General features: G+C 36.9%; 1 non-coding gene and 1 pseudogene across 1 annotated transcript; both read right to left on the bottom strand.

Moving 5' to 3' along the window:
- Nucleotides 1–49,331: 49,331 nt before the first annotated feature.
- LOC115803949 (U6 spliceosomal RNA) lies at nt 49,332–49,437 on the bottom strand. Its single transcript, XR_016392304.1, has one exon. It is a non-coding gene; the product is annotated as a U6 spliceosomal RNA (small nuclear RNA).
- Nucleotides 49,438–104,629: 55,192 nt separating this feature from the next.
- LOC149750017 (uncharacterized) lies at nt 104,630–271,682 on the bottom strand (annotated as a pseudogene).
- Between the last annotated feature and the right edge of the window lie 16,676 nt (nt 271,683–288,358).

The following is a 288,358-nucleotide window of genomic DNA, read 5'->3' as shown; positions in this document are numbered from 1 at the left end:
TCCAAGCTGTGTGCCTCCAAAGACTGTTCTTTGTTCTTAACTTTCTGTCCTTCTGTGTCCATTAAGGGATGGGATTCTGAGCACCTATCATTAGAGTTTATAGAGAAGAGTTCACCAAGAGTAAAATCTCTCAAGTAGAGCACACTTAGGAATCTGGTTTTAAAATGCAGATCAAATGGTGCTTTAATCAATGCTGAGTTTCTTGAGTGAGATAACCATTTTTGTGATGATGTAGGAGAATGCCCTCTTGCTTGGAGATGCCTGATCAAGTGTTAGGTACTCAGGATCTTGCTATATACAGCTTACTGTCAGATGATTCAGCAAAGTAACTGATCAATCCAGCTGTAAGGGTATGTAGGTGTTCATTGTATTAGTCAACATTTCCTTGACTTGAATGTTTTCCAAAATAAAAAGTTGGAGAGTGTTACTTTTGTGCATTTGGGATACTAGAGAATTCTTAATCCACCATGTGACCTAGGAAATAAACTTTCCTATCTCCAGATTTTCCTATATCTTCATTTGCAATCAATGTGACAATAATAGTTTGTTTTTGTTTTTTTAATTCTAATTTACAGAAGACAGACTAGGCAAGCAGATTTTCCTCTGTTGGTTTTATAAGTTTTAGTGGTTCTGTATATTGACAAAATGGTGTATATAAAAAAAATGTTGTGGCAGGTTTGGGGATTCCCTTGAGCAGTAGTGAAGTAAATGAATGGGGTCCATAGGTATCATTTAAAATGTAGTGACCTGAGCTTGGGGTTCTTGATTCATCATTGTGTTGCTACCCAGGTCCGTATCTGAGCTTAACACATGCTGAATGTTAATTAACTGGGGGACTTCACGGGCCTCTAGGAATTTGGGAGGGGGGTAATCATTCATACTTATGAATGAAAGAGCAGAACGGAAAAAAAGAGATAGCTTAACACAGAGAAGAGGTGTTGGAGAGATGTTGAAAATGTGAACCACACTTAGTTGAGCACCTATGTACCAACTACTATGGGAGATTTTCTTAATTATTCCTTCCAGTGACCCCATGAGACAAGAGTTTGTAATACTCCTCTTATAGAATGAGCAGTTGAGATTTAGAGTTTTAGTAAAGACTAGCAGGTGGTGGATTAAAACTCAAGTTATTGGGGTTCATAACCATGGATTGTCTGCTATATACCAGGTAACTGATCCTTGCCAACAAGGAGCATGTTCACTAAGTGTGGGAGACTTTAGTTTCAGAACCCATGCTTTGGGAAGAAGGAAGAACGAGAGAAAGGAGGCAAATATTTATTTGGCACCAGCTATCTGCAAAGCATTAGATAAGCATTTATTCTTTCATTATGTTAGGTCAAGCTCATCAGGATATGATTCCTTCTGGAATCAAGAAGACTTGGTCACATGGAGTTCACCATCTGGTTGGGGAAAGATACCTACAGTGTTATTCAGATAAAGAACAATGGCACTGGACTGGGAGTCTGGATACCCTAAATCTAGTAGCGTTGTATTCATAAATGACACCACACTTCTATGTTTTATAGTCCTTGTTCAACCATTTTACAGACCTAAGGAGCTTAGCAATCATATAGTCATGCCAGGGATATTTTATCAATAGAGCATGCCCAATTAAATTGTATGGAGAATATAATTTTGTGCAGAGCTAATGTGCATCTTAAGCCTCTAGGCAGGTCAAAGAGTTCTTATCTTAAAAACAGGTTAGTGAAATATGGAGTCAAGGCAAGACTAGGCAGGGAAGTAGCAGATCATCTGGTCTTGGGAAGCTAGGATGCACATAGTGTGTCCTTGAGTTTGTCTTTTGACCCAATCTCTTTGGATTGAGTGGACAAAACTGGACACTAAATGGGAGAGCTGTGGAATCATGGCCACTGTTCGGGAACCTCCAGGCAGCTCCTAGAAGGAAAATCATCCTCACCGATACTGAAGCCAGAGTAGACAACTGCTATCAGGTTGTACCGAACTGTACCCAGACATGTCACAAGTATATAACACCACATTTTTTGTTATTGAATTTCTTGGCTCCTACTTTCACTATGGCAGGACTTTGCCTTAATTTTCTTAAGAGTGTGTAGCTGAGGTCTATTCTATTTTTTTGTAGAAAAAGGGTACTAGAACAGTGGTACCCTGTTTTCATGAAATGAAAAGCCATTTCATAAAAACTGACCCCATGCCAAAACTTCCTCCTCTATATTGGATTGAAAGAGAACTGGGTGGAATATTATGTGGCTAAATAAAAGAATAAGAAAACTCTTTATTACTGATATGAAATTATTTAAATTAGATATTACTAAAAGTAAAACAATGAGTATAGCATATTTGTATCCATGTAAATATATGTATGTTATATACACATATACACATATATATTTATTATATATATACACATATATTTATTTTATCTGAATAAAACATCTTTTGAAAGATACACAAGAAACTTACAGGATGACAGATGAATGGCTGGAACACAGGGGTGAAAGAAAGATTTTTCATAATATAAACTGCTGAATTCTGAAGCAAATAAATGTGCTACTTATTCAAAGGATAGATACAATATGTTTGGAGGTGAAATAATGGAAAATGAAATGACTTTATAATTACATGTTCTAAGATATTCGTTACCCTGTTTTGTGCCACTCGAAATTACCTTATGCTATGCTTTGGAAAGAACTTGAAGTAATAAATACAAAATAGTTGACAGATTCTGGCACTTCGAAATACTCATTAAATTAATGGTACTTAGCATTACATATAGGTTTGTTTTTTAAAATCTTCCTTTTGAGATACTATGTCCCACACACTCACAAATATTGGGAAGAGGTTTGATAAAGGGGGAGACTGAATATAAACTTAAAAGGATACTTTAGCAAAACATGGATGTATCTACTAGGTTTCAAGGGCTAGAGCTCAACTGTAATTAATGAAAGAACTATTTTTGTCAAATTAGTGCAGCCACTGTGCATTTTTATCCTCTTGTGCTATCATGATATCCTTTATGCCATCTCAAAACTATTTTTAAACCATGTATTATTAAAAAAAAGGGATCCAACTTGGGCATTCATTAGGTTAAGATGGATGAGAATGAAGCTTTATCCTCAACAGATGCCCCACTTTGGCATAACGGTCTAATTCTATTTAATTTAGTCACTGACATCCTCGCCTCCTCCTGTCAAAGTGAATCAACCTGAGTGCTAATTTTTGAAGCAAAACCTCTGTGATCATTTCACTCGTGATTTAATCCAGATCTAACCTCAGGCCTTTCGAGGTTCGAGGTCAATGACCCAGTTTATTCTGCCATCGGCCTCTGTATCAGTAACCATTGTTATTCCTCTCAGGTTTTTTACTACATGCATTATTCCCCGGGTGTGTATTCCCACAGGATTATGCAGGCAGTTAAAGGTGATTTCAGATTGCAACTTGGAGAAACTTGGCAAGTGGTTTTGAAGTCTTCAGTAAACAGAGGGAAAAGCACATTGAGTATAATCTTTGCCTCCATAAGCAGAAACCAACAACTAAGGAACTATTTGACTTTCTCAAATAAGAAGAAACTCAATCACTGGCATCCATGCCAGTCACCAAAGAGTTTTACAAAGAAATGCTGGAGCTTCTATACGCAATATAAAATCTATAAAGAAAATAAAGTTATGGGTAGTATGCTAAATGTTCTTAGAGATGAATGAACATACATGAGCTCAAATCTGGGGACCTTATTTCACTTTTTTTTTTTTAACAACTAGTACATTTTAGTCTCCTTCATCCATAGCAGTTAATACATTTTGTGAATTTCCCTTTATGTTTTAAATAATTTTCCCTTCCCTGGTGTCCCACCAGCACGTCTGCAGGGAGCAGCATGCACATTGGAGAAGCTCTCCTTAAGTAAAGGAGAAATCCCAGGGATGTGCAGCTCCACACAGGAATCGCTGCTCAAGGGCTTCACCTGTCCCAGGAGGAGTTAAACTGGGTTTCTGTGTCAAAGATGCTGAATGAAATCAGGGGTGGAATTGTTAAAATTGGAAATGACCTATTTAACGATATGCGCATTCCCATGATTGGTATAAATCCGTCCAACTTTCTAATTCTCTCATCAGAATTAATTTATCATACACTTTGATGCAGGCAGGCTTCTTAGCGATTTGTTAAAGGAAAAAGAATCTGTATCGTTACTCTTTATAATTCTTTATAATCTTTATGATTTCTCATTCTCACTCTTAATAATAACAGCACAAAGATGGCTTAAATCCCCCTGAAGCTTGGGGGAAGAAAAAATAATGGAATGGGAGTTACTAAGAGAAATCATAGAAAAGAGCTTGCACACTGTAACAATTTATTTTGGCTCCATCACAGATCAGAAATAGAATGCACAGTTACCTGATAATTACAATATTATGTCAGACTGTACTTTATTTCCCAAATTTCATTGCTGTGTGTGAATAATTTGATTTTTCATAAAATTAAATACTTGGAAAAATCACCTAACAACTACTATTTCACCCTTCCTAAATCATTCAGTCATCAGCTATAAATCTAAGGAAAATCCCAGAAGTTATTACTAAGGAAGGTTAAACAGTATTCCCCACATGTAATGAATATGCTTTTATTAATGCGACCTGAGTATATTTTGGTATCCACTTATTTATTCTCTAAAGAGAATATTTTGAAATGCCCTGAAAACAAAAATGTATAGTTTAGGCAGAGTTTAACTGAGCAAAATCAGATTGGAAGGACTGTAATGTATCCCAATCAGTGATATTACCACGAGATGTAGATTTTTCAATTAGAGGCCTGTAACATCTATTCAGACGAATTTTGCATTTAGAACTTCAAAAAATATATCTTAAATTTTGCATTTGGCTATGGACAAATAAGTGTTTTAGGTAACATTTCATCACAGTTGACATGAACTTCACATAGTTCTGCTTTTCTTTTTTTAACCAAATAATATTTTGTTTTTAGAAAATTGCATTACTTTCTTTTTGTTTTTGTTTTTTTTTTGGATATGTGACCTTTAAGAAAGGGTTGTGCTATATATTTCAGCCATCAAGCATTGAGAAAATTGCATTAACAGTAAAATAATATTCTTACTGCCAAATGTACAAGTATTCACTAACAGTAATCTTGGTCTCCAAGGCCCAGAGCAGTGCTTCATCATGCTAGCATGGCGGCCTTGACAGAAATCTTCCCTGAAATCCATCCTCCTCTCTGTCATTCACAGCTTTCTGATTCAAACCAGCTTGGCACCCACATAGGCTGGCTGACCCGTTGCCCCAAAGCCTGACGTCCCCAGAGTTGGCAAGTGATTTCTTCAGGGACCTTCTGTCCTGGGCTGACTGGCAGCCCTGACCGCTGGGGCTGGTGTCCATGACATTTTTGGACAAAAAGTGGGGGACTTACAGAAATGTAATCCTGTGTCTTGGTGTATAAATAATACGAATATGCTTAATATACATTTACATTGTTTTACAAAGAGCTTATAGCTAATACATGAAATAAAAATGTATTTTTCTAAAAGATGTATTGTTTGGGAAAAATGTTACTGTTATTTTTTATGGATTTTTTTGTCAAGTTGCTGAGAAGCTCATGTAAATGTTGATGATCCCCATATGCCTAAAATTAGACTTGTTTTACAAAACTAATATTCAATGGCTTAAAGGAAGATATAAATAGATTATTTCTGAGTCCTAAATAGAATTATTCTATCTAAATCAATGAAGAAAAGAACGATGAACAATCATGCTATTTTATATGATTTTCATTGGTAACCAAAGAATTCAAGTAAAAACGTTTAAGGTGGCAACTTTGATATTTTTCTCAAAATTCAGACAGCTGCAATGCTCGTGTATGTGTATGTGTGTGTGTGTATGTATATGTGTGTCTGTGTGTCTGTGCATGTATGTTCTTATTTCCCTTCCCTGTACAGCCCCATCTATGACTGGGGGGGGGGGTCAAATCCATGGCAAGTTCATTTCTGGGCAAGTTCTGCCAAATTATATGATGTGAATTGATGTCCACTAGGATTTAGAACAGACCCTGACTGAAGTTCTTAGATTGAATTTGTCTACAATTGTTAGGATAAAAGGCCAGTTCAAACCCATTGATTAGTCTAATTCATCTCAATCTACTTAATTTTATACCTTTCAGGGAATATAGCTATGTGGGATATATTTGGAAAAAGTAATGCTGTGGAAATACAGAAATACAACCATTCCCTGGAAAACAATTACTACCAAGCTATGTTCTATTTTTTTTTTTTTAAGATTTAGAATTTTAGACAGTTTTGTAAATGAATTCTTGGTGGTGACAGAATAACTTTATGTGAAACAGCATTGGGTAGAGTATCCTGTGGGCACTGAACAAAAATATTAAAATCAGTTGGAGGAGTCACATGATTTTGTTAAAACCTATGGCAGGCTGGGATTCTGGAAAATAATTTGTCTTCCATAAAGGCTTTCTTCCCAGTAAAGTAGTTCCATACAAGTGTTAAATCTCAAAACAAATTAGTTCATGCCTATCACTTGAAATTTTTACAATTTAGACATTTAAATATCAGAGTTCGACTTAATGGTATGAACAGGTTGTAGAGATTTGTTAATTTGAAATTCCATTTGGTAACAGATGCAATAACTTGTCTGGCATTAAAGCTGAGTTTAAGGTAATCACTGCACTTGCTCTTTTGTTCTAAGTGCTTTACAATCCTTAATTCACATAAAACATCTGTGAAATTTAGTTAGGAGTGTGGTGAGTAAAATCGAATCCCTGTTTTATACCAGCATGTTCTGAAACATGCTTACGTATATTTCAATCTTCCTGTGTGAAAAATCCATGTGGGAATCAAAAGGAAATTGTTTTACTGATATTCTAAACCTTTTGGGCAATAGAAGATTAATGCACTAACAGAATTAAGACTACGCCAAGCTGAAGACTCTTTCCTTCTTTGATTTTGACACCAATTAGAGGAACAACTGTAGAAGCAAATGAAGATTCGAGGATCGTTTTGGTGGCTAGATATGTCTTTGTTAAAGTGAAAGCGGTTGGTTTCTTTTTTATGTCATTGATTAAATAGAGGCAAAGTGGAGTAAATTATTTTGCTGAGGACATCACTGTTAGGTAGAAATGGTGCATATGTGCCACATATGCTACCACTGGCTCCTCCTACGTCCAATGCAGACAACACTAAACAACCTTGTTATTTTCTGAGACCCTGGGAGCAGCCTCAGACCCCTTCTCAGAACAGTGTTTCTGGCACCCATTAGCAGATGAGCAGAGTTACATACCAGCAGGAACTTTTCTAAGTTACTAAGAGTAAGAGATAAAGTGTAAGCCTTGGAAATGCTTTCCAGTGTGGATATAACATAAAGAATACCACTAATAAAGCCACCAAAGAATTTAACATGGAAGATGTTTACTGTAAATCTCATCTCCCCAGGTACTAATCTGGAAATATTTATCTAGCACCTTCTATGTGGAAAGTACCATGCTATATAGACACTATGACACACACACATGCACACACAAACACTGTATCTTTATTTCTGTGCCACCTCATTTCACAAAGGATTTGTGATTGTTCATAAGTATTTTACATATAGGTCTATACTTATGTATACATATATATATGTGTGTGTGTAAATACAGGACATAAACAAATGATGGAGGGACTCCTGTTAAAGAAAAAAGTAGATAATGGAAAAAGTTAGGACAGGATAAAATTACCAAAAAAGGTATACCTTCTACAAGGTGTTGTAAAGTTGATGGAAGTACATCAAAATTTTGCCCTCCAGCTTACTTCTCAGTGATGAAAGCAAAGAAGGAAACATATTCAGTTATAAAGACTTACTGGATAATAGATCATATGTTAAATTCAAACAAGAGAGGTTTTCCAGATATTGAGACGAGAGGAAAATTTTTCCCATGGATTTTCACTTAGAGAACCTTGTACTGTTTGATGAATGGGAAGCTTGCCAACATCCATCCAATAATTAAAATATTCAGATGGATGTGAAAATTCTTCTAACAGTCCTTGAAGTAGACCAGTGACCTAACACCCGTGTAAAATACAGTAAAAGGAAGTCTATGAAGAGGTAAAATATTGCAGGAAAAAATGTAGCCCTCTTATGATCTTTCATTTACGAAGAGTAGAATTTAGAAAACTGACGTTCAGATCAAACTACATAGAGATGATCATTCTGGTGGGCAGGGGGAAATGGTGGTGAGTGAAATCCAGAGGGTGGGGAATACATGCTCCCATTCCCAATAGAGAGAACTGTCGTCTTTGATCTGTGTTACACATGAGCCTTGTGAGTATTGCATCTCACATTTACATATCTGATATGGATAAAAGAGCAGAGAGCCTGAAGGTAGTAATCTTTAGCAAGAATCTGGGGTGCAGATATATGTGGAGCTAATTAAAAGAGATTAATAATGCTTTGATAACTGATTCTGGGCAGCAAGATGTGAAAGTCCTTTTGTCATATGGCAGATGTTTTTCCCCACCTCAACCCAGAGGAACCAGAGTCTTCCTTAGGAACTCTTCCGAGTCTGTTCTAGATGGGAAATTTGTGTGCAATGCCTCCAAGTTCTTCTCTGCATAATAGTGTTTTCCAGGAAGCATTAATTTTAAAGGATGATATAAAAACTTCATGATCAAATAAGTTTGGGAATCAATGGAAAAAACAAAGTTCAACAAGTTATCTTCTTGTAGGACTTCTCAAAGCCTTTACTAGGCTTGTGTAAACTGCAAATTTCCAAGAACAATAAGGTTTTCTGATGCTGATTAAATTATGGGCCACTCTTTTCACAAAATGTTTCAGTGACATAACTTTCTAGAACAGTCATAACACAACTCAATAAGTATTTTTTTTTTTTTTTTTTTTTCCGATACACGGGGCTCTCACTGTTGTGGCCTCTCCCGTTGCGGAGCACAGGCTCCAGACGCGCAGGCTCAGCGGTCATGGCTCACGGGCCTAGCCGCTCCATGACACGTGGGATCTTCCCGGACCGGGGCATGAACCCGTGTCCCCTGCATCGGCAGGCAGACTCTCAACCACTGCGCCACCAGGGAAGCCCCTCAATAAGTATTTTAATCTAGAACATTATTTTAGTCGACATTGCCAACTTTAGCACAACGTTTGCAAGGTTTATCTACATTGTAGCATGTATCAGTACTTCATTCCTTTTTTATGGTCAAATAATATTCCATTGTTTAAACATATCACATTCATTTGTCTAGTCATCAGCTGAAGGACTTCTGCGTTGTTTCTACCTTTTGGTTATTAGGAATAATTCTCCTATGGACATTCATGTACAAATGTTCGTGTGAATATATGTTTTCATTTTTCTTGGGTACATACCTAGTTGTAGATTTCTGAGTCAAGGGTAACTCATGTTTAACCTTTTAAGAAACTGCCAGATTGTTTTCCAAGTTGGGGACACCATTTTACATTCCCATCAGGAACATGCATGTCCACATCCTGAACAACTCTTGTTACTCTCTGACTTTTCAATTATACCATCTTAGTGGGTGTGAAATAGTATCCTAATTGTGTTTTGATTTGCATTTCCTTAATCACTAATGATGTTAAGCATCTTTTCATGTATTTATTGGCCATTTGTATAAATGACGATAGTATAAATTGGAGAGTGGGGCTGCTTGCATTTTTTTTTTTCTGCTTGCATTTTTGACAGTATCAATTTACATGTTCCTTCAAATTAAAATGTGGTTCTATTTTAAAAGGGAAAATCAAACTTATTGTTTCTAAATCAGAATATTTACATTTTACTTGAAAGGGGGAATGTATTCTATGGAAATAATCTAATAGAAAAATGACCACATAATAGGGTTTGAACTTGTTCCTAACATAAAGAAAACTAATAAGATTTTACTTAACCCCTGCCTTATATTTTGGCTTTAAGCAAAACTTGACACCAAGTAAAGATTCACAGAGTGTTTGATTAGCTTTTCCTTCTCAAAGCAACATAATTAGTTTTAGGAAAAAATAATATAATAAAGACAAGTACTGTCTGACCAATCTTTCCATTTCATTTTTCTCTGCTTCTCATCTTCTGCCAGCCCTAGGGATAGAGGTTGTTTTTTGGAATCTTGAGCAGGAAGAAACTAAGGAGATGATAAGAGGATAAATGAATGGTAGATTCAGTGTTTCATGCCTCAAAAATGTCTTATTTTATTTAAAAATGGTAGAAGAAGTGAAAAGATCTCAGTAAAGATATGTGATCCTCTGAAGAACTTTTCAATTCCTAGATCATATGCTTGACTCTAGATTATAAAACTTACAACACAGGCTAGAACAATACACAAGATCAATAGGAAAATTTCATTTGAACCATAGTTTTGCTATCCCATTTTACATGGGAAATGATGTCTTATATTTCAGCCTGTTCACAGTATCAAAATAAGCTTACTGTTCTAGAGGTCAGGACTGCTCATTAGAACAAGACAATCACATACAAAGAGATAGGGTAAGGGGAAGGTGGGCTTCAGAGATTCAGTCAATGAGCATGAAATCTACAAAATTGAATTCCTAAGATCATGGGAAGGAATCCTAGGGAAATTTAAAGACATCTTGTAAAGACTAGGTTTGCTCTCTTTACATCCTTAATTGTAACCTTCATTAGGGCATTGTCAGCTCATCAAATAGAGATGTACAGATAATTGTGATATTATAATTGTGAAATCGTGGCCTTTCTAATATCATATAGTAGAGAGAGAGAGTCAGAGCTACTAACTAACCAAGTACATGGGTAAGTGATCTAAATTTCATTCTCTGTTTCCTCATCTTTAAAGAGGGAGAAGAGCACACACTTTCTATCTCCACCACAGAGAGTTTATGAAAACCAAATGAGGTGATGAATGTGAAAACACTTTGAAAACTGTAAAGCCATATTATTAATATTAATACTATTATTACACAGTTCAGTCACATTTTAGACTTCTAGCTACTCACTGGTAATCATTCTGAAGAAGAGAAGGCTGAAACCATGGCCAAATTAAGATTCAAGATTAACCTGTGAATCCTTCTCTTCTACCAGATATCCCTGGTAATTGAAAGTTGATATATGATTCCATTTGTAAAAATGGAAGAGACACTCTGACACTGACTTACTGAGTTTTCAGTAAAATAAATGTACCTTTGACAGGTGTAAAATAATGAGACCTGAGAATGGGGCTGAGTGAGGAAAGCTCCAACTTAGGTGGCTGAAGTTTATATACAGGCAAAGTGGCGATACTGTCGTGTGACAAATAAACACAGAGTGCAGTAAAATATTTCCTTCCCCAAACTTCTCGATTTCCCCCTCCTCTAACCCTTTGTTTTTACCCACATATTCCTGAGACTTGCCAAATCCCACTGGTATAAAAGGAGGCTGCTGTAAAGAGTAGAGGCTACTGACTCTGTATTTTCTCCTGGTGTCAAGGTCTCAACTAAAAGGGCAAAAGAGAAACTCCAAGAGAGGTCGAAGAAATGTCACTGCTGGTAAACAGTCTTAATGAATGCATGGATTTAAAACCTTATTTATGCTGAGATTTATTTAGTATGTGCACTGCACTTGGAGTCTAAACCCTGGAACAAACTGTTTCTTCATTGGTTTAATAACTTCAAGGCCCTTGCTACTTCTAAAAGGTAAAGAGTGGCTTCATTCACTTACAATTCAGAGTCACGCTCCTCAGGCTTGAATAAAGTGGTAATAATAAAACACCAACACAAACACAGGCAGATCATTGAGTAAGTGGCTTTTCGCTTTGCTTTAGCCCAGTGAGGTTGAAAAATCATCCCCAGTGAAGCCTGGCCAAAACAAAATATCTCTCCCAGTGGCCCATTAGATGCCTTCTTTCTTAAAATAACATACCTTAGGTTATATACCTTCAGGGAATTTACACACCTGTCCACCCATATTAAGATGTTTTGCACTGGTATTCTATCTGCCAACAGATACTATTTTTTTTCCCAAGGATGCCCTCAGAAGGACTCTTTTACCAAATCCAGGCCATGAGTATTTTCTGCGTAGTAAACCACTGAACAGCCAATCGAAGTCCTTAGATTGCCAAACAGGAAGAGAGAGAGAAAAAAAATAAAACAAAAACTTTTCTTTAGATGACATACATGCTGAAGTAAACGATGTTGACCTTTAACCCAGAAAGTGGCAAAAGAGGCTCAGACATTGGGAATATGACTCTTCCCTTTTCGTTTGTCTTCAGTGTTTTCTATTGGTAGCAGCATTATGCTGAAGATGGTGGATTTCAGCAGTGGATTTGTGCTGTATGGGTTGGAGACCTCGATGTTCCTCTAGGTGATTGGAGACTGCCAGTCTTCAACAAAGTGCAGTCAAGTCTGCTCCCCATCACAGCAGTTCTGGTTTTATATGCTATATGTAGTGCACCTCAATTTTAAGCTTTCCTTGAGAAAAATAAATCTCCATTGCTTAAAAATAAAGATTGAAATTCTTTTTTGTAGTCCAAAACACTGCTTTGTTAATTTTGCTGTGCCCAGCCCCTAGCCCAATGACAAGCATTTATTGAGCCCATAGATGGTGTTCCACCAGTTTGTTTAGAAATATTGGTTGTCTCCAAAGTCACCAGGTAAAGCAGATGGGAGTCCAGGTTCTATGTCATGTTCATGGTCTTCAAGGTCATTGTCTGGTCATGTCTTTGGGTGGGATAGTGAGAAGGACTATCAGGTGGGAGGTGGCAAGGTTGCCAGAGTTAGCAAATATTTGGCATGTACTTATGCTAAAAAGGTATTTGTTGTTTTTCTGAAATTCAAATTCTACTGGATCTCATATATTTTATCTGGCAGCCCTCTATGGTGGGGAAGTTGTAAGGCAGCGGTCCCCAACATTTTTGGCATCAGTGTTTCATGGAAGGCAATTTTTCCATGGACAGGGCGGGGGGATTGCTCAGGCAATAACGTGACTGAGGGGGAGAGATGGGGGGTGGCAGATGAAGCTTCCCTCACTCACCCGCCACTCACCTCCTGCTGTGTGGCCCAGTTCCTAACAGGCGGTAGACCAGTATTTGTCTGCAGCCCGAGGGTTGGGGACCCCTGTTGTAAGGGATGAAGTTTGTTTGAAAATAGTGAATTTGTGAATTTGCTTGAATATTTGGTGAAGAAATGGGTTTGTTTTGTATAGACTACATTTTAAAGAACATGCAAGGTAAAGAAGACTAAAATGGTAATTGGAAGGCATAACAAATTGTCAGGAAAACTTGTTTAAGGTTTTACTTGAAGACTGGAAACAATAATATGCTTGACGCAGAGTTGGCCAAAGCATATGCTTAGAGCACTAGCAAAACAGGGAAGAGATAAAGGTCAGCTTTACAAATCTTATCAAGAATTTTGCAATCAGAAAATCTCTCAGGGTAGGAGCTTTTTGAATTTTAGGAGATTATATGCATCTAATCATTATATATTAATATGTATAATCTCTTAAATGTAATATATAACTAATATAGTTATATTAACTATAATAATAAGACTAGTATTATATATAATACATTTTATTATATATTAATATATAATTTCCAAAATATAATTCATAACTAATATAATTATACTGATTATAATAATATATAAATAATAGTAGATTTATATACCCACATACATAAAATAATATTTTACTTTGAATTTCATTTGAAAATACAGGGAAGTTTAATTTGGACACACACCACCCCCACCACTACCATCACCACTTCATTTTTGTTTCTTTTCCTGGGAAGACTGCAACTGCCGATTCCAAGGTGTAAACATGCACCAGTGCCTGTTCTCAGACCTTCTTTGCTATTCTTATGCTTTAAAACTATTTGAAGCCTCTCACTGCAGCGCACATTGGGTGGGACTCCTTACTTCTAAAGCGTCATGGCCTTCCGATCCCACTCCATCCAAAACTTCATTTTTCCCAGACCTCCCTATCTCATCTAAACTGGACAGAAATACATCTTAGATTAAACTCATCAACTTTAAAGGATGAATGTATCAACACATAACTCTCTCGGGTAAATTTGCATTTTTAGTTTGGAGTTTGAACTAATCAAACCAAGAATTCTAGGTCTAGTTATTTGAGCACTTGTGGATTGGAGAGCTTCTTCCTCTTCTCAATTTAAACAGGAAAAGACCTTTACACACCAAAGTGTACATAAAAGCAGTTTAAGAGTACCTACTTGCTACACAACTAAATGTTCTGGTTAAAATTGGCCCTTTTGTTATTATCTACATGTGTCAAGAATTGAAATATGGGTAATTTTGGTGGTATATTCCACTATTACACTTGAAAATAGCCAATTTGACAGCTCTGTCTCTTGTTAATAAGGCCAAAGAAAAATCTTGAAACTTCCCAAGCTTCAATTTAAATTTTTTTGGCACTTTCTTTTTGTTCTAAGGAGAAAAAAATAGAATGAGGTCAAGTTGAACATTTCAGTATCAACATTTCAGTGATCAAATCACTGATCTTACTATGCTTTTCACACAGAGAAGCGTAATGAGTGTGTATTATACAAACACAGGCCATTTAATCCATTTGTTGCATTGTAAAATTGTATCCTTTGTGGAGGCATCCAGGTTATAATTAAATCATTATTCATTATAATACACTCTTAAAATATAAAAGCAACAACATTAACAAATAAGAGCAAGCCCCCAAACCAATGCATTTTATTTTATTTTTTCATTTGGCAGGCTCTATCTTGTACAACTTCCCTACAGCTTAAGTTTTACCTCCTGACCTATGATATAATACAGGGTGTCTATCTGAACCTTTTAGAAGAGTGAGAAGGGGGCAGTGTGGGAAGGGGTTATTTTCAAGACAATGCATCTGATTTGTTTATATACAAACTGCAGGAATATGTGACTTTGGTTAAAATATATGCAGATTAAAAAAAAAGACTTATCAAAACTCTTTGGCTTGTTTTTTAAGCTGCTTTTAGGAAAAACAAACATGCACCTCAACCTTCAGAGTGTTTTACTAATATTTCACATTTTTCCTAAACTTGACCAAGCTTCATCTTTCTTGTTTAATACTACTAATATTTACAGATTTTAAGTTGTTTTAATTGAAAGTTAACTTTGTCCATTTCTCTATTTTACCATAAACCTGTGTTTTTCAGCATCCATGGTGACTCATACCAGTTAAAGTTTCCTAATGAGAGCTTTCTGATAATCTGTAAACCTCTATTTCTCTATATAAATTATGGATAAATTCTAAAACTATTGAGTTCAAACTAATATATATATATATATATATGTATATAGGAAGGTTTATATACAGATATGTAAAAGCTAAGCAATCTTAACACTAACTAGAATGGTATATTAGTTATCTATTATCATGTAACAAATTATCACAAACAATGATTTCAAGCAACCGTGATTGTGGTCATTCACTGGTGTATGCATAGTAATATATTTGTATGATAACAACAACAAAGTGACTCACATAAAAATATATAAATAACACATATTTTTATCCCACAACTTCTGTGAGTCAGGTGCTTAGACATGGCTTACCTGGGTGGGTCCTCTATTTCAGTGTATCTTACTAAGCTGTAATCAAGGGTCAGCTGGGGCTGGCATCTCATCTGAAAGCCCTACTTCGGAGAAATGAGTACTTCTTAGTTCACTCAGATTATTGGCAGTTATATACACTAATATGTATAAAATAGATACTCAATAAGAACCTGACATATAAAAAATAAATAAAATTAAATTTAAAAATTAAAAAAAAAGTTATTGGCAGCATTCAGATTCTGAAGAGCTGTTTGACTGAGGTCCTCACTTCCTTGCCACAGGGGATTAGGGGCTTCTACAATATGACTGCTTACTTTATTAAAGAGCGCAAATCCAGAAGGCAACAGAGTCTGATAGCAAAAAGAGTGTTCCATCTTTTGTAATCTAAGCACAGACATGAAATCCTATCACATTTGCAGTATTGGATTCGTTAGGAACCATCACTAGCCCAGGCCACTCCTGAGGGGAGAGAATTATGCAAGGAGGAGGTGAATCTCAGGAGGTAAGAATGAATTATTGGGGACCATCTTGCTGTCAGCCCACTACAAATGGGGATGCACAAAATGGTAGAGTGAAGTTGTGTCTCATCTCTGATCATGTCAGTAAATCTCATTTTAATGTAATTGTTTACCAAATATTAATTAAAATATTACACATATATATTATCTTGAGATTTGCTTAGCTGGAATTTTTACTTTAGAATCAACACAGATCCTATGGCAAGGTTTGAATTACTAATCCCATTTCCTCACCCAGCACAAAACAATGATATTTTTCAGACTACCTTGCAGTTAGTTATATGACTGATTCCAGCCAATGGAATGTTGGCAGAAGTGACGTATGACTCTTATTCCTAACCATACAGCTCCTCTTTTCCTTCCATGAAAGCACAAGATGGAAGGACCTGGGGTTCCTGGGTTATTGCTCAAAGGAGAGCTCTCAAGAGGCCTATAACTTGGCAGAAACAGAATATGACTTGAGCTACCAATTAATCTTTATTGTGTTAAGCCATCCTTGTTTACCCTGATTCATATAGGTCCCAGATGCAATAGTAGTGATTGTCATGCACCAATAGCAGACCAAACAGGGCACCCATATCTCTACATTAATGACACTGATATCCAATATTTGTTGAGTGCTTAGATGTGATAGGTTCTGTCTGACTCATTTACATACATTGAATCATTACATACTCACAAAATGTGAGGTCAGTGATATTATCCCATCTTTATGATGGGAAGAACACACTAAATGAGAATCATTCTTGGTTGAGCAATACATATGTTTGGAAAATGCACTTTTATAAACTGTTTGAAGTTATGAGTGAACTTCCAAGTAAATTATGGTTACTAATACACTCTGCATAAAGAAGAAGACAAAGAATTTGAAACACAGAGTGAAAAGCTCAGAACAGAATAAATAAGAGGGCAGAGACACATGAGTGGACAGTGACAGAAATGAAAGTGGTAGGACATTTCCTTCACCTTCCCTAAGAAATATTCAATAATTTTTACATTTCTCATCAGTGTTGTATGTGTATGTGTATATGTGTAAGTGTGTTTGTGTAGAAGTAGATTTTATCAGGAGACCTCTTAGAACACGAAAAGGGTAACTGCTAAGGTCAGGCCCCAACTGTATATATGATTGAAGTGAAGCCCAGAAATCCTAACTGATTAGTCAAAGGACATGTAGCCATTACTGGTCTGCAGAGCCATATTTCCAAATATAAATCCTGAACTGTTGAGCTCCAAGACCCATCTCTTAACCAATACAGTACACTGTGTCTCTGTCTCTCTTTCCAGAAAAACTGTCCTTTATGACTAGGAGGAAAATTTTAAGAGAGAAGTACAAATAAAATAGAGAAGAAAGCAAGAAATATGATTTAATTCTAGGATCAGTATAGAAGTTGGAATAATCAGAGATTAAAATGAGAAAGATAGGTAAGAGAGATAAGGACCACCACTGAAGTAGTGGTCCGGAAAAGAGAAGAGAGATTTTGGAGACAGAGTGAAAATGGCATGATAGGCCTTGGTAGCCATTTGGCTCTCTGTGTTGAGGAAGAGGGAGAAATCGAAGATGACCTTGAGGTTTTTAATTCTTGTGTTAAGAAAGATATAGTGAAAATTAATTAAGGTTAAAAAAAAACAAATTACATTTTCATTCAATGAACGTCAAACATTTACTGAGCTCTAATACAAAGAAATGTGTTTGACATTGTGAAGGGTGTGATAAGGAATAAGGCAGGGCCCCTAGAAAGAGAGAGTGATGTTGTGATTTTGTGTTTGAATTTAAGATACTTCAAGAAATTTAGGGAAAATACTGAGAGGTGCTAGTTTTGTTGTCTTCTACATAAAAGTGCAGATTAAAGTAGTAGAAAAATAGGGGCTTCCCTGGTGGCACAGTGGTTGAGAGTCCGCCTGCCGATGTAGGGGACGTGGGTTCGTGCTCCAGTCCGGGAAGATCCCACATGCCGCGGAGCGGCTGGGCCCGTGAGCCATGGCCGCTGAGCCTGCGCATCTGGAGCCTGTGTTCCGCAACGGGAGAGGCCACAACAGAGAGAGGCCCGCGTACTGCAAAAAAAAAAAAAAAAAAAAGTAGTAGAAAAATAATATTTCCAAGGATAGAAATACCAGCTACTACTACTTCCTCTTAAAATACAGGCTATCTGCTATACAAAGACCTTTGGCCTAGGAAACAAATACCTGAGTTATTTTTTATTCTCTGTCCCTAGAAAGTTTTTATGACCTTGAAAAATTGGATTAACATCTATAAAAAGTGATACACCCTGATCAAAGTAACTCAGCGATATAAACCCTAATCTATGCATTTAAAACATGTCCTCACAATTCGCCATGATAGAAGAAGAGGAAGCTGGTGGTTCAAACAGCGTAATTAAATGGTGTAGTCTGCAAGTGACAAACGGTTCTACTCAATTTTACTCACATTTCATTGGCTAGAACTAGGTATATGGCAGCTTCACTTCAAGGGGGCTGGAAAACATTTAATTTCATGTCGCTGGCCTTAGGGGAAAACTGAATGGTTGTGAACATAAATAGAACAGGATGCCATACTTACTTAAGAGTTAAAAAGTAGAATAAGTCTTCCTTCCCTGTTTGAAAGTTTTCTTGGTACAAGATTTTATTGATATCTCTGAAACAATTCACTTCTATCTCCTAAAAGTCTCACCCTTTCCCCCATCTGATCCATTAGAACATATCTTGGAAAGCAAAGCCTGCATCAGAATATGGTATTACATGACATTGTAACCTTTTTCCCCTCCAGAAAACCACCCTTTATGAATAAAACATGGGTGACCTTTAAAAACTTAGCAGTTGTACTAGGCGATTGCATATTAACAAGCTTTTTGAAGAAATAGGACAGGCACTGTATGTTTCAGTTAAGGATAGGTAATAGAACATTCAAATAGTGTATTATTTTATTCAATACAAGGAAAAGCAACAACTATTTTACAAGGTCTGCTTACACTTCCCTGAGTGTAATTGTATGTGACTTCCCACTTAACTGTACTTTTACATTGAAGATGCACATGGAAGTAACAAGTCTTCCTGTCTACTTGATTTTCTCCATTTTTGGTTAAATATCTTTGAAAATGTTGAGGTTTTTTAAGTAGAGAGCAAAGTAAGGCAGAATTCCTTACAATGGAATTGAATCTTCTGACTTCCAGACACAAATCCTCAGATTTCCCAGTACCTGGCATATAGAAGGTACTCAATACATAATTACTGAATGGGAAGGGTTTTCTTAACGGATGAAGTAGATGAAGGTAAAAGGAGCTTGATAGAGAATTCTATCTATGTTATGAGGAAATATTTAATCAAATCATAAGAAAGAGTTTTAGGTCGGATTCACAGGGAGAAATATCTGGAAGGGAGTGAATGATACAAGGAAGATGGAATCAACTCACAATTAACATACAGTTAGGAAGAGGCCTCTACTCAAGGATTTGAGTTTCTAATTCAGTTGTTTAGGAAAATTATATTCAAGCTAAGTTCTCCAGAGTTCTAGGGTTCTGAGGGAGTACCTCAACAGGCACTAAAATGGAACAAGAAGGAATTTTCATTCAGGGAAGCTCAGCATTTGTCTGTTAATAAAAGAGGCACTCAACGTAAGATTTCAATTATGAAAAGTTCCATTGCTAAGAAAAAAATCTGACAACTGTCTTTCAGCATATGATGATTCAGGCACAACTGGGTGCACTGGTTTCAATCAACAGAATGAGATGGAGGTACAAAGATATGTGCCTTTTTCCCCATCAGTCATCTTCCCACCTTCCCTCAAAAACCTTCAAAGGTGGGTTTGGTTAACAGCAGTGACATCCTGGGAGCCAGAAGCTTAATGCCTTATTCTGGCACTAAGAGATACACCAGTGAGCTTGGAGGTTCCGTGTGACCCCCAACTTCCCATAAGGAGCAAAGCATGGAAGTTGAGAAATGTCCTGACACTGTCAGAATTACTTGAAAACAGCTCTGTGTAAATTGTATTACACAGGTCACAGTTTTACTTGTTCTGCTACAGTGTCAGGTTGTAAAGCTCTCTTGGAGACACTGGTTGCACCACAGCCAAATTTCCCGCCTCTCCGTCCCTCACATTTCAGTCTAGTTGTACTTGGCCAGACACAGTTACCAGTCACTTTGGGCAAGTTGTTTGAGCTCTCGCCATTTCAGTGACTTTATATAAGGAATGTACCTACTAGTCTGTTTACCTTGAGAAGATCAACTGGGATCCTATTTGAAGAGCTAGCTTGAAAAGCAAAATATATAGAATTAACCACGTTCCTGTTGCTTTTGTTAAGCTAATCAAATATCTGATATATAATCTCTGACAATAATCAATACTTTTACATTTGGGGAGATTTTGTCTGTTTAATTGGGGCTTTTAAAACTTGTAGATCCCCTATATGAGAGACATTAACAGTGTAGCTTTAAAAAATTACAAACTCAAGCAGTGATTTCTTTAAATGGTGAGGAATAAGGCCGGGAAAAGCTTTAAAACCATTTTAATTAATAAGATACTACCCCTACTTTGCAACTCGTGATTTTGCCAACACATAGTTCAAGATTTTCTTTGGGAAATATACATATTTCTCTATCACTTGCTTATGTGGACATCAATAGGGTAAATACTGTACAACATTTGCAGTAGGAATAAGGGATGCTTCTGGTCCAGCTGGGCGAGAAGATGGTGTCATCAGGACACTGACCATTTCACCTAGTCTCACACTCAAGAATGTTCTGAGGACTGTTTCTCGCAGCAGGTGAGCAGGAAGTGACAGAACTAGTGCTAAGAAAATTTGGGGAAAAGGCCAAGAGAGGAAAGGCCCTTTCTGAGAATGAAAGCTCTGAGTGCCTCCAGGAGAAAGACAGGTTCCTATTGGAGAGAGTGTTCTCTTGGTAGCAGAGCATCCTTGATAGGGGCTTGAGGACTTTTGTACTCCTTTGCAGAGTAAGGTATATGCTTTATCTGTATAAAAACAAACTGGTACCACTGCCTGCATCTATTGGTTATTATAGTGTTCAGTATTGACTAGTCCTTTTGTGGCATCTGCTCAATGTTTAAGAAATACCAAGTGAAAATGAGCTTTAGATTCTATAGAATCCTAAAAAAATAATTAATACAGATTCAGAATTATTTAGTATATAGAATTATTCAATGTAGATACAGATTATTAAGCCAATAGAAAATGAACATATGAATAACTCATAAAATATTTGTTCAATTTTCGCAGTGCTCCATAGATCTAGTTACATACTTAAACGTTGACATCTGGGTTTCCTTTCAAAGCTGTAAGATCCTCAAATGATAAAACATTACTTTTCAATTTTATCCTGTACTTATAACAATTCTTATAGTAACTGGGAATTAATATTTATTGAAAACTCTGGAATATTTATATATATGTATTTCTGAATATTTTTGACATTTCTTAGATCATCAGCTATCCTCAACAACTGCAATGGAATGGAACTGATTATATTTCAGCAGTTATCAATATATCCCATGAGGAATTTTACCATAAAGAGATTTCTTAAATTATTTAAAACTGAAGAATTGATTGAAATGATTCCATCTTGTGGAGTACTCCTTTAATTCAAGTATATTGGTAACCTGTTCCTTTTAATCTACGGGAGTAAACTAGGCAGTTTCATTTAATCTACAATTATGGCAATAAGGCTCATAACTTTGCTTTGCTTTGCTGGGCAGGCTTGGATAAGATTGCCTCTAGGTGGCTTGATGCTGTTTCATCTTTTTACTACTATATGTGCTGCCTCTCCAGAGAGCTGGGGTTAGATATATCCAAGCAACAAAAAGACAAAATCACTTACATTTGTCATTTTAGCATTTAGGCTCCTAGGATTGTCTAAAGGATTCCTGATATATAAAATAAAGACATCTCCTTGCAGGAGGGAGTCAAGGGATGTTTGCATGGCACTTCCCCTAATGTATGCAGCATTCACAGCAGTTCACTCCCAGAGCCAATGTGGGGAGGAAGGGAAAGAACACTGCACAAGGCCCGCTTGAGAAGTTTTCTCCAATGTGTCATTAAGGTGTTTCAGAGCATCTGTGTGGCTGCCATATGAACTGGATGGGAACACAAAGTAATCAATTTCAGTTGAGAGCACTAATTTATCACCTTGCCAGCTTTTATTGCAAGGTAGAGAATCTCAATCCCTTATTCTCTTGCTGTCTCTCTCTCTTTCACACACACACACACACACACACACACACCTATCTCTCACACATACTCACAAACTCTTACACTCAACCCAACTTTTTTTTTTTTTTTTTTTGGTTTCATACCAAGCTGCCAAATCAAAGGTTTATAATCCTTTTTGCCTTTAGTTAGCTTGGATTTGGGGTTGCAAGGATAGTTGCTTCATTGTTGCTTCATTGCCACTTTTATTTCATTTATTGGAGGTCTTTTACATTATCTTCTTCTGACTCCTAAATTAAGTTCAAGTATTTACAATATTAAGGTAAGGCTGCTTCCCAATATTCGTTCTCTGTCAATAAGTAAGCAAAATATTTAGCTTCTTAGAGCTAAAATCCCAATCTGAGGGAACAATTTAATACAGTGGCTCAAATCTTAATTCCCAGAGTCAATCTGGCTATAAAAGTCAAATTAGGGCTTCCCTGGTGGCGCAGTGGTTGAGAGTCCGCCTGCCGATGCAGAGGACGCGGGTTTGTGCCCCGGTCTGGGAGGATCCCGCGTGCCACGGAGCTGCTAGGCCCGTGAGCCATGGCCTCTGAGCCTGTGCGTCCGGAGCTTGTGCTCCTCAACGGGAGAGGCCACAACAGTGAGAGACCCGCGTACAGCAAAAAAAAAAAAAAAAAAAAAAAAGTCAAATTATCAAAATGGAAATTCAAGCCCTCCAAGCACTTAATAGGAAGCACAGCCTGAAAGGTGGCAAGACCATCGTCCTTTTGCTGTTACTAACCCAGCCAGAGTGTCTCACCATGGCCTCTACCTGCAAGTTCTGCAGGGTGTCTGGCATGGCAAGTCCAAGGCAAGATCCCTTAACGGACATAGAACAGAATAGCCCAGGGAAGAACACAAGGAGATGGCAATAATCCTCCAAAAATAGATTTTGCAGGTCTTAAAAGTCCTCAAAGCAATGTTGAATTATTTTTCTCAATATTGGAAGTTCAGATTTCTAAGGAGACTAGAAAAATACCTGGGATGTTTTATCCAGCCCTTATTTTAACATTTTTTTAGTCAAATCTAGATTCAGCTTTGCTATTCTGGCCACCTAATTTTTTCATTAAACCATTAAATCTCATTATTTGCAATAAATATCTTCAGAGTGTATTTTTTTCTGGAAGTCTGGCATTTGTGTGTGTTATTTATATTACAATATGTGGTACCTCCCCCCACCAAAAAAAATAAATCTCGTTTGGCCACTGGGGCCAAAGTTCATCTGTCCACCAAAGATGTGTTTTCCTTCAGAATCCTTACAAGTTCTCAGTGTTTATTTCATAAACTCTAAAATCCCACCACAAACATTTTTTCCCCCCTTTAACTCCTAATATATTTTTTCGGCAAGCCCTGATGTTCTCTCTGTTACTCCCAATATTTCTCCCCAGACCCCAATTTCCTAACCAAAGCACATTACTGATCTGATGCTTTCAACAGCCTGGTAGCACATCAATAAACTAAAGATTATTGTGCTTTGTCAGGTTTTATTTTGTAACATTATGGGAAATTCTCTGTTGTCTTGGATGAGTGCATAAACTCTGATTGCTTGACAATTAACAGAGCTAGTAATAGAAAAGGCAATGCAATTTACCTTCGTACAAGGGATCTCAGTTAACAAAAATTAAACTATTGAACTCTCCTCTCCAAGGAAAGGGATGTTGCCTCATTATATTATAAAGAAAAACACATTGCAACGGCAAGTGGGCCTTCAGTCTGGCTGGGGGAATTTATTGTTAAGATTATGTGCTTTTCTGACATGCATACAAAATTATGGCTTTTAAACTGGACCAAACTCTCTCTTCATTAAATAAGTATTTCCCCCCTTTGGTACTATAACTCAAAGAGAGCCTTCTAGATAAATAATGTCGAGGGGGAGTATCTAAGTGTGCTCCGTGGTTTGGATGTTGAGGATGTGTCCCTTATCTACAGGGCTGGAGCACAGCTCTTCTTTCTCTATCTCTTCCTCTCTCTGCATCTCTGTCTTTCTGTATCACAGCACTAAAGAAGAAAATATACAGTGTAATTAAATACAGAGCCATCACGCTAAAAGGAAGGAACTCCCACAGAGCAGAGCGCTGGGTTTTACAGACTCCCACGGAGACCATATGAAGCTTGCATTCAAAATGGCATCTGCAGCTTTGAGCCTGCCTTCTGCCCTTTCTGAGATTCTGCTTAGTTCAAAGAAATACTGTGTTTGAACACAGACATCCAGATAACTCCATAAAGTCACAAGGGAAGTTGAGGCTTTGCTTCTTTCTTCCTTGGGAATTTCAACCTCTAAAATCTCTCCTTCTCTCTTTATGAGTTCTTACATGCCCTTCTAATGTTCCCAAATTGGATGTCTAAAATTGTGAGAGAATGGTGAACAACTTAAGCTTTAAGCTATGTGAAAGATGAGCAACTGTTGGGCTTCAGAAGAGACTGTTACCGTTATTGTTACCATGGAAGACACAAAAATTACAAGACCTGTTTCTGCCTACAAGAAGTTTATGGTCCTGGGGTCAGCAAATGATAGCCTGTGGGCCAAATTCAGCCTGTCCCCTGTTTTTGCATGGTCTGCGAGCTAAGAATAGTTTTATATTTTTACATGGTTGAAAAAAATTCAAAACAAGACTGTTTTACATCATGTGAAAATTGCATAACGTTCGAATGTCAGTGTTAGTAAAGTTTTATTGGAACACACCCATTCCCATTCATTTACATAAGGTTACTTTCACCCTACAATAACAGTGTTCAGTAGTTGCAACAGAGACAACTGCCACATCTAAAATATTTATGGAAAGTGTCTGCAACCTCTGTTATGAGCTCATTGGAGAGCCACATTGAATAACCAGCAAATAATGAGTGAGCCAGAAATAGAGCCTATCAACAATTGGTAAATGGGAACCTTGTGGAAAACCTAGGAAGACATATATTACTGATGATGGTTTTTCTTGAAGAAGCTCTCAAGAAGTAAAAATGGACAAGAGCAAACACTAAAAGGCAGTAAGCTTTGAAAGGATATAGGGTAGTGAGTAGGCTATTTCAGGTTGGGAAGTCACAGGGAGCAGAGGCAGGATCTGACTTGGCCAGAGGGAGGCTGCAAGAAGAGATGTTTGTGAAATACAATGAGGGTGATGAGTCTAGGTTGTTTAAAATATCACAGGTAAATGAATTGTCTTCTATTCTGATTTAGATATTTAGGAATCAAAGAAGAATCTCGAGAAGAGAAAATGTGAAATTTAAAATTAAAATCAAGACCAAGGTAAGAAAGGCTAAGAAATGAAAGATTGGTACTCCATGTCATTGAAGCAATTAATTCTGCTTCAAAAGGTGGGAAATGACTGACAAATAAAGAAGTATTATGAAACGACAATATTATTTATTGACAATATAAGGTAAGAAGGTGATAATATTCTAAAGTAACAACCATAGACTCATACCCACCATGTTTCATATTTCATTTGGGTCATTTTTTGTAACTGTTCTTTAATAGAATGAGATGCCTGCTGTAACCTTAATTACATGGTTAATTCCAAATGATTATCTGCTAAAGTCACAGTGTGTGAGAAAAATTCAATGTGTGGTTTTACATATGGTCATTTCAACCTTAAATTAAAACACAGGATGCAAGAGGTTAAGAACATTATGAGCTGTTTGCTAGTGCTGGCTTCCATACTATGGAACATTGGTGGAAGATTATTTAAAATGTGATAGGTTTTGGGGTTTAATTAGAAAGTAATGTAAAAGAAAATGCTTAATTATAAAATTATAATACAGTTACATTAAATTTGACTTGTCATGTAATTCAAATATTTTTGCCTTGTTTTCTTTCTGTATTGGGGTTTGGACAACTTCAGTGGCTACCTTGCTTTTTATTTACCATCCATTTACTCCACAGGATGCTGTTTGACCTTATTGATGATATTATTGCATTATTTTAAAATAGTTTCCTCTTTCCTTTATGTCTCTGGTATAAGGGGTGCAAAAAAGAATATAAAGTTTTTTTGCCAGGTGTTTAAGATGGCTTGCATAATTCAGGAGAAGTAACAGAAGTTATAAAAGCAGTGTCAGGCAGCACTCAACCATGACACAGTTGAAGGACTGGAGAGTTTTGTCTAAAAGACAGCACAACTAGTTAAATATGTGAAATTCAGTTGTATGGACACTGAATATTATATATTTGTAAGTGTGTGTATCATGGTGAAGAGTTCATCTTTCTACATCAGTAGAAATGTAAGTGTGACTTCAGTGCTCATTTTATTACTTGTTAAACATTTATTGAGCACATACTCTGTTCTCAAAACTGTGTCAAGCTTTAGGGACGTAGAGGCGAATTAGACAGAAGTTGACTACAGCCTAGAAAGGAATACAGGCAAAGAAACAGATGATTAAACATAGAGTGTTATGTGCACTGTTAAAAAAATATGCAGTGGATATTGAGAAGAAGTCTCCTAACCAAGACAGGGAGACATGGGTAGAGGTCAATGCAAAGGCTTGTGGATGAGGAAAGGGGACATCTCGCCACCCTTTTCCCATCTCCCATTCCACTTTCTTCCCCTTCTTCTTCTCCTTCTTCTTCTTCTTCTTCTTCTTCTCCTTCTTCTCCTCCTTCTCCTTCTTCTTCTTCTTCTTCCTCTTCTTCTTCTCCTTCTTCTTCTCCTTCTTCTTCTTCTTCTTCTTCTTCTTCTTCTTCTTCTTCTTCTTCTTCTTCTTCTTCTTCTTCTCCTTCTCCTTCTCCTTCTTCTTCTTCCTCTTCTTCTTCTCCTTCTTCTCCTTCTTCTTCTTCTCCTTCTTCTTCTTCTTCTTCTTCTTCTTCTTCTTCTTCTTCTTCTTCTTCTTCTTCCTTTCTCTCTGATAAAATACAGTTGTGAAAACAGTGATGTCATTAAGGAAGTTAGAAATTTTAGTACCACTCTTGGAGATTTATAAAAGTACTTGAAACTGGGATCTACTCCCATAAACAAAGAGGAATGCATTTAAAGAATGAACATTCACCTGTGAAAAAATATTTAAAATCATTGCAGACTTTTTGTAAAGAATAGAGAGTAAATACAGCTTTTCAATATCTAAAAATACCCTTTTGTTTCACTTTCACAAATATTTAGCTGTGATAATTTCTGTAAAAAAAAAAAAAAAAGAGTTTTCACTTGGTTTCTAATCCACTAATACAATCCAGTGTGACCTGGTCAATGTCAGTTCAATGGCCATATATGAACAGTGAGCTTTGAGGCCATTTAATAGTTCCCAAAGATAGATAATGATGCATGTTATGGATTTGTGCATTGGGGTTTAAAATTGCCCTGTGCTGCCCTGAGCCTTCTTACACATGCAAATAGTACAAAGATTTTAAGATGGGGGGTGTTGGGCTCGACTATTGAAAGGCTTTTCTCTTCTCATGAAGAACAAACCTCTATCAGATGTGTTGAAATCTCCTACTTGACCCTTGTCTAACCTTCAGCCCAAAATGCACAAAGTAAGATAGAGCTAATCCCAGAAAGCAGGTTTAAACAAACAAGCCAACAGTTGACAATGCCTACGAGAGGCTGATTTTCTTACTTTCTTCACATGCAAGTTGTTTAGGAAAACAAGAAGCCTATGACTCTAAGGTAAGTTACAAAGCTCTTGTTGGGAAGTTGTAAGACTCACAGCAGCTATTTAAACACTGGTGTCCAAAATATCTGGTTTCCTGCTGTGTAACTTTTCCAGAGTGAGACTGCATGATTCTGCAGCCCTCATGGATTTTCATAATATATTGATATAAGAGTTTTAAAATTCCTGCAACAATATCTTACTTAATTAAAACTTAAAGTAACTCCATTTATTTAATTGGATTTTTTTTAATGGTTTGATATTTTAAAAAATAACAGTGGCTGTTATTCTGTGAAGCTAACCAACAGCTCCTCTTCACTTAAGCTCCTTTTTTATTAAAGCTGGAGATTTCTAGTGTAGGTAAAGAAAGAAAAATGTGAAACATTTCCTGGTCAGGATGAGCTTTTCATTAATACTAAAATTTAGATGATATTTATACTGTTAACAAAATATGTAGGAAACTGGATATTCTGATTACATTTGAGAGATAGTAAATAAAAATTGTAAAAATTAATTGCAAAATTATCCATTAGCTGTACAATAGAGATACTTTGGATACTGTATATATTTGGATATAAACCAATATATTGCCTTGACTGGCTGATGAAATCTATAGGTGCTTTCACCATAAAAAATTCCATAAATTAATAATGCATTCATACACACTTATACCAAGTTTTGAACACACCAAATCCTTTTGACTTTAGAATTAGTTTTATCTGTATGTGTTTATCTATGTGTGTGTGTGGTTCATTTATTTCCCCAATGGCCCAGACATGGAAAAGACACAGCAAAGAGCCTGGAGCTCTTTGAGGATGTGAATGGAAGACATGAGACCATCAAGGTGCTTTTGATAAATATCAGGGAGGCTGAGGGTGTGAAGTGAGAAAGACACACACCAAAGGAAGAGCCCAGGAAACCACCAAATTGCAGGATCCATGACTCCCAACATCTCATTCATATTCTCTAGAAAACAAACATAGAAACGGGACTGGGAGTGCTGATCTCAATTAGGGGCTGAATTGAAACTAGACCACAGGGTCTCTACTCCTAATATAGCCCTTCTATTGCATGAAGAAGCTATATTCCCACTTAAAAATCTGATACATAGTGACTTTAGCCCACCTTAACAACTAAGGATATACTCAAAGTTTGCTGTTGATCTGATTGTCATGCCTTTGTAAGTGATCTACCTTTTTCTTCACCCTTGAGATTGTGCAAAGTTTATATAAAATGCATGGGTGTGGACTTCATTAAATGTATCCTAATTAGTACTTAGAAGCACTTTTTAATACTTGAATTATTTCCCTTTTCTGGAAATTTCTCATCTTTTATCTCTTTGAATATTGAGTTTCCACTATTCTCTCTAGTTTCTACTGCTGGGACTCCTCTTAAATGTACATTAGACTTTCTGTTTCTATCCTCAAAGACTCTTAGTCTCTCATCCATAATTTCTATCACTTTATGTCTCTGTGATATTTTTCTTTCTACCCTCCAATTTTAAAATTTTCTTTTCTACAGTGTCTAATCTCGTGTCCCAACCATCTTTTGCGGTTTCTCCTCTTACAAGGGCTTGATAAGAACATCAACTCTTATAAGAATGTGTGTGTGTGTGTGCATCTGTGTGTGTTGTGTGTGTACTTGATTGTGTGCTAAGCATTTGAAACAGTCTTTGTGGTATACTAGACTTTTTTGGTTTGCATTCTCTTCACCTTTGTCCATTCACTTTGTTTCCTTTCTGCGCTTATTCACATAACCCTTAAAAATTATTTTTACTTATACAAATTGACTCTCTCCAACTAAGGTACAGGCATACCTTATTTTATTGAACTTTGCTTTATTATGCTTGCAAATAATTGCATTTTTTACAAATTGAAGATTTGTGGCAACCCTACATCCAGCAAGTTTATCAGCACCATTTTTCCAACAGCAATTGCTCACTTTGTGTCTCTGTGTCACATTTTAGGAATTCTTACAATCATCCAAACTTTTTCTTTATTGTTATATTTGTTATGATGATCTGAAATCAGTGATATTTGATATTACTATTGTAATTGTATGGGGGCACCATGAACTGCACCCATGTAAGGCTTCAAACTTAATTAATAAATGTTGTGTGTGATCTGACTGCTCCATCAACTAGACATTCCTCCATCTCTCCCTGTACCTTGAAACACAACAGTATTGAAATTAGGCCAATTAATAACCCTACAATGGCATCTAAGTGTTCAAATGAAAAGAAAACTTGCATGCCTCTTACTTTAAATCAAAAGTTAGAAATCATTAAGTTTAGTGAGGAAGGCATGTTGAAAGCTGGGATACACCAAAAGCAAGGTTTCTTGCACCAAACTGTTAGCTAAGTTGTGAATGTAAAGGAAAAATTCTTGAAGAAAATTAAGAGTGCTACTCCAGTGAAAACACTAATGATAAGAAAGCAAAATAGCCTTATTGTTGATATGGAGACAGTTAGAGAGGTCTGGATAAAAGAACAAACCAGCCACAACATCCCCTTAAGCCAAAGCCTAATCCAGAGCAAGGCTGTAATTCTCTTCAATTCTTTGAAGGCTGAGAGAGGTGAGGAAGCCACAGGAGGAAAGTGTGAAGCTCGCAGAGGTTTGTTCATAAGGTGTCAGGAAAAATACCGTCACTATAACATGAAAGTACACGGTGAAGCAGCAACTGCTGATATAGAAGATGCAGCAACTTATCTAGAAGTTCTAACTAAGATCATTAATGAAGGTGGCTTCTCTAAACAACAGATTTTCAGTGTAGAAGAGACAACCTTACTTTGAAAGAAGATGTGATTTAGGTCTTTCATAGCTAGAGAGGAGAAGTCTATGCCTGGCTTTAAAGCTTCAAAGGACAGGCTGACTCTTGTCAGTCACTCTGGTGACTTTAAATTGAAGCCAAGTCTCATTTACTATTCTGAAAATCCTAGGGCCCTTAAGTATTATGCTAAATTTACTCTGCCTATGCTCTATAAGTGGAAACCTGGACACTAGCACATATGTTTACAATATGGTTTACTGAACATTTTAAGCCCATTCCTGAGATATACTGTTCAGAAAAAAGATTCCTTTCAAAATATTACTGCTCATTGATGATGCACTCTTAGTCATCCAAGGTCTCTGATGGAGATGTAGAGTGAGATTAATGTTGTCGTTTCATGCCTGTTAACACAAGATCCATTTGCAACCTATGGATCAAGGAGTGATTTTGACTTTCAAGTCTTATTATTTAAGAAATACAGTTTGTAAGGCTGTGACAGCCACAGTGATTCCTCTGATGGATCTGGGCAAAGTAAATCGAAAACTTTCTGAGAAGGACTCACCATCCTAGATGCCTCAAAGAACATTCATGATTCATGGGAAGAGGTCAAAATATCAACATTCACAGGAATTTGGGAGAAGTTGATTCCAACCCTCATAGATAACGTTGAAGGTTTCCAGACATCAATGGAAGAAATAACTGCAGATGTGGTGGAAATAGCAAAAGAACTGGAATTAGAAGAAGTGACTGAATTGCTAAAATCTTACGATAAAATTTGAACAGATGAGGAGTTGTTCCTTACTGCATGAGCAAAGGAAGTTGTTTCTTGAGATGGAAACTATTCCTAGTGAATATGCTATGAAGATTGTTGAAATGACAAAAAATGATTTAGAATATTACATGAACTTAGTTGATAAAGCAGCAGCATGGTTGAGAGGATTGACTCCAATATTGAAAGAAGTTACACTGTGGGGGAAATATTATTAAACAGCATTGCATGCTGCAGAGAAATAATTCATGAAAGGAAGAGTCAGTCTGTGTGGCAAACTTCATTGTCCTCTTATTTTAAGGAATTTCCAAGCCACCCCAACCTTTAGCAACCACCACCCTGATCAGTCTGCAGCCATCAACAATGAGGCAAAACCCTCCACCACAAAATGATTATGACTTGCTCAGGCTCAGAGGATGATTAATATTTTTATCAATAAAATATTTTAAGTAAGGTACGTATATTTTTTAGACATGCTAATATTACACACTTAATAGACTACAATATAGTGTAAACCTAACTTTTATAGGCACTGGGAAAACAAAAAATACATGTGACTCACTTTGTTTTTGTAGTCTGAACCTACAATATCTCTGAAGTATGTCTGTAAACAGTACTTTTTTTGAAGCATTCCAATGAATTGTGGAATGTTGAATCTGAAAAGAACCAGTGTCGTCTTCTTATCTGATATTTCCCGGTAAAGGTCTACAGATTGGTGAGGCCAATTTGTACTGCTTTGTAACCATTCTCTCATCTGACTACTCCTCTTGGAAATTTATAGCTCAGTCACTCTTATTCTGTGCTTTTCTCCTTCTCACCCCCAACTTGGGATTTTGGTAGTGCATTTAGTTCATAAGTACACAGTATAGTTGAGTTTCTCGATTTGTAGGTGAGGACAGCACATTTCAAAATATTCTGTTGACTTAAGTTCATGCTGGTAGCAGGTTGACATGGGACTAAAACTTGGTTATTTGTCTCCCAGCCCCTTCTCTTGCCAATAACTGCTCTCTATCATATGTGTGATATCCAAGTGTTATGCTAAATAGCACTTCAAGCCTTTTGGGAAAATATCAGAGGGAGTTCAGAGTAAACTATTTTTCCTGTGTAAATCACCAGTTGAGAAAACACTATTTGTAGCTATATGGTACTCTCATGAAATGTAGTTCTAACAATTACAGATTTGATGTTAGCTAACTCTAAGTCTGAATTGGTTTTCTCCCAATATGTATAAGATTCTGAACTGGCGGAAAATATTTAAGTGTACGTCTTTAACATTTTTTTATTCCAAAAATTCTCATTAATTTAATTATTTATTAAACAACTATTATGTGTTAGTGTCTGTCTTACTCTGGGTTCACCAGGAGGAAAAGCCTTAGACAACAGCTTGTGTGCTACTTCTCTGTTAGGGAGTAAATTCCAGGAAAACAAAAGGGAGGGAAAAAGAGAGCAGGGAAGGGAAAAAGCAAGAGCCCATCTGAGGTTTCTTACTGAGCCAGTTACCACATTATAACAGATCTTGTGTAACCACTTTCCAAGAGATCATATAAATGGCTGTGCCTCGTGATAGTCCATTCTGAAGGAGGAAGGAATAAGACGTTATCCACTTGCTCTGGTCTCCTATTTGTCCAAGCCTTGCTACAAAGAGGGCTAATTCACTTGCCTTCTGGGCTGCACATGCCTCAGCCTCAATCACGAAGCCTTGGAAAAGGATGAGTAAAAAAACAGGTGCTGTAGTGCTGTGCCTCTGTAATGCTGAGTGGAGTTCTCATAGAACTGGTCTTCCCCGTGTTAGCTGGGATGAATAAGTAGTCAAAGTCCCTAGACATAGGAGAGACTGATAGGAGCTGTTACCTGTGCTAAGAAAACCATGATAAGTGTTTTCTCCTTCCAAGAAGGGTAATGATTCAATATGAGTACCACAACTAACAGCAAAAAACTACAATTGCTGTGCAAGTTCCACAACGGTGATGTTGTGAGACCAAATATGAGGGCAAATTAATGCAGTCTATTGAAAGGAGAGAAAGTAACATCTCAGCTAATGTCTAAAAGTAGAATAGGAGTTATCTAGTCAAAAAGAAATAGATAGAGGGAAGAGAGTTTTAGGGTGAGGGAACTGAATGTACAAAATTACAGGGAAGAGGGGTCATAATTTGGGGGAAATGTAAAGAATACAATAGGTTTGTCCAAAATGCGTGGACTGCATGTGTAGTAATGACAAATTTTCTACTTGTAAGCAAATTTATTGATTGCAAAAGAGGTATACAAAAGCATTTTGTAGAGCTAACCTCTATGGATGTTATCTGTGAGAGAAAGAAAGCAGCTGTATTTGAATGAGGGAAAGAGTACAGCTTACTGTCTAACCATCTAGTCCCCATCAAATATTCTTATTATAATATAATAACCATAATTAATAAGGATGATAGACAACCATTTGTATTTGCAATGAAAGATTAATTGTTAATCATTTTCTTTTGGTATTGCCACTATTGAATTAATCATACCCTTGATGAATTACTGAAACACAGTGTTATACTATTGTAGGTGTCCCCATTTGTTGCAACTGCTTAAGATTGTTTTTATTATGAAGTGTTATAGCCTTGTAATGGGAAAATTAAACAACTGATAGAGATGGGGAAAAGATAATTTGTCTGGCTATTTCTTGCAAACTGCATCTTTTCTTCTGCATGTATGTATGTGTACATGTAAAGTAAGTGTACATGTATTATTGTGTTTCTTGATAGAAGACCAATTGATTTTTTTCAGAAATCCCCAAGCAAAGCAGGCAGAAAAAAGGAATAGAATTTTTTCTCCCCAATTTTGGTGGATTGAAGCCAAGAAAGTAATGACAATTTAATGTGCTTCATCATGTCACTTAGAAATATAAAACTCATTGATGTGAAAAAAGAAGGAATCTCTCATGTAAGTTTAGGAAATTAGAAAGTGCCTGTTCCTTAGTCATTGAAATCTTAGTGGTTGGTTTGGTTGTTTGCTGTTTAGCGTAGAAATTCAATGTGACAACTTCAAGTAGTTTAGAAATTTGGTGTAAGTATCCTGTTCTAGAAGTGATTTGTTCAGTTCATTTATTCCTACGGTGCTGCTAAATGAATTTTACACAACAAACTCATTTCAGTGGTTTTCAATTCTCTAAATGACCCCTAAATTCCTTATTATGAGGATTGCAACGTAACTTCATGAAATGGACATCGCCTTCCTCTATGGGTGAAATGCGATATGGTTGAAAAAATATTAAGAACTAATGTCATGCTTTGCCGATCAACTTTGGTAACCATCTCAAAACAGTGGTAACTTTTTCATTGTTGATTACAAATTTGGGAAAGTAACTTGATCTTTTGTTCATCCACTGGGTATTAATTCATACCAAGCAGCATGATTATATTAGTGAAAATTCCATAAGCCCCAGCGTATCTTTCTACAGCAGCAAACACACTGTGGCCGTTATGGCCAAAATTGTGAGTTTCCTTGGCTGACGCTAGCATACTGTCTGATGACATCAGGGTCTTTTAGCATTCCTGTGGTTACAAATTGACAGCATTTTATTTTTATTTTCTTATTATTTTATTTTATTTATTTATAAATTTATTTATTTATATTTGGCTGTGTTGGGTCTTCGCTGCTGCGTGCAGGCTTTCTCTAGTTGCGGCTAGTGGGGGTTACTCTTGGTTGCAGTGCGTGGGCTTCTCACTGCGGTGGCTTCTCTTGTTGTGGAACATGGGCTCTAGGCACATGGGCTTCGGTAGTTGTGGCACTTGGGCTCAGTGGTTATGGCTCATGAGTTTAGTTGCTCTGCAGCATGTGGAATCTTCCTGGACCAGGGCTCGAACCCGTGTCCCCTGTATTGGTAGGCAGATTCTTAACCACTGAGCCACCAGGGAAGTCCACAAATTGACAGCATTTTGATGGCATGCAGGAACAAGATAGCTCTGCCAATATTATTTTCCTATATTCAGAAGAACCGTATGTTAGCACAGCTCATCATTGTATGGATTTACATGGAAAATGAATTCTATCTTGTCCATTGAAATATAATGACATAATTCTGAGCTAGCTGAGAAACATAGGAATTGTGTAATTGGAGATCAAAATATGATGGTTATTAGGTTGGGCTGGGGAGTACTGCTTTAGGTCTGGTAGCCAAGTAGCTTTTCCCATGTACTACTCTTGAATTCAATTTACCACCCTGTGACAGACAGCCCTGGAAACCAGGGCATTCCCAGTAAGGGGCAAGTTGGCTTCTTTGCTAAGCCAACTGCAAGATTAAGAGACTACATCCTTTGAGGACAGGCAGGAAAGCAGCTAAACTACGTGGTCTCAGTTCCTCCTTCCAAATCCATCCACCATATATCTGCTCCACCCCTGGGGAGGAGGGATTGAGGGAGAGGACTGGATACTTTTGTCACTGGGGCTGCCCTCCTCAGGAAACCTTAAGACAGGGATAGAACCCTTCTCCCCTCCCACCAACACCCAGGAGGTCAGACAAGTCTGCCTTGAAGACTTTCTGTACCTTTTATAAACCATCCCATGCTATGCTACTATGACCGAGGACAAGATGCATGAGTTGCTGGCAATTCAGGCAGTGCAGTTCTGAACACCCTGCCCTGGAATTCCAGAAACGCTAAAAAGCTTATCCCTTTTCACCCCCTTCAGTCAATGGCTCCCTGTTGCCCTCAGGATAAAGTCAAAACCTGTAGGCATGAAATCCAGTGCTTTCTGGCACTTGGACTACTGAACCTCACCTACCTGTGTCTTCTGTTCCCACCTGTACCCTAACCTCTAGACTCAATGGATAATTCACAGGTCGATGTACAGGTCACACTGTGTTTCTAGGGAAGCTTTGCAAAAATGGCTTCCTCTGTTTGTAGGACATATATTAAGTTAACCTTAAATATGCATTCCAATACACAGTAGGTACAGACAAATACTGTTTGATTCCACTTATACAAGGTACCTAGAACAGTCAAATTCATAAAGTCAGAAAGTAAATTGGTAGATGACAGGGACTGGGGGGCAGTGGGGAGGGAGATTGGGGAGTTAGTGTTTAATGGAGACAGGGTTTCATTTTAGGAAGGTGAAAAAGTCGGGAGATGGATGATGGTGAGAGTTGCACAACAATGTGAACACACTTAGCACCACTGAAATGTACAGTTAAATACGGTTAAAAGAGTATGTTTTATATTATGTGACTTTTATCAAAATAAAATTTTTTTTTTAATTTTAAAAAATGGCTTCCTCAGTCTCAAATGCTATCACTGCCATTATTATGCCCATTTTGTAGATGAGGAATCTGATATTTGGATACACGTATTGGATACATGTACTGTCTTGAGGAAAACCCTGAGCGAACGTTTTGGCCAACCCAGTATTACCCATGGTTATACTGTAAGTACTAATGAGAATTAAACCGATTTGTATCACTCCAGAAACTGCACTATCTCTGGGCTACAGTCTCTAAATTTAAATCAGCTCTAACAGGTTCTGGAACAGCAGGCACTTAATAAATATTTGCTTCCCCAAATCACTGAAATAGAAATTTGTGTTCATTTTAGTGATTTACAAATAGATGATTAATCCATTATCATTTTCCATATTTTAAATTTGATGCAAACATAAATAATAGTTCACTTTAATTTTCTACTAGTATTGAAGTTTGGGTGACTTTGGTCATATTCCAGATTGTCTGAATAGTAATGGAAACATCCCACATTTTCTAGGAATTAGATGCCAACTATGAGAAACTGGTATTAGCTTAAATATTCACAAGATTTAAATATACTTGATCTACTTTCTCTTAACATCTAAACATTTTAGAAAATATGTTTTTTTTAAGTGTATCAAGAGCACCTGTATTGTCTCAAAGAATTCCACTCCATATAATTTAAATAATAAAACCACTAGGAAAATGGAAACTGATAAAGCTAATTAAATAGAGCTAATCAGTGACATTGCATTTTTAAAACAAAACATTATTTCATTTATTTTTAATATAAAATCACATTTTTATTGTGAAAAATTTGGAAAATACTTAAAAGTACCCAAGAAAAATGATCCACAACCATATTACTTACAGATGATTTTGGTATCAATCTTTAAAATTTATTAACTTTATTTATTTATTTAGCTTTTATTTCATCATTGCTATCATTCAGCATAGAATTTTGAATTCTGCTTTATCATTTGCCAATTTATCATGTATAGTTTCCCTAAAAACTAAAAACAATTCATTAACACATTTTTTTTTTTTTTTTTTGCGGTACACGGGCCTCTCACTGTTGTGGCCTCTCCCATTGTGGAGCACAGGCTCCAGACGCACAGCCTCAGCGGCCATGGTTCATGGGCCCAGCCGCCCCGCGGCATGTGGGATCCTCCCGGACCGGGGCACGAACCCCTGTCCCCTGCATTGGCAGGCGGACTCTCAACCACTGTGCCACCAGGGAAACCCCAAATTTAATTTCTCATTCCACTATGAGATTGTTTCATAATTTACTAACCATTTCCCTGTGAGATAATTTTTCATACCCAGATTTTTGCCACTATAAATAACATGATGTTGATCACTAGTTTAGTTTAGTTGATCTAGTGATCAACATGATGTTGATCACTAGAAATAGTTTCAGGCATGAAACTATTTCTTTGCTTTAGGTAACTTGCTTGGTTTAAAGGAAGTATTTTAAAAGTGTTCTAAAACTTGAATTACTAGTACAGTGGGCATGATACTTTAGACACTTCTGATACAGATTATCAATTTGCTTTATAAAAAAAAAGCATATGTCATTTGACACTCATACTAGTTACCTGTCTCCTTTAGTCTCTGTGTTTTTTTAAGTCTAGAACTAACAACAACAACAAAACACTCATTAGGGAAGCTCCAATGTGCCATCTTGTAGAGAAGTTACAATTAAACTGGTTTCTACACATGGTCCTTAGTCCATGCATCCTCTCCTCTCCTCATCATATTACCTTTGCTTTGGTTTCAAAGCTGGGCTAAGGGAGTGCTTGGCATGAATCTCTCTGTGGATATGTTCCTAAGTCAGATAAAACTTTGCTGGCCTTGTGAAAGCATCAAGCATGCAAGGAACGGAAGGAGAGTTACATGACACATGTTGTCCACAATATCATTCTTCATCTTTTCTCTCTTTCTTTCATGATTTCCTGCTCTACATACTTCCAAGTTCCAAACTCTATCTATAACCATTGCCATAATCCTTCAGGAGCAGAGAAACTAATAAAAAAAAAGTAAAAAAGATAGGTGTGGTAAGGTGTGTTATAGAGTGGTGTGTATGTTAGTTTGTGTTTGTATATATGTGTGTGGAATGGTGTGTGTGTGTGTGTGTGTGTGTGTGTGCATGTCTGAAGGAGTGAGTGTGAGAGATATGGAATTTCTGGGAAAGAGGTGGAAATGGGAGAGAAAGAAAAAAAAAAATAGACAAGGGATAAGGCACATACATTATTTAACCTGAAGATAAAGGGTGTGATCACTTGGAAACTAGTTTAAATGTAGAATTTGACTGCAGTAGGTCTAATGCAACAATACTAGTTATTCCATTTGCCTTTCCATAAAGTCTTCTCTCCAAATAGATTCTATTTTTGAGGAGAGTCATTTAACCGAGTTTGTATAATTATCTGTGCAGTAAAAACAGAAAGATATGGCTGTTTGAAGATTTTGGCAGAAAAGTTATAAAAGTAGAGCTGTAAAATTATGAAAATGTAGCTTAGGAGATTTCTGTTACCTTGAACTATAAAATAAACTTAAGGTCCCCTTGAATTTAATATCTCAAAGGACAGTCTGTCATCACTAACTTTTTGTTGTAAATTTTAAGAGAATTGTATTTCTAGTTGACTGTACATTTTTAGTTTTCTTAATCTCACTTAGAATCATAATACTTTGGAAGTTAGCTGCATTCATAATACATGTGAACAACTTCAAGTCACCAAAGCATTTCTGTGGCTTTCAGGCATGGCTGAAATCTATCTGATATTTCAAAACCTGGGTGTTCATGCCCTGAGCTGTTTTTCTTCAGAACCCCTGTCTCAGTGCACTGCATTCTGTATTGTTTTCTGAGTCTTAAGTTGCTTCTGTATTATAGTTTGCTTTCATACCACCTAAAATATTACATTTTATTTTTAACCCCTAAAATAAGTGATAATTAGAGTGTGGGTCCACCTGTGGTTTCAAAGGAAAATTACAGTTTAAATATATAAAATAAATACAAAAAAATCACATATTGTAAGATCACACACACATACACAGCAACTTATGAGGCAATTTATTTCTGTTTCTTAACAGGGACAAGAACTTTACTATAGTCTGGATAACCTTAAATGTACCACACGTTTTAGAGGATTTTGTGGGTTATATTTCTTGGAAAAAGTGGGTATTCTTATAAAGCTGTAGAATTAGCTTTAAAGACTTAAACATAAATACATCTCTGATCCTATTTATGTATTCTTATTTCCTGCCACTGGTAAATCTCAGTGATGTAGAGATGGTAGATCTCATCTCTCATTTCTGAAATAGAAAATTAGACCTTCATGATCTGTTCACTATGTCATCTTTGTTTTTTATTGTTTTTGCTTTCTCATGAGTTTAGAGTAAATTATTGTTCCAAGAAGTGAATATTTTAAAATTTTGCCAGAATATCTGTGTCCGGGACATAAGGGTAATGTGATTTTTATACTTGGTTGTAGAAGTGGAGTGCTCACTGTATAATTCTTATAATACGGATGAATGGTTTGACAAAATAGTCACAGGTAAAATGGACATTATACTGTCTATGCTGAACTCACAAAAAATACTAAAACGTTTGTAGTTAATAAGGCTAATACTACTTAAGCTAGGACTAATAAGGCTAATTGACCACATATTGTCTGAAAATTAATTTTCTTTCCATTAAGGAGCAGGCAGGGTATGAGGCAGACATCACAAAACTCCTTAGTATGGCACAGAAGGCTTTCATCAGTAAATCCTATTCTAACTTTGAATATCACCTCCAATCACTCCCTCCTATGTGCCCCTAGACAAGGAAAGGTGTTTTCCCCCAGGTGATATAGGTTTATGCTCTTTTCTTTGTCCTTGCTTGACCCTTCTCTCCCTGCATTAAAAATTCTTCCTCCAAATTCCTCCTTTTCTTTAGAGACTTAACTCAGAATTTGGCTGGATCTCCTCTAAGCAATCAGTGGTTCCATCCTTTGTGATGCCGATAGCACTTATCTACTATATCATAAACATTTGTTTACAGTTCAATGAAACTCAAAAGACATTCAAGGAGGGGCTTATAACAACAACAGAAAAAATCATAATGTTTAATTCTTCCTTCTTCTAATACCTAACATGAGGTCTGGAAGATAATTGCTAATTAATATATAAATGTTAGCTGAATGAATGATGAATGAATGAATGACCTTGTATCAACCATAGTTACTCTGAAAGATTATTATAATGGCACCAACAATGAGATAACTAATATAAATTCACTAGTTTTAGAAAGCCCAGAAGCTTAGGCTTTGTAGAGACGATAGTCTTATTGCCTGTTTCATTGTATCATATTAGCAATTATGTGTTACATTACACAGAAGACCAGGCTTTTATTTATAATTATATCTTTTCTGTAAAAGGTAAATCAATTATGAAGGTGAAAAGTATGATGATGTTGAGGAAATAAGGGAAATCCTAAATAGTTGGAATACTCAAACCATAGAAAATCATGCAAAAGAAGTCTGAGTATGTAGATTAGTCAACAGACTTAGTGCCTCAAATTTGAGTTGGAATGAAAAGTGAATTGAGAAAAAAAAATTAAGTGGACTCAGTTGAAAAGTGGACATAAGTCTTCATGATACAATTCCAAACATCTTTCATCACTATTCATTTTTATCTTAAAAAACATGTTAGTAGCATTTAGTCCCAAGTTTCCAAGCCTTGCGCTCCTCCTTCGCTATTATGTTATCAGCTGGAAGGGAAAACTGGCCACGAAACTGTTATGTTAAGCACTTTTCCACAGGAACTTATTGCTTTAATAAGTTGGGAAAATGTTCTTAAGGAAAAAGAAAATAGTCATTGAAGATTCATTAGAAAGAAAAAAAAAAAAACCTACTTGATTCTCCATAGAATTTACACTTGCCTTACCATGGAATGCAGCACATACCCTGAAGTCTCACCAATGGGTACGAATAAAATAGCTACTTATCTCTGGAAAGAGAATTTTTTGTTCACAGGCACAGCAAGGTGAGACGAGAATACATATAATCAACGTGTGTACACCCGGCAGCTATTCCAGTGTCCCATTGGACGAGGGATTCCAAGATAAACAATGCCTCATGCAGGTAAGCGTGCAATAAATATTTTTTGAAAGTGTAGATGAACATTGGAAAACACATGAATGCTCTTTGATGACTGTATTTCCACCCCTCTGTCACCACCACCCTGGTGTTGATCAAATTCTCACCTAATATGACTGTATGGGAAAGAAATAAAAATCCATCTCCAGGAGGATTTGCATACCAGTGTAACCTGCTGCCTTAGGCCCTCTTTAGAAGCTAATGTTTTATTCTAATAGTCTTACAGATTTTAACCAATTCTGAAAGCCACGTGCAAAAATACAGTAAACATGCTTTATGACCTCGATGAAAAGATATGGATCTTTTCTCTGCCAAGATTTTTTTTTCTAGTTAACCTTATTGGTTAAAGCTTGATTTTTAAAAAACAAACAGAAAAAACACATGTGACAAGACAAATCAGCTTATGGTTAAAAAAATAATACTATGAGTATCATTTAAAAAAAAATACTCTGAGTCATGTGGGTACTCCATGAAAGGGAAAGGGGATGATTCACTTTCCCAACAGTGAGCGTTTCTCTGGGTTTCCTGCTTTCCCACCACCTCCCTCCACTGTCCCATAAAACCCCACCCTTAGCAAAAGCCAAAAGCTCGGCAATTTTTCCTACTTAGACTACAAAGTTTAGATACTTTCACATGAGGTTGTTTTAAAGTCTCAGCTCGATGTGGACAGAAAGGGCAGGAACAGGAGAGAGAATGGACCTCCATCCAGATTCCATCTGTGAGTAAAACCCAATAACATTCTTAGGTTCAAAGCAATCACCCACTCACCCAATGGTCTCTCTGGATGATTGAAAATGGCTTAAGCAAGTACATAGGGGTTTAAAGAGCCACTCAAAATGACTGAGAAGCAGGCTGTCCACAGAGGAGCTGTGTCATTCCGTTGACAAATAAGCATGGGCCGAGCAGGCAACGGGTTTCCCAGGGGCTCACAGTCTGGGAGAGAGGAAACATGGGTGAGTGTGGGAATAATAAGAGCATGGAACATCCTCTTCACTCCTACTATTATATAAATGTTGTATTTGTTAGGCTAGCTCCCTCCCTGACCACCCTCCAAGCAGTTCATAGACAATAAAACACCAGGAATCCCTGAAGAGTGGTAAAATGCTGACATGATTTAAGAAGGAAGACTCTGATAAGAAGATAAAAATCTAATAAACAGAGTCTAGAGAACCTTGGTGCGTCTCAGGCGCTCGGCCAGGGTAAGCAAAACCCTCCCAAGGAAAACAAAAGGAGCCTTAATCGTAAGGACATTCCACTCACAGACCATCTGAAGGAGAAAGTTAAGGCCATGACCTCTGCAGGCTGCAGTTATGAGCACTCTGACAAGAAAATATTTGATTTGGTTCAAGAGGCAAAATCAGTCACTGGATTTTTTAATATCTTTTTTTCTTCAAGAAAACAAAAAAATCATGTATTTTGTATGTGCTCGAGAGAGAGCTCTGTATATGTGGTAAATATTTCTCCCACCTCTGTAGTTTTTCTATTTAACTTGGTCTTAATTTCTTCTTGGATTTTAATCAACCCCAGGAAAAGGTGGATTCACAGACCCATTGATTTCCCTTTTTTAAAACACAAAGCTCCCGAAGTCTAATCTTAAGTTTCACAAGTGAATCTGCAAATACGTAAAGACGTACATTCTCTACCAGAACCAGGATAAGAGTGTCATAAAGCTGTGAGTTTATTGCTGAAGATTTAGGAAATCCTCAAACAATTCATCTGCATCTTTGAAATCTAGAACAGAGAATTGCATAGAAAAATGATGAAATGCTACCTAGCTCCCAGCGTAACTCAAAACAAGACCTTTAAACTGGTTAAAAATCTAAGCAATTTTGCTGCACCATTGATAAAACATGTATAATAAGAAATATTTATGTAGTGATGTATGTACTTGGTATTTAGAGAAAATAAGTAGAATTAGAAAGGAGAAATGTTTTATGGAGATTTTGAAGGCCTCTTTCAGGACATTTATAAGCGCTTCGATGCTTGCAGACACTCGTTCAGGATTAGCTTAATTTTAAGATTCATGGCTTTCTTTTTCACTGATACAGAAGAGAACTGCATTTGTGCTCATCAGACATAACTAGTTTATTTTTTAATACTTACTTTTTTCTCCCCAGGAGGAAGAAAAATGGGACAGAGGTATAAATGGGCATGATCTAGAGGGAAATAGAGAAGAAATGAGATGAAGAAGGCAGAAGTGAGAACAAATAACCTACGGTGGAATGAACTGACTGTGAGAAATGAAAGAAAGACAAAAGGACAGGCCGGAGGAAGACAAAAGGAAAGAGTTCCTCTTTCCCATCCACCGGGCAGGTATTTGGGAAGCAAGACTGGGTCAAAGCCTTGAGAATTATCCAAAACACTTAGGGCTCAGGAGATTTTCATGGACATTTGTTGATCAAAGTTTCAACAGAGAGATGGGTGCGCAGGGACACTGGTTAGGGAAGGGAGCATGTAAGAGCAAAGCTTTGGGTTATGTAGCAGGTGAAAGCCTGATTTGCAATTATTCCCTGTTCTATTTTTCTTAGAATCCTAGATAGTGGAGTAAATTTTCTTGTGGGCATATTTAATTTTAGAGCTCTAAGGGTTGCTGACACGAGGAAACAGCGGGCCTACTGGCTCATGCAGTTACTTTCCTATATGGCAAAACTTTGTTCTTTAAACCAAACTTTTTTTTTCATAAGAGCAAACATATTTAAGGCAGGTAATTTTTTTTTTTTTCATGACCCTACAGATTTCAAACTGAAGATACAACAACTGAGATACAACAACTATGTAATCAGCTTAGGACATTAGCTAAGAAATTGTTTCCTTTGGACTTTTGGAATAGTTTATCTACATTGATCTATTAAACCAGAACTCTTTATTTGGTAAAGTATAGACGTAACTGCAAGAGGCCAGGCTTTAATATCATACCCTCATTAAGCATGAAAACAGAAGGTCAAAATTGCCTATGAAACTTGTTACAAACTCTACAATTAGAATAAAGAAAATTCAATTATATGCAGTTAAACAACTCTGAACCCTGACATCAGCAATATGTTAGTGTGCTTGTTGTTATTCAGATTTAGATATCTTATACTTGGGTTTGCATTAATTAATGTTATCCTTCTGGATAATAACAATTAGGTTAAAGAACTATGTAACCACAAATTGCTGTTTGGGCAACCCGTTTTATTAAGAAAGTGTATTAAAAGCATGGACTTTGGAGTCAGGCAGCCAGGGATCAAATCCTGGCACCATCATGTAGCAGCTCTATGACCTTGAGCAAATGATTTAACCTCTGTGAGAATTAATTATCTCATTTATAAAATGGGGTAAAATGATATTTATCTCAAAGGGAAGTTATAAGAATTAAATGGGTTAATGTAAAGAATTTAAAACAGTATCTAGTACAGCGTAAAAATTAGCTTTTTTTTTTTAATTTATAAAAGTAGTAGGTGCGTGTCAAAATTTTGTAACATGCAGAAATGTATTTCAAAAAGAAAAACATGATATCTTAATCCTAACAGCTGGAGATGATCACTCCCTTTTTAGTTCTTATTCTCTGTGTTTGTTTTTTACAAGATTGAAATTAAGTACATGTATGCTTTTATTTATCTCTTTTATTCTCTTTCTTATTAAATATCATAGATAGGTAGATATAGATAGATATCTAATATTCTCTCATATGGACATAACAAAGTTTAGTTATCAAATCCTCTGGATTTGGATGTTTTACCAATGCCATGATAAATAATGCTACCTTGAACATCTTTTTGTACAATCTCCTTCCTTTTTTTCCTATATACTTTGGGTAATTAAAAATAAATATTGCATTACTATGTGGAGAATGCCAACACAAAAGAGAATAGTCATTAAATAGTTTCAAGTTTGAAATCAGGAACACAGCAGAAATTGAAGCCCTTGAGGTCTCCATTCAAATTTAGGAGGACCAAGATATCTGTCCCTTCTTCCCCATTTCTCCCTCAAAACTCAACCCTCTGGATTTCCTGAAATTCACCAAATAAATTTTTGAAAATCTAGTTTAGAAAGATTTGTACACATCAACAAATAGATGCTTAATTAAAAGGTAATATGACCAGTTCAATTTGATAACAAAAAATGAAGAAAGTAGATATCTCAATTGAATAAGCAATTTTAGGCTTATTTGGATGTTCATTAGTGCCACCTAAGAGTGTGAACTAAATGGATGGAGTCTACCCCTCAACCTACTTTTGATGTATGGTATGGATGTACATAGGTGTTGTGTAATGACTTCTGGGCTGAGATGGGTTCCATACTGTTCAATGTCATGAAACATTATGGATCATAAAAAATTCTACCATCTCTACTTGAGATTAGGCATATTTGTAATATTGCATATCAATTTGAAGATTTCAAACCTTTTAACTTAAGACTTCTTCCTAACTCCTGGCATGAAACCCTGATTTCTCAAGCAGGGTAGCCATCATTATAGTTTCAAGGAAGCTGAACACTAAGCATTTCAGGCCAATATGAGTGAATTTTAATTTCAAAATGTATACAAAATATTCATGAATGCATCCTTAGCAGTCATTTTAGTTACAAGAGTCACTTCCTGTTAAACGTGTTTAGTATTTTAAGTGAAATTTGTTTTTCTGGGTTTTTTTTCAAATTCAGGAAATATGGATTTTATCTACAAAATAATAAAGTTTATTAAAAACCCTTTTTTGGTAAAGAAAAATATTAAGAATAAAAATCTCAAATAATATGTTTATAGAGACTAATAAAAAATAAAATGCAATAATAGATATAAAAAGCAAAATAGAGTGTTTGATGGATTATCCCATTCCTAACGTTTAGATCAAATACATTTCGTAACCACAATGTGTTCGTATTATCATTTTAATGAACCACTTATTACTTGACAATCTTTGAATATCAAGAAATGCCTTGGGAAGGAAAATTTTATAAAAGGGTCTGAAAAAGTAAGCACTTTTCGAACACTGTTTAAAACGTTCTTTTTTTTTTATTGTTCACTTTTGTAAAGCAATAAGAGAAAAGATATAGATACTTTTCTATTTTATTTTAAAAGTTTTGATTGCTTATTATGACATAAAAATTTACCAAAATATCTCTAATCTTGACCCTTATTTCAATTTCTAATATTTCACCTCTTTGAAGGTGACAAAAGTTAAACGTTTGGTCATTCATTTATTCATAGTGTGATAAAACATAAACATATATATATATAATTATATGTAAATTTATATATAAACTTATAAATACAAAACAGAATCATGTCATATATTTTTATAATTTGTTTTTCAAAATTATAAATATATTAACTGTATATTATTTACAGTTTTAATTTTTGTTATTATTTTTAATTTATAAGTGAATGAGGACTTTCTTTTCACATTTTGTTACGATAACAGGTTGAAAAGTAAAAATTTCAATGAAATAATTTGGAGAATTCTTTGGAGGAAGTTTGATATTAAAGTGTCAATAAATAATTGTCTATGTTCGATGAATGATAGTCTCTTAATTGTGTTCTACATAGGTAAACAAAATTTGCCCAACCATTTGCCATCAAAGATTATGTGTTGGTGCTGTCTGATTCCACAACTGTCTATTTTGCTTTGGCCAAAACCATATAGAAAATATTGTATTGCCATGAAGAATGTCTAGAAGCAACTACTTAAGACTGTGCAAGACAAATTCTTGAGAAATCAATTTGTACAGAATTTGGAAAGAATCTGAGAGAAAGATGGGTTGCCTCAGTTATGTAGGCCACTTTTACCCCAAGCAGCGTTAATATATTTCTCAGGCTGCTGTCCAAATGATATGTGGCCTGTGATGTGGAAAAAATGCCTTGAAGGTAATGGTCCTTATTCAAGTGGAAGCTGAAGGCTCTTATTCCTTTCTCTAGATCCCCTTATTTCTTCTTCTCATCATATCCCAAGGATAATGAGCCTTCTCTAATTGCACTGTGATCCCGTAATCCACCACCATTTGCAAGTAGAATGAGCCTCCTGGGACAGAACAAAGGATTATAACTTGTTGCTACTTTTTTCCTTCCAAAGTGGTAATGCCATTGTGTCTGTTGATGATTAATCAAAATTCTCCTCCTTTCCTTTTCTTTACAAATAGTCTCAAAGGACTACTTTGTGAAAAACTGAGACATGTGTTTGTTTTTTTTCTGGTAACCAGTGAGAAGATATAGGTCTTGGCAGAGATATAGAAGAAAACAAAACTCCTTGGCCCAAGGGGGAAAATAATGGAAGAGGAAAAGGGGGAAATGAGATGATTTAAAAGTAAATCTAAAGACAGAATAGGCTTGATTCCAAGTAAATAATCAGATTGACCTATAACACATCAGATGCCAAAGACATTCATGCTCTGTATGAAGTCTTTACATCAGAACCCCATGGAAAAAAAATTTACATGTATGCCCTCCTTCCCCTCCACGTGGCACACACAGAAGTCTAGAAACCAATTTATGCCTTTGCTTCCTTCTCCTTTTCTCCCCACCTTACAAGTATGTATTTTAGCCCAGGAAGATGTCAGAGCCAGTTATTGTACACAAATCACCTCCTGGCTGAAGTTTTTGGTGGCAGCCAAGAGAGGAGAAGGAAAAAAAATTAGAAAAATTTCAATTTCAGAACCATTATTATTTTCATTAATCATAAGAGGCGCTGTCACCTCTGTCCTTATTCTTTAGAAGGAGATCTATTATACGGTCCATTTAGTCCAAGCCATATTACCTCATATGTTTTCCTGGCTGACCAAATAAGACTTAAGAGATAAAACAATTTACTGTTCATTATGATCCGTGTCACTGGAATCAATCTATTAACCTACATTAACTGGATATGTGACGATATTTCACATACATGCTTCCTCAGTTTCAAGAAAAGGCAAGGAAATGGGGAGGGGGAAGCAAGAGTGAGGGAAAAGGAGAGGAAAGGAAATCAGAGCCCATAAAGTGCAGCAGACGTATAATTTGCCAAGCGAATACAACTTCATTTTCCAGTGCCCACTGCTGTGCCCTCCACATCTTCATGCAGCCCCTGACCTGTAAAGAAGTCTAACAAATTGGCTTCTATTGTGGAGCCAAAAGGTGCCATCAAAGAAGGGACGGTTCGCTGGTCCTAAAGTATGATGGGAAATCTCAGGCTTGAATAAAGAGCTGCTGCTTTATGAAGTTAACCCATTGAGGTTAAAAGCAAGCAGGAAGCCCCAGCCCATGGGGCAGTAACACCCAGAGGAGAGAATCTCTCCAGCCTTCTTATTTAAACACAGGGAAGGGAGAACCAGGTGAAACGAGAGCCACACAAAGTTAAAATAAAAAGCAGCATCATCTCCCTATTATAAGCAATAAAAAATTCCCCTGCTGCGTCTCTGGGTAGCCCCTCTGTTTCATTCTCTACCTCTGTCTCTGTTTCTTTCTCTCTCTCCACAGTTGAGGGATCATAAACATCTCAAGGACAGGAAATGAATCAATGGGTGTTTTGCGTTTTTTTTTTTTTTCTTTTCTTTTCTTCATAGATATTTGCATTAATTATGACAATTTTATGGCAGGTAGTAATTTTTTTTATTAAAAAATTTTATTGGAGTATAGTTTATTTACAATGTTGTGTTAGTTTCAGGTGTACAGCAAAGTTATTCAGTTATACATGCATTCAAAAATATGGAAGGCTTCACGAATTTGCATATCATCCTTGCGCAGGGGCCATGCTAATCTTTTTTTTTTTTTTTTTACATCTTCATTGGAGTATAATTGCTTTACAATGGTGTGTCAGTTTCTGCTTTATAACAAAGTGAAGCAGTTATACATATACATATGTTCCCATATCTCTTCCCTCTTGCGTCTCCCTCCCTCCCACCCTCCCAATCGCACCCCTCTAGGTGGTCACAAAGCACCCAGATGATGTCCCTGTGCTATGCAGCTGCTTCCCACTAGCTATCTATTTTACGTTTGGTAGTGTATATATGTCCATGCCACTCTCTCGCTTTGTCACAGCTTACCCTTCCCCCTCCCCATATCCTCAAGTCCATTCTCTAGTAGGTCTGTGTCCTTATTCCTGTCTTACCCCTAGGTTCTTCATGACATTTTTTTTTCTTAAATTCCATATATATGTGTTAGCATACGGTATTTGTCTTTTTCTTTCTGACTTACTTCACTCTGTATGACAGGCTCTAGGTCCATCCACCTCATTACAAATAGCTCAATTTCATTTCTTTTTATGGCTGAGTAATATTCCATTGTATATATGTGCCACATCTTCTTTATCCATTCATCCGATGATGGGCACTTAGGATGTTTCCATCTCTGGGCTATTGTAAATAGAGCTGCAGTGAACATTTTGGTACATGACTCTTTTTGAATTATGGTTTTCTCAGGGTATATGCCCAGTAGTGGGATTACTGGGTCTTATGGTATAGTTCTATCTGTAGTTTAAGGAACCTCCATACTGTTCTCCATAGTGGCTGTACCAATTCGCATTCCCACCAGCAGTGCAAGAGTGTTCCCTTTTCTCTACACCCTCTCCAGCATTTATTGTTTCTAGAGTTTTTGATGATGGCCATTCTGACTGGTATGAGATGATATCTCATTGCAGTTTTGATTTGCATTTCTCTAATGATTAATGATGTTGAGCATTCTTTTATGTGTTTGTTGGCAGTCTGTATATATTCTTTGGAGAAATGTCTATTTAGGTCTTCTGCCCATTTTTGGATTGGGTTGTTTGTTTTTGTATTATTGAGCTGCATGAGCTGCTTATAAATTTTGAAGATTAATCCTTTGTCATTTGCTTCATTTGCAAATATTTTCTCCCATTCTAAGGGTTGTCTTTTGGTCTTGTTTAAGTTTTCCTTTGCTGTGCAAAAGCTTTTAAGTTTCATTAGGTCCCATTTGTTTATTTTTGTTTTTATTTCCATTTCTCTAGGAGGTGGGTCAAAAAGGATCTTGCTGTAATTTATGTCATAGAGTGTTCTGCCTATGTTTTCCTCTAAGAGTTTGATAGTTTCTGGCCTTACATTTAGGTCTTTAATCCATTTTGAGCTTATTTTTATGTATGCTGTTAGGGAGTGATCTAATCTCATACTTTTACATGTACCTGTCCAGTTTTCCCAGAACCATTTATTGAAGAGGCTGTCCTTTCTCCACTGTACATTTCTGCCTCCTTTATCAAAGATAAGGTGACCATATGTGTGTGGGTTTATCTCTGGGCTTTCTATCCTGTTCCATTGATCTTTCTGTTTTTGTGCCAGTACTTGTCTTGATTACTGTAGCTTTGTAGTATAGTCTGAGGTCAGGGAGCCTGATTCCTCCAGCTGTGTTTTTCGTTCTCAAGATTGCTTTGGCTATTCGGGGTCTTTAGTTTCCATACAAATTGCGAAATTTTTTGTTCTAGTTCTGTGAAAAATGCCAGTGGTAGTTTGATAGGGATTGCATTGAATCTGTAGATTGCTTTGGGTAGTAGAGTCATTTTCACAACGTTGATTCTTCCAATCCAAGAACATTGCATATCTCTCCATCTGTTTGTGTAATCTTTAATTTCTTTCATCGGTGTCTTATAATTTTCTGCATACAGATCTTTTGTCTCCTTAGGTAGGATTCTTCCTAGATATTTTATTCTTTTTGTTGCAGTGGTAAACGGGAGTGTTTTCTTGATTTCATGTTCAGATTTTTCATCATTAGTGTGTAGGAATGCCAGAGATTTCTGTGCATTACTTTTGTATCCCGCTACTTTACCAAATTCATTGATTAGCTCTAGTAGTTTTCTGGTAGCATCTTTAGGATTCTCTATGTATATTATCATGTCATCTGCAAACAGTGACAGCTTTACTTCTCCTTTTCCGATTTGGATTCCTTTTATTTCCTTTTCTGCTCTGATTGCTGTGGCTAAAACTTCCAAAACTATGTTGAATAAGAGTGGTGAGAGTGGGCAACCTTGTCTTGTTCCTGATCTTAGTGGAAATGCTTTCAGTTTTTCACCATTGAGGATGATGTTGGCTATGGGTTTGTCATATATGGCCTTTATTATGATGAGGAAAGTTCCCTCTATGCCTACTTTCTGCAGGGTTTTTTTTAATGATAAATGGTTGTTGAATTTTGTCAAAAACTTTCTCTGCATCTATTGAGATGACCACATGGTTTTTCTCCTTCAACTTGTTAATATGGTGTATCACATTGATTGATTTGCGTATATTGAAGAATCCTTGCATTCCTGGAATAAACCCCACTTGATCATGGTGTATGATCCTTTTAATGTGCTGTTGGATTCTGTTTGCTAGTATTTTGTTGAGGATTTTTGCATCTATGTTCATCAGTGATATTGGCTTGTAGTTTTCTTTCTTTGTGACATCCTTGTCTGGTTCTGGTATCAGGGTGATGGAGGCCTTGTAGAATGAGTTTGGGAGTATTCCTCCCTCTGCTATATTTTGGAAGAGTTTGAGAAGAATAGGTGTTAGCTCTTCTCTAAATGTTTGATAGAATTCGCCTGTGAAGCCATCTTCTCCTGAGCTTTTGTTTGTTGGAAGATTTTTAATCACAGTTTCAATTTCAGTGCTTTTGATTGGTCTGTTCATATTTTCTATTTCTTCCTGATTCGATCTTTGCAGGTTGTGCATTTCTAAGAGTTTGTCCATTTCTTCCAGGTTGTCCATTTTATTGGCATAGAGTTGCTTGTAGTAATCTCTCATGATCTTTTGTATTTCTGCAGTGTCAGTTGTTACTTCTCCTTTTTCATTTCTAATTCTATTGATTTGAATCTTCTCCCTTTTTTTCTTGATGAGTCTGGCTAATGGTTTATCAATTTTGTTTATCTTCTCAAAGAACCAGCTTTTAGTTTTATTGATCTTTGCTATCATTTCCTTCATTTCTTTTTCATTTATTTCTGATCTGATTTTTATGATTTCTTTCCTTCTGCTAACTTTAGGGGTTTTTTGGTCTTCTTTCTCTAATTGCTTTAGGTGCAAGGTTAGGTTGTTTATTCGAGATGTTTCCTGTTTCTTAAGGTAGGATTTTATTGCTATAAACTTCCCTCATAGAACTGTTTTGCTGCATCCCATAGGTTTTGGGTCATCATGTCTCCATTGTCATTTGTTTCTAGGTATTTTTTTTATTTCCTCTTTGATTTCTTCAGTGATCACTTCGCTATTAAGTAGTGTATTGTTTAGCCTCCATGTCTTTGTATTTTTTACAGATCTGTTCCTGTAATTGATATCTAGTCTCATAGCATTGTGGTCGGAAAAGATACTTGATACAATTTCAATTTTCTTAAATTTACCAGGTCTTGATTTGTGACCCAAGATATGATCTATCCTGGAGAATGTTCCATGAGCACTTGAGAAAAATGTGTATTCTGTTGTTTTTGGATGGAATGTCCTATAAATATCAATTAAGTCTATCTTGTTTAATGTATCATTTAAAGCTTGTGTTTCCTTATTTATTTTCATTTTGGATGATCTGTCCATTGGTGAAAGTGGGGTGTTAAAGTCCCCTTGCTATGAATGTGTTAGTGTCGATTTCCCCTTTTATGGCAGTTAGTATTTGCCTTATGTATTGAGGTGCTCCTGTGTTGGGCGCATAAATATTTACAATTGTTATATCTTCTTTTTGGATCAATCCCTTGATCATTATGTAGTGTCCTTCTTTGTCTCTTCTAATAGTCTTTATTTTAAAATCTATTTTGTCTGATATGAGAATTGCTACTCCAGCTTTCTTTTGGTTTCCATTTGCATGGAATATCTTTTTCCATCCCCTTACTTTCAATCTGTATGTGTCTCTAGGTCTGAAGTGGGTCTCTTGTAGACAGCATATATATGGGTCTTGTTTTTGTAACCATTCAGCCAATCTGTGTCTTTTGGTGGTAGCATTTAGTCCATTTACACTTAAGGTGATTATCGATATGTATGTTCCTATACCCAGTTTCTTAATTTTTGGGGGTTTGTTATTGTAGGTCTTTTCCTTCTCTTGTGTTTCTTGCCTAGAGAAGTTCCTTTAGCATTTGTTGTAAAGCTGGTTTGGTGGTGCTGAACTCTCTCAGCTTTTGCTTGTCTGTAAGGGTTTTAATTTCTCCATCAAATCTGAATGAGATCCTTGCTGGGTAGAGTAATCTTGGTTACAGGTTTTTCTCCTTCATCACTTTAAATATGTCCTGCCAGTCTCTTCTGGCTTGCAGTTTCTGCTGAAAGATCAGATTTTAACCTTATGTGGATTCCCTTGTGTGTTACTTGTTGTTTTTCCCTTGCTGCTTTTAATATGTTTTCTTTCTATTTAATTTTTGTCTTGGTGTATTTCTCCTTGGATTTATCCTGTATGGGACTCTCTGTGCTTCCTGAACTTGATTAACTCTCTCCTTTCCCATATTAGGGAAGTTTTCAACTATAATCTCTTCAAATATTTTCTCAGTCCCTTTCTTCTTCTGGAACCCTTATGATTTGAGTGTTGGTGCATTTAATTTTGTCCCAGAGGTCTCTGAGACTGTCCTCAGTTCTTTTCATTCTTTTTTCTTTATTCTGCTCTGTAGTACTTATTTCCACTATTTTATCTTCCAGGTCACTTATCCGTTCTTCTGCTTCAGTTATTCTGCTATTGACCACATCTAGAGTATTTTTAATTTCATGTATTGTGTTGTTCATCATTGCTTGTTTCATCTTTAGTTCTTCTAGGTCCTTGTTAAATGTTTCTTGCATTTTGCCTATTCTATTTCCAAGAGTTTGGATCATCTTTACTATCATTATTCTGAATTCTTTTTCCGGTAGACTGCCTATTTCCTCTTCATTTGTTAGGTCTGGTGGGTTTTTATCTTGCTCCTTCATCTGCTCTGTGTTTTTGTGTCTTCTCATGTTGCTTATCTTACTGTGTTTGGGGTCTCCCTTTTGCAGGCTGTAAGTTCGTAGTTCCCGTTGTTTTTGGTGTCTGTCCCCAGTGGCTAAAGTTGGTTCAGTGGGTTGTGTAGGCTTCCTGGTGGAGGGGACTAGTGCCTGTGTTCTGGTGGATGAAGCTGGATCTTGTCTTTCTGGTGGGCAAGTCAACATCTGGTGGTGTGTTTTGGAGTGTCTGTGGACTTATGATTTTAGGCAGCCTCTCTGCTAATGGGTGGGGTTGTGTTCCTGTCTTGCTAGTTGTTTGGCATAGGGTGTCCAGCAGTGTAGCTTGCTGGTCATTGAGTGAAGCTGGGTGCTGCTGTTGAGATGGAGATCTCAGGGAGATTTTTGCCATTTGATATTATGTGGAGCTGGGAGGTCTCTTGTGGACCAGTGTCCTGAAGTTGGCTCCCCCACATCAGAGGCACAGCACTGACTCCTGGCTGCAGCACCAAGAGCCTTTCATCCACATGGCTCAGAATAAAAGGGAGAAAAATTAGAAAGAAAGAAAGAAGAAAGAAAGAAAGAAAGAAAGAAAGAAAGAAAGAAAGAAAGAAAGAAAGAAAGAAGGGAGGGAGGGAGGGAGGAAGGAAAGAAAGAAAGAAAGAAGATAAAATAAAATAAAGTTACTAAAATAAAAAATAATTATTAAGAAAAAAAAATTTAAGAAAAAAAAAAAAAAAAAAGGACGGATAGAACCCTAGGACAAATGGTGGAAGCAAAGCTATACAGACAAAATCTCACACAGAAGCATACACATACACACTCACAAAAAGGGGAAAAGGGGAAAAATTAATAAATCTTGCTCTCAGAATCCACCTCCTCAATTTGGGATGATTCGTTGTCTATTCATGTATTCCACAGATGTAACGTACATCAAGTTGATTGTGGAGCTTTAATCCTTGCTTCTGAGGCTGCTGGGAAAGATTTCCCTTTTTTTTTTGTTCTCACAGCTCCCGGGGCTCAGCTTTGGATTTGGCCCCGCCTCTGCGTGTAGGTTACCAGAGGGCATCTGTTCTTCGCTCAGACAGGACGGGGTTAAAGGAGCAGCTGACTCGGGGGCTCTGGCTCACTCAGGCCGTGGGGAGGGAGGGGTACAGAGTGCGGGGTGAGCCTGCGGCCGCAGAGGCCAGCATGATGCTGCAACAGCCTGAGGCATGCTGTGCGTTCTCCTGGGGAAGTTGTCCCTGGATCCCGCGACCCTGGCAGTGGCGGGCTGCACAGGCTCCCCGGAAGGGGAGTGTGGATAGTGACCTGTGCTCGCACACAGGCTTCTTGGTGGTGGCAGCAGCAGCCTTAGCGTCTCATGCCCGTCTCTGGGGTCCACGATTTTAGCTGCGGCTCGCACCCGTCTCTGGAGCTCCTTTAAGCAGCGCTCTTAATCCCCTCTCCTCGCGCACCAGGAAACAGAGGGAAGAAAAGTCTCTTGCCTCTTCGGCAGGTCCAGACATTTCCCTGGACTCCCTCCCGGCCAGCCGTGGTGCACTAACCCCCTGCAGGCTGTGTTCATGCCGCCACCCCCGGTCCTCTCCCTGCGCTCTGACAGAAACCCGAGCCTCAGCTCCCAGCCCCGCCCGCCCCTGCGGGTGAGCAGACAAGCCTCTCGAGCTGGTGAGTGCTGGCCGGCACCGATCCTCTGTGCGGGAATCTCCCCGCTTTGCCCCCCGCACCCTGTTGCTGTGCTCTCCTCCGCGGCTCCAAAGCTTTCCCCTTCCACCACCTGCAGTCTCCGCCTGCGAAGGCGCTTCCTAGTGTGTCGAAATCTTTCCTTTTTCACAGCTCCCTCCCACTGGTGCAGGTCCCGTCCCTTTCCTTTTGTCTCTGTTTATTCTTTTTTCTTTTGCCCTACCCAGGTACGTGGGTACTTTCTTGTCTTTTGGGAGGTCTGAGGTCTTCTGCCAGCATTCAGTAGGTGTTCTGTAGGAGTTGGTCCGCGTGTAGATGTATTTCTGGTGTATCTGTGGGGAGGAAGATGATCTCCACGTCTTACTCTTCCGCCATCTTCCCCTCGTCCCCACTAAGAGGATTTCTTTCTGGGTTCTTTTGTCCTTAGCTCTTTCCGAATTCAGCTGGGAATTTATTTTGGTCTTTTGATATGGAAAATCTTATTAAATGTTTTAGAACCATGCATAGAAAGAGGCATAGAAATGCTTGTGTTCCCAAGAGCCACGGAGAGGGCACTGACCTTGAGGGATGAAAACCTTGATGCAGAACGCCGCAAAGCGACGATGGAGTGACCGGAAGTGCTCCAATGAGTGGTCTTGATGCATCCCTGTACAGAAATATGGCTTTAGAGTAGGCAGTAGAGAAGTTAAGATAGGAGATCCTTAGAAAGTGCATCCAGCCTCCTATTTATCCTGTATTTGCAACTGCTTGTTAAAGGTTCATCTGGGCATTTGCTTGCATGGTGTAAATTTCCCTCTGAGACTCTAGAGCCCAGTCCTTGGCTACCCAGCCCATGGGCAGATTCCTCCATGCCCAGTGCACTAATCCAGATCATCCAAGTCACCAAGGAGTTGAACATTGTAAACTCACAGCCAGCATAGGTGGTGCCCAATGTGGGTGAAATAAACACCTGTTTCCGTTGTGGGATGGACGGAAAAAACTGCAGATTGTATTCATTCCCATTTCATGGGTGGTTTTCCCACTAATTACCATGAGAAGGTGAGGGATAGAAGTACAGAACTTTGTTCCTCATTCAACCTTTTCAGTCCCAGGAAGAAGGAAAAACACCTGTTCAATCACTGCCTGTTCCGTAGCTCAGGGTACAATTGGGGGTGGGGCTGTAGGTGAGGGGATAGGAGTGGGATGCATTTCTTGGCAGCTGCAGCTGAGTCATTGCTTACCGATCTATCCTGTTCTCAAGAGCAGGAAGTGGAAGGCAGTTGGCCTTATTGGTAAACCATGTCATTTCTAACTAGTAAAATAACTAGGATCACAGAGACATTACTCACACACATGAAGAATGCTGAAGAGCTGTGGAGTTACTTTGTGTGCTGGTGACATCATTATACTGCTCATGGGTCTTCATGGGTGTAACCCAGGCCAAGCCAGTGATGTCATAATTCTTTTGGTTCATATCAACAGAACTGTTTTTATAAAGACCATGAGGCCATTCTTTTGCTTAAAGATACACATGCAGTCCCTTCCTCCTTTCTCCAAAAGTACCAAGAGAAAAAAAAGTAAACAAAGCTAACAGCAGAAGCATCTTTATAATATCCATTTCTCCACAAAGTTGTTGAAATGAGAAAAGATAGCATGAACTATATTTCAACACAAATGAAACTTCTCATTTTCAAACTTTTCAATGACTTTAAACATTTTATGTCAAAGTTTAGAATGTTTTTCTTCATTATCTTCATTTTTTCTCTCTCTCTCTCTTCATTCTCCCTGCACTGAAAGTAGGGGATACAACCTTGAGTCTCTGTACTTGCAATGCAAGAGAGAGAGAGAGAGAGAGAGAGCAAGAGAGAGCAGGCATTCTACAAGTGTTTATGGAACACACGGGGATGTCAAGCCCTTCCAGAAATAAGTGAAGGGAGAAGTGGTTACCATTTTGTCTCCCGACAAGAACCCCTCATCAGGGTTTGACTTGACTTTGATAACCGTCTCCATTTGGGCTTTGTCTGGAGCTTTGCTTGACTCATCTTCCTTCCTTCTAGTACGTTTCCCTCTGAGTCAGTATGTATTAAGACCAAAGCTTATGGGAAGGGGAAGACTGAAGCATTTGAGTCCACTTCAGATGTTGTGTCCATAAGATGAGAGTCCATAGTCATGAGAGTATTTTAAATAATTTCGTCCTTTCATTTTATGTGCTTGTTATACTTAGAAAAAACAAACTCAGAAAAATAGATTAAAATAAATACACTCATTCAACACATATTTATTGAGTGCCTAGTTTATGACATGTTCCAGGCATGAGAGATATAGTAGTGAACAAGGCAAAGTCCCTGCCTTCCCAGAGTTTTTATTTAGGGGGGTAAGGAGACAAAAACAAAGAGATAAGTGCACAGTAAACCAGATGGTGATGAGAGAGCTATAGAGGAAAATAAAGCAAGGGAAGGAGGATATAGAGTACAACTAGGTATATAGGAGCAAAGGAGGGGTGCAACTTACATTGATTTCCTTTACTAATATCTATTGCTGTACAATGGAACATCATAAAACTATTGGCTAAAAAAATGGGTTATTTCTCATGATTCTGTAACTTGACTGGCCTCAGCTAGGCAGTTCTCAATTGGGATCTTCACACAGTTGTATTCATTTGGCAACCAGAATTGGAATCATCCAAAGCATTGGATGAGCTCCATGTTGTTCAAGATACCTTCTTCACTCTTTACATCCCTGGGCTATTAGAGGGTTCACCCAGGCATCTCTCTGCCTCCACATGACTTTTCCATGTGGCTCTCCTGGGCTTCCTCACAGAATAGTGGGCTCAGGTAATCAGGCTCCCTATATGTTAGCCAGCTTCCTTACAACAATTATTGTAAGAAATCCAGATGAAAGCTGCCAAGTTTCTTATGATCTTGTCTTGAAAGACATGAAGCATCACTTCCCCCACATTCTATTGGTCAAAAGCAACTCACGGGGCCCCTCAGATGAAAGGGAAGAGGAATATACAAAGCATGAATAATAGAAGGTATTGTTCCTTGGGGGACCATCTTTGGAGACCTGCTGGCACAATTAATAAAGGGATGGCCTCACTGAGGAAGTGATATCTGAGAAAAGCTCTAAGGGAAATGAAGGAGCAGGCCATGTGATGTCTGCAGGAAGAGATTTCCATGCTGGGTGAACAACATGTATTCATGATGGCAGGAGTATTCGTGATGTATCTGAGTAAAACAAGGAGGCCAGTGTGGCTGGAGCAAAGTAAGATTTGTGGAAAGAATTAAGAATTAAGTCAGAAAAAAAAAGAATTAAGTCAGAGAGGGAGTGAGAGGAGAGAATAATGGGAAGCCTTAGATGCTATCGTAAGGACTTTGGATTTTATTTTGAGTTATGTAAGAAGCCAATTGATGATTTTAAGCAGAAGAATGATGTGATCAGCTTCCTAGCTAAGGCACTAATCTCCTGAAAATTGTTTACCTTCTCTTGGTTTTAGATTCGCCCTCTGTAAACTGAGGGGCGGAGCCAGATAAATGATTTCAAACAGAGATCAATAGTCCATCTCAAGAGGGAGGGGGAGTGTCCCACAGGCCCTCCTTGTTTCAACCTGAGAAGCATGGTTTGCTTCTGCTTCGACTATTGGACTTCCGTGTAAGGTTTTGTTTAAAGATGGATTTAAAAAAAAAAAAAAAAAAAAAAAAAAGACCGATTTTTGCCATTAAAATACATTTGAAAAATCCGCTAGGCTAGATGAACTCTAAATTCCTTTTGGCTTGAAACTTCTCTGAGTCTGTTACTAAGCACTCCAAATATGGGCACATTGAACAGAAGAGAAAATGTACATCAAGCCATGGGGGCGGAGGCTCTGACTTATGTTCAAAAGTAGAAGTAATAGTTAAAGTTTCTCCTGAGAATCCCCAGGCTGTCTTACCCCTGGACACCTTCCCTCTGTGTATTTTTGTTTACCTCTCACTGTGAAGAGGGGGAAAGGTTGGCAAGTGGAAGGGAAAAGATAAAATGCTAGTGTAATCAAGACCAAACCTTAATTTTTGGAAGCTGGGAAAAGTGCACCCTGGGAGGTTTCAAGCAGTTTCTGTCTTCTGGTTGAGACTGGAATTTGCCTTTCAGACAGATCCTCTATTTGTAATGGGAGGGGCCCCTTTGATGAGACTTTTCAATGTACCTTTTGTTCCTTGGGGAAGCTTCAGTGCTTCAAAACTGGTTAGTAAATAAATCAAAGGTTCTGATAAAGCTGTGTCCCAGCAGAAGCCCAAGTGCATCATCACCTCCAGTAACAGTTGTGATTTCTAGGGTGTGGGATCTCCATACCCTTAGGATTTTAGCAAAATGCTCGAAATAGTCTGATCAAGTCTCCAACATGATGTGGGAAATTCAGGAAAAGAGTATGCATACCTTCCCAGAGGCCATAGAGGAGATAAGCTGTACCCAGGGAACTCTGAACTCAGAGGGGTCATCAGTAGAGAGCAAGCTCCGTGAATGAAAGAAAGGGCCGCCATGTTCACAGTTGCATCCTCAGCCTTAGCGGGTCCCAGAGAGCACACATTACCTGCCTGCTTACCAAAAACTGGAAAGTGGTGGAAAGGGGAGGAGGGGGGAGTGGAAAGGTCTCAGGACATGGTGAGGCAGTCAGTCACAGGGGAGCCTGCAGAAGGAGCAAGGAACAAATGGAGGGGAGTTAACATCCAGCAATTACGTAGGTAGGTTTGTGCAATAAAATACTGGGCACAATGGGTGGGCAATCTTATTCTGTAGTCATTGGCTGATAAGCCCAATGATACGTCTGTTCCAGGAGATTGCCTGAGAAAAGGTTCAATCTTGGATGCAAAGCTACAAAAACATCCAGCCAACAGAACTCCAAATGGACAATGTAACTGCTCTTAGATCCTAGCCCGATGTTGTATGTTCTAGCCTAGGAGAGAGGGAAAAAGCTCTAGTAGTGATATCTTACTGGCTTATCTCCCTTACGTGTTGACATGTTCTTTGTGTTCCATCAATGGCTCTCTTGCATTAGAGTCCATCTAGTTCCTCAAATGAAGTCTGTTGGAGAAAAATCTCTTCCTCTTGCTTCTGTTTTCCCCATTCTTCTTCCTTGTCCCTTCACCACACCAAAATCCTCCCTAGACTCAAACACAGTAATTAAACAATAATTTGGCAATCTGTAAGGAAAAAAGAGAAATTAGTTGATGTCTTAGCTCAATGCCTGGAACATAGTAATCAGTTAACATATGAGAATCGTTATTTTGTCACTACTGTTATTATTATTGTTATTAATATTAATATCTGTCTCCCTCTAGCCAAAGTCTAGATCAGCACTGTCCAGGAGAATTTTCTACAAATGATGGAAATGTTCTGTATCTGTGCTATCCCTTATGTGGCCACTAGCCACCTGTGGCTCTCAAGTACTTAAGACATGGCTAGTTCAAATGAGAAACACAATTTTTAATTTTATTTAATTTACATGAATTTAAATGAAAAAACCCACAACAGTACAGGTCTAGATCCATCTTTCAGGGGTGAGGGTTGGGACATCCTTATTCTTTAAACCTGTAGTTACAGAACTTGCATCAGAACAACCTGGAGGACTTGTTCATACACAGACTTCTGGGCTCCAATCCTAGAGTTTCTGCTTTAGAATGTCTAGGATATAGCCTGAGAATTCGCATTTTAACAAGTAATACTGGGGTTGCTGCTCCAGGGACCTGACTTTGAGAACCACTGCTTTAGAGCCATCCAGCTTCTCCATTCTGGGTGCACATGGGAACCACATGGGGGGCTGATGCCCAGACTCTGCCCCAGAAACACAGAACCAGAATTTTTAAAACTCCAGGTAATTTCTTTGTCTAGAATAAATTAATTAATTCTTAAATCATTTATATCTTAAACAATTAATAAAAATTCTTAAATCAGGAGACATGTGGAATTAGGTCAGTGCTTCTCAAACTATTATGTGCTTATGAATCACCTGGAGATCTTGAGAAAAAGCAGAGACTAATTTCCTAGGTCTGGGATGAGACCCAAGTGTAAGCATTTCTAACAAGCTCCCAGATCTTGCTGATGCTGTTGGTCCGAGGCCCACACTTTAGCAAGGGATTAGGTGACCCCTGTGGTTGATTATAATCTTTAAATTCTGTGATTTCTAGAACCGGGCAGGATATCTGAATCCTGACATGCCCACCGGCGTCTAGCGCTGCTGGAGGAACACTGGGAAAGCAGCAAACAGAGTGATGACAAGACCTGTGAGTCCAGGGAAGGAGGAGAGAAAAGTGGCTTACTCAAGACAGCTGGGTCCTGGCTGTGAGGCTGCCAACTGTGAATGATGCTGGCGAGCTCCTTCCTCCAAGCAGGAGGGGGGCAGAAAGAGTCAGACTATTGCTATCAATATCCTATTAGGCCCCATGCAGAGTTCAAAGTCTATAAAACGTCTCTACTGGTTTCCAGCCACAGGAAAAGAGAGCTGGGGACCAGACCACCCTATGGTTAAACAGGACAGTTCCAGGCTCAGAACTGTCAAGTTGTCCAGTGTTCATATCCTTTAAATGAAGAAAGAAAACCAGACATTGAAGGCTCTATTACATGATTGGATAATAACCAAGGGGCAGTACAGTACTTGTAACGTCAAATAAAAAGAACACTTAATGTCTCTTTTTCTCATTTCAGGTCAAAGGTGAGTTACAATTGAGGCTTCAGACTTAAGCAGTTAGATAGTGAGGTAAAGAGAAAAGGAGAATGTGCCAATTCACCAAGGAGAGTCCCAGGAAAGACTTTTTGTCAACCTTTGGCGTTTTTTCATGGGAAGGGATGAGCATAAGAATAATTCAATTTTTTTTTCCTTTGCAAATCTGAATTTTCTTTGTAAAGTACTTGCCACTGGGTGTCCTGAAATCATATCATCAAACAAAAAGTGTTTATTTCCATACAATTTTGGTCCATTGCCATGAACAGATATATATTCAATAAGGATGATTACCTGGTTGTCCCTATACCTTTTCTTTCTGCAAATGATGGAAATGTTCTATATCCGTGCTATCCCTTATGTGGTCACTAGCCACCCGTGGCTCTCAAGTACTTAAAACGTGGCTAGTTCAAATGAGAAACACAATTTTTCATTTTATTTAATTTACGTGAATTTAAATTAAAACAACAAAAGAAGAAGATGAGAAAAAGTAAAATCATCCAAATCAAACCACCTCTTTTGAAGTTTAAGTAGACAACCAACTAGGCTGAACCAGGAGCTATTATAAATAAGTATTCAGCAGTGTAAAACCTTTTTAATTCTCTTTGTCTCTGTCTCTGTCTCTCTGTTTCTCTCTCTCTCACACACACACACATACACACACACACACACACACACACACACAGATTTACCTACAGAGTTGATTTTATAATCTGTAGGTAGACCTACAAATCTAGGAGGTCCAAACAGAAGTAGGACCAGAGACCAAATAGACCCAAGAGACCAAATAGACCCAAGAGACCAAATAGAAGGGAAAAAGCGCAGGAATGCAAAGAGTGTTTTAAAGAGTGAACCTGACTAGTTTTACAGCAATGTTGTTTTTCGCTGAATTTGGAATTTCAGGTGAGAACATTTCTCTCTTGTCTCCAGTAAAAATGACTCTATTTGTTCTTTTTCAGGGACCCCCCTCCCGCAAGGGTCCTGTCCCAGAAAATGAATAATGATGCTTTATTTTTCATAGTACCTTTTCCCAAGAAGTTCATAATGCTTGAGAAAACTGATATCATAAATCTTTAAAATGCCCTTGAGAGGTAGAAGACAACCTTCTCACTCCCATTATACAGGTGAGGAAACTGAGGTGTACTGAGTGAACTTATAATGATAGAGCTTGAAAAAAACTGATCTTATCTTTCCTAAATAAATCCGCCGAGTGCACGCATGCCTCCTTTGTTAATGTGTCATATGTGCCAATATCTACAGGCATAAAGTACTCATTTCAAGAGTTCCAGAAAATGTCTCCACTTTCCTTAAGTGCATTATACTAACCAAAACTAAAGTATCTCCATAGTGGAGATGCAGATTGCACTAAATAATTGCATATCAATGTGTATGTAGGCATGCTGCTGCTGTATGTATAATGGGTATTGTTTTGGATTATGAAATTTACCTGAAAACAGTTTTAATGCATTTTAAAAGATAAGAACCTACTCAAATCTGTTGGTCTTAGGAGTGAGCTGAATTTTCTCTTGCCAGATCTCTCTTTGGATACCCTGACATAACAAGTTGCAGATGTTAGCATATTCAGGGCCATACAGTGATGGAACTGAGACCTCAGTGGCTGATCAGTGCTTTCTAGCCTTACATCTGTCACCCTGACCTTCAACTCCAACTGCTGCTGCATTAAAATGCATGCTGGAAACAGGTGCAAGCCTCACTGAAAAGTGGGAGCTCTTAGCAGGAATACCATGGGTATGTCCCCCAACATTATCCCCCCTCTTTCTTTGGTACAGCATTTTAAATAGTAGAGAACTTAACACTTGGACTTGGACTTCTGATGGTTGGGCTTAAAGCATGGCGATTGGCTTGAACATGAATATCAATGATTAACTTATGACACTCCATGGGTCAACCCTTCAGCATTTTAAAGCAATGTAATTAATAAACTCTTCTTACTGCTGGAGGGAAGAAGAATTAAGCTCCTGGTGACTACTACCTTGTCAGGAGAAAGGTAGCTTAGGATGCCTTAGTGTAGCGACACCACAGATCATTATGAAGAATTTGAAGGATACTGGATAAACAGAGGTGAATTTAAATGGTATAGATTTCTCAGATGCTTGAGCATTTAAAGATTCATCTTTTCTCCCACATCCACTACAAAAACATTGAGAAGATACCTACACAATCAGCCAGCAAAATATTATTTATTCCTTCATGCACCTTTTACTCTTTTTACCAGATGAATACTATCTAGTCATATTCATTTTACTTTGACATATTTTGTTAAGGGAAAACATCTCTGTCCTATACAAAGAAGGAAACTTACCTTCCCCCTTCCCTCTCAGTTTGGGTGTCCCTCACCTCAGGGTGAACACTTCTGACTCAGGAACTCGCCACTTCATAAGGGAACCCACTCCACTTCAACTGCTGGAAAATTCTATGTTGTTTGGAGCCCAAATCTCCTTCCCTGTCATTTTTACTCACATGTCCCAGTTTACTTCTTCTAGAACAATCAAGTCTCTTCTCTCTTTCAAGCATTTAAAAGAAGCAATGATGCTTCCCCCACAACCCATCTCTTTTCAAATGTTTCAATGGCCATTTTTTATTACTTTTCTTTGAGTCAATTCTATGGTATGTTAAGCATTAATATAAGGGAAAAAAAGGGCAGCCCTTTTTAATTAAATATAGAGTTAACCCAACAACTTAGACTCACACACTATTCTTCAGGAAGATCACAGAGGAATAACATGGCTGTTGGAAAAGGACATCTAAACTCTTTATAGCTAAGGAAGATGAAAGGAATATTTCCAGCAGGGTTGGGGCTAGAGATGGCTCAGGCTTAAAAGGACATAGGATAACCGAGACTGAATTTAAACAACACTGGAGAATAAAATGAATGCGGGGAAAAAAAAGATAATTATGTCCTACAACAATGATCCTGGCTATGAAGCAAAATTAGCATAGTCCTTTCTAATTTAAACATGTTGAAAGTGGTTGAGCATGACAGCAGAAAATTACAAGATTTACGACACAGGCTTTGGTTAAAGTGATGGCAATCGGATTATTGTAGCTTTTTTCTGCTGATAGCAATGATTATAAAGTTACCTATAAATATTAACTGTTTAATGCTAGTTGAGGTTTTACTTTGCTGGCAAGTACAGAGCCATTCCATACTTCAAGTGGGTTTTGTATATTTTGTTTTTACTTAGTTTAATTTTGGTTAGTTTTAATTCATCACTTATAGGTTCAGCTGCTTTTTGGTGCCCAGTACTTGTTTCTTTCCTGCCTTCCACTCTTTCTAGTTCCCTTCTTTTCTTCCTTCTTTCCTTCTTTCCTTCCCTCTTTTCTTCTTTCCTTGTTTTCATCTTTGGATCCAAGATGAAAATGAGGAAGTCTTAGAAATGGAGGTTCTTACAAAGACTTTTTTCAATTTTGCCCACTTTCTCACAGAAAGGATCTTATACCAATGCCTTAATTTCCAACTTAACTATACCTTTATTTCCAAACAAAAGTCCACTGAGCTGCATAACCATCTATAGTTCACCTACAGCACAGTTTTCTTAACTGTTGTGTCTATCACATTGACCCATTTATTTACTTGCCACTTTCTCATGCTTCTTCACATTACTTTTATGTAGGAGAATTCATAAGGTCAATACTTTGTGCATTACCCACTCCTCCATATAATCAAATAGAATATACCTTTATTTAATTAACTTTACTTCCTGATTTGAGGAAAAATGACTATTTTATGTGCAGGTAAAGTCAACAAATAGGCTCACGTTAAAAAAAAAAAGAATAATCAACAGTTAAAGGTTAGGTGTTGGTCTAAACAACTTAATTAATAAAATGTTTAACCCAGGGTTTCTTAAACTTGGCACTATTAACATTTTGGTCCAGATAATTTTCAGTCGTGGGGTTCTATCCTAGGCACTGCAGTAGCATGCCTGGCCCTTACCCAGTGGATACCAGGACAAACACCCCCTGTCCCCAGTTGTGGCAACCACAATGTCTCCAGACATTGTCAGATATCCTGGGGAGACAGAATCACCTTCAGTGGAAAACCTCTTATTTAACCCAATCAAAAAATCTTCAATTGTGAGGAAAAGAAATAACATACTAGTCCTAATGGGATTAGTTTGTTTGCTACATAATGCCAATTACTGGCAATAGAAACTTATAATGGTCTAAACCAAGTAGAAAAATTGTGTTAGGCTACTAGCACCAGAGGTAGGAAATAGCAGTAATTTAAATAAGATAGAAGTTTATTTTTCTATTATGCTAAAGAAGTCTGGATGGTGGCCCTTCAGTTGCTGGTTTGGGGTACCACGTTACTGACAGAAACCTGGGGTCCATACCTGTCTCTTTGCTTGATCATCCCTAAAAACTGACTTTCATCATACAGCTTCCAGGTTGGTGGGTTATCAAGCCAGCCTGGCTGCTCTAGTTCTAAACTGGAAGCAAGAGCAGGAACTGGTAGGGTAAAAAGGAGCAAAGAAACTTTCCAAGAAGCCCCACATCTACCTGGAGGCTGGAAGGAAGGCTAAAACAGGTATTTTTCAGATGAATTACTGTCATTACTTTGATAATAAGAAAGAAGAAAGGAGATTGTATTTTGTGTTCACAGCTAGCAATGTTTCCCATTTATTTATTCTTTTATATTCAGACAAGTATTTCTTAAACATTGACCATGTGCCAGAAACTCTGCTAGGCGTTGGAAATAAAATAGAGTGAACTTTGCTGTCTGGGAGCATATAATTTATAGGGATACGCAAGTATTCCATGATAAATTAAGCAATTATTTAAAAAATTTCAACTGTTACAAATGCTACAAAAACACAGAAGATGCTCTGAGTCTCTTAAAGGTAAAATGGGTTTTTCTGTTTCTTCAGATCATACAAGTGGTTTGGCATGTAGTATGTGCTCAATAAACCTTTGGGGCCAGATGTAGAGCCTGATCTGGATCAAACACATGTAAATTCATGTGAGTTTATAAAATCAAAATAATAGTGTATCTATTCAAGTCAAAGTCAATCAATGTCCATTATACTTTAGTTTCACAGATTGTTACTTTAAATCCAGGTTGCAAAATATACCATCTTAAGTAAAGTCCCACAGAAATTCTATCCCCCTATTAAGTGAATTCACCTCCATTGATATTTGCACCAGAAGGTCAACTATTCAAACATTTTATTTATTAAGTTATTTCTGCAGTAAATTAACATGATTTTTCCCCAAAATCTACAACTTAGGTAACTCCAAAAACAAACTAGTCTCAACTGTTCCTCCAGAATCTTGGTTTTATAACTCTTTTTTTTTTTTTTTGCATGTATATCTTGCTTCATATGTAAATAAGCTCTCTATGGTGGATGTACAATTTAAAGTTGTTTTAGAGGAATCTAGAAATCAATGCATTTAGGGAGTAAACAAATTAATTTCAACCATATTAACCTTAAATATTACTCTGATTTGTGCAGCACTGAAGCTTACCCACATTCATACACAAACTCATCCAGAGACACATAAATAAGAGACTGTCAAAAATATCTCCATTATTATCCAGTATCATCCAGTCAGTTCAGAAAACAATAACAACTGAAATATGTCTGCACTAGAAGACACCTTCCTTTTATTGCCTTAAAAGATATTTCTCTGTGGCTTTATTTTGCTACAAGAGAGCAATGGGCAATCTCAGAAATTTTCTATTTCTTTTGTGAAACTAAACTAACCAGCTCTCTTACAGGGATTGTATAAGTAAACCTCCACTCTCAGATTTTGTTTTTCTACCACTACTAAAAAACCATTAAAAGAAAAATCTTAAAGACTGTTACGTTTCCTAACATCATGGTCATTTTGTGATTTAATCTGTAGATGTTAAATTGGTAACAAAGTTCATCTCCTCCCAATAAACAAAAACAGCCAAATGTATTTTAGCTCCAAATCACAGCATAACTTAAAGACCCAATATATCTGCTTACTATTTAGAGTTAGAAATAAATGTGTCTTATGGACATTAAAATTTATTCACATTTGACCAGTCTGAACAATCAACAACCTGAAGATATTTAGAAAATTACACGTATAGTTCATCAAAAATACATAATTAGTAGTTAGGCGAGTGTAGCAATTGGAAGCACAATTTTTAATAATGAAATGAGAAATAACTGGTTGAAGTTTGATATGAAAGTTATGTATATCCTTGAGGGGCTAAAGCATTGATATAAATATTCACATCCACTGAATCTAACATGTTTCTGCCTGTACTATTTAGATAATCGAGGCAAAATCTGGTGGAATGTTTTATTGTTATGTTATTTGCATTATCTGAATGGTCTCCTGGCAGAATGTAATCTATACTATTAGTGCCAATAGTGGAATAAACCGGAAAAGGGTTATCAGCCAGCATTGAACAGGTAATGTTTGTATTTCTATTAACTCTTTCTGCATTTCCTAGGGTTTGCCACTGAAGACTATGGAGGTCAAAATTCAGGTCCAAATCCAGAGTGGAAGGGGAGAGAAAGCCAATTCATGGGAGCAGGGTAAGAGTGGGCCACATTAGTTAGAATGGTCATTTTTGAAGAAAAACATTATTTGGACTTTAAGTGAGTTTGCCTAAAAAGGGGTTTAAGATCTATGGGTTGATCTTTTAAAAGCATTGTCATATTTCCTTCTTTGAATTCTTGAGATTGCTCACCAACCCTCCATTTTTCTTTCAAGGACACTTTTAAGCCATTTCATCCTAATGTAATTTGAACATTTAATTATTTTGAAAATACTGAAAAATTTAAACATTTGATATGATTTGAGTTTATTTTTCAAGATGTTAGCCTAGGTTTTATTTAATACACTTTATATTTTAGTAAGGTTTAGCTTTACAGAATTATGATGAAGATAGTATAGAGAGTTCTCATTACCTCACATTCAGTTTTTCCTATTTTTAACACCTTACATTTGTATGGTACATTTGTCACAATTAATGAACAAATATTAATCCATTTTTATTAACTAAAGTCTACACTTTATTCATATTTCCCCATTTTTTTCCTTAATGTCCTTGTTCTGCTGTAGGACCCCATCCAGGACACCACATGACATTCAGTTGTCATGTCTCTACCTGTTTCTTCTGGCTGGGACCGCTTTTCAGATTTTCCTTGCTTTTGAAGACCTTGAAAGTTTTGGAGACTATAAGTCAGGTATTTTGTAGAATTTTCCTCAGTTAGGATTTGTTTTGTGCTTTTTTTTTCTCATAACTAAACTGGGGTTACGTGGTTTTTCAAGGAAGGACACAGAGGTTGCGTGCCATTCTCATAACATCATATCCAGGGTACGTACTATCAACATGACTTATCACTGTTGATATTGACCTTGATCACATGGCTGACATAGTGTTTGTCAAGCCTCTCTACTGTAAAGTTACTCATTTTCTACCCTTTCCATACTGTGCTTACAGAAGGAAGTCACTATGTATAGCCCACACCTACGGATGAGGAGTTAAGTTCCCCCACTTTAGGGCAAAGTAGCTACATAAATTTTGTGAAATTCTTCTGCATGGGAGATTTGTCTAATTCTCTCCCATCTGTTTCTTTATGCAATAACTTATTTAGGGCTTCCCTGGTGGTGCAATGGTTGAGAGTCCGCCTGCCGATGCAGGGGACACGGGTTCTCGGTCCGGTCCGGGAAGATCCCACATGCCGTGGAGCGGCTGGGCCCGTGAGCCATGGCTGCTGAGCCTGCGCGTCTGGAGCCTGTGCTCCGCAATGGGAGAGGCCACAACAGTGAAAGGCCCACATACCGCAAAAAAAACACAAAAAACAAAAAAAACTTATTTATATCAGTTAGTATAGGCTCATGGATATTCATTTTATACTTTGAGTTATAATTCAGTATTACTTTATCTATCTTGTTGGTCAAATTGTTCCAGCTTTGGCCACTGGGTGCTCCTTCCACTGACTCTTGTGTCCCTTTGCCACAATGTGTTTGTTTTCTTTTTTTTTTTTATACTTCCTTTCTAGCACTTGAGGCTCACTGTGGAATCAACCATTTCTCCAAGGAGCCCTGGTTCCTTTTATTGGAAAATGGTATTAAAACCAAGATCTGGGTGCGAGGTCCTAGTGTTTTTGAAATGTTGCCTTGTATATTACTATAGAATAAATGCTTAATGCAGCCTAACTAGAGCAGATATTCTTAAAAGAAATTAATCATTATTAATGATTGCCTTCTGCATCTTATCCTAATATTTGTTTAAGCAACTATGTTGTGTAATATTGTAGTAAATTTTCTAGATAAGAGACTCTGTTTCACCTATCATTTTTGTCTTCTTGTTAAAAATATCTTTACTTTCATAAAAACAATGGGAGGAGTTGGGACAGGGGTGAATTAAAACCCCACAGTATGGAAGCAGCATAATGAAAACAGGTTCATGTTTGCAGCAAGGCAAGGGTTTCCTCACAATATATTTATTCGTCTTTTATAACAAATTCTTCATAAGATGAGTGTTCCAACATCTCACATGGATGGTATTCTAAAATGAGAAAATAACTACATTTTAAGAGGCATATAGAAGTAGTACCACATATTTCTCTAACAATACACACATATTCATACATGAATATATTAAATAATACATTCAGCAAATATCCATGGGCCTCCCGTGGATAATTTACAGATCGTGTGTGTGTGTGCGTGTGCACGCATATGCACATATACACATACACACGCAGTTTGGAGAATCACAAGTCTGTGATCTCTGTTTTTCTTACTGTTCATTTTGTCACTGATTTTATGCATGTGCTCATTTACGTTGCTTAGGGGGAGAAAAAGCTGTACATAAATACAGATTATCTTTTAGAGCACCCCAGGGTTAGTTTCATTTTCCCTTCTTCTTTTTATGAAGAAAAAGAAAGGAAACGTAAACCGGCGCTCTTAAAGAAGAAAATGCATGAAATGAAACAAGTAAGCTTTCAAAAAATACGCAAAACACAACAGGCAGACCTCCAGCTTAGTGGGAGGGCTGGGGGTAAAATATGTGCTGTGTACTCATGCCCAGTATATCTTCAGCACTTAAAAATAGATAAAAGTGTTCTTGAAAGTGAATGAAGTTGACTCTCAAAAAGTGGGTTTTAGATGTTGAATATTTAATTCACTGATAAAAGGGACCTGATTTCCTGCACACGGCTGCCATAAATAAAAAAAAGCACATCTTAAAAGAGAAGCAATGAGCAGAAACTGACCTTTCCGTGAGCAAGCAGATGAGAGAAGGTATTTGGCTAATCCCAGCTCTCTCTGATTGGTCAGACAGCACCGTGTTGAAAATGTCTCCATCTGGGCTAATCTGCTCTCAGTTGGATGAGCTGAGGCCTTCAGAGTTAACCTGACATTTAACAATAATTACCCTTTCGAATGACCCCGGCCCAATCGCCTGCTCTCTTAGAAATCTCTTTTTTGTGTGTGTGCTCCCAAACCCCTTGACTTTTGTGTTAGAGATATGGAAAAAAAAAAAAAAAAAGAGACGATAGAGCTTGTGCGTGTAAACATCCAGAAGTGTGTGGTCATGTGTATTTATATACCTATACATTATATATAAAGACATATAATACCATAGATGGTAACTATACAATACCAACTGGTAATGGGGCCTCATTTAATGGCTCCATTTTACTGCTCTGAATTCTATAATTTATCAATGCCTTGTGGTATTAAAAAGAAAACATAGGAATAACATCAATTAAAGTGGGACAGAATTTGTTTACTGGTTATTTTATGAAAGTCAAAGTTCCAGTCTGGCTTTGCTCAAGCATTTGTGTGTCCCTTATCAGACACCAGGAGAAATGGTGCATGAAAAGAGGTTCAGATAGAAAAACCAAGTTCAGGGGTCATGAAGGCTAACTGTGGATGAAATGTGGCCATTTCTTTTTACCTGAGGCTGGCTTCATCTTTTCTTAGAAAGGTCATTGTGATAAAACAAAAACACATCTTGGAAAGAAAATCCATTCTGGGGTTTTATTTGTTTAAAAAAAGAAAAAAGCCTTTACCAGTTTAGACCTGCATTTTCCCAGAGATTTCTTAACGAAGGCCATTGTAAGACAAGCAGTTTCTAACACTAACATTTAGTAAGGAGTTTCCCTCAGGCTGAAGGTTTGAATTGGATAGACATCCAAAAGTTCAAGTACTTCTCCTAACCTTGTCCACAGTATCAGACCTGGTTGGCTTGGCAAAAGTGGTCTGGAGCTCCTGTAAGCACAATTTCTTTAAACCTGTATGTTGTTTGCTTTTTTGAGCCCACTTTAAATACCAAAAGAATAATTGTTTATGAATATTTCTTTCCACCTCTTCTATAACTAACACAGAAGAAATCAAATGTGGAAATACACATAGGCATAATATATGTACATAAGAAACCGTATCAGTGTATTTCATTCTGAGCTGGTCCTTCAGGTGTATACAAGACAGTTGGGGAGAGCAGGCACACAGCTTGGTCTAGTGCATACTTGCCAGTTCCATATATACCCTCCAAGTTTCTCAAGCCCACTTCTTTATAATTTGGAGGATTCTTTCCTTGAAATAATCTTCAGACCCTCTTATCACCCTGCCTACTTACTTTCCAGGGTTTGAATTCACTTGCCGGATTTTTTTCATTCATAGCTCAAATCTTAGCTATGGTCACTACCAGCCAGCCTCATGGGGCTGTTGCCATGGCCTTAGCTTCATTAGAAGCACCACTGTACCGCTGACTGGATAAACAGAGGATATGTCAGGATTCTGAAGGCTACAGAATATGCCACCCCAAAATATGTCCTTTGATATATTGATTAGTTTAAGCTGTAGGCACCTGAAAAAAGCCAATGCAAAGAGAGGGTTTCTCTTAACTCCCTTCTCTACCTATGGACAGATTCTCCAAAAGGAACTCAATTGTCATAAATCCCATCCCTGACGTTTCACCAACCAGGGAGAATTGACTCCTTACAGGGGAAGAGACTGGAAATCCATGTCACACCCAGACACACTTTGTCACAAACTATCATACCTCCCATCTATTCTTATAAGGGCCCATCCATCTTTCCTAAAAGTCATTTACTCTCCCCTAAGAGACCCCCCTCCTCTTTCCCGACAAGATAGTGTTTAACTCTGAATTCTTTGTGTTATTTTTCCTGGGTATCTCCCATGTGTACATGAAGTATACATGCTACTAAACTTCTGCTTGCTTTTCTATTGTTAGTCTGGCTTTTATAACAGGGGTCTCAGCTGAGAACTCAAAAGGGTAAAGGGAAAATTATTTTTTCTCCCCTACAATTCCATTCTTAGCAATAATCTGACTCTGTAGCATTAGAATCAAGAAGATTGAAAGACTTTTTCTCTATGTCTCTTCCCTCATCTCTCTTCAAAATAGATAGATAGATAAATAGATAGATAGGTAAAATAATAATGATAAGCACTACTTACTTTTTTCTCAAGTCTGGCCTCCCCAAACATTGCAAACCCTCAGTAAAGTGGACTTTATCTTTTTTCAACTATTAACCAATCATTAATCTTGTAACAGGAATGCTTTTGCGTAAAATTGTACCTAACAGTGTTTCTTTGGCATGCTCAGAACCTTCATTATCTCAAAGTTTGACTTGAAAACAAATCCTGTTAGTTGAGTATGAGATGCTGGCAGACTTCACTGGCTATACTGTAACAACTGGATGATTTCCAAAATGAAAAAGATATTCGATAAGTTTGCTTTATCATACAAGTCCTCAAATTCCCCACCTCCTTAATAATAATAAAACGTACATACGGTTATTATCTTTACAATGAAGTCTTCTTTTGAGAACACTTTAAATATTTTGTCATTTATAAAATTTAATTATATTAATAAATTCATTAAAATTAATTAATTAAAAGAATTTAATTGCACTTTATTAAAACTTTAAAAATTAGTTAAAACTAATTTATCTTGCTCATTGGAGAAAGGTTGGAAAATTGAAAAGTTGAAGGAAGGACAAAATTCATTTAGTTGCTACATTCCTTTTTCTTTTCCTAAAAATGGCAATGAGCAGTAATAGATAAATCATATCAACTTTCACTAGAAATTGACAAAAAAGCCAGACCAGATTTTCTTCATAGATCATCTCATTTAATTCCCCAAACAATCCTATTCAGTAGGTATTATTGGTTTTGATTTTTAGATTTAAATATAAAAAATGCATTTAGAGAAGTTATGGAATTTGTTTAAGGCAGAGTTTCTCAACCTCAGCCCTATTGACATTTTGAGCTAAATAATTCTTTGTTGAAGGGGCTGTCCTGTGCATGTGGATGTGTAGCAGCATCTCAAGCCCACTAAATGCCAGTAGCACTCCCTCCCCAGTTGCGACAATCAAAATGTCTCTAGGCATTGCCAAAGGTCCCTGTGCAGCAAAATCATCTCCAGTTAAGAACAACTGACTCAAGATCCTACTCCTAGTGAGTGATAAAAGCCTAGGATTAAAAGCCAATTCTATCTCTCTTCATAGTTGTGATCTTATTCCAAACGTAGTTTACATTTTGTTTTTCTTACTTTTTTTTTTTTTTTTTGCCGTACGCAGGCCTCTCACCGTTGTGGCCTCTCCCGCCGCAGAGCACAGGCTCCGGACGCGCAGGCTCAGCGGCCATGGCTCACGGGCCCAGCCGCTCCGCGGCATGTGGGATCTTCCCGTACTGGGGCACGAACCCGTGTCCTCTGCATCGGCAGGCGGACTCTCAACCACTGCGCCACCAGGCAAGCCCTGTTTTTCTTACTTAACATGTGTTGTACTTGGATTAACCATTTCTCTTTCATTCAGCATTCTTTTTTGGGTAATACTAATAATGTCTTAATGATTATCTTTACATGTAATCTTGTTTTCTTCTATGTTTATGATTTCCCTTATGCTGTATTTCTCAAGCTGAAATCTCTGAGTCATAATGTGTGAATTTTGTAAGACTTCTGACATAAATTGCCATATTAGTTGAGCCAACTTATAATCCAAACAGCATTGGATCAAAGCATCTTGTCTCGCCCCTGCCCTACCATGTTTATTTGAGGTTTGTAACTGCTGAGCTTAAAATCATATGGCTCTTAAACATCCAAAATGGGTTAAAATTCCCCTTGAGAAATAAAAGCACATGTGTTATCATTAATGTCATCAATGTAGTAAGTATTTTAAGTAGAACACAGCCATTAATCCTAGCTATATTTAGCCTACTAATCCTTATTGGAGTTCCTTACCCTTCTGAATCCCTCTGGCCACCCACAATTTCCCAGGACAAGAGCTAGCCCATGGAAAAAAATTGTATTAACACTTCTGAAATGAGTCATCTTCTTCTGTATTGTGATGGAAACCATGAATATCAGTTCTTTCCCTTGGACCCCAATTCCTCCCCAAGAGCTAGACATCTGCAATTCAATCAAAGAAAGAATAGTAAAGGAAGTATATCTTATACATTTGCTAGGTTCAAGGTACAGTGCTTTACCTAAATTATCTCATTTAATTTGCATGGAAAGTATTTGAATTTTGCAAATGAGGACACTGAGATTTAATATTAGTTATTTATACAAGTTCACAAGCTAGAAAGTGGTAACACTGATATTTTAAAGCAAACCTCTGCTGTTTGGACATCTACCGGACTGATAGACCTCAAAGACATTTCCCCTGAGAAAAGTTTTAATGCTCACGGGTACCCCAAAGATATTTCTACAACCAGCAGTATTGGTCCCATCTGAGACCTTGACAGAAATGCAAATCTAAACATCTGGGAATGGGATCCAGCGATCCCTTTAACAAGCCCTCCAAAGGAAGGTGATACATGCTCCAGTTTGAGAACGACTGCTCTTCCAAAAACCTTTCCCCCTCTACAGTAATGGCTGCACCTGAATGCATTACAAGTAAGGACAAGGTACGTTTACCTTTTTGCTGCATTATACAAAAAAAAAAAAAAAAAATGTCAAATGTTAGAAGGGTTTTCTGCTTTTACCCTGACCTTACAAATTATCTATGTTTTTTATTTCTCCAGTTTTCCCCTTTACTCTTTACCCTATTTGGAGTTTATCATCAGACTTCTTATACCTCATTTTACATTTTTCCCTATTATTAAGCCTACAAGACTCTTACCTGGGAGAGGCTGAAAAGAATGATGTGTAAGGGCCAACAATTCTAATTTTATTATTTTCATTAGGGCATTCAATCCTTTCATTGAAATTATCATCGTCAATTGTGGTGACCAGTCATTTCCTTTGCGAGTTATTCTAAATGGTTTTAGAACTACCATATGGGCTGATAGCATGGCTGAACTTGTTTTGCCTCAGTTGACTACCTTTCCCAAACTGGACTGGAGTTTCCAAAAAGACATCTCTTCACACCACTGCATTTTCCACTTTCACAGTCAATTGGTAATGGCTGCCAATGTTGGGCAGGGCAGAAGATTTGGAGCACTGCCCTTGAGAAAATGCCATGATGAGACACTGCCATAGAAACATACGTCATCAAAGGTCATAAGATAACAGAGGCATTCTTATTTAGGCAAAAGCATATGCTCAAAGGTATAAAAATTGCTTACATATCTTTACCATGGACTTTAGCAACTAGGCTAAGGAAAATGCAACAAACAATAAAACCTGGAAATATTTGCGATTAGGAAATTAATTCAGCATAAGCCATGAAGTCAGCATTCATAAATTCATTTCATTCTTGTCACACATTTCAAGCCGGGTCTCTTAATCATTCATCACAAACCATCTATGAGGTTATTGACAGGTCAAAAGTGTGGCCTTTCTTTCAGAGTATTTTAGGGCCTTACCTCACTCTTCAGGGCTCCTTGGAGATTCCCCAACAGGCCATAAGCGATTCTTCCTGCACAATACCCAGCCACAACCTATACAGCAAAAACATGTCTGTTAGTGACTCATCTCTACCATGCTATTTTCTCCATGTTAATTTGATCACACTAGAATGCCTATCAGTAAACTGCAGAAGTAGAAATGGCCCCTTTTAAAGCTATGGAGCCCAGAAAGAACTCCTTGTTAAATTCTTCTGAAATTAACACTCATCTATTCAGAAGAAACTTACCTGCATTCATTCCTTCTATCTACACCCTTCCCGATGCTTTATTTTTTTAAGTCACCCAGACCTTGTCTTTCCGGTAATGTCATAATCAGCAGGCTGAAAGCAAGGTTGCTGATAATTGTTCTTTATGTTGCTCTTTGTTTAGTATCTGATTCAATACATCTGTGTGGACACCATTTCATCACCTTAGTAACAGAGGTGAAAAAAAATCAATGGCAATCAGATTACCTTGTTAACAGAAAGGCTAAAGGGCCAGTGTGTTAAGTTCACGGTGTATCACCTTTCATTTAAAACATTTCACTTTTTTAATTATTTATCTTTATTATTATTTATAGCACCGAGTCCAGAGCGTTTCCAAACACAGAGTGTGGCCTTGCATTTGTCTTCTGCAGAGACAAGCATTTCCGCCACATCGCCGACTGGGCTGGGGACCCCTCGTGCAGGCCCAGGGGAAAGCCTGCAGAGTCCACTGCTGCCATTTCTCACAAAGTGTTTGGAAGAGTCCCGAAGGACTATGATTGCCAAGCTGATTTGGTGATCTGCACTGTCGTACAATATTGTATCTATTGTTGTGTTTGTTATTTACTGTTGGTTCTTATTAAGATCACTGTTATTATCCACAGAAGCAATGTACCCCAAGCTACGTAAGGGACATTATAATGTGCCCAAAGAACAAAAGCTCTCAACAGGGAACTTCCAGATGAAAGACGTGATATGGGACGGCACAGGCCAAAACAATAGAGATGGATGCAGGGTAGTTGTACACAGAGGGTTAGGCGATTATTGCACGAGGAAGAGCTTTGAAGAACAGGTGGGTATGGAGGAGGGTTTTGAAAGCAGAGAAGGATGATATGTTATTGCAAACATGTTATTGTTTAAGCTTAGTGGGTGATTCAACAATATTTTTGAAAAAACAACGTGCTATTGGACCTAAAATTCAAAGCCTCCCTGAAAGACATAAAAGGCATGTAGGCAAGAGGACAGTTTTATTGCCCTTGACTTCAAGACCAAATGTTATGGGAAGTGACCACTGCTTACCCTCCATTATAACGCAATGGCCAAATGTCAGCTGCTGCCTGTGCTCAATTAAGAGACTTGCAAGTGTCCACGTGGGTTCCTTAAACTAGAACTTGTATCTCTGCATTTGGGGGGAATACTTGGAGGTTTTTTAGAAACCCCTGGATACATGAACTTGGCCTGAGTTTCAGGAGGTGAGGCCTTGGAGTGAGCAACCCTGGAAGTTGGTATGGATGGGGAGTTGACTCCACTTCTGGGCTATCTGTTTTTAGAAAAGCAAATTAAACTCAGATCATAATGTAAGGTCATCGTAACTGTTCCAATTTCAGACTGAATTCAGCAGATCATGTCCACTGTAGCTGCAGGTTGGCTGCAAGGTCAACAGGCGGGCAGAAGTATTAATTGCTCTCAGACAGCCATGAGATTTAGAAACTTCATTCCATTGACTCTTCATAAGATTCTCAACAAAGTTTGCACCCCTTTACACTTGGACATTGGAAGCTCAGATCATGTAAATTGTAAGTGGTGGAGTATGAGTGTGAACTCAAGTTTGTTTGACTTAGGCTATTTGTTCCACTCCATTTTTGGTGCTTAGAGTATGGTCCCAGGACTGACAGCATCCCCTGGGAACTTGTTAGAAATGCACACTCTTATATGGGAGGATTTGCACAAGTATGCACAAATTAGCCTCACCTTGTCAGGGAGCTACACTCTCACCAACAGGCTTTCTAGGTCACCCCATTTCTACTGAACCAGAATCTCTGGGCATGAGGTCTAACACTCTGTTCTAATAAGACCTCTAGCTGATTCTGATCACACTAAAGTTTGAGAACCACACATGCCAGCTCAGCAGGTCCCACAGTCTTCAGCATCTCTCTGAGATCCTGGTGAACAAACCAGGAGTACAGCACAGAGTGGAGGACCTGACAAGAATACTCTCCAATGTCACTAGGACAAGTCCAGAGCAAGTTGGATTCCTTAGGAGAAGATACTGATATCATGCTGCTAAGCATAGTTCTTTATTATATGATGCAACATAATAAAGTCCTGGGCAAATCAGATTAACTAGGAGAGACAATCTAAGGCAACCAATGGTGTTTATATCAGATGATAAAAAGCTATTCCTTCTCAAGACAGCTATTGCCCAGCCCTACATTTTCAAATTTCTAAAGGGAATTTTATGTACCAAATTCTAAATTCTCAAAAGATTTTTTAATCAATTTATTTATTTTTATTTTAAAGATAAGTCTTGCAATTATTGGCCAGGGCACATGGAAAGTGTCAGAGGTCAAAAGGAGACATGATAAAGAAATGAAGTGGGTGACCCCCGGACTGGATCTTGATCCAGGGAAGGACCTGAAAAAAATTGCACTTTCTTTTTTTAATTTTTTTTTAAATTTAATTTTTACTTTATATTAAAGTATAGTTGATTTACAATGTTCTGTTAGTTTTAGATGTACAGCAAAGTGACTCAGTTATACATATACATATATACATCTTTTTCAGATTCTTCTCCCATATAGGTTATTACAGAATATTGAGTCGATTTCTCTGTGCTTTACAGTAGGACCTTGTTGATTATCTATTTTATATATAGTAGTGTGTATATGTTAATCTCAAACTCCTAATTTATCCTTCCCCCCAACTTTTCCCTTTGGTAACCATAGGTTTGTTTTCCAAGTGTGTGAATCTGTTTCTGTTTTATAAATAAATTCATTTGTATCTTTTTTTTAGATTCCACATATAAGTGATATCATATGATATTTGTCTTTCTCTGTTTGACCTACTTCACTTAGAATGATAATCTCTCAAATCGCCCCATCGTTAGTCTCTTCAGGATAGGTCTTTGAGTCCTTTTGACCTAACTACCGTAGTCATTGATCATTTTCTTGCTTTCTGGTAAACCAACTTTGTTTTATTTTGTCGCATATATATTTCTTCTCTATCTTTGCTACTTTTGTAAGTTAGCTTTGATAATGGTTTTAATTTCCATTTTTCTGGAATTTTACTGTGAAACATTTGTACTATAAGTAAACAACACACATAAAAATACATTCTAAACGAACAACTATTTTCAGGCATCGTTTTGGCAATATATATTAAAAAATGTTTGTAAAACATTCAGACCCTTTGGCAGAAAACATATATTTCTGAGAGTCTATCCTGAGGAACTACCCACGAATTTGGATAAAACTTGTGTGAACAACACAATGGTATTATTTAAAAAAAAAACAGTGACAAAAACAAAAACTGATGCCTGCAATCTTAAATCCAACAAAATGGGATGAATAAAGTAAATATCATGCAGCATTTAAATATGTAATTAGGAAAACAATTTATCATTTTTGAAAACATGCTTGTATAATTAAATATGAAAAAAGTACAACGTGAAGTTGTATATAGACTAAGATTGCAATTATAAGATATATATGCCTATGATAAAACATATTTCAGATGATAAACACAAATGAATAGTGATTGTGTTGATGAGTTAATGGTCCAATAAAAAAAAATCTTGGCTTCTCAAAGTTTCTGTAATGCTGTCATATTAATTTTATAATACAAAAAATTACTTAAACCATTCAAAATGGCCCTGGTATCAGAATGGTTGGAATACATTGATCATCTCTTAATTATAATTGCTTACCACTTCATTTGGTATAATATGTGAACATTATTTGAATTAAAAACAAAACAAATCAACTCTAAGCTCTTTGAGAAGCACTTTTGCTTTGCTCTGCTAGTTCCCTCTCATAGTTGCCTTTCTTCTGAGCAGCTCAGCCACTGAAAGGCACTTACATGGCTCTCAACAGGCACCATTATTTGACTCCATTGTCTGGGACAACTGTTGCCAGAAAGCAAGGGCTATTATTGGCTTCCGATTCTGTCTATTGGCTTAATACAACTGCATATTAGAGACCGAAAAAAATGGAACATAGTTGTACTTTGCAATGATGTTTGTTAAATATATACAGATAGAGATAAATGCAGAGCTAGATCTAAAACCCATTGAGACCATCAATCTTGATATTCAAACTTCTTTCCAGGCAACTGAATTTATGTCTCAAATCCAGACCACATTAATTATATACATTTAGTCAGTTATAAAAATTTGGATTCTAAGTCCCAGGTGCCTTTTATTTTGCATCTCAAATATGGGTTGAACTTTGTGTTAATGAAAGTATGACCACTGAATCTTGGAACTTTATAGCTACACTGTCCAATCTAGCCTCTCCAATCATACCTGTGGATGCAAGAGAAAAATACTGGGTCCCTGGCAGGAAAATTTGAGTGTGAAGCTTGTTTGGATACTCATGTTGGGTGCCCTTGACCATGTCTGATTACCCTATTTCTTCATGTAAAAAAAATGGGTCATAAAGCCTTGCCCATTTTGTGTGCTCATTTGAAATCATAGCGAGGAAAGGACTGTAAAAACTATGAGCGACAGATACAAGGAGACACTTTCCTTACTGAATTCAGGAAGATGGAATATTGTTTTTAGTTTTTCCACTGCTTTTTTTCCCCCGGTTGCTTTTTCTCCATTTTTTCTCTTTTGTTAATTTTTTAGTACTATGCCACTCTTTTTAGGGTTTCTGAGGGCAGGAAGGGGGATCCATAGGAATTCTATGACCCCAATTTACCTTCTAGATTCAACAAAATACTCACAATTAGAAGAGAACACAAAACGGCTGTGTTTCATATTTATGAGCTTATAAGCTATGATGTCTTCTACATGCTTGAACAGTCATGTCTTCCTTCATAGCCAAGAGTTTACACCAATCTTCATGTATGTGTTATAACATACACCTTTCATTGATCAAGAAAAATGACAAAATCTTGTCAGGTTTTATATGTACTGCCACTGCCAATATCTCACTTATTTGTCCCTTTTCTGAGCTTTGACAGTGTGCTGCATTCATTCCTCACCCAGAGAACTTACCACCTGTGCTGAAACAACCCACTGTTTTACTTCTTATCTTTTTGAGTTCCTTGAAAGCAAGGAGTTTTATTTATTTATTTATTTTTCAAGTATACAATGCCAGGACCAGCATGATTTCCAACTAATTTTAAGCACTTGAGGAATATTTGTGCCAAGGAGACAGTTTACCAAATTGATTGGAATGAGAAGTGTTGGATATAAATTAGAGATTGGGGGAGAGGAGAGAAGGCCTTAACTGGATGGTTAAGTTCTTCAGAATTTATCCCAAAGCAATAAATATTTACTGAGGTTTGTGTGAGGTGTGTTTTAGGAAAACAAATCAGGAGGAAAGCAGTACAAGTCCTGGAAAAGGAAAGAAGTCAGGAGATGTTGTGCAATTAATAGGGGCCTCAATTGCAGCTATCGATACAGAAATAAAAATTCAGGGGAAGAGAAAAGAGACGTTACCAAAAATATATAAAAATACAACTGTGGTTCCATCTTTAGTCATTTTTTCTTCAGGTGCTATGGTAAGATTTCAAAGGCTAAGACTACTTTGCTAACTTTTGTTGCACTAGATCTAGTCTAAGTTCTAGGGGTCTTGATGAACTAGGTAAAAATATGTGGTAAATGGGTTTATTCTTTAGTGGACAGAGCTAGTTAAATGAGAAATCCATATCAGTGATATGGATGCCCCCTCAATAACCATATGTATCAGACCAGTTTGGCGTTGATCCAAATGATACTATTTTAATGAAATGGATTGGATATGCACTTTGGTATTTTTTTAACTGAAAATGTATTATCTTATAGCAAAGATTCATCAACATTTGGTACTTTATGTATACTAAGCAAAAGTATTTAGAATGTTCATTTAGAAAAATAGATAAATAGCTAGATTAATTAATTAATTAAAGTCTCAAAGGAAAAGCAAGCTACAGTAGAAGAAAAAAGGAGGCAAATGACTGACTAAATTCAACAGGGTCTTCATTTCTCATTCATTGATGTATATTTAAATATCCTTCTCTTTTAACTGAATTTAAGATTGAATCACGTGTAACTACCAGGAAACTCTTCATCATAGAATCCCATCACTGGAGTCATTTCAATTAATTAAGTGTTGCAGAGGTTAGTAACGCTTTTAGGCTGCAGAATGAAATTGTTGCATGAAGCGGCAAGTTCCTCATGTGTTATCCCTCTCTTCATCTGGATTATGGCAGGCAGAAATTGAATTTTGTCAATAGATTTTAAAAAAGCCTTATCCCTGGAATGACTTCAAACACAAATCCAATGACTTGTGAGAAAAAGGAAGAAAAAATAAATAGGTCTTCCCTGGTGGCGCAGTGGTTGAGAGTCCGCCTGCCAATGCAGGGGACGCGGGTTTGTGCCCTGTTCCGGGAAGGTCCCACATGCCGCGGAGCGGCTGGGCCTGTGAGCCATGGCCGTTGAGCCTGCACGTCTGGAGCCTGTGCTCCACAACGGGAGAGGCCACAGCAGTGAGAGGCCCGTGAACTGCAAAAAAAAAAAAAAAAAAAAAAAAAATATATATATATATATATATATATATATATATATAAAAATAATCGCATATAATCAAAAGTAATTCACTCCCAATTGGGAGGTTTTCACAACTTTCTGAAATGTGGTTAAATTCAAAAAGTATCATTATAAATTTTTCCATCTTTCTAAAGTTATAAAATACTGAAGAAATTCAGTTTCTTGTTTGATCCACAGTACCTAATATAAAAGAGAATTAAAGACAAAATAAGAAAAACAGCCCCAAATAATCAATAAATATATATTTTATTCATATGAGAAGTCCAGCACTGTAGTAGTTGAAGTCAAGAATAGTAGGAAGACTGTGACCTTGTGCTCAAGTAGTTTATAATCTTTTTCATTATTCAAGATAAGTACATAGCCAACACTTAAAAATAAAGGGAGCATGTAATAAAGCAACAACTTACATAGTGGGAGAGAGGAGGATATTAAAGAGATGAGACAAGACAATTAAAATTATTCAATGCTTACTTTGTAACACACCTGTACTAAAAATTTTAGTTAAATTTTTGTCATTATTTTTTCTACCAAAGAAGTAATAATAAAAATATTTTTTGTTTTATTTGTTAAAGTTGAAAAAACACATATAAGGATAACGGAAAAGAAAATCTCCTATAAATTTACTATCTATTAACCACCATTAAAATTTTAACTTTTAGCATTTTTTCCAGAATTTTCTATGACAATGACATATCAATATGTATCAATAATATCATATAAGCAATTTAACCACATTTTTTGCTTAACAATATCGTGGGCACTTTTCCATGTCATTAAAATTGTTTTCTCTAATATTATTATAAATCTCTAAACCATTCTACTTTATGGATATGTCATGATTTAACTAATCTACTAGGTACCCTTAAATTATATCATTTAATTCTAGCAATTTCTAATTTTAAAAGTAACTTTCCTACTTCGTGCATCTATAATACTATATTTATTTGCTATATTAAATTACTATTTTGTATATATAGTACTATAGGAATTATAAAAAATTAACATCATTTCAGAAATATGAAGAAACATGAAGGGTTGTCATGCCTCACATGACTCTAAATTCCTAAAAGATGGCACCTGCATGCTAGCCATCCTCTTAGGTAGTATGATGCATGTAGTAGAAACAGCAGATATTTATACTGGATCACATAACTTTATATCAAGTACATATATGCTCTCCTTTGTGAATGCACACAGAGGATAAATGCAGAAGGGACTGTCTTAATCGTATTAACTTGTCAACTGGGTAAGTAATAAGAAAAGTAGGGAATTAGACCTAGATAAGTAAGAATTTTACTCTTGAAGGTAAAGAAAACAAATGACAAGGAAAGAAAAGATAAATTGGTTTAAACACGTGGAAATTAAAGACAGAACATTGTACAGGAAGTCCCCTACATATGAACCTTCAAGTTGCAAACTTTCAAAGATATGAATGTGCACTCGCATGTCCAATCATGTAAAGTTAGTTCACGTGTCTGGAGTACATTGTCACGTGGGTGCATCTTCTACAAGTGGTTGTGATTTTGTGTGCTTTATTGTACAGTACTGTATAGAGTACAGTAGTACCGTGTCTTTATTTCAAGCCCAGGATGTCCGGAAGAAAGTGTAAAAGCAGCAGTAATGAGAAAAAAGCAGAGGCCCAGAGAAAGGACAAAGAGCAACAAGAGGAAGAAGTAACTGAAGAACCGAAGAGATTCATGTTGCAGGAAATGGCAAGGGGAGTTTCTTTATATGAAGAAGCACTGTTAGTTTTTGAGGCACAGGACCCAAACATAGAATGGTACACAAAGGTTGCAGCAGCAGTTCAGAACTCGATCCAGTGCTACCGTGTCATTCATGATGAAAAAAAGAGCTACTACCCAGACATCACTGGATGGTTTTGTCAAAAGTGTAGATAGAGTTGAATCCAGCAAGAAACCAGAACCTGTGCCATCAATGTCAGGTGTGAGTGAAATTGCAGCTTGCCCTCCAACTCCTGTTGCTGACAATCCTTCAGCTCTACGATCTCCCACCTCCTCTCCCTTCTCCAGTCAGTAACTCTTCCTGCCTGTTCACTTGGTGCCAGCCCCTCTATGCCAGCTGTTGTACTGTACCACTTTACCTTTCAAGGTACTGTACTGTAAGATTAAAAATGTTTTCTTTATTTTTTGTTTGTTTTTTATGTATTATTTGTGTGAAAAGTATAAACCTATTACAGTACAGTACTATATAGCTGATTGTGTTAGTTGGGTACCTAGGCTAAATTTTGTTGGACTTACTAATAAATTGGACTTATGAACGTGCTCTTGGAATGCAGCTCATTCATATGTATGGGACTTGCAGTATTTGATGGAATTCCATAAAAGAAGGTGGTGGTATAATTAAAGCAAGAGAAAAGAAGAGAGATAATGGGGCAGTTGTATCTAAAGAGGATCATTAGTATGAGTTATGCTAGCAGGAAGGTAAGAGAAGACTTTTGCTTCTAACCAAGAGAAAATAACAAGAAACAGATTTACTTTCTAGCCTGAAACACCCCAAAAATCCAGACAAAAGGGAAAAAAACAATAGTTTCCATGATATTGGATGTCAGACAGAAGAACAATAATGACTAAGAGATAGGAAACAAAACAGTGCATCCTTCTACTAACTCAGCTTACTGCATTGAGGGAGTTCTCAGGCTGTGGTACACTAGAAGGTAGACAAGCAGAGCATGGCTGACTTCCTGAGCTGAGGACAAAGTGATGAAGGTCTGGAGAGACTAATGTGTGGAGAGTTCACAGGATAGGAACTATAATGTAGAGAGCTAAGCAAAAAAAATTCCAGGGATCTGTGGAGGGCTCCCATTGAGCATTTAGCAGAATACTGATCAGCATATGTGTGAGGAAACTACCCAATGCTAGGGAAAGAACCACCTGAAAAGATTAGAGGAAACAGTATCCAACATAACACAGTGTTGGAAATAGTTCTTGCTTCATACTGTCAGGCTGGAAAACTTCCTAATTCATTAATTATTAGATAGAGTACTTAGAAGAGTCTTGCCTCAGTAGTCAGGAATAATCGGCCCTAGACCATTCTCTGGCCTTGGCTGACAAATATGAAAAGGAAGACATAAAAAGGTCAAACTGTTTCCAAGTAACTTAACTGCATCCTAGAACAGAGCTCAAGAATATTTACAGGAATACAAAATTACCCAGCACCAAACAAGGTAAAATGTCTGGCATTTAATCAAAGATTACAAGGAATGCAAGCAAGCTGGAAAATAGGAACCATTTTCATGAGAAAAATCAGTCAATTAAAACCAATCCAGAACTGACATGGATTTGAGAATTTTCAGGCATACACGTTAAAACAATTATTCTTAAATTATAATTAAATATACTATAATATAAATTAAATATAACGATTTTAATGAAAACAATTATGCATATTCTATATGTTCAAATCATAAGTATTAAAATAGATATATTTAAAAAAATACCCAATTCTAAAGAATAATTCTGCAATGTCTGAGATAAAATACACATTGGATGGGTGTCTTAATTTGGGCTGCTATAACAAATTACCATAGATTAGGTGGCTTATACAGTATATATTTATTTCTCACAGTTCTAGAGGCTGGCAAGACTGAAATCAAAGTGCCAGCAGATTCAGTGCCTGGTGAGGACCCTCTTTCTCGTTTGCAGACATCAATCTTCTGGCTGTATCCTCACACGATGGAACTAGAACTCTGGTCTCTTTTTATAAGGGCACTAATTCCATTGTGAGATTAGTGCCACCAGCACGACCTTATTTAAATCTAATTACCTCCCAGAGACCCCACTTCCTAATACCATCACTTTGGGGGTTAGGGTTTCAACTTATAGATGTTGGACATCATTCAGTCCATAGCAGTGAAATTAACTGCATATTAGACATTGTAGAGGAAAAAATTAGCAAATTTTAATACATGCAATAGAAACACTCCAAAATAAAACACACAGAGAAAAATGATTTTCAAAATTAAAAAAAGAAATGTTTTTATTTGATAGACCTAGAGTAGTTTCTGTCTGCTTGCTAAGACTTTCACCACAGAGGCAAGAAAAAAGTGTCCTTGAGCTTTCTGTCTCTGAGTATAACAGCAAAAATTGAATAGGGTAATACAGAAATTACAAAAACATTGTGAGGTGGGAGAAAATTTTGCAACGAGGAAATAACTGAAAATATCCTGTTCATACCAGAAAAAAAATCTAAAATCTTCATTTAAAAAAAGGGCCAGTGAGCTGAATGGCAGCTGCAAGTGGCCCAATGTACATCTGATTAGAGTCCCTGAAGGAGATGAGGAAATAAAATTAAAATTATTTCAGTAAATAATGACCAGCAATTTTCCAAATTTGATGAAAACTGTAAACTCACAAATCCAAAACATTCAATAAAACCCATAGACAAGAAACATGAAGAAAAGTACATCAAGTCACTTAGTAATAATCAAATTTTTCAAAACCAATGATATAAGGAAAGTCTTAAAAGCAGCCAGAGGTTTAAAAAAAAAAAAAAAGAAAGAAAAAGAAAATGTTATGTAGTTACATACAAAGGAGCAAAGATAAGGTTGACAACAGAGCTCTTTTGTAATAATGCAAGTAAGAGTATGGCTGTGGCGGGGGGTTGGAGCCTATCAATACTAAATTGTATACACATGGAAATTATACTTGCAAAAAATAATGTGAACAAAAGACAATCAAGAGCAGAAAAGCTGAAACACTTAAAGGAAGTCCTTCAGTGATTTATGCCTGGGTCAAATCTATAAAGGTGAGTAAGTCATAACAGAGATATCAACAAAATTGAAAGAAAAGTTTAGTGCTACAGTTCTCTTAGAAATGAGGGGCACAATGTGCTATGCAAGGCCACAGGGGGAAGCCCCACTGTCAGTCAGGAGGCAGAAAGGAGCAACTGAAAAGCCTAGGGTCAGACCTTTTACTGTGTTTCTATAGGAAAGGTGAGGCAGAACAGGGCAAACATCTTAGGATTCACTAGTTCGAACAATTCTGCCAGGCCTTGGGGCATAGGGGCTGTTGCTGGTGATCTGGTGCCTGGCCCTGGGTTGATTTAGGGGAGGAGAAAGAGCTGTTTGGTATGTGCGTTAGAAAAGGAGGTAAATGGGGATATATGGACTCAAGATTTGTTGGTTTGCATATGAAAGGCAGACTCACCACCTATAGTAATTAGCAAGGCCTGTGAGCGGCAGGCTTTTCCCTGCCAGCAAGCCCCCTGAAACAATGATGTCAAAATATCATGAAATATAGAAAATTTTAAAATATAATGAACACTGTTGGTACTCTGATATTTTTATATCATGATAAGGGCTCTTTGGGTTGATAATAATGGAGACATTTAGAGACTAGGGCAATAAGTATTGCCCTAAACAGCATAGAAAACATTTTATTATGAACATAGAAAGGGAAAACACAAGTGGAAGAATAAAAAGTCCTTATAGGCCATCCCATAACTAAGCTTTCCATTTATCGGGCCTTAGCCAGGAAAATAGATTTGGAATTTTTGCCTCTAACAATATTTTTGTGGATTTGGAAAGTGTGTTAGAAATATACTTAGGTTAAGGTGGCAGGTCTGGCAAGTTATGTTCTTGAAGGATATGAAATGATAAATTAGTGAAATATATGTAAAGATTAGTGAAATTTGCATGTAACAAAGGAGAAGGAGGGGGTTACGGTTGGAAATGCAGGACAGGAGGTCATGGTGGAGAGCAGTAGGAAAGGGGCACTGGGGAGTGAGTGGACCTCTCCCAGGAGGTTGAGGGCTTGCCTGATATGAGGCAGATACCTCCTGGGGAAAGCAATAATCTCCATTAATTTTTAGAATAGTACAGACAGTAGTAACCTCTACCAGACTTTCCTTTAGACTTGGGAGTGTAGGGTGTACATTTTCGCAGAGAACAAGGCGTACCCAGGCTTATCGGCTAAGGAGATATCAAGCTCAGAAATATAGCAGAATCCTAAATATCAAAGGAAGAAAAGCAAAAATGTCCTGTGTCCAATTTGTGCCTTAGAAGAGGTGGCTGATGGGTATCTCTGAGACAGCTGTTTTAGCATCCAGGATGAAGTGCTGAGGATAGAGTCATCCCCAGTGGTGAGATCTTGGGTTGGGATGATGTCATCTGAAGCAATGTCATCGCCATTGGTGAGCTTTTAGTCCAGGGAGATTCCATTTGGGATGTGGGACTACAGTATTAATTTTTCAGTAGATAGTCACTTGCGTTGATATGGGTCACAGCCTTTGCCATGCTTATTTGAAACAATAGCTTATTTGGAAAGTTTGGAGCTCCAGATGTAAACTAATGAAACACCCACACCAGGAGTAAGAAGACCAGCAGTCATACCAGAATGGTATTTAGAAGCACTTGATGGGGGCTTTGTTTTAGTTTTTTGTTGGAAGTTTATTTGGAAATGGGTCCTATATCAAATGAGTAGCTGCTTGGCCCATGGGACAATCTATGGCTAATGGGTCCCAGCAGAGTATGTGCTGGAATTTTAAAAGGAGTTTTTGAGGAGTCTCTCTGTTAAACCAGTTATTTGGGACCTATTAGGGATATACAAGTTTTGAATGCTTTTTCCAAGAGCCTAGCATTGTGTATTTTGAAAAGTGAAATGTGGGTCTTGGTTACGACCAGTAATGTCAATAACCCTGAAGGGAATAAGAAGTGTCCTGACAAGGCCTTGTATTGTGACCTTAGAATACATAGAGACATGTGTGGATTTGCTTTATATTTTGGGAATCTGTGAGGCAAGATTCACAGAGTCCTTTCCCTTGAAAGGGACAATTTTTAGGTAATGGCCCAAGAGTTTATAAGAGATGTGAAGATGGGGTCATTTTTTGGCCAGGGCATCAAGTATGAAAATGACGGCCTGAACCTGATCAAGTGTGTTGACCTCTGGGTCCCACTCTTTATCAGGGATATCTGGGCTAAGTAAGGGAAAACAGCAACATTTCACTGTCCTCCATCACAAGCAATGGCTAATAGTGCCAATTGCATAGTCTAAGAACTCCAACTGCTGTTAGCTCCATTAATCCCAAGGGGTTTCTCTGGTAGCCAAGGAGTCTGGTGGAGGGGTGAGCTCCTCCAGCACCATGGCATCTGGCAAGGGACTGAGGACAGTGGAAGCCACCTGCTCCTACAGGTGGAATATGCCAGAGGACACACAAGTTGTTCCATCCTGTCTTGAGGGGGCCTTGATAGCCATGACAAGCTTGTGGGGTACACTTACCATGATCCAAGTCATAATGGGCAACTGAATATGGAGGGTCATAGGCTCAGAGTCTGTGAGGGCTTCCATCTCCAGGAGAGCCCAGTGTGAAGCCAGCAATTATTTTAATGGTGCATAGCATGAAGCCAAGAGGGGTAGTTTCTTGTATCAGAAGCCCTTCAGCAACTAATGGCTATCATAATTGGTTCAGAGACTACAGGAGGCCTGAGAAGAGAAGAGAGAGAAAACGTTTGTGACCTTGGATTAGAAATTATTTCTTAGGAATGACAAAAAAAGCATGATCCATAAAGAAGACAAAAAAGATAATTTAACTTCATCAAAATTCAAAACTTCTGTTCTTACAAATACACTTTTAAGAAATTAAAAAGATGAGCCACAGACTAGTAAAAGACTTATTTCTAAAATATAAAAACAATTTTCAAGGTTCGAAATATAAAAAACTGGTTAAAAAATGAGCAAAAGAGGTGAACCAACACTTCAAAGAAAATATATAGATGGCAAATGAGCATATTAAGTATTTGACATCATTAGTCATTAGGAATATAAAATTAAAACAATGAAATACCACAACATACCAAATCAAATGCCTAAAATCAGGGGGCAAAAGCAGTTGATCATATGAAGTGTCTGTGGGGATATGGAGGAACTGGAGCTCTTATATATTCCTGCTGGAAGTATAAAATGGTACAACCACTTTGGAAACCAGTTACGTTTTCTTCAAAAGTTGAATATTCATCTACCATGTGATCTAGCCATTCCATTCCTAGGTGTTTACCCAAGAGAAATAAAGGTAAAAGTCCCTAAAAAGGCCTCTTTACAAATGCTCATAACACCTTTATTTGTATTAGGCCAAATGTGGAAACAACCCAAATGCCTATAGATATGGGATTACATAAATAAATTTTAGTGTGTCCATAAAATGTATTAGGGCTTCCCTGGTGGCGCAGTGGTTGAGAGTCCGCCTGCCGATGCAGGGGACACGGGTTCTGGCCCCGGTCTGGGAAGATCCCATCCCTGTGAGCCATGGCCGCTGAGCCTGCGCGTCCGGAGCCTGTGCTCCGCAACGGTAGAGGCCACAACAGTGAGAGGCCCGCGTACCGCAAAAAAAAGAAAATAATAATAATAATGTATTAGTACTCAGCAATAAAAAGGAATGAACTATTGACACATGCAACAACCTCAAAGTAATTGTTCTGAGTTAACTAATCCAGAGAAAAGGGGACACATATTGAACGATTTTATTGATATAATTCCCTAGAAAATGTAAATTAACCTATAATGACAGAAAACAAATCAGTGGTTGCTTGAGGATGGGGGTACAAGTAAACTTTTGGGGATGATTGGATATATTTACTACCTTGACTGTGGTGATGGTTTCACAGATATATATGTATATCAAAATGTATCAAAATTTGCATTTAATTATGGGCATTTTATATCTCAATAAAGCAGTTTTCAAAAATGATAATTTTAGAAAGATGTATGAAGCAATAACTTTATTGGTCTTAGGATGAAATCCAAAGTCTGACAATCTGCCCCCCCCATCAAAAAAAGAGTGGAGAGATTACCAATTAAGTATTTTATGTCAGGAAAAAAATGTGCTGCTATTGATGGTAGATAGATAGATAGGTAGATAGGTAGATAGATAGGAAACTGTATAGTTACAACAATTGAGCAGTCTTCCTTCTTATTTAGTATTTAGCCATCACAGTAAACTGAATCACATGGAAAGGTCCTCATTTTACATAGGAGTCAATGCCAAGGTGGAGAGGGTCAATAGCCCTCCCCAAGGCTGTGAGGCTGCAGAAAGGTCAGTATCTGAGACCTTTTGCATTATTCCTTCTGTCTGTGATACAACTGGAAAGGGCTGGAAAGGGCTGAGGGGGAATTCCTCTTCTCCCACACTGTTATGCCCAGAGCTTTGTCACTCCCTAAAGACACTTCACAGCAGACCCATATTTCTCATTTAACCCGTGTACAGACTTAATCACGGCTACCTAGGATCGTAACACGAATGGGTGGAAAGTTCAGGATGTTCTCAGCATATGATGCAGCAACTCTGCAGGGAGATTTTAGTTCATTTTGTGGCACTTCTGCTGCTCTAACAAGATATACAATAGCACTGAACTACTCATCGGATGATTTCCAGGAAAAAGCACTTTGTGGATCTATTAGGAAGCCATGGGGTTAATGCCTAATGCTTCTGTATGCGGGGGTTTGGGCCTGGCAGTTTCCCATTCTGGCCAGGCTCTAAGGGAAAGAATAAGGCTTTTAGTTTGGGAAAGAAGTAGGAAGAAACAGTTATAAAATTTCATAATGGGAAATAATGTTACTCTTATCTCATTAAACTCCCAAAACTTTTATCACTGAACATCACTCTTGACTTTGAAAAGCAAGACTAAGACTTTAAGTCAAAGATTAAACCAAAAAAAAAAAAAAAATTGTAGAGCAGAGAAAACGTCTCTGAAAATTTAAACTGTTGGATACTAAAAAGAAGGAAGAGCAAAATTATGAGTTCACGGTGGTTAATTGTATTGATTTGGTGTGTCTGAATACAATAGTTAACTGTAAGAAAAACTGTCTGAAAGCTCAAGAAATATTTTTGGCTGAATTCCTCTCTCTCTCCCCTTGCCTCCATCCATTTTTCTTAACAGCTAAAACAGTGACACTTAGAGGTAATCTAAAAGAGAAAGTGGTAGCCTAACACAGAATTCTAGAGGAGTCAGATGAATAACAATAAAAAATTTGGAATGTATTTAATTTTTAACAAGCAGGGTATCACTTACATTGTCAAAATTTGAAAATACCAGAAATTTTACCCACACTCTTAATATTATTAAATTGTCAAGTTAAAAGACAGAGAAAATGTTTTTGTCCATTTACGATAAGAAGAGAGTTTTGGAGACACTTAGCATTCTTAGTACAGAGGTGAGGGCACAAAGGATATTTTGCATATATAAACAAATTACATACTCATCAAATGCAATTTTGATGAATAAATATTTCTACAAGTATCTAAGACAGGTCCTTCCGGATGATGTCAATGGGTCTTCAAGTACATTGTTCATCTCAGGTTGTAGCACCAAGAGGCATTTTCTTGGTCATTCCAGTAACTTCCATGAGTATATCACTAAAATCTAGAAATACATCTTTGACTCCATTTTTGTAAAACAATGAGGAGCTACCATTATCTATGATTTTATCTAACTCCTCTTGAATATTTATATATTCATTATCTTATACCATTATTAGAGTCCCTAGGGTTCAAAAAATGCACTTGCTTATAAATGATTAGACTAATATGGTAAGCTCTTTAATTTAGGATCTCATTTAACTCTCACAATAACTGTGTGGTAAGTACTCTTACCATTCTCTTTCTACAGATAAATCTGGGGCATTGGCAAGATAAGTACATTTCTCAGGGTTACAAAGCTAGTTGGTACTAGAATCATGCCATGAATTCAGATGTTATGACTGTAATAGTCTGCATGCTTAATTATTACCCTGTGTTTCAGAGATGATCTCTCAGGACTGGTTTTCTGAGATGTGAGGAAAAGTTATATATTGATCTTATATATCATTATAATGTTATGGAAGAAAAGGTCCTCACTGTAAATAATCAAAAATGATTCACATATTGACTCTACCAATAAGTACATTTGTTTTCAGGCATGAATCTGGTTTTGAAAAAAATCAAGTTTTTTTTTTTTTTTCATCTCCACAAAAACATAATTATAAATTATCATCATCATCACCACCCTCATGACTTTGTTTAGAACTTTTAAATTTATTTATGATGAACCCTGTAGAATGAACTGTAACTATACTCCTTTGTCCAGTGGTGGGCTTTAAATTTAAATAAAACTTTCAATAGAACAAATTTATATATAATGCTGTTGCTGAAATTAACAGAGATGAACACAAAGAAATAGTTGGAAGGTGTCATTGGTGGGGTAGCTTTGTTGATAAAAATGTCACTATTATATAAATAAAAAAGACTTCTCCTTTTCTTCAGGTCTTACCTTTTACCCGTTACACAATGATATCCTCTTACTGGTGGAATGTTGAAACTCAGCAATGCTCTGTGTGTGGTTCAACAGCTCCTAAAACTATTTACTTAAAGTAACAATACTTTCCACTGTGCATTGTAAATGAAGGACTGAAATGAATGTAGTACCATTGCATTTAATTGGAAGATTTAGGCAGGCAGGCAAGAAAATCCCCTAACCAGAAATAGTGACATGTGGGCTAGTGTTCTAGCCACTAGTAATTGCTTAATGGTATAGAGAATCCCAGTGAAAAGCCCACAAGATAGTCTTACTATTAGTGTAAACCAAATTCAAAGCTTTGGTTTGCTTGCTTGGGTATTATGTGCACTTACGAGATTAGATTAATAATAGCCCAAACGGGTTCTGTTATGGCAAGTACAATCTTAATGTTTCATGGCTTTAACCATATTATTTCAGCAACTCCCAGGTCTTAAATGAACCACATTATTACAACCTAAGTGACTTTGAATGAATTCAGTCCCTTAGCAGAGAATGTCTCTCTCTCTCCTTCTAATTCCCCCATTTTGTCTGTGGTCCTATAACCCTATCCCCACACTCAGAACTTTGAGTCACCCTGTATTCTGCTCTTCCCTGGAAAGGCTAGGGCTTGTCCAGTTCTCAGCATTCCCATGGCTTCGTTTATATCAACTCTTCTATCCATTTCCACAGTTTTGGATGTGCTCTAAACCTAGTCATTTTACTCCTGATAGAGACTAGAAGCATGCTGGTTGGCACTAAGACCCTCTAGAGTCTTCTGTCACAAATTGTAATATTTCTTCAACTTTGGGACTTAAAAATCTTGGAGACTCAAGACCTCTTACATTAGATTGTAACTCATCAACTTCTCTGAACAGTTAACGTCGTGTTTGCCGTCACATGCTTTGTTAACCCATCTCTCCTTTCCCATTGATCCATACCTGTTATGACTGCACTATAAACTTACCCAGACCTGAAATCCAAGTGTCCTTTTTGAAGTTTGCCTTCATGCCCCAGCCAGTCACTTGAGTCCCACACGATGTTCCTTCACATCCATCTGCCTTTTCATGCCCACTGTGTTCATATCACATCAAGCCTGCACCACTTTACACCTATATGGTGATAGTCGTTTCTGGAAAGGCCTTTCAGACTCATCTCTCTTTTTTTTTTTTTTTTGAATTTTATTTTGTTTATGTTTTTCTTATACAGCAGGTTCTTAATTAGTTAACTATTTTATCAGGTGCATCTCTTATCTCTTAATTGCATACTGCTGCCAGTCCAAACTTCCTCAATAAAAAAAAGAAAACCATGATTTTAAAGCATTCACGTTTAACAGCACTTTCTCACACTATTTTTTTTTTTTATTTATTATTTTTTGTGGTACGCGGGCCTCTCACGGTTGTGGCCTCTCCCGTTGCGGAGCACAGGCTCCGGTCACGCAGGCTCAGCGGCCATGGCTCACGGGCCCAGCCGTTCTGAGGCATGTGGGATCTTCCCGGACCAGGGCACGAACCCGTGTCCCCTGCATCGGCAGGCGGACCCTCAACCACTGCGCTACCAGGGAAGCCCTCACGTTATTTTTATAATGCATGTTTTCCCACCTGCAAAGTATGCATAAGAGAATCTGAGAGCCACAAGTGGGGTAGGCTTGTTTGGAAAGTCAAGGGGAAGCATATGAACCAGACCTTGGGGCCAGTGCAGACTCTCTCAGTTTTACCATTAGCCACCTCCATCTCTTGAGTTCCCTTCTTAGAAGCAGAACAGCCACGTTAAGGAGGCACTATGTAAGATTTCTTTAACTATTTTGTTGTAAGCCACAGCTAAAAAAAGTCTCATGCATGTAAAAAGATAACGTTCAAAACGACTGTCTAGAAACCAGGAGCTGTTCAAATAAGTTATATTCTATTACTGAATCATGTGTAGTATGCTTTCAAGGATGATTTACTTCTGTGAGGAAATGTTCATGATATAATGTGTTAAAAATGAAATTAATTGTAGTTGTCGTATTAGTACTGAGCCTTTACTGATCACTCAGCCCTTTACCTACGTTCCTTTTTTTAAAGATTCACAGCCAAAGCAAGATATAAAACTGTTTAAAACTGAACATTTTTTGACTTGTGTGCTTTCAAAATTTTGTAAATGAGAACTACATTACTTTATTTATTGGAAAACTATTATTTCAAAAAGCTAAATATTAATCCAAGTCCAAACATGATTAGGCATCTCATTTATATCTTGTCATTGCAACCTTGCAAGTACCATTAATGGATTATTAATTGCAGCCTGTTATCACATGTGCCATCTACTAGAATATATAGCCCTTATTAAAACGTAAGTTTCTTGAGGGAAGAGCTGTGTTTGTGTTTCATTGCAGTGTTGGGCACTATAGGCCTTCCAGGAACATCCAGAGGGACAAATGATATTGGGTTTTGATGGTAGGAAAAGGCTGTGTTTTCTAAATTTTCCCTGATGTATAAACACATAGGTAGCAAGAAAAAAAAAAGCTATTTTTTTTTTTTAAAAAGCAGCCTTGATAGTTTCTAGTAAGAAATATAAAGAAAAAAACAGTCAAATAAGCCAAATGTCCCCATAAGTTTATTACTCTCATTAACAATGTTGATAGTAATTTACAACATAAAAGAACTTGTGCATAATTTAAAAACTCAAAACAAACAAAGAAGTAAAAGCCTCTCTCTCAACAAACGCCACCAAAACCCAAATGCCACTACTGTGTGTAATTTCTTGTGATTTCTTTCAGAAAATATAAACATTCATGCTTGTACTAGGTTCCAAAATATATGGGTATATATTTATACATAATAGTATAAAACAAATATATATGAAATATATATGCATATGTTTATATGTATACCTAATGAAAAATATCATATAAGTAGAAGAAATTATATTACATAAATCATGGTGCATTGGCTTTTTTTAACTTACTATATCTAGGGCCTCTCTCTACCCATAATTTGACACTTTTCTATTGACAGATACTTTACTGTTGTCAAAATTATTTTAAAAAAACATTTTAAAAATTATTTTTTAATCTTTTCAAAAACAAAAAGTTTACATATGTATAACACATATAAATTGCATATTGAAGATTATATGTATGTATATATTTACATGCATGTATGTGTGTGTGTGCGTAACTAGAAAAGTATTTATTTTGAATTTAGAGATGCATCAGTAAATTTTTCTCCAGAAAGTTTGGAGGAGGTGGTAGTTTGCCTCCAAACTCTCTAGTTCTGGGTAGAAACCAACCTTGGCATTTATTTCATCAAAGAGATGAAAAATGGTAGCCTGTTCTCATTTTGATTTGCAATTTTTAAAACTGTAAGTAAAACTGAGAGACTAAGTATATATTTTTGGCTCTTTGTATATATTTCTCTGTAAATTGCCAGGTTTCTATTTTTTAATCGATTTGTTTGAGCTTTTATTAATGAAAAAATAGACCTTTGTCCAATGATGAAACACATTATTTCCTAGATTGGCTTTGATATATATAGCCTTTTAAAAATTGTGGTATTTGTTTTTGCTGTTGTTATCCAGAATACTTTTAGTCAAGTATATCTACCTTATCTCATAATATTGTTTTGTTTATTAGAAAGACTTACCCACTCCAAGATGAAAACCAAATTTACCCATGCTTTCTTCTAAATGGTTTATTTAATGATTGATGAATCCTAATTTAGAAACTTTTAAATCGTATTTATATATATATGTATATATGTGTGTATATATTTATTTATTTATCTGGTATATAGAAAGTAAGTTCCAGAATCCTAGTTTTGTTTATCTTTTTGTTTTTGCTTTTCCATATAATTATGCAGTCTCCTCCTTCCCACTCCCTCCACCCACAGCCCCTACCCTCAACACTCCACATATCCTCCCCTGAGATATATAGTTTGAGGGCTGGATTTTCTGTAGCCTGAGAATTGGAGATGGAATCTCTACATAACCTTGGTTGCTGCACCTGGTATCTGCCCTCTCTGCTTGTTAAAGGTCCAATATCAAGGTTGGTGTCTCAATGTTGTATCTTCCTCTAGTAGGAGAGACACAGTATGGGGTCCTGAAGAAACATTTGCATCAGAGAAAACATGGATTATTCACTTTCCTCTGAAGTTTTCACTCCTCATAAATCCAAGAGATGAAATTCGGCTTCTCCCTTAACCGTGAAGAGGGCTGGAAGGAACAGCCCCAGAGTCTGCTACAATGCATCTCTGTATGAAGCTCCATAGGGCATCCTGGCACCAGAGGATGCTGAGCAGCCTGGGAAGCTTTGGTGCTTCTTAAAATGTCTCCTGCCCCCTTCACTTACTGATGTGGATTTTTGGGTGCTTCTGGCCACCAGCCCTTTCCACAGTGTGAGTGCTGCTGATGGAATTTTGTCATTGCTTGTTTGTTTTCATTATTCTCCTGTGGCGACGTTGGAGGGTGGGAGTGGGAAGCATTTGAGATCTGGTTTTACTCCTCTATCTTAAATAACAGGAAGTTCAAACTATTGTAATCATTTAAAAATCATCCACTGTCATGGGAAAATGGCTAAAGTAAATAGCCCACAGCAATCACTTCTGTAAAGAAAATGGTGTCTCTTGAGAAAAGATCATTAAAATCCAAGAAAATTTTCAAAAGGAGATTTTGATCAATGTTATTAATTGATCCATACTAATATAGAAGAACCATTTCTTATTTAAATCTTCTTCGGAAGCAACAATTCTTATCAAGTTCTTCAAAAGGCACTTAAACTTGAAAGGATATAACATTAATCCTTTTTGCTCCTGCTTCCTATCACTGCAGAAACAAAATTAAAAAATTATGAATCTAGAATATTAATATAACAATGGAATCCATGTATTTTCCCCCCATGGCAATTCAACAGCTGTTCTATGGGAACCAAAATTCTTTACCATTGAAACAATACGGGAAATTAATAATTCTGAGCACAATTCAGATCACTGCTTTGCCTATGAGTTTTCAGGCTCAAATCTGATTTTAAACGTAGGTGAAAAGGCTTTAAACAAATGTCACAGAATTGTATTGCTCTAGGAATGATTGCCAACATTAAATATCCAAGCCTTACATTTTTCATAACCCAGTCAGATTCAACTAATCATTGCTGGAATTCTCTTCTTTCCCAATTTTTCAAAATCCTTGATTTTTCTTCACATTTAGAACAGCTACATTTTCACAAAGTTGTTCTTAAAAAACAAAACAAACAAACAAAAAAACCAGAACCAGGCACATGAATCTCTGTCCCGCATTTGGGTTATGACTTTTAATAGAAGCTTCATGTTTTTCACTCATACAAGGTCTATGGAAGATTCCCTCCAGGACAAATTTTCTTTTGCACCTCCAAAGATAAAAGCCTCCTACCAGGAGGATAAAATTTGACTCACACTTTCAAAATGTGATATCCAAGTTCATTACTTGTGCACCATTCCAGTTAACTAGAGTCAAATCCACCAAGCAGAATCACCACCAGCGACCTTGCCTGTCATTTAGAAAATCACTTCCTAAACCACAGAGGGTAATTTGGAGCACACCTTTCCATACAAGGGTTTGTTTCTATTTCTGAAGAGTCCAAGGTGGTGATAACCAGGGCAATATCTTTTCTGACACCGACACTTCTGCTATAAAAAAAATAAATAAATAACAAAAAAACAAAAAACAGTTTGTTTTTTTTTTTTTCCCTCCCAAACCTCCATATAACGTCCCAAACTACAGCCCTGGGCCTGTGGGTTCCTTGGAAACTACCAGATTGTGCAATGTACTATCACAGAATGTCATCTGAGAGCCCTGCTCCAGTCACATCAAATAAGTAATCTGGCATGAAGAAAAGTTAACTGAATTAGTGGCCAATTGGGACACTTGGTGACCTATTCTTTAGGAACTAAGTCCTCTGAACTTTCCCATTCGGCTTTGCCTTCATACTTTAATAGGGACTGAATCCCCATTAACAATTGAGTGGCGACAATAAGTGCCATCAGGAAAAGGAAATTCAATTTTCGTGGGGGATGACAGCCTTACCTTTTCGCGCTTAATTGGCCGTATTGTCTCCAAAAGTTAATTGGTTACTTAGTCCAGGTAGTTAGTAAAATGTTTAGCTGCGTCAAAAAGCTCAGGCTCCCACTGTTAATGGGGCATGAAATGGAATGTTTGATACTGCAAATAAAATCAGTGATATTCAAGGATGTTATGGTAGGTAATGCGTTGAAACTGCCATTTAATGGGTCCTGGAAGATTAGGGTAGTGTCAGCCGGAACCGCCCGGTCTCTTTTCTGACATTGTTAGTTGCCTCTTCATTTACTTAACGGCTGTCTGCACTGATTACATAGGCATAAAACTCCCTACAAAAAAACAACAGAGACATGCTCTATTAGCAGTCCAATTAGAACTATTTGCATATTACAGTTCATTTCTGCTTAAGTGAATCCCTAATACAACTTTAGGAAAAAAAAATTCTATTGTGTCATTTGAAAGAAAGAGAAAAGAAAAGACTTAAAGGTGATCTCTCTCTTCCTTTCTTTTTCTCACTTTATCTTTTTTTCCTTTTCTCTCTCTCTCCCCTCCACATCATATATTTATTATCTACCTTGGGTAGAAAAGGAGAAAATAAAAACTTTAAACGAGATAATTTTGTGGATATTTGTGAAGATGAGGGCATCCTTGTGATCATTTACTCCTACAAAAATCCAGAGTGGTTCATGCCACTGCTCTACTTCATTTAGAGAAATAAGTCTACTTTTGAGGGATGTTTCTAGTTTGTTTTAGGTCAGCTATTTCTTTGATTTTTCAAGCAAAGTAGTTAACATCTGTAACAATGTCTCTGGTGAGTCAGAGCCCTCTATGTGGTGTTGGGATCACTTACCTACACAATCACGGAGAGCAGAAACGGGCTTCTGGTGTCTGCCTCTGCGCCTCTAAAGGCGCTAACCATATACATTTGGTGGATGTTCAACTGCTCATGATATTAACACATGAAACGGAGTCCTTTTTACACAGGCAAAAGTAGTCATTAGTCTGGCTGAAGCAAGACTGTAGAGACCTTACTTTGTCAGACGTGTCTCTGATTCTCCAAAACATAATCCTTAGAAATAACATCACTTGATGGCTATTTATAAAGGCATTAGGAATATTTTATTTATATCATTATTAATATGAATAATGATGGTAAGATAGAAATCAGAGGGCTTTTTATTGAGGTTGGAAAGGAATACATCACTAGCATAGGTTGTGATAAACACTAATGAATTAAAAGTGGCATGCTTTCTTAAGCTGATGCTGTAAGAATGCATGAAGTGCTTTAAAGAGAGCAAGTGCAGTTTATATCAAATGTTTTCAAGATGCTCCATAGACATTCACGTCATTCCCAAGTATCCTTGAGTCCTGTGAGTTAACAGGAGACAGAGAGATTACAGAGATAATTCTCATGTGGCCAAGGCAACTGTTTATTAGAAAGGGGAAATGGGCCTACTACACCTGGGGAGAAAGAAGACAGTGAGTCAGGACTGGGTGTGACAGTGGGTCCAGTGCTTGTGGGAAAAGGCCGCCTGGACAGGAGGAAAAATGAAGATGCCAGGTTAGGAAGTTTCAAGGCACTCAGTCACCACCATTGATCCCCACTGATGGCTTTGCAACCTCCTGCTGAACATTTTATTTGGGATGAATAAATAGGTCCTTCAAGTAAATAAATGCAGGCAGCACAGGGCTGGAAACCACCCCCAAAGCATCTGGACTCGACAGCAGAGGAGCAAAGAGCCCGAGAGGGACAGAAGATTTTCAGTTGGGGGAATTATTTGTAACCATGAACTTCATGAGGCTGGCATGCCCCTCTTTAGATAAAGCCCTGGGTCCCATCCCTGGCTTCAATGCATGCCCTTGAATTTTCCTAGGCCTAAGACCAATGTAGACCCCAACATCTGATCACTGATTGGTCCCCTCATCCTGAACAGATACAAAGATGACACGTGTGAATGGGGATGAATTGCAGCCATTTGACTGATACTGGGAGTAGTTTCCTAAAAGAGCCCAGGGATACCGTTGATGTCCACACACCAACATAAATACCGTCAGAGTGTTTTCAAAGCCTCCACCACCCAATTCTCTTTTTACCTGCAGCCCTAATTTCACAGGTCATCCCACCCACCTACGCAATTGTCCGGATTTGCCCATCGATGGAGAAGTTCAGGGCTTGATCGCAACAAACAGGGGAACAAGGAGGGGGAATATTGAAGGCGATGAAAACCTATTCAAGAAATACCAGCAATTTCTAAGGGACCTTCTTTCTTTTTCATGTCTCATCCATTATTTTAAGTGTAACACATCCACAATTGTACGAAAACGCGGAACGGAAAGACAGCAACAACAATAACAGCCAGGCAACCTCAGAGCAGTGTAAACAAACCAAACAAAAAAGCCTTTCAGAGGGGAAGGTAAAATCCTCGATCTGTCATTTTCAATTCTTTTCAGCCCATGAGTGGAGACGCAGTGTGAAATGTGTTGGTGCTGGCTGCCATAGGTATTGTTTTGATGCCCTGTTGGGTCCTTTGTGCCCTCCCTTCTGCTTTTCTCCAGCTCTCATTAACACCGCCACCAGATGAGCACCGTCAGAGGCAGAGGCTGAGATGCCAGCCCATTGCCTTGGTGCAAGGCCCTGCCAGTGGTGGCGGGACTGTGCCAGGGATGGTGAGCGAGGCAGCACGCAGACACGCCCTTTTCCCCCGAAAGCAGTCTTGCACCCCGCCAGGAAAACAGCTCTCAGGAAAAGCACTGCCTGCTAGTAAAATGGACTCAATCAGTAAACAGTGATTAAGGCTCTGGCTCCGCTGACTGTTGTTGCCACTTCAGGCACATGGCTGTTTCTCCCTACACGCACACACACAAGTGCACACACACACGCACACAAAGAAACCAAGGGGAAAAAAAACTCAGTACGGCCAAAGCTGAGCTCTAGTGGGAGTGGAGTGAGAAGTTAGGGAGAGAGAAGGATTCATGTTCCTTGAAGGTGATGTGCTTTCTTTTCCTGAAAAATAAAATGAATATTTTAGGATCTTAATTTCCCTCACTTTTATTTTTCTTTTTGGGCGTGTGATGAGAATTGCTTTCCTAAATAAAATATCAAGCCATGAATATAAGCAGGAGTTTGTTCAATTCAACATCCACACCTTATTTGTCTGGTTCAATAATACGCATAATGTAATCTCAGTTCCTCAAATAGGTGGGATAATTCAGAAGCCGCATAACAAACCTTGAGGTGTGCTGTTTAGCAGAAGTATGCCACTTCATCGAGTTGCCTTCTTAAGCCAGAAGAATAAATTCCACATGCACAAGTATACATTCATATCTATCCATTTATTTACAGATACAGATAGATACCATATATATATATATATATATAATATATAAGATCTTTCTATCCTGTTTTTTAATCTTTTTACAACACTGTAACCAAAATAATTGAAAATATATTTGGTTTTCATTAAAAAGAGACATCAAAATATTTTTACATGGGGAATACGCATTGTACCTGTGCTTTGAACCAAAGAGAGAAAGCTAACTGGAACTCTAGAATACAGGAGTATAATTCAAAAACACTCTTGGGCTTCCCTGGTGGTGCAGTGGTTGGGAGTCTGCCTGCTGATGCAGGGGACACGGGTTCATGCCCCGGTCCGGGAAGATCCCACATGCCGCGGAGCGGCTGGGCCGGTGAGCCATGGCCTCTGAGCCTGCGCGTCCGGAGCCTGTGCTCCGCAACGGGAGGGGCCACAACAGTGAGAGGCCCGCGTACCGCAAAAAAACCCAAAAAAACCCACAAAACACTCTTGACAACTTAGAGAAATGGTCAGAAACAAGCAGAATGAAGTCTTCTGAATGCAGGGTCACACATCACAGAAGAAAAAGCGATAAACTCCACAAATACAGAATCTAGGGCTCATAGTCACTGACAAGCCGACCATGAATCAGAAATATGAATCTGGGTAGGCTGGTGGATTCATGAGGAGTTACTGCACTCTGGCCAGCCTCTGGAGGAGACTGTATCTAGCCCTAGACCACCCAACTGGGTGTGTCACTCTTAACCTGGTTCAGAGTGGGATGGTTCAAGTTTACTTGTGAAGAGTCAAGGAAGCAGGAGTTTTTAATCCAAAGGAAAAAATAAAACACCTCAAAGACTTAATGTTTTCACATAGGTATATGATAATCTTCAAAGGAAATTACCAAATATTTGCATAGATTCTCTCCCAAATGTCTCTAAAAACAGGAGTTTTATTAATAACAACTCAAATTCTTTTTGGAGGAAGTGTCAAAATCAGTGGTGCATAGTATCCTCACATTTGTGGTCCCTACAGCAGTGTTCAGAGATGGCTCTGAGTGCTGGAAACCAGACAGGCCAGGGGAAGAGGAAATAAAGAGGTGAAAAAGCCCAAAATGGGAAAAAAAGGAGAGTTTAAGTGTATTTATGGATAGTCCACTCTATTATACTCAGGAGGTGATGTAGGCAGTGGTGATATGAGTGAATGCAGGGATCTTGATTTATTTGATCAAGAATTGTTAGTGTGATGCAATGATGATAGTAATAGCAATAATAATAATAGGAAGAAGAAGAAGGAGGATGGAGTGGAGAAGGGAGAGGGAGGAAGGAGGAGGGGAAATAATATTCATAAAAATGTTAAATATTTTCTCAGTCATTAACGATCATTGGTATCCATTTTGGTCAATGAGGAAACTGAGTCCTAGGAAAGTGTTTAATTAACTTACTAACTCACTGTCTCTAGGGATTTTTGACAAGCATTTAATCACTTTCCTGTTAACAACAGAAGTATTAAGAAAATTCTGTAAACGTAGGCAAATCTCTGAACCATTATAAAGTTTATTGCTTCCAAGTCAAAAGTGTGTTTGTGTCTGTTGGAAGCGATGGTTAGAGCATTAATAATTATGGAAGCACTTGGAGCTGGTGAGGCCAACGTTTGACAGCAGCAATTGCTTTGAGCTTTTATGCGAGCATGTATGTGTGGGACTGGCTATGGTGTTGGCTGGACCCAGTGAAAATTGAAATTACAGGGCTTGACTGAGGACCTGGAAGTCCCCTGCCTGAGGTCACAGTAACCTAATACATGAAGAAGGCCCCACTCCCACCCCTACCTCCAATGGATTGCAACCTTCATGCAGTGGGGAGGGGAGGGGGGCACTCAGTGTCTGGAGGCTTGCCTGATGATCTGCCCACTGAATGAACTCTCCTGTGGCTAGAACAGGGGTGAGCACCTATCGTGACCCTCCCCAAACCTGAACCAAGGCACTGTTGGGGGGCAAGGCGGAATGCTATGCTGTGGAAGGGAGCTGCTCTGGTCACAGCTCAGGAAACTGGCTGTGTGTGTCTCTGTGTGTGCGTGTGTACACGTGTGTGGTGGGGGGGGCAGAGAGAGAGAGAGGGAGATGGTATGATAACACTTCTAGAGAATGTTAAGAATATTTTTATATTTACATAAAATAAACATTGCAGAATTGTCTCAAGTAAATACTACCCTGAAAATTAGCCACCGTTTTGAACTATGAACTATTTCCAACAATACTCACAATAGTTCAGGGCTGCCTCTTATCAGCCTTAGGAAGCCAGTTTACAGTCTCATTACTGAAAGTCATTGCTTTCTTTTACATACAATAATAGTATTATGTGTAGTATATTATATGTATATAGTATACATTTGTCATATTATACATAGTGTATATTATATATATTTATAAATGTGTATATGTATGTATTTATTTTATTCAAGAAAATAAAGTAGATTATATCAGTTCTGGCTTCTAATTCCCCCAAAACTGCCTTTCTAGGAAGTGGCATCTCCATTGGTCTCTGTACTAATATACAAACCCACTACACAGCCATTATTAGGGAGAATGTGTCTCATTAAGATTATATTTTTCAGAAACTGGTAAATAAGTTTGAAACTATCATAAGGTGATAATATAATGGAGTAAAATAGACTCCAACACCTCTTTACTCCCATTTTCTTTTGCATTTATTCATGGATAATTGCTGACGTAACTCATTGTTTATAAGGTTTTAAAAATATTTTAGGAAGCATTTTGTTTTTGAGAATTCCTTTCGGAGGTCTAGAATTCCATCACAAATTTAGAGAAGACACCATTGGCAAATATGTTTATCTTAATGCTGTTTACAACCAAATAGGATAATCTCAGTTCTGCAAATGGTCAATGGAAGTAGATTGAGAAGACTTTTTCCATCTTGCTAAACGTCCTCCTCTCTCAAAGTATAGGTATGATCAGGGGTGGGGATGGCATTATTCTGCCATGTAATTTGCATAGGGCCCCAATCCAAGTAAAAACAGGGTGCTTGCTATGTAAACTTAGCTTCAAAACAAGACTCCTTCTAATGATTTCTACTCTAATTCCCTCCCATACAGACATTTGGAGTTGTCACTGTTCGGCAACCCTATCCACAACTTCTAATGTTAAGAGAATCACCTTTACTAATACAGAATGAAAAGGATACCAGACCATTTACTAGGCTTTCTAAGTAACACCCTTCCCCCTACATATCAAAAGAACCCACTTGGGATGATCCCTTCTCTAAATGCCCCTTTACCCTCAAACTCAGTTTAACACACCAGCCACTTAATATCAGCCTATCCTTCCCCACCCAACCTCAAATTAACCCAGTCTGAGTCCTTCCTTTGGATTAAGGAGCTATCTTCAAAAAGTACTTGCTGACTGTCAAGATCATTAAGGAGACAGTATAATTTAGTGGAAATGAAACAGGGGGCAAGGGGACAGGGGACACCCTTTAAAAGAATGACAGAGCCATTGAAGATATGCCATAACTGGTTAAAACTGATTAGGCCCAAGATAGTGCAAGGTTTGACTTCCAGTAGACATTGAGCCTCATTATATGCTCATTGTAATGTATTAGCTAAATGACACACCCACAGATGCCATGACAGTTCTGAAACTGACCATAAAATTGGGTGGTGGCTCAATTCTTGGAAATCCTCACCTCTTCTCCAAAATAGTTGAAATAATCTTCCCACTCATTAGCCTATGAAATTACCCAGCCCATAAAAACTAACCACTCAGTATTTTGGGGCCTCTTGCCTTCTGAGATGGCCCACACTCTGTCTGTGGAGAGTGTTTCTTCCATAGCCACTTTCACTTTCCGAGATGACCCCATGCCCTGGGGCCGCTCTCACCTTTTGAGTTGGACTACATTCTGTCTATGGAATGTGTATCTCTAAATAAATTCACTTCTTATCCATCACTTTGCACCTCACTGAATTATTTCTGCAACGTGACATAAACAGCCTGAGCTTCATTAAGTCTTGAGACCAGGTGTGTGATTTCATTTAAAAGACAGTGGATTCAAGTCCCAGTCTGAGTTGTGTGGTTTCAGCAAGAGCGTGAACATTGAAATGATTCAGATGCTGATTCTAATCCTATTAGCTGAGTGACTTTAGAGAACTAGATTGATTTTCCCAAATTTCAGATTCATTAACCAAATATAGAAGTGATAGCAGTAAATGAGATAACCTTGTAAATTACAGAGTGACATATACGTTTGGTTACTATGTATTAATATGTATGTAACTTCAAATGAAATAGTGTTATGTTTTTTGTGTGATCAAAAATCTAAGGAAGGGCTTCCCTGATGGCGCAGTGGTTGGGAGTCCGCCTGCCGATGCAGGGGACACGGGTTCGCGCCCCGGTCCGGGAGGATCCCGCGTGCCGCGGAGCGGCTGGGCCCGTGAGCCATGGCCGCTGGGCCTGCGCTTCCGGAGCCTGTGCTCTGCAACGGGAGAGCGAGGTCACAGCGGTGAGAGGCCCACATACCGCAAAAAAAAATAAACCTAAGGAAATGGAGAAGGCCAGTATATATATATTTTAATTTTAGATGTGATTCAGAGAAAGAGGAAGTCAAAACCAAGTGGAGCATTCCAGGTTAAGTTGTGGACAACTAAGGTGTAATCCAAGGACACCTTAGACCCAGAGAAGAGAGAAAGTAAATAGAAATGGAAATGGAAAAGAAAGATTGGCTACTTCCCAATTGGTCTAAGACCAACTTAATCCATGCTCCTAAATTATCCCACTCTACAGATTGTCGTATAGGGGCTCATTGTTCCTTGATGGGCAAAGTCAGTGTTGTTTAAACCCAAGATGAATCAGCTCCATTAGAGAAAAGTGATCAGAAATAATTTGATTTCCTATACCTGTACCTCTGTTTATAAGAAGATGTAATGCCTAGGAGAAAGCACTGGTGAGCAAGAATTCTTCTAGTGTGGTTGTGGCCTTTAATCAGAATAGCAGTTTGAAACTGAGGCAGATAGTTTCAGAGTGAAATGCAAATCAAATACATGAATATACCCACATACATTCACACACTGTTTTCCTCATTGATTAACCAGCCACGCGACCTTTTCAGTAAGAGAAATAATTGGCAGTTTTAGCAAACAAAAAATTGATCCCATTACTCAGGATAGGATTTTCTACCTTTTTCAAAAGAGGTGCTTGTTAAAGAGGTCAGTTCCTTTTTTTTCTTTCAGGGTCATGCATATGTAAGTAAGCACAGCTATTATGTGTCATCTATGAGAATGGACGGGTGAGCCATAAACACAAACATTCAGATGCCGCCAGGTCTCCAGCATTCCTGTTCACCAATTACAGTAATGCTGATGACATATCTAGTTTAATGCACATGGCATTAAAGTAGTCCCCCTTTTCTAGGAAAATCTAATTACACCAAACCCAAGCACTCAATCAAACCTGTTATTCTGTGGCTAAACAGCTTGGCATTAATGCAATTTGAGGAGATCCAGGCCGTGACTGGAAACGTCATGTATTAACAATATCTAATGGGGGCTCCCGTAGGTAAATGAATATGCTAACAAGCAAGATCACTGCTAAATCTAATATCTTTAAGCTGTTTAATTCCAAACAGTCCCTTAATAAATCAATTGACCGGGAGAGCTGATGCCCCTATCAATTATTCAAGAAAGCAAATAAATATTTTAGATGATTTGATAGGAAGGCTAGTCCTGTTCTTATAGAAAGCTTTGCATTTCATTAGCCTCTTGCTAAAAGTTTTATAATGAGCAGAACACAGGTGGCATCCCACTGCAGAAATGGGAATGGTAGAAGTAAGAGATTGGAGATCAAGACTTCCTTCATCTTTTCATTATTCCATTATCCAGACTTTTCTTTTGTAATGTGAAAATTGGAGTCAAGTCCCCCAAAGAATTATCATTCTCTGCAATCACAAAGGAAATTAAAATGATCAAAAGTATGTCATATTGCAAGGGTCTTAATTGTAATTCCTATTGGAAATGCAATTATCAGATACCAATATCACAGATATAATTTATGCAGTTCCACATCCAAATAGCCCTTCACCAAATATTTAATATTATCAATTCCATTTTCCAGAAGAAGAAACTGAGCTCCCCTAATCATTTATAAAGTGCTGATTAGGTCACCTGTGTTTGAAAGTAGACACTTTTTTTTTTCAGCTTTAGAGACCATTATTCATATTGAAAGCATACATTCCTATTTAACATGATATCTGTCCCATGAATAATCTTTATTCTGGCTTCTGATCTTTTTTTACCAGAAAAAAAAAAGAAAGAAAAGAAAATGGCATTAAGTGATTGACATCATTTTCCTCATTGTGCACGTGAATGTAAGTGTGCTTCAAATGAACTTATTAGAGAAAGATTAGAGGAAAAAAAATGAATGAAACCAAGTTACCGACCCCTGGGATAGTGGACAGGAAGAGGGTCACCCTATAGCCTCTTGTTTTATATTGTGGGTGTGGTGACCCAGATGTTACTGGAAATGTTTGAAAACTGCTTATGTCTTAAATAAATATTTCCATATTATCTGTGAAAAGAAAGAATTTGCTTATTTTTTCTCAAGCATTGGAATTGATCAAACAACTATTTGATCAAATTTTGTGTGGGGGCCATAACACTAAAATGGCGTGTCATTTCTTAACAGCATTTTACAGTTTACAAATGTAAAATCCTGGTTAAATTACTGTAAGCCTTATTATTATGAGAAGTACTGTAAAAGAGAAAAAGAATTCAGATTATCTGAAAAATAAAACTTAATTGTCAGGTTTGAATATAAAAACAGTTGATGACTATTTTTCTAAATGGAAGGATCCATATAAAAACCACTGAATGAGGATTTTCTGTGCAGGCAGTTATACTCTACAAAATACTCAATGAGCTATGAAAGAGACATCTCAGCTACGGAAAATCATAATTTAAATGTTAGGCTTGTTCATTTTCAGCTTTGTGGATCAATAGAGTAAATCCTTTATATTATTCTGTAAGTAAAAGCTGGTCATGTTTAAAATCAGATTTCAGTATCTCCATTTATAAGGAATATCTTCTCAGGGAGCTATTTAATTAAGCGTTTATTTGTTTAGTATTCTAAACCCCACCAGAATCATGAGGGATTTGAATAAGATGGCAGACTGAGCACATGAGGAAATATTCCCATCCTGTTCTGTCCCGAATAACTATTAACCGCACAAAATAAATATTAAAAAAATTAACTCCACCTTAAAAAAGGGAAACATATTACATCAGAAATTAAAAAGAAATCTCAAAGATGAAAGGCATGTGAAATTGGAATTAGGAAGATGAGAACCAGAAATCTATCAGGAAACCACTGTAGAAGGTGGCATATCTCCTGGGTTACTCCAAAAAGAGATGGCAGAAGGGACATCCCATGGAGTAACGCTTTGGTTACCACATCAGGAGGATTCAGGGAACCAAGCCCACTCCAATCTTTTTGAAGCCATCGAGAAACAGAGTATGAGGACACCCAGGCTGAAAGAAGACCCATACTCAGAACACAAAACATTCAATACTAGTGTTTTCTCCTCATCAGGCAGCTCATGCTATGTGTGTCTACACCATTACTGGAGGAAAGCCTCTGTAATTAGATACATAAGTGTGTGCACATATCCAAGAAATACACACAACTGAGCAAAGACAAGGATACCTACCACCACAAAGTATACTTTGGGAAACAGAGAGTTAACAGATCAACTAGATCAACATATTAAAATAAGCACAATTAAAATCCTAAAAGATATGTAAGAAGCTATGTAATCCACTAAAAAAAAATAAAGATTTTGGAAATGAAAATTCAAATCATAAAATTATTATTATTACCAATAATACTAATAATTATAGTAATACAATTTTGATTCAATGAGCAAATAGCAGAATAAGCACAAATGAAGATCACATTTAGTGACCTGGAAGGTTGTCTAATATTTACATAGGCCCCCATAAGAATATTCAACTAGGAATTGATCTTACACTAACTTTTGTTAAAGACTAGCTTGAGACATGTGGTGCTTCAGAGTAGCTGTTGAAGACACAAATAAATCATCCCTCCCCTCCTCTAGAATCCACAAATTGTATTCTCAGATTAAAGTAAACCATCAGATCACAAGAACAAAACCATCTTAATTTTCCAGAGCAATGCCTTCTCTGAGTTGAGATTTAACATTATGCTCTCAGCTTTCACTGAAGGATATTATAGGAAACGCCATTTTAAAGAATTTTTCATGCTTTTGGAAGTTCAAAGTTGAAGATATTGCCCACTATATTATTTAATGTCCTTTAGATGAAGATTTATATGATACTTTTTGTGCTAGACATTTAGCACCAAAAAAATAAATGTTTTCTCTGGTGATTTCCTTTATAATGGTAATAAGAAATCTGTATGTCAACATGCATCCCTTTTACTTTGTGTGCAGGAAACCCCTAGCTAAATTTATTATTAACTAAATGATTCCAGATATATGAACATATATTTTTTATGTTTAAATCTGTTTTGTTATCTTTGGACTTTTAGAGAAATAGGATAATTAATTTTTTTAAATGCTTGATATTTTAAGGTACCTAAAATTTTGTCAAAGCTTATGATAGTATAAAATAAGTTGGATAGAGTTCCATAATTCATCTAGCAGAATCTCCTCTAAGTGATTTATTAGGGGCCTACAGGACATTAGATTGCATTCTGGTTTATTAGAATCAAGGCAACCCATCCTAACTTCCAATTACTCTCAACACTGGTCAAATCTTACTCTCACACTCCACAGCTCTTGCAGACTTTTTCATCTCTCCTCTAGCATCTGTACCACCCCACCTTCTTTCTCATTTATAGAAGATATCTCCACATCTTCTTCAGAAAAATTAGCTTTACAAAGAAATGTCTTCTTTTCCTCATTACCAATTACTAAGTAAGCTCACTTATATTTTGTATTCCTATCTTTTCATGGATTGGGTTTAAAGGGAAGGAAATCTGGAGGAGGATGTGAAATTTGATTGGATTTTTACTTTATTATATTTTTCCAGCAGAAATCTGTAAGGAAATAAAGGCCTTGAACAATGTTATAAACCAATTAGACTTAACAGACATATATAGACATATACAGACATATACACTTGATCCAAAGAGAGCAAAATACATCGTTTTCTCAAGTGCACATGGAATATTCTACACTATAGACCATAGTTTAGGCCACAAAACAAACCTTAATAAATTTAAAGAGATTGCTATCATACAGTGTATCTTTTTTAATCACAATGGAATGAAACTAGAAAGCAATAGAAAAGGAAAACTGGACAATTCACAAATATGTGATAAGAGAAGGGAACATTTCTCAATGATAACAAAAGGAAAGTGGGAAGGATATGGATGGAAAATGTAGGTGAGTTTACATAATCAGCAATTGGGAAAAGAGGACACCTGTTGAACATAGAGTGTAGAATCCTCAAACTATTATTGTAGAATTGTCTGTTTCTCCCTTCAATTCTGCCAATGTTTGCTTCATATCTTTTGGGGCTCTGTGCATATATGCTTGTACTTGATATATCTTCATAATGACTTGACCTTTTATCATTATGTAATTTTCCTCTTTGTGTCTTAGAATAGTTTTTGGCTTAGAGCCTATTTTGTCTGATATTAGTATAGCCACCACAGCTCTCTTTTTGTTACTATTTGCCTGCAAAGTCTTTTCCACCCTTTCACTTTTATCCCTTTTGTGTCTTTAGATCTAAAATGAGTCACTTTTAAACCACATGTCATTGGATCTTGTTTTGTTTTTTAATCCGTTCTAACAATTTCTGCCTTTTGAGTGGAGAGTTTAATCCATTTACATTTAAATTATATAAGAGGACTTACTTCTGCCTCTTTATTTGTTTTCTGTATGTTTTATAGCTTTTTTTTTGTCCCTTTTACTCCATTACTGCTTTCTTTTGTGTTTAGTTGTTTTTTTGTAATGGCTTGTGTAGATTCCCTTCCCATTGTTTTCTTGTGTGTATATATTCTATAGATATTTTCTTTGTGGTTTTGTCTTTTATTTTCTATATTAAATAAAAAGAGGAGTTACAAACCAGAGTTATAATAATACTTGTTTTTATATTGACCCATATAACTATTTTATCAGAGATTTTTATATCTTCATAAAGCTTTGAGTTATTGTTTAGACTCATTTCATTTTGACCTGAAGAACTCCCTTTAGAATTTTTTTCTTTTTTTTGGCTCTAATGAAAAAATCTTTAATATCAAAATCTAGTGAAAGAATATTTTTCACCCATCCTGCTATGTACTTGAAGCAGCACACAAGTGTAATTTTACTGGTCTGTTCCATTTCTTTTTATTTTATTAATTAATTTGTATTGGAGTATAATTGCTTTACAATATTATGTTAGCTTCTACTGCACAGCAAAAGGAATCATCCATACCTATACATATATCCCCTCCCTTTTGGATTCCCCTCCCATTTAGGACACCATAGTGCATTAATTAGAGTTCCCTGTGCTATACAGTATGTTCCCATCATTTGTCTATTTTATACATAGTATCGATAGTGTATATGTGTCAATCCCAGTCTCCCAATTCCTCCTACCCGACCCCTTTCCCCCTTGGTATCCATACATTTGTTCTCTATGTCTGTGTTTCTATTTTTGTTTTGCAAATAAGGTCATCTATACCTTTTTTCTAGATTCCACATATATGCATTAATATACAATATTTGTTTTTCTCTTTCTGACTTACTTCATTCTGTAGGGCAGATTTAAGTGGTAGTAAATTCCCTGTGATTTTTGTTTATCACAAAATATCTTAGGTTTCCTCTCATTTTTGCAAGCCTATTTTGTTGGATATAGTATGTGATGAGTCACTCTTTTCTTGTTGCTTTATATATATATATATATATATATATATATATATATAAAATCTTTGTCTTTTGACAGTTTGACTATAATGTTTCTCTGTGTCTAGTAAGTTGATCCTACTTGTAGTTTACTGAGCTTCTTAGATTTGTAGATTCATGCATTTCATCAAGTTTGGTAAGCTTTCAGACATTATTTTTTCAAATAATATTTCTGTCATTTCCTCTTCTATTCCTGGGACTTCCATAGTGCCTATGTTGGCCTACTTGATGATGCCTCAAAATCATGTTGATGATGATTCTTTTACTTTCCAATCCTCAGACTTGATAATTTCAGTTCTATCTTCAAGTTCACTGATTCTCTCTTCTGATTTGCTCAAATCTGCTGTTGAAACTCTAGTAAATTTTTCATTTTAGTTATTGTCTTCTTCAGCTCCAGAATTTTTACTTGGCTATTTTTTAATAATTTCTAACTCTTTATTGGTATTCTCATTTCATTTGTATATTGTTTTTTCTTATTTCCTTTAGTTCCTTGACTATATTTTTCATTAACTATTTGAACATATTTTAACAGTTATTTTAAAATCTTTGTCTAGTCATTCTAACATCTGAAATTCTTTGGAGACAGGCTCTGTCAATTAATTTTGTTCCTTTGAATGGGCCATGTTTTCCTGTTTCTTTGTATACCTGTGATTTTTTGTTGAAAATTGAGCATTTGACAAGCATAATGTGGCAACTCTGGAAATCAGATCTCCGCCTTCCTCAGGAATTGCTGTTTTTGTTTTGTGTGTGCATGTGTGTGTGTGTGTATGTTTGATTGTTGAAGGCTGTAGTAGTCTATTTGTTTGACACTTTTCCAAATTATTTTTTCAAAGACCATTTCATGTCCTATACGATAACTAAAGTCTCTGTTTTATTGTCTTATGTTCAGCTAATGGTTTGATAGAAATTTCCTTGAATGCCAGGATCTCTTCCAGTCTTTGCAGATTGACTGTTCTGGGGCACTCCATCAATGCTTTTTTAGGCCTGCTCTAAATCTAGGGTTCAGCCCAAGGTGAAAGCTTAGGTCTTCACAGGACTTTTCTGAGTAAGCATCTTGCCTGGATATGTGCTCAGCCTTCTAATTTCCTTTTTTAAACATGGTTGCTTTTGAATGTTTTAATTTTCCTAATTTCACTCCAGCTTCTCCTTCCAGCTTTAGATAGATGGTTATTGTATAGTCCATTCATAATCCCTTGCTCCAGGGTTCTGTAGGTCTGTTGTCACTTTGTAGTTTTTACAAATAATGCCTGCTGTTTTCCTGCCTGAATTCTGAATTAGGCAAATTAGAGATGAGCACCTCATGTTAGTCTTTTGGCTATCCCCCAAACAAATTAGAACAGATGCCCACAATTACTTGCAGATAAGATCTATGTTGCTCCCTCTTGTTCAAGGGAGGGAACTGGGAACCAGGTTGCTACCACCTCAAAACCAGGACTACTACTGTGCCAGGGAGAGAGTAGGGGCAAGGATGAATTAGAATGCCACAAAGTTTTCCTACCATTTAAAGATGACTTTTTCTTGATTGGCTGTTAACTTGGTTGCTCTAAGCCTGTGATTATTTTATAGAGTTTTGACAAAGTTGGTGCAGAATTTTTTTGTTTTTTTAATGTTTCTTTTGGGGGAACAAAAGCTTGGAGATTCCTAGTGTACCATTTTGTTTCCTATATGCATTTTTAAGCTGGCACATTGCTGAAAGCCTTAGACGAGTGGGTGAATAAAGCAGAATACTAAATTAAATGAAATAAAAAACAAGTTATAATAGCTTAAAAATGTTATCAGATTTAAAAACAAAACCACTAAACTAAAGGATTTTTCTCATGCTAAAACTAAACAATGTAGAGACTGACAGTCTTTCTCACTGACATGGCCTGCATGTTTTTATACAAGGAAAATTTTCCATTTCTGTAATAAAAAATATTAGGAATAGAGAGAAACATGGACAACTAAGAGTATATGAAGTTTGTTGAAAAGTACAGGTTTACTCAGTCATAATTTTTTTTCAATTATTTCTAAGACTCTAATCAGCAACTTATGCTTAGATACTATTTTCAGTAGATGCTCCAAGCTGATTATATTAAAGTTAAGTGAAAATGGTCCATTTCAAGAAATTAGGTTTATCTTCAGAAAAGACAAGGAGGATTTAATACCAGTTCATTCCTCAGCAGAATTTAGAGGTAATATCCATAACTGAAAACTGTGCTGGTCATGAACATGTTATACCATGAAACTGCAGATGGATTTCTGTTAAATATAAAGTGACCAGTCACAGGAGAGACAGAGTGAGAGAGAGAGAGAGGGAGGGAGAGAGGGAAAGGTTCCATGGGGAAGATACAGCATCAGGACTGCAGCATAACTTAAAGACTGGGCTTTCTCATCAAATGACTCACAATAACTACAGCATTATAATTTACTAGCCTTGTGATCTTGGTTAAGAGATTTTAAGTCTTTAAGCCCAGTTTTTTCTTTTTTAAAATTAAGTTAAATACTATATGTCTGAGATAATGCACACATAAAAATTCCCCCCAAATTATGAAATGTTCAATAAGTGTTAATCCAACAATAGCATTCGGATTCAAGAGTCCATAACAAGTGCAATATTTTATTGTACCTCATAAGCAATGGCAGAGTGTCTCCTTTCATTAAAATGAATTCATCTAAACTTGATGAATGTAAAAGTTTGATTCTCCTCAGCTGCAAAGAGAAGGTTGCAGTGTTGTCCTGGTGTGGCTGATGGACTGAAGAGAATGGATGCCTTGGTGCTTCTGAATGAGTCATTTGTTTATTGTCGTGTGTTGAGATGCACTAGGAAGCTTCTCTACAAGTCCTACATGTTTGTAAGTTTCATCTTCTTAATTTAAGTTCATTTTAGGTATCAATACAGCTATCTAATTTCTGATACCCTTATGTTTATGTCATCAGCAGATTATATTAATGTGTCCTTTACCTTCTTACAAGTTATCAATGAAAACATGACAAAATAGCTATGTATAGAGAGTCCTATGGCATGCCACAAGTACACCCCTCCCCAATGAATATGTCATTTCACGTATATTTACAATGACATCGTGGCATATTAATAAAAGTTACATTGATTAAAGTTTATGTAATTTGGTTTATAACATTTAACCCTTTTAAGCATTACAAAGAGCTTGAAAATTAAGTATCTGTCCCCATTTTGCTAATAAGGAAACTGTGTCATAGAGAGGTTCACAAATTTCCCTAAGATCACTCAGAGATCTCCCTCTTCAATAACCCAACAGGATGTGCTGTCAGCAGCAGACTATTACTAACCATCATGAAGGTTGAATCAGATGATAACTTACAGAACAAATGAAGCTTCATGCCCTTTAGAGAATTACTTTCCTTTTCTTACACTCTACACTTTTGATCGATCATTGTATTTTGGAAATTATTAAAGAATACAAAGCAGTTTGATATAATAGTCAAAAATTAAAGTATGGAGAATATCCTTATCTATTGACATGAGTTCAGTTTTCCACCATTTACCATTTAAGATGACTTTCTGACATTGAGAGATTTGTGCAGTGGCTTCTGGAAACACTATACAAAATCATTAAGTATTCCTTTCATATTTCATTGTAGATACACAGAGGCTCACTAAGCCCCATTGAATTTAAAACCTGATGATAATTTTTTCATAAGTGTTGTAGATGCCATACAGATATTATTTTTATTAATAGTATTTTAGAAATAATTTCCAAGTGAAATCTGAAGAAGCATGGGAAAGAGATGTGCAAAAGTGAATATATTTTAACTGGTGCCTCATTTCAGACATCGATTGGGCCTCAGAGGGGATGAGTTAGTTGTTTATCTACACATGCTTTTCTTCCCTTTTCATTAATTTAATTTAATTTCATTTATATGTAACATGAGAGTAGCATTCCCCTGCAGTATGCCCACTCCATTTGTAAACTGAATTGAAGCCATCATCCCTTCTTTAATGGCTGTGAAAGACTGAGAAATTAATAGCTCTCTCTCGAATTAGTAAATTATATTTTTCCAAAGGAGAAAAGTACCTCATAAAAATAAGTGACTAGAGTCACTTTTATTTTTATAACAAGTCTTCTTATGCTATAGTTTTAAACACCCTTTTACAATAACATCTTACATTTATATAGTGCTTTAAAATTTTCAAGGCACTAGCATGCACATTATCCTATTTTATCTTCACAACAACGTTCAGACTTAAGTAGGGAAGAGCTAAGAGGAGGCCTGTGTTGCAGACTCAAGTGGGCTGATGGGCCAGGCCTAGATCTCCTGGCTGCTAGTCTGGAATGTTCTGTGATGTTCCCATTTGTGAGGAAAAGGCAGATAGAAGAAGCACTAATGGAAAATGAGTTTATTACTAGAATGTGTATTCAATAATGAAATATATATATAATATTTTTACTTTATTATATATAGTATTTTATTATGCTTATTTATATTTTATCATATATTATTTGTATTATATATGTTATAATATATTTATAATAATACAATTATAAATATAACTATAAATATATATAAAATTATCAAATATACAGTGTTCACTATAATAAAATATGTAAAAGTAAGTCCTTAAGAATATTTTTGCTTGAATATTTTGCTTGAGGAAAATAATGTATACTTTATATTTTAAAACCTTAGTACACACACACACACACACACACACAAATATGCACATTTCTTATTAGTAAGAAGAATGAATCCATCTTCTGATTTGAATTAGCTCAAAATTCTAGTTCAAAATGTTGAACTTTTATGCTGTTTATTTTAAAATAATATTTTACTTTTATAATGAAAAAGGAAAGAAAACACTAGTCTGCCTTTAGTTTTTCTTCTTATTTATTTAAAAACAATTTGTTAACATCTTTATTGGAGTATAATTGCTTTACAATGTGTTAGTTTCTGCTTTATAACAAAGTGAATCAGCTATACATAAACATATATCCCCATATCTCTTCCCTCTGTGTCTCCCTCCCACACTCCCAATCACACGCCTCTAGGTGGACATAAAGCACAGGGCTGAACTCCCTGTGCTATGTGGCTGCTTCCCACTAGCTATCTATTTACATTTGGTAATGTATATATGTCCATGCCACTCTCTCACTTCATCCCAGCTTATACTTCCCTCTCCCCCATCCACAAGTCTATTCTCTACGTCTGCGTCTTTATTCCTGTCCGGCCCCTAGGTTCTTCAGAACCATTTTTCTTTTTTTTTTTACATTCCATGTATATGTGTTAGCATACGGTATTTGTTTTTCTCTTTCTGACTTACTTCACTTTGTGTGACAGTCTCTAGGTCCATCCACCTCAAGACAAGTAACTCAATATGGTTTCTTTTTATGGTTGAGTAATATTCCATTGTATATACGTGCCACATCTTCTTTATCCATTCATCTGTCAATGGACACTTAGGTTGCTTCCATGTCCTGGCTATTGTAAATAGAGCTGTAATGAACATTGTGGTACATGACTCTTTTTTTTTTTTTTTTTTGCAGTACGTGGGCCTCTCACTGTTGTGGCCTCTCCCGTTGTGGAGCACAGGCTCCAGACGCGCAGGCTTAGCGGCCATGGCTCATGGGCCTAGCCGCTCTGCGGCATGTGAGATCTTCCTGGACCGGGGCACGAACCCGTGTCCCCTGCATCAGCAGGTGGACTCTCAGCCACTGTGCCACCAGGGAAGCCCCATGACTCTTTTTGAATTACGGTTTCCTCAGGGTATATGCCCAGTAGTGGGATTGCTGGGTTGTATGATAGTTCTATTTTTAGTTTTTTAAGGAACCTCCATACTGTTCTCCATAGTATCAATTTACATTCCCACCAACAGTGCAAGAGAGTTCCCTTTTCTCCACACCCTCTCCAGCATTTATTGTTTGTAGATTTTTTGATGATGGACATTCTGATCAGTGTGAGGTGATACCTCATTGTACATTTGATTTGCATTTCTCTAATGATTAGAGATGTTGATCATCCTTTAATGTGTTTGTTGGCAATCTGTATATCTTCTGTGGAGAAATGTCTATTTAGGTCTTCTGCCCATTTTTGGATTGGGTTGTTTCATTTTTGATATTGAGCTGCATGAGCTGCCTGTACATTTTGGAGATTAATCCTTTGCCAGTTGCTTCGTTTGCAAATATTTTCTCCCATTCTGAGGGTTGTCTTTTTGCCTTGTTTATGGTTTCCTTTGCTGTGCAAAACTTTTAAGTTTCATTAGGTCCCATTTATATATTTTTGTTTTTATTTCCATTTTTCTAGGAGGTGGGTCAAAAAGGATCTTGCTGTGATGTATGTCACAGAGTGTTCTATGTTTTCCTCTAAGGGTTTTATAGTGTATTGCCTTACATTAAGTTCTCTAATCCATTTTGAGTTTATTTTTCTGTATGGTGTTAGGAAGTGTTCTAATTTCATTCTTTTACATATAGCTGTCCAGTTTTCTCAGCACCACTTATTGAAGAGGCTGTCTTTTCTCCATTCTATATTCTTGTCTCCTTTATTTAAGATAAGGTGACCATATGTGTGTGGGCTTATCTCCGTGCTTTCTATCCTGTTCCATTGATCTATATTTCTGTTTTAGTGCCAGCACCATCCTGTCTTAATTACTGTAGATTTGTAGTATAGTCTGAAGTCAGGGAGGCTGATTTCTCCAGCTCCATTTTTGTTTCTCAAGATTGCTTTGGCTATTTGGAGCCTTTTGTGTTTCCATCCAAATTGTGAATTTTTTTGTTCTAGTTCTGTGAACAATGCCATTGGTAGTTTGACAGGTATTGCATTCAATCTGTAGATTGCTTTGGGTAGAATAGTCATTTGCACAATGTTGATTATTCCAACCCAAGAACATGGTATATCTCTCCATCTGTTTGTACCATCTTTAATTTCTTTCGTCAGCATCTTATAGTTTTCTGCATACATGCCTTTTGTCTCCTTAGGTAGTTTTATTCCTAGGTATTTTATTTTATTTTTTGTTGCAATGGTAAGTGGGAGTGTTTCCTTAATTTCTCTTTCAGATTTTTCATCAGTAGTGTATAGGAACACAAGGATTTCAGTGCATTAATTTTGTATCCTGCTACTTTACCAAATCCATTGATTAGCTCTAGTAGTTTTCTGGTGGCATCCTTAGGATTTTCTATGTAGAGTATCATATTATCTGTAAACAGTGACAGTTTTAATTCTTCTTCTCCAATTTATATTCCTTTTATTTCTTTTTCTTCTCTGATTGCTGTGGCTAAAACTTCCAAAGCTATGTTGAATAATACTGGTGAGAGTGGGCAGCCTTGTCTTGTACCTGATCTTAGTGGAAATGGTTTCAGTTTTTCACCATTGAGAGTGATGTTGGCTGTGTATTTGTCATGTATGGCCTTTATTATGTTGAGGTAAGTTCCCTCTATGCCTACTTTCTGGAGGGTTTTTACCATAAATGTATGTTGAATTTTGTCGAAAACTTTTCCTGCATCTATTGAGATCATATGTTTTTTCTACTTCAATTTGTTAATATGGTTTATCACATTGATTGATTTGCATATATTGAAGAATCCTTGCATTCCTGGAATAAACCCCACTTGATCATGGTGCATGATCCTTTTAATGTCCTATTGGATTCTGTTTGCTAGTATTTTGTTGAGGATGTTTACATCTATATTCATCAGTGATATTGGTCTATAGTTTTCTTTTTTGTGACATCTTTGTCTGGTTTTGGTACCAGGGTAATGGTGGCCTCATAGAATGAGTTTGGGAGTGTTCCTCCCTCTGCTATATTTGGGAAGAGTTTGAGAAAGCTAGGTGTTAGTGCTTCTGTAAATGTTTGTGAGAATTCACCTGTGAAAGCATCTGGTCCTGGGCTTTTGTTTGTTGGAAGATTTTTAATAACATTTTCAATTTCACTGCTTGTGATTGGTCTGTTTATATTTTCTATTTCTTCCTGGTTCAGTCTTGGAAGGTTGTGCTTTTCTAAGAATTTGTCCATTTCTTCCTGGTTGTCCATTTTATTTGCATATAGCTGCTCATAGTAATCTTTCACGATCCTTTGTATTTCTGCAGTGTCACTTGTTACTTCTCCTTTTTCATTTATAATTCTATTGATTTGAGTCTTGTCCCTGTTTTTATTGATGAGTCTGGCTAATGGTTTATCAATTTTGTTTATCTTCTCAAAGACCCATATTTGAGTTTTATTGATCTTTGTTATTGTTTCCTTCATTTTTGTTCATTTATTTCTTATCTGATATTTATGATTTCTTCTGCTAATTTTGGGGATTTTTTGTTCTTCTTTCTCTAATTGCTTTTGGTGTAAGGTTAGGTAGTTTATTTGAGATGTTTCTTGTTTCTTGAGGTAGGATGGTATTGCTATGAACTTCCCTCTTAATAACTGCTTTTGCTGCATCCCATAGGTTTTGGGTGGTCGTGTTTTCATTGTCATTTGTTTCTAGGTATTTTTTGATTTCCTCTTTGATTTCTTCAGTGATCTCTTGGTTATTTAGTAGTGTATTATTACCCTCCATGTGTTTGTATTCTTTACAGATTTTTTTCCTGTAATTGTTATCTAGTCTTATAGCATTGTGGTCAGAAAAGATACTTGATATGATTTCAATTTTCTTAAATTTACTAAGGCTTGATTTGTGACCCAAGGTATGATCTATTTTGGAGAATGTTTCATGAGTACTTGAGAAGAAAGTGTATTCTGTTGTTTTTAGATGGAATGTCCTATAAATATAAATTAAGTCCATCTTGTTTAATGTATCATTTAAAGCTTGTGTTTCCTTAGTTATTGTGATTTTGGATGATTTGTCCATTGGTGCAAGTGGGGTTTTAAATTCCCCTACTTTGATTGTCTTACTGTCGATTTCCCCTTTTATGGCTGGTAGCATTTGCCTTAAGTTTTGAGGTGCTCCTATGTTGAATGCATAAATATTTACAATTGTTATATCTTCTTCTTGGATTGATCCCTTGATCATTATGTAGTGTCCTTCTTTGTCTCTTGTAATAATCTTTATTTTAAAGTCTGTTTTGTCTAATATGAGAATTGCTACTCCGGCTTTCTTTTGATTTCCATTTGAATGGAATATCTTTTTCCATTCCCTCATTTTTAGTCTGTATGTGCCCCTAGGTCTGAAGTGGGTCTTTTGTAGACAGCATATATATGGGTCCTGTTTTTGTAACCGTTCAGCCAGTCTACGTCTTTTGGTTGGAGCAGTTAATCCATTTACATTTAACATAGTTATCAATATGTATGTTCCTATTACCATTTTCTTAGTTGTTTTGGGTTTGTTATTGTAGGTCATTTCCTTCTCTTGTGTTTCTTGCCTAGAGAAGGTCCTTTAGCATTTGTTGTAAAGCTGGTTTGGTGGTGCTGAATTCTCTTAGCTTTTGCTTGTCTGTAAAGGTTTTAATTTCTCCATTGAATCTGAATGAGATCCTCACTGGGTAGAGTAATCTTGGTTGTAGGTTTTTCCCTTTCATCACTTTAAGTATGTCCAGCCACTCCCTTCTGGCTTGCAGAGTTTCTGCTGAAAGATCAGCTGTTAACCTTATGGGGATTCCCTTGTATGTTATTTGTTGTTTTTCCCTTGCTGCTTTTAATATTTTTTCTTTGTATTTAATTTTTGATAGTTTGATTAATATGTGTCTGGGCATGTTTCTCCTTGGATTTATCCTGTATGTGACTCTCTGTGCTCCTTCACTTGATTGACTATTTCCTTTCCCATATTATGGAAGTTTTCAACTATAATCTCTTCAAATATTTTCTCAGTCCCCTTCTTTTTCTCTTCTTCTTTTGGGACCCCTAGAATTCAAATGTTGGTGTGTTTAACATTGTCCCAGAGGTCTCTGAGACTGTCCTCAATTCTTTTCATTCTTATTTCTTTATTCTTCTCTGCAGTAGTTATTGCCACTATTTTATCTTCCAGGTCACTTATCCGTTCTTCTGCCTCAGTTATTCTGCTATTGATTAAGTTCCTTGTAATTTCTCCATTCTATTTCCAAGATTATAGATCATCTTTACTATCATTACTCTGAATTCTTTTTCAGGTAGGCTGCCTATTTCCTCTTCATTTGTTTGGTCTGGTGGGTTTTTACCTTGCTCCTTCTTCTGCTGTGTGATTCTCTGTCTTCTCATTTTGCTTAAATTACTGTGTTTTGGGTCTCCTTTTTGTGGGTTGCAGGTTTGTAGTTCCCATTGTTTTTGGTGTCTGCCCCCATTGGCTAAGGTTGGTTCTGTGGGTTGTGTAGGCTTCCTGGTGAAGGGGACTGGTGCCTGTGTTCTGGTGGATGAGGCTAGATCTTTTCTTTCTGGTGGTCAGGACAACATCTGGTCATGTGTTTTGGGGTGTCTGTGAACTTATTATGATTGAAGAAGCCTCTCTGCTGTTGGGTGGGGCTGTGTTCCTGTCTTGCTAGTTGTTTGGCATAAGGTGTTCAGCTCTGTAGCTTTCTGGTCTTAACATTAAGCTGGAGATCTCTGAGAGACATTTCTGTGTTTGATATTACATGGGGCCGGGTGATCAATGTCTTGAACTCGGCTCTCCCACCTCAGAGGTTCAGGGTAGACACCCGGCCAGAGCACCAAGACCCTGTCAGCCACACAGCTCAGAAGTAAAGGGAGAAAAAAAAGGAAAGAAAGAAATAAAAACTAACTAAATAAAATACAGTTAATAAAAAAATATTAAAAATAAAAATTTATTAAAAAAAAAAGAAAGAGAGAAAGAAAGAAGAGAGCAACTGAACCAAAATACAAATCCACCAATGATAACAAGTGCTAAAAACTATACAAAACAAAACAAAACAAAAAAATATAAAACAGAGTCAGAACCCTTGGACAAATGACAAAAGCTATACAGAGAAAGTCACACAAAGAAGCATACACATATACACTCACAAAAAGAGAAAAAGGAAATATATATATATATATATATATATATAAAGGAAGAGAGCAACCAAATCAATAAACAAATCTACCAATGATAATAAGCTCTAAATACTAAACTACGATAAACATAAAACCAGAAAGAAATTAGATGCAGAAAGCAAACCCCAAGTCTACAGTTGATCCCAAAGTCCACCACCTCAATTTTGGGATGATTTGTTGTCTATTCAGGTATTCCACAAATGCAGGGTACATCCGTTTGATTGTGGAGATTTAATCCACTGCTTCTGAGGCTGCATGGAGAGATTTCCCTTTCTCCTGTTTGTTCACACAGCTCCTGGGGTTCAGCTTTGGTTTTGGCCCCACTTCTGCTTGCAGGTTGCCTGAGGGCGTCTGTTCCCCACCCAGACAGGACGGAGTTAAAGTAGCAGCTGATTAGGGGGCTCTGGGTCACTCAGGCCGGGGGGAGAGAGGGGTATGGTATGTGGGGCGAGCCTGCGGCAGCAGAAGCCAGCATGATGTTTCAACACCCTGAGGTGCGCCCTGTGTTCCCCCTGGGAAAGTTGTCCCTGGATCATGGGACCCTGGCAGTGGCGGGCTGCACAGGCTACCTGGAGGGGAGGTGTAGATAGTTACCTGTGCGTGCACACAGGCTTCTTGGTGGCTGCAGCAGCAGCCTATGTGTCTCATGCCCGTCTCTGGTGTCTGCGCTGATAGTCGCAGCTCATGCCCACCTCTGAAGCTCGTTTAGATGGTGCTCTGAATGCCCTCTCCTTGTGCACCCTGAAACAATTGTCTCTTGCCTCTTAGGCAGTTCTAGACATTTTCCTGGTCTCCCTCCCGGCTAGCTGTGGTGCACTAGCCCCCTTCAGACTGTGTTCCCGTAGCCAACCCCAGTCCTCTCCCTGGGATCTGACCTCCGAAGCCAGAGCCTCAGCTCCCAGCTCCCACCCACCCCAGCAGGTGAGCAGACAAGCCTCTCAGGCTGGTGGGTGCTGCTCAGCACTGATCCTCTCTGCAGGAATCTCTCTGCTTTGCCCTCTGCGTCCCTGTTGCTACGCTCTCCTCCGTGGCTCCAAGGCTCACCCCCGCCACCCCCGTCTCCTCCAGTGAAGGGGCTTGCTAGTATGTGGAAGCTTTTCCTCCTTCACAGCTCCCTCCCAGAAGTGCAGGTCCCGTCCCTATTCTTTTGTCTCTGTTTTTTCTTTTGCTCTGCCCAGGTATGTGGGGAGTTTCTTGCCTTTTGGGAAGTCTGAGGTCTTCTGCCAGCATTCAGTAGGTATTCTGTAGGAGCTGTTCCACATGCAGGTGTATTTTTGATGTATTTGTGGGGAGGAAGGTGATCTCCGTGTCTTACTCCTCCACCATCTTGAAGGTATACCCCTGCCTTTTGGTTTTTAAAAAACTTCATTTTAATATATTTCTCCATTTTCATTAACCTCTATATTTGCTGATTATTGTAAGTACCATATGCTATATAGATTTCATATATGTATTTATACTACTTCCAGATGAAGTACTTTGTAGAATTCACAAAATTTCATATATACATAAATAAGTTTCCTATGATGTTTGCCAAGTTCAGTTGCACTAAAACAGATTTTGTTTCTTTTGAGCACCTATTTTGCCGCAGGCACCATCCTAAGTGATAGAGTTAAAAAGATAAGTCTCTGCCCTTGGAAGGGAAACATTTTAACCTCTAATGATAACATCATATATTATATTAAAAGACAAATAAAATATTGTGAGAATAAGAACAAGAAATGATTAATCCTTCCCAAATTGTTCAGAAAGACATTGCAGAGGAGGGGATATTTTGTTGAATTTTGAGTTGAGTAGGAGACCGCCTAGAAAATCTAGGAGCAGGGAATGAAGGTAGAAGAAACAGCTGAGCAGGGGCAAAGGTGCTGCAGCCCCAAAAGGAGGAAGAGGGGCAGGAAGTGGGGCCATGGATTGTTTTGGAGCCAGGTAATAATGAACCTGAAAGAAGAGGCTAGAAAATGTTAATCTGATGCCATGTGCATTGGGAAACCATAAAAAAATAATACATACCAAAATTCAATTAAAATAGCAAAGTGTATTACCAGTATGCTTTAAGAATTTTATGTGTATGAAGAATAAACACTCTCTGAAACTGGCTTAAATCTCATGACCTTCCCCAAAACACACACACACACACACACACACACACACACACACACACACAGACTCGCCAAATATTCTTGCTGACCAAGTGCATGATAAAGCCTGGAAGGCTCTCAGGAAGCCAGGAGACTCTTGTTCCAGTCGTAGGAGCCTTATGTGTCTCTATGTTTGCAGATCTCTCCATCTGTTTTGTTCTCTTTCTCCACAGATTTTCTTCTTGACTATGGCAGAGGATGGATTCTCTACATTCCTGAGTTTTCATGTCCTCTTAATAGAGTTCTGTGGAATACAGTTTGTGATAAGACACTTTGACTAAGCTAGGTTGGACCCACTGAAAAAAGTAACATTAGGGTGGCAGGACAGGACATAAGTTTGTCTTCTGAAGCTCCTTCTTGTAGTTGAAGAAATATGGGGCATGCTAGATTTTGGTTAAAAGCATAGATGCTAAATCTAAATTGTCTATGTTCAAATCCCAGCTTCAGCCTGCTTATTATATAATCTTGCGCAATTTACTTAAGAGCAGAGACTATAAACAACATTACCACCATTTTACTTGTACAGGAGCACTGAGGCACAGGGAAGTTAAATGACCAGTTCAGTGCATGCATGGATCAGAGCACGGATTTGCAGTCTGGCCCTTGACGACAGGCTCTTAACCACTAAGATATTCTGATTGTTACGGAAACACATTAAAATACCTTATTTTCTTTGCTAACACATTTAAAAATATTTCTTTGCTCTATTGAGGAGTTTAATCAGGCCAGTAACTATGAAAGATAGAGCAGGGAAGGGAGAAAAAAATTGAAAAAGAAGGTACTTGGCATTTACCTATAAAAAATATAATTTCTTTGAAAGAAAATAGTATAATGAAGTGTTTTGCATCACTTTCTATTAAAATGTTTTTTTCCCAATTCATATATTTCTGATTTCAGATGTATCTTTTCTGTGAAAATAGCCTTTAATATATTTCTAGTAAATGACTTGGATAACAAATTCTTTCCTTTACTCTCTTCACATCTGGAAGACTAGCTCACTATTGTATTTCTGGATAATTGTGAAAATATCTAGGCTGGCTTTATAATATTATTTGTCTTTCTTCCTGAAAACCCAGCAGGTGAAGAAAAATGAAGACAATTTGGTAAATAATGGATGCAGGCATGACTTATTGTTTTTCTGCAATGAGAAATAAGCACAGTTTATTATGTGACCTTTCTTTAAGTGCCTGTCAAGAACTCAAAAGTAATAAAGCTTTACTTGCAAAGAGAGACTGATTTTAAAAAACTATACACTTAAAATGTTGTATCTCTTTATTAAAAGCTAATCTTCCATTTGTGTGTCCACAGAAATAATGGTAGGTATAACTTACCCCAAAAAATATGCATGATTGTCTCCCACATAATATATGTCATCCACACATTCTGATTGCATTTTTGGATATACTTGAGTTTAAAATGCATTAAAAAATAACATGTTCTGTAACATATGTGGTTTTTCTCCCTTCTGAAAGGCCATCTTGGATTCTGCTCTTTTTTCTCTGTGTGGGGCTTGAAGGTAGAAAGATCTTTTGACTTTTAAGGTTGCCGAGTGTCCAGCTTCAGGCTTTTATTTCTATTAATTGGCAAAGTCTTACCAGTTTCTTTTCAAATATCAATACTAGGATTTCCTCTAATTAGAACTTTTTGGAACCACATGTATATAATGCAAGATGTTAAGTGACCATACATATCATAACATATTGTTGTAAATAAGCTTCAGTAATGCTGCATTAAGCAATTTGGTGTACTGAAAAGATTTTGTTTTGTTTAACCCTCTTGGTGTTCTAAATTTTTAATATTTTCACAAACAAGACAATTTTTTTTAAAGGCATAAACATTTAACACATGTTCCCTTTGTCAGGCCAAGTTTTTATTAAGATCTTAAATAAACACTTTTTTTTTTACATGGAACGTTCTTATAAAATATAAAAGCAGAAATGCTTTATGAAATAAATACAAAATTAACAAGATTAATGAAAACACAAAAATTGTAACCCAAGTCAAAGCAGTAGAGTTTCCTTATTATGGCATGTGGAAGCAAGCTATTTCTATTTTAATTTCTATAAAGACAATCACAATCCATTTTATAAAGTATACTATTTTAAATGTGTATTTTTGATCTTGGCTCTGTAATCAGCAGAATATTGAATTATCTTACTACACAAGAAAGAATGTACTAGGTTCCAGGGATCAAAATTATTGCTGGTCTAAACACATGCACACATACACACACATATACACACATAAAATGAACACACAATAGTAATATCTTTTAGTTTCAAAAACGTCAGAAAGAAGAGGAAGTTTGCTTTGAATTTTACAAACAGTAATCACATAACTTTTAAGTTTACATGTAAATCTCATAATCTGAAAGAGAGGAAAAATTAAGAAAATATGCATAATCCTTTAATAAAATATGTTCTATGCCAGGTGCAGCTTTGTTTTGCTTTCATATTTTGATGCGACTCTTTGGCCTTGGGTTTAGATAGATTTTCTTAGAAGCTGCATTTTAATTCCATTCATTTGGAACAAACTGGGGCAAACAAAAAAAGAAAGAAAAGAAAGAATAAGGAAAAAATATCCTAAATAATGAAAACTTCTGGGGATAAGTTACAAAACTTTAAAATTTTTTTTAGAGAATCTGTCTCCTACCTCTCTTTTTTCTTCCTTAAAATGATCAGCGTTTGCAAACCCTTCTCAGTTTCTTTAATAAGAGATAGATTGGCTTATTTTCACTCAGAAGAAAGCTTACCTTGCACTTTATTTGTAAACTGACTCAAAACATTTGAAATAAATAATTCTTCTAGGACATCTAGCAGCAACTGAAAAACAAAATAACAACAAATGTTGTTTGTTGTGTGCTCATTTGTTTTAGCAATATTAAGTTGCCCGCACAGGGTTTTTTTTTTTTTTTTTTTGCTTTCAGAAGAGGTAACCAAAAATTGCATTGTGTGTGTGTGTGTGTGTGTGTGTGTGTGTGTGTCTGAGAGAGAGGAGATAGAATGCATGTATGCATGTCTTCTCTTTACACACTAATAACTTACTTGGTTAGTCTGATGATTAACATCGTAGGAAAGTCATATCAAACATAAATGAAGAACAAGGGAATTTACTAAAGTAAGTTGGAAATCAGGCATAAGAAGTCTCTTACAATCCACAGCCATCTAATCACAGAGTAGGTGGCTTTGTGATACAGTTTTAGACCAGGTAGTTTAGGATATTAAAGGTTCAAACATTGATAAAAATTATGAGTCTGTTTATGTCAATCTTCTCAAGCATATCAATCATTAATTCTATCACTTTTTTTTTTTTTTGACCACTCTCCCCAGCAATGGTGGAAAGGGGTAAAATTGAAATTACAGGAATATTTTTAAATGCATTATCAATTTATATTGTAGCTCTCTGTATTTTCCTTAGTCTATTTTTCTACACCACTTTGTTAACACACACACACACATTCTGACATCATATAAATAATGGTAACACATAGCCATACAAATTATTCGTAAATCTTTTCTCGATTTCCTTCTTTACAACTAAAAGACAGTGAATGAGATAGATACATAATTGCATTTGTGTCATTACTCATCACTGCATTCAGTCTAAGGTCAGGAACACTTTAGAAAAAAACACACCTTAGAATTTAGAAATTTACGCCTTTGATATTAGAGCAAATGAAATGTGGCCTGTCCCTTTAATATGTAAATTGATTGAAATTCAGCCCTCCACATTGAGAGGGGCTCCCTGCTTATTACTTTATGACATTTCCAGGCTGAAGGTGCAGGAGGGGTGCACATTAATTTGCTTTATGTTTGACTAGAGAGGCTTCCCATACCTATTAGAGCCCACTTTGGGCCCACTTCATTTCAGAGTTGTTGTCAGTCATTTGAGAGTGATATGGCCTGTGGCCTGGGAAGAATAAACACATCATATATTAGTTAAAGCTGTGAGGTATGGGGGTTGCCGAATGCCAACACTTCTTTCTGAGGATAAGGAAGATCAGAAAGTGGGAGTGAGATTAGAGTAGGAAGGAGTATTACAGACCAGAACCCAGCCAGTTCTCTTGGAACACCCTCTAGATCAGAATAAACTGAGCAGTCAAAGCCGGTATTTGCTTCATTTTTGTTTTGGTGTATTTTGTGGTGGTTCCTTAGAAAAAGGGAACAGGATAGGGCTCACATTGTTTGTTTCTCTTTCCAATTATTACACACTGAAATGAAACAAAACACTGAAGAACTGATATCACAGGCGACCCTGGAACATTTCAATCTTAGCCAGTTTAAACAAATGATCAGGAATCGACTAATTTCCCTGAGTCAGCATTTGAATCCACACATTTTGCCTTTTACACTCCCCAATGCTCCATTTTACACATTTTTGAAAGTCAATTTTTTTTTAAATCAAAATTTAGTTTTAGAGAATGGAAGGTAATTTTTTTGTTGTTGTTCCAGAAATTATAAGTATGTTTTTCTCCACCCACTTAGCTACAGAATGAATTAGTGACTACTACATTTTCTAGTCGGGAAGTCCATGAATTACAGCATTTTATCTACTGAGAAGTTTCAAAATTTCAGAAAAAGGAAGTTTCACCCAGAGGGATGTGTTTTACTTTTCCGTATGTTCTACATCAACTTATTCTAGCTTCTCTGTACATCTTGAAGCGATTGCCGGTGAATCTGATTTGAACACAAGCATTTTCACTCATATGGCAGCTGGTTCTCATGTGAGGCTGCAGGATTTGTACTGAGAAGTAATTATTTCCTACAGCTTTAATACTGTGTGGAGTCTTGAGAATCTCAACAGATGTTGACGGACATCTATTATTATCTCACATGTTGTATGAAGCAACCGTGGCTCACATGCTAACTGTGCTGCTGCCCTGCATGCCTTCCTTGCATTGGGTTCTGTATGTCCAGGAATGGCTTCGTTTCTATCCTGCCCATCATCTTGGTTAAGGAAACAACACATAGCCTGTTTTTATTTCTTGTGAAGGAATCAAGGGAGATCCATTTTTTAAAAGAAAGAACCTGTTTATGAAATTAGAAATTAAAATCTCATATTTCTTCCCCTAAGGCTACAAATCTGAGCCTTCGGGAGGGAGTCAGCTACACTGGAGGGCTATTCATCTCTTCTGCTCTTTGCCTTAAAAAATCCAAGAGCACATTTTTATTTAGTTAAAAGAAGTGAGGAAAAAAGTGTAAGTTGAATTTAATGGAAATGATTTTAGGTCATATATACATATAATATATATAAATATATATAAATTTGCTTGATATACACATATGTATATAATATAATGTGTATAAATATAAATATATATATTTGCTTGATATACACATATTATAATGTTATATAATGTTATATAACATTATATGTGTATATCAAGCAAATATATATATATTTATACACATTTATATATATACATAAAGCAAAAGGATATACAAATGTTTCTGTACATTTAAATAACCCCAGAATAACATTGAGCCACAGTGATGAAAACTATTTAGCACTTACAATAACTAAAGAGTAAAACAAAACAGGTTCTCCTAGAAGAATGGAAAAATATAACAGTAGAGAACCCACATTTAAGTTTCATTTTTTTTTTCAGATGTACCAAGAATAATGGTTAGAAGCCTAGAATCTTGATTCATCATGATTAATAAATAAATATTATCAACCTTAATGTCTTTCTATGGATCGCTCCATGTTGGTTGGCTAGGGTTATCTGGAAATATCTAAAAGGGATAGGAGTAAACTGCATACTTTAAAATATATAACACGCATGCCTGTGTTTGTAGCATTTATAACCATGGTTAACATTTACTTACTGCTTAGATTATGCCAAGCGCTGTGTTAAGGACTTTTCCTGCACCTTAGGGTCCCAACCACCTAGATGTAGTTACGTTTAGCAATATCCACTGAGTCATTTAGTTTTGGAAAATTAGAAAAATAAAATAAGATGAAGATGTCCATGAATGCCTCTCCATACTGACATAGTCTTATCAACATTGCCAATAAGGTTTTATCAGCTTCAGGCATGAGGCAAATCTATCTTATTAGTGCGAAAACTAATGAAAGATCATCCTGACAATGATAATTAATTGCAGTTGTTGACAAGGACTCAGTTCCTTTGCACTCCCTTTTCTGTTGCTCTTTCTTGGTCTTTCAGCTCTCCTCTCTCAATCAGACATATGAAGAGTGTCGCCCTCCCTCCCTTTTGAGAAAGAAGCTTTTAGATTAATCATATTATCTTAAGGTTCCAAATCTCCATGCCTGCATGACCTTTCTTCCGTTAGAATCCATTATCTTAAACTATCACAATAATCCTGGCTTTAGGGAGGGAGAGAGGGAAGAGGAATCAAACCTAATAGATGGCAAATAAGATTAATCTATGATCTAAGTGCCGATTACACTTGGCCCTGCCCTTGAACACCCAGGTGTAACCTTGAAATTCACATCCGCTAAGACATGGCAATTGGATTGAATGTCCCTGAAGACCTTAAGGGCAGCTGGCCAAACTTCACCCGTTACTCCCCAGCGAGATCCTGAGCTGTCTCAACCTTCAACTCTTTTTTACTTGTGGAATTTGGCAGCTGTGCTTTTTCATGTTTGTTTTGGGATAGCTCACATTTTTTAGATAAAATACTTATTTTGGGTCCTTGATTTTTGTTTGTCAGAAGCACCCGGCCATGGAGGGAATGAAGTTTTACCTGGACCTCACAAGAGGAAAACAAATGATCCAGCTCCTCAAAATCTGATAACTGCACCAAAATCAATTCAAGTCCTTGCTTCTTTCAAAACAGTGACATACTGATCCCTAAAACTACATATGTTTAAGAACAACCAAGAGGAGAGAAAAAAAAAAAAATCCCCCTTGTAACATTTGTCTTCTGAACTTGGAGCTGATTATTTTTCTTCCACATGGCCTGAGGTCTTAGAAAGGACACCCTTTTGGGAAGATGGAATATGACATTGGGAAATTCAAGCTACTGGTAACATGGACAGGAAAAGGGCTTGTGCTTCAAGAAAACAGTTTCAGCCAAAGAGAAATATCACTGGGTCACATAGAGAAAAGGGAAGCAAAATCGTAATGCATTCTCATTAAAAGTTGGCCCTGTCTCTTGAAATGCAAATTGACCAGATAGAATGTTCTTTCATCATGAACCCATGCAGTACACAGAGCATTCTGAAACTATGGAAGATACGGTAAAATTAAACCCAAAATGAGAGTGAGAAGGAAAGATAGGTCTAAGCAAAGAGTAACAAGTAGTCTTCAAAAATATTAGATGCAAAACTTGATGGACAGAAAATAGGACCATTTCTTCTGAAAAAGATACAAAAAAAAAAGTGCTGGGGATACCCATTAGGGAGTGCATCCCCAAGCCATTCTCATGAGTGTCAACCTTATCTCAATATTCTTTCTCTGGCCTATTCTCAACCACAGTGTATCTCTCAAAACAGAAAAAAAACTGGCAGGATTTGTTTTGTAAAAGCTTTCTTGACTACTTTAAGAAAAATGGACATGGATTTACGCTCGGTTCATATGGATACCTATAGAATAAGGACCTCAGCCCATAGTTCCTGAGTAGTTATTCTGTATTTTCTTAAATATTTATAACTTGATTCCTAAGCTATTAAGAATAAATTCAATCTTATAAGTAATGGTTCCTTCATTTTCTTTCAAGATCAAATTACTATATATTTTTTTCCTCACAGGTTTAATAAAGCAGGTCTAGAAATAAATCTTTCCAGGTCTCACCTTTTGGAAACTTAATTTTGAAGCTCAGTTGTTTTGAAGACACAGCTGGGATGAGATCCTGGATAGAAATGCAATGCAGGATCTTGGGGCTGTTGTGTAACATATGATTCTCAGTTTGCACAAAAGTAAAAAGAGATATGGGAATAATTCTGAGTTTGTCCAGGGTTGATAGCTGTATGTGCAAAAGTATGTGATGTCTGCTGCACAACTGGGTTGAATCCCAGTTCTCCTGCTTGTTAGCTCTGTGACCCCAGGTCAGTTGCTTAACCACTCTGTACATTCATTTCCTCAATTTAGAGTGGGAATATCAATTGTTTTGGTATTCCCCGAGTTTTGAAAGTTTGCTTTACACCATTTTACTTTTATGAAAGACTGCACAAGTTATCTGTTTTCATTAACTGAAAGAAATTTGAAGAGAAGTTTTGCTTTTAGGAAAAAAAGACAAAGAGTGAAATTAGTATTCAGCATTTGTTTTGCAGAGAGCCCTTCTGGAGTCAGCCCACACCCTGGTTAGAGAGAACAGCTCCCCCAAGCTCCTTCCGCAGGAACTACACACCGCATCTCAGCATCCAGGCTCCATAGCTTTGAACTGTGTCCGTGAGCATCTGTGCTTTATCTCGATGTATTTTGTACATCCATTAGCAAGTCGTGTCCTAAGGTAATTGCCTCTTCAGTTTACACTATTTCAGTCTACAAAAGTTTTCATAGGAATGCTCTACTTTCAGATAGCGGGGTAAACCAGTATTTACCTTATAGTATTTTTGTGAGGGCTTAAATGAGTTAAAAGAGGTAACTTGCTTGGAAGGTATTTAATAGGTAATCTGTAACTGTTTGCTATAAGTCCTTGATATGGTCATCATGGGGTTTCAGCTGATGATATTATTTTTATTTTAATTTTTTTGCTGTGAACTTGAGGAGACTGGGAAACAGCAATATTACTGTTTTTTAGATTTTTGTAAGGCTCACAGCTGAAAAAACATCGAGGAGATGAAGGATTCTGGTTGCTCTGCTGAAAACACAAAGGATTCTTCGGGGCCTTCTTTCTCTTGTGTGTTAGGACACTGGCGTTTTGACTGAATGGAGGCTCCCTTGTCAGCTGTCCAGGGAGGGTTAACTCACACCTCGGCAGGAGCCTCATGCCATTAAGTCAGGGAGAGTAATGAAATTTCATTTAATTTGTCAGGAAGAAAGTGCTAATGTTAAAAGGCATTTAATAAAAAAGGGAGAGATTCTTTGAAAGGGAGTCCTTAAGTAATTACTTCAAGTGTCTTAGGCCTCCTCACCAGAATATTTACATTAGTGTCTTACAGAGCCAGTGTGTAATTAAATTAGTGCAGCATTTACATTCCCTGTCTTTTTTTTTTTTAAAGGAAGGATGATTTTATGAGTAATCCTCCTTAAAAGAGAGAGAGAAAAAATGACTCGATCTAATAAAATTAGATGTTAGTGTGTTTTTGAAATGTTTTAACTGAAAGAATTGCTGAATGAAAGTTTCGTGTGTGTGTGTGTGTGAGAGAGAGAGAGAGAGAGAGAGAGAGAGAGAGACGGGAAGAAGGTGGTTTCAGCCTGGGAAGGCTGTGCTCCTTCCTCATTTCCACTTGGAAGGGTGCCATCTTTTATCTTCGCAGACCTGACATGGAGAGTCAGGTCAGCATGGGCTGTCAGCATATGGCCTTGGCTAGCCTTGTCTAGGCCGGGTTCTCCTGTCAACTTCTCTGGGAGGAGAGGATGGAGATGGATGTGTGAGTGAAAGGAAATCCTCGTGAAGCAAGGCGAGGCTGCTCCATCATCACCACGACTCCTGTGTGCACGGGAAAGCTCAGCCCTCTCACCACCAACAGCTGGAGGAGATAATTCATGTGCCAGGAGTGGTGGGCAGCCCGTGAGCCCACGGGTGGATGATGGATTTGCACCTCCAAAGCAGGTCACATTTAGGAAAAAGATTCTTAAATATTTCTTTGGAAGTAAACTGGTGCCATTTCCAAATTGATTCATCAAACATTCTCATGCCTGAATTTGTGCACAAATATCATGTGAATGTTTTACTTTTATCAAGTCTGTCGTCTGGGAGGGAGTCGTGGTATGAACATAAGTTGCTAAGTTGAAGACAGGTAAGTAAAGATGTATAAAAGGAGATGTTATAGATCTATCTCATATAGTTTATTGGAAGATTAAATGAGGTCGGGTTATCAGAAAAGTTTAACTATAAAATGTTAATTGTTCTAGCTATTATACTAACAGCAGTTGAAGTGGTTTTACTAAAATGCCAATCTGATCACATCTCTCTCCTTCTTACTGTCATTTCAATGGCTTTCCATGGCCCTCAGTGGAAGCTTGAACTTTTCAGTAAGCCATGCATTGCCTCTGCTAATTTCCAAAGATCTCATCCTTCATAAATCTGCTCTTCAAAATATCAGGTCTTCAATGTTTAAGAACTCCCTCACCTCTGGACTTTTACATATGTTTTCCCCTCTTGTCTAGAGTTGCCCAGTACTTAAGCCACTAGGTACAAGTGACTATTGAAATTGAAATTTAAAAATATAAAATTAAATGACAGTGAAAATGGAGTGTGCACTCGGCACATTTCTAGCACTCAATCATTTTACGTGGCTAGTGGCCACCATCTTGGATGGTGCCACTATTGATCATTCCATCCCTGCAGAGATCTCCCTTGGACATCACAGGTCTACAGTGATCAGAAGATCACTACCTTACGACTTCATTAAATTTTCAGCTTAGATATCACCTCCACAAGGAAGTCTTTCTTACCCCCACCCAGAGCCTTAAAGAACAGTAAGGTTGTCCTCTCCAATATCCTACCATATGGAAGTTGCCTGGGTGCTTATCTGAATTTCCTGATCAACCATGAACTCAGTGAGGTCAGGGACTTATCAGAGTATTGACCAGCATCATATTGCCCCCTTAGAGAACAAATCGTAATAAAAGTATTCATTGAGTATTTACTAGGTGTATGACCTCACTTAATACATGAGTAAGTACTATTTTTCTCAGTACGTAAGTGGGGACTAGTTGTTATCTCAACAGGGTAAATGAAGAGCCTGAGGCCCAGAGAGGTAAATCACTAGCTCAGGTCTTGCAGATCTTGAGGAAGAGTGGGTGCTAGGCCAGGCAGCCTAATTGCAGAACTCACACTGTGTACCTCCCTGTTGTTAATGCCCACACAATTTTGTTGAAAGAATGTGGAGTATCCAGGGACAGGCATGAAAGTAGACAATAGTTACTTTTTCATAACAGCACTGTGTTTTAAAGTTGTACCAATTTTCCCATCAGCCTGACTATAGAAAGTGTTGTTTTCTTTTAATAAGTGCTTTCCGCTCTCTTCCTTCAGCTCTTCACTGGAGTGAGAAGAAAGAAGGCAGAGTATACCCGCTGTACAATTAAGAAACCTAAAGTTCAGAGGGGAAGCAAGATGAAAGCCTAGTGGGTTAACTCTGTAAAGTCAAAGTAAAGCAGTCTTGGCAGGTGTTCAAGTGACATGATGTACAGGAGCAAGGGATCCAAGTCATTGACTTGGATTTTTCTTGGCTCCAGTGTTTTCATTTTCTGACTGCCCAAGTCATATTAATTAGCAGTATCAGTTCTTTCTCATAGCTTCATGTGTTACTGATGTTGATTGTTAGATAATGAAATAACCAGACATTGTTTTCAACAAATTAAGACGGTATCTATAAGTAGGTCCCCACTCAGACATTAAGCCTCATGATTACTGTATCACTACAGCTACTAGTAAATCAGTATTTTAGTTATCCTCCTTGACTATTATCATTATCGTTGTTGTTGTTATTATTTCAGATTGAATGTTGATACCACCAAAAAAAGCTTCTTTTAAAGCAAATGTATTTAATACAAAATTTTGGTTAAGTGGGCTTCTCATTATGACTGAAACTTAAGACTTTATATCTTTCTGCAGAGTCCAAATACATGGGTAAATAGGAAAATGGGGGATTCATTGAGTTCCCAGTGAGACTACATTCTATTTTGTTAAAAAACTAAAGTATTAAAATGGGAAGCTTTATGTTCTGGATTTTGTACATTCAGAGGATTTAATACTAGGCAAGTAATACTCTATTAAGTTTACATATATTGACCCATTTATTCCTGGTTAGAAATCTATAAGATTATTATGTTCATTATACAGATGAGAAAATTGAGGTACACATCTATAACAACTTGCCCAAATCATTTGGCCAGTGAATGACAGAGCTGGGATTTGAACTTATGCAATGTAGTTCTCAAGCCCACTTCTTAACCACACTGCTCTGTATTGACTCCCCATGAACAGGTCCAGACACATACACATAAACACATACAGACATTTATAAACACAGGAAAAGTTAAGCATGACCTTTCTAAAGAAACAGGAAAAGTAGAAAGATTTGAGGATAGCATCTATGTTGCAAATGCTGTTTGGCTTGTTGGCACATTTAAAAAGAGAAAAACCGGTCCCCATGTCTAAATAGGAAAATACAAGAAGGGATTTCTAGTAAACATTGATGAATTCACCTAGTTCGATAAAGAAGGAGATCAGTAAAAACAAATATTTCTTAATCCTTTTATATACTTCTATTATTATTATTTTATTTTTTACTCTGTAATATAACATCACTTTTGTTCAACAGAAGCAAAAAGCTTTAGTTGATGTTTAGAGAATTGTTCTAAGTTGGTGTCACTTAAGTGCATTTTGATCTTTAAGTAAGCATCTGTATTTGGCTACTGTCTAATATTCGTCTACATAGAGCTAAATTTACAGTCTCTTTTCCCAAACATAAAGAAAAAAAAAAGAGTAAAACTAAGGAGGCTTAAAAATATGTTCACAAATTCCTATTAGCAACTGCTTCAATCAAAACCTAGATATCAGTTTTTCCTCCTCATCGTGTCACTAATGACACTTTACAAATACATGGATTATATTCTTTCTTCTGAGCAATTTATGAAGAGAGTACAGTGGTTCACCCTGGCATTTGGCCAGCTTAGTTACTTAGCAAGACTGACAGAAGATCCAACCTGATCAGGTTGGCTATAAATTGGCTTTTAAATGAGAAGGAATCGAAAACCCAGAGGCTATCGAAAAAAATCCATTCAAGTGAAAGGAAAACACATCCCTGCTTTTGAAGACCCTCAAATAGTTTGAAAAAAAAAGTGATCAGTGTTTTTGACTCTAAAGCTTATTCTAAGGTGGGGGAAGAAAAGAATAAGAGCAGACCACTTTGCTTTTCCAAAGCATGCTTTTTGAAAAAGTAGCATTCCACCAAAGGACATAAACCTGCTAAACCTTTTAAACACGGCTCAAACAATTGCTAGCATTATTTAAACTCCTGTCAAATAAAACATCAAATGACCAAAAATCATGTTTGCGGTATTTAAACACACACACATACACACATATTGAAATGGGGGGAATAGATTCAGAAGAAATGATTTGTAAGGATGTGGTTAAAACTATTTATATACCGGGTTCTATTTGTTTTACAGCTAGTGGTGCGCGGACAGCATGAAAGGTTATCTTTGACAAGGTTTTAGCTATTATTTTCTTCCAGTGAAATGGTATTTCTTGAGAAAAAAAGGTCTTTGGAACAAAATAACAATAAATCCTGATTTAGATACATAAACCTGCCATTGATATCACATAATATCAGTGTTCTTTCTCACTCGATACAGGCGTTTTAAAGATAAATGGTAAACCTGAACTGGAAATCCATCTGGCCGGCTGCCTGCTCTAATGAATAACCCCACTTTGGCGCGTGCAATGTAAGCAGAAAGTTCTCTCCCAGCCTCTTTCGTCTGTCATGAATCTACGAGACAGCCGACATAATATCTGGGCGACAACGGTGCGCTAACAGTGCAGTGAGTTCCATTTTCTTTGCTTTCTATTGATTTTCACTTAATAACTGGCGAAATACTAAACGTCCGCCCTGAGTACCTAATAAATCCTGCCTGAGCTTTTTATTGAGGCGAATTTAATAAAAACAACCATTGCGGCTGAGGGATTTTTCTTCTGGACAGAACATAGGGGTAGGGGACATCAGGGTTGGGGCAAGAGGAAGCCTTCTGATTTTTTTAAGGGACCTTCTCCCCTTTGGAAAAGCAGTACCCACGTCAAGGGTGCCTGTGTGTTTGAACTGGGTTCCTTAGAGAAGATGCTGTAAGTTCTGTAGACAGGCTGTCTAGTGAACAGGAGGAAAAGGGATGCAAGGCTGGGCAAAACCCATCCTTCTGGTCCCCTGGTGTCCTTTGATACTGGCCTTCAAGCTTCGCCCAAGGACTTCTTCGTTGTTACCAGTGGCTGTCAAAAATCTATAGGAATATGCATTTTACTATACTAAGTAATCATTATTTGGAATTTGATATTGAAAATCCAAAGCAAGCCATGCTTGCTGAATCCTCAGATACCTTTAACAGAATTCTAGATATTAAAAAACCTGGTAAACATCTGAAGGGAGAAGGTACATGCAAATTATTCCATTTAATGCTAATTTGAACCTCACAAATTCACTTTTGGGGCAAAGAGCTCTATTAGAGGTTTTTTAAAACCCAAAGAGAATTGGAAAGCATGGGCTTTACACTCTTCACCATCTTCCTCTGCGTACACTTCTAGAACAATTTCCATTGTTGATGCTTAAGGAAAACCTCTTTATTCTGTTATGTGGTCTTTTAGAGGCATTTCACAGCTATGGCTCCCCCTGCCCCAAACTGTACCCTTTATATTTTAATTGACTTTGAGGCTAGGCTATTTTCAAATCACCAGGCTTAGTGAATAAATATTTTAGAATCTCTTCCTATGTATACACTCATTCCATTCCATCCTCAATAAAATTTCTAACCAAAAATCCACATATTTAGAAAAATTAAAAATAGAAATCTACTTTAAAGTTGTTGTTGTTGTTGTTGTTTAGATAAAATCTGTGGATTTCTGGTTTGGGTATCAATGTTATAAAAACCACAGTCACTCCAGCAAAGCAAGCCATGACTCAATTATTTGTCAGCAGCTCCATGGCAGCTTTTCCTGCAGAATCCCGGGGACAGAGGCAGTATGACATAGTGCAGGTTCAGGTCAAATCACCTTGATTGAAATCCTGGCTTCCCCTCCTCTGAGGTTTGGTTACTTTGTCTATGAAAGGAGGATACTGTTGCCCAACAAGCGTGGTTGACATCACCTTGGCAAAAATCAATAAATGTATGGGTGCTGGACAAATGATGTCCATTTATTTCACTGTTACCTCAATAATGAGCAGTGGTTAATCAATCGGGGTAGGATTTGAAATTGGCAAAATCTCAGAAATCCCCTTTTCCCTCCACAGTTTACAGCTGGCTTTACTCTTCTGTGCCTCTGTGTCCTCCTTTCTAAAACGGAGCTCATCTCAAAGTTTTTGCTTAAAAGAAGTCCTGATGCAAGCGGTGTCGTCTGGGTGATGATTGTATGTCAATGTAGGTGCATTAATTGTAACAAATGTGGAGGCTATTGATAGCCGGGAGAGGCTGTGCACCCTGTGAGGTGCGGGGGTGTGTGGGGACTCTCTGTACCTTCCTCTCAATTTTGCTGGGAGCCTAAAACTACTGTAAAAAATCAAGTCTACTTAAAAAAGAGAGAGCAAGGGAGGAATAGCAGCAAGAAAACCGACAGTTCCTGCAGGTAGAAATACTCAATAATATTTGCTTTTATTATTTACAAGTATTGTTTAGCAATAACTGAAATCAAGTTGTGACTCTTTACAAAACAGAGCCTGATCATTTTTATGATGTGACTTTCACTTAATTTAGATATTGATGCCTTCTTGTTAATTCTAATTTTGGGGGTGGGGGATGGGGCAGGGTGGGATATTGGAAGCTTTCTTTGTCCAGCTCTTCCTAAAAATAGAGTTTACGAAAATCTTTAACATTTTCCCCTTTCTGATCATTTTGTTTTGCCACTTTTTCAGAGGAGAGCTTTTTTTTTTTTAGATTCTTTTGGAACCTAGCCTATTCCATCCTCAGCAGAATGTTTTGGTTCCATCTAATCAGATAGGCTGACTGCAGGAAATTCAGCAGGGCATGTGCACATCCCCAAGCTGACATTTTGGGGAGGTCATTTCAGACCTGAAACTCAGGGATTTGCAGGGCGCTGAGTGTTAGCTTCCTCTAATGGGTCCACATAAAGGTATATTGCTATTGGGATAATGTCTTCCACTGCTCAACAAAAGGTTGTTGTACTGAGCTGTGATTGTGACAAATGATTTACTATTAGGAACATTCTGTAATTATTGTTCGGTGGGACCGCAGACCAATACATCATTAACATGATAGACGGCCTTTTATATCAGCAAAAATAACTAAATTAATAAAAATGGCTTCATTCCAAACCCTGTCAGAAAGCCAATACTCAGAACAATCAAGTAGCAGTGATACCTGAGAAAGCCATAGTTTATATCCCCCAACAAATCATGTTTTATGCATAAGTAATAAAATATTTGTATATATAATCTCTATAATATAGATCTGTGTAACAGAACTGATTTTTATAGATATCAGCACTAAACAAAAATAGAGGATATTTAAATATTTTGTCCCAAATGATTTAGATTTAAATTTATGCTTTTATGCAATTGGATTGCAGTTTTAGAATATTAGAATCTGCCTATGATGTCTTTTTGTCAATTCTCAAGCATTGGGAAAAAAATTTAATGAGGATCTTGGAGACTGGAATGTCCTTCCTTGATCTTCCTTCTTTCCTTTCTTCCTTCCCTCCTTCCCTCCTTCGTTTTCAACAACAAACTCCTAATTTACGCTTTCAGTCCTTAGCCTCACGTTTTTTACTCTTTCACACAGAATTAAACATTCAACATTTTATGAGGAAGACAATTTTCCTACACCCAAACACTTCAAAGCCTTCAACATTGCTTCATTCAGAACTGTCTCCCTAGCACCTGATTTAGGCCCTCTGAAAGGACTAACCTGTCAGTAATAATATTTGTAAAGAAAATTAACATAGTAACATTTGATGAAATTAATTGATGGTCGAGAATTTTGGCCTCTGCTAACCTTGCAATTTCTATTGTGCAGAGGCTACCAGAGATGGAGATCTCCAGGAAATTTGCCTGATAAATTTCCTGTCATCTTCCCATTAGTTCTGTGAGGGAGTTATTGTTACTACCACCTTACAGAGAAGGACACTGTGGTTCAGGATGGCTGGAAGGGAACTTGTCTAAGTTCTGTCTCCCATCATGCTCCCACCACATAAACACTCGGGTTTACCTCAAAAACCACAACATACAGAAGTTATCATGGATGGAGAAGGCTATCTCTCAGTTTTGCCATCTCAAACAACCACCGATTCAAAGAAATAAAATCTACCACTTCACCTTTCAATATCTTTGCTCATATTGCTGTGATTCTTATGTTCAAAAAAAGTACTAATTGTTTTATTCACTATGATTAGGTAAATAAAAGATTACATTTCTTTAAAAATCTAGATTGGTAAAAAACTCTAGTGTTTTTAAAAATATTATATATTTTTTCAGCATGCTGTTAAATGCAAAATGCCCTTTGTCTTGAATTGGATAAGATTGGATAATTAAGAAAACTGCCTCACCCCTCAAGCATTGTTCAGTGTGTATGGAGTGTATGCAAGTATATGGAAGAATCCAATAGTTGGCAAAGAAAAACAGGAGATATTTAAACTGAAGACTGGGGCAAAGGAACCAAAAGGAGAGAAAAGAAAATATTTCTAAAACTTAAATTTAACCAGTCGCGCCTCATGTTTGTATGACTACTTATCTAAGACATTCTTTCAGAGTTACAGGTGTAATGTTACTTGGACCTCCATCTATTGGCCGGCAGTATGGCTTGGAAACCTTCAACACACAATTAAGTGTCTGGCTTCTTTATTTTAATGGGATCTTAACATGTTGAGGTACGTGCATAGGAACATAAGTTTAATGTTTAAAATTTAAACCCAGAAGACATGATTAGTTGGGCTATTTCCTTGGGCCTAAGTTTGCTAAAATTGAATGTACACTTGGCTTTCAGACATATTTGTTGTCGTTTTATTCTAAAGCAATGAACCATACAATCATAGACATCAGTGGATAAGAGGAAAGAAGGACACGTTTCCAGGTACTCTCTTGCAATAGAACTATAGAAACAAAATGTGGGCTATAAGCATTCATATAAAAACCCCTAAGATATATATGTGAGTAGAAAACACAATTATGTTTCTAGGGTTTTGTACTTTATTACTGACAATAAATTTCAATAAGAAGTGACCATTATAATAATGGAGATCTGCATGGACACCTACGACTCAAATCTCCCAAAAAATCAGGGAAGGGATAAAATAGAACTCAACTGTTCCCTTTTCTGCTCTTTTCTTCCTTTCCTACTTTCTGTCTTTCAATGTATTTTGTCCACAATCTCCTGTTCAAAAGTCTTAGGGTAAAATGTGTTTCATAAGTCAGAACTGTTAGGATTTTTGGAAGTAACATGGTGCATATATCCATACATTACCCCCCATCACCAGTGGGGTCTGGCGTGGCATACATGAATATGTCTGCAAAAACACATATGAACACTCACACTAAATGGACATAAAGACTACATAGACCTTATTCAGCCCAGGTTACATTTTGCAACATATGAGTTCAAGTCAGTACAGGTTGGCTCCCATAGAGAGGCAGCCAACAAAACACACACACACACACACACACACACAAATAAATAAATGTTGATTTCCTAGAAACTCTTAAATTAAGAAATCACAAACAGGAGATTGTATAGGAGATCTATACAAACCAACACAGAGCATTCTGTTAATATAATTTGAATTTAATTTTGGATAGTTTTTTTAAAGATTTTAATATTTTTAGAGTAGTGTTAAGTTTACAGAAACATTGAGTGGGATGTACAGAGATTTTCCACACATGTCTAGCCTCCCTCATTACCAAAATCCCCACCAGAGTGATACATTATTCACAATCGATGAACCTATGTTGACACATCATTATCACCCAAAGTCTATAGTTTACATTAGGGTTCACATGAGTATGCCTTATCATTGCACATTTGTCCTTTTGCATATTTTTATAGGGCTTTTCCATTCTCTGTAGTAGCTTAAAAAATTAGAAGTTGCTGTTTAGTATATGATCAATAAAATACAGTTTATTCACTGAGTAACTGATATTGCAATACTATTGATACTGCAATACAATTGATATTGCCTTTTAGAAATATGCCCTTGTTACTTCATTCTTGCACAGAAATTTTGAATGATCTCATGCTTCAATCCCTGTTCAACTCTACCCAGTGCCAACACTATTTTCAGAAGTGTTCTTGCTTTTTGGGAAAAGGTGCAAACATAGTCTATATTTGCCTACATACAAGATATTTTATTAAATAAAGACATGGTTTTAAAAGCAAGATTTCTATCTAAAGTTACTTGGAAAAAGCTTCTTATGATAGCTCATTTCTTCAAATTCTTACAGCATAAGCGAAATCAGTCTCAGAGGCTGGTTGTAATGGACAACATGGTCCAGAATTACAACTCAGAGACTCTTAGATGATATTAGAAATCATCTTAATTCTGAAAGCAAAATAAGTATAAAAGTAATCCAGTCAAGTACTGTGCAAGGTGAGGGGCAGCATGCAGGTAAAGGATGCAGAGAGACCTTCTCTGGACAGACAGGGGGAGAATCAGGCAATTGTTTTTATCGCTAAAGTTTGATTGAGATCTACTTTAAACCTTGTCTTTTCTGTGTTGGCCTTCTCTTAAAGGAAGGCAAATGCCCTTGAAAAGGCGTCTTAAAAGTATGATTCACGGACTCGGGAAGAATTACAGGATGCAGACAGCCTCGAGTGTGGTGCCTCCCCTGAGAGGAGTTCACATTTCCTTCCTCTTAATCTGAGTGAACCATTAAAAAGTTACTCAGTTCCCTGGAGGCCGTTCCCAAGGAATCTCCTAAAAGGAAATACCCTGCACTGGAAAGGTAATTTACCTACACAGGATTTAAAAAAGCAGGTTCCAGCTCAGAGATAACCAATGACTTCACGTGGGCTGGTGTGTTGTGCCTTTTAAGGATTCTCCGTGAAGTTAGTTTACAAATCAGAGGTAGGCAGAATAATAAAACGCACACACACACACACACACACAACTACTCTTGTACACTTTATTTATTGATTCCACTAAGCCATTAAATCCCACATATAATAGTTTCACAGCTGTTGGAATACCAAACTGTAAATATGCAATAAATTGATTATGTCTGAAAATAGGCTCATGTCCAAGCCATACATGTTTTGTTTTCTATTCTGAGAATGCTTTTAATTATTTTATCTAGTGGGAAAACTCTTTTCTTAGGGATAGGCATGTGGGAGGGGAGGAAAATTCTGTACTCTGGACCTTAGGGAGTGCTGTGGTAATTTCGTGTCTGAGGTCTTTGGGAAGCTGGACTTAAGAACTTATTCCCTTTTATGGCAAAATAACATGAATTTTTCTTTTAAAGTCCACTGGAAAATGGAGCGTGGCTACAGAAAGCTGCAGCTGTGGATATTTGTAAAGCAGCATGGTTTCCCATTTCTGGCAATTCCCTGTCCCCTGCCCACATTTTCAACGAGTGTCTTACCCAACATTAGAGTAAATGATAGAACAGAAAAGAATGAATGAGAACGTTGGATCATATCAATTCCTAGCAACAAACTCATTTCTTTTCTAACATTTCATAGGCAACAGATAAGAAGTTGAGCCCTGACTGACATTTATTAGGGATTTTTGCATTTCCTAGGTCCAGTCTCACATTGGACAGAATTTTACTGATGACCATGAGAACTCTGTCACAGTTCCTTTGCTCAAATGGTATCAGGATTCAACATTTACACTCTCTCTCAGCTGATTACTTAAAAGTTCTCTCAGCAGAAAATGGAGAGGAATTATAAGCAGAAATGTGGAGAAATTAAAATGCTGGAGCTGCCTCCATGTAAAGAAGACTCTACATACTGAAACACACAGACAAATCCAGGAGACTGGGCAGGGCAAAGCAAAAAAGCACATTCTCTTCTTTCACTAATCTTTTCTGAAACTGAAGGACTAGATTCTGAAATGTTGGTGGGTTTAAAAAACAACAACCATAAGAATCCTGTTTCCTCCAGGAACTTCATGTTTCTCAGCTATAGGGCAGGGTTCTGATACCATACATATTTACAAACTAAAGTCAAGCAAGAAAGAAATGTTGGGAATATTTGGATCTGCATACCTTTAATAAACACAAACTCTTCAGCATAGGAAATGAAATGTAAAATCGTGGGAAAATGTATGATTCTATTGATCAAATAGTCACATTTAAATGATCTGATTATAGGGGAAAATGAGGAGAGACATTTTAAAGTTGTCCTCGTAGCATCATTAAAAATAGTAAAGCTATTATATTTGATAAGCCATTTGTCCCATTATTTCTTGTCCAATGAATTTTGAAAAAGAGCTAAGAAAAATTCCCCTCATTTTTTTCTTTTCATAAAACTCAATCCACAGGCCTGTATATTATATTCACTTTTTTTTTTTTTTCTTGTGTGCTTCCTTTTGTATTTTTTGGCTGCCCTGGTGGAATTTTCTATGATAAGAGGACCACCAATCCAGTGTGCATAGTGTGGGGTTGGCCCAGTTGAGTGGGCCCCACTGGGCCTTCAAGGAAAAGGGCCAGGAATTCACAGGGCTTGATTACTGCCAGGGCTTTTTCTGCTTTTAAGTGAACTATGCTCTTCCTAGTAAATCAATGCCTGGACATTAGAGGTTTAACACCAACGCAGTGAATTGAGCGGAAACTCTCTAAAGAAGAAGCCCCAGCAATGCCTACAGGATATTTCTCCAAGCTTGTTTAAAAGTGAAAAGAAGGTTATTGTGTGAGCTACTATTAGGGCCCTGAACATTTTTAAACCAAGTTCCATAGTGAAATATGGTGTAAAAGTGTCTTCATTCATAAAGGACAAACATTTTGTGTTTAAAGCTTTTTGTTTTGTATTCATAACACATCTGACCGCCATACCTATTTTCTTTAATTAAAAAAAAAATAAAAATGAAGATATCAGGATTCTTCCAATTCTGATTACTCTATTTACTGCCTATGATCCAGTCTAATTTGGTAAATATTTATGGGCCACATAGGTCATTAAATGGTTGGGCTATGGGCTGGTGATATGAGAATAAAGGAGATGACACTGGAGTTTGGCCAAATGGCTTTAATGATGAGTAACCAATTTTCTATTCCTATCTTAATATGGTTGTCAGTATTTCCTTCTTAATGGGTTTGGATTCATGACTGAGACTGATTTTTCATCTCTCTTTGTACCCATACCCTTTAGTATGTGACCTTGTCATGTGACTAAAGGAGAAGAGTGTATCGGCTTTTCCTTTGACTTAGGTTCCCCATGTGGCTTGCTGTGGCCAAAAGAACAAGGTGGAAATGATAGTATGCCTCAACAGGCTTTGGGAGTTTATGCTTTCCTTCTTGTGCTTCTGCTGTGGCCTTGAGGAGCACATACCAGGTTCCAAGAGGAAACTGAAAAACACAGATAATGGAGTCATCCCAGCCAAGCTCAGCTTTGATCAACCAAGCCCCAGGTGACCTACAGCTTCACAAGTGATAATAAACAATGGCTGTCTAAAGCCACTGGTTTTAGAGTGGCTTGTTTTACAGCAATAATTACCTGATACAGTAGGACTCATTCGTTATCCATCCTCCAGCATCAGTTGGACACCTAATAAGACCCAACTTCTGTGGCAACAGCCTGAGACACAAAGGGTGAACTTCTAGGGGAGTGAGACAAAGGAGTAGCAAATCATATAGATTTGCAAAGTGCTGAGATGAAAGTATATTCTCAGCGCTATGATGAAACCCATAGGGTGTTATGGAAGGCATTCTGGCAGAGGAGAGATAAGCCTAGAAAAATTTTAAAGAGTAAGTAGGGATTAGGAAGCCCCTAGGTTTGGATTTTGAAGGGGAGAAAGATGGAAAGGCATTCTATGTTGAGAAAGCACGCAGCATTTGCAAATATCCTATTGCTGAGAAAGATCCTGCTGCTTTGAGGGCAGAGCGAGGAATCTGACGTGGTCAGGAACCATATCTCGCATTTTCTTATACTCCATGGGGTTCTTAACATGGCAAACTCAGGTATAGCTCAAGAATGGCTTGGTGATTTTATTGGTCACTGTCTTGAGGAGACAATGTTTAAGGAAAGTCACCTTAAAAATCACCCGGTTCTCTATCTAAATTCAGACCTCACTTCTTGAGAATGTCAAACTTAGGCAGGAAGCCTTTTGATTATTTGTGGTGTTTTTCTCTTTGCTTCCTGCTTTAATCTTATAGCACAGGGACCAAACTATTCTAAGGAGAACTACTTCCTTGGTATTTTTGGCTTGTCTTTTACCAGGAAACTGGTGGAAGTGTCAGGGGTACCCTTTTCAAGAGATTTCCACCTAAACCAAGGGGGGCTGCATCCACTTCCTAACCATTCAAGGCTTTAGCCATTTGTGGTTTACTCATGTTCACTATTATGAAGTTTTGTTGACAAAAACTCAGGAAGTCCTTAAAGGCACCACAAACATGTTTTCTTAACTGCCAAGTTATAACTTTGCTATTTACATGAAAGAGTTTTTTGGGAGTTTTTTTCTTTTTTTTTTTTTTAAGCAGAGATATCTTGAAAATTAGAATGTTTCAATTGAAAAGAAGCTTTGAGGTCACTGGGCCCAGTCCTCTGCATTTACCAAGTTGGATGAGCATGCTCTGGGGGTTAAAAAAAAAAAAAAAGGCTGATTCAAAATCTCATTAATTAAGGACAAAAATGAAACTGGATCTCTTGGCTCCCAGGCTAGTGAGCTTAGGACTACACCCTCTTGCATTCCTTTTTTTTTTTTTTTTTTTCTTAAATGAGAATGTTTCTAAATACTTATTTGAGCAACAATTTTCTTGGTTTTCTTAGAATTATTACCCAGCATCACTATTCATTCATTCTGTTTTTTCCGTTGATTATATCTATATTGTCATTTAACACAGCCAAAAATTTCCTTACCTATATCCATTCTTTATCAGATTCTTCTCCCATATAGGCTATTACAGAATATTGAGTAGAGTTCAGTGCTATACAGTATACAGGTTTGATGCTCTAGATAATAAGCATTCTTGATTTCTTATACAGCTCATATTATCTAGAACACCAAACCTGATCCACAGAAAAAAACTTACACAGAGAGAGAAACAAAATGTTCTAGTGTCTTAAGAAAGAACAAGTGAAAAGAGAAAATGGCATTCAGAATTCCAACAAGAACTGAAGGAATGGGTATCACAGGTAAGGTGGTTATTCTGCAATGGCAAAACAATTCAGAAACTTGGGATGGAGGTGTTTGAAGTGGGGAAATGGACAGGAAAGGAAGGAGAGGAAAGAAGACACTACGTCTTTAAATTGAATTGAATGTTCTGTGACTTTAAATGAAAGCTCTTCTGTTGTTGGGCAAATAAATTTAAACCACTTAACATGGCAGAGAAGGTCAGGCAAGCTTATTATAGTGATCATAGCGTTACAGCTATTGCCATTGACCGCTGCTCTCTGGAATCACCAATAATCAGAGACCGCAAGCTGTGTTTGCAGAGAAAGGTCATCATTCATTTTTTTCAAAGCATTAATATCTTTTGTTTGTTTGGCTCAACATGAAACAGGAATCGATAGAGGTAATTCACAGAGCAATTAGCCCCTCATCTGTCAAACGGCATCTGGGTGTATTTAACAAAAAGACCTTTGGAAAGGTTTAAAAAGGAAGAAAGTGCCTATACCATCAACGATTTATATTTTCTACATGACATGTTGTGTATGTATCTGTGAAAAGGGGGGCCCTGGGACTAAGAAAATATACATAAAGCATGCTATAAATCTACACTTCAATGTTATGATGTCTCAGTGTTGAGGTAGACCAAGAAAAGCTCGGATTACTTTCTCTCCTGGTTCCCGTGAAGAGGGCAAGTGGCATTGGGGTTTTGTATCAGGGACACACACAGCCCTAATACAGAGATTTCACAAAAAGAAGACCTCAAGGAAAAACTTGTTTTGGGCAGTGTAAAGAATTGGAGAGTAAGTAAGTAATTGAAGTGTAAGGAATTGGAGTGTAAGGAATTCTGCCTTCTGGCATCAGATCCTATGACTTTTGTGCTGCTCCTGAGACCGGCCACAGCCATGCTGTGTGACCCTTTGCAAGGAGACGGCTCCCCGCCAGGTCAATACCAGCCATGCCACTCTGGCATGGCCTTGTTTCCATATCTAATTTGCCAATACTGAAATAAGAAGGGAAAATGTGAAATAAAAAATTAATTTAAAAGACTATAGTATTTTAAAAAATGAATTCTGTTCTGGGTCTATTTTTCTTTATTGAATGTCAATTGTGTGGACCATGGGATTAATGCAATAAGTATCAGAGAGGTAGGCTTTAAAAAAATTCAGCTTAGGGAGTTGTCTACACGTTTACGCAAACACTATTACTCTCAGCAGGACCAGATGTATTTCGGGAATGGCATATTTTCTTTTCAATTCTTTGGCTCTCTTTCTTTTCATTTTTTCTTGACTTTTTTTTTTTTTTTTTTGGTTTCTCCCCATCCTATTCCTCCCCCACTTTTTTTGTTTTGTTTTGTTTTGGTCTTCACTCAGACTGTAAGATCTTGGCCAAAAAAGAATTCATGAGATTAAAAAAAAAAGTTACAAAAGTTTTGCTTCTTCTGTGATTACAGAAAATGTGCACTTTGGGTATTGAATTTAGTTTTATTCTTAATATCTAAACATTCTAATAGGTTGCCTATCCATCCCTAAGGCTTTTTCAAGATAACTGTAACTGTCTTATATGGAAATTATGTTATGCAGTTAAGTGAAAAAGCAAGAGACTACACTGAACTTTGAGTATAATTAGAACTGTGAAAAAATATCACAGCAAAAGACTGAAAGGAAGCACTCCTTAAGTAACGTTGCCTTTGGGTGGAGAGATTATGGAAGTTTCATTTAAAATTTCTTTTTTATTAATTTTTCTATAATAAATATACTACTTTTTTAATTGGAAAAACTAAAATGTCACTTAAATTTAATGCAGTAACACATACAATGCAATTGTGTCTTTGCAAAGTCATTACATTTCATACTGACCTCAGTTACCCAGAATTTTACTTATTGTAAACACTGTCAAACACTCTTGTAGAATTTGTTTTCATGGCCAGAACAAAAATCAGTTCTTAGAGCCTCATGAGTTTGTACAGAGCATGTACAATTCCAATCTGACTTTAAAACTGAAGTTGAGGACAGTTGGGGTAGCCGGAAGTAACTCATGGTACATCCAGATTTCTGTAATAATAAAATCCTATTATAAGAGAATTTCATTATCAAATATTTGGGCTCATCTTATTTTGCTGAATGTGGAATTTTATCCTGGAGGCATTTTGACACAGTGTTCCCTTCCTCTCAACCTCCCAACATTTTTGTTATTTTTTTTCTGTTTATGTCAGCTGTGCTGGAAGTTTCCATACATTCAACATATGGCTTCCTTTATGTAGAAAGTTTCTCTGTAACCTATAGACATTAGCTAATAATTATTTCCCATACTTCCTGTTACTAAAGCAAATATCACAGTCAGCAGTTACCTAGGGTCTATTTTGCTTTCACAAAAATCTTATAATACACTTCAACAACAATCCAAATCATCCCACCTTCCAAATGGTTATTCAACAAGCAGGGGTTATAGTCCCCTTGTTAAACTGTCTTAGGGGTGGGTCTGGCTTCCATGGACTTTGCACATTCTTCTGATTTGTAAGTCAAACCTGAGTTAGAAAGATGGACTGCCACCTCCTCCAGGCTCTGCTTAGTGTCACAGGGGTACAGTTCATCAGACAAACACCTCATAAGCATCAGTTCTGGCTGCTTTCCAGGGAAAACCATGTCATGCCATTGAATAACACTTAGGACCCAATCTTTCATTCTTCTCCTCCATAACTAAATAAATTGGGTAAAGGTCTTGCCCTGTCTCAAGATAACAAGAAGTTTAAAGAACTTACTTGTGTTTCATGTGGCAGACACTAAGCTTTAGAGAAGTGAACAAAAACAAGATGGCGGCTTTCCTGAAGTTCAAAGGCAACTCTGATAGCAAATGATTACTGACAATCCTCATTTCCCTGATGGGAGCAAATAATACTGCTAAGTAAAAGGAAAGGGATTCAGAGTGAGGGCAGAAAGAAAATGAACCTAGACTTTTCTAATGCTACTTTACTCAAAACCGGATGATCATTTAGAGCAGGACTCTTTTTTCTGAAAAGTTTTTCTGTAAAAGACCAGATAGTAAATAGTTTTGTGCTTTGTTCAGAAGCTACTGATCTTTGCTGTTAATAGTGTGAAACAGCCAATGAAATATTTAAACAAATGAGTGTTGACTATATGTCAATACAACTTTATTATGAACACGAAAATATGAATTTCATATAATTTTCAGGTCTCCCAAAATATCATTCTTCTTTAGATTGTTTTCAACCATTTACAAATGTGAAAACTATTCTTGTCTTATGGGTAATAAAAAAGCAGCCGTGGGCCTGGATTTGGCCCTTGGGCCATAGTTTGCCACAGAACCCCCTGTTCTAGAGTTCAGAAGTTCTAGTTCAAGTATGTGAATCATCTTACAGAAAGCCAGGCCCTTCCTAGCTGCTCTCAGACAGCTGTTGTTTACCATTTAACTATCATCTCCTGTGAATAAGGTGCTTTTCTTTAACTTGAATCTTATCTTTTGTTATTTCAGAAAAGGCTCATTAAACTTTTTAAACTCACTGAATTTAGAAGAGAATCTTAATTATGTGTGACTTAGGCATGGGGTGGGGGGAAGGAGAATTTGTGTAACCAGACCAAATTAAACTGCATAAAATCATATCTTTCTATTTTCCTATGTTAAGTTTTTTTTCAGGTAAAAACCCAAAATAGTCTAAAAGTCAATATCAATTTAAATTATAGCTTATTCAGACAATGATATAAAAATGATTCTTAAATAATTTTGAAAACTCTGGTGACAAAGGAAAATATTCTCTTTCTGATGTAAGTGACAATAAATCAGAGTACAAAACTCTACATTTGTGCATGTTAGCATTCATAACAGAAAGATATAAATTAAAATATTAAAAATATTTATGAGGAGGTTAATTACTTTTTTCCGCTTTTTTTCTACTTTCTAAATATTTCACATTGTGTGTACTGCTTTTATAATTAGAAAAACAATGTTATAAGGATGCTCTTTGCTCCCAACTTTTAAAAGTATTTCTACAGACTGATTTATGCTTCTGCAGCAATTCTGCATGAGGAATCATGAAATATTCTGTATGATTCATTGACCACTGGAAGGCTTCGTGATAGCACTGAAGATAACCTGCAGTGAGCTCATAAAAATAATTACCTGAAAGTTGTACAAATTCAGCATTTTTATGACATGCAAAATAAAAAAAGCAAAGAAGAAACAGGCAATAATACAAGTAAGGGATAGGGATAACTATATGTAAAAAGAAATAATAGATGTTACTAAATTCTGTAAAATTTTGGCAGATCAATAGAATTGAATGAGAGAGAGCCAAAAAACCTTCCCTCTCTTGCTATTCAAAAGAGGAACAAAGCATTAATTACTCTCTGGCATCAAAATCTTATGTTTATGACCACAGGTTTCTTAAAAGCTTGCCTTCCTCTTCATTTGCAAGTTTCCTAAAAAATTAACTGAGGCCAAACAACTCAACTTTCATTCATGGGGACAATGTAATAGGAATTCTTCCTATGCACCGCTTAGTGCATTTTTATTTCAATTTTTGAAGAAAAAAATCAGTCTCAACTGACAGCACAACACATGATTCCTACCTATATATTTATTCCTATTTACATTCTACACACCAGCAGGAAGAGGTAAATATAGTTTGTTTTCTCCTGAATATAAAAAATAAGACTTTGAAAGAAAAGAAGAATGTTATATTAAAGATATATTATTAAGTGATGGTTTTAAATTATCAAATATAAAAATAGCTTTATTTATGTTGTTCACTGCTTGGAAGACAAGTAAGTGTATGAGAATAAAAGAACTCGTAACTTCTTAGAAGTAAAATACGGGCATTTCAGGCATTTGGACGTAAAGCTTGGGATTTAATCATTAGATTTGGCATGTCAATAATTTTAGACAGAAAAGTACTAATAGAAACACACCTTAGACAGATATTATTGTGTGCCTCTGTTCTCTCTCTTTTTTCTGCTTCCTTACCATAGAAACCAAGCTCCCAAGTAATCTACTTGACTGATGGACTTGTAAGAGAAGAAATTATAGCTGTAGGACCCAAGTACTTCACTTTACCTTATCAAATGCTCTCACCAATTTATGTTCTTAGCACTTTTCCACAGTCTGACAAGAATCAGGACTATTCCTGGGCTTTTTGAGGCCTCTTGTCTCTCTGGATGGTGACATCCTATCTTGACAACTCAGATACAGCCACCAGGTACCACCCACGGGCCACTGATAGCTTTTCAGCCTGTTCCAGGTGAAACAAGAAGAAACATGACTGCAGACTGCAGTTTTTACTATTCTATTACATATTACGACTCATAAGTTTACTTTAGCGTTCAAAACTCAACTTGATAAGATTCAGCTCTGCATCATAAGCTGCTGATTGAAAGTTTATAATAAATGAGAGCCTTAGATGCAATGAGTGGGTTGCTTCTTCTATTTGGGTGGTGAGACCTGCCATGTACTCACTAAGTGCATGAATCTGTGTATAAGTGCTAAGTGAGTTGTCCAGAAAACATAATTAGAAATTGACATCATGCTGCCCAGGGAGAGTCACGAAAGACTTTGAACTAGAATGGGAGTTGGAACTTGAAAAATCAGTAAGTTTGGAGAGGTGCAGAGAGAAGGAGAGGCAGAAGGAAGTAATGACCTGTGTTAGTGACTAATGCATTGTATTCCAGGGCCTGTGTTGGTTGCTCTGCATATGCAACCCTATTTAATTCTCACCAAATCCTGAAGCTGAAACTCAGAGAAAGTAGAGTTTTCTGAAGATTGCACAGCTGAGAAATATGGGAAAATGGATTCAGACTCAGATCTGCCTCGTTCTGAAGCTTACTTTCTTTTCAATGCACTGAACTGTATCAAGGATGTTTTTTGGAAGGCAGACTGATGGGTGCAAGAGTGAAGAGGTATGAATAAACACTAGCTACAGGGTGACAGAGATTCCTTCCTGGAAACCGTGGTTGGGATGAAGCAATAAATACCAAAAAAATATTTTAAAAAATTTTTTTCTAGGAGGAATTGCAAGATGAAATTCCATGTGCTTGACAAGCATTTATCAAACCTGAATTTATTTCCTGATTACAAAAGAATTCCATGTTACTGGTAGAATTAGGAAACTGTATAGGAATCACCAGTTACACAGTCAGACAGAGCTAACTACTGTTAATGTTTTTCTAATCTCTTTATCTTTTTCTTCAAATATATACATATATATATAGTGTTTATCTAATTAAAATTATGCTTTTCCTATGTTTGTAATCTGATGTCTGAATTAATAACATATCACATTTTATCTCATGTTCTCTTTGTAAACATATTTTGAATAAATATAGAATATTCCATATGTATAGATTATCTTAATTTATTAAACTCTTATCATTGAACATTGAATTTTTTCTAGTTCTTTAGTTTTTTAATTAGTTTTTCTAGTTTAAAAAATTATAAATGATGTCTAATTTTGCACGTAAATCATTTTGTTCATTTCTGATTTTTCCTTAAAAAAATGATTTTTAAACAAAATATTCAGCTTGTTTTATTTCCTATGATATCAAAAAATTGAAATTAAATTTCAATCTTGTACCATCCTAGCAACTGAAGCTCAGGGCAGACCCTTTAGGGAATAAACCAGTATCCTAGCATAAGCTTGACCCAGTCATCTTCATCATCTTCATCATCATTCTCATCACCACCATCTTCACTTGAGGGAGTTAATCCTCCTCTACGTCACGAAGAGAGAGAGAGAGAGAGAGAGAGAGGGAGAGAGAGATATAGAAACTGAAGAAGAGATGGAGGAAGAGGGCAAGAAAAAAAAAAAAAAACACCTGATTTCCCTTTCTCAGGAGCAGATGCATTTATTCCAGGTAGGCAAATTTTTTTAAAGAGAAAACTCCATGGTGGTTTTGGGGGTGGTAGGAAGCACCCATTTTAGAGTTTGCCAAGGTGACTATTGACTTTTTAATATCGAGTAACCCTCAGAGGTGGTGCATCTATGTCACTCTGCTGATGTATCTCCTTATTTGAGGACATCACACAGTGAAGGAAACCACCTGGGTTCGAATCCCAGCTACTCAGTTTAACAGCACTGTGACTTTGGATAAGTCATTGAATTTCTCTGAACCTCAGTTTCCACAAGAGTCAAAGGAGATAATGATGCTAACTGGTAATATTTGGATCATGACGATTAAATCAAATCATGTATCATCAGGCAATCACACACAAGGAGTTCCTTTCTTCCATGTTTTCCTTTTCATAGATGGCAGGAAGCTTCATTTTCTTCAAGATTTCTTCATTATAAAAACTAAAGTTCAATCATTCCACAAAGTTTTCTATCCCCGGGCACTGAGGATTGAAAGACTGGAACTGTAGCAGAGTAATGAGTTAAAATGTCAAAGGAAGAGAAGTGGATACAAAGTTGTGTGTGTTCCCAAATGGGGGAGGGCCAAATCTATTTGGAGAGGTGCATCAGAGGAATAACCCTTAAAGTGAGTATTATAAGATGAGTACATGCTTGCTAGGCAGAGAAAGGAAAAGGGACATTCAGGGCATGGGTTAATGCTTGGTCCATTGGTGGTGGGGTAGGAGTTGGTGTTTGGCATAAGAGTCCTTAACAGAACCTAAAAGTTATTCAAATGCCACTTCTGCTGCAGAGCTTATACAGGAAGCCCTCTCTACTGCCTTAGCACTTTAATTGCACCACATCTGTGGATTTCTTTGACATTTACTACTTCCTGCTTTGCATTAGAGATATCTGTGTACTTATTTTACTTTCATTACACACTAGACAAACCAGAGACTGCTTTAGCCTGGTATTCTCCACAGTGCCTTCAACTTAAAACTATATATATGTATGTTTTCTTTTTTTGTTGTTTTTTGAAGAATGAAAGCCAGTGTATTTCACATTCACTCTCTCCATCATGGTGGGGTTCTTGGTCATTTTATCTATGGGCTTTACCTGGGTGAAAAGAGGCTTGTCTTTTTTCTTATACAGCTTGATGTATAGTAAGCATTGATAGATGTGCTACAACTTCCCCATCACCCAGGAAACTTGGCTGAACTGGTTTTGCTTCTGCTATTAAAGCAATGGATTTCTTCTAATACCATTGATTCTTCTAGAATAGAAAAAAAAGAGTTATCTCCTCTTTACTACTCACCCAACTTAGAGGTCCTCAGGCAGAGGCTGGGGCCCGACAAGAAACCCCCATAAGATGTGATTTGCTAAGTTCCCAGCAGAGATGGAAAGTGGCTGGGATCTTGAGTGGTTATGGGGCCAATTTAGGGACATTTTGTTTCTCAGTCTTTTGGCTTTAGACCCCCTTCAGTAAACTAATGACTTATGGTTGGCTCCAAGTCAAACCTGCTAAGAAGATTATTAATATTCACCTCATTATTTTGATTATGGGTAGTGATACAAATAATAGTATATTACAATAATATCATTCATAATGGCTTACACTTATTGAGTATTAACCATGGCCAGGCACTTTCTAAACACTTTGTCAATAATAACTAAATTCATATCCAAAGCGTTTCAATGACTTGGTTACTGTTAGCATCCTCATTAAATAGATGATGAAACTGAAACATAGAGAACTCAATGCCCATGGATCACACCTGATTAGTTGTGACCCTGGACACTAATCGAGAGCAGTTTGCTATCTAGCCTGGGCTTTTATCTTCTATGCCACCTCATTAATCCACTTGATTGAGGAAATATTATTTTTTTTTCCATTTTACAGAGAAGGTGCAGAGACTTTAAGTGACTTGCCTAAGTCTATGCATTGGAAAAAGGTAGAGCCAGGATTTGGAGCCCATCCATCCAGCTCTAAAGTCTGAGTCTGGGACTCTATGGTTCTCACTCTTGGTCAAGGTTAATAACACTTTTGGTTATAACTACATGGTATCTTCTCCAACCTATGGGCTCTATCAGGTGATGGCTTCCTAAGAGGAAGGAGAGGTGAACAAGTTGTCTTCCTGACATTAGTCTAGTTGTCACTGAGGTCAACTGAAAGAGGATGGAATGACTCTGCAAGTGAATTAATTTCAGGATATTTGAGCTATTAGGAATGTTTCCCATAGGATCTGCTGAAGATGACTTACCCTGCTATGCTGTGCAGTGAAAACTACAGTCACTTTACTATATTTTGTTATGGTCCAGTCTTGAGGCTGTGATTTAGGACAAAAGAAGTCAAGCATCCAGGTCAAAGAGTGAGAAAAAGATAACTCAAAGGATAAGATACAGGACACAGTACATCAAAATCATGTTCATCTTTTGAAATACTAAATGAATACAAGCCAAAGACTAGGGAAGCCACAGATGCCTTCATTTCAGGAATCCAGGCTGGTCTAGGTGCCTGAGCCCACGAGCCAAAGTAAGTAGAGCCCTCTACACAGAAATGGAAATGAAGGCTGCTGTGGATTGTGAGCTCAGGGTTGAATTCAGTAGGAAATAGATGGAAAATAAAAGTGGTTGATTGATTGCTACCAGTATAACAAATTGTTCTGGAATATTAAATGGACAGCCCCCTGTTCTTTCATTATAGGTGTTGTGTTTATACCCACCAAATTTGTGGAGTCTTGAAAATGAAATGATGAATCACCATAGGAAACTTCTGCTAATTAACCTGAAGTATCTATTTTATATGTTTATTCCTTCAATAATATAAGATGAAATCACTATGTTGTCTTTTCATTCCCTGAGATACCAAAAGCGACAGTGGGATGCATAAAGTAAGGTATTTCTTATCTATTCTGAGGGTGAAATCAGTGTTATGTGTTTATTTATAAATGATTCTTACAATTGTCTCTCTTAAATGAAACTTTACGATTGGAAGTGGCTGCCAGAAATGGCAGTGAATGCTCCCAAATAAATAAGGTTCTAGGGAAGCAAGGAACTTTCTTCCTACATATGTAATTAAATTTGACAAAGCAGTCATGGTTTGCTTTGGAATCATCAACAGCTACTTATATGACAGATAACCCCTTAACAATCCCTTTAGGTGTTCCTGTTGCTTATGTTAAATTATTAATCAGGTCAGAAGGTGATTATTTTGGTCAGATAGACAGAGAGTACAATGAACACCTTAGCAGTAAAATTGGTTTATCAAATAACCTTAAATTGAGTAAGAAACAAAATGGGTCCTTTTTGTTGTTGTTTTACTTTGTTTTCTAATCCTGATCTTCAACCATGCTATGCCAAAACCTCCCTTTTCCATTCTTTAAAAATAACTTGGCAGGCCTCTATAACTTTCCTTCTCAGATATTAAAACTCCGTTTAGCCTATTTTAAAACTAAAATCTCATATTGGATTCAAATTTCTTCTCCTCTTTCCCCCAGCTGACCCCATGACAGACTTGATCATGGCTGCTTGGATTGGAAAACGGAGGCAAGTGTTTTCCTTGACACTCTCATCATTCTCCCTCTTTTTAGTCAAGCTCTTCTGGCCTTCCTGATCTGACCTGATCAAGAAGAACCAAATGCATATTTGACTTCCCCTGTCCTTCATTGACTTTCTGGTATTAAATGGAGGATATTGGAGAAGAAGTCAAAGGAGGAAAGATTTATCTAAATTGGTAGAAAAGTCAGATTGGGGCATGGTCCTTGGCTTCAGCGATTCTCTTTGCAACTAGTAACCACCACTCATGATGTGCTCTTTCTCCCTGAGGTGTGTAGTTTAACCTCAGAACATCTTTCTGAAGACCTTACCTGTTCCCTTGATGTCCCCAGAAGTTCTTAGCCTGCTTCTCCATTGGCCAATTAGCCTCCTGGGCAGCCCTAAGTCTCCAGACCCCTCTTTAGTTTCGGTGCTTGCTCACTTGGAGATGGAACCACTGAGTCTTCTTTTCACCCTCTGGGGGCAGGAAGCCCACTTAGGGTGGGGGCAGTGGCTCTGTCTTCTTCCCAGGCACACTGCATCACAGTCCCAGCAAGCCCCACCCTCCTAGCCATCTTTAATCTCCTTCCTAGTAGACTTCCTCCCTTTGAAGATCACTTTTGACCAACTTTGAGTCCAGTCTCATGGGCATTTTGCCCTAAAACACAAGTAGGCACTTGTTTAGGTCACACAGAATCTCCTTCACCGTATTCTTCCACTTGGTCACGGCAGCATTAGGATATGCTACGGTTTCTTGGTTCCAGCAAACACTCAGCTAAAGCATAGTAAGTCAGTTCCCTTTCCCACAGGCACCTCCAGATTCTACAAGTTATCCCCTTGAATCTCCCATCCTGCAACCAGTTATTTTAGGAATGGGAAGAAAATAGCTTCTCCCTATGAGCCTGCACTCTTCACAGAGCTGAGAGATTTTCTGCTCCATGATTTCCTCCATCAGTAGACTGGGAATGAGGTGTGAGGTTGAGTTGAATGAGGTATGGTTGATGGTAGCAGATTCCACTCATATCACCTGGGAGAAATGTCTGGCCCCAACTGTAGTTGGCTCACTGGTGACTTGAGAGTGTGGGGTACCCATGAGTCTCATTTTCAGTTGTATACCATGCTTATTGATTTCAGGAAAATATAAAAAATTAAGTTTTATGGAGTTAGATTAGTCATAAAGTAAAGACAAGTCTACACTGACCGATATGTATATGAAAGCCAGGAAGGATTTATTTGCAAGGGTAAAATGGATGCCATGTCACTTCCACTTTTCCTGTCCACTGCTTCCTCTACTACCTGAAAAGCCAATGCCTCTATGCCTCTAGGATCTCCAAAATCAGAATGCTAGTCCTAGAAAGGAGTTGCCAAGATCCTCCACCCATTAACAGTGACAGTGTAACACTTGTCCTCCTCTTCATCTGAGTTCTTTTCAGAAGCAGTCATGCTTTTGACCACAATGTCCACTTGTGATCACTGATTTGTCCTTGTTTCTAATATTTTGAAGACAAAGGCATGAAAAGAAGCACTGTGGTAACCAGGGTGGATTTTGTTTTTGAGAGTCAAGTGGGTACCCTGTCACTGCTACTCCTCCTGTCCACAGCATCCCCTGGCTCCTGAAGAGGCAATATACTTCCTCCCTCTTCCCCTCCAGTGTCCTTTAGATGTGTCCACACTGCTTCTTAACAAGCACAATTCCGCTCCTTGCTTCTTACTGGAAATAGGCTCAGTGCTGATGGGATCTGATCTCTTGGTGGGTGGAGGGGAATGAGGGGTCAAAGCTGCATCTGACCCTTTGTTCCACTGCCTTACTTCATAGCTGAGCTGTCAGATTCTGATTTAAACTTCTTTTTTCCTAGGCCCTAGATCAGTTCCTTACCTTGGAGCATGTCCCCTTTGCTGATCTCATACATTTTTATTTTATTTGATACTTGATGTTATGCTTGGATTATAAAACTTCCATTCAGTAAAGGTTCTGTAACAGATTGTTCTTTTGTACAATTGCCAACTCTCCCAGACTAAAAACATATTGGGGGAAAAAGCCAGATAAAAAATTAAATGGAGTCCAAATTAGGGGCCAGCTAATAAAATCAGATTTTCTTGACACTTTTAGTCAATGCAAAAATAATTGTGGGAATACGAAAGGTATTTTATGGTCAATTATTCTTGTCTTAGCAAGTATCTATAATCATAGCCCCCTCAGAGTAGGTAATAATCCTCCACTGAGAAAAATGAGACTTCCCTGCATATCCATAAGAATTGTAAAACATTATCACATGCATGCATAAAATATATTAATATTGAAATGTGCTGGCTTTAAGGTCAGGTAGGCAGACATCTTTTTTTCTATGCTGAAAAAAATATATATATACTATCTGACTTTATTGGACTGCTGACATCCAATTGATCTGCATTATTCTTAGCTGGCAAGAGCCTATATACCTAAATGCCTCAGATAATAGGTATTACAGTATTAGGTAAAAAGCCTCCATGCAGTCTATAGCAATATCAAAAAGGTAGAAAGTGTAAAATAAGGGAGATTAAGATGACACCAGAAAGCTTTGAATGAGGTGTCATTTTGCATTTAGAGAGACAACCAGGAAAGTTAAGACAGAAGAAAAAAATGCCCCTTTCTCACCAGCTGCCCTTAAAGGTTTACAAATGATCTGTTAACAGAAATGAGTTTCTCTTAGGCTTCAGACACCATTTATTATGCTGCGAGAGAGACAAAAAAGAAGATGGAAAAGACTGGAAAATTATGCTTATTTGAAGGCAAAATGCTTCCCATCAGCAACATGATGAAAATGCACCAAAGGTGTCAGCCAGATGTTGACATGTTAATATTTTTCATGAGGCCTTTCACTGAAAATGAGTACAAAGAACTTTCGGAGTGTTCTTTAGAATATGGATGGAAATACACTGCTAGGCTAGAAACCTTGCCTGGGAAATTGCAATGGTATTTGATGACGAAGAGGAAGAGGAAGTGTGTCCTAAATGGGGGGCTGGAACCTCGATTCCCTGGCTGCATCCCGGATGGTTACGAATGGGCTCATCTGATCTCTCCTAGTCAATTTCATTCTGGAAAGTAGCCAGTGGGCCTAGTTCACGACCCAGTGATGTCATTATAATTCATTCTCCCTCACCACAAAGACTTCGGAACTTTCCAATTTACAATGGGTCTTTTTAATAAAGAAGAGTGTCATGCATAGAATCTTTAAGTGTTTCTAATAATTTATCTTTTTTTTTCTGTTTTAGCCTCAAAAGGGCCTATGGTATTTCTATGAAGACTGAACTCTCAAAACCATTCAAAGAATTTATATCTTTGTTAAACTACATGGTAGGTTTTATAAGCTGAACGAAGGTAATTGAAGCTTTTTACAAGAGAGCATCTTGTCCAAATAAACAAACAGACAAAAACTAACTTTATATCTTAGGCATAAACCAGAACATGTAATAAGACTTAACTGATGTTGCATCTTGAACACTGATATACAAACTCTAAATAGGATAAAAGCCATTTTTATCACTGTTCTCTGTGTTTTGAGCCTGGCTTTCCAAGCCAAGGGAGGGGCCGGGGACTGATAGAGACACATGTAAGCCATTTAAGAGCAGGGGCTATGGCATCATCCATGTATTCTCTCAACACCCCTCCTGAGCCGTAAGGAAATATTCACTGATGAAGATCACACATAAATCAAACTCAGCATTGGGGAGTTAGGAGCCCCTTCCAGTCCTTCACCTCTTTGAACTGGGTTAACCCTCCTTGCTAAAATAAACCTGGCTGAGATGACTTCACGTATCCTCAGCATGGTTCTTTAAAACCTTGGGTAGTACAAGCCGAGTGGATGATCAATGTATTTGTGGCCTGCGCTGTAATTTAACTTGCTCTGTCTGACAGGAGATGTAGAATAGCTAAAAAGAGGCTTTACTTGTAATCTTCTTATCACCTTATCCTGGAGTGTTTGTGAAGAGCAAGGCCTTGCCTGAACTAACTCCCAACTGAGGGTTAATACTAAGAAAGAGAAATTGCCCTTTAGTGGGTCTGACCGAGCGTCCTGATAAAACCTTCTCAGGACAGGTCGGGAACACTGGCCTCTCAAGGCTGTATGGACACTGGCTTTCCCAAGCTATAACATGCTTGTTTTTCTTCTCTGTGCTTCATGGAAATAACTTGCAGTAATTGTCATGTGCCAGGGATAAAAATCCATACATTTTTTTCATGCCTTTTCTAATGATTGAATTCTAAATCAGATCTTCACTGCTAGATGATTATCAGGCAGAGACTAAGTGAGAAGAGAGAGGTGGCCTGACGACCAGTGCAGGATGAGAAGGAGATGGGGACCCCCTGAGCGTTGAGATGACAATATAGAAAAGGTCAAAACTGACAGAAGTAAGGGGTGAGGGGAGGGGAGGGGGAGAAGAGAGAAAAACTGGAGCGAGACAGAGGCAGAAAGAGAAGGAGAGAGACAAAGAGGGGCAGGGAGAGAGCTCTTCAATGAGAAATAAACACAATTTGGGGGAGTTTAGAAGAAAGAAACCTTTGGATATGGCAAAATTAGGGAGGTTTGCATGCAGAGGGAGGGTTGCACAGAGAAGGGGCATCAACCTTTTCAGGAGGCAGTTTTCCTGTTTTTACAGAAAGCTGAGCCACAGCAGAAAGCCTGTCAGTGTCAGGTTCTCCAGTATCAGGTAATTCACACTCTTCCTGATGACCTTGAGGTGTATACAATTCTTTGAAGTGAGCACTTGGTGAATCTGATCAAGGGAATATTTTCTTTCCAAGGAGCAGATACTGGATGGGATGTGCTCTCAAAATTATCCTATGTTAGTTGAATGGTGGTCATAAAACACAGCAGTCACAACCCAGGGGACAAAAAGTTATCATAGCCATAGATACGAAGGGTTGGGGGGCCCAGAGAATAAGTAGAAGGGGACACAGAACAAGCTTTACAGAGGAGCTACAATAATGACGTTACTAATAATAAGGATAAAAGCAACAATATTGACAAAATTCAAAGCAGCTACTGATATTTTTTCAGCCCATATCATGGGTATATGTCTCCTGTAAATGTATCTGGATATGTTTCTGTAAATATATATGTATGTATGTAAATGTGTATGGATCTGTAAATACATCTAATGCTCACAGAATCTCTCAAGGTAAGTGTTGTTATTATTCTAATTTTATAGCTGAGGATATTAAAGCTTAGAAAGCTTGCAAAACATATCCAAGGAAACATGCCCACATATTTCAAGTCTGATCAGTGTATACTGGATAAAAACATGAAGCTATATGTATGGAATCCATAATATACGTGACCAGAGTGAGAAAGAAGGAAAAGGGGGAAAGCGTTAAGTGAAGGAAGACACAAGAGGAAGATTTGTTGGAAACCAGCTCAGTGAATGGTTTATATGCTGCTCATAGAAAATTATATTGTATGTTGCAGGCAGTAGTAAGGTAGAGGAATTTTAGTAAGGAAGTCACATGATTAGATTTGTATTTGTGAAAGATAACTGAAAGGTAATTGACTAGAGGAGGGGTGAGAATTCTGATAGGGTGTCAATGAAAGGTTTACGACTATCATCCAAGCAAAGCATAATATGGGCGATAACCCAGAGAAACAAACATGGTGGCTCACTGAATCCTAACACTGAGAGGTACCACTCACTCCTAGTACCTTCTCCACCTCATGGCAAAGAGAGTTTAAATAATCTTCCCGTGGCAACACGATTAGTAATAACAGAGCTGGGATTCAAACCCAGGTTCTAGAACCTGTTATTATATTCATCGCACTATATTTTTGAGAATGATAATAAGATTAGGGCTGGAAAGGGAAACTATGAGCCAGATTCCAAAATCTTTGTGAATTAGAGGACAAGATAAAGACATCTGTAGATAAAAGAGGAGAGGATGCAGAATCAGTGCAAGAATTTTTATAAAAGCACAAGGAAATTATTGTCAAAAGAGATAATGGGGATCAAGAATAGTGACCACAGTTCTGACCCTGAAGAACCTGGGAAATAAGTCATCCTCCTCTTTTGGGGGCTGCAGAGGGAGCAGTATTCTCAAGGACCAGTTCCTTTCTACAAATCGATTCAATTGAATTGAGGTGGATTACAGGATGTCGGGTTTTCCCTAGCTCTCTCTATGATTTTAACATGAACTCTCAGTTGAAAACCACTGAGTAACGTCAAGGAAGGAGAAAATTTTCTGACAAGCAGAGATAGAGGAAAATTTTCTGGATAGAGTGGGAATTCTCGTAGGATAAGTGGAAGTGTTTGAAGAAGAAGGAAAAGCAGCCATTGATGTTATTAATGCAATTGTATGTGTATCTTTGAACAACATCCTTCTCCATCACTTGATTTTATATATTCTGTGATAATGGTTCAGTCAGATTGCATAATTCTTTTAGTGCAAGCATCTAAAAGAATTTTTTGTTAGAAGAGGAACGGTATGTGAATACTAAAAAGCTAACAATGACAATAAGATATAGGGATACATGACTGACTATTGACTTGTAAATACTTAGAAGATGTAGTTTATTAAGTAGTGCCAGGAGGGTGAGTTTTTCATTATTCATGCTGTGGGATGATGGCTTGGGTTGAATTATCTACCATGTCATGTGCCAACACCTTCCTCTATGCTTTCCTCTCTCACATATTAATTGCCCCATATAACAAAATAAGTCTCTGACCTCATTTAAACAAAGATTTATAGAAAAAAAAAAAAAGAAGGAAGGAAGAAAAAAAGGAAGGAAGGGAGGAAGGGAAAGAATTAGAAACAGGAATCAGGCAACCCCTTACATAGCAAGGTAAGTAGAATGAATTTTATGGCACATGTAAGGCATAGGAAGAATGACTGGAGGAGGAAGGACTGTTCATGATTATTTATTAGGCTAGTGGGAAGAAATAAGAAATGAAATCAAGCAGTTTCCAGAAACCAGGCAGTATATAGACATAATCAAATGATATTGCAGTTTCATATGTAGTGTGTGCACAGGTGACAATTCTAAAGACGTAGATGGAATTAATCAAAACCATTTTTTAAAAAGCTATTAAGGAATAGTTCCATGGTTTTTGTTATTAAGCACCAGTTTAAACATTTGATTTATATTATATTTGAGAAATTAATTATACTATAAGAATAGGGAAACAATATCTCGGAAACAGCCACTTACTCCAGGTACTTGAGTTTTTAAGTCAAATATAAACTCTACATTTGAGTCTAAAACCTCAGTAAATTCAAGATAGTATGAGTGCAAGTAGCATATGTGTCAGCTGTAAAATATGGCTGCATAAGTAAGCAAAGTGGGCATGGCCACATAATAGATGATGCAAAGCAGGGAAGAAAATAATCCTGCTTACCTGTGGCTGTCTCAGTCACACCTACAGAAGAGGGTTCTGTTCAGAAGTTTAAGAGGAACATTGATGACGTTTTTCTTCGTTAGTAGACAACTTACAGAGACATAATAATAATGATCTTCAAAAGTTTAGTTTTCTGTTGTATGTAATTCTAGAAAGTCTTGTTAAAACAGTTTCAAGAAGGGCAACTTTCATCTGATTATAAGAAAGAACATTCTAATAACTAGAACTTTCCAAAAATAGAACAGACCTCTGTAAGAGGTAATGAGTTAACTTTAGCAGGAGAGATTGATCTCTCAGGACTGGGTAGTCATTTGTTGGACCCATTGACAAAGAGATTTGGGTGTCAGGTGGGGAGAAAAAGTAATAATAATCATAGTAATAATAATAATAGTTGATAGTTACTGACTTCTTACTATATGCCAGTGCTTCTTTATCATCATATGTATCCCAATAACTACAGTAAGAGATTGATGATATTCTTCTTTTCATACAGATAAGAAAAATGAAGATCCAGAAAACTGCTACTAAAAGGCATAGCCAAGATTCAGCTCCACATTTTTTTTTGTGATATGCGGGCCTCTCACTGTTGTGGCCTTTTCCGTTGCGGAGCACAGGCTCCGGACGCACAGGCTCCGCGGCATGTGGGATCTTCTCGGGTCGGGGCACGAACCTGTGTCCCCTGCATTGGCAGGTGGACTCTCAACCACTGCGCCACCAGGGAAGCCCTCAACTCCACACTTTTAACATCCACCCTATACTGCCTCTTCAGGTAGCTGTGTTAAGAGATCTTCAAGGTCAATTTAAATTCTAATGATCATTGATTTTGGAAGTTACCTTAAAAGGTTTAGAATAGTGATTTGGAGTCAGACCAGGGTTCAAATTTGAACTCTTTCCTGTCATTAATGTGTAAACTTAGGTGATGAACTTAAACACTCTGAAGCTCAATTTTTCATCAGTGAAATACAAATTACCATATTTAATTCATAGGATTATGAAAATTACATAAGGTCACGTATGCAACTTTTAAGCACAGTGTCTGGTGTTAGTGATACCCTTAACAAATAGTGGCTAGTATTTTAGTGTTCTAATATTTAAGATATTTGAATGGTGATCTGCAAAGTTTTAGTATCATAATGTTTAAAATATAAATTCTAGACCAGGTTTGAATCCTCTCAGATGATAACCATTTGATTTCATTCTTGAACCTCTTCTGCAGTAACATACCAGTTTAAAATTGTGACAGTTTGGGGGAAATATTTGCAATATATTAGAAAAAAAGACTTAGAATCAAGAATATGTGAAGACACATAACCTAATAAAGTAGGCAAAGAACAAGTACATCACAGAAAAAGAGATACAAATGGTGAGTAAACATGGAAAAACATGCTCAAACAGTTATTTTTGGCCCAACCTTCTGGAAAAATCATCACCACCATCATCATAATTTTAATATCCCACACAGTCTCTTATTCCCCCTTTACTCCACATCTCCCTCCAATTATCACTCTATTACTCTGTTCCCTTTATAGAAAACTCTTCAAAAGTTTTGTCCATACTACTCTTTCAACTTCCTAACTTCTCTCTTGTTTTTGAATCAGCTCAAATCCAGATTTCTCTCTCTCTCTCTCTCTCTCACTGTAGAAGAAAAAGTATGTTTCTCTTAGAGTTCTTGACTGCCATCTTGAAATCGTGGAGGAAGCTGATGCTACATAAATCAGATCAAACAGATAAGAGGTTCTGTAGTGACATCACTGAGATTTCTAACTAACTTTAAAGGCTACTCTACTTTTGGACATTTCTGTTATCATTTAACCAGTTTGGATGAGGTTTCTGTTTCCTAGAATAAACATGGATGAGTAAGACCAACTACCTGAGAGAGTCCCTGGATGAAGATGGACTCCCTGAGAGGAGGGAGTATGTGGGGAGGCAATGATTGGCAGCTTCTAAGGAGAAACAAATGCCAGTCATTATTCAACCCATACAATGTTTGCAGATTTGTATCTAAAGAGTACAGGAAAATTCACATATGAGACAAGTCAAATAAGTGAGAGATTCAACCAAGATCTGAAAGGGTTTGTAAAAGGGTGAGTGATAAATTGAAAAATAAATCAAGAAACATTTTAAATTAAATATGATTGTTTTGTCCTAGGATTCAGACTAAAATGATTTTAAAGTCCAAGTTGTTTAACTTATTAAATTAAATTAACTTTGCCTCCTTTCTTCCCTTTTTGCTTTGTTTTGTTTTGTTTTAGTTAATTTAGCCAGTATTTAGCCATGACATTGGTGAGCTGCTGGAGATGCAAGCATGAGTAAGATATTCCTCATGACCTTAAGTAACATTGCACAATGTAATGTGAAAGACATAAATGAAAGATTTTACTTTTACTTATTTTCAGTGTGGTGAGTGAATTTCTTGGGTTTGCTTTTCAAACTCTAATTAAAATTCTTTAACTTTCTTTAGGAACAGATTCTTTAAGCCCAACGTTTAACCAATAAATTTGCCTTTTTGAGTTTGTTATGGGTCTCACAACTTTCTGTTCTTTTTGACCTTAAAGAACCAAATAGGGAGACATGGGAGAAAGAGAATGATGAAGCAGGACACTCTCAACAGGGGAACAGATCCAAGGACACTTTAGAGTACAAGGGAAATGAACAAGAAGTAGGGCCTGGTGAATCTCTGAAGTAAAAGTAAGCCATGAAGCTACTCCACCTTAAGGTGACTTATTCAAAATTTTAATCATGACATGGAAAGTGACCACCAGAAACTTGGATTATAAATCTTGACTGTCAAAATTTTGCCAGGATGCAAATCCTAGTTAATGGCCTTTGATTGTGGATCCACTCAAGTAATTTTCTCTGTATTTTGCCCCCTCTATTGCACTAAGTAATTTTTATGTAGCATTTGTAGATAATTTTGCTATAGAAAATACTATCTCTTAACTCAAAATGTACTCTACATTTTTCAAGTAATGCCTGTGTAACTATATATATTAAGAATGTAACATAATGTTCTAATTTATGACCATCATTCATGAACATCATTCTCGTAAACAATGTTTTCATAATACTTCTGAATTTGAAGAAGAATCATTACAAGTATGCTGGATACTAAAAGGAGGGGCATCTGAGAAGTAGAAATTTGCTTTCAAAGAAAGACACACTGAATTGTGTTTGAATTTTTAAACAATATTTTCATCACTAAAAATTTTCTTAATATGTTTGTAATGAGGATTTAATTTCCTAAATTAATTTAATTTCCTAAATTTCCTAAATGAACTAAATATAAGATATTTTTCACCATAATTTTATGTTTTTTATCATAATCTGTAAATTCTTAAAGCCTATATTAAACACTTGTACCCAGAATAAAATAAATGGTCACAGCATATAAGGTTATCTACACATTTGAGTATATTTATATTTGTCAGAGTCAGACATCCTGACTTTGTGTTTAAAGATACTCATGTTTATGTTATAATAATGTATACACAGTAAGCATATGTGTATTTGGAGAGTGCTTCATTACATCTTTTATTGTGCCAATGAAGATTTATTATGTGGAAAAACAACTTCATATCTCTTATTTCCTGCAATCTCAGACAAGAGAATTGTTGTCATAATTATGGGCACTGTTATCTTCAAACAAATTCATGGTTATTCTGTTGGCTCTTGAGCTGCAATGAATTAAAAAAATAAAATAACAACAACAACAAATGAACAAACAAAGAACATGGCCCCTATGTTCAAGGAAGTAGAACTCTGTTGGGACAGGAACACTTCTTGACTAAGAACTCTTAATTTAAAAACTCTTAAAAAAAAAACTAACCATGAAAAACAGTCTATATAAATGCCAAAAGAATGATAACGCTGCTAAATAAGATTCTGTCAGAGGTGGACATGTATGTGTATATTTGCAAAAGATTTTCACAGAGAAGGGAACTTTAACTGAGCTTTAAAGCATTGGTTAATCTTGAATTGTGGGAACATGGGGTGCAGAGAAATCTATTTTATATATTAAGAAGGGAAGGAAGGAAGGAAGGGAGGAAGGAATCAAAGAACGAATGAAGGAAGAAAAGAGTGAGACAATCTAGGATCTCCCACTTTTGCTTAGGATAAAGAAAGAAATGAAAGACTTTAACTCCCAAGAAAATAATAAGAAATCACTAAATAAACAACAATTAAAAGACAACAACAAACAACACATACTTTTTAAAAATATCACCAAAGATCTGTGGACACAAAGAAATTCAAAAGAACTAAACTCTGGAAAGATAAGACTTTTCTTAGTAAATGAAAAATATAGAACAAACTCAAACCTTGGGTCAATTGCTGAAGGTGTTGGGCTGGTGGTCTGAGGAACAAATCTTTCAGAAAGGACAGTATTTACTTAGACAAGAAGAAATAAACCAGATTTTTTGATGAATCTATGGGATGCCATGACAGACTGATCTGGAGAAGCCCAAAGGCAGAGAGAATCCTCTCAGTCAAGTTTTCCCTTACAGGGGAATTTAGACAATTAAGCAGAGGCTGGGAGTAAAAGCAGAAAGATTTCACCAACTCACAGTGTCACATTTGTCAGGATCTGTTTCCTGATATCTAACTGGGGTCTTACCATCATGTAGCCTCATGCCTGTGGTCTCACAGTCCTCTGGACCTTAGAGAAATGGTAACTATAAAGACTACTTCCTTTACTTTCTTAAATTCTTTAAAAATCAAAAACTCTTTAAAAGACTAGTTAAAGAAAAAAATAACAATGTATTATGAGGTTTTAATATTTAAAATTACAGTATGATAAAAATATCACAAAAAGTAGGAGAAAGTATAAATAAAGTTGCACAGTTATATGGTTACTTCATTATACACAGAATGGTACAAAGCTAACTCAAGACTGATTGTGATAAATTAAGAAAGCATACAGTAAAACTCAAATGCAGCCACAAAAACAATAATCCAAAGAAGTGTAGCTAAAAAATCAATAGAAGAGATAGAATGGGATATTTTAAATTTCTATATTAATCTAAATTGAAAACAAAAACAGAGAAACAAAGAAACCAAAAAATGGAAAAAATAGGAAAACAGAAGAAAAATGTTTGACTTAAATTTAGACATATAGTTAAGTATATTAAATGTAAATAGGTGTAACATATTCCATGTAAAAAATTTTAAATTCAAAAAAAAAAATTTTAAATTCAGAATGGATATAATGTAAGACTCAGTGAGATGCTCCTTACAAGAGATGCATTTTACATATAAAATCACAGATAGATTGAAAGTAAAAGAATGGAAAAAAATATGCCATGGGAAGAGTAATTATGAGAATGCTCATGTAATTTTATTAATATGAAACATAGTAGATTGAAAACAAGGAATATTATTACCGGAAATAAATTGGGTCATTTAATAATGAAAAAAGTATCAATGCTTATCTATAAAAATGGTACAGATGAACATATTTGCAAGGCAGGAATAGAAATGCAAACATAGAGAATGGACATGTGGACATGGGGGTAAGGGGAGGGTGGGATGAGTTGGGAGATTAGGTTTGACATAAATACACTACCATTTGTGTAAAATAGATAGCTAGTGGGAACCTGCTGTATAGCACAGGGAGCTCAGCTCTGTGCTCTATGATGACCTGAATGGGTGGGATGGTGGGGAGGAAGTCCAAGAGGGAGGTGATATATGTATACATACAGCTGATTTACTTTACTGTACAGCAGAAACTAACAACATTGTAAAGCAATTATACTCCAATTAAAAAAAAAAAGGTATTCACAAAGGTAAAACAGTCTGAAACATATACTCATCTAATCACAGTTTCAAAGTAAATGAAGAAAAAAATAGACCTAAAAGGAGAACTAGATAAATTCAGAGTCATATTTGGAGATTTCAATGTATCTCTATCAGTAAGTAATAGAAAAACTGAACAAAAAATCATTACATATATACAAGATTTGAACAATACTATCAGAAACTGGACCTAATTGACATTTATAGAACATTACACCAGTAACGGTAAATACATGTTGATATTTTTTTTCAATTATACAGAGAGTGTTCAACAAGTTACATCACATGCTGGGCTATAAAGTAAATTTCAATAGATTAAAAAAGTTGAAAACTTGTAAACTATTTTCTCTGACATCAATGAAATTACATTAGAAGTCAGAAACAATAAAATAGATAAGAAAACCTAAAACATATGGAAGTTAAACAATAGACTTCTAAATAACTCAGGGGTCAAGTAAAATATTGCAAGTGTAATTAGAAATTATTCTAACTGAATGATAAATAAAAATATAACATATTAAAATTTGTGGGATGTAGCTAAAGCAGCTCTTAGGGGAAATTTTTACTTTTAAATGCTTAAAAGTAAAAACAGTAGATTAAAAAAATTTATAATCTAAACTTCCACTTTGGGCTTTCCTGATGGCTGAGTGGTTAAGAATCTGCCTGCCAATGCAGGGGACACAGGCTCGAGCCCTGGCCCAGGAAGATCCCACATGCCGTGGAGCAACTAAGCCCATATACCACAACTACTGAGCCTGCGCTCTAGAGCCCACAAGCCACAACTACGGAGCCTGCACTACTGAAGCCCACGCACCTAGAGCCCATGCTCCACAACAAGAGAAACCACCACAATGAGAAGCCCGTGCACCACAACGAAGAGTAGCCACCACTTGCCACGACTAGGGAAAAGCCTGCATGCAGTAATGAAGAACCAATACAGCCAAAAATAAAATAAATAAATTTATTTAAAAAATAAAATAAAATTCCACTTTAAGAAACTAGAGAGAGAATAAGGTAAATTCCAAGAGAGCAGAAGTAAAGCAATAAAAGATCAAATCAGGGGCTTCCCTGGTGGCACAGTGGTTGAGGGTCTGCCTGCTGATGCAGGGGACACAGGGTTCATGCCCCGGTCTGGGAGGATCCCACGTGCTGCAGAGCAGCTGGGCCCATGAGCCACGGCTGCTGAGCGTGCGCGTCTGGAGCCTGTGCTCCACAACAGGGGAGGCCGCAGCAGTGAGAGGCCCGCGTACTGCAAAAAAAAAAAAAAAAAAAGATCAAATCAATGATATAGAAAACAGAAGCAATAAAGAAAATCATCAAAAGTATAAGTAGCAAAAAGAATAAAATTGATAAACAGCTTGCTAGATTGATCAAGTAAAAAGAGAGACAATTCTAATTATCAATATCAAGAAAAATAAAGAGGGGCATCACTATGGACCCTATAGAAATTAAAAGGATAATAATAGGATGTTTTAAGTATTTTTGCCAATAAATTTAATAGCCTAGGCAAAATTGACAATTTACTTTAAAAAATACAAATTTCCAAATGGTCAACAGGAAGAAAATGAAAATTTGCATATTCCTATGTGTTAGTCAGCTCAGGCTGCCATAACAAAATACTGCAGATGGCTGGCTTAAACAATAGAAATTTATTTTCTTACAGTTCTGGAGGCTAAAAGTCCATAACCAAAGTGTCAGCTAGCTTAGTTTCTGGTAAGGGTTCCCTTCCTAGCTTGCAGATGGCTGTCTTCCTGCTATGGCACCATGTGGACTTTATTAGGCACTTGGGTGTCTCTCATAAGGGCACTAATGCTATCAGATCAGGACCCCATCTTTATGACCTCATTTAACCTTAATTACTTCTTAGAGGCACCATGTTTAAATATATACACAATAAGGGTTAGGAGTTCAACATATATTTTAAAGAACAAAAATAGTCCATAAAACTCTATATTTATTAAAATTAAATATTAAAATAAAAATATAAAAAATTAAAATTAAATATTAAAATTAAATATAAAATTTAAAAGTTTCTTATTCCCCTATCCCCAAAACAAACAAGCAAAAAATATCTCCAGACCCAGATGCCTTCAATTTTAACTTCTTTCAAACATTTAAAGAAAAAATACCAACATCAGACAATGTCTTTCATAAAATAAGAAGGAAGGAAGCCATCTTAATTTGGTTTATGAGTTAAGCATAACCCTGATTCCAAAGTATTGAGAAATAGCATACAATAATACATAAAAATATATTCTGTCTAAATATGATTTGCCCCAGGAAGGCAAGGTTGGTTCAACATTCAAAAGTTAAATTCACCTCATTAGTAGCACAAAGGAGAAAAATCACATGATTATCTAATAAATGCAGAAAAAAATCATTTGTCAAAATTCAACAGTCATTCATGATAAAAACTCACAGAAAACTAGGAATATTCTCAATCTAATAAAAAGATATCTATGAAAAGTTTTTATTTAATTGTGGTACATTTAATATTTTCAACTGAGATAAAGACATCAGTAAGAAGTCCTATTTTATTTCATTTTTCCTAAAGGTTGAGCAAGTGCAATAAAAAGGAAAAATGACATAAATATTTAAAAGAACATTATTCATAGGAAACAAAATTATTACATAGACAATCCTAAGGACACCACAAAAAATAAAACACAAATCCTTGAATTAATTACAGAATATTACAGGATGCCAGGTTAATATATAAATATTAACAGTATTTCTATATAATAGCAATATTTTCTAAATAACAGGAAAATAAAATTTAAGATGCTGCTATGAATCCCACTACTGGGCATATACCCTGAGAAAACCATAATTCAAAAAGAGTCATGTACCAAAATGTTCATTGCAGCTCTATTTACAATAGCCTGGAGATGGAAACAACCTAAGTGTCCATCATTGGATGAATGGATAAAGAAGATGTGACACATATATACAATGGAATATTACTCAGCCATAAAAAGAAACGAAATTGAGCTATTTGTAATGAGGTGGATAGACCTAGAGTCTGTCATACAGAGTGAAGTAAGTCAGAAAGAGAAAGACAAATACCGTATGCTAACACATATATATGGAATTTAAGAAAAAATAATGTCATGAAGAACCTAGGGGTAAGAAAGGAATAAAGACACAGACCTACTAGAGAATGGACTTGAGGATATGGGGAGGGGGAAGGGTAAGCTGTGACAAAGCAAGAGAGAGGCATGGACATATATACACTACCAAACGTAAGGTAGATAGCTAGTGGGAAGTAGCCCCATAGCACAGGGAGATCAGCTGGGTGCTTTGTGACCGCCTGGAGGGGTGGGATAGGGAGGGTGGGAGGGAGGGAGACGTAAGAGGGAAGAGATATGGGAACATATGTATATGTATAACTGATTCACTTTGTTATAAAGCAGAAGCTAACACACCATTGTAAAGCAATTATACTCCAATAAAGATGTAAAAAAAAAAAAAGATGCTGCTATGTACAAAAATGTCAAAGTAAACTATAGTATTGATTAAAACCTGGGTAAAGAGGTCAGATTGACAGACCTAAATGATAGAGTTTAATTTTTCCTAAAACGGAAACAGCATGTAGAAATAAACATGTCTTGCATCCTCTTATATAAACTCCCTTGGTTTGCTTGAGTCTTTATTTCTATCAAAGAAAGTTTTAGGGCAGAAAGAAATATCATCTCCTCTATATAGCTTATTCCACATCCCTCAAATTTCCTTCCTCTCCATTTCTATAACATGGATTTTGATTCTGTTTTATGTTGGTCTTCCTTCTTTCTCAGTTTTACCAAGGGACCAAACTTGAAAATTCTGCTTATTTTGGTCCCCTTGTATTTCATCAAAGTGTCCACTTGCACCACAGCGTTGGTGAGCCACATTTATTTTTATTTTAATGAAGAATTGCTGGGGCTTCTCTGGTGGCACAGTGGTTAAGAATATGCCTGCCAATGTATGGGACACAGTTGGAGCCCTGGTTCAGAAAGATCCCATATGCCATGGAGCAAATAAGCCCGTGCACCACAACTACTGAGCCCGTGTGCCACAACTACTGAGACTGCAAGCCACAACTACTGAGCCTGCGTGTCACAACTACTGAAGCCTGCGTGCCTAGAACCCACGCTCTGCAACAAGAGAAGCCACTGCAGTGAGAAGCCCGTGCACCACAATGAAGAGTAGCCCCCGCTCGCCATAACTAGAGAAAGCCCACACACAGCAACGAAGACCCAACGCGGCCAAAAATTTAAATAATTAATTAATTTTTAAAAAATTGCAAGAAAGGTGGAGAAGAGGTTTATACTGAGCAAGGCACAGCAGTGTAGTCTCTAGATCCCTTCACTATATGTCTTCCTGCATTTTTTTTTTCTCAGCCTCTCAGAACCCAGGTCTTCCCCATCTCACGTTAGCTCAGTCTTACAGGTTTCAGTCTTCTCTTCTCCAAATATTCCCTTCCATCTCTTATCTCCATAGAATGAAATTTATTACTGCCCAAATCCTCCAAACTTGCAGATCCTCATCCTGCTCTGTAGCTATCGAAGGCCCTGAGAGTCACATTCTGACTTGTAATTACACCCATAGTGGACAAGTTTTATTAACCTTGAAGCTTACACAATGTTGACTGTCCTCTTTAAGAAAAAATATTAATAATATACAGCATCAGGTATTAAGTGCATCATTTATTTAAAACAAAAAAAGAAGCACAACAAATTGCAAATTTTAAAAGCTTAACAAATGCCACAAATATCACAAAATCCAGATTATTACCATAATAAAATTTCAAGTTAACAGTCTGGCATCTCTGTAATACTTTTCCCTTACATTTTTTCCTACATACTCTTTGAGTGCCTCTTCACATAACTAATTCATAATATCTCATTCTATAGAGAAATTTGGAAAAAAATATAGTTTTTCTTTTTAACATGGTGAAAAACTATAGTTTTAAAACTATTGAACGTTTGGAAAAATATTTTAAAATTCACAACTCTCATTAATGGCAATTTTCATGTAAAATGTAGAATTATTGTCAAACATGGGGAAATCTTTCTCAAGTCTTTTTATATATGAGCTTTAAGATTTCAGGGCATTTCAATTTTTCCTGAGGAGTGAAATACTCTTCAACATCACTCATTAACCAGTTTGCTTCCTTCTAGGTAAGTGATATTTGTAGCTCTTTCAATATGAATGGTTTATGTCAAATCACCTAATACTGATTTTTTCCCCCAGTGTATTGATGTTATTCATTACTTTTGATTATTTGTAAAAGTGTACTTGTCAGAGTGTACTTAAGGCATTCCTACCCCAGAATTGCTAATAATAAATTGACTGTGCATAGAAATAACAGTGAACCATGTAAATAGATCTTCATAAACCCAGACTAAATAGATTCTCAATTCATCCTCTAAGGTAGGTCCCCAAAAAGACTGGGGCCACTGCACTGTTCTACCCAAAAATGTGAAAAAAGATGAAGCCAAAAAGAAAGAGACAGAAATCTTAACCCATTATGTTTAAAATATCTTCTGCACAAAATCGGATAACCATGTCACGCAGTGCTGGGACCCCTCCTTGGGCTTTTGAAGGCTGAAGCAAGTAAGTGGTCCTGAGACTTAAGCTCCCTCAGCTTCCCCAAGAATCAGTCTCTGATTTTGCCTGTACCTATGTTTTCATCCACATTGCCACCTATAGACGTACTAAAAAGATATAGCATGTCTATATTTCCATTCACATTTCTGTTCCATAAATCCTCTCATAGCCAGCACAGTGCTTTATGCCTAAAATAGTTTCTTACTTATGGTGAGAGCAAGATATGAGCTTTTAGAATTAGTTGGATTGGACTGAATTTAATTGGCAGTGTAAAAAATTTAATTGGGTTGGTTTTATCCTTTTTATGCCTTATGGCAAAATGAGAAGAATACAGGCTCTAAAATTGCTTACTAGCTTTTTTTTTTTAAATTTAGGGAAAGTTATTTTACCTTCCTTAGATTCTGTTTCCTAACCTGTAAAACAGAGGAAAATAATATTACGCCAGAGAGTGTTCATTGTCTCCCTCTATTCATTTTTGTCTTCTTCTATAATCAGAGGAACCCTGGTTTTCGCTGGGTGCATGGCTGCCCAGAATAAAAGCTACAATTCCCACACTCTCTTGCAGTTAACTTCAGATGAATGAGATATAAATGTCATGAAACTACTTGCCAGAAACTTTCTGAAGAGAGCTGACACACGTCCTTGCCTTTCTTCATCTTTTCCTCATCTTGGCACCCAGAATGCACATGAGATGCTAGACCTGCCATCTTGGACCATGAAGGAGAGAGGACCACACCCTCAGGGGAGTGAGTTTCACATGGGTGGAAAGGCTGCTCATCTGGTGGGATTTTGAGAAGCAGAGTCTCAGTGGCAATACTGAGCTGCTCGCCTTTTACATATTTTTATTTCAAAGAAATACCATCCTGTCTTATTTAAGTCACTATTATTTTGAGCTTCTGTAGCTTGCACTGAACTTAATACTAATTAGTGCCTTGCAGGGTTTGTGAAGACTAAATAGGAAAGGTGCCTAGTACAGTGTTTGGCATAGAATTGATGTCTAATCTTAGTAGCTGCTCAGCATTTTTTTAATATGGCTAATTTTTGCTTGTCCAATAAAGTGGCCCTCAGAAGTGTTATGTTCCTGATGCTGGCTAGTAAATATCTTCATTCCTTAATTTTCTAAAAATATGCCTTCTTAACTGCATCTATGGATTAAATTCACTAGCCTGATCTCTTTTATGAACTGTTAAGAGGGGAACCTTCCAGGATGGGATTAAAATTTTGCTACGTGTAGACTTCCCAGAATGATCTGGTATATAATTTTTCCCAGTGTATAATTTTCATCTTATTTTCTATTTTTTCATCTTGCTGCTGTCAGCTATAAGTTAGAAAACATCTTTAAATAGATATCTGGAATTTTTCTAAAAGCAGTGCAATTTTTATTTTAATTTACAGAACAAGCATCTGTGTAGACAATTTATGAAATGACCAAATTTTGTCCTTTTAATGAAGGTCCATGAAGCTGGGTTGGAGGGGACTTATGCTTGAATCCCTATGAAACTGAAATAGAAGGGGAAAAAACAGCATTATCCTTTTTTTCCCAAGGCATTATTCACATTCCCAAGATGTGAATTTAGTTCATACTATTATTTTTGAATGGAGGAAATTGTATACATGTTCAGTCCAACCTTCCCAAATCCCCATTTTTCATGCAATTCTTTCTTCAGTTACCATGCTGTAGATTATTTCTTTCCTTTTGGACACGTTGTTTGGTTTCATTATCATGCCAAGTTCTTTGGATCATGACTTACAGCTCTTTTCCACTAAAGATGCAAAATGCAAATATAGTGTAAGGCAGAAGAGTGATTTTTCCAGAAGGAGGGTGATGCTGCAGAATTGGAGCTCCCTGCCTTCCAAGACTTGGCTCCTTCTTCTGTTACAACCCCACCACTAGCCTCCTTCAGAGCCCCAACAGGTGTCTTGTTAGAGAGCACACAACACACCATCGGCTCAGGAAAGGCCCCCAAATTAATCTCACCTGGTACATTAGGAAACACTTCGCTGACATTTGCTGTCCTTGTCAGCCCTAATAAAGAGATTTTTACCTGTATTTGCCTATTCAACACTTCAGCCCCTCAGCCAATTTTGGAAATTATTTCTGATTTATGGCTCTCTCTCAGGCGGGTGTCACCCTGCTTGTCAATTATGCCTCAAAGCAAATGCTAAGTGAATGCTGGCTGGTAAAATTAATAAGGGGAAACTTTACTCGAAAACCTAGAAAGAGGCTTGAAAAGGAGATCATTCAACCAGGCAGTTAACTCGCTGGCTGCCTGTGATATTTATAAGCCAGACAGAGATACGTGGAAAATTTAGTCACACACAGAAGGGAGAAGCATTTTTCTCCCTCCATATTTGGAGCTCAGCCACTCTGAAGACCACAAAACCATCATGATGGAAGTTCAGTGGTTCCAGTTCCCTCAGGTGGGGACCTGGGTCATGCCCAGGCTTTGAAAAAGGAAAAGAGTTTTGGTTTTGTTTTCAGTTTGTAATTAAAAACTGTTCATTTGAGCATAAATCCCCAAACTGGAAAGACACCACCTTGTTCTCTTCTTCTTCTTTTTTTAAATTGAAGTATAGTTGATTTACAGTGTTGTGTTAGTTTCAGGTGTACAGCAAAGTGATTTAAATATGCATATGTATGTATATATCTATATTCTTTTTTGATTCTTTTCCATTATAGTTTATTACAAGATATTGAATATAGTTCCCTGCACTATACACTAAATCCTTGTTGTTTATCTATTTTTTATATGGTAGTTTGCATCTGCTAATCCTATACTCCCAATTTATCCCTCCCCCCTCCCATTTAGTACCCATTAGTTTGTCTTCTATGTCTGTGAGTCTGTTTCTGTTTTGTAAATAAGTTCATTTGTACTATTTTTTAGATTCCACATATAAGTGATGTCATATAATATTTCTCTTTCTCTGTCTGACTTACTTCACTTAGTATGATAATATTTAGGTGCATCCATGTTGCTTCAAATGGCATTATTTCACTCTTTTTATGGCTGAGTAATATTCCATTGCATATATGTACCACATCTTCTTTATGTATTCATCTATTGATGGACACCTAGGTTGCTTCCATGTCTTGGCTATTGTAAATTGTGTCACTATGAAAATTGGGGTGCATGTATCTCTTTGAATTAGAGCTTTTGTCTTTTCTGGATATATGCCCAGGAGTGGGATTGCTGGCTCATATGGTAACTCTATTTTTAGTATTTTGAGAAACTTCCATACTGTTTTCTATAGTGGCTGTACCAATTTACATTCCCACCAATCATGTAGGAGAGTTCCATTTTCTCTAAGATTACTAAAATATAAATAATATATCCCTCTGGCTTATATGGTTTTCAGATATTTGACACTAGAAAAATTACTGGCATTAAGTACATTCATGAATGAATGAATGAATGAAACAAGTCCACTTAATTGCTGAGCTCCCCTATTTCTGTCCACATTTACACAATCTGGACCACTTGCCTCATCTCTTTGTACATTCCTGCCTCCTGCTCTTCTTTCTGGTCCTCAAATTTGCTTAGCCCTTTTCCACTCAAGGCCTTTGCACATTCTTCTGCTTTTTCCAGGAATGATTTCTGTCTATATTTCTACCCCTGGAGAGCTTGAATGTACTGTCCTGGCCCTAGCTCTGACAGCATGCACCCAGGGAAGCTTCCTCCCCCACTTATATGAGTTTTTATCCTTTATCTGCTATTCCATCCTTTTCTTTTGCTTTATGGTCCCTATTGCAGTTAGTAATTATGCATTTTTTGGTAATATTATTGGCTCAATACTTATTGCCATCACTAAACTTTAAGGAAGAAGAAGGCAGGCACTGTGGTCCTGGTTCAGTTCTGTCTGAACCTCTAGAATATAGCACAGTCCTGGCTCATAATAGAATCTCAAGAGATACTGTTGAATACATGAATGATGAAGGAAAGATGAATTTTTAAATATTAGGCTGTAACTGTTCGATGCTTAGTCACTTGGAATCTGAAAGCACATACTCCTATATTCTTGTTTTTATTTTCTGCATACATAATATGTTTATAAAATACATTCTAATATTATTGTCTGAATAATTCTTGCTATCTATATATGCTATTGGCAGTAGGTTGATTATCACATATATATATCTAGCACTTATTTTTCTGCTTTCATACATATCCATTAACGTATAATGTCCCCCAAGTTAGAGAACCACATCAGACTCACCCATGGTTCCTCCCTGGTGGTGTGCATACAAAGATGCTCAATATCTCCTAAAGCCCAGCATCATTTTCTTCTGCAGAGCTGAGTTGCAATGCTCTTTGGCATTCATTTGACAAGCAGCACTTGAGCAAGTACTTGGTGCTAAGCATTTAGCATGACCATGGGTTACCAGAGGTGAACGGTGTGATGTATACCCTCAGGAAGCCAGCAATGAGCAAGACGACCATGAGAACATATACCAATACTTCACTGACTGCATTTATTTTTATGCCTAAGGTATAGTTATTACTTCAGGAAAAGATCCCAGTGTATCATAGGAATCTATAGTAAGCTCAGACCCTTCATCCAACATGACAAGATTCAATAATACCATGATTGGACTCATTTTTTGTCTAGTCCAACAGTCTCCTACACTTGGAGATAATCTTATAGTGACAGACCTCCATGCCAGGAATGCTTATCTTCCAATAAGTGCTGAATAACTGTGTATTCAGTGAGTGAATGAATAATTAGAACATGTCACTGAATTATCAAAGTTATCCTCCAGATTGAACCTGAAAAATCTTAAGGGACATGAAGGAGGTCATGGTTTTAGAGCTTCCTCAAGGAGATAGAGAGTAACTCCATGTTGAGGTTTATTTCCAGAATCTAACTTAAGTATCTTTAGTTGACTCCTATAGACCATTTTTGAACACTGTATAGTTTTTCAAGTGTCAGCTTTAGAACACATCTCTTTCCTATTTTAATAGGAAGGCTCTGCTAACTTTCCCCAGTTCAGAGAGGAATGCATTGGAAAAGGGTATTGGATTTGAAGTTGTGACACCCACCACTCCTAACTAGATGAGGCACTTTGGCTGCTACATCTTAATTTCCTCATCTTTAAAATCATGGGTGATTATGAGAATCAAATAAGTTTTGAAAAAGTGTTACAAAGTACTATATAAATATAAGGTGTTGTTACTATTAGCAATGTTTAGTGATTTTGGTTACTACATTTCTCACCCTAAATTGAGTATGGTGTTCTACCCTTTCGCTCTCACTCTCTCATCCATGAGGATACTTTCAATAATCCCTAGGGGTCAAGGAAAGAAAGAACTAAAAGAGAGAAATTTTAGCAAGTGGATTAAACTGGGGAGGAAAGGATGGAATAATGCTTTATTAATTCATCTGATGCTTATTTTAGTCATTGATCACCTACTTTGTACAAGAGGTTGTTATAGATACTGAGGATACCAAAGAGAACAAAATAGAATCTCTCTGTGCTCATTTGCATGTTACTAGTGGGCACTGCAGAATGCAAATTCTGAATTAATTTGTATCCTCCAGCCCCTTGCTTTTCTCTTGGTTCACATAACCACATCTTTAGGTTGAAGATGCATCCCCTAAAATTGAGAAAATTGCTGCTATTGACCAGGCCAGGTTGAAACTAAGACAATGATATGCATGTAGACTAATGAAACATTAGTGATGAAAAGGAACCTAGAGGTAATTTTATTCCAACTCTTCATAGTAGAATTGAGGTCCTTGTTCCCTAATGTTTCCATATGAACAGTTTCATCCATATGAACAGTTAGGATATTTCTATATATTGATGATTACTACTAATTAGCATCTTACCATTTCTTATAATGTCTTAGAGAATATAGCACGTTATGATTTTACTTTTTTCCCACCAAGTCAAATCATTGTGATTATGATCTCTCAGAGTTAATAAATAGATTTGTAATGTATATGTTTATTTACAGAATGACTCCAAAATATGTAATTTCTGTAAGTTCTAATCCAAAGGATTTATGAGTCAACTTGTGTTATATGACTCCATGAGACCAAGAGTTCCTTTGTTGACTTTTGTTATAGAAGAAGCCACAAGATTTGATGTTGGGTAATTCTGGCATCAAGTCCAGGTTTCACTGTTGTATTATGTGATTTTGAGAGAGAATCACATCTGACACAGCTGGGGGAGAAACACAGTACTGTGTTTCTGGAGTCAAATACCTGGGTTTGAAGGCTTTCTCTACCATTTTCTATCTCAGTGACCATTCAAGTTACTCAGCATTGCTGAGGTCTAAATTCCTCGTCTGCCAAGGAAGCAATAATGATGCCTTCTTGTAAGGTTGTCATGAAGGTTAACTGAGATGATATTTGTCAAGCACTTGGAACAGAGTCTGGAAAATTGTAAGTCCCCAATATTTATGTAGCTGTGTATCTACTAGTCAGGGTTCTTGAATTCAAATAACAGAAATTTACCTTAGTTAACTCAAGCAGAACTAAGTCTACTGAAAATGTATTGTTCTCTCAAAAATTTGAAAGGAAGTCTGATGAACTTCAGCTCAGAAAGGAATAAAAGGAGCAGAAGCCTAGTCAAGATATTGCCATGGGAGAGATCCCTGAGGAAACCATCCAAGTGCTATCTTCAGCAGAACTTACCAGCTCTGCTTGAGTTGTGTATGCTTTACTCAGCTGCAGCTTCCCCTGGTAATCTCTAAGGGACTGGGCTTGCTCATGTCCTAAGATTTCTGGCAATTCCAGGCAGAAATGCCTTTTGGGGAGGAGCTTCAGTCACATGTCCCAGGCCAGGTGACAGGGACATACAGCCATCTCTTATGAGCCACTCTTCAATAGTGTTGGATTGTCATCCTTCCATTTTGAAGATAAGACAACTGAGGCATAGAGAAACTGTAACTTAGTCAGCTTTCAAATGGCAGAGCAGTCCATCAGGATCTAAACGCAGGACTAAGAATTGCAATACCCTATTGTTTTCACTGGGCTGTGTCTCCAAAGTTGGGATCTACTTCCTACATTTCATGTCCTACGTGCATTAGTCCTTACCGGGGGCCTGGGTATACTCATTCAGTGTAAGCAGAATTAAGTTGGAATCTATTCACCTTTCCCACTAGAGCCAACCTCCCAACCCAAGCAGATCTGGATTTATATAGTTTTGCCTGTGGCAGATGCATTTTTGAAGGGAAAGTGTTTTCAGTATACATGTATAGAAACAGGTAAAGATATGTAGACGGCTATCTAATTTGTGTGGAAAATAACAGGAAGTTCGTGTGAACAAGACAAGAAATGACTGGTTAAAGTGAGAATCCCCTTTGTTCTTTTTTTTTTTTTTTTAAATCCCCTTCTGAATCCCTGCATCACAAACTTCTCATACTGAGTCAATGAGGTTCCAAAGATAAGTTTTGAACATTTGGAACAGATTTCCTTGCCTGAATATGAATACTAATCTCTTCCTCCCTAGCAAAGAATGTTTATACTGGGACCCTGTGGGTTATAAGATTTGCCTTTGGGATCCATCTCTGTCATGATTGCACCTTCTAAACCAGAACAATTATAATTGGGTATGAAAACCATATAATTAAGATGCAAATTTTTTGAATGACACAGAGTACTAGAATGTCCTATTTTTGTATATTCCTGGAATGCCAGATTTAATTTTACCTTTGGAAGCCTTATTTGTCTACAAAATCCAAAGTTCTGGGAATGCATACCTAAGGAACACAATTTTCCAGTTTTCTGGCACTGGGAAGCTTTGATGTCTCAACAGTTATGTGGGTGTTTGATCCCAAAGAAAAAAAAAAGTAAAGTAAGATAAAACTTCAGATTTCTGTAAAATTTTAGATTAGACATCTCCTTTAATTGTCAAATTAAACAATATAACTAAAGCCTTAGATTATTTTGCCTTGTTCTTGAGTTTTGGTCCATGTTAGTCCCTTTAAACTGATAATTTCTCTGCTTTCCAAAAAGCTTTGGAAAAAATATTATTTTCACTCTTTTATTTGAGAGGAAACTGTCAGTCATAAAAGTTCAGTCCTTACCCAAATTCTAATACTCATCTTGTGGCTGAGCCTGGATTTGAACCTGTCTCTCTGACATCTAATTTCCTGTGCACACACACAGGCATACCCATGCATACATACACACAGGAAGCAAGAACAAGACTGTTTAGAACTTAATGATGTTATCCCTCCCTACAAATTAATAGTAGGGGAGGATCAAAGGAAATGCAAAAAGGAAAAGATCAGATATTAATGGCAAATTATGAAGAGGTTGTGGGAAGAAGAGGAATTTGGGAACAAACCTTCCCCTGAATTGTGTGTGTGAAGTGTATCACTCCAAGATGAAGTTTTTCACATGCACATTTTAAACTATTTCTATACTCCCCATGTTGCTTGTCAGCAGGGACTTGAAAGGGATAAATCCTTTTGGGGTTTCACAGCTTTGCACTTTGAAGAAACCAGCAATCCTTCTCCAGTTATCAAAAGCCCAGCATTTCTCTTAGTGATGGATGTAGCATCCTTTGGAATTACACAAGTGGATGTAGCAAACGCTGTGATAAACTGGGGGCTTTTAAAAATTGAAAGTCTGATTTTACGTGGTTCAAAAGCTGCTGACATGAAATTCCCTCTACCCCTCTCCTCTTACTCCTCAGAGAACCTTCAATGGCACATTCACCTTCAGTCAGTTAGCTTATTCTGCCCTTGGTTGGCAGTATGCTTTCATCGGATTTGTTCTCCTTGGGAAGTGATGGTTTCTAAATACTCCTGTTGTGACCTTCTCCTGATCAAACTAGACATGACATCCAGGCTAGACATGATGTTGTTCCAGAGATGGCTCTTCCAACTGATCAGAACAGCTTTCAGTTTGGGATGCTTTGCTTGGCTCTCTGACTCTCTGAAAATAAAGCCAGTTGATCACTCACGTATAGGTTCGATTTTGACCTCACTCATGGACCAGTCATATTCTTTGCTCCTGGGAGTTGATGGAGCCTCAGGCTGGTGGCTGCTGTCCTGCCAGCATTGGTGTCTCTGCCTCCCTGATCTTTTGTCTTTCCTCCAAACCTAGGAAAGAAAGGGTAGAGGTGAAGGGTACAAATGGTACAGAGAAGAGATATAGATCATTTAGATATCTATTCTTCACGCCAAGATTGTTCCTACCTTAGGGATGTTGTAGTCAATTACAATTGCTCTGCTTGGAACCTTCTTCCCTTAGCACTTTGGCACCTCAGTCCTTCTTATCTCTTAGGTCTCAGGTCAAATGTGACTTCTTTAGAGAGACCTTCCCTGATCTCCTGATTCCAAGCAGCTTTGACTCTCCAGGTCCATTCACCAATATCACCTTGTTTCTGTTCTTCAGAGCACTTATCACAATTGAGAGTCATAGTGTTTGTTTGTTTCTTGTCTATCTCACTATGAGGCAAGCTTCCTTAGAAGAGGAAATGCATCTTTTTTTCAATGCTGAAATATATTTAATTTGTTGAATACATGATCAATGTTGGGTTCTTCTAAATAGTTCTTGTGGCCTTTATTTGTTTTGTATATTTCCTCTCTCTCTTTCTCACTCTGTCTCTCTCTCTCTTTCACATACACCGCAATTATTATATAATCACAGAAGGTATGGTACCATGACTTAGAGTCACATTTTTTTGCAGCTGGTGTCATACTATTTCACAAATTCTGTGATATTAAAATGCTGATGTAGGGTTATGAAGTTTCAGCACCCTTCCTCAACAAAAAGGTTATGGGTCAATTTTCTTTATTACATGTCCTTACAGAATTAGTTCACTTCATCCTCAGTTTATTTGTATAAATAATTTATTAATTCCTGAGTTTCCTGTAAGAAGTAAACTCTGAGATAGGAGGAAATGTGTTCTTTTTTGTTGCCCACACTATGCATACCAAGCTAGATTCCTGGAACAAGGAAGCACTAAACATATTTCAACATGTAGGAATGATGGATATAGGTAAGAATGCTAATATTTTGCCTGTTCTCCACTTCCAGTTGGGTTTTCATTTTTGGCCAGAGCCCCTGCCTTAGTGTTCTGGATCCTCCCTCCTTCCAAAATAGGCATTGGCTTTCTAACTTGACTTTTGGAGAAGTACTGTTGCATGGATGAATCCCCAGGATCTGCAGCCCAAATTCCATGCTTGTCCTTGTACCTTTAGGAGCTCTGCTTCCAAATTCTGGTGATACCAAGCTCTATTTGCTCCCTTGGACAACCACATGTTGGCTGTTGCTGGGTTTTTCTAAAGAAGACTGTTGGCACATTAGTTGAGATCAGTGCTGCTGTTCAGAGTTGTGCTCTGTTCTATCAGCTCTCCTGCCTGAAGAAATGGATCCTGACCACAGTAGGTACGAACAATGTTTCTTCTAAGAAAAGACAACCTGAGGCTACTGGCTTGTGTCAGCTACAATGCTGTTGCTCAGCTTGACACAGGGAGAAGAAATGCTCATCTGAAAACATTCAGTTACACTCAGTTAATTAAAAAATATTCAGTTTACATTCAGTGAATTAAATTAAGAAATATAATTCCCTGACATTGATAGCCAATAAATATAGATTGAGATAGGAAAATGAAACAATTTCAAATCACAGACAATATTATCTAAACTTTTATTATTGAGACCCCATCAGTAATTTTTTTTAAAGATTACCCATAATATGTATTTATTTGTAAATTATATACATGTATATTATAAAACATACATAAATATATACATTTTTAAAGGATGAGCTAAAAATAAGTAGGAAAAATAATTTTATCCAGCAAAAGATCATCTTACATACTTGTGCATTCTCAGAGATGAACCAGCCATGCCCCAGAGAGCCCTACTCTCAGAAGGACGATCACCCAAGAAAGTTCAAGATGCATTTCTGCTGCTCCTTGAACTCACTATTCAAACTTGTATCACACTGCAGTTTCTGATCTGGTCATCACCCCAACTTAACTATGGTGAGAGATTACAGAGGCAATCAGAGAAATTGACAAGTTCTATGAATACATATATATTTTTTTAAAAAATAAATAAATTTATTTATTTATTTTCATCTGTGTTGGGTGGGTCTTCGTTGCTGTGTGTGGGCTTCTCATTGCGGTGGCTTCTCTCATTGCGGAGCACAGGCTTTAGAGCACAGGCTCAGTAGTTGTGGCGCATGGGCTTAGTTGCTCCATAGCATGTGGGATCTTCCTGGACCAGGGATGAAACCCGTGTCTCCTGCATTGGCAGGCGGATTCTTAACCACTGCACCACCAGGGAAGTCCAATGAATACATATTTTAACAAAGTAAAATAAAATAAATTTTGTGGTTGTTTCTATTTGACACATAGGGGAACCCAAACAAAGTCTGCCTAAAAGAGAGAGAGAGAGGGAGAGAAAGTTTTCATGATCTGTAAGATCATTTTCAGAAAGAATGCAAGAAATCAAGGGAGGAATATAAAACATGGCTGCCTGGTCCTGAGTAAGCAAAGCATGTTCCACTGGCAACATGTGTTAATAAAACCTTTGTACATACGCCAAAATCCAGCCTGCCAGTGATGTTCATGGATTGTATCATCCAATGTTATTAGCAAATTGTGTAGTTAACCTAGTGCAAGAATTTTATTACAACCGTATATTTGGTACTTACATATCAGAAAATTTTTGATACACAACCTCTATGCCTTTTGAACAGAGAAATTGGATTTTTAAATGTGTTTTTACAATTAACTGGGATTATCATTACCCTGTAAATTCAATGTGGGGGAGCAGCCCATTGGGTTCATTTTTAGCTAGTTGTGGCAATTGGTTGGGATTTCTTTTTTTTTTTTCCTCCCAGAAAAGAGTTATGAACAAAGATCAGCAAGCTCCCAATCTATCATTCTGGTTCAGAAACGTGTCATTTTTCTCCTTGACCAAAATACTTCCCAGCTGTCTACTGATGTCCTCAACCCATAGAAATCTCATATAGTTTTGTTCAGTGATAGGAAGACATCCCTCATCTGACACTCTGGTATTGGTGTTAGGCTAAAAGCTCAGGATGGCATGAAATAGCCAGTGAGAAATGAAAATATCCCAGTGACAACACAAGGGAATATTCTATTATCTGAGGTACCAACTGAAAAGGGATAAAATACTAGTTCCAAGGAATGCGTGTTTCGTCAGGCCATGTCTTTGCAATTGCCCTCTATAGTATAATCAACAAGGCAGGATTTCATTTCCCCTTAAATACTGTGTATATAATAATGGCTTTCAAAATTTCACAGCAGGAACCTATGATGTTCAAAGACCAGTAAGTTACTATTGAAAATTCAAGAGAACTGGAGTTTCATTAAGAGCTACTTAAAGGATTTTGAGTTTGAACATGGCTCAGATGAGGTCACAAGATTGACTGTGGCTTTTCTCTATCTGCAAGATCACCACTGTCTCACAAGGCTGAAAAATTGGGCCAGCATATTTGTGGACACTTTTGCCTTTCCAGATCTCATGAGGTTAGGTAAATGCATTTGTATCTCCCTCCTCAAAGATATACACTTAAAATCTTGTGGAATATACAGTCTATATGACCAAAATAAGCAATGCCGGAACTTTATGTCACCTAAGAAGCAAAAGGAAAAAGAAGAAAAAGAGTTGTGTCATCAGGTAAGCTTAGAACTTAGCCAGGAGAACCATTTATAAACTTACTTGAAAATGTATCCTTCATTTCAAAATCACTTAAACATACAGGAAAACTGAAAATCGGAGAGACTGAAATTTATATTTTATCTACACATTTCTGTACTTATGTACAGAATAATATAATAACATATATATGTTATATTATCATTGTAAAATTGTGTGATATATTAGCATTGTAAAGGTTCAAGAAAAAAACTTATAAATTTATATTTATAGTAATGTATAATCATTGTAAAAATAGAAAATTATAAGGAAGATAATAAATTATTCTTTATTCCAGTACCTGATTATAACCTCTATTGTCAGCTTTTCAGGTACAGACTATAAAATTTTGTTTCCTAATTTTTACAATCACTATCACAATATAGGCCCTGAAACATACAATAAATCCCCTACATACGAACCTTCAAGTCGCGAACTTTGAAAGATGCGAACATGAATCCAGCAAGGAACCAGCACCTGTGCCATCAACATCAGGCGTGAATGAAACTGCAGCTTGCCCTCCGTCTTCTATTGCTGATGATCCTTCAGCTCTACCATCTCCCACCTCCTCTCCCTCCTCCAGTAAGTAACTCTTCTTGCCTGTTCACTCGATGCCAGCCCCTGGATGCCAGATGTTGTACTGTACTACTTACTTTTCAAGGTACTGTAATTTAAGATTAAAAACGTTGCCTTTAACTTTGTGTTTGTTTTTTTATGTATTTTTTTGTGTGAAAAGTATTATAAACCTATTACAGTATAGTACTATATAGCCGATTGTGTTAATTGGGCACCTAGGCGAACTTTGTTGGACTTAGGAACAAATTGGACTTACGAATGTGCTCTCAGAATGGAACTCGTCCATATTTGGGGGACTTACTGTACTTAATTTTAATCACTGCATAATACAACATTATGTGAAAATACCATAATTTATTTACTCAATACTTTACATTCCAATATATTTCTTTATCTGATTTCATAAATTATGTTACAAGGAAAACTTTAAAAAATAACATCTCTTCTATCTATATTTTAGATTATTCCTTAGGATAGACACCTAAGAATGTAATTACTTGGCTGAAGGCTATAGGTATTTTAAGGCTCTTGATTATTAATATTAAATTGTTTTCAACAACAGCAAAGTAATTTTAGTTGCAAGAATAATTGTTTCAGGGGGAGAAACAGTATATAAAATATTCAGAATGTTTGAACCAATGACCCTACTCCTTAGGGCTTTGACTGATGAATAAGGGGAAAATGGGAGGATAAAAGAAAGAAGGAGGGAAGCTGGAAGTATTTGAATTTCTTAAGAATTTATATTTGTCAGCTCACCTTACAGTGAATGGCTCTGTTCCTGAGATGCAGCGTATCTGCCTACCAGTTAAAATAACCAATCAAGTAGCAATGGTCAAAATGATTTCTTGTTACCTGATCACCCGGGTGAAAATATTTGGGGTAAATTCCAATCGCTAAATCAGTAGTTATTCCCCTTTTTATGACAGAGGGTACAGGGATATGATGAAAGCTATTGATTCTCCTAGAAAGTGCCCATACACACACACACACACACACACACACACACACACACAGAAATTTACATCTATTATCAGGGATCCACAGATCCCAAGATGGTCTTTCCATAGTTCCTTCAATTATGTAGGGCCTTTTGATTAAGAAAGCTTAAAAAAATAATTAGCTCATCTTCAAATCACTTGAAATTTCGGGAAACAAGTAGTGGCAATATTTTAATGCCATATCCAAATATCTTATTACTTAGAGTTCAAGAACCATCAAATTCTATTAGAAAAAGAAATTGTAGAGACATTTAGTTAAGTGGTATACACATTTGGGGGGACAGAGATTCCTTTTAGAACTCAGTGAAAACAATGAACCTTTTTCCCAGGGAGAAGTGCTCAGAGCCACAGTCAGCCACAGCTTTGACATAGCACTGCTGGGTTCAAATAGTGGGTTCAAAGGTCTTCTAAATTCTCTCCTCAGAGTTCAAAGAGTCCAGGCTGAGAGCCCTTGAGTTCCAACCCCACCATCCCCTCAATTGTACAGATGAGAAAATAAAGGCTAGAGGAGTTAAAATTGTCTCTACTCATAAAAGGAGTTGCAAGCAATGCTGAAACTATACATTTTATGACCTCCCGACTGGTACCATTTTAGACCTATTTTACAGATCAGAAAATTGAAATTCAAAGAGGGAAAATTACTTACCATAATCATGTGTTATATGATAAACAGAAAACAAGGAAGAGACTACATTTCCAGGCTCTTGAGTTTATACCCGAGTTTATGTTCCTTCTTCTCACCGTGGAGAAAATAAATTTGTTTTGGGGGAATATACATCTTGGGGATAGATCAGTTAACTGTAGGTGGTCAAGTTATTTATCTTGATCAAATAATGCATGTTCATTGAGATGCTTTGTGATTAACTATAGAATCTCCATGTACAAAAGCTACCTGGGTGTATTTGCATACCTGTGTAATTCCCAGTGTAGGTGTTAGATTCTCCGTGTGCTTATCCAACTTGCATCAGCAAATATGAACAGACTTCTTATTGAGCTTTCCCTTCTGTCCCTTCAAGTTTGACCCTTCCAGTTCTGAAGTTGAGAGTAATTATTTGGTCTGAGTTTTGCATGTGCAATGTCTACAACTAGTAAAGTTCTTCAAGTAAATTGAATACTTTTACCTCAGGCCCACTAATGTGTCAAACATATGGAAGGAAGATATAAAAATGTCCTGGTTTCGATAAGGTCTTTTATAGATCTTAGTTTCCAATTTTGTGGCACAGAATCGAGATGCCACAAATTGTAAGGAAGCCCACCTTTTTGAAACCAATATATCAATAAATATGTAGACAACCAGGTCCACAGGGCCTCACTGCCCATCACCCACTAGCTGTTTAATCATATCTCCACTCTCAGAATCATTAGAGGCAATTTAATCAACTGGTAGCTAGCCACTGGGTAATTGTTTTCTAGGCCTGTTAGAAAAATAAAGGTTGGCATTTATTAAATGAGTACCCTCTTGCCTGTTGATTGCTCTGCTAATTTCTTATTTGTAATCCCTTGATCTAGCTTTCAAGAGAAGGCTGAATTCCGGCCTAGTAAATCAGTATCCAGAGGGACAAATTAAAACACGAACTATGTTAGGAGACTCCAGGGTTAAGACTCCAGAAAACTCAGGGCATAAGGCAGAGGTGTCATCCACAAGTAAGCCAGAGTTCCTTTTTCTTTGCACATTTTCTACTTTTCTGCTAGATATATTTAAGAGGTCTATTCTCAAATGGCTACTTTCTGTCACTCATACTATGAAAACTGGGACAGTCCACACACCAGAAGATAACGTTTGTGTCCATTTCAGACCTAACTTGAAACAGTGGAGAAAGACTGTATCCATAGTCAGCTACTGGAGAAGAAAAATAAAGTTTTAACAACAAAGAATGACTCCTTAATTCAGTTTAAAATCCGCTCATCTTGCTATGAATTAACTAAACTGGGCATGAGTATTCTTCAGCAACTATATGCTTCTTTATACAGAGATCATTGACGTACACCATCCAACCCTACCTTGAACTGACGCTAATTAAGTGGGCAGGTCATCAGACCATTGATTAGGAGAAACACCATTTTAGCTATCATCTTGTTTGACCAAATTGTGTGGTCTTTGGTAACATTTTTATTTAGAAAGGAGTAAAAGAAAAGAATCTTCCTTTTTCACATGGATGTACTTGCCACAGTGTGTCAGACTTCTAGTTATCTGGACTCAGAAAGACATGGGTGGGCAAAATTAAGTGGTCAGATCTTCCAACGTTTGAATCCTTGCTAAATGATGATCCCAAATGAATTGTTTTTCCTTACTGGGCTTAAGCTAATTCATTTGTAAAATGGAGACAGTGAGATTTCTCTCCTGCTCTGTTTCGAGGCTTTAGTGAGGAAACGCATAGAACGTTTAATATGGGGTCCTGCACAGAGTAGAAACTCAATAAACAATAGCTATTATCAGTAATAGGATATGAATAATATTATGAGGTTTTTCCATTTGTATATAAACTTATGATATACTGCAGCCTGAAGCTTGACAGAACTGAGATAACCAACTTAAGTTCCAAGTGAAACAGAGAATCTAAGTTCTTCCAGAAGATCTGAAAGCCGCCACTACTCTTTATCCCCATCAGCCTCTACTCAATACTGCAAGTCGGCAGGCTGCTATGGAACCCCAGGAAATCTCTACAATGATGTTCAGAGAAAGCAGTCCTGGGAGCTTTTTTAGTTCAAGCAAGTTCTGAAATGAACACACATGGCAACTTTGGTGTAGAGACAGTCCCAGTTTTCATAGCATTGGTGACAGAATTAATTTGGAATAATGAGAATAAGATGTCATCTAATTTCTCTGAGATGAGAGAGAAATCAAATATTCATTTATTTAATTTCTGAAAAACAATGCACTGATTTCTTTTTAAATTAAAAAAATGAAAATGTAAGTTTTAGAGAGAATATTTTCCACCAGGTAGCAGTAGCAGAGGCTAGTTCAAGCCAGCATCAAGTACAATGATTTATTCGAGCTGAGGAACTTTCTATACAATCATGCTTAAAATACATTTTCTAGTTGTTGAAATACTCCTGTGTGAATATGCATGTATTTCCAAATTCAAATAAAAGAACTATAAAATATGATTCAAAGTCTTCCCTGGTGGCACAGTGGTTGAGAGTCCACCTGCCGATGCAGGGGACACGAGTTTGTGCCCCGGTACGGGAAGATCCCACATGCCGCGGAGCCGCTGGGCCTGTGAGCCATGGCCGCTGATCCTGTGCGTCCGGAGCCTGTGCTCCGCAACGGGAGAGGCCACAACAGTGAGAGGCCCGTGTACCGCAAAAAAAAAAAAAAAAAATATATATATATATATATATATATATATACATGATTCAAGCCACATGCTTTCTCTCTTTTCTTTAAAAAAAATGACATGCAGAAAATAAATTGGGGTATGGATTCATAAAGGACTGTATACTTAAAAAAAAAAAATCAAATAGCCAGGTGACACCTGAAACAGGGACTTTGTAACACCCTGAAAAGATCCAGGTTACCTTAGCATCTGGCCTCACCGGTCCTGAGGCTAGAAACCTTTGGCAATCCAGCTGGTTCCAGTGAGATTTCAGAGCTGGTAGACGCAATTAGCTGTATTTTTCCACACAGCTGGTGAGTTTGCTGGTCTAGGCGCCATGGACTATAAAGTACATGGTGCATGTGGAGTGAAGAATAGAAATGATGATCTGACTAATTTAACAACAAAAAATAGTGAAAACTTTGCCTGTGCCACCACCCACTTTTAATTTACCAATTCATTGTGTAAAGCATGTCAAAAAGTTGAGTAGATCCCAATCCAGAACTATAGAAACCACTTCTATGCCAATAAGTGTTCATACCATCATCATGGTTGTCATCATCAATAACACCATTATGCTTATTATCTGCCTACAGTGTACCAAGAACTGTGCTGGGTCTTACATACATTATACCAATTAGGGCTCCAAGCCATACTGGGAATTAAGTATCCCCATTACAGCTAAGAAAAAAGTGGCATTCAGAAAGAGCCTTTTTGTTTTTGATAGTCTGGAATAAGATGGAAATACCATTGTCCTTTTCATGCAAATTCATTTTGCTTCATTTTGCCACTTGTTTCATTAACATGCCTTCCACATACCACTCACAGCGTGGGCAGGTGGAAAAAGGACTCATCTACAATCCACCAACCTGGGTTTAAATCCCAGCCTACTATTTACCTACTGAGAGATTGACTTTGGGCGTGTAGCTGCTAACCCGAGTGTCTTATCTCCCATTAAAGATGAGGAAATTAGCACCTAGCTTATAATAAACAACATATGGTACCTAAAATAGAGTAGGCATCAGTAAAACAGCTTTGTTATTATTTGACTGCCTTGTGGCAGAGCAGCTACAATTATCACTAAAAAGGAAGAGACATGGTTGCTGACTACCTTGAGAACTTTTACAAAGTACAGCTAATTTTTATTCACTTGCTTAAAAACAATAGACAGGCGCTCTATGGTAACTTTAAAGGAGCTTGTCGAAAAATCAATCAACCCAGTACCATTAGGATGTCCCAGTTCAAAGGAGGCCAAAAGTCACTGCTCTAACTCGTCCTCTGGGTTAGAGTGGCAATTCAGGCTCTCAGTGTCCCACGCATTCCCTGGGGCCTCTTTACAACACCCTAAGCCTGTTCCTGCTACTTCCCTAGAAATCTTAACATTTCTGACAAATGGGGATGGATATCATCAAAATTTGCTTCCCCAGAGGGAAGTTCAGTTGTCGGTCTTTTGCCTTTTAAAGTGCAAAAACATGCACATTTTTGTTTTTTGAGAATATGTTTTTTGCCAATTTGCCCTTGGAAAGGCATAAATATATAAAAAGGGAATTTCCTTTTCTCTGAATAATTAGGAGAGAAAAATGTAACTTTTGGTCAGGGCACATCTGCTTTAGTTTTTCAATTATGTATTTAAAGGGAAAGGCTGTCAAAAGGAACCACTCCTTTTTGTGCACCCACAATATGCTGGACTCCTAAAGTTTATATATTTATAAAATTTAAACTGATCTTGTATAAAAGGTATTATTATCATTTCCATGTGATAACAACAATTTTATTTGTATGTATTTGTATTGCATTTATAATCATTTTATTTGCAAATAAATGTATTTGTATTTATTTGTAATTCAGACTTGTACTAAGAAAGATTTTCATATGGCTGATTCCTTATATTAAAGATGAGGGAACTTAAAGAGGTTAAATGCCTTGCCTTGTCAGAAGGTAAATGCCCAGGGTGGAGTAGTGATAAATATTACAGCCAGTGCTTTTGGGGCCCAAGCCTCACCTTCCTTCCCACTGTGCAATACTTCCTTTTCAATCCGGCTTGTTCAAACTTCTGTCTTCTTAACTCAGAAAGTGTTAAGTGCCAAATAAAATTGGTTGATTTACTTGAACCAATTAATTTGGTTGACGTTACTTGAACATTAATAGTATATCTGGCAAGCAGGATTTGCTTTGATCACTGGACTCACTGGGACATTTTAGCATGGCAGTTTGGGTCCTATGTGGGTTAAGGAGGGTCACCATAGAATCTGGCACTTCAGCACTGGATGGGGCTTTGATGATTGAGAGGTTCAACGCATTTCATCTTTGGCTATTTCTGACTTAAAAGTTCTTTATGATTTTAAACAAAGTTAAATATTATCCTATCTTATTATCTTGTATTAGAGAAAATTTTATCAAATATTTCTTTGCGCAGCTAGCATCTATTAGTAACTCACTATTTGTTTCTGGGGCAGATTGAAGGATTAACCCCAATCCCCTTACCCTCCTTCTGTCCATACCCTTCGCCAAGTAAGTGTGAAGTTCCTTCCACAGAAGTAGGGTGTGCTTCTCCACCCCTGACTTTGAAGGTGGCCATATGACTTCCTTGCAAATTACTAGGTTCAACACAAGCAGGGGATTGAAATGCGTTCCTGTCCTTGGGCTCGTCTGCTTGCATTTTTGCTACACACCATAAGAAGAGCTTCCTCCAGGCAGTTTCTACCTCTTCCTCCTGGGCCCTGGAAGGTTTATATATGGAACTGAGTAGAGCCCAAGCCATAACAGGGTGGGAAGCCAAGCCCAGTTGGATCTGCTGCTTGAAGTAGAGTGGCCCAACTGACCCCCAACTGGCCCCCAACTGGTCAGCAGAATTACAGACACAAAAGAAAATAAATACTTATTGTATCCTCCACAATTTTGTGGTCATTGTTCCATAGCAATCAATGATCAATATAGCCTCTGATTATATTTTTTGATGGTAAAGTAATATAACTACAGAAGACCTAAATAGACATTTCTCCAAAGAAGATATACAGATTGCCAACAAACACATGAAAGGATGCTCAACATCACTAATCATTAGAGAAATGCAAATCAAAACTACAATGAGGTATCACCTCACACCAGTCAGAATGGCCATCATCAAAAAATCTACAAACAATAAATGCTGGAGAGGGTGTAGAAAAAAGGGAACTCCCTTGTACTATTGGTGGAAATGTAAATTGATACAGCCACTATGGAGAACAGTATGGAAGTTCCCTAAAAAACTAAAAGTAGAGCTATCATATGACCCAGCAATCCCACTACTGGGCATATACCCTGAGAAAAGCATAATTCAAAGAGAGTCATGTACCACAATGTTCATTGCAACACTATTTACAATAGCCAGGACACGGAAGCAACCTAAGTGTCCATCGACAGATAAATAGATAAAGAAGATATGGCACATATACACAATGGAATATTACTCAGCCACAAAAAGAAATGAAATCGAGTTATTTGTAATGAGGTGGATGGACCTAGAGTCTATCATACATAGTGAAGTAAGTTAGAAAGAGAAAAACAAATACCATATGCTAACACATATGTATGGAATCTAAAAAAAAAAACAAAACATGGTTCTGACAAACCTAGGGGCAGGACAGGAATAAAGACACAGACGTAGAGAATGGACTTGAGGACACAGGGAGGGGGAAGGGTAAGCTGGGACCAAGTGAGAGAGTAGCATTGACATATATACACTACCAAATGTAAAATAGATAGCTAATGAGAAGCAGCTGCATAGCACAGGGAGATCAGCTCAGTGCTTGGTGACCACTTACAGGGGGCGGATAGGGAGGGTGCAAGGGAGATACAAGAGGGAGGGGATATGGGGATATATGTACACGTACAGCTGATTCACTTTATTTTACAGCAGAAACTAACACAACATTGTAAAGCAATTATACTCCAATAAAGATGTTTAAAAAAACGTATAGCCATTGCTGAGTCTAATGTTTATAAATCTAAGGATTTTTAAAAATGAACAATTTCCAGAATATATGTTTGTTACTGTTCTCTTGTTGAAATTAGACCCCATTTAAAATAAGGCTTAGAAAATATGACTCTTGGTTGAAGAAATGGACTGAGAAAACGAAGAATCACTTTCCCCAACATTATTATGTCATTCATGCAAGTACTGAAAAAAAATCTCTCATTTGTTCATTAATTTATTCCCCAAACTGCCCTACTATGCAGCAAGTAAGAGGTTTATCCAGATGAGCAGTCCAGGTGCCCAAATGAGCTCCCAGCTTAAAAGAGAGACAGAGGTTCAAACAAACAATTGGCCTACAATATGATAAGGAGCTAAAATGAATGATGAATGGTGCAAAATTTGAAGAAGACTTTTAAATAACAATAACTAAAATAGATTGTGTACCTATTGCAAACCCAGTGCTGATCTGCATGCGTTATATCAGTCATCTTATTTTTTTATTTTTTTTACATCTTTATTGGAGTATAATTGCTTTACAATGGCGTGTTAGTTTCTGCTTTATAACAAAGTGAATCAGTTATACATATACATATGTCCCCATATCTCTTCCCTCTTGCATCTCCCTCCCTCCCACCCTCCCTATCCCACCCCTCCGGGCAGTCACAAAGCACCGAGCTGATCTCCCTGTGCTATGCAACTGCTTCCCACTAGCTATCTATTTTATGTTTGGTAGTGTATATATGCCCATGCCACTCTCTCGCTTTGTCACAGCTTATCCTTCTGCCTCCCCATATCCTCAAGTCCGTTCTCTAGTAGGTCTGCATCTTTATTCCTGTCTTACCCCTAGGTTCTTCATGACATTTTTTTTTCTTAAATTCCATATATATGTGTTAGCATGCGGTATTTGTCTTTCTCTTTCTGACTTACTTCACTCTGTATGACAGACTCTAGGTCCATCCACCTCATTACAAATAGCTCAATTTCATTTCTTTTATGGCTAAGTAATATTCCATTGTATATATGTGCCACATCTTCTTTATCCATTCATCCGATGATGGACACTTAGGTTGTTTCCATCTCTGGGCTATTGTAAATAGAGCTGCAATGAACATTTTGGTATATAACTCTTTGAATTATGGTTTTCTCAGGGTATATGCCCAGTAGTGGGATTGCTGGTCATATGGTAGTTCTATTTGTAGTTTTTTAAGGAACCTCCACACTGTTCTCCATAGTGGCTGTACCAATTCACATTCCCAACAGCAGTGCAAGAGGGTTCCCTTTTCTCCACACCCTCTCCAGCATTTATTGTTTCTAGATTTTTTGATGATGGCCATTCTGACTGGTGTGAGATGATATCTCATTGCAGTTTTGATTTTCGTTTCTCTAATGATTAATGATGTTGAGCATTCTTTCATGTGTTTGTTGGCAGACTGTATATCTTCTTTGGAGAAATGTTTATTTAGGTCTTTTGCCCATTTTTGGATTGGGTTTTTTTGTTTTTTTGTTATTGAGCTGCATGAGCTGCTTATAAATTTTGGAGATTAATCCTTTGTCAGTTGCTTCATTTGCATATATTTTCTCCCATTCTGAGGGTTGTCTTTCAGTCATCTTATTTAATCTTCAAAACCTTCTGAAATAAAATACAAATGACAAATACTGCTTCCGTTTTACAGACAAGGAAATGGAGGTCCCCAAAGGTCAAGTAACTTGTCCTGGGTCAGATAACCTATAATGATAGTGGCCGTATTTGAACTTGCACAGTCTAATTCCAGAGCCTAAGCTCCTCACCAGTATACCACAGGCTGGAGATGAGGTTATACCTAAGCCAATTCTTAAAGGGCTGCAGTAAATAGCCACATTATTGGAGTGGTCCCTGATAGAGACAACAGGCTGGCCAAACTCAACATCCAAGGAGCTGGGCCTACTCTTTATTCACTCTGATGTTCATATTTAAAGGGGCCCAAAGTTCTCTTTTCTGAGACTCATGCTAAATAGTTAATTACCAACCTTGTCTCTCCTTCCTATTCACAGAGAATTCTGACTCACACATTTTCCACCCCTCATCTCACTTTTACCCTAGAAACCTTCAATGTCCATGGGAATGACACAGTTCATATCTTGACTCATAGCTCTTGATTTCAATGCCAGTCACCCTCACCTCTATTATATAGTGTGATGACCTTTACTTTGACTTATCACTATCAGGACCTATGCTACCCATTAAAACATAACTATCCCATTCCCTGACCACAAACTGGTAATTACAGCTTTCTAGATCTTCCATTCCTACTCAATCTGCACACAATACTGAGTTCCTTAGAACCTCATTTTCTTGAATTGCTTTTGGTCTCTTCCATCTTTCTTCACTTGCTTTTATAGCTAGCCTGACTTAAGAAGTGCATTTCCTCAATCCCTTGGCTCTTTTGACACATTGTCTCACCACAATACCCACTTAACATACCCACATCAGTGGACCAGTTATGGATGCCTGTGTCCCACTGCAAATTTGTGACTTTTCAATACAACTAGATTCTGTAGCACTTGATTATCTATATATGTGTACTGAGTCCTCTCTCCTTTCTTAACAGCAATTATTCCAAAGTTTTATCTGTATCATGGACTGAATTGTGTCCCCTCAAAATTCATATGTTGAAGTCCTACCCCTCAGTGCCTCAAAATGCAACTGTATTTAACTGTGTTTTAAGATAGGTCCTTTAAGGAGGTAATTAAGCTAAAATGAGGTCATGAGGGTAAGCTCTAATCAAATATGACCAGTGTTTTTGTAAATAGAGGAAATTTAGACACAGATCCACACAGAGGTAGACCATGTGGGGACCTAGGGAGAAGGTATCCATCTACAAGTCAAGGGGAAAGACCTTAGAAGAAACTAACACTGTCAATACTTTGTTTTAATACTTCTAGCATCCAGAACTGTAAGAAAATTAATTTCTGATTTTTCAACCACCCAGTCTGTGGTACTTTGTCAGGGCAGCCCTAGAAAATTTAAACAATTGTTGTCGAACCCAAGTTAATGTGCCCAGTGCACAGTGATACTGAACAAACCAAAATCTCGAAGTTTGGAGCAGAGAAAAGTTTATTGCAAAGGCCAAGCAAGGAGAATGTGCAGCTCATGCTCAAAAAGCCCAAACCCCTTGATGGTTTACAGGGAAGAGTTTTATAGGCAAAATTTGGGGAGAGGGCTGCAGGGTGTGTGACTTTCCTCTGATTGGTTGGTTGTAGGTAACAGAGTGGTGTTCCTGGAATCTCAATCATCTGCTTTATAGTTCCAGCCAGTCTGGGGTCCACATGCTTGTGCTCTGCCTGAAGTTACCATCTTCCACCTGGGTGGGGGATTTAGTTCCTATAGAAAAACTCAGAGATCTGTATCAGACTTTTATGTATCTCTCTTGAGGAGGAACCAGGACACTGGCCCATCACTGTACTCTTGTTTCTTGACTACTTTTCCTTTGTTTCTGCATTCTTTCAATCCTTTAATTAGTAACTGTTTGAATCTGCCTTTTGGAACTCAGGGAAGGTCTCAGAGGCTGAGAACCTTTTTCCTACAAACAAGAAATGGGGAACATGGAAAAGTTTTGTACCCAGGAAAGGCCCACAGGGTGCTGCCTGGTTTTGCATTCACCCTCTTCAAATCTCCCTTTTCTTCTTGCCTTTCTTGTAGCAAGTAGCCTCATCTCCTACTTTGGGGGGAATATAGGATATTTCAGGCTTGAACCTTAATTGCCTGCTGTTATACCTACAAAGCCCATTCCTCTCACTTTCCACCCCAAAGAAAGAGGAACTATCACCTCTTCTCAAAGCTGATCTTCCATTTTTCACTTTGGAGCCTATGGCCTCTGTTCTTTTTGAAAACTCATTCTGTTAGGGAACCATTGACCAAAACCACCTGCTTTGGCCAGGCACAATAATAACCACTTGAATGAGTTGTCTCATAACAAGAGGTCCTGATAAGGAATGTGGTGTTGCCACTGAAAATTAACTGAAAGAATTCTGTGGGGGCCAAAAGGAGGGAGGAGACTCCAGCCCATAATATTGTCCTACCAATGTCCCAGAATCTTTCGTGCTGGAATCCATCTTGGCTGAGAGATATGCATGCCACCAAGAAGGACCCTGAGTCAGACCATGGGCCAAGCAAAGTTATTGGCCAGAGACAACTCAGAAACTAACCCCATTACCATAAAACCTGAGGCTGTGAGCCACGTGGCAGAGCAGTTCTCCTGGGTTCCCTTACCCTGCTGCTCTCCACACAGATAAGATACCCCTTCCCAATAAAGTCTTTTGTTTTGTCAGTACATGTGTGTTGGGCTGCACCCCACAGGCCTACAAGCCTTGTGCTTGCCCAGATTCAAGATCAAAGAAAGAGCCCAGAGTCAGCAACAGAGATGTCAATCGTTTAATGGCTGGGGAAGCTTATGCGTCTGAAGCAAGGTCCTGGAGAGACATTCCACCATCTACTACAGACAGCAGGCAGGACATGGTGGTAGTCTTCGCTCCTGGGGAAGGGGAGATTACCAGTTATACAGGAATTGATGTCAGGTGGGCTCATTAGTTACCAGGGAAATGAGTATAGGCGCACGCTCGCCACCACCCCTTTGATAAACTATCATTGGTTGGGTCCTAGGGCAAGTACATAGGAAGGTCAGTCTGGTAAGTAGGGTGTAGGTGTAGGCTCTGGTTGGTCAGGGGATGTACAGAGAGAAAGAGAACAACCATCTTGAGTGGCCTGACCATACAGTGTGTCTTCTGGCCCAATTTATTTCCAAGTGTTAGACAAGAGCCCACTCTTGGACCCTGGAAAGTGTTCCCTTTCTTGCAACAATTCCATAAATGAATGTTTCCATCTCCTTTATCCTAAACATTCTCTTTCTTTCCAACCTAGAGTTATGCTAACATTATGGCTATACTTTAAACAGTGATGTAAATAAAATCTTATTCCACCCCATGATACCCTAAAGAAATGATTACACACTCTCTTTCACTTCCTAGTCACACTTCTTAAAAAAGGAGTCAACATTTCCTCCTAAGTCCATGACCCACTAAATCTAACCAAGCATCCTGAAACCGCTCTGATAAGTCAAACTAGACTTCAAATACATGGAGTAAGTTTCCACTCCTGTTTTTTTGACTTCTCTTGTTCTCAAACTGCCATCCACTTTTTCTCCTCTTAGGCTTTCATGATGTGGTACCTCTTTGTTTTCCCTCCCAACTTCCAGACTGTTCTTTCTCCATCTACTTCTTGAATTCCTCTTATTTGTTCTCATTTTTTAATTTGTTAATGTTCCAGTGACTTCTGTATTTCTCCTTCTTCTTTTTAAGTTTTTATTTTTCTTTTCCTCTACTAATGTTTATTTTATATTCTACCAGAATTTCAGCTCCTTGGAGTCATCCTGCTGATGACTCTAATTTTTCTTTTCCTCCAGCAACAATACTGTAGTGGTTAAAAATGCAGCTTCAAGAGCCAAATTATTGGATTTACCATATGGCTTCACTACTTCCTAGACTTGCAACCATCAGGAAGTCTTTTGATCTCTCTATTTGACTTTTTAATCATCTTAAAATGGGTTTAATTCAATTGTTTTGGAGATGAATTGAGTTAAAATATGTAAAACACTTAGAAATTTCTGGAACTTAACATCTAGTAAGTGTTATCTATTATTAAATAACTGTCCAGAAATCCAATTCTATATTTAAAACAACTACTGCCCCCAGAAGTCCCATGAGTACCTAAAAATCTTATCCAAAGCTGAAGTCATCATCTCCTCACCACAAAATCTTTTCCCGTGGCTGCTTTCTTTGAAAGATTTGTATCACTGTTTCCAGATATGAAGCCAGAGGCTGGCTATTGGCTGAGATTTTTTTTCCATCTCCTTCCTCTCCATCTTCCAATGGTTACCAAGTCCTATTATTTCTATTGCCAAATTTCCCTCCAGCCCCTCTCCTACCTTTCATCCTTACTGCTGTTGTGATGCAGGTCTACATCTTTGATGTGCATGGTGATGTTGGAGGAATAGGAGTCTAAACCTTTACAACTAATATCCCTTGACTAGGTCCATTCTTCTAGTGTGTCATTCACTTGGCACTCAGGGTATGCTTTTAACAACAAACATGCACGTCAGTCCTCCACTTGAATCCCTTCAACAGCTCTTCATCAGCTTCAACATAGTGTCCGTACTTTCAGCATAATTTACAAGCTCCTCTTGGATTTAAACACAGCTCTCTACCTTTCCAGTTTAAACTCCCACCAGATCCCCAAAGTGCCCTACAATTCAGTCAGATTCAGCCACTTGCACTTGATGATTCCTGTTATCTCTCAAATGCCTTTTTTCCACCTGCAATGCAGGCTCCAATTAGAGGCTAAGTACAGAACTCAAATAAAAGTTCTAAATATGTAAGACAAAAATAAGTTCAGATATAAGGAAAACTTAGATTATTAAAACTCACTTGAAGATTTAAATAATCTAATTATATAAAGCTAAAAGTCTTGCTGGCTTCTTGTAATCTTTTCACTAATTTTTCTTCATTTAACAGATAACTTCTTTTGAAAATACATTCTCCCTTTCCTCCTCTTTTTAAAGCTTGATTCACATTCATTACTCCATTCAGCAATCCCTCTCCCAAAGCTAGGCTTAAAATACTTTGAGTTTGGATATAGCAAAAATGAATCAAATTAAAAAAATAGATTGATTAAAGAAAAAACAAAAACAATGAATAATACCATTGGAGTCTCCTTCATGTTTCTCTATGTATGTGTGTTTGTGTGTGTGTGCATTTGTATTTTCTAAATTTTCAAACCTGTACATTTATCACATAGGTAATAAGAAAAATATGCCTAAAACTGAAACAGTTACCAGGCAGTCAAAATTTTATTATGTGTACTAGGATCCACATACATGTTCTCTTAACATAAAACACTTGGAGTTAAGCATTACTGAATGCAAATGTGGAGACACCTGCTAGTTAAATGTGTACCCAAACACAGACTCCCTGGGGATTTCCTATATTCTTGCCAGATGTAATTTTTAGATTTTTCTTCTGGTCTAGATAGCATAGCCATTGATGAAACACCTAGTAGAATCAGCCATATGACTTTGGGATTCTCTCAGTATCAGTGTTGATAGAATTACATTTTAACTTAACTCTCTTTAACAAGATTTGACCAATCTTCCCACATCTCAGAGTACATGATTGTAAGTGTTTCATTCTTGGCTTCAAGCACCCAGGCTTTCTCTGTCTTTTCTTTTCCCAACAAGTTCCCTGGCTTTGTCCCCACACATCTCTCTATTTATCTCTATGAATGCTACTGCTTTGTTTATAGTATAGGTGACAAGACACAAACCAGGATTTGGAAAGAGTGAGTGGGATGGAACTGACTTTAAGTTGCCTTTTAGGAAATGTGCTATAATTGTAACATTTGATTCTGGCATTTTGTAGCTTGAAAAGACAGATAGCCCCCTCATCTTATGTGATGTGTGAATTCCAGTCGGGTGATTCATCTTGACATGGGAGTTCTTTGCTTCCTCTACTGCAAAAATGTGAGAGAATGAGCGGAGAAGTGTCTCATTCCTTCTCATTTTTCTAAGTAATATTTCTTTTTTTCCCATAGCTGGGAAAGAGATTTTCCAATGAGAAATCTTGAAATTATGACATAACAATTCCATGTTTCACAACCCAACTCACTCTTCTGATTGCTCTTTTCTCCCTTACTTCTCACAATTCAAAGTAAATGGTGAGATTACAAGTACAATTAAGGCTCAGGAAAGAGGAAAACTGCATATTATGGCCTTGATAACCCTTCATGGAGAACAAGTCGCAACTTTGCCACAAATTCCAATTTTAGAGTTGGATTCAACAATAATGTGAATAGAAGAAACACAGGAAAGCAGATATGTGTTTTAAAATCATCCTGACCAGAAATGTTTACCTAGAACCATTAGGCTCCGGCGAGATGTCTATCATCTCCTCCTTTGCATATATTCCAGTTTGGGCAGAATAGTCCTTATCTATTATCTAAGTATTTTACAACATTTTTTTGGAAAGGTCTCCCTGGTCACACGTACATTAAACTAGAGAGGAAGGCTGTTGATTGCATATTTTGTTAAACTGAAATAGTTTCTGTAGAACAATGCAAATTATATTTATACCATCACTTGCAAAGACGAAGATAGATGGAATTGTCACATTTCCTGGGATTGGGATTGAAAGTCTCTTTGTTTCGTGGGCAATACACATATTTTATAACCCAGATAAAGCAATGTGCAAAAGGTAAAACTAAAATTGCTAAAGCAAGTAATGTATCCAGAGGTTAAATATTTTGAATTAAGATAGTATATTTGTACAGTTTGATTGCAAACAAGTATATAAAAGTCATAAGAATGTGCTGTCCTTCACTTCCAGAGATCCTGTAATAGATAAAATATCACAAGGAAGTTTTCACATCCAACATGTCACTTCTCTACACTTACTAGTATATATCTTTCCAATCTATACCCCATTTCTACCTCCATTTCCGTTGCCATTGGTATAGAATTTCACTATTTTTATATTAATAATTTTCTATCTTGCCTTCTTGCCTTCAGTCAAACTTCTCCAGCTCTTTTTTACAAACACCAAGCCTCCCCTTATGTCTGAACTAATTCAACAAATTAGTGAGATAATTTTTTTAATTGGAAGTGACAAAAACCCAATTTAAAAGTATCTAAACTGAAAACGGAATTTATTGAGCCATGCAAACAGGAATGTGAATGGTTGATACAGATCTGGCTCTCAAGCTATTGTTTAACAGGATATGATCAGGACTGTATGAGTCTCTTAATTTAATGAACTTGATTAATTATGCTTGCCTCATTTCTCAGATAGAATCTCTTGATGTGGTAACAAGATGTTTTCAAGAATCCTCGTGCAAAATTCCACTCTACTAAACCACCGCATTAGAAAAGAAGAGGTCTTCCTTAATATATTTTGGGGAAAAAAACACTTGGGAAAAATTATGGTTAGTTCTACTTGGTTTATGTTTCATTGTTAAATAATCAAATGTTATGTCCAGGGGCCGGGGATCATTCAAATGGCTAAATCTGGATTGGGAGTCCAGAACCAGAACTCTTATCAAATGTACAATACACTATAAAAAATGTAATAAATTAACAGATACATAGAGGAACAATGCAATATGAGAAAAATGTCAAAAACAACTGGCAATAAAAACAACGTTAGAGGTATTCCAGGTATTGATGTTATGAAGCATACAGTTTAAACTAACTATATTTACTATGTTCAAGGAGATAAAAGACATAATGGAACATGTAAGCAAAGAACTGAAAATAATAAAAAGAAACAAGTGAAAAATATAAATTAGATTAATAACATGATTGGTTTAAGAGGAAATGGAACACAGATAAAGAAAGAATTTATGAACTGGATATTTCTTTGAAAGGGCATATACAGATTAAGAACAGAGAAAGAAAAAGTTATAAACTAAGGAATAGTGAGATATTTAGAGAATACAGTAAAAAAAAAAGTTATAGATTATGTGAGATTAGAATGGGTCATAACAGCGAGTTGAAGAAATAATGAAGGAGAATTTTTAATACTCAGAAAGGATAATATAATACAGAATTTTAATATAATATTTGCTATAATATTAGTATAATCAGATAAATGGTATAGGCTATTCTTAACGTAGAAAGAAAACGATTACATATGGAATCACAGAAATGCAGAAAGAAACAAAAAGCAGTAGCAAAATGGTAAGGTGGTAGGCAAATAAAAATAATTATAGTATATATTTAACAATAATAATTGTAATAGCTTATGGTTTTTAAAATATAAATTATTAAAATATACAAAAATATATAAAGGCCATATACGACAAACTCACAGCAAACATCATTCTCAATGGTGAAAAATTGAAGGCATTTCCTCTAAGGTCAGGAACAAGACAAGGATGTCATACTCTCACCACTATTATTCAACATAGTTTTGGAAGTCTTAGCCACAGCAATCAGAGAAGAAAAAGAAATAAAAGGAATCCAAATTGGAAAAGAAGTAAAACTGTCACTGTTTGCAGATGACATGATACTGTACATAGAAAATCCTAAAGTCACCACCAGAAAACTACTAGAACTAATCAATGAATTTGGTAAAGTTGCAGGATACAAAATTAATGCACAGAAATCTCTTGCATTCCTATATATATGTGGAATCTAGAAAAATGATACAGATGAGTTTTTGCAATGCAGAAACAGAGACACCGATGTAGAAAACAAATGTATGGACACAAGGGGGGAAAGGAGGGCGGGATGAACAGGGAGACTGGGATTGACATATACGCACTACTAATAGATAGCTAATGAGAACAAACTGTATAGCACAGGGATCTCTACTCAGTGCATTGTGGTGACCTAAATGGGAAGGAAATCCAAAAAAGAGGGGATATATGTATATGTATAGCTGATTCACTTTGCTATACAGCAGAAACTAACACAACATTGTAAAGCAACTATACTCCAATAAAAATTAATTAAAAATAGATCTTTCGGTGTGGGAAAAAATACACAAAAATAGTGATATAAAAGTTAGGAGGTACAATGATGTAAGTTCCTTGTATTGCCCTGTAAGTGGGTAATAAGAACTAACATTTGATTTTGAAAACTCAAACAATCATAGTGTGATTTCTATGGCGACTATAAAAAGATAGTAGAGGGCTTCCCTGGTGGCGCAGTGGTTGAGAGTCCGCCTGCCAATGCAGGGGACACGCATTCGTGCCCCGGTCCGGGAAGATCCCACATGCCACGGAGCGGCTAGGCCCATGAACCATGGCCACTGAGTCTGCACATCTGGAGCCTGTGTTCTGCAATGGGAGAGGCCACAACAGTGAGAGGCCCGTGTACCACAAAAATAAATAAATAAATAAATAAATAAAATAAAAATAAAAAAATAGTAGAAAGTATAATTTGCAAGGTAATAGAGAAAAAAATTGGATTAATAAAAAATAACTAATCAAAATAAAAACGAGAGTAGAGAAAAAGGAACATGGAATTATTAAGATGGTACATTTAATCTCAAATATATCAGAAAATATATCATATATAAATTGACTAAATTATTTGATTAAAATACAAAGGTTGTTGGACTGCCAAAAAAACTAAAAAACAAATTCTGTGCTGTGTGGAAAAGACATCTAAAGCATAAGGATATAGAAATACTTAAAGGAAAAGGATGGAAAAAAGATGTACAATGCAAACACTGACTAAAAGAAAATTGTCATGCCATATTTATATTAGACAAAGTAGACTTTACAAAAAAGTACTAATGCAGATTAAGAAGGATAAGCTATGATAATAAAAGTGTCGATTAAATGGGATATCATTTAAATGGGATGATATAACAATCTAAAGCAAAAACTGTCAGAACCACAGTGAGAAATTTTAAAAATCCAGAATCATAGTAAGTGAATTTATTAAATCTCTTTTATTAACTAATTACAGAAGTAGGCAACAAAAAGAATCAGTGAGAACGTAGAAAGTGTTACATTATTGAAAAATTTGCCAAAATTGTGACAAAATTTGTCCATATTGTGCACTGTAATGCAAGCTTCAACAAAATTTTAAAAAATTAATCATGGAATATAATCTCTGGACATAGTGTTATTAAGCTGAAGTCAACAACAACAACAACAAAGAAAAACTTTGAAACTCCCATATGTTTAACACCAGGAAATACACTTCTATGCCATGAGTAAACACAAAATGGCAGTTAGAAAATATGAGCTGAGTAATAATTAAAATTCTACATGTAACAAATGTTGTATTTCATTTGTTATGCAACAAATTGTTCCAGCTTCAGCCATTGGAAACTGTCTCAGGTTGGCTTCTGTGTCCCTATGACATCTCTCAGTCCCATCTTTTTGCTTCTTAAACATGTCCTTATTTTCTGACATTGGAAGATACTCCAGGCTCAACTGTACTTTTCCTGTACCCTCTGTAGAAACATCAATTTCACCAAGGTGTTCTATATGTATTTCAACTGAGACACAAATTTCATTGAGTAAAGTGAAAAGATCTTAATCGTATAACAATTATTTTGTTGCCAATATATGCACTGTAACTACTTCCTAGTTCAAGATATAGACCAATTTCTTCACTCTGGAAAGTTCTCTCAAACCATTTCTCAGGCATGAACTTCCCTATTCTAATTTCTGTCACCCTATTTGGTTGTGTTGGTTTTTGAATTTCATCTAAATGGAATCATACAGTTTGTACTCTATTGTTTCTGGTTTCTTTCACTTAACATGATGTTTTTAACATTCACATATATTATTGTATATATTAGTATTTTTATTCCCATATAATAATTCATCATGTAAGTATAACACAACTTGTTATCCTTTCTCCTGCTGATATGTCTATCAGGCTATCTTTAAGCTCCCTTTTTTGTTTTGTTTTGTTTTTAGCTGTTATGAATTAATATGACTAGTGTCTTGGTAAACATATTCTCTCACTTAGTATAATGTTTTTGAGATTCATTCATATTGTTGAATGTATCAGTAGTTTATTTCTTATTATTATTGACTACTATTTTATACTATGAATTTACCAGAATTTGTTACTTCATTCACTAGTAGATGGATTGTTTCAGTTTTGAGTAATAATTATCACTGAAATTTTTATATACATTCATGTACAGCCATTTGTGTGGATATATGTTTTAGTTTTTCATGGGTATAAAACCTAGTTTGAGAGATTTCTGGGTCACATGGTAAGAAATTGCAAAAGTGTTTACCAAAATAGCAGATTCATTTTGCATTCCCACAATGTATGAGAGTCTTAATTGCCACATATTCTTGTCAGCACATAGTATTGTCATTTTTTTAAACCATTATAATTAATATGTAGCAATATCTCATTGTGGATTTAATTTTCATTTTCCTAATAACTAATGATGTTGAATAGTTTTTCTGGTGCTTGTTGCTACCTTTATCTCCTTCCACAAAGCATTTGCTCAAATCTTTGACCCATTTTTATATTGGATTATTTTCTTATTAAGTGTGAAAGTTCTTTATAAATTCTGGATACTAGTTATTTATCACATCTGTGTTTTGTAAATATTTTATGTTAGAGTATTGCTTATCTTTTCATCTTAATAACAGTATCTTTAAAAAGCAAAACTTTCTAATTTTGAGGTACAATTATCAATGTTTTCTTGTTTCCTGCTTTTTTGTATTCTAGGAATGCTTTGCCTATCTCAAAGCCACAAAAATTACCTCCTATATTTTCTTATTTAAGGTTTATAGTTTTTGGTTTTATAGTTAGGTCTGTGATACATATTTTTCCAGATTTACTGATATGTAATTGACATATAACATTGTGTAAGTTTAAAGGTGTACAAGGTGATAATATTTTGTACATATATTTTGTGAAATTATGACCACAATAAGTTTAGTTACCATATGTATCACCTCACATAGTTACTTTAGTGTGTGTGTTTGTGTGTTTGTGCATATGTTGAGAACATTTAAGATCTATTCTCTTAGCAACTTTCAAGTACATAACACAGTATTGTTAACTATAGTCACCATGCTGTACATTAGATTCACCAGAACTTATTTTGTACCCTTTTTAAAATTTATTTATTTATTTAAAATTTTTTTTATATTGGAGTATAGTTAATTAACATTGCTGTGTTAGTTTCATGTGTACAGTAACATGATTCAGTTATACATATATCTATTCTTTTTCAAATTCTTTTCCCATTTAGCTTATTACAGAATGTTGAACAGAATTCCCTGTGCCATACAGTAGGTCCTTGCTAGTTATCTATTTTAAATACAGTAGTGTGTATATATCAATCCCAAACTCCCATTTTTATCCCTCCCCCCACATTCCCCTTTGGTAACCATAAGTTAATTTACTAAGTCTTTGAGTCTGTTTCTGTTTTATAAATAAGTTCATTTGTATCAATTTTTTTTTAGATTCCACATATAAGCAATGTCATATGATATTTGTCTTTCTCTGACTGGCTTACTTCACTTAGTATGATAATCTCCAGGTCCATCCATGTTGCTGTCAATGGCATTATCTCATTCTTTTTAATGACTAATATTCCACTGTATATACATACCACATCTTCTTTATCCATTCATCTATGGATAGACATTTACATTGTTTCCATGTCTTGGCTATTGTAAACAGTGCTGCAATACCCTTTGACAAGCATCTCTTCATTTTCTCCAGCCCCCAGCTCCTGGCTATCACCATTTTACTCTCTGTTTCCATGAGTTTGGCTTTTTTAGATTCCATATATAAGTGAGATTATACAGTGTTTATCTTTCTCTGTCTGACTTACTTCTCTAGCATAATGCCCTTAGGCTAATCTATGCTGTTGCAAATGGTAGGATTTCCTTCCTTTATATGACAATAATACTCTTGTGTGTGTGTATATACATATTATTACATTTCAATCTCTATTCACTTGTTTGTTTGTTTGTTTGTTTTTTTGCGGTACACAGGCCTCTCACTGCTGTGGCCTCTCGCATTGCAGAGCACAGGCTTCAGACACACAGGCTCAGCGGCCATGGCTCACGGGCCTAGCCAATCTGTGGCATGTGGGATCTTCCCGGACTGGGGCACGAACCCGTGTCCCCTGCATTGGCAGGTGGACTCTCAACCACTGCGCCACCAGGGAAGCCCTCTATTCACTTGTTGATGAACACTTCAGTTGTTTCCATGTTTTGACTATTGTGAATAATGGTACAATGAACATGGGGTGCAGATGCATCTTTAAGATAGAGGTTTCATTTCTTTTGGATATATTTACAGAAGTGAGATTGCTGGATCATATGATAGTTCTATTTTTAATTTCTTTAAGAACCTCCATACTGTTTTCCATAGTGGCTGAATCAATTTACATTCCAACCAACAATATACAAGTGTTCCCTTTTCTCCACATCCTCACCAACAATTGCTATTTCTTGTCTTTTTGATAACTGTTACTCTAACCAGTGTGAAGTGATATCTCATTGTGATTTTGATTTGCATTTGCCTGATGATTAATGACGTTGAGGATCTTTTCATGTTGGCTATCTATATGTCCTTTTAGAAAAAAATGTGTTTTCAGATCCTCTGCCCATTTTAATCTAATTGTTTGTTTGTTTTTCCTATTGAGTTACACTAGTTGTTTGTATATTTTGGATATTACCCACTTATCAGATATAGGATTTGCAAATGTTTTCTTCCATTCAGTAGATTGCCTTTTTATTTCATTGGTGATTTCCTTTTCTGTGCAGAAGTTGTTTATTTTTATGTAGTTCCACTTATTTTTGCCTTTGATGCCTTTACTTTTGGATTAAGGTCCAAAAATTTATCACCAAGATTGATGTCAGGGAGCTTACTGCCTATGTTTTCTTCTAGAATTATATGGTTTCAGGTCTTACATTCAAATATTTAATCCATTTTGTGTTAATTTTTGTATATGGTGTAAGATAGTTGTACAATTTCATTCTCTTACATGTTTCTGTCCAGTTTTCACAACACCAGATTGTTTACTCATTTTATATTCTTGCCAACTTTGCCTTAAATTAACTGACCATATATGAGGGAGTTTACTTCTGGGCTATCTATTCTGTTTCATTGATCTATGTGTCTGTTTTTATGTAAGTGACATACTGTTTTAATTACATAGCTTTGTAATATTGTTCAAAATCAGAGAGTGCAATGTCTCCAGCTTTCCTTTCTCAAGATTGTTTTGGCCATTTGGTGTCCTTTGTGATTCCATATGAATTTTAGGATTGTTTGTTCTATTTCTGTAAAAAAATGCCACTGGAATTTTGATATGAACTGCATTTGATTTGTAAATTGCTTTTTGTAGTATGTATATTTTAACAATATTAATTCTTCCAATCCATGAATACAAAATATCTTTCCATTTATTTTTGTCTTCTTCAATTTCTTTCATCAATGTCTTATAGTTTTCAGCGTAAAGGCCTTTCACCTCCTTGGTTAAATATATTCCTAGGTTTTTTTTGTTTTTTTGTTTTTTTTGGATGCAATTGTAAATGAGGCTGTTTTGTTGTTGTGGTATCCTTGTTTGCTATTTTGATATCAGGGTAATCCTGGCCTTGTAAAATGAGTTTAGAAGTATTGCCTCTTTACAATTTTTTTGGTAATAATTCTTTGAATGTTTGGTAGAATTCACCAGTAAAGCCATCTGGTCTTGGACTTTTGTTTTTGGGAAGGTTTTTGATTACTTATTCACTCTCCTCACTAATAATTGGTATATTTAGATTTTGTATTTCTTCATGATTCAGTCTTAGAAGGTTGTATGTTTCTAGGAATTCATCCTTTTTTTCTAGGTTGCTTAATTTGTTGGTGTATTATTGTTCATAGTTATCTCTTAGGATCTTACGTATTTCTGTGGTCTCAGTTGTAATGTCTCTTCTTTCATTTCTGATTTTATTTTTTTGAACCCTCTTTCTCTTTTCTTGGTAAGTCTAGCTAAAATATTTATCAATTTCCTTTATCTTTATGAAGAGCCAGCTTTTCATTGATCTTTTCTATTTTCTTTTTAGTCTCTATTTCATTTATATCTGTTCTGAACCTTGCTATTTCCTTCCTTCTACTAACTTTGAGCTTTTTTATTCTGCTTTTCCTAGTCCCCCAAGGTGCAAAGTTAGATTGTTTATTTAAGATTTTTCCTTTTCCTTGCAAAAGTCATGTATCGCTAAGAATTTCCCACTTAGAACTGGTTTTGCTACATCTCATAAGTTTTGATATATTGTATTTCCATATTAGTTTGTCTCAAGGAATTTTCTATTTCTCCTTTGATATTTTCATTGACCCATTGGTTGTTCAGTAGCATGTTGTTTAATCTCCACATATTTGTGATTTTTTTCCAGTTTTCTTTTTGGAGTTGATTGATTTCTAGTTTTATACCATTTTCATAGGAAAAGATGCTTTATATGATTTCAATCTTTTAAAATTTATTAAGACTTCTTTTATGGATTAACATATGATCTGTCTTGGAGAATGTTCCATGTGCATTGAGAAGAATACATATTCTGCTACTTTTAGATGAAATCTTCTTTATATATCTATTAAGTCACTCTATTCCAATGTTTTGTTTAAGGCACATGTTTCCTTATTGGTTTTCTATCTATCTGGATGATTTATCCATTGATATAAGTGGGTATTAAATTCCTTAATATTATTATACTACTGTATTTTTGTCCTTTTACATCTGTTAAGATTTATTTTATATATTTAGGTGTTCTTATGTTGGGTGCATAAATATTTACAATGTTATGTCCTCTTGTTGGGTTGACCCCTTTATCATTATGTAATGCCCTTTTTGTCTTTTCTTATAATCTTTGTTTTAAAGTCTGTTTTTCTGAAATAAGTATAGTTACCTCAGCTTTATTTTGGTTTCCATTTACATGAAACATCTTTTTCTATCCCCTAATTTTTGGTATGTGTGTGTCCTTACTGTAGTGAATTTGTAGACAGCAATATAGATGTAGATGGGTCTTATTTATTTTTGCTCGTTTAGCCACTTTACGTGATTGACCCTAAATTTTTGACAGCTATTATCAAACCCCATTAGGAAAATATTTACCTTATCTAATACTATAAAATGCAATTGCTTCTAAGGAGACATCTTCTCATGCACCATAAGTTTTTTCTAGGGTAAGGTGAATTCTGTGGTCTCAAGATACCTCCCTTTGCCACTCTAAAATTATCTATGTTTAAACCAGTCATCCACCACAAGCCTTGGAATGAAAGTCAGTAATCTGGCAGTACTTAAAGAATGTTTGTATCATTATTGGCATTTTTAGCCAAAGTGAGATTTCTCCAATCCATAGGTGTCTACTTCAAGAAGTATGTTCATTTTTCCTACCAATGTCCTTTCACTAGAGAGAGCAGAAGACACTCAGTCCATAATAGGCTGAGGTCTCTTACTAGTAAATGGTAATCATTAAGTGTTTGGCACACATAGGCCAGTGACTGTGATCTTTAAAGTTAGTGAACAAATCCCCCCTGTATGTGACAACATAAGCCCTCCTAGTATATCATATGCATACCATGACTGGTAGTTTTAGAAGGAACAAAGAATGCAGTAAAATATAATCAGTTCTTCAAAATTGATATGTTCTAAAAAATACCTTTTTATTTATACTTTCTCTCCATAGCATAATTCTCAGAATAAATGGTGAAATCTAGGCATTAAAAAATGAGGTAATAAAGTTCCCCCCCTTCACCCTGAGGCTTTCTTATAAGCCTGAGCATCTTCTATTCCTTTCACTCAGTAATTCTCACTGACTGAATTTCCTTTTTATATGAGTACCAGAGAAACCTCCCCAATGATAAGCCAAGAGTTTCTAGGGATTAGGTTAAGAATCTAAGATTTGTCTTATTTTTGTTAATTTGCTTGTTTTACCAGTAAGAATGTGACTACTATAGCTCTGGTCTAACTTTTTTTATAGCCTACACCCACTCTCCTCAGTCATTTCTGTTCATATCAGTATGTTGACTATTTAATATGTACTTATATTTATGCTAAAAGCTTGGAGACACAAAGATGAATAAAATAATTTCTCTTCCCACAAAGAGTTCATAGGCATGGGAGACATTCATGTATAAAAACAGCTACTCAGGATCACCAGTAAAATTCTTCCCTTCTCACACTCATATAATTCTAGGAGCAAGTAGAAATACAAAAGGCCCTAAAGTCCACTGTAAATACTCACTTACAAGGAAAAGAAAATAGTACTTTTTCTGTGTTATCAATGCACTTTCAACTCAAGATAAAAATAAAATTTTCTAGCTGGAAAATTTACAATTTTAAAATAATCTATTCTTCCAAAGATTATATATTTTCTGATAGATATGTTTTCAAAGTCATTAATTTAAACTGAAAATGAGTTGTACTGAATATTTGTAAGTTTCCAATAAAATAATTTTAGCCATATTACTGTTTTTAAACAAGTAAACACTTAAAATTTTCTTTCATGGTTTTATGAATAGAATTTTATTTTTACATATAGATATCCATCTTAATTTTTTAAAAATTGAAACTGAGCATATACTCTATGACCTGATCCTTGACTGAAATGTACAACTTTATTGTATATAATAGATGTATTTACATAGGCTAAAACATAGGCTAAAACAGGACACCCTACAACTCTCAGTTTTGCCTAAGGCTGATTTAGCCACACCCAAAGTTTAACCCAAGTTTCTCATGCCTAATTAAACTTAAGGCAAACTTATATAAATCTAAGTTAATCAAGCATCCATCTGCCCCCCTACCCACCCCCTGCCTTCATCCAGTCACCATATCTAGGTTTGGATCATGCAGTATAAATGTGGTTGCCAGAGACCCATCCCTATAAAGAAGGAAGAGAGGGGAGACATTGTGATAAACTGAATACACAACCAGTAAGACATCAACTTGATTTCCGTATTTGAAAGATGAGCAAATCTTTCGCTTTTCCCAGGAGATTCCAGTTTTATACATTATATTTGCATGTAATTATTAACAGTGTCCTCTTTCACTGTTAAAGACGATATGTTGCTTTGAACAATAATTATTTGATAAGTTTAGGTTTTACTTATATGGTATAAATTGACTTTTTTATACTAGAATTTTCTTTTTAATTATTAGGTTTGGGCCATAAAATGAGGTTGTTTCTAAGATTTCAGTTTATCAAGTGCATAAGGAATGACTATAAGTATATGCAGATTAAAATTGAGCAAAAATATAAACTCACATTTTCCCAAAATATTTACATGTAAATTGAGACAAGAAATAATTATCCAGTTCTTTAAAACATTTATAACTTATGACCAGTAAGATAAAGCACTGAGATCCTACATAGTTTTTTCACTGATTTTCTATATTTCAGGAGGCCATGTTGACTTTTTAAGGTATATTTTCAAGGTTCTTTATCATGGGTATTCCTATTTAAAAACAACTCTCATTTGAATACAGAGAATGGACATCTTATTTAAAGAAATGGGAACTAAAGGTGAAGCTTTTCTGGAAAGGATGTGCCAGTGTAAGAAATAAATAGAATTTTAGCCTGTTTGTTACTATTCTTCAAGTCCAGTACAGGCTGATGTAACAATGGAAGATTTCGTATTAGCTATTCATATGAAATCATTGATTTTGGCACAGGAAGGAGGAGGAAAGAATCAAGATAGAATGTCTTCTAAGCAGACATTCCTTAGAAAATTGTTTTGCAAACTTTGAAAGAGGTGTTGGCAGCTTTTTAATAGGTGCTAAAGATAGAAGTGTCAGAGTACACCTCTCCTGTGCTCGGAACATCATTATCTGCGAAGACCTGGGTTACGATTATGAAACTCACGGTGAAAAATTTGTCTCCCTGATCACAGAACTGTGTACATTTCACTCTGGTTTCATTTTCTTACGGAAATGCCAAGAGGAGAGGAGAGAACCATATATGCAAATTGAAACCAAAATATAAACAAGGATTCAGTCCCATGGTACAATCCTCAGAGGAATGAAAATGCTAGGAAGAAAAGACGTTTCTGAACTCCATGTTCAGTGGAAGCAGGCTACAGAAGAGTTTAGCTGTCCTTCTAGAAAACAAAAATTAATTTGCTTTGGCCAAATTAAAATTAATTAAAATTATGCAATGTTGCCCTTGTGTTAATTTTAACGGTGAGGTTGTTGTGATTTAAGGCTACAATTAGTTCTAGTGTTTGAAAGAGAAGCTCTGTAATCGAGACAGGACATTTTAATAATCCTGGTTATAAACATTTAATACATCATCTTTAGGGACTCACAAACACATTGTAATTAACTTTTACAACTGAAATAAATCAGATTGCATTAGCATATTGCAAAGGAAAAAATCATTTGCATGATTGAAAACAGCTTCAGAAAATTATGTATATCAGGCTTTGTGCAAACACCAGCATAACTTTTACCAGGTTTCTTATATGGGGATTATTTTTAACAAGTACAGTTTAGGATTCTTCAGCTAATTATAACTTTCACCATAAGGGGAAATATCCTAGTTTTGAAGAAGCAGCAAGAGTCATTCTGTGGTCAGTAGGACTATACCCAACCTTATTGTAAACTAATTGGGGAATATTCAAATAAAAGTATAATGTGTACTTTGTCTGTAGCTACTTCTATGCTATGAGCAAGTAATTTGGTCAGGAGAAAAGAAATCTTATTCATGCATTATTCTAGTGTCTAGTGCTAAAATCATTAGCAGAAAGAAGGATGCTAATATTGGTCTCACAAGTGTTCCTTTGTCCATCACCCAATCTGTTTCATAGACTCCAACGCCTTCTTGACTGGTCGAGCTGTGACTGTTAAAATGACAGTCAGCCTGGCCACGAAGAAACTGTGACAATGTAATAAGTTCTTATTAAATATTGGCTATTATTTTTACCCAAAATTTTCAGGTCAAGTGGACAATTTGGATACACTCTTCATCCTTTGGCTCTGGTCAATCATTTTGTCTATTGAGTGATCCCTGGGTTGTTGTTAAAAGCACAGATTCTGTAGTCATATTTCCTAGGTTTGAATCCTAGTTCCAACACTTAGCTAGTATCTGACATTATTTTCCATGCCTCAGTTTCTCCATCTGTAAAATGAGGATAATAAAGTATGTATTGAAAAGTACTCTTGTGAGGAATAAGTGAGATAATGTACACCATTTATCTTAGGATGATGTCTGGAACATTCAATTAGTAAGCACTCATTAAATATTAATTATTATCATTGTCATTATTATTTCTGTGGGCTACCCTTCAGTCAGTGCCTAAGCAAAGAGAAGAATCAATTCATTATTGTCTGGAAGCTAGTGACTTTCCTGCATAGAATTTAACCAGGGCTTTACCAAATACACAACTTCCATTCATTAATTCAATTAATATTGTGCCTCTACTATGTACAAAACATTATCAGATTTGCAAGGGACGACGTGGTTGTGACATTGGTACTGAAGACAGAATAGACAGAGCAGAGTCTGGGATCAATTAACTGGTCAGAAGTCTCACCAAGTTATAAAATCAAGGTGAGGGGCATGGCAAGTTTAGATTCCAGGTGATTAGGCAAACAAGTAGAGGCCCACCTTCCACCCTTCCCCATCCTCCCTCCAAAAGGGAAACAGATAAAAAACTAACAATCCCCAAGTAGAGTAGGACAAAGGGTAAGGAGTGTTGGTGAGTACTCTGAGTTGCATTGAGACTCTGTTCCCAGGACAATTCCTTTCACCCTACTAGGTCAGATCAGTGATTAACAGTTAAATGACAAGTATAATGACAACATTTTGGAAGGAGTTGGATCCTGGGTGAAAGGCAGGTTAAAGTTGGTCATTGTGATACGAAGTGAGACAGAGATAGTTGATTTTCTTTTTGGCAGAGTTTTTTACAAAAAGAGATTACTGGCTTCTCTTCCAGTATTTCTATTCAGATTTCCATTTAATCTTGATTATAGAAATGGACCATGAATGAACTGGAAATACAATTCACTCTTAAAAATTCTTCTTCATTTGGGTCCTTGCTTTGAAGGAAGTCCCTCTATTCTGTCCCCGTTTTGGGGAAGTACCTGGACTCTTCTAATGGGAAACTTCTTATTTCTCCTGAGGCTATAATTTATTGACTTAAAAGAGCAGCAGCTTAATTAACAGACAAAATGAAGCCTATTGCATAATTAACTAGACATTTACCTAAAATCAATAATCTAATTGCCACACCTACATAGGGGATAATGTTCTTCCTATTGAAAACAATTCATTTGTAGCTACATGTTAACAGGGTGATTGGTGGTTTAAGAGACTAACCCGATCTGTAAAGTGATAATTCATTGAACAATCAATTAATTTTTTTAGTACTACAAATATAAACAAGCAAGGAAGAACGACAGTGTGTCTGCTTATGAAAGGTCAAGTTTAACAGACTCCCATACTGAGTTCTTTCTCAATCAGCAGGAAGATGTGTAGGCAATGAATAAAAATTTTATTTTAACACTATCCCCTGGACATTGAACTTTCATGGGGAGCTAATAACATGCAAAATATTTGTAAATATGTAAAACAGTTTAGACTGGTATCCTGTCTTTATAATGGATTCCTACTCTAAATTGTGTTTACCTTTTGACAGATACCCATCAGCCTGTCCCAAATGGTTGTGGTATACCCAGCTATATAGATTTACATACTCTCTGGGCTTTTAGTCTAACAGAAGGAAGAATCATTCTGTATCTAGGAGAATGAATTATTACATTTATTTGAGAATACGGGGTCAATGTCAAAAAGCTTTAAGGTTTAGGTGGAATTAAGTATCCCACGGTCTGCATGATTGTCCAAAGTTTATTTTAATCTTATCACCCTGCATAATTGGATATGACGTTTCCCAAGATGTAAGGTACTACCTGTTTTATAACTGTTCTTAAAGAATTTCTTTGCTTAAAATAGTGTCATAGCTTAATATGACACTTGCATCTATCTTCAAACTTGACTATCGTTTAAATTCCAGCATTTATACCAAGAGAGTCCAACCTGCAAGAAGCATAAACACTATAATAATTATATCAACCTGTGTCTAGGTGGGAAGAACAATTTAAATATCCTAACCATTTCTAAGACTTGGACTCAATGTCTTTACAAACTTCATAAAATGGGTGTATATATGCTGAAGGGCAAATAGAGAGGTGATTATGGAAAAACACAGTATGCCAAGCTGATTCCATGAAAATAAATTTCTAGGTTTTAGACCAGGGCTTTTAACTTGGGGTTCTAAACACAGTCATTCTTCATTTGGGCTTCTAGAGCAACGGGACTATGAAATTGCATGGACAAAAGTTGCATCTTTATTTTCACTGATTTCTAACTGAAAGGTAGCATTCCCTTTTACTATGAATGTGGATAAAACATCATAACAGCACTAAAAATACCTGTGAATTGTCACCAAGAGATATCACAGATATGTTCCTACTATATTACGTGTGTCACAGATAACTCACAATATCATGTATGCTCAATACTTCTTTGTGTTTTTTTTTTTTTAATAAATAAGTGGGGTTTTCTTTAACTTTTTTTTTTTTTTTTTTTAATTTGGCTGCTGCCGGCTTGCAGGATCTTAGTTCCCGTACCAGGAATTGAATCCCAGACCTCAGCAAGTGAAAGCGAGGAGTGCTAACCACTGGACCACCAGGGAATTCCCACTCAATACATCTTTGAACGATGGTAGATGGTAGGTATGAGACCTGTTACTAGATCTCATTATTTACTATCTAACAAAGAAACATGTATATTATGGTATGATGAGTTTGTCTTCTTAACATTTTAATGATTGTTTTTTAAAATGCATTTTGTATCCTTTTTTAAGATCACTTTTTTCTGAGACAGGTTCACAGGCTTCATCAACCTCCCAAAAGAATCCATGGGCAGATTTTTTAGAAAGACCCCTGCATGGTGCCGACCCTCCCCATATAGTGCACAAGGCAGATATGTTCATGGATCAGGGACCATTTCCCTGAGTGTGGGCTCAGACTCAGAATCCTTCTTATCCAAGCACTATCACCAACTATAAACACAACTATTACCCACTGATGGTTCCTCTAAGTCTTTCATTCCCATGGGAACCATCTGAGGTAAAATTTTCTGCAGTGTTTGTAACAACGGCTATCATTTATTGAGTACCAGGTACTTTACATATTATCTCACCTAGACTCACCACAATCCCATGAAGTGGGTGTTATCATTGAATAGATGCGAAAAGTAGCTTAGAAGGTAGCAGAGCCAGTTTTCTAAAATCTCTGCTTCTTCCAGTATCCTAACACCAACAAATGAATTTTTTTGAGAGAAGTAATAAGGTCATATATGTTCGTAGACCTGTATTTTAGCCAATAGATAATGACATAAAGTATATGTTTTATCATTATCATAATATGTGGCTCTTACCAGTCAAACCTCCATGTGGCTTTGTATGATAGTTATCTGATGCTTTATTGTTGTTATTGAAAACATAAAACAGAAGATTAAGAGAGAAATCCAAAGCAATAAGAGTGAAAGGAATGTTCTAGTCAGAAGACATTGGCATGTCTTGAGTCCCTCTCTTTAGGTAGAGCTTTTGTGCTTGGTACTGAGGTGTCAAGGAATTGAATAAAAGTATTCCTGCCTTCAACAGGCTAATGGATGAAGGAGAGACTGCCAAAAACTATCCAAAATAAAAGATAAAATGATAATTAGAGCTGAGGTTTATGGAGTATCACCATATGTTAAATACTTTTCTAAGAGATTTATATGTACTAAACCATTTAATTCTCAAAATAATTTCAAGAGCTAAGCACTACTCTTATTTTCCCCCTTGTACACATGAGGAAACTTAGGCAAAGAGAGGTTAAGTTAGTTGCCTAAGGACACACAGCATATGGTGGCCGAGCTGGGATTCTGACAAGGGGACATGCTCTAAACCCCTGTCACTCATAATGAACCAAATGTTCTTAGTGCAGTGGCACCAATAATGAAGGAAGAATGGATTCTGATTGAAAAACCAACGATCGTTTTCTCAACCTGTGTGTTATATACGCTTGAACACTTATTTGACTTATTTGACTCAGTAGATATTCCCTGAGTCTCTACTATGGTGGTATTAGCTGCATCTGAATGATGCATCATTTCTGCTGTTACAGAGATTTTTAACCATTTCCTATCTGACCTGTGGAAGCAAAGAGCTGATTAGGGGGATCAAAGGGCAATTTACATTTTGTGTAAATATTAAAAATTCCCATGAACATTTTCCATTGAAAATGTGGCCAAAACGATTTTAAATAAGGAGATTATTGCTCAGGAGGAAAAATCCCAATGACTTTGGGAGGTAGTTAAATATGTTCACAGTGGGGGTCTCCTCCCACATTCATATACATTGATTTCTTTACATAAATTTTTGAAATTTTAGAGACAGATTTATAATAAGGATAGAGCACTGTTTAAATGATTTATTTATTTATTCACATTTTTAGGATTTTTATGTTATGTTGTTGTACTTGGAGGTAAGAGAAAACTTAAGTCCAAAATAATGCTTTCATTGATTCCCAGTAAGAGTTTTTTTTCTTTCTTTCTTTCTTTCTTTCTTTCTTTCTTTCTTTCTTTCTTTCTTTTTTTTTTTTCCTTGAGAACTCATTTCTCTGCTCAACCAGGGAGAGTTTATTTTTTATTATTTAATTTTTAACTTTTTTTATGCTTGCTCCTAATATAATTTAAAGCATTTAAATAATTTTGGCCATTGGAATGCCTTTTTAAGAGGCATGTCCTTCGTTTTTCCATTGGGTTTCTGAAGTCATCTATTTTGACTACATTGCTGCTATTATCCAATTTATGATTTTTCTTCTTTTAAGAGTGTACTCAATAGAATGCCCTACTAATGGTAAAAAACTAATTTTCTACCTTGGAGTTGGTTAACATCTCAGACGGGTCCTTCAGGAGTCTATATTCGGGGTATATATCAGACTAAGAATTTTCACAATATATTTCGAGTGTTGGAATAGAATTTACTCATGTCTAAATAGGTATCTATTTCTGGACTACAGTGGAAGGTGAGACCCTCCAAATTTTCAGTGTTAAAATTGTAACAGAGAGGTCAGGCAAAGACCTGGTAAGGATAGGAGCCATGGGCAGGAGTGGCCAAGTGAAGCCAGAACAAATATCAGATTAGTCTGAAATTAGAGTTTAGAAGAATTGATGAGATTAAGCAAGACAAGAGAAACTATAATTTGTACACTGGAGGCCCAAGCAAATTTGTCTGGTCAGGATTCAGGAATAATGAAGCCTCTTTTCAAACTCCACAGACCAGCCCATGGGAATGTTCCCTTGATGGATATTGAAATCTTTGTATTAAAAACTCCCCCTACTTTCTTTTACTTTGAATTCTCCTTAACTTATCAGGGCTCCCCACATCTTTGCTGGAAAAAAATTCTGCAATTTCCTTTGACTCCTTGAAAGTAGACAAAAGGTAGGTTCCTGACATCAGAGAAGCTGGAGTGGGAAGGTTCCAGGGGGTGAAAAAGCAGCCCACACAGGTGGACCTTATTGCTTTTTGATCTATAAAGGGACTAGTTACCATTGAGATTTCTTTTAAAATAGAATTTTTACTTCACCCCTCAAACTTCCCTTGATAGTTTGTTTCTAATAGTTTGCCCATTATCAATTCTGGGCTTACCTTTTCTAGAGGACCATTGTCTTAATGTATTTAACCCTTTCTAGGTTTTGCTTCCTCTTCTCTGTGTCTTACTTTTATTCCATTGGACTTTAACCAGCCATACACAAACATCCTAGCTAATCTTTCCAAATTAGCACAGCACCAGCTCTGGAGGCTCTCATTAGATGTGCAGCTGAGATTTATCAGATCTCATTTGCCTAATATGGAGCCTAACTTTGGGCACCCGGCCCTTGCAGTAGGGGGTAAGGGAGAATAGGAATGGGTCTTTTGTCACTGCTATGCAGACTCACTAATTTGCTCTGCCTAATAAAATTACAAATGAATACAGCTTTATTCACATTGCCTTTATAGGTTATAATAACCTTGATACCCCATAACCTCCTGCTAGCTGAATTAATCAGATCATATTAATATTTCTTCTTACTTTCTTTTAACTGGTTCTTCTCTTAATTAAAGGGGCCAAAGACGTAAACAGGGTAGGTGACTAGAAACATAACGTCAGGTTATAAACAAGGCTCATTAAAAAGATGGATGTTCAGGCAGACGGCAAAAATTGCTTACTTCGCAAGTGTACATTTTGTAATTTCCTGACGACTAAAAGAACTAATGCCAAATCCCAACCCCTCCCTTTTTCACATGTATAAAAGATGATAATTTTTGAATGCTGGGGTGGGAATGGCAAAACCAAGGAACCTATTCATCAACTAGAATAAGGTCTTTCACATTACGACTCTGCTCCTTTCCGACGAGCTTCCAAATGTGAAATATATTTGAAAGTGGAGGAAAGGAAAAAAAAACAATAAAAACCAGGAAATGATTTAAGAAGAAAAAAAAGATGAGGAACTTTAAAAAGAGAACATTAAATATATTAAACCACAGGTAAATTTGAAAGAGAAAATGAGGGATTTCTTAAAAGACTGATAAATCTTCTGAACTTGCACATATTCAAGGATGCCTAGGGCCTGTACACATGGATTTGTTTGCACATAGAGGGCAATGGAGAGCTTAATCTTTATGCGTGAGAACAATAATTGTCGAAGTGGACAGTCCATGGTATCAAGCTTACACAAAGTTATAAGTACAAAAATCCAGTAGATCTGGAAATGATATGATTTAGGAAATTTAATTCAGGTGTATTTTCCATTGTTGTAAATACTTTGTACCCACGTGTACATTGAAATGATGGTGCACCTATACAATGATAAACAAATAGGTTCAGATAGATGGAATGATTTTTTTATATTATACATGTATTAGATAAAATTTATATGTTATTTATTATGTATTTATAATATATAAATATTTATATGTACAATACATTTTTTTATTGGTACGCTCACACACACATAGATGCTCATTCAGTTCTGGACCTTATTTTTGAAACTTTTGCTCATATTCACTTCACCGAGCAAGAAAGCACCAGCATTTTTATTCTCACAGCAATTACAGCAAGCCAAAGCCTCTGATTTCCTGTCCTTCCATCTCCCTTCTCAACAAGAGAAAGTCATTCTGACAGGATGATGCACAGCACGGCCAGGCAAGACCTCGCTCCTTCATGAATAAATTAGAGATGAAAGTCTAACTGATCCCCTTGCATTTTTATGGAGGGACCTCATCCTAATTTACCTAAATGCTTGAGTAGAAGGAAAGAAAATGTAAGAGGCTAAGGTGGAAAGGTTAAAATCCGTGTTTAAATGGAGGGGTTTTTTTCAACACATCACAACACACAGATGCCTGCAACTGTACTGATGTTTCCTTACAATCCTCAAATGTTTAAGGGAGAAACCAAAGAAAGGAAGAATTTTTTTTCCCCCTGCCACTATTGCTTTCTATATGAGCTGCTGCAGGTGTGACCAATAATTCTTAGTTCGAGAAATTCTGCACAGATAGGTTATATATATATATAAAACGCAGGACTGGAGACTCTGAACAATCTGTATTTAAGATATTATTTTTCTCAATGGAGCTCAAACTGTGTGCAAATGGCATTTTTTTTCCAAGCACTTCTAGGATATGCTTCAGTGAGTGACCTATTTCAGTATGTTCCCCACCAATGCATTTTTAGTACTAGGCAGGTGTGCCTGGGGATGGGGGGGTATGGTTGAAATACTAGGTTTTCCCATATAGGAGCAGACCAGTGGGCTAATGGTTTTGGAATCCTGCCTTTAGCAATGGCCATTACCTGATGCTTCAGAAGCCAGGAATGAATTTGCATGACCCCAACCCTTAAGATGTCCCCTGTGGAAAAATAGGAAATTGGCAAGTAGAATCATTTCACGGAGGTGCTGAAGTTGTCATTCCTAGAAATTTTTGGCTTCAGCTCTGTGTTTGGTGAGTTCACCTACAAATGTCATATGAACTGTTCCTGTTTGCAACTGACCATTTTATAGGGAGAAGAGCCCTATACTCATTCTTAGTCTTCCTTGACGTTGGCTCTTGAAAACATTGCTAAATACCATGTCCTGATAATATTGGGGTTGAATGTGCAAACTTGTCAGGCATGATTGAACCAGTGAGGAATAATACTTTTAAAGAAGGGTCAATAAAGGAAATTAAATCATTTCAATCACTGTTTTTTAATGGCAGTTTAATATTCACTTGTAAAACGGCAGAGGAAAAATAGAGGCAAGTCTACTCATTTTGTAATTCCGCTATTCTCCTAAAACTTAACCAAATATTCTGAAGGTTTAAATATGTGTTTTGTTTTAAATTATGTTTTCCTAGTATAAAATCATTTTGACATCTCACTGCACTTTATCCTAATAAGGAAAACTCTAGTCTGTGGCACACCACATAAACATTTTTATAGAAAGCCTTTTGATTTTACTTGAGTTTTTCATAATTGTCATATCCGTTTCAAAAATAAATAAACCTCAAGGATAAAATATACTATTTTTATCCCAGTGACTCAATTTTAGTAACAATTCTAATTTAGTATTAACTAAAAGCTCTCTGTGTGACTGGAGATTCTTATTTCACATTGTGTTTTTTGCTAATATGACTAAAGTTTCTGAAATATTTACCACAATCCACCATTAAAATTTCTGACAACATCTTAATTAGCTTTTGGGTGCACCCAATATGATTTCTACTAAACCAAAGACAGCATTTTCAAAGAGTCCCACAGACTAGCTGTGTATATTTTTTGAATGTTAAAACTCTGGTTTTTTCCCTCTTCTTTGATCATCTTTCTGAAATGGATTGTCTCTCTTTCCCTCTCACCATTTGTCATTAGCGGAGTGTAATTTCAAGACCCTTTTATTCTACTTGCAACTTCCTCTAAACAAAAGGACACAATGAATAAACACAGGAGATAAGACAGTTTCTCTCTCCTCCCCACCCACTCCCTTCCCTTGAATCTCTTGAGCTGCCAGAACCACTTTAGTCCTTCAAATATTGTCCTGAATTAGTATCCACGCTGATATAGGAGGCAAGAGTGTATGATAATAATAAACACCAAATGGGGACTCAACTGTAATATGTGTATTGATATATATTTTTTCTAGTACTTTTGGCAAAGCTATCTTGCTGACTATACTGATGAAGGTTGCAAGTGATTGTACGCGTTTCTGCAAAAGATAAATGACCTTCCTTCCCAAGGACGCTTGGCCAGGCCTTAATCCTGAGTGTGTGTGTGTGTGTGTGTGTGTGTGTGTGTGTGTGTAACTGTTTTTTTGAAGGCCTGACAAGGCATCTTGATCATTTCCTCATTTTGAGTCCTACCCACAGCCTCGCACACGGCCCCCCTCTCTGAAATGTTATTATTCTGTCGTGAGGCCTTCTTCGGCCAGGATGTTACTTCATTTCCACGTTTTGTCTCAGCCTGAATGTGAATGATGCTCTTTCAGCAATATACAGCCGCTTAAACTCCCTGCTGCTGGCTTACATAAATATACAACACCCGTCTCACCCTATAACTCACTTTAAGCCTGGAAAAATAGTGACTTCCTTTATTGGTCAGATTCTCTCGCAATTCCCAACAGCTGTATGTTCTCACCTCTGAGGATCCTTATCTTCAAGTTTCCATTTGTCTCAGCACTATTCCAGTGGATTGCCAATAAAAATGATTCCCATTTTTATAACCCTTGAGAACACAGGAGCTGGCTTTCCAGAGAAACTGATTCCCCCCCACAAATAAAAAAAAAAACCTTCCTAAGACTTACCAACAAAGGGTGTTTTTTTTTTTTGTCTTAGGAGAGATGGCCTTAAAATTGAGTGAGTTGGGGGATTCAGGAAAATGTGAAGTGTGGTCTTGAAACACATTAATTATATTCAAGAAAATCTGTGTTTATTTTCTTCCTTGAGAGAACAAGTTGGGAGATATGGCATGTAATCATTAAAATAACACGTTCAGAGGTGTATTTAATACCCATAGATGTAAGAGACTATACAGAAAAGGAATATCACATTCATATTACATTTGTTACTTTATCTTCATTAAGAAATTTAATTACTTCCTCTAAATTGAGAGTGATTTTAAAATGGGTGGGTTCTTTGAATTTATTTATTAAAGTAGATGTTGTAGGAAAGAAAAGAAAAGTGCTTTTGAAATTGAAATTGCTATGCAGTTGAATGATAATACAACCGCTGAAGGCACTTAATTTAGTTCCAGACTCCAGTGAGTCATGGACTTGAGCAAGAGCCCTGATGCTTACTGTGTGGAATTTGGGACAACTTAATACCTGTCTCTGAACCTCAGTTGCTACATCTGTCAAATGGGGGCTTAATCCCTCCCTCTCATGATGTTTGAGAATGAAGAAAGAAGAGTTGCACTAACCAGTAAAATCCAAAGTGCTCTACAAACGGAAGATCTTATATTATTTTGTTCCCTCTGTAATAAAGTTATGGTTACGATAGGCAGTTTTTAAATAAAAGTATTCTGGAAGAGTAGGGGCATGAGATGAAGAGCATGAGTAGTGTGGATAGGTGTATTTGTGTCACAAAACCATGTACTAAATGGAAAGGCAAGAATATTAAATACTAATGTGTCAAAGCTACACTTAAAAAAATGTGAATTTAAGGAACAGGGAAATTACCAGATTAAAGTGAGTGATATCCCTCTCTTTTATGACCTCGCAAGTCTCCACAGGAGGAAAGAAGACGGTTGCAGACATACAGTGTGTGTTAGCAGATAGAACTGCATGGGAGTTTCATGCCCAGTGGAAACTGACGATTGTTACTGTCTTACGCAAAATTCTGACTTTGGGAATGATTATTTTGGAAAGTCACCTAGCTGTGTTCAACACATTAAACCTGCCCCCAAGACAGTTCCCAAATTAACTCAAATTATCCTTTCAGCATTTATGTTCAATACAACCAAGAAACGTGCAGGATCGTCCTTCCTACTCTCTCACCTTGAACGTATGTGCAAAAGGTGCTTTTTATAAATTCTCCTTGACACTCTCAAATCAGACCCAAATCTCCAAAACTGTCTCTCTGAATGCAAGGTGCTTGTAATCTTATAGCCCATATCATTGAAGACAGCCTGGTCTTCCTTCTCCCTTTACCTCAAACAGCTGCGGGTAGAACTTAACATTTTCTTAGGGTCAAATGTTCCCTTGTCAGTGGGGAAATTTTTCTGCTCTAAATGAAATGTTGCAAAATACATTTCCCCCCCACAAAGCTCTGGACTCAGAGCTGTTTTATTTATCTGACCGTTCTGAGGACTGTAAAACATGCTGTTTCACATTGTAACATAAGCTCTTTTTTAAAGTGTGCCCTGAGTATTTGCAATTATTATCAGGCCCAGATGTATCCTAGTGTCAGCTTGAAGCTCTGCTAGTTGGCTCAGATATATAGAACGTAATTAGCTCAAAGGCCTCTGTGCTAAGTTTGCGGTAAAATCATGGCCTGAGAATAACCATTTGCTTCTCTCCTCTCCTCTTCCGCACCTCACCTCCCCCCAATCCAAAATATGGTGACAAAAGTTAGAATCTCTTGTTCCTGATGCTGAAGCTGTTCAGAGAAGTGAAAATGCATGTTTTGATTGAGATTTTTGAATGAGGGAGAACCAATGGCCAAAGTTAGGTAGAGGAAAGAAGCAAGATGAATAAAACCTAGAACTGGAAGTAGATGGGTTTAGAGGATCTCCAACAGAAAATGTGTGAAGACTGCGTGCTTGAAATCCCAAATCATATTATTTTGCTGTCTTCTCCATTTGATTTTCTCCTTCTAGAGCTTCAACTTTAAAAAATAGGTCCAAAAAGGGACATTTACCTTTTATAGACAACATTTCCCAGACAGTGCTCCATCCTGTGGCTATTTCCAGAGAAAAATTCCTAGATACCATAAAGAAAGCAAATCTGGTAAAATGCAACTGAGGAGGGGCATGGACTAACCAGAGCTAAATTCTTCAGAAAACTGATCAGTATATTTGTTTCAGAAAAAAAGGGCAAAACCAAACAAAAGTAGATGAGTCAGTTACCCGATGAAGTCCACATTGGTGAAGGCAGCATAATTCCTTCCTGACCCTTGCAGGAAATCAGTTTATGCCCTGAAGCATGAAATTTGATTGTAATTATTTTAGCTTGCTCGGCTACATATGTTATTGATGATCTTTCCTAAAAATCACCAGGCTTTTAGAAATCCTGCCACAGTACTTGACTCAATGACCTGTAAGGTATACATAATAGAAAATAAACCATGTAGGGTTTTGCATTTTATGCAAAGATTGTTCCGTAGAACACTCTTCCTAAACAGCAAAGCACCCATGTTATTCAACAGTGGTGTATAAAACAAGATTGTAAATACAAATGTCTAAATATTTATAAAATGTGCAAATTCCATATGTGTTAACCAACTGCCTGGAAATTTTAAGTGTCTTGGAAGGCTCAAAGTTCAAGTTCAAGTGGACATTTTGCCCTTAGCTTATAAAAAGATGTTTTTATTTTATTTTTTTTTTTGCAAGTTCACTGAAGTGATGAATTGAGATAATTACCTCAGTGTTATAGGTTTCCAAGCCTATTGTTGAGAATACACCTTGAGGTGAAGATCCCAGCTAGTCAATATGCACTTAGCATAGTTTTAAAATAACTTTCCAATTCCTTACTTTGCTTTCCTGCTCTATAAATGAGTAAAAATACTAGATATGTAAATAAAGAATAAAGCAATCAGATAAGCCAGGTAATACAAAATTAGAACTTCCTAGGGGTGGTCCCTGAAGCTCAATATAGAGGTTTGTAGTATTTATGGGTCTGGTGGCAGAGCTAGTCTCCTTTCCTAGTCATGGCTTATCTTAAGAAAATCAAAGATTTGTCTTGGTAGGCAGAGAAAGTTCTTTTTCATAATACAGGAAATGCATGACAGCATATATACATTTTCTGTTATTTTGCTCTTTGGAGAATGTTGCCTTCTGTTCTGAGCAAGAAAACCTAATTGAGAGAATTAAATCTTGACTACAACTTGAATTTCCACCCAAATCCCCTGCTAGTCAAGTTTTGTTTGTTTGTTTGTTTGCGGTACGCGGGCCTCTCACTGCTGTGGCCTCTCCCGTTGCGGAGCACAGGCTCCGGACGCGCAGGCTCAGTGGCCATGGCTCACGAGTTTAGCCGCTCCACAGCATGTGGGATCCTCCCGGACCGGGGCACGAACCCACGTCCCCCGCATCGGCAGGCAGACCCTCAACCACTGCGCCACCAGGGAAGCCCTAGATCAAGTTTTATGCAGGATTTGGAATGGCTTCGTGTACATGTCTCTTTCTCTTTATTCTCTGTCTCCAAAAATGTAATGCAAACCTACTACATGGTGTGTGAACAAACATTTTAAAAAGTAATAATGTAGTGAATTCTTGATGATCCCGTAATAAGTATGAAGGGGAGCAGTGAAGGGAGTGCTCCGAGGGAACGCCCAGAGGAACAGGACCCCGGATTGTGGCTGGGGCGGGGGAGAGGAAGAGTTCTCAGGAAGGGACACGGAATGAGATTTGAAGCTCCAATAGGAACTGCGAAGTCACATGGGAGGTAAAACACATTTCACACAGAAGAAATATTTCTCTTTCTCAGTGAAAGGCACTTGAATTTGCTTGGAGGTCTGAACTCTTCATTCAGAGGAAAAGTCAGCCTCAGCACATTCAGGACAAGGTATGTACAAGACACATGCTCTGTGAGTTGTCACAGGGACACTCAATCTCTGAGCATTTCTGTGATTCTTTCTGATTCCACTGTGATTTTTTTTTTTCCAGATTCCATTTCCATAGGCCCTGATTTGGCTCTGATGAGAGATTAGAAAACCTCTCCTACAAGGGCTATGATACCCCAAAGGTACAGCTCAAACCTTTGGTAATTCAATATAAAGGGTATAAACCAGGGTAATTTCAATATAAAGAGGTAGAAGAAGCATTTTACAAGATATCATTCTATTCAGAGAAGAGGATGAAAAAGAAGTGGCAGATAATATAGGAAAAAAGGGAGTCTCTTCTTTTCTAAAGATGTTTCCTATATTGTTAATAAAAGAAATAGGCATCCAGATACTTAAAGGAATGACAGCAGGTAAATAATGGAGAGAAAATGGGAGAAAGCACAAATGTCTTTGTACATGAAGATGCGCTTCCTTCCCTCCCCCATCATTCCCACCTGGTTAGATTTTGCAAGCTCTCACACCTCCTCCTATGAGATAATTTTCCCCTGCAGCCTTAGTTCTGCAAAGTCAACATGGCTTATGAAAATCAAGTTGAATTCTGTATATTTAATATATCATCTCTAAGGATAATCGTTTTGGAATCTGAACTTGTTTCTGTTATCTAGCTCCGCTTGACAATGATTTATGAACCAGAAAACAAGACAGCTTCATTTTCATAAAGCAAACAGAACCTTCTGGGCCAGGAAGAGCCGGGAAACTTGTTTTGACTAGTAAAGTGAAACAAACATGACATAAAAGTCAATACAACCTCACCATTGGGCTCTCATTTTACAGAATCACTTTTTCCCCCAATCCAGCAGGATGACAGTTGAAATGGTGCATTATCCAATAGCAATTTTTATCTTACTAATTACCAGCCTGGTGTGATCACGAAGGGTGCTGAAAAATGGAAATATGCATGTGACAATCATCTCCTAGAGATGTCAGTCTCACTCAGGCAGTGGGAGATTAAAAAATGTTTTAAAGGAAATATTTTACAGTCTCTATTAAAAACTCTTTGATGCCTTTAACTTAAAAAGATGTCAATATTATTTGCCTGATGTGGGCATAATTTATCTATAGTAAATTTTACTCATAATGCGAATTTGCAAAATAATTTAATGATGGACACAAACTATACTAAACATTGTGTAGACATTTTCTCATATACATACATACATAACATGAACAACATTGGAGTAATAATCTTGCCCATTCATATGGGATGGAGGGCAATTTATCAGAATGGTAGAGAGGACGAACCACCCACAGTTCAAACCTGAGCATAGCCACTTATTTTGGCCAAGTCTTTATATTTCTTGTGCATCAGTCTTCTCCTCTGTAAGAAGGGGATAATTAATGTAGTATGAACCTTACAGAGTTATTGAGAGAGGATAAAAGGAGATATTATGCTCTGTGTGCCCTTCATTGTTCTCTGTGAGTTGTTCAGCAAACATTATGGAGTGTCTGTCACCTCCTTCTATTTCCTGTTGGACAATAAGACAAAGGTAAAAACTATTCAAACAGTATTTACAATTTTAACATGTGAGAGTATGATTTATCTAAATCTCCTAAAATTATACAACAATGGTGACTTTCAAATTACATCATGAACACATCTGGGGGAAATGGGATGATAGTGGCTAAAGTGTTTGATTTAGTCTTTGAAAATTGTCTTAAAAAGAGACAGGAACATAAAACAATGGCCATTTTAATGGACTGCACTTGGCTAACTTCAACGTCTGAATAATTGATTTAAAATCATAATCCTCAGGCATATTGTTAACTATTAAACGTATATGGAGAGTATTATACAGAACACAAGAGATCTCATATAACTCTCGTGTATATTAAATAATCTCTGTCTAGCTTTGATTTAAAGCTGATACGCTACAGAAACATATTCCTATTTGTGACATAAAATGCACAAGTTAGAGGGGCGCCCATTTTTACCTACACCAAGGACAACTCAATGGTTGTGTCAGAGTCTTTTTTTTAAGTGAAAGCAAGAGAAAGGAACAGAGGTGTCTTTGAAGTAACCTCCAACCTCTCCTCTCCTTTTATTTATCTACTGTTACTATTTTGAGTTCTGAAATTTATATTCAAAAGATGTATAATTTATAAGTGTACATTTTAAATAATTGGTGTTTTTAAAAAACACACTTGTACCTACCTTCCAAGGTTAAGAAATATTACATGACCAGAGCAGTAAGGAGTATCTTTACCCCGCTTTACCCTCTTCCATCATATACCCATTCCTTAGCCCATCTACTTATCATGCCCCTATCCTGAATTTTGTGTTAATAATTCTCCCCTTTTCCTTTAAAGTGTTTTCACCTTCATATGAATCCCTAATCAGTATGAGATTTATTTGATTTTTAATTTTTTTAATGGAAATGGAATCATATGTGTATATCTTTCTCTGTCTTCGTGCTTTCACTCAGCATTAACTTTTGAGGTTCACTGATGGTCATACACATAGCTGTTCATTTATTTTATTCCAGTGTATAGTTTCCATTGTATGAGCATGTCACAATTTATTTTTTAATTCTACCATTGATGAAAATTTGGGTTGTTTCCAGTTTTAGGCTAGTTTGAGTACTGCTAAGCACATTTATAAGAATTTCTGAAGGTATACATCTAGAAGTCAAATAACTATGTTGGAAGGTACACGTATTTCCACATTACCTGATAATGTCAAAATGTTGTCCAAAATGGTTACATCAACATATTGTCCATTCAACAGTGAATTAAACATCCATTCACCAAGTCAAAATAATGAGCATATTCACTGAAAAACAATTCAATGTAGGGACATTGAATCATGAAGGTGACATTTTGATTTTACAATCAGTTGTCTTAAAGTCTTATGAGTATAATAGCATTTAACTAGAATGTTCTTAGCTAATTAACTTAATATTAGTGTTTGCTGTGGAACACTAAAAACTGAGTCAAGATGCTTGGCCAGGACTCTGCCCAGAACGCTCTGAGCAAATGAAATATCATACAGTCTCTGGGACCTCAAACATGGAGGTAGGGAGATAAATGATAACAACAGACATACAGAGAGCTGATCAAGGGCCCACCTTTCCCTCATCTGGACCTGGGGAAAAAGAAATATGACAACACTTGTCCAGTGTGTATGTCAAGGAAAGGAGAGCTCAAACAGTAAAATTTGGGTTTGCTGTTTCTTGTTTTAGTGATTCAGGAAGACCAACCAGGTGATGCTGAAATTTCCTTTTAGGCCTAAGTATTATAATATTGTCTTTGAATGTCAATACAAAAGTACAGAGAAGCTACAGAGCTGTTTAGACACATGAATGACTGTCCATAAATCCTTAGTCAATGATTTTGACTAATTACTCTGCTGTTTTACACATAAAAACTTAATCAAAAGATATTTTCTCTGATAGGATCAAATGTTGTAAGCTTAGTAAATGTACAGACGTAAATGAGTCTAGTTCTTAATGATTTCTAGCAATAAATAGACTAAATGATTTTATGGTCAGTCATGTGACTGATGGGGAACAGTCACATATCAACAGATATTAAAAACATATTCATATTAATAAGACTGTGTGAGAATAGCATTTTTACAGGACAACTTCTCAAAACATCAAATTAATTGTTTTTCTTCAGACAAAGAGGCATAAAATACTTAAAAAAGGTTGGATTAGGTCCTCATGTGGTGACCAGACCCCACTGAAAAATACACGATTTAATCATTTCCTTTCTAAGAAAAATCAGCCTTAATTACTATATAAGTAATCCATCACAGGCAATTATTGTACTGGCTATAAAAATAGACAGAAATATGGGGTTGACCCTGCCCTGTCTTCTTGTTCAGGTGAGTAGGGAGATGGTACAAAGTATAACTTGTCTTCTCACTTAAATTAGGCAAATGCAATGGGAATATAGAATTTAGGGAAGTACTCCTAATAAAAATGAAAAAAACTATATTAACTTGACAAAATTTAACCTAACGATTCCACTTTGTGAAATATATGTTGGAATATTCGTACAACCAAGGGACATAAAGGCCATAAGCGGAGTTGGAGATAAAAGTCTAAATTCTTTTTGGATTGTTTATTCTCAGAATCATGTTTTTGAATGGTTAAAAGTAAATATTTTAGATGCATGCAAATAATTTGTTAACAAGCATTTTGGATTACCCAGTGGTGCCTATTTGTCAATATGTAGTGCTGTTGCCTAAAAGCATCTGCATATGGTCTTGCTGTAAACGCAGAAGCAATTACATAAGTTAGTAAAGAAAAGCATGGACTAAATTAATCTCAGATCCAACTGTCATGGCTCCTCTCATCTGATACATACTTTTTTTTTCTTGCAAGTAACCCATGTTGATGGCCATGGGCCAATAGAAAACTCAACGTAAGGTGGAAGAAATTATAGATTCATTATGCACTCTTCCAACTAATATTTTTTGATTACCTACTAAGTGCTAGGCTCTGAGCTAGGTGCAGTGATTTTGACCGAAAGGAAAGTACTCCACAGATCCCTTCATTTCTTCCTTTTTTTTTTTACGTTTAAAAAAATTTTTTATTCAAGTATAGTTGATTTACAATGTTGTGTTAATTACTGCTGTACAGCAAAGTGATTAAGTTATACATACATATATATATATACATTATTTTTAATATTCTTTCCCATTATGGTTTATCATAGGATATTGAATATAATTCCCTGTGCTATACAGTAGGACCTTGTTGTTTACCCATTCTATTAATAAATGCTTACATCTGCTAACCGCAACCTCCCACTCCATCCCTCCCCAAAACCCCTCCCCTTGGCAGCCACCAGTCTGTTCTCTATGTCTGTGATTCTGTTTCACAGATAGGTTCATTTGTACCATATTTTAGATTCCACGTAGAAGTGATACCATATGGTATTTGTCTTTTTCTTTCCGATTTACTTCACTCAGTATGATAATCTCTAGTTGCATCCATGTTGCTGCAAATGGCATTATTTTGTTCTTTTTTATGGCTGAGTAATATTCCATTGTATATATCCTTCATTTCTCATTTGAGGTAGTGGTGGTAGAGGGGTAGGGCACACATCCAGTAACTAGTCAACTACACATTTTTGGCAATGTGTAGTAAATTACATGATATCGATACTGCCCACACAAGGCTGATGTTTTGTTCTGAGCTCTGGCACAGAACTGAACTGTGTATTTGACTTTAACCTTCTTTTAAGGCATAGAACAATTTGAGGTCCTACTGGAGATAATAAAACTCCCTTGATATTGCATGGGTATGTGTGTGCCCATCTTTAGTTTTGGTATTGATTTAAGGCTATTGTTGACAGTAATTGAAATTTTATGATAATTTCCCTCATATATGAGGAAATTTACAATGTTAAGAATAAACACGACCCCTATTAAGGTGTATGTCCTGTTTAAACATGAGATCTAAGCCAAGTTTATAATTTTATTACATTCACCAAGTAATACATGTTTATTTTTGAAATTTAAAACATATAAAACTCTTGCAATGTTGAGTCTTTGGGTTTACATTAGCATTGTTGATAGGCATACGTAAGTCAATATCTCATCGCGGAAAGGAAGAAAAAGCCTTACAGGATTTCTGTACTTCAAAATAAATGTGGGTCCTTTGGAAATGCACCATTAGCTACAGAATATATTGTAATTTATGCTAGTTTGCACAAAGGAAGGCGTGTATGTACAGAAATTTCAAAGGCAACTAATTTAGGCCTTGCCTACCTGGAACATTCTTCCAGGGTTTTGGTTCTGACCCGTGTCCCTCTTTCCCATGTGTGAATTCCAGAGATCTTTGGGCAAGGAGAGCAGAATGGAAAATCTCTGGGCACATAGCATAGCGGAAGTAAGCAGGCAGCAAGATTACCCTGGAAAGCCATTCATTATATGTTTTCAATATCCTCTAAAAGGGTTGCCCACCCCTAACTACATATTTATACATATTTACTTGATAATCAATAAAGGAAAATGACTACATTATTTTGATTAAAATATCAACTCTACATGTTACTATAAAATCACATTTAAGAAGCCAGAAGAGGGGAGATAGCAGTTCAGGCTACCCTCCGGCCTATGATATATGATATTTTCAGGCTGCAAGGAGAACAGACACATTAAGAAAATAGTGCTAATGATATTAAAGTACTTTACAAGGCTTGTTACTAAGAGCTGACAAACCTGTCAAGTGTATAATGTAGGAGGCTATCGTAACATTCTCAGAAAACCATACCTCTACCCCATTTCACTGCAATCTCCTAATAATGGAGCTGCTATAAATTCTAGCCAGCAATGGGACAGCCATGGCTTCTCACCCCAATGTGAGGACATGATAAATATAAAAGAAAATGGCTGTCAGTTTTGGCGCCCGAACCTTATTACAAAGTCTTAATCTTACTGGCCTCAGCACCTTTTATCACCGCCTTGTTATGAGCTGATGGCTTTTTTATTTGCTGGGAGATGGAGGATGTGTCATTTGATGTCCTTTTATGTAGCCACTGCTCTGTCCTCTCATGAAAAAAAAAATTTTATATGTTTATTACAGTAACCGATTAAATGCAAGACTCAGGCTGCTGGCTCAGGTACTGTGGGCTTAGGATTTAAGAGAGTCTGGATTTAAATACATCATCATGAGTATTTATGTGAATGGGACTCAAATAGGAAATTAATTTTTCTCAGCACTGGAGAGAGTGCATTGCAATATTCATGCTTGTTTATTCTTGCTATTATTGTTATTGGGATTGGCCATTTTTGGTTCCAAGGTCATCCGGAAATCCCAGCTCTCGCTTTTCTTCTTTCTTTAAACATCTAGGTCCGAGGAAGGAGGCCTTGTAAACACAGTCCAGCTCAAACTCGGCTCGCGTTCAATCAGCTTGATCCTTAAGATGAGATAAATTGCAGTGATCTAAATATTAGTCTAAAAATCTCACAGCTCACTTCCCATCTCCTTCATTTATGGCAAATGAGAGTCTGAACTTCACTGGAGACACTGCCCCTGCCAGAACATCTTTCCACCGGAAGTGCTGCCAAGTGCCGGCATCAGGTACTTAACGAAACCTGACATTGATGGGCTGGTCTCAAGCTGTGGCCGGAGACTCCATCACTAGATCTTATCTTCAATTTGTGTCCATAAAATGCGATGGCCCGAGTGTCTAAACACAAAGAGCCTTATCCTGTCTGTTGTGCCTGCCAGCTGAAAATCAGCCCCTCCCCTCCCCCGCTCCCAGTGGGGAAATTAGCAATTTCATTCAAGGGAGGGACTTTCATGGCATGGTCCGCAGGCTTTGGAGCTCGTGCTCACCATACGTTTCTTTTCTCCCAAAGCGTTTGCATCCCAGCGTCAAAGGCCAAAGGTCCTCAGAGATTTATTTCTCTCTATCTTGTAGGAAATTGCCAAGTTGGTTGTTGTAGTTACTTAGTCCTCATATCTCCTAGCTATGAGACAGTGTCTATAGGAAGCTGGCAAAACTGGTTTAAAAATCAACATTGTTTGTTTATTTGTTGTATGACTGAGACTTCCTTTAACTTCATCCTACCAAATAACTGATCTCACTAAGTTTTTGACTTATGAGCTATTCATTTTATGAAAGAGCAGAATTAGCTAGTAAGTTGGGCATTACAATGGTACAAGTCACATTCTCTCCTTTGTTTATGATATCTTGAGAAATTGCCTGAGTTATGCAGGAACCTGAGTTATGCAGAATTTTATTCTGTGGTCTAGTTTTGGCCCATGAGAAAGGATGGAAAAGACCTTATGTTCTTTTCTTTGAAAATGAAAGCATTTGAGTGCTTTCATTTCCTGAATGCACCTTACATGGGAGATTAAAATCTCCTTGAGTATTTTTAGAACCTTGACTTTTTCACTTGGAATTCTCTGTTGAAGGAGCGGTTATGCTTAAAATGCAGCTTTGGCATGAGTGGGCACCCAAATGGCCCCTCCTGTGATTGTTCCTGAAATAAGCTGTTTATGATTTGCCACTCTACCAGGAAAAAGCTGATGAAAAACTGAATGCATAGGAAAAGGCAAATTGCATGTCTAGAAATTTAATTAAAAAGGAAATAACCCTCCCTGTATAAAGGTTGGCAGTCCCCTGCACAATCCTCTTCATACTTCTCCTCTTCCCTCCTCAATCCAAGTACAAAAATTCCTTACCAGTGAGATTCACACATGCATATTAATGAGAAAAAGCAGTCTGTTGCAAGTAACTCAGAGGTTCTTGGCCCCTGAGAAGAGGTGAACAGGTTAACTGGTCTGTAACTTACAGAATCTCCTCTCATTGACTTTCACTGTGCATCCCTCAACCTGCTCCTGAATCAGTGATGACTCCAAAATCCATACTAATCATCAGAGCATTCCCTCATGTCTGAATCACATGTTACGATTTACAAAACTTTTGCTTGTATATTTTTTTTCATGTCATCCTCACCATCACCTCTAATATGATGAGTAAACATGAATATTCTCCTTTATCAGACAAGTATTCAGTAAACAATGAATAATTTTTTAGCATAAGTTATATCCCAATATTTCATGGGGTGTTTTTGATCCTGAAAAACTTATTTGCTGCTTATCTGAAATTCAAGATTTAACTGGACACCCTGGATTTTTATCTGCTAAATACATAAATTCCAACTGAAAGTCAAAGAAGAACTGGCAAGTTCATACAAGTAATATATGTCAGGGTTGTTACTAGACATTATAAGAGTTGCCAACTCTGATTTGTATATATAATATTATTTAATCCTGACAGTGTGAGGTTATTCTCCACATTTTCCAGATAAGGAAACTCAGGTCTCAGGGAAGAAGTAACTTACTAAAGTGGCAGAGTAGGGGTGCAGTTCCAGACCCATGTTTTCAAGCACTCCTCTGTTTTCAATTCTCTGCTGCGTTTGGGAGCTGGGATTCTGGCTCTGCCTTGCACAGTCCAGTTTGATTGCACATTTCAGACAACTGCTTTGTGGCTTCCATGCCAGATGTTGCAGACTCCATAAAGGCACTAGGAGAAAGTCATGCATGGATGCCCAGTGTGCACTGAGTGTCAGCTCCCCTTAGTAGAAGTGTCTATATGAGATTTTGCACTAAGGGCATCCTTAGTAAACTGCCTTGACCCTATCCTGAGAAAGTCAACATCATCAAGTGAAGTCTGACTTGCACCAAATGAGAAATAAGGCACAGATAAGGGCTCCTTACTGTATGCCATTGGTTCAGACTCCTGAGGAGGTCTTGCGGGAAAAAAAGCTGTGGCAGCAGGCTTACTCTGCAGCAGAGTTGGATAAGCCCGAAAGGTCTCTAATAAAACAACTTCATATGTAAAAAACAAATAAAACAAAACAAAAATGCCCCCAAAATGGGGAAAAAGGAAAATGACCTTAAGAAGGTAGAAATTATGTTGCAATTTTTACATCTGTTCAACATCTGCTCTCAAAGGTAGACCTCAGAGCTTTTATTTTTTCCTTCTAAGCTTCAGATCCTGTTCCCTGTAAATTGCCGACAATACACGTATAGGATCTCTGGATACCCAGAGAAGATAGACACATGAATCATACTGTTACTGAGCTATCCTTGTGCTTATTTATCTGTCAGTATGTCATTGAGTGTTTGAAACATCCATTCTGAGCCATAGTTTGGAGGACTCCAGCATGCTTCCCAACACTTTTATTAATCCATCAATGCATGTTCTTTCTCTACTTTCTATACAGCACCCTTTTTAAAATGTCACTGTCTTGATTAATTTTCTGTTCCCTTTCAGGTTAAGATGACATGTGGAAAACAATTCTCCCTGGAGAACCAACTTCCTATATTCTTGACCACCCCATGGCACTTGAAGTCAATGAAAATTAGATTCACCTCGGAATCTCCACACTCAGAAAGTGTAAGATGCTTTAATTACCCTGTTGTTAGTACTTTGTAATCACATGACTAGCACTATGGTCATGTGTTAGCAAAGTGAGAGAACATTGAAAACAATGCTAAATGGTATGTTTTATGGCTATTTACAAGACGAAGAATCACTCTCTTCTCCTTATCCTGGGTGCTTTAGAATTTAAGGCAATTTCTTCTGTGAATATAAAATAAAATTCTACTGTAAATATGCATAGCTAGTGAAACATTTTGAAAATTCTACTAGTTTCCCTCTTCTCCCATCTCCACCCCTCCTAAGGTAACAATTTAGGCCTGAGGCTGGAATCTGGATGCAGGAGAAAATTTCATGAGGGACGTTAATTAAGTCTGACCCTATAAGGCAAGGGTGTAAAGATGGGAGAGGTCAGAGGGAAAGGAGATCAGTCATAGATATCCTAATTTTCCTTCTTCTAAGTTTAAGCCATAAAAAGGAAGTTTATATGATGGATTGAGAGGAATATCATAGACAGAGGTCCTTTATCCAACTCAATGGTTGGGACCTGGTAAGAGGTTATTCAGAGCCTTCATACACAGCATCTTGGGGGCTGCCATTTCACAGTAAGCTGGGTGGTAGCAGACTTAGAGAGATGAAGGGCATAGTTTACTTTTCCTATGCTACCTTCCCATACACCTGGAATGGACCTAATTTAGAGAAACACTCATGTGCCCCCTGGAGACTAAGTGAGGGATAGTCAGCTTACCATGGGGCATGCTGGGACCTGAGGCAACGTGACTCCAAAGTACAAGCCATCAGGTGCACAGCCCAGAAGCAGGGCCAGATGAATTTTGTGATGGCGACTCAGAAGAGCCAGCTACACTGTGAGAGGGATGACATGAGGCTGACTGGGGAGCACCAGTGGGCCTGACGAGGCTGAATGAGACAGACTGTTAAGTTAGATCAGACAAAGGGTGCAGCCAAGGCATGTACCTTCATGCTGAGGGTCACCTATGCAGGAAGCAGCCCAGAGCAGCAACCTGGTGGGAGAGGCCAGAGATACGCTGAGGACTCAGGGACCTCATCTCTCCTTGAACCCTGAGGACAGAAGAATTGTTCAGACACCAACTCAGAGAAGAGAAAGGAGGATGGGTGTATCTCCAAATGACTGGACATTTTATCTAAGGAGATTACATTGTCTAAAAAACTGTTCAAACTATGCTATTAAATTGACATCACCAGATTGTTCTCCAGTGTAGGTCTCTTTCCCCTCCATCAAGCAGAGGATGGAAGGCCCATGAGAAAAATCAAATAAATTAATATAAAAATAAAATAAGTATATGAACTTTCATAAGGGGGTATTTTGTGAGAAACTAGGTGATCCTGTTACACATGTTTATGTGATACCTAAATGTGCATTTCGAAGATATCAATGCTTAATGAGCCAAGAGTTGAGCTCCTCAAGGAACACTGGAGAGGGGTGGGCTTGGAGAAGACCAGGAGCCTCATGCATAGTTTTCTATTCTTTAAAAAAATGTTACAATCATGTGTAGGAGATATCTTCCTCGAAGGTGCTCTGAGCTGTGTAGTGGTCTCATTCCTTCTGGAACTGTGCTTGATGGAAACCTCTCCCATATAAACATTTGGTCCCATGCTTCTCAAGGCTTCTTAAGTGACAAATTGCAAGCTACAGAATACCCCAGTTGAAACTAGCATACAAGAAAGGAGAGTATATTGTCCCACAGAACACAATTCTGGGGAGAGGAGAGTTGAGGAGGATATTTTCATCCTTTATCTCTGTTCTCAGTTTATTCTTGCAAACAAGCTTTCTCATAGGGTCCCTTGGCAGTTCCAGATTCACATCTCCCCAACTTTGTACTTTACTCACTGGCTATACCTTAAAAATTCCTGGGGAAAATATCTTTTTTGGCCCAGCTTGGTTTATATAAACACCCTTGTATTAGTTTCCTATTGCTGCTATAACAAATTACCACAAACTTAGTGGCTTAAGTAATACAAAATTACTACCTTGTAGTTCTGGAGGTCAGAAGTCTGAAATGGGTCTTTTTTGAGCCAAATTCAACCAGTTGGCAAAGTTGAATTCCCTTCTGGAGGCTCTAGAGGAAAATTCTTTTTTGTTGTTGTTGTTGCTGTTTTCAGCTTCTAGAGACGACTGGCATTCCTTTGCTCATATTCCTTCCCGAAGCCAGCAACGCTGAGTTGCGTTCTCATATCATATCCCACTGACCTTCTCTTCTGCCTCTCTCTTCCCCTTTTAAGTACCCTTGTGATTGCACTGTGTCCACCCAGATAATCCAGGGTATTCTCTCTACTTTGAGGTCAGCTGGTTAGCAACCTTAATTCCAACTGGCTCCTTAGTCCCCCTTTTCCATGTAACATAATATATGCACAGATTCTGAGAATCAAGATGTGAACATCTTGGGAAGGCATGGTTCTGCCTACAACAACCCTCTTGAACCAATTGTTTTGGCAAAAGAAGTGAGATGCTCTGATTTACCCAGTGTGGATCAGAATTTTACCTTTTTGGTCAGGAGAGCAGTTTGACTGGAAGCACCTTCCGGAACCACATGATCAGGGCAGGGCAACATCTGTCTCTACAAAGAAGATGATTCTTTAAAGGAAGAGGGAGGAAAGAGTGACTTTATAGACAGCAATACCTGTCTTATATTCATATTTCCTGATATTTCACTCTTCATACAATTGCAAATCACATTGAAGAACTGATGTCTCCACAAGGAGCAACTGGATGTTCCTAGAAGGTCACAGGACATAGTTTAAAAAAAAAAAAATTTTGTTTTAACACCTTAGAGATCTTGATTGGTAAGTTACCTGAATATATTATCCAAAGTCTAGAGTATATTACCTCTTTACAACCATGCTCCCAAAGTAGCAACTATCAAATTATATGTCATAACATGGGGGAGGGACTTGGGAAGGGAGGTAGAGGAAAGTGGATGCCCTTCAATGCACATGGGTCAGAAGCAGAATGACCAGGGGCTACTGCAAACCACACATTCCCTAAATTCTGAAAATGTCCCCCAAGGAGATTATGTCCCTTTGTATGAGACTTATAGTCACATGGGCCAATGCTACCCATGTGACCATGGGGTATTCCTTAATGGTACCATCAGGATAAGACTGAGTATAACCTAACTTGGTGTTAACTTGAAGAGGATTACTTGAGGAAATAGGTAACTAAGCGATTGTGATACAGATGGAAGTAATATTTTACAGTAGAGAAAAGTATTTTAGAGCCCAGAATTCAATAGAGGAAGAGACATATACAGGTGAATCATTAGGTACTAGGTAAGTATACATTTCTCGGATGACATTTTTTAAAAGTATGTTACATAATAATGGATGAAACTGATGTCAAGAATGGTAATATTCTTGATGGCATGTAGAAATCTAGTATTTATCTCACCCACCTGACCTATTGTACTTAATATTAATTCACTCATTTCTTATAATAATACTTTGAGGTAAGCAGAGCAATTACTACTGTCCCTAGGTTACAGATTTATCATTTCATAGTACCTTGTGCATATCGTTAAGGAGTCTCTATTTTGCTCTAATGTAATTATTCTTCATTTCTTCTTTTTCCGCCCTTTTCTTCCTTCCCTCTTTCCTTCATTTTTCCTTCTTTCCTTTTCTGCAAGCGTACTTGATTGTTTTCCCACATTCTTCCTTTCTAAAATCTACTTCCTTACCAGATTGTACCCGGAAGATATCCCCAGTGCCTCTCGTATTTCAGGAAAACAATTTCAATACACATTTATTGGGAACTCAATTCAGGCTCATTGCAACAATCACTCATGAGTGATTAGAGAAATGATGAAATATTGGACAGCAGGAAAGTTTAAACATTCATGGTCTAAGCATACTGTGCAATAACTGTAACCAACTATAAACCCCTCCAAAGTGGAAGGAATGAATAAATAATAATACAAGCATAAGTTACATTAAATTAAGAAATAAAATAGATGACAATACATCTAAACACTAGTCTCAGCAACACCAAGAAAATAGACAAATAGCTGCCATTTCCACCAAGAATTTTAAAAAAACAGCAAAAAAGAATTAAAATAAGAAATAAAAGTTTCTGTAGATATGGAGGAAATTTTGAAATAATTGTATGAGAATGCTATGTACTCCTTCATGCTGAAAGAGAAATCATAGGAAAAAAATTCTAGAAAAATGCACAGTATCAAGATCCTCTCAAGAAAATGAAAACTTGAATACATCAGCAGTTATTGAAAAATATGAAAGTCTTATCAGAGCTCTATCCCTAAAAGCAAGTCCAAGCTTTTTAGTATGAATTCTATAGACGTTTATGTAATGATCTGTATTATAGAGAGTGTCCCAATGCACAAAATAACGTGGACATCTTCCTAACTGATTAGATGATGGTAGTACAATCTTGACAACCAAACTGTATAAAGATCACAAACACACACACACAAACTCACTCATTCACAAAGCAAGAAAACTATAGACCAAAGAATCTATTATAAACAGATGAAAATATTAGCTAATACAATTCCACAGTAGGTTAAATGAATCATGACAGGGTATATCTCAGAAATGCAAAGGTGGTGCAACATCAAGAAATGTATTAATATAAGTTACTATATGAAACAAATGTGAAAATCAAATGAACAGGTCTATAACAGTAATAATAATGATGACAGTAATAATAATAATAAATAACTTATTGAGTGCAATACTACTAACTCATTGAGTGCTATAAATTACTCATTGAGTACCAAGTACTATTTTAAGTTCTTTAACATTAGTGAGCTCATTTAATCTTTAAAATAACCTAGTGGAGGAGATGTTATTATTTCTCCCTCTATTCAGATGAAAAATTGAGGCAAAAGAAAGTTAAACGGTGGAGTTATGCAGGAAATGCAGAATTCTGACTCTGAAACTTGCTCTCTGAACTGATACATTATGATGCTGCTGTATAAAGACCATTCATGATTTAAATGAAAAGCAAGCACATGACAACAATGACAACACTAAGTAAGCTAAAATAGAGAATAAAAGCCTCAGTCTGAATTATGGTATCTACCAGAAGTGTATAGTCCATGTTGCACTTACTGCTGTAATATTAGAATCATTCCCATCAGAACTCTCAAAAAAATAAAGGGAGACTTACTATCATTACTGCTATTTAACCCTGTATTAGAGATTCTGGTTAATGAAATAAAATGAGGAAAAAAATGAGAGAAGTAAATATTAAAATGGAAAAGAGAGAAGGGTCATGATTTAGAGACACTATGATTATTTATCTAGAAATTTAAGAAAAGAATTAAAAAGCTAGTAGTGATAATAATATTATTTATAAAATGATGACCAGATACAAGATCATGCTGTCTTGAGACAGGTACAATCAATTAGAAAATATAATTGAAATCAAACATATCATTCACAACAATAATAAAAAACATAAAATACCTAGGAAAAATATTAGTTAGAAAGAGTAAGTACTTACGTGAAAAAAACAACAAAAAGAAATTTTACCTGATAACATAAAAGAATATCTAATTAAATGGAAAGTGGAGATGTATTTGACATACATTTAACATAGAAAAATTCAATATTATAAAGATATAATTTTCCTAAAAGTATTTATAGTTTAAATATAATTCAAATCAAAATTGCAGTACAATATTTAATGGCACATGACATGTTGATGCTAAGAGAAAATATACAAAAATAGTCACAGAAATTTAGCAAACAAGAACATCAATGAGACCTTACTCTATTAGATTGCCAAACATACTGCAAACTTATAATAAAACTGTGGTACTCGCAAAGTAATAGAAAAATATATCAGTGGAAGAGAAAATATGAAAAACAGACCCATGTGCATATGATCATTTACTTATGAAAAAATTTACATTTTAAATTAATGGGAAAAGGAAAACCATTTAATAAATTTTGAATTGGATGATTGATTAGATCCTTAAGGAAAAACAGAATTCAAGGTAACCCTCTACTTCACAGCAGAGAAAAAAAAAAAAAATTAGGTGTTCTAAAGAAGTACATGCATTTGAAACTATAAAAATATTAGAAATATTAGAATAAAGTTCTGTACTCTTTTTACAGTTTTACATGTACCTGAAGTGTACTAGAAAACTTAGGAGACTATCATAATGACAATATAAAGATAACACATGTATGGGTAAGAAAAGACTCCATAAACAAAAAGCAAGTTCCAGTTTGGAAGAATTTAATATATTAAACTAAGTATTATTATCCAGAATATATGAAGAGCTAATACACATCATTAAAAGGATAACATACCTCTTTGATACAATTCTTTACACTGAACTAAAATAACTTTATTGTTGTTTATTTTTGATTATAAATATCTGAATAGCTTCTATATTTATAAGATTAAAGCAATCAGGATAACACTTATGCGAGGCTCTCCTTTCACCTTTCACAGACTCCCTATTCCCCCCTTCTCCCCTGACCCCTAGAAATATCAGCTTTCTACAATTTGCTATACATCCTTCCAAGTGCTCTTTGGTAAATTTATATATACATATATATATATATATATATATATATATATATATATATATAGTCTTCTTTGCATATAAGCATACCTTCATTGCTTGCTGACTTTTGTCTTTTTTTCCACTTAACATATCTTGGAGGTCTTTCCATGCCAGGCATTTTTAAGGGATGCCTAGAATCCTATGGTACAGACACATCAAAACATAGGTAATCAATTATCTAAGTAATTGGACATTGAGGCTATTTGTAGTGTTTCACTATTACTGACAAATCTACTTTGAATATACTCATGAACAAATGTTTCTGTGCCCATGGTAGTAGTTCTTTACAACAAATTTCTAGAAGTGAGATTGCTGGGTCCATTCACATTTGAGAGTACAAAACTTCCTGCCAATCCCTATCAACAATATATGACCTGTATCCTTGCCATACTCTGCTTATTAATATTTTGGTACTTATTGTCAATATGGGGAAAAAATTGATTAGTTTCTTTATTTGCTTTTGTCTATGACAAGTGTTTCATAAACATGTTGTTTTATAATTATGTTATTTTACTGTTTCATACATTTACTGTTAATTTTTCCTGAGAATTCACTGTTCATGTTTTGCTCTTTCTTCTATGGAATTTCTTACTGATTTGTAAGAACCCTTTGTATACTAGAAGGTTAGTGTTTTGTCTCAAATCATTACAAATATTTTCTCACAGTGAATTTTCAAAGACAAGTAGGAGTTTATTAGGGGATAAAGAGAGCATATTTAGTCATGAAGAAATTTTTGATTACTTAATTGAATCAGGGAGTTATATAATGCATTTAATTTGCATCAATTCAGGTTAAAGCTTTTATATGTGGAGACAGCCTTACCCAACTATGAATACAAGACATTTCCTTTAGTCATCTTGAACTACACCTCCAAGACTTATAAGGTAGAAGAGCAAGGCATATGGCTGCCTACACTGTATTGCCCACACTACAAAACGTCTGAACAATTTGACCTACTCAAAAATAATAACTATCATCTGTCTGCCATGTTCTCTATAATTTCTTTCAATAAAGTTGTATATGTGTGTGTGTTTGGAGAGGGAGGTTTCGTTGAACTGAAAATGGGAAGGGAAAATGGGAAGGTGATTAAAGCAAGGTACCCAGGGGCATGCTGCTAACATTTGAAGGATTACTGATGTCTGGCATTGACAGTTGCCCAAATGTTTCCACATATGTCTTAATCCTCAAAGGTGACATTTTGATAAGTATAAGGCCAGTCTGTTCTCTTATATGATATTAAATGACTTGTCCAAACTCAAGAACTGGTAAGGAGGAAGCCTCTTTCCTTCCCCCTCCTTCTTTTCTATCTCATATGCCTATAAAGGTAACAGCTTAACTGTTAGAACATCTTCTCTTTATTTTTTTATAGAAATGTTTGTTGATCAGCTTAGTGGATTGATAATCATAGTTACCATGTAAGCATAAGAATGTGACACAGCTTTATTTGTTAACCCATTCAAAATATGCTTCTTCATCACCCACTATGTGCAAGATGCAATGAATAAAGGAGAGAAAACTAAAGAAGTCTTTTGCCTTGCCCTCAAGGAGTTGACCTATGAGGCAGAGAATGTTTCCTTGGCTTGGTCCTGAGTTTGGTTTCAGTGCAAAATATGGCATCTACCATTTAGCAGCAAGGCTATAAATATATTTTTAGTCAGTGGGACTCAGATGTTGGATTTAATGGATCAGTTATAACAATAAGAAAGATGAAAATAATTAGTAATTGACACATAGTTGAATGTCAACATTCTAATTTAGCAAGTAAGGCTATTTAAAAACTACTAATCAGATAGCAGTAGTAAATATATATGGACCCAACGTTGGAACACCTAAATATTTAAAGCAAATATTAATAGAACCAAAGGGAGTCCTTTTCTTGTATTTCTGTCTATACAATAATAGTAGGGAACTTCAATACAATACTAATACAATAATAGTAGAGGACCTCAATAGCTCACTTTCAACATTGGATAGATCATCCAGACAGAAAATTAATAAGGAAACAGAGGACTTGAATAATATATAGACCAAATGTACCTAATAGATATATACAACACATTACATCCACTAGCACCAGAATACACATTCTTCTCAAACTCTCAGAGAACAGTCTCCAGGATAGATCATATGTTGGAACACAAAGCAAGTCCTACTAAATTTAAGAAGACTGAAATCAAATTTAGTATCTATTCTGACCACAAAAATAAGAAACTAGAGACCAAAAACACAAGGAAAACTGAAATACTCATAATGCATGTAAATTAAGCAATGTACTCCTTAACAGCTAATAGGACAAAGAAGAAGTGAAAAGAAATATCAGAAAGTACCTTGACCATATTAAAAATGAAAACACAACATAAAATATTATGTGGTGCAGCAAAAGCTGTACAAAAGCTAACAAGTATATAGAGGTATATACTTAAATTTAAAAAAAAGAGAAACATTTCATATAAACAACTTTACACTTCAAGAAATTACAAAAAGAACAAACTAAGATGAAAATTAACAAAAGGAAGGAAATAATAACGATTACAGCACAAATAAAGAAATGAAGACTAGGAAGACAATAGAAAAAAATCAAGGAAACTAAATTATTTTTTTTGAAAGGTAAAGAATATTGACTAACCTTTAGCTAGACTAACCAAAAATAAAGAGAGAAGACTCAAATAAAATTATAAATAAAGCAGGAGAGATTACAACTGACCACAGAAATACAAAGGATCATAAGAGGCTATTATGAACAATTATATGCCAACAAATTAGATGACCTAGAAGAAATTAATAAATTCCTATAGTATACAACCTTCCAAGGCTGAATCAAGAAGAAACAGAATATCTAAATAGATCAATAAAGACCAAAGAGTTTGAGGCAGTAACCAAAAACCTCCCAAGAAAATTCCAGAACCAGATGGTTTCCCTGGTGAATTCTATTCTAAAGAAGAATTAACATCAATTTTAATCAAATCATAACAAAAACTTGAAGAGGCAAAAACACTTTTGAATTTATTTTATGAGGCCAGCATTACCCTGACAGCAAAGCCAGGTAAGCATATTACAAGAAACAACTTTGGATTTTTAGGTCAAAATCCCTAAAAAACATAAATGAAAAATTCTGAATAAAATTTTAGCAAATCAAATTCAACAACACATTAAAAGGATCATACACCATGGTTAAGTGGGATTGATCCCTGGGATGCAAGTTTGGTTCAATATATGAAAATCAATAAAGGTAATATTCCACATTAATAGAATGAGGAATAAAAATTATATGATCCTCTTAGTAGATGCAGGAAAAAGCATTTGACAAAATTCAACACCCTTCCATGATAAAAGTTCTTAAAAATTGGGAACAGAAGGATATATGTGAGCATATAAAGTCTGTATATGACAAACCCATAACTAACAAAATCAATGATGAAAAGCTGAAAGCTTTTCCTCTAAAATCAAGCATGAGACATGGGTGCCCACTCTCACCATTCCTACTCAACATAATAGGAATGGAAGTCCAAGCCAGAGCACTTAGGCAAGAAAAAAAAAGAAAAACACCCAAATCAGAAAGGAAGAAATAAAATTGTCTCTGTCTGTGGATGGCATGATCTTATATATGTAGAAACCCTAAGGATTCCACCAAAAAATTTTTAGAACTAATAAATGATTTCAGTTGTTGAAGGATGCAAAATCAACATTCAAAAATCAGTTGCATTTCTATACATTAACAATGAAATATCTGAAAGAAAAAAACAATCCAATTTATAATAGCATAAAAAACAATAAAATACATAAGAATAAACTTAACCAAGGAGGTGAAAGACCTGTACACTGAAAACTATAAAACACTGATGACAGAAACTAAAGAAGAAACAAATGAAAAGATATTTCTTATTTTCACAGAAATAGGAATAAACAATCCTAAAATTCATATGGAACCACAAAACAATTTTGAGAAAAAAGAACAAAGTTGGAGACATCCCACTTCCTGTTTTCAAACTATACTACAAAGCAATAGTAATCAAATCAAAAGTATCATACTGGCATAAAACACACACACACACAGAACAGTTGAATAGAATAGATAGCACAGAAATAAATACACGGTCAACTAATATTTGAAAAGGGAGCCAAGAACACTCAAGGGGGAAAAGACAATCTCTTCAAGAGGTGATGCTGGGAAAACTAGGTATTCATATGCAAAAGAATGAAATTGGATCCCTACCTTATATCACTCACAAAAATTAACTTAAAATGGGTTAGAGACTAAAATATATAATCTGAAACTGTAAAAATCCTGAAAGAGAAAATGGAGAAGCTCCTTTACATTGATGTTGGCAATGAGTTTTTAGATATAACACTAAAAGCACAATCAAAAATGGCAAAATTAAACAAGTGGGGCTACATCAAACTAAAAAGTTTCTCTACAGCAAAATAAACAATCAACAGAATGAAGAAGAAACCTACTGAATGGGAGAAGATATTTGCAAGCCATATATTAGATAAGATGTTAATATCCCAAATGTGTAAGGAACTCATAAAACTCAATAGCAAAAAAATTAAAAAAAAATTAAACCTGATTAAAAAATGAGCAGAGGACTTGAATAGACATTTTTCCAAAGACAGGCAAATAGCCAACAAATATATGAAAAAGCACTCAAAATTACTAATCATTATGGAAATACAAATCAAAACCATGGTAAGATATTCCCTCACACCTGTTAGAATGGCTATTGTAAAAAAAACAAAGAGATAAATGTTAGTAAGGATGTGCATAAAAGAGGAACCTAGTGCACTGTTGGTGGGAAAGTAAACTGGTGCAGCCACTATGAAAAACAGTATGGACTTTCCTCACACAACTAGAAATAGAACTATCCTATGATCCAGTATATATATATATATATATATATATATATATATATATATATATACATAAAATATTCCATTATATATGTAATGGAATAGTGTTCAGGCATTAAAAAAAAAAAAAGAAAGAAATCCTATCATTTACAATGACCTGGATGGACCTTGAGAGAATTATGCTAAATAAAATAAGTAAGAGAAACATGAATTCTGTATAATTTTTCTTATACATGGAATCTAAAATAAAAAGTCAAACTTATAGAAGCAGAGTAGACTACTGGTTGCCAGTGGTTGCAGGGGGTGGGTGGTGGAGAGATGTTGGTCAAAGTGAAACTTCCAATTGCAAGATGAATAAGTTCTGGGGATTGAATGTACAGCATGGAAACTATAGGTATCAATACTGTATTACATGCTGGGAAATTGCTAAGAGAGTCAATTTTTATGTGTTCTTGTCACACACACACACAAAAAATTGTAATTATGTGAGGTAATGGATGTGTTAACTAACCATATTGTGGTAATCATTTTGCAAGATACATTTCAAATCATCACATTGTACACCCTAAACTTAAACAAAGTTACATGTCAATTGTATCTCAGTGACATTGGAAAGAAAGATAAAATGCAGGAGCAAGCTGAAAAAATTTTTAAAAACCCTATTATTCATACAAGCGGGATAAAAAAGAAAACTATCACATGATCGTATCAATAGATGCAGAAAAAGCATTGGACAAAATCTAACCCATTTATGATTAAAAACTCTAAACTAGGAATGGAGAGGAACTTTCTCAACTTGATAAAGGCTATCTGAAAAAAAACCTCAGCTAACATTATACTTAATGTTGAGAAACTCAAAGCTTTCCTACTAAGATCATGTACAAGTCAAAGATGGCCCTGCTTACCACCACTTTTCAACATCCCACTAGAAGTCCTTGCTAATTTCATAAGGCAAGAAAGGGAGTAAAAAATACACAGATTGGGAAGGAAGACAAAAACTGTTTTTGTTTACAGATCACATGATCATCTATGTAGAAACTCTGAAAGAACTGACAAAAACAGAAACACCTAGAACTAATAAGTGATTAAAACAATATCATAGGATATAAGATTAATATACAAATTTCAATTGATTTCTTATATACAAACAATGAATAACTGGTATTTGAAGTTAAAAACACGATACCATTTACATTAGCACCCCCAAAGATGGAACACTTAAGCATAATTCTAATAAAACATGTTCATGACCTCTATGAGGAAAATGACAAAAGTCTGATGAACAAAATCAAAGAAAAATTATATAAACAGAGAGATAGTCCATGTTCATTTTATTGCGCTTTGCAGATATTACATCTTTTACAAGTTGAAGATTGTGATAACCGGCATCAAGCAAATTTATCAGCACCATTTTTCCAACAGCATTTACTCATTTTTGTGTCTCTATGTCACATTTGGTAATTCTTGCAATGTTTCAAACTTTTTCATTATTATCATATTTGTTATGGTTATCTGTGATCAGTGATCTTTGATGTTACTATTGTAATAGTTTTGAGGTGCCGCAAACCATGCCCATATAAGACTGGGAACTTCATAGATAAATGTTGTCTGTGTTCTGACTGCTCCACCAACTGGCTGCTCCCCCATCTCTCTCTCTCTCCTTGGGCATCCCTGTACCTTGAGACACAACACTATTGCAACCAGGCCAATTAATACCCCTACAATGGCCTCTAAGTGTTCAAGTGAAAGGAAGAGTCACACGTCTCTCATTTTATATCAAAAGCTAGAAATGATTAAGCTTAGTGAGGAAGGCATATAGAAAGCCAAGATAGTCAGGTAGGAAATTAAAAGTATAACTCCAGTGAATACCTGAATGATAAGAAAGCACATAGACTTATTGCTGATATGGATAAAGCTTTAGTTGTCTGGATAGAATATCAAACCACCTACAACATTCCCTTCAGCCAAAGCCTAATCCATAGCAAGGCCTTAACTCTCCTCAATTCTGTGAACACTAAGAGAGGTGAGGAAGCCACAGAAGCAAAGTTTGAAGCTAGCAGAGGTTGGTTCATGAGGTTTGGGAAAGAAGCTGTCTTTATAACATAAAAGAACAAGGTGAAGCAGCAAGCTGATGTAGAAGCTACTGCAAGTTATCCAGAAGGTCTAGCTAAGATAATTAAGGAAGGTGGCTACACTAAACAACAGATGTTCTATGTAGACAAAACAGCCTTCTATTGGAAGAAGACACCATCTAGGACTTCTGTAGCTAAAGAGGAGAAGTCAGTGCTGATTCAAACTTCAAAGGACAGGCTAACTGTCCTGTTAGGGTCTACTGCAGCTGGTAACAAAGTTGAAGTCAATGCTCATTTACCATTCTGAAAATTCTAAGGCCCTTAAGTATTATGTTAAATTATTCTGCTTGTGTTCTGTAAATGGAACAACAAAACCTGGATGACAGCACATCTGTTTACAAAATGGTTTACTGAATACTTTAAGCCTATTATTGAGATCTACCACTCATAGAAAAAAAAAAAAGATTTCTCTCAAGGTATTAGTGCTCATTGACAATTCACCTATTTTCCCAAGAGCTCTGATGGATATGTACAAAGAGATTAATGTTGTTTTCATGCCTGCTAACACAGCATCCATTCTGCAGCCTATGGATCAAGGAGTCATTTTGACTTTAAAGTTTTATTATTTAAGAAATACATTTTGTAAGGCTATAGCTGCCATAGATAGTGATTCCTCTGATGGACCTGAGCAAAGTCAATTTAAAACCTTTTGGAAAGGATTCACCATTCTAGTTGCCACTAAGAACATTTGTGATTCATGGGAAGAGGTCAAAATATCAACATACACAGGAGTATAGAATACGTTGATGCCCACCTTCATGGATAATTTTGAGGGGATTAAGATTTTAGTGCAGATGTGGTAGAAATAGCAAGGGAACTAGAATTAGAGGTGGAGCCTGAAGATGTGACTGAATTGCTGCAATTTCATGATAAAATTTGCACAGATAAATGCTTCTTATGGATGAGCAAAGAAAGTGGTTTCTTGAGATGTAGTCTACTCCAGGTGAAGATGCTGTGAAGATTGATGAAACAACAACAAAGGATTTAGAATATTACATAAACTTAGTTGATAAAGCAGCAGCAGAGTTTGAAAGGATTGACTCCAAGTTTCATGGAAATTCTACTGTAGGTAAAATGCTATCAGACAGCATTGATGCTACAGAGAAATCTTTCATGAAAGGAAGAGTCAATTGATGCAGAAAAATTTATTGTGTCTTATTTTTAAAACTTTCCAAAGCCACCCCAACTATGATGTCCCTCAGTAGGCAAATGGATATATAAACTGTGATACCTCCAGAGAGTGGAACATTATTCAGCACTAAAAAGAAATGACTTATTAAATTATGAAAACATATGGGAGAACTTTAACTACATATTACTAAATGAAAGAAGCCAATCTGAAAAGGCTACATACTGTATGACTCCAACTCTGATATTCTAGAAAGGGCAAAACAATGAAGACAATAAAACGATCAGTGTTTGATAGGGGTAGGCATGGGGGAGAAAGATGAATTGGCAAAGCATAGAGGAGTTGGGGGCAGTGAAAATACTCTGTATGATGTTACAACAATGAATATGTGTCATTATAGATTTATCTAAACTCATAGAGTGTACCTTACCAAGAGTGAATGAGCCCTAAGATAAATAATGAACTTTCGGTAATTACAATGTGTCAATGTAGAGTAATCCTCAGTTAAAAAAAAAAAAAAAAAAAGTACCATTCTGGTGAGTAATGTTGCTAATGGGGGAAGCCATGCATATATGGGGCCAGGGGTATATGGGGAATCTCTGTACCTTCCTTTCAACCTTCCTACAACTGCTCCAAAAAATTGACTTTAATTTTTTAAAACTATTATCTACTATCACTGTTATTTTGAAATAGTCTCCTCCAGAACTTGGGAGGAAAGGGCAAGTTGGTCCTCACTCCTAGCCAGTGGCTGGTTTAGCTTGTCTTCTGGCCTATGTTCCTTCTACAGGGTAAAGATTTTGCCGGCACTTATTTGGAGACTGGGCCTGCTCTGCCCATCTCTGTCCACATTCAGACTACTGAAGATTCACTCAAATATCTGGACCTGAAGGTTTGAAGGCCCAAGTTACACAGCTTTTCTTTCTACTTTAATAAATATAAATGCACCTCTTGGTTAGTCTTCATAGACACAGGACCTGTGGAAGACATCTGGATTGATTAGCCAAGTTATACACGAGAGTGTATGCCTTAAAATTCAACAAAATGTACATTTGTATTATGTGTTTTTATGTGTTATGCTTAGTAATAAATGTGGGGCTTTTTGGTATCTGATAATTGGATTAAAAACATCAAATATATTTCTATGAGTTCATGGTGGCACTTAAAAAACAAAAATCTTAAAAACAAGAAATCTCACTGGTCACTTTTAGAGATTGTTAACGAAAATTTCTTTATTCTGAAAACTAGTGTTTAATAAAATGTTTAATAAACAGTGTTTAATAAAATATGACCAAAATTTCCTTTTAGTTTGTGCCTAATAAGCTTAGATACAGCCTGAAATGAGGCTAAACTAGGCAGCACTGATTAAGTCAACTCGGCTCATTCATCTCATGACTCATGCAATGATGGGACTTATGAAAAGGACCCTAACAGTACCAGGGTTCTGCCTTAAGGAGTCTCTATGGCCAGATAGTGCTGCACCCCTTGTCTGGTTGATTTCTCCTCTGGAGCCATGAAGGCAGACCCTAAAAAGAAAAATGGAGAAGCAGAATTAACCAAGAAGTGTAACAGGCAAGGACTCGTCTCTAAATCACATTCATCCAGAGAAAGCTCTTAGCAGTGAGATTAGCAAACTTTCAAGGTATCCACCATCAGGTGACAAGTGCTCTAGAATGGGCAACATGCTAGAAACTCATGCATAGAGAACCAGTTTGATCTGGTTAAAAATATGTCATTTCAGGATCTTCATCTCTAATATCATCAGTATACAAAACCCAGAGCACTAAAATTATAATGCCAGTTGGTAGAAAAGTTAATAATAAAAAAAATAATAATACAGATGTGAGACCAATGATAAAATCATCAACAGCAACGACTCTCAGATTACGTGTATGCTTCCTCTGTGCCAAGCTCTGTGATAGGTACCTTGTTGAATTCTGACAAACACCAGTGATTTTCCCCACTTCACATGTGAGGTAACCAGTGACCACAGATAAGTTAAGAAGTCTTCTAATAAGTGGCAGACATGGGATTTGAGCCTAACAATGTCTGGCTCAAATCTTGTGTTAATAAACACTGGACACAATCCTTCTGTCAATTACAACCTCAAGAAGATGTTGCAAATTATGAGAAAAAAAAAGTTGGCATTTTATTTCCAATGATAAAAAAATCATTTCTTCAAGGAACAGGCCCTGCACTTAATCAGTATTTGCCACATGCCATCAAGCTCATTTTCACAGTGGTAATATCTATTTAACAGCCAGGGATAAAAGTGATCATCTTTGAAAATGAGGCCACAATCCAGTTAAAATAAAAATGTCTGATGCAAGGTAAGCTTTAATTTAATTTAAGTCTTGGAAAACAGCTTGCCCAAAAATGACTTTTGCAAGTCACGTACAGTATTTCAATCTGTCATTTCATATTGACCTTCACAGGCCTGAAATAAATTGCACTGGACTTGTGAAGCTTGTGAGAATGATATTAAAGTTGGTAATATTTAAAAAATCTTATTTTATATCCACTCTCATTTTAACTTCACTGTGTACAATTCTTGGGAGCAGTGATTTTATAGAGCATTCTTAGATATCTACCAGTTTTCTCATTAATTAGAATTTATGGAAGTTGATTCAATAAATCACTGTAAAGGTAGAATGTCTATTCAAGTAAAATGCAGAGAATCACATATTCAGAAGAATAGTCCCTGCAATATTTCGATGTTAAGTAATAGGTTTTATTTTAAGGTTTTAAGAAAGTGTGTTTAAGGCCTAGCACTCAGTGTATTAAAGTTTGCAAATGCAAGTAGAATTCAGAATAACTTACTGTAATTAAATCTTACCTCGTTGAATATAACTCTTCTATAATCTATTTCTCCTATTTTAATTTTCACTTTTCAATAACCTCATAATAGAAATTAGTCTTCTTTAATGTGTAGCACCTTTTGCTTTGTTGGCCAATGTGGAACTCAATTCTGCATCATACATTCTGCCTATTTCACTTTATAGTCAGACATTCTCTATTAATGTTGGGAATAATCAATTGTTGAAATAATTAATAACGTTACGTCAAAAAATAGCATTTAAACAACATAAATATTAAAGTGATGTTAAGCAAATACTAGGACATGTGGTACACATAATTAGAATCTTCTAGAAAGGTGGAAAATTATACACTATAGTACTTTAGTATTTCTAAGTAAAAAGTTTCTAAAACTACAAAATGCTTTATAATCACAAATAAAATAATAAAACTCTTCTATTGGAGGTTATGCCTTTCATTTTCATTTTAATAGATTATCTTAATTACCTTACCATCTATTTGTATTTTTTAAAAAATACCCCCAAATTGGCTTCTCAATAAAGATACCTGTAAAACTGGAAAGGAAAAGATTTTCCACCCTAGAATTCTGGTCCAAGCAGACTACCAGTTAACAGGGTGTATAAAACAAGAATAATTTTAGACTGCAAAGTTTCCCCCATCTCTTTATAGCCAGCCATAGGGAGGATGGGCTCCACATATATGAGACTAAACCAAGAAAAAGAAAGAAAAGAGATACAAAAAACAGGAGACCCAGCATAGGAGACAGGTGAAGCATCTCACAACCAGATAGTTATGAAGGGAGAGCCTGGAATGACAGCTGTGCCCAGATAACAAGGGCAGCTGGTCTAGTGGGAGGTAGAAGTTTCCAGAATAAAAGCATAGACAGAGTAACTGAAGTATATAAATGTCTTGAGAGGAGATTCAGAGATTGCCAGAGAATTTAGTGATGACCTAGTGGCGACTACCTAGAAAGTAAGTAAAAGAAAAAAAAAAAAAAAAAACTAAACTAAATTAAAAACAAAGCAATTATTAACTCTAGGAAAAACAGAAAATGTTCGAGAAAAGGTTATTTTATACCCCAGCACAGCCCTCAATAGAATTTATTAGTGATATTACACACTGAACATTAATAAAAAATGCAACATAACTTTATTAAGAATATTAAGAACATGAGTATAGTTGGGGACAGGGGTAGTAAAGAAAGACAACTTGTGATATTCTTTTGTGTAAAATCCATAGATAATACCCCAAATTAAAATAATATTAAGAAGGAGAAGAAGAAGAGGAAGAAGTTGTTAAGAAGTAGCAATACAAACATGTTACTTACGGATATGGAAGTGAATTCTGAAGAAATACAATAGAAATGTTGGAGGTAGTTGCCTTTAGGAAAAGGGAAATGAGACGAAGGGTAGAATCAGGGATGGTCATTCTTAATATTTTAGAATTAGATGTTTGAAGCTATTGTTGGTATAACTATACTACATATAATCTGCATTGTATATAAATGCATTTTATTTAGGAGAACAAGTTAGAAAATCCAAAGTTTAGTTTGTAGAGAATCATCAAATTTCAAGACATTCGATAATGTCTTGAAACAATTCTTAATAAGCTACGCTATCATTCTATCAATAACAAAATACATGTTCTGTATCATATAACTTCCGTTTGAAATTTATATAGAATTTACATCTAACACAGTGCATGTTTTTAGGTCTCATGTGCATTTTAGCAGTCAGTTAGCCCTGATGATGCATAAAAGCACGTGAGCCAGGCTCTTCAAACTTGGTTTTACTAGCACAATGGAATCATAATTTTCTGAATGAAATATATAAAAAGAAACACTTTGAGGCTTTAAGAGTAGAAAACCATAGCACAAGATCTGCTTTAATTAAAATCACTTAATATTATAAAGTTCATAATTTCCATTTGATGTACATTCTAAATGATGCATTTATGCATTTGTGCATTTAATTCAAAAACCAGACTGGGGACCGTTCATCAAGTACTCATCATATGGACATTCAGAGATGAATGATGTAACCAAGGTGTCTGCCTCATGAGTCTGCTCATTCAGTAAGTACGATATTCTAAAATTCTCAGAAAAATGCTAAAATTCCCTTATTTATATTTTTATGTTCCTCAGGCAAACCATGTTCTCAAATTAAGATCACTAGATCAGTCTCTTTCATTAAAGGTAAGAAATCTCCTTCAATTTAGGTGCAGTTGATTAGAGTGAGAATAGGATGAAAATGGACAGCTCTATATTCATGAAAAGACTTTTCCAAAGTATTCTTAATACATCTTATTGGAACCTATTTCCTCTGGAAATAATACCAAAATGGGAGCAGCTAATATATTAAGAGCGTGTTTGGTGTTCCTGGGAACCTATAGCTTATTTATTTTCTATTGTCTATAATCACACGTGTGTATTTGGATATGCAAATATATTCAGATCATGTTTTGTGTCTAAAAGAATTAGTAGTGTTGTCAATTGGTGTAGTTAGAAGTTTTTCTTTCCTTACTCCTTTCTGAAGGCACATAGAGCACTAAAAATACAGACGTGTGCCCAGATGTTTCAGGCAGCCTATGTTTCAGCATGAAATTCGATATTGGATGGTATATTATTTTCTCATTCCCATCAACATTTTTTGCATGGACTGCATTATGCATAGCCTAGGATTTGGGGGAGGAGGTGTACAAATTAATTCTCATTGCTATGAACAATTTGCTCCCAGGTAAAATGCCAAGAAAAAGAAAAAAAAAGACTTTTGTAATAAAGTCATTTCAATATGAATCTATTAAAATATATTCAAATAAAGAGCTTTGAGAAAATAAACTTTTTAAAAACATTATTTTGAAACAAATATAACATTTTCAAAATAGACAAACTTAGACAAGCTCTGTCTTGGGCATGTTACTGCATATGTATGACTTTCTCATTTCAAAAGAAAGGGACCTTTTTGTAAATGCCCTTTTCTAAAATGTGGCAGAACAATTTCCGTTGCAAAGTAGGTTTTGCACAGTCTCTGCGATCATACCTAAATTATTAATTTTGTTAATCAGTATATTCCCTTCACAGGTATTGTAGAGGGAGACTGGTCCTACTCCCTGTTCAAACTTTCACACAATATTAATTAGTAAATTTTTATTTTTTAAACGAAAACAGTATTAAACCCAGTCAATGCTCACTTGTCTTATATAAGATCTATGATGCAAAGTACTTATAACAAAAAAATTGGTATATTTCATTACAGTTTGCACAAAGGAATTTGGTCTATAGTTCCACTACATATACGATTTGCATTTTATAACTGAAGGGCTCTCCTCCCCAAACCCACTACAAATAATTTTTTGGTTGTATAATTAGAACACCTGCCTCAAATCCTTTGAAGGGTTTTTAGTTCATTTCTTGGAGAAGCGTTCTGGCTGTTTCTTTTCTAATCAAAGTTACTTTGGTAAATTGCTTTTCAACCAGACCTCGGAATATTAGCTAAGACTGGCTATGGCCTTGTCACAATTTGAATATTAACAGTCATAGTTTTACAGCCGCTCCGTGTTGAGTAATGCACTATAACTCCCACAATTCAGTCGTCGTCGTTTCTTCCCTTCCTCAGCTGGCCCTGGCCCTTGGAATGTTTGCGGGGTGTCACCGTGGATGTGCTCAGAGCAGAGTTATATGGCATCATTTGGAGAAACATTGCATTAATAAGCAGAGTTCAAGGGCAAAGGATATAAACAGAGCAAATTACAAGTCTGAACAGATATATAGCTTTTGTTAAAAGGGACATGGGCTGCTACTTTATTTACTAGGCACTGGTGCACTTGCAGAAGGTGTCAGAATGCATGAAGGCATTTTTAAACAATCACATCACAGTTTAAGAAAACAACACAAATTTTCAGGCTAGAAAGAAAGGCAGTACAAAGATCAATGAGCTTGGGTTTCCTAATGGGAGAATACGATTTGCTATAAATTACCTTAAGTTTCTGGGGTAATTTCACCGATGATAATATCATTTTATGTGCCACCATGAAGGGATAGCAGAAGCCTGCTGGAAACCTAAATTCAATAGATCATGTAAAACTGCACCCTGGCCCAATTTTGTCCAGGATTTCTTGCTGTGATTATTGTGCTATGATTATCTTAACCAGGGGTTACCACCTTAGTTCAAAATTAACATCATGAAAGAGTGATTTATAAAAATGCTATATTTTATTTTTGTATGTGGAGGGCCTCAGGGCTACCTCAATAATGAAATAAAAAGGGAACCAAAAATTCAAAAGAAGGGAAGCAAAAAATATTTTTTTAAAAAAGGAACAGAAGGACTTTATTAATAATCAAAAAAGAAATAATTTTCATCTGCTAATTACCAAATATTTAAATTAATATTCTCAGTAACACTGAGTATACTGTAAAATATGTGACCTAATACTTTCCTATTGGTAGGATGGAAGGCTATAACGTTTTTTTTCTTTTTTGGGAAAGTAGCTTGGAAACTATTACAAAACTATCAAAATGTCCATAAAGCATGGCCTATTTGTTCCATTTAAAAATTTATTTGAAATCAATAATTTCAAACATGTAAATTTTGCCTTAAGATGTCCCTTACTGTAGTATTTACTTTACTGAAATGTAGAAGCAACCTGAATATCCAACAATGGGGAAATGTTTAAGCAAATTTTATATACACTCCATGAAATATTATGTTATTACTAAAATTGATGAATAGGACTATTCTCTACTAATATTAAAAATTATTTTGACATAATATTATATGAAACAGTCCCACAGGATTCAAACGTACTCACTCCTTTATAAAAGTATTTAAGCATCCAAACAAAAATTCAAAAAAGAAACATGCATGAACATGTGTGTACTTATTTATTTGCTTCTTTTCTTGTTTTGTATATGCTATCAGTGTAGCCTGATGGTTTATTATGTTCCTTTAAATTTTTCTGTTTTCTAAACTTATAGTATTAAAATATAGTACTTAAAAGAGAAATGCATGTGGCTAAGTTCTTTCTCCCCCTCCTCACTTTTCAACACAATGAGATAAAGCACATCTTTGTCACATGATTCAGTCTCACTTACTGCTATTTTAAACGTGGCTTTCATTTTCTTGGTGGTGATAGTGGCGAAGCAGAGCGGTGTGGTTTATATTCTAAAGCACAATTAGACAAGAATAATATTTCCCTCACATATTAAAAAAAAAAAGCCACTATATTCTCCAAACTCTCCAACTATATTGTTCTCAGAAGTGACTGCATCAGCGTTCAGCCAGGACTGCCTTATTCCCTGACATGAGATGTATTACCTTCGGCTCGGCAGCTTGTACAGGACGAAATACTCACGGTGAACCGACACGTCCTTCAGTTGCCAAAGAGCCTGGATGATACAATAGCTCTCTACCAGCCCCATTTCCATGATGCTTCAGGACATATTTCTTTCCTGTTATCCGTCTGTCTGCTTCAATCCCTGCTCTCAGCCTAATAAGTTTTAAAAAGGACACTTCTTAAATCGAATTCCCAAAACCATGCTCTGTCATCTTTTTGCAAGGATAAACAAAACATTCAAATTGCTCATGACTTTTAAACACGTAAGAGCCAGTCAAATTATGAAAATTTTACACATTCTAATGTGGAAACGATATCTCTAGAATACATCTTTCTATCTCATTTTATTCTTTTTGAAATAAAGTTTTGTTAAGCATATAGTATCCAATTGTCTTATATTTTTATCCTGCAGAGAGCATCTAAAGTACATTGCCTCCCCCCCATTATTTTAAACCTATTTTCAATGATTTTAATATTCCTGAGATAAGAGGATGCAACTGTTCAGGTCTGATTTCATATTGTTTCTCAGATCCTGATAGGGCATCATTCACATACCACAAAAACAGGACTTTGAAACTGCAATTTGGGAAGGGGAGGCTTAGGGTTGTTTTGATGGCGAAATGATTTGTCAAACATCAGTCCTAAATTATGCGAGGTTCTTCGCCCTTCACTTTGCCAGAGTGCGTTTTGCTTTCTCCCACAGAGATAGAATAGAAACTCATCTTCAAAACCTAAACATTCCAAGCCGGGTCCTTTTGTGCCTGCGTCTTGCTCTCCCGGCTCGGTGCCGGCAGGCGCTGAGAGAGCGCGTATTTACATTCCCGGCGCCCCGCCGCTCGGACCCCGGCTGGGAGACAGGCCGTTCATCATCTGACCCCCTGCCGCCGAGCTTGCTGCCTCTGCCAATCGGCCGGCAGGTGGGGCCGCACCTGAGGGACCGCCCGACGCATCCCTTCTCATCCCTCCGCTCTCCTCCTCGAGCCTTGCGGGGCTGGAGGTGCCTCTGCGAGCCCTTGCTTTCTCCAAAGCCAGAACCGGACAGGTACGCTCAGGTGACATGGACGGCGTGTGCTCTGAGCCCGCCGCTGGCGGCCAGGGGGGCGGCAGGATCGCTGGGGGATTCGTTTTCCCTTAATGCACACGCTGCTTTGGATTGTGTTTGTGGACCCACGGGCCCTCACTGGGTTTAGTCTCTAAAAACTGGAAGAATTATGATGCTTAACTTTGGGAGGGAAGTGTAAGTGAAGAACACATTTAAGTGATAGAACTCGTTGCCTCTGGTCTGTTTCTGTGATAGTATGAAGTTTGCCAGTTAAGTCTGAACTCGATGTGGTCTCTTGCACGCTTCAGGCAATATTCCCCCAAGACCTAAGTAAACAGTATTAACAAAGCACTAATAACTAGTCTCCATAGGGTGCAAAAACTACCCCAAACAAAACCTAACCTAGATCTTAAGGGCCATGAGAACAGATTGCAACAATTCAGAAAAAGAGCTGAACCTCAAATCACGGGAAATCTTTTCCAAATACTCAAACTAATTGTATTGCAAGCACCTTGCCTTTGTAGTTCTGAGTTCCTAGGCTGTTCTGTGAAGGCAGCTACAATTAGTCCTGCTAACTTGTTACGGTTTTTAAAATTGGACTCCATAATTCTTTCTGGTTTAAAGTATCCAAAACATCTACTTTATCATGTAATTTGAGAACAACTGAGGACAAGCAGAATGTCGACACCCTCCCCTCCCTTATATGTTCCAAGAGTGTCTATACAGTTGTCAGTTATGCCCAGACAAGGCCTTGGAACAAAACAGACAGTGCTGCTGGTGGCTTCAAGGCTTCGAGGTTTCTCAGAAAAAGCATATTTCTTAAAAACAAAAACAAAAAAACCCAGCAACCACAGCAGCAAACATCACCCCCCAACCCTCCACCCCCGTCTTGCTTCTGAATCATACATCACAAAAAAGAGAGAGAGCAGTGACTTCAGCTTTCCTGCCTTTAACAACTGGAACTGATAATGCCAAAAAGGAAGAGAAACAAACACTTGAGCCATATCGCTGCAGGGGGAGGGTGCATGTGGGTAGTTCCAGGTTTGCCATTTGTTAGAGACCTCCCAGGGCTAGGAAGCATCTCTCCTCAAAGTTAGTGGTTCTCAAGTCTGGCTTCTCAGGAGACTCACCTGGGGGGTTTTAAGAAAATACCAGTGTCCAGAGCAACATTCTGATTCTCTTGGTCTAGGGTGGGGTCTGGACAGAAGTACTTTGGAAAATCTTTCCAGTCATTGGAATGCACAGTTCTCCAGCTGCACATTCCAATTTTGTTCTGTTTTATGGGATATATGAATGGGATTCATGGGGTATTATTCTGTTCTGTTTCATGGGATACAAGTGTCCCCTCTCCTTCATCCTTTACTCTCCCCCCCACAAACACAGCACAGAACCCACATTGGGTAAACAAAGTCTCTGTCTCTTTGTGAATTAAAAAAAAATGTTATTGAAATATAGTTGATTTACAGTATTGTGTTAGTTTCAGGCACACAGTAAAGTGATTCAGTTATATATATATATATATATATATTCTTTTTTGTATTCTCTTCCATTATAGGTTATTACAAGATACTGAGTATAGTTTTTCCTTATCCATCACTCACTTCTATTCACATTCTGGTCTGTTCATTCTAGGTACTAAAAATGTATCATTCCTCATTTTAATACCTTGAGAGCAGGGGTTTTTGCTATTGATATTTTTATGTTTGCATTATTATATAAAATACTGGCTGGGGTGGGGAGGAATGGAGGGCAAGTGATAGACTTGCTGAGGAATTCTGAAGTCTAAAATATTTTCCCCAGAAAGTTCCACCTGCAGTTCGTGGCTTTTATTCATCTGCTTTAGGGCCATCTTGAGCCACCCCAGATCACCGCCCTCCAACGTCTAGATCCACATTTTGTATGATCAGAGCATCCTTACTGTTCACCAAAGGGTAACTAGAGTTTCTCTTTCCCTGGGTTTTTTGTGCTCTCCGTGGCCAGCAGTGCAGCATTGCTAGATTATGTTGTACACTTTTCCTTGAGAGATAGATGATCTGTTCTTTGATTAGACACACTGACCTTTTACAGGTGTTGATCATTGATCTTGATCTGGGCTGGATAGAAAGCTCTTGACTCCGACAAGTTCCTCTGCTGCCAACAGCAGAGGGAAATTCAATTTCTGTGTCCACACAGCCACTGCAGCAGGATTTCTCCTCAATTAGGATTTCTCTCGTTATTCTTCTACTTTTACTAAGCAAGCTGCAGCCTCTGCTTTCCAGCTCTGCCTTTTAGTTACAGTAATCAATTTTTCAGTGTAACTGGCTGTAATTGTTGGCTTGGATATTGAGCTTTCATGAGGCTTAGACGTAGTGTGTTCCCATGAAGGGTCTTTTCCATACCTCGTAGACAGATGGGTAATAATGCCATACATTAATACCTCCACATTGGTTTATGTGTGTTTGATCACAGTGCAAGCATAATTATTTTTGCCCAGTAAAAGCTATTAGAGATCTATTTGGTAGGTTTTACAATCAATAGCTCCTGTGATATTTGTGTAGCAGCCACAGAATAATCAATTGAAGGTCATATAAAGTAAATTAGCATCCTCCTATAATGATTCTTTTTTCTAGATGAGAATTGGGTTTTATTATTTCATCAGGAGCCTCTCACAACGCATGCTCTGTCTGTTTGAGAAGAAGAGAGATGAAAGTTGTGAGCGTGTCTTGAACATAATATTAATACCCATTACTCGAATTTATGTTATCGGATTATTGAATTAGCGGATTCACACTGGAATTCCTTCAAAACCCTTTCTTATGGACTCAGTGCCACAGTTAATAACAGGTGGGAGCACACGGACATCTTTTGATGCAACTCCACAACGGTGGAGTGAGTCACTTTGCAAAAGTCAATCTTCATAGCTGTCTCTTTAAAGCAAATTTAGAGTTGGTTAAGTGTGTTCTATTGACAGTGTGACTGAGTTTCTCTCTTCAAACCCTTTTGGAGAGTGACTAGTGAGCTAAGCAGGGGATGGAGGCCAGAACGCCAAATACACTAATGTCCATCAGTAGCTCAAGGTGCAGCTGAGGTCGAGGTGGAGTGGGGGAGGGTTCTGCACCTGCTTTCCTGCGGGGCTTCTCCCTCAACCGAGATGCCTAACCTGGATTTCAGATTTGCGGTGTGAGCCAGAGCGATGGCCGTGCCTCCATAAAAGATTGCAATTTGCCAACCAGAGGCACGCAGTCCCCCAACTGTCTTAAAGGGACCCATTTTCAGAGTTTAGCCTTTCTTTTTGTGGGTACAATCAGTTGTGCACTGAAAAACTGCAGCCACAGTTGGATAACTGCAGGCACAACAGGCCACAAGAGGCCTCTTTGCTCCAAATTTTGTACCTGCAACTAATTGCACTTACAGAAAATGGGAGTGTGGTAGGAACTTTTTTAAAAATTTGGGCCAGTAAAGTCTCCATGGAGGGAGTAGGCAAGGAGAGAGACAATTACTCACTTTCTTAAAGACAAAGGCAAATAGAGACATCCTTTTCTTCACACACTCCATCTAGTCTGGAGAGCAGGGTTTAGGAATGAAATACCAGGTACCGCAAGTGCCCTGATCATTTGGGACATGACCTGGGAATCTGTGACATTTGGCAAACGCACCAGAAATCATCTGTTGAAAAGTACAGTAAAAAAGATATTGGTGAGTTTAAGACTACAACTTTGGTGATAAATTAGTGTTTTAGAATAAATGGCAAAAGGCTCTTTTTGTTCCTTTAAAGAAATGAGTATTATGGATATTACTTTTCATTTGCTTTGGGGACGGTTAACGCAGAAGTTAAGATAGGTAGTGCCTCTGGACTTTAATCAAATGGTAAATCAAGAGGCATTTTAAACTTATATAAATATAATATATATTAATGTATTTATATATATTGTATATTCATATATATTCATGTACATATATATGCATTTATACAAATTATAGCTGCATGTCTCTATACACATATATATACACGCATGGACATATACAAACACACATATTTCACATACACATGCATATTTTATTTACTTTTTTTACGAGCCCCAGGAAAAGGCGATCTGCAGCCTGGGTAACTTCCACGTCCCTGTGACTTTGTGTGGAGGGGCTTGTGGATCTGTGTTACAGGGACCTCGTCCTACCATCTCTTCTGTACAATGTGGGGACAGTCAACCTGAGCTTGAAACCAAGAACTTGTTTTCCACCTTTTGCAGAAGACCATAAGTTAAGCACACATTCTGGAAATTAGCAGTTTTGATACAAAATCACATTGGAAATTTGAGATACTCTTCCAACAGAAATAGTTTGAAATATAATGGTATCCAATGACAGAAATAATAACCGAACAAACCAGGAACAGTTTTCAGTAGTTCTTACAGTTCCCAGGAAATTGATGACGAAGAGTATAGAAGTAGCAGTAGTTAAAACGGAAAGAAGTCCAAGATACCATGGGAGACCACTCTTGGAATAAAGTGATTAACGGCCAGGAATTGTCCCTGTCCCTTTCAGTTTACATACTGTCTTCATATTACAACTTGAGTGTAAGTCATGTTTAGATAGTTTTTTCCATTGAATAATGTCAAAGGGAATTGTTAAGTTCTCCCAGAAGTTTACTTTAAACCTTGGGTCTTAATGTAAATCTAAAATCCAACAACGCAGCACTGAGCGTATTTTGGTACCAATAATGGCATTTTCATCTGGGAATTTAGTCTCCTAGGAAAATGCCTTCAAGAGCAGAGTTGCCACTGGAAACAAATTAACCCTCAAACAGCTTGTTAAGGGCCACCGAACCTGCACCAAGACTGGAACATTCCAGATTGCCGAGCAGTCTTTTCATCTTTCTCCATCTTTCTTTTCATGACACCTTATAAAATGAAACCTCCACCATGGCCCTTTAGAGAGTCAAACCTCTGCATTTGCCTTTGGTCCTACATTTCAAAAGGGTATGGAAAACTTGGAGAGGGTTCAGATAAGAGGGATCCAAATGATTTATGTGATGGAACATTGAGACATGTTTAGAGAATCATTTGTTCTACAGAGGAGGAAGGTCGAAGATGAGGAGAGTACAAAATGATCTATGAGGAAATTGCAGGAGTGTTTTTCTTCAGAGGTAATAGTAATAACAATTTGGGAAATGGACTTAAACTAGGGACAATTCCATACATACAGAAAACATCCTCTGAACCATTGAAAGTTAAAAAAAAATAGTTTTTATGTACAACACAGACATGCTACAAAATATCAATCTTTATAATTAAAAGTGCTCTATGCAAATTAGGCATTAAATATATAAATAGCTGTTATTGGACCTGATTGATGATGATAATGCTGGTGATCATTAGAATCATTTCCTTCCAAGTTTCTGTAACAACTTCCCGCTCTCTAACCTCTTAGTACTTGCCTTGCCAAACCCCAACCTTGTATTAATCTGCCTTCTCCACACCTGTGTCAGCAGCTTCATTTGGCTAATGTGGTCTGACCCTGCCTAGCTCACCTTGGTTTTACTCTAAGAATAAAATCCCGAGCCTCATATGGGCTCTTACCACTGCCCTTAGGCTCTATTGAGTCTGCCTGCTAAGTTGGATCTCAAAGGCAAGAAACAATTCCATGCCTTCTCTTCTCTCCTGAAACTTCCAGTTTAAGCTGACCTTGCTTCAAATGTCACCTGGAAAGTAGATGCCATCAGTAAGGAATTTCTCATCTTTTACATAATTTTCAGTACTAAAGCTCACCTACATCTGCACTGTCTCATCTTTTCCCTTCAAAATTGCAACCAGTGAAAGGTGCCTTCTGTTTTCAAAGGCCAACATTTTGACTTGGGTTCTGAATCCCATCCCCTCATCCCTTTCCAGGATTTTGTGGCCCTTGGTCCATTGATCTGCATCCAGCACTCCTTTACTGGATCAGTTTACAAACTAAACAGTTGTTGACCTGAAACAAATAGACCACCAGATATTTCTCCAGCAAAGATTGGATTTATTGGGATCAGCGGAGAATTGCAATTCAGGCTCTGCAACCACGGCGAGCTACATCCCTTGCACAGTAAGAGAAGCAGAAGGCTTTCATAGAGACGAGAACGAAGTTGAGAGGGCTATAATAAAGTGTCCATGACTTTTCATTGGTGGAGCCCTTGCCAGGAAGAAGAGAAGTCTTTCTGTCTTTTCTGTTGGGCTCTGCTATTACCACAGGGCATGAAAACTCCCCCTTCTGGTCTTCCAACTCTATTTAATTGAGGTTTCTGTTTATTAATTTTTTACACAGGTATAAACACCTAAACAAAAAAAGCAAGCAAACAAACTAGCAAAAATTAAACCATATCTCTGGTAAAGGATGATAGCTGATCTTCGATATCCACTGCCCCCTTCTCCCTTGAGTAAAGAACTTATGCTTTTAGCTGAGCCCATAAACACCTGGAACAGACATCCCCCAGACTCTTGCACTTAGGTGTGGCCGTTTAAATGAGTAAGCAGATGCAAAAAACATCCTCAGAATGGGAGGACCTGAGGATTTCCTCACTCCCTCCCATGCTGATGTTGACACAGCTATATGGTAGAAGGATCTGGACCCCTGATGTTTGGGGAGACACCAGAGCAGCCCAGAACTTCTTGCTGCCTAATTTAATGAGGGAGAAAAATAGACATCTAGTTTAAGTGGTTATTTGGGGGCTTTCTAACACTTGGAGCCAAAAGTAAACAGGTATACTAACATTCCCTTGATTCACATTTCCTTAAAAGGAATGTCGTATCCTTATCTCCCGTTCACGTCCAAGTATTTTGAATCATCTACGTATACAGCCCCCACATCCTCACTCCCTTCAGGTGTCAACTGATTCTGGTATGGCTTCTACCATCATCTCTACAGAGACTGCTTTCGTTAGGCTCATGGACCCCCACTTTGCCCATCCTCATGGTACCCAATATTGTTGTCCACTCTTGCTTTCTCAAAAGTCTCCCTTTCATAAGATTCTGTGATATCACACTCTGCCGAGTTTTCTTTGGCCTCTCTGGTCACCACACTTCAGTCTCCTTTGCAAACCTATATTTCAGTTGCCTTCTCCACCGCTCCTCCTGTGTTCAGAAGCATTTTAAACATAATGCATCCAAAATGGAACTCTTGATTCTCTGCCTCCCAAATCTGTCCCTACCTCCAACTTTCTTATTTTAGTAAGTTGATAGTGAATTCTCTAACTAGAATGTGGGAGTCATCTTTGATACCTCTCTCTACCTCACTCTTCAAAACCCAAATTTTAAAGCAACTACGGTTGGATCTACCTCAAGCATACAAATAACATGCATCTATTTCTGTCCATCTTCATCTTCATCCAAGACATGATTGTTTTCCTCCTGGCCTATGGAACAGCATCTGATCTGATTTTCCCACTTTCTCTCTTACCCTGTTTAATCTCAGGTTAATCTAAAAAAAAAAAAAAAAAAAATGAAGCATACTGCTCTGTTCTCCAGACTCTGCAGGAGGTTGAGTCTGGAGAATAGAATAGTTGAGAATAGAATCTAGGCTTATAACATGGATCTCATGGCCCTGTACAACATTGCTCCCACCCACATGAACTTCAGATAGACCAAAGATTTTCCCACCCCAGGACCTTGGTTCAAGCTGTTCCTTCTCACTAGAAGTCTCTCCCATCAGTGTTTCTTGTGGTTGGCTCCTTCTCACTCTTCAGATTTCCCATTAAATATTGTTGCCTCAGCAAAACCCACACTGGCCACATTATTTAAGGAGAAACATATGTATGCACAGTATTTATTTATCACTTTCCCCTTCTTAATTCCTTTAGAACAATAATAATTATTTTTAACTAATCATTTCCGGAGTGTATTGGCCAATTAATTTTTTTTGTTTTGTTTTGTTTTTGTTTTTGTTTTTGCGGTATGTGGGCCTCTCACTGTTGTGGCCTCTCCCGTTGCGGAGCACAGGCTCCGGATGCGCAGGCTCAGCGGCCATGGCTCATGGGCCCAGCCGCTCCATGGCATGTGGGATCCTCCCGGACCGGGGCACGAACCCGTGTCCCCTGCATCGGCAGGCAGACTTCCAACCACTGAGCCACCAGGGAAGCCCAGCCCAATTAATTTTTAAACAGCTTTATTGAGGTATTATTTATATACCAAGGAATTCATCTATTTCAAGCATACATTCAATGTTGTCTATTTTAAATAAACTTAGAGAGTTGTACAACCATCACCACAATTCAATTTTAGGATACTTCTCTCATGCCCACCTGGAGTCATTCATCATCCCCATCCTCACCCCCACCTCCTCAGGCTCAAACAACCACTAATCTACTTACTGTCTCTATAGACCTTTTGTGGACATTTCATATAAATGGATTCATATAATATGTGGTTCTTTGTGTTTAGTTTCTTGCATTTAGCATAATGTTTTCAGAGTCCATCCATATGTGTTATGACTTCATCCTTTTTTATTGCCAAATACTATTTCATTGTATGGATCTACCACAGTTTGATTTTCTGTTCACCAGTTGATAATCATTCAGATTGTTTCCCGTTTTTGGCTATTATGTATAATGCTGTATAGTGCTTATTATATTTAATGAAACATTTAAAAACATGTTAACTGTATATCTCCTTCTTAAGGACCAAGAACAAGTCTTTGCCTGCTGTTACCATCATGTGCCTGGTACCTAAATCATACCTGTCACAGAGTAGATGCCCAATATATATCTGTTTAAATGAATGAATTAACTCCATGTTGATTTCCAAAAATCTCTTTTAAATTTCAGAAGCCAATTCAGATGACTGCAGAAGATGTGAGAAGGGTGATTTTCTAATTGTTGGGTAACATCAGCTCTGGGGGACAAAATCTTCAAATCTGCCTCCACTCCCCCTGGTCGTATCTATTGAGGAAACATTAATCTGGGGTGGGAGGAACCTACATTCCCTCAAGGGTAGTCTGCAGGCTGCCCATCCCTGACTCTGCAAAAGTTATCTGGAGCTCAGGAGGAGAATCTTTGAAGGCTGTAGGGAAGTGCCTTCCATATAGTGAAATCAGAGTACATGATCTAGGAATCTGCTCCTGAATAGAAAATTAGGATCGTTTCTAGATAGAAGTATGTATGAATCTTGCCAGACCTAGAATTCTGTTTTAGGCTTGGGTCCAAGTAGTTTAATTCAGCAAGCAGCATGCACATTTAGGCAGACTTTATTCCCCAGGCCAGAACTAAGGAGATTTGACTTCCAGAAACTAAGATTTAGAATACCATGTGAACAAAACAGCTCTCTACCATCTAAGAAAGAGGTGAAACTTGTGGTAGCTCTTATGAAGATGCTATATACCTGTTTAATGGAAACAAAGATGTTCTAAACATATTGTAAACATGCCCTGGGTGTCAACTTTCACAAAGAAGTGCAATCCTCATTGCTTCTTCATGAAAACATTAAATAAAAGTATAGAATCTAGAAGTCCACTGAGAGAGATGTGGTGATTATATCCTGCTCTTCAGGGAAGAAAAGAGTCCAAGAGAAAGAGAAGCTGAGGAAAGCAGGAGCTAAATACCCGGGGCTTGGGAGAAGCCAGAATTAGGCACTTGAGGCCAATCTAGTAGAGACTCAAGATCCAGGCTCTCAATAGCCAAGAGGCTTAGAGAGGGAGGGTTAAGCAATTTTCTTCCCTTGTTGACAGAATAATTTAACCAAAACTCTAAGAAGAATGTGTCAAATAAATACATCACCCTCCCCTGCACATTCTATATTTATTGGAGGAAAACAAAATGAAGCAACCCCAAGCAATGTAAGCGAACTAAATTTTGAAAGGGTAATTGGAAGAGCTTTTGATGTGTGCATCCTGTAGCCAGGAGTTGGCTGGAAGCTGCCTGATTAAACAGGGTAGGAATAAGAATGAAGAGCAAGAAAAAAACTTTTCCTAGAACCAGAGGTGACAGCAGGATGATCTTCTTCGGGGCTTCAGGGACAATATGGAGAGCATCAAGTGCTCAGGAATGACTCAGTTAGAAATAACTAGGAAATAAGAAGGAGGCACTTAGAATCTGTCACTGTAGGAAAGATTAAAAAAAAAAAAAAAAGGTCTTGATAATGAGGTCCAGGGAAGAAGAATCCAGTTGAAGGAGAGAATAGACTCATTGGGAATAGGTAAGTTAAGTTGTGGAGAAAAGAATTCTGACCTAGAAAGAAAGGCAGGCTGATGGCCAGAAAACACTTAGCAAACCCAAAGGCTATAAATAAATGAATGATGTTACCAGACTTTACAAATAAATTTGGAAATATACAGTAACCAAAGCAGTCTTTTTCTTTGAGGTGTGTCTTCATGCTAAGTCACATAAGACCCAACATCCACAACGATTCCTCAAAGTAGGCTTGCTGCAATGTGTTTCTTCCTTTTTTTATTTTCCAGTATTTTTTTATAACATCTTTATTGGAGTATAGTTGTTTTACAATGAGTATAGTTGTTTTACAATGGTGTGTTAGTTTCTGCTTTACAACAAAGTCAAACAGTTAGACATATACATATGTCCCTATAGATCCTCCCTCTTACGTTTCCCTCCCACCCTCCCTGTCCACCCCCCTAGCTAGCCAAAAAGCACTGAGCTGATCTCCATGTGCTATGCGGCTGCTTCCCACTAGCTATCTATTTTACTTTTGGTAGTATATATAAGTCCATGCCACTCTCACTTCGCCCCAACTTACCATTCCCCTCCCCATGTCCTCAAATCCACAAGGCTATTCTCTACGTCTGGGTCTTTATTCTTGTCCTGCTCCTAGCTTCTTCAGAACCATTTATTTTTTTCTTTGATTCCATATATATATGTTAGCATAAGGTATTTGTTTTCCTCTTTCTGACTTACTTCACTCTGTATGACAGACTCTAGGTTCATCCACCTCACTACAAATAACTCAATTTCATTTCTTTTTATGGCTGAGTAACATTCCATTGTATATATATGTGTCACACCTTCTTTATCCATTCATCTGTCAATGGACACTTAGGTTGCTTCCATGTCCTGGCTATTGTAAATAGAGCTGCAATGAACATTATGGTACATGACTCTTTTTGAACTATGGTTTTCTCATGGTATATGCCCAGTAGTGGGATTGCTGGGTTGTATGGTTGTTCTATTTTTAGTTTTTTAAGGAACCTCCATACTGTTCTCCATAGTGACTGTATCAATTTACATTCTCACCATCAGTGCAAAAGGGTTCCCTTTCCTCCACACCCTCTCCAGCATTTATTGTTTGTAGAATTTTTGATGATGGCCATTGTGACTTGTGTGAGGTGATACCTCATTGTAGTTTTGATTTGCATTTCTCTTATGATTGGTGATGTTGAGCATTCTTTCATGTGTGTGTTGGCAATCTGTATATCTTCTTTGGAGAAATGTCTAGTAAGGTCTTCAGCCCATTTTTGGATTGGGTTGTTTGTTTTTTTGATATTGAGCTGCATGAGCTACTCGTTAATTTTGGAGACCAATCCTTTGTTGGTTTGTCATTTGCAAATATTTTTTCCCATTCTGAGGGTTGTCTTTTCGTCTTGTTTATGGTTTCCTTTGCTGTGCAAGAGCTTTCAAGTTTCATTAGGCCCCATTTGTTTATTTTTCTTTTTATTTCCATTTCTCTAAGAGGTGGGTCAAAAAGGATCCTGCTGTGATTTACATCATAGAGTGTTCTGCCTATGTTTTCCTCTAGGAGTTTTTTAGTGTCTGGTTTCACATTTAGGTCTTTAATCCATTTTGAGTATATTTGTGTGTATGGTGTTAGAGAGTATTCTAATTTCATTCTTTTACATGTAGCTGTCCAGTTTTCCCAGTACTACTTATTGAAGAGGCTGTCTTTACTCCATTGTATATTCTTGCCTCCTTTATCAAAAATAAGGTGACAATATGTGTGTGGGTTTATCTCTGGGCTTTCTATCCTGTTCCATTGATCTATCTTTCTGTTTTTGTGCCAGTACCATACTGTCTTGATGACAGTAGCTTTGTAGTATACTCTGAAGTCAGGAAGCCTGATTCCTCCAGCTCTGTTTTTCTTTCTCAAGATTGCTTTGGCTATTCAGTGTCTTTTGTGTTTCCATATAAATTGAGAAATATTTTGTTCTAGTTCTGTGAAAAATGCCATTTGTAGTTTCAGAGGGATTGCATTGAATCAGTTGATTGCTTTGGGTAGTATAGTCATTTTCACAATGTTGATTCTTCCAATCTAAGAAGATGGTATATCTCTCCATCTATTTGTATCATCTTTAATGTCTTTCATCAGTGTCTTATAGTTTTCTGCATACAGGTCTTTTGTCTGCTTATGTGGGTTTATTCCAAGGTATTTTATTCTTTTGTTGCAATGGTAAATGGGAGTGTTCCTTAATTTCTCTATCAGATTTTTATCATTAGTGTATAGGAATGCAGGAGATTTCTGTGCATTAATTTTGTATCCTGCTACTTTACCAAATTCTTTGATTAGCTCTAGTAGTTTTCTGGTAGCATCTTTAGGATTCTCTATGTATAGTATCATGTCATCTGCAAAGAGTGACAGCTTTACTTCTTCTTTTCAGATATGGATTCCTTTTATTTCTTTTTTTCTCTGATTGCTGTGGCTAAGACTTCCAAACCTATGTTGAATTATAGTGGTGAGAGTGGACAACCTTGTCTTGTTACTGATCTTAGTGGAAATAGTTTCAGTTTTTCACCATTGAGAACAATGTTGGCTGTGGGTTTTTCGTATATGGTCTTTATTATGTTGAGGTAAGTTCAACATATGCTTACTATGCCTACTTTCTGGAGGGTTTATCATGAATGGGTGTTGAATTTTGTCAAAAGCTTTTTCTGCATCTATTGAGATGATCATACGGTTTTTCTCCTTCAGTTTGTTAATATGGTTTATCACATTGATTGATTTGAGTATATTGAAGAATTCTTGCATTCATGGGATAAACCCCACTTGATCATGTTGTATGATCATTTTAATGTGCTCTTGGATTCTGTTTGCTAGTATTTTGTTGAAGATTTTTGCATCTATGTTCATCAGTGATACTGGCCTGTAGCTTTCTTTCTTTGTGACACCTTTGTCTGGTTTTGGTATCAGGGTGATGGTGGCCTCATAGAATGAGCTTGGGAGTGTTTCTCCCTCTGCTATATTTTGGAAGAGTTTGAGAAGGATAGGTGTTAGCTCTTTGCTAAATGTTTGATGGAATTCACCTGTGAAGCCATCTGGTCCCAAGCTTTTGTTTGTTGGAAGATTTTCAATCACAGTCTCAATTTCAGTGCTTGTGATTGGTCTTTTTACATTTTCTATATCTTCCTGGTTCAGTCTTGGAAGGTTGTGCTTTTCTAAGTATTTGTTCATTTTTCCAGGTTGTCCATTTTATTGGCATATTGTTGCTTGTAACTATCTCTCCTGATCCTTTGTATTTCTGCAGTGTCAGTTGATACTTCTCCTTTTTCATTTCTAATTCTATTGATTTGAGTCTTCTCCCTTTTTTTCTTGATGAGTCTGGATAATGGATTATCAATTTTGTTTATCTTCTCAAAGAACCACGTTTTAATTTTATTGATCTTTGCTACTGTTTCCTTCATTTCTTTTTCATTTATTTCTGATCTGATCTTTATGAGTTCTTTCTTTCTGCTAACTTTGGGGATTTTTATTCTTTCTCTGATTGCTTTAGGTGTAAGGTTAGGTTGTTTATTTGCGATGTTTCTTGTTTCTTGAGGTAGGATTGTATTGCTATAAACTTCTCTATTAGAACTGCTTTTGCTGCATCCCATAGGTTTTGGGTAACTGTGTTTTCATTGTCATTTGTTTATAGTTATTTTTGATTTCTTCAGTGATCTCTTGGTTATTAAGTAGTGTATTGTTTAGCCTCCATGTGTTTCTATTTTTTACAGATTTTTTTCCTGTAATTGATATCTAGTCTAATAGCATTGTGGTTGGAAAAGATACTTGATACAATTTCAATTTTCTGAAATTTAACAAGGCTTGATTTGTGACCCAAGATATGATCTATCCTGGAGAATGTTCCATGAGCACTTGAGAAGTAAGTGTATTCTATTGCTTTTGGATGGAATATCCTATAAATATAAATTAACTCCATCTTGTTTAATGTATTATTTAAAGCTTGTGTTTCCTTATCTATTTTCATTTTGGATGATCTGTCCATTGGTGGAAGTGCAGAGTTAAAGTCCCCTACTGTTAATGTGTTACTGTCGATTTTCTCTTTTATGGCTGTTGGCATTTGCCTTATATATTGAGGTGCTTCTACATTGGGTGCATAAATATTTACAATTGTTATATCTTCTTCTTGCATTGATACCTTGATCATTATGTAGTGTCCTTCTTTATGTCTTGTAATAGTCTTTGTTTTAAAGTCTGTTTTGTCTGATATGATAATTGCTACTCCAGCTTTCTTTTGATTTCCATTTGCATGGAATATCTTTTTCCATCCCTTACTTTCAGTCTGTATAGTCCCTAGGTCTGAAGTGGGTCTCTTGTAGACAGCATATATATGGGTCATGTTTTTGTATTCATTCAGCCAGTCTCTGTCTTTTGGTTGGAGCATTTAATCCAGTTACATTTAAGGTAGTTATCAATATGTATGTTCCTATTACCATTTTCTTAATTGTTTGTGGTTTGTTATTGTAGGTCTTTTCCTTCTCTTGTGTTTCCTGCCTAGAGAAGTTCCTTTAGCATATGTTGTAAAGTTGGTTTGGTTGTGCTGAATTCTCTCAGCTTTTGCTTGTCTGTAAAGGTTTTAATTTCTCTGTCGAATCTGAATGAGACACTTGCTGGGTAGAGTAATCTTTGTTGTAGGTTTTTCCCTTTCATCACTTTAAATGTCCTGCCACTCCCTTCTGGCTTGTAGAGTTTCTGCTGAAAGATCAGCTTTTAACCTTATGGAGATTCCCTTGTATGTCATTTGTTGTTTTTCCCTTGCTGCTTTTAATATTTTTTCCTTGTATTTAATTTTTGATACTTTGATTAATATGTGTCTTAGCATGTTTCTCCTTGGATTTATCCTGTATGGGACTCTCTATGCTTCCTGGACTTGATTGAGCATTTCCTTTCCCATATTAGGAAAGTTTTCAACTATAATATTAGGAAATATTATATTTCCTAATATTTCCCATATTAGGAAATTTTCAACTATATCTCTTCAAATATTTTCTCAGTCCCTTTCTTTTTCTCTTCTTCTTCTGGAACCCCTATAATTCAAATGTTGGTGTGTTTTATGTTGTCCCAGTGGTCTCTGAGACTGTCCTCAGTTCTTTTCATTCTTTTTTGTTTATTCTGCTCTGCAGTAGTTATTTCCACTATTTTATCTTCCAGGTCACTTCTCCGTTCTTCTGCCTCATTATTCTGCTATTGATTCCTTCTAGAGAATTTTTAATTTCATTTATTCTGTTGTTCATCATTGTTTGTTTTCTCTTTAGTTCTTCTAGGTCTTTGTTAAATGTTTCTTGTATTTTCTACATTCTATTTCCAAGATTTTGGATGACCTTTACTATCATTACTCTGAATTCTTTTTCAGGTAGACTGCCTATCCTCTTCATTTTTTTTTGGTCTGGTGTGTTTTTACCTTGCTCCGTCATCTGCTGGTGTTTCTGTGTCTTCTCATTGTGTTTAACTTACTGTGCTTTGGATCTCCTTTTAGCAGGCTGCAGGTTCGTAGTTCCCATTATTTTTGTCTTCTCCCAGTGGGTAAGGTTGGTTCAGTGGGTTGTGCAGGCTTCCTGGTGGACGGGG

The sequence above is a fragment of the Delphinapterus leucas genome, chromosome 2, assembly GCF_059928025.1.
Source record: "Delphinapterus leucas isolate spDelLeu-1000000601 "Yukka" chromosome 2, BTC_Dleu_Yukka2, whole genome shotgun sequence".
Lineage (NCBI taxonomy): Eukaryota > Metazoa > Chordata > Mammalia > Artiodactyla > Monodontidae > Delphinapterus > Delphinapterus leucas.
This window is presented reverse-complemented; position numbering and strand designations above follow the sequence as displayed.